Below are 227,709 nucleotides of genomic sequence, written 5' to 3'. Positions count from 1 at the left end.
CTTCAGAAAAATGCGACAGATTCCCATCTGCCAGATTGGTATTTCTTTATGAACTGTGACCCAAAACCATTGCTCCCACCATCACTATAATTCCACCCACAGGAATTATCCTAAAGGCCTGACAAAGCCCTGTAAATTAAAGTTCTGAATGTCAAAACGAGGAGATGGGAGACCTCGCCAAAAACAAGTATTTGTTCAGACTTCCCTAGACAGAAGTCAGTTATGCTATGGAAATTCCAGTTTAATCTGTGAAGAGATTTGAGAGTAACTGAGACCACTTAAATGGACTATACACATGAGATTTATTTTTATACACAGCATGCTTGGCTCCAAGCCGACGCATCATCCCCTCCAGATGCTGGGGCCTGTCTTTAGGGGATCTGGACCGCCCGACTCTTCCAGCCGCACTGCCGCCGCCTCCGCGCCGCCCGCCTCCCGGGACGACTGGGCCACGCCGGCGCTTCCAGGGGGCGTCCCGGTCCGCTGCTGCCCGCGGGGCTCTGGGAGCGCGGGCTGGGGAGCAGGAGCCCCGCAGGGGACCCCGGCGTCCGGGCGGTGGAACGCGCGCCCCGCAGCGGCCCCGAGGGGCGGGCGCCGAGCCGGCCGGCGAGGCCGGGCCGGGGGCGCACGGCCCCCCAGGAGTGCGGGCTTCCCCCACCCCCGGCGGCGACCCCACCTCCCGCCCCCGTGGCGTGCGCGCGTGTGTCCGTCTGTCTGTCTTCTCGACGTCAGTGGGAATTTCCAGCCAGGAAGTGAGAGAGTGAGCGAGAGAGAAAGAGAGAGAAGTGCACCAGCGAGCCGGGGCAGGAAGAGGAGGTTTCGCCACCGGAGCGGCCCGGCGACGCGCTGACAGCTTCCCCTGCCCTTCACGTCCGTCGGGCCTCTCGCCGCCGTCGCCGCCCTCGGCCTGCGCCCCGCCGCCGGCCCGCTCCGAGAGCCCAGCGCAGCCCAGGCCAGAGCCGCCGCGGCCGGGAAGGCGGCGCCGCCGCGGCCCCGCAACCGCGCGCCCGGCGTTCCCTCCGCCCGCGCTGCGGACATGGCGCGGCGCTGACTGGCCCGGGGAGACCGCGCGCCCGCCCGCCCGGACCCGACCCGACCCGACCCGGCCCGCCCCGCCCCGCCCCGCCCCGCCGCGCACCCGCACCCGGACCCGCTCCGGCTCCGGCCGGCCGCCGCCTCTTCGTTCCCCGGCCCCCAGGCCCGCGCCGCCCCGGAGGGAGCCGCAAGCGCAGGGAGGCCGAGCGCGGACGCGCCAGCAGGGTAAGCCAGACTCGGGCGAGTGGGGCCGCGCCGGCGACTTGCGGCTCGACTCCCGCCGCCCACCGCCCCGCACCCCTCCGGCCCCGCTCGGACTTCCCCATTCCTGCGCTAAGCGCTCGGCTAGACCGTAGGAGGAGGTTGACAGCAGTGGAGAGGCACATGGGATCGGCGAGAGGGGGGAAAGGCACATCCGGACTCGGCACGGGCCGGAGGGCCGCGGCTGCCCGGGCCGTCCTTTCTCCTCCGTCCCTCCGCCGGGCGGGAACGGGAAGCGGAGGGGAACTCGGGCAAACTTTTCTGACATCCCCCCATCCCTGCTGGGGGTGGCTTGAGGGTTGAGGTGCTCTTGGGCGCGGAGGAGAGAGGGGAAGGTGGTTGGTGCAGTGCCGAACCAGATTTCACCTAAGGGCGTTCCATGAAATGAAAGCAGAAGTGCATGTCAGTCCTCTTGGCTGGGAAAGCCCTCCCCAGCTCCCCCAGACTGAAGCTTTATTCCTTGTCACGTACTTCCAGAAGAAGCCCCCAGTTCACATACACACACTCACCGGGAAATGATACATTCACCTACCGTAGGACCTGTACCTTCGTTTTTAAAAACATGACGAGGGCCTGGTACTAATCCTACAGGGCCTGGCATTTGAGAACGAAATTTCCCACTTAGAACACTTTTTTAGACACTCTATGTGAAACACTTGAACAACGGCACCATGTGTTGTGCATGACCTCTAGAACAGAAATAATGGTACAGACAAAAACCTATCATAACATTTTAAAGGAACACATTTTAAGAATATCTTGAGTTTCCGTATAGATTTTTGATAAAGTAGTCAAAACACCGTCTTTTCCTTCTTCAGAACTTGTTAGTAGATGTGCTGTTCTGAGCATAGAGATGACTGCGGTAGAAAGTGTATCTGGGAATGCAGAGTACTTTAACCAATAGAGTAAATGTTCAGATTATGCTCTTCCAATCTGTGGATTGAATAGGAATCACATGAGCAGAAATGGTGTATAAGAATCAATGGCCACACAAAAATCTCTCATTTATTTACCTTAGTGGGTTAGGAAGCTTGCAGGAAGATTGGTTGGTGGGTTGATTGATTTTGATGATCAAGATTTCAGACTTTCATGGGCTTCATTAAGTAGGGTTTTCCAGCATTGCAGCTAACTAAAGAACTATATTTAACTTAAAGATTTTATTAAAAAGCCCATAATCTGAGAAAATGACTAGGGTATTATTAAAATATTTAGTAGCCCTGTCAGAAATGTTCTACAACCTGGTGATCTTTGGTAAACGTTAAAGCTTGGGATCTAAATGTTGAGTGCGTATTTTTCTAGCAAAATACCTCAATCGAATATTCCTGAGTAGTTTAAATTGCATTTGTGTTTGCTAACTGTGAAAGGGAATCCGATTAAAATAAAGCCTTTAGCTGAAGTATGTTGTTTTCCTGATTTTAATATTGTGCTTTCTAGAGATGAATCCCTTTACTATTTGATGCACTAAAGAAATTATGTAAATAACTTAAAGCAAAATATTTTTTGAGCTTATGAACTTGAGAAGCCAGGGAATAAAGAGATTTGTTTCCTATAGCATTTTACATTTATGATGTAATTAAATTGCTGAGGTAAGAAGAACATTTATGATAAATGGGAACATGAAATCTCCTGAAATTATTCATCTGTGTTGGTATACCTGCAACTTCTCAAAGCCCCCTGGAGCTTGTTTAGATAAAATGTCTTCCTGGGCCACAGCCTACTGGACAAATATGAACACAAAGAAAGACTCATTATGTGTAGATTTAATGCTGGCACTGAAATACTGCTTGCTGTGAATAGAAAACCACGTCTAACCTTGTTTGAAAGACTTTTAAAGAAAATACTGTAATCCAATTAGGGACTGGTGGTGATTTAAAAATCTATTATCTTTGTTTTGAACTTTCAGTTTTATCTTATGTTCTGCAATTGGCATTCACATGGGCTGAACAAACGCCCCTGTTTTTCAAAGCCCGTTAGTAAATACTGGAGTATACATACAAAAATAGTTGTTCCCCTTTGTAAGCACTCCTTTGATCTTTGCACTTCCTTCTTATTTCTGCCTCTTAAACAAGATCATTTGTAATGACTGGGTTGCACTTGGTGAAAGCTCAATTCGTCTGAAATGGGCAGCATTTCAGATTTAGAGAACACAGTCCTCATATTTCTCTTGCCATGTTTCTTGGAACAAATTGACGCTAGTCGAGAAACTAAGTTTACACAAGTTGTTTTTACTACTGCTTTTAGACTTCCAGATAATTGATGAAGTCAGTTGCTACCCAGACTTCCAGGGATTGCTCATTGTGGTAGATGGAAGGTCTCAGTAAGGAATTGGCAGCTACAGGAATCTTGAATTATCATTCAATCAGCAAGCCCTTAGTTTTACCTAATTTATGAGAGGTATTCCCCTGTTCAGAAGAGGTGAAAGTTCTGGCTTCTGGGGGAAGTGGTTACTTCATAACCTTCAATCAGTTTGAACTTGGGAGAAGTAAGAACAGTAGTTGGTATTTTAAAACAATAAATTTTAAAAATGGTATCTAAGTTTTTGTGTAGATTTTTGATCAGTTAGTCAAAATACCTTTATCTTCTTCAGAACTTAGTAGTAGAAGTTCTGAACGCAGTCTGAGAGGACTGTGGTAGGAAGTATATCTGGGAATGCAGAGTAGTTTTAACCGACAGAGTATAAATATTCAGATTATGTTCTTATACAGATTGACAGGAATCACATTAGCAGGAGCAAATGTTTAAGAATCAGTGGCTATGCAAAATTTCTCACTGATTTGCCTCACTTTTAGTAGGAAGGTTGTTTTGTTTGACTGATTGGTTTTCTGTTTATAAAATAAATCATATAAGGTTCTGGGAATTAATTCTCATTTGCCCTCTTGTATCTCCCATAAGTGCTGAATTCCCCTGCCGTGTTCTTAGAGGTGAGCAGGTAAATCATCAGAAGCATACATACCCCTCTGAGTTGACCCTGTCACTGTTGAGGAGACCTTAAGTGTTTTAAAGATAGAGGCATTCATTCATTCATCTTCAGAGAGGAAAGCTGAGACTTGGAACATAGTTTAACAAGTCATTTTGGCTCCTTGACTGTGTTTTGTTTTGTTTTAATGAAAAAAATAAAAAGATTAATATTTGAAGCCAGGTAATTTGGTAGAGTTAATCATTAGGGTAATATTACTAAGACACTTGTCTTTGTAATATTTCATTAATTAGTATCCAGTGCCTCACTGTTAGATGAAAAATATCATTTTTTTTTTCACGATGGTGAAATTGCTTCATACCTTTGGTCTCTCGTTTTAGAGAGGGTTCCTGAGTGCAGATTAACATGCTCTCATGTTTTCAGGTGAGGTTGGTAGTCCTACCCTTGAGTATCAGCTAGTAGTTTAGAAAATAAGTTGTGACATAGCATCTTGTTGCTTCACTACAAGTTTAAACCTTAACAGTTCTACACAAAAGTGATGTAAGATGTGATTTGTTAAGGAGTATAGACTCTTCAGAAGTATAGATTGTGGATGAAAATACTTTGTTAGATTTAGTGTTAATCATAATAAGATACCATTGTACTTAGAATTTTTATCATTGTATTTTGTTTTTAAAAGATCAATTATCATTCTCTATATTTTTTACAGTAACTAATAGATTTAATTATCAGTAGTGCACATCTCAGCTGCTTTAATTTGTTGCTGGTTTTTGGAATTAGAATAATGGAATGAATGCTTTAATTCCTCATTACAAATTGGCTTATTACTTTTCACTTACTTTTCACTATTAGGCCAAAAATCTTATAACCAGCTTTTATTCTGACCCATACTTGCAACAGATATTAATACATTTAATCTATAGACTCTATTTCTTTAAACTGTGAAAAAAAATCTGACTGAGGGAACTTTAAAGAAGAATGTAGAGATTCTATATGGCTTTTTCTTTAAAAAGAAGAGGAAAGTAACTATCTGAGGGAATTGAAATCCCATAGTTCTAGCTAAAAAGAAATCATATCTAATCTGTCTCTAATCTATACTGACAAAGAAATATCTGATGCTTAATTCTGTGCTTGTTGCTACATAGTGAGTAATCGATAACTATTTGTTGAATGAAGAAATCCCATAAGTTTTGCTTCATTTGTTTAAAAAAGGGCAGTCATTTTCTGCAAGGAACAAAAATTACACTGTTTTACCTTGCCTTCTGGGAAGAAAAATCCAAAAGCTAATTCTTGCTTCCTAGATATCATATTCTTATCTAAAGAGCATTTGAAATTTATTAGAACAAGTAATTTATTAAAAAGTACCCTGTGCCTTCCAAAAGGGAAGCATTTCATTCTGAAAGAGTTTATGAACTAGAAAAAAAAATAGCTTTTAGTTTGAAAGTTTTAGAGGCACTTATCAAGCAAGTTAATAAAGTAATTAAAATGATAAAAGGTGCTTATACAAGTAAAAAAAAATGTAACTTTGCAGCTATGCTAGAATTTTTCTGAGCTCCATTGAAAGTGTAATTTCAGTACTAGCATCTTCAAAAAAAGAAACAATGCTACAAGCGCTACTTTGTAATCCAAAGATTGCTCAAGCCTATCTAAATTAATCAGTCAGAAAGTAAAATATGTTATGACATCCAGAATTAAATACTTAACGACCTATAAAAATTTGTGGGGGCTGGGGGCATTATAGCTGGAAAACCTCAGGATCAAGCACACAGCCCACAAGGATTACTGTTCTTTCATATTTTAATGACTTTGCAACAATATAAAACTTGGAGCCTCATCATGGGAGTATTTTGTTGATTATTTCTTATTTGTAGCATTTTCAGAAAATTGTCCTTGAAACTCCAAATCTAACCATTTATTCTCCGTGGGCATAATTTATTAAATGAAATATACCGTCAGAACTGTAAAAGGACACAGTGCCAAACATTCCCAGTCCTGGTGTCATGCCCTCAGGGAGAGTCAGAACCATTTTATTGAAAATCCCTAACTTCTGTCCACTGATTTGCTGTCCGCTTGATTCTGACCCTGACCTCTCTTCAAATCATTTCATGAACATACATTCAAGTTTTAAAAATTAATTTTAAAACTTGTTTACAAATACATCTATGTATAATCATTTTTGTTGTTGCCAACAAACTGAAGAAACTAAATGTTTACTTGTATAACAAGGGCATTGTAAAGCTGTCATTGTTGAAAAGTACCCTGAAATACTTGTTAGTTAAAATAATAAAATAATCCAAGTACTCTGTAGCTTCCCTGTGAGAAGACTAGCAGAAAGCGATAAATTTTGCTATGTTCCATTATATAATCAGCTCAATCTACAGCTTCTTGGCATAAACAAAAACACAAAGCCATAATGTTGTCTTAACCTTCACCATACCAGTCAAAAAATGTGTAGACAGTTCAAACATTTCATACTGGAAGATGAAGTTTTGGATTTTTCTTAGATTTAAGCCTTTTGATATATAAGATTCACATTAGCATTTGTATGTGACATTTTCTTTTTTTGCTAACTTGAACTAAGAAAATACAAAGCTTACGTAAAGTTAAGTACAATTCATAGAAGGAGTTTAATTAACATTAAAAAATTGGATTGCTATAATTTTGTTAGTCAAAATAGCAGTTATATTTCAAAATTATTTATTATTTTTTATTATTCATTTTTTAATTTGTCATGTGGTTTACTAAACATATCATACTATATCTCAGTATCAAGGCATACATATCCCTCATTTTTATCTCCAGAAGTCAATTCTAACATATCAGTCATGAAAGAAAAAAAATTAAAAGTGATGGCAGATTCCCTAATCAGCCTACCTAATCATTGATTCTTTGTACAAGCCTGCAGTTCGTTTAAACCGTGAAAATAAATTGCTCGTCTTAGGAAATATGCCTTCCAAGATAAGGATTTTAGGAATGAGGAGAATGACTATTTTTTATTATTTTAATGTGAATCCCTCACTCATGTTTTATTGATATTTGAAGTACTTCTTTGACTACCAGTTCTTAATTTAGGTATTGGTTTATTTACCAGGATTGAACCATTTATCAGTGTTTGATCATCAAGACTTGATTTATAAAGAGTGTCTTTTTCTTTTAAATGGGGGTTAGGTGTGGTGGTGAGGTCAAAGGAAAAGAATCCCTTATAGTGTGCAGCGTCTAGTATAATGCTGTCAATATAACGCAAACACCTTTATGACTTATAAAGTTGAAATAAAGACAGTGTGGAAAAATGGAAGGAGTGCTGTTCATACAGAGGAAATTTAAAGTAGAAAGGAAGAAACATGAACGTAAAAAATAAAAGTTAAATTTAATGTCAAAAAAAAAGTGATCAAATGAAGGATAATGAAAGCATAGACAAAGGTTTGAGGGTGAGAGTCCTCTATAAAATTAGATTCTGGACTTTATCATTGACTTAAATGTGAAAAAGAAAAATAATCTAGAAAGTGAATCTGAATTCCAGAGAAAAGGCTAAAATCTATATATCATGGATGAGAAGGGGAGGGTCGTAATGAACAGAGTGACAGAGAGATTGCCCTTGAATAGAACTTTTTTATAGACATTTCACTGTGGCTTATCCTACCTACTTTTTTGATTAATTGAAAACAATGGTGATTTCCCACACATTCTGAAGTCAGTTGTGTTGTTAAGCAGACCTCATTACGTGAGGGAAGTTAACATCAGAAGCATGGTGTCTGACAATAGTTAGATGCGCTTCCTTGCTTTCATGCTATATCATAGTGTTCATCTGATACACTGTCTTTATGATTTCTCTGTGTGTTTACACAGTTTCCCATTTGAGATATCTAACTGAACTTAACAAGCACACCTTGGAACATTTTAATATTTCCTAACTATTTTAAAACATTGCTTTATCAGTCATTTACCTTGAAGTTCTTTTTTATGACGGGCAGGGAAAGTATCCTTTTTCTCTTAGAAAGTCTACCATAATAGCTAAGTAGGAATTAGTCCAAGTTGTTTAGAGAGGTAGTTCAATCTTGTGTTGAAGTAGATGGTTGATTTAGGGGGCAATTGTGCTATAATATGCATTTATTTATTTATTTTAATGGGGGTACTGAGGATTGAACCCAGGACCTCATACATGCTAGGCATGCACTCTACCATTGAGCTATACCCTCCCCCCATACTTACTAAATATGTGTTGAGTTGAAGGAGTCTAGTCATTCAAGGTAAGCCATAGAAAACAATAATTTATTGCTGAGGCACTTAATTATTGTGACATAGATGTCACCATCAGTATTATAATCATCATTCCCAGCCACCAAATTGCTACTCCTAGCATATTAGGGAATACAGTTTTTAGCCCACCATGGTCCATTCAGTAGGTTTCTTATGCCAGAAATCTAGGAATCCATTCTTCACACTTACTTACCTATCTCCTCCAGTCTGTCACCAAGTTCTGTCAGTTCATCCATCCCTTCCTCATTGAATTTCTAGCTTTCATTTTTGTATTGTCTCCTGATGTGTTCTCTCTTGCTTCTATTCCATCCTTTATTCCAGCATAAAAGCCAGCTTTCCAAAGTGCAAGTCTGATCATGTCACAGTCATTGTATTTCTGAAACGAACCTCCATTGTCTTGATAAACTGCTTCCTGCACACTTCACCACATACCCTTGCTCCTCACCCACCCGCTATGTCTCAAGTCATCCATATCAATTTTCAGTTCCTTATCTGCCGTGTTTTCTCACTTTGAATACCTCTGCATATGCACCCCCTGTGTGAGGAGTGCCCTTTCCTTCCCAGCCATGGTGCTAACTACTCAACCTTCAGGCGTGGCTTAGGCATCACCATCTCTCTATCCCTTCTCCGTTTGTTCTCCGCGACTTCCCCATAAGGAGTTGTGTGTTCCCAGTCCATATGCTCTTAACTTCTTACGCTTTCTAGACAGGAAATATCTTGAGTGCAGGGATTTTATCTTAGGTTTTATCTGCCCAGCACCCAGTAAGTTTGCTGTATGAACAAGTAAATAACTAGACAAAATATTGGTGGACAGTGCTATTGATTAAGCTGTGTGACTCTGGGCAAATTAATTAATTTCTCTGGGTCTCATTTTCTCTCTTTAAAAAAATGAGCAGGGTAGACTAAATGAGCATCTGCCTCTAAAATTGTTTCTTTGATATAATAGTATTATTTGGGTGATTTCAGATTTTCTTGCTATATCGAGGGAGTTCAACATAAGGAAAATGCATGTGAGAAGGTACAAAGACAGTTCTTGATTATCAACATGACAATATGAGGAAGTGTACATTTTGGGATTATGAGTTATTTATGGTCCCAGTCTAGCTTCTTTCTGACATGTAGGGGTTTCTGGAGTTGTATCTTTTCATTATTAATTATTCTCTACTATGAACCCATGTTCATATTTCTCCAAGGAAAGTGAAGGCAAACTTGACACAGTAATTGAATATAAAATTCAGTATTTTGATTCTAAATTGTTTCGAGGTCTCACTAATTCTAACTATCTTTGGAAGAAGATAGGAAAGTGGCAGTGGTGTGAGCTGAATCCTCATCAGTTATAGCAAGAACACAGTGTCTAAAATTGACCAGTTTAGAAAAAAGATATAAATGTAGTATTTAGAGATACAAAAAGAACCCCTAGGAAAACCAAAAAGAGAAAGCTAAGAGCGTTAAGTCAATCACTCTGAAAAGCAGGATTGGAGTTGGGAGATGGGATAAGCGAACCTTTGCTTTTTATATAAACTCTTCCACCTTTGCATAGTAGAATTTCTTTTTTAACCATTTATTCATTTGAATATATGTTGAGTCCTTCCTGTGTGCCAGGTTCCAAGCACTGGGAATATAATGCTAAACAAGACAGAAATTCATAATTTCATGGAGCTTATTAGATCATGAAATGGTTTTGGTTTAAATTTTTTTCTTTTTACGTTAGGCTTTTTAGAATCGAAGAATCACATAACTATAAAAATGCACAAATCGTTAAGAATGAAGCATTAATGAATTATCTCAGAGTGAACACACGTAACCTGGGTAATGTTCTGGAAATAGAACAGTGCCAGCACACCAAAAGCCCCATTTCTGCCCCTTCTTAGTCAGGGTTCCTACCCTTCACTCTCATTTAAAAGGTTTCGCTAATGACCTTTGGATTACATATATGTTGATTCCGTGACTCATATTCATCTACGTTACAAGCAAAGTTGACCAAATGAATTTAGTATGCCAAGATGCTTCACATAAGTAAGAACTCTCCTATGGTTAAAAGCCTTAAGGGTAGTTCATTTCAGAGTTTCCTCACTGAACAAAATGGAACTAAAAATACAAAACAAATCACATTTTCCCATTAATTTGTCATTTATGAGCTTGAGTAAATTGTTTGTTTGTTGGCCAAGCAGTCGAGATCACTGACAGACAGACATGGGTGAAAGAAGTATTCTCATCAGACCTTATCAGACATACAGGGGAGGGTAGTTCACCTCTTTCTTCCTGCTCACTTTAGACGTTGATATCTGCATATGCAGAAAGACTTATCTACATGAATGGTCAGTGTGGAAAGCCCTTCATATCCAGATTCAAGAACTGAAAGGTCCCTTCCATAAGGCCTGGTTTTGAGGCTTGCAAATCATTATTTGTGTATGTGTGTAATTGGAAGGTGGTTGTAGTTATGTCTTCCAGGAAACCATTTTCCCCTTCCAGGCCAATTGTCACCCAGTCCATAGTCCACGGTATCCATAGAACCCAGTATTGCTGGTTCACATGATGATTTTTTTTTCCTCTCTTAAAACATAAAGGCTATATGTTTGTTGATATTGGAGAATTAATAAAAAATGAAAATCCAAACTAAAGTCATCATATTCAGATTTAAGAGGATGTGATCAGTTTCTCTATATTTGATCAAAAGAATATTAATCTCTAATTCAGAATCCATGAAGTCTACTTCCTCCTCAGCCTGAAAATACAAATATTCCAAAATGATGCTCAAGATAAAGGCCAGACATGAAATTAACATTTGGTCATACTCTATTTTTTTTATTCAAGACTTAATTTTTTTAGAGCCAAGTTCACAGCAAAATTGAGGGAAAGTGTAGATTTCCCATATACTCCCTGTCCTCACACATGCATAACCTCCCCCATTATCAATGTTCCCCCACCACAGTGATACGTTTGTTGCAACTGATGAACCAAGTTGTGCATTTGGTGGGTCTGGGCAAATGTATAATTATGTCTGTCTATCATTATGATACCATACAACAGTATTTTTCACTCTCCTAAAAAGCCCCTTTGCCTGTTTATACATCCTCCCTCACCATCACGCTCTATTTTTAGAGAGGAAGAAATCTGTAGAATTAAAAATGTAGAAGCAAAAGTTTCAGAACGAAGTCCAGTAAGTCCTGATGCCACCTGAATGAAAGACCTCAAACTCTGAGTAGATGTATTGAATTGGTTTTTATGTGACAATGGAAGGAAGTCGTATCCCATGAGTGACCTCAGTTATAACATGGATGATCTTAGCTAACTTACTGTAATTTAAAGAACTTCCCTAGCTATACAAAATTATATTCACCAGATTTTATCTTACTGTATCTAGTGTTAACAAAAAGAAATGTTTCTTGGAATGGCCATTTAATATACATGACACTTGTTTATAATATGATTAGAAAATGTCCAAAACATCCTTCTGATGTTAAAAATTTCAGTCACCTATGATTAAGAAAACACCATAGGCAAAGATTTGTTTCTTATAGAAAGCATTGGAATGCATTCCAATCACTTGTCTAAGAAAATCCTTGTCCCCCATGGTTACAGTGGACAAGATACAGCAAGAATTTAGATGCTTCTTTCATGTGCGGGAATGAGGTTATATTTACTTTTTTTTTTTTTTTATTCTAAGAGGCACACTCCTCCCCTTAACATCTTGGCTTAATTATATAAATTTGAGGATTTTCTAGGTATCTCTCTGTTCTTGGTTTTTAATTTAATTTCATTGTGTTTAGATAACATATCTGTATGATTTCAGTGCTTTGAAGTTTTTATTTTGAGATAATTATAGATTCTCAGAAAATTGCAAAGATAATACAGAGAGGTCCCATGTAGCCTTTACCCAGTTTCCTCTAGTTGTTACATCTTACATAATTGTAGTACAGTATCAAAACTGGGAAACTGACATTGGTAACGATCAGTGTATATAGTACTATGCCATTTTATCACTTGTGTAGATTCCTGTCAGTGCTTTGATTTTTGAGACTTGTTTTATGGTCCAGCGTATAATCTGTCTTGGTGAATGTTCCTTGCGCACTTGAAAAGGATGTAGATTCTGCAGTCATTGGTGAAGTATTCTATATATGCACTTAGGTTAATTTGGTTGCTGGTATTGTTCCTAAACTTTCTATATGTTTACTGATGTTCTTTTGATTTGCTTTTATCAACTACTGCAAGAAGAGGGTTAAAAATCTTAACTGTTAATTGTGGATATTTCTGTTTCTTCCTCTAGTTTGCCACTTTTTGCTTCATGTATTTTGAAGCTCTGCTAATATGTATGTATACTTTGCAATCATTGTTTCTCCATGATGGTATGACCTTTTATTCTTACAAAATAATTCCTCTTAGTCTCTGGTAATATTTCTTCTTTTAAAGTCTACTATATCTGATGTTTTAACGTAGCCTTTTTAAACTTTTTTTTTAGGGAAGGGTTAGGTTGGTTGGTTGGTTTGTTTTAATGGAAGTCCTGGGGATAGAACCCAGGACCTTGTGCATGCTTCCACTGAACTATACCCTCCACCTAGCCTTTTTTAATATTAATTGTTTCTGTGGTATAACTAGTATAACTTTCCCTTCTTGTACTTTTAAACTGAGTCTGTAATATTAAAGTGTAATTCTTACAAAAACCATATCCTTGGGTCTTGCTTTTTTGCCCAGTCTCACCATCTCTACTTTTTTATAGGTGAGTTTAGGCTGTTACATTTAATGTAATTGTTGATTTGGTTGGATTTAAGCCCATCATCTTGGTAGTTGTTATCTGTTTGTGTCATCTTTTCTATTTTCATTTTTTTCCTTTCCTACCATCTTTTGAATAAATCAAGTTTACTTTTTAAATTACATTTTATCTCCTTCACTGGCTATTTTTTAAAGTGGTTGCTTTAGGGATTACAATATGCATAATTGAGTCTACCATGAATTAAGGCTACAATGTGTCATGTGTAATGTACGAACGTGACAGTGGTTTACTTCCATTCTCTGTGCTGTTACTGTTATACGGCTTACTGCTGCATAGGTTACAAACCCCAAAATGTATTGTGATGTTTCTTTTGAACAGCAAACAAGAAAAGTCTTATCCATACACATGTATTCATCATTTTGGTGTTTTTCATTCTTTCATGTAGGTCCAAAGTTTCTATCTGGTACCATTTCCTTTGGGCATGAAGAACTTTTTTAACATATCTTTTAGCAAGCTTGCTAATAACAGATTCTCTCAGCTTTTGTTTATTTGAAAAATGTCAGTTTCATCTTTATTTTTAAAGGATATTTTTGCTGAATATAGAATTGTTCACTAATTCCTTTTTTTTTTTCTTTCAGCCCTTTCATCATTGTTTTTGATGAGAAGTCAGCCATCATACTTACTGTTGTTCGCCCTTGTCCCTGGATGCTTTTACGATTTTTTTCCTTTAGCATCAGTTTTTAAAAGTTTGGCTCTAATATGACCACCTGTGGTTTTATTTGCCTTTATCCAACATGGGGAATCTTTGAGATTCTTGGATCATAGGTTGATTTTTTTTTTTTTAAATCAAGTTTGGAAAATTCTCCACCATTATGTCTTCAAATATTTTTTATTTTTTCTCTCTCTTTCTAGGACTCTAAATTACACGTCAGACCACTTGCTGTTGTCCCATAAGTCACTGAAGGTGTTTTCATTTCTTCCTGCCTTTCTTCCCCCTGCTTCACTTTGAATAGTTTTTATTGCCCATTGTTCAAGTTTATGGATCCTTTCTTCTACATTGTTCAATATGCTGATAAGTCTACCTAGTAAAATTTCATTTTAGTCCAGAATTTTCCTTTTTTTTTCTTTTTTAGTAGTGTTCATTTCTCTGCTGAGATTTCCTATTTGTTATCTATTACGCCCATATTTTCCTTTACATTCTTCGACAATTGCTGTTGTCAGTTTTAAAGGCATTGGCTGCTAGTTTTACCATTTGTATCATTTTTTCCTTCTGAGTCATATTTCCCTACTACTTTGCATGTTTTGTCACTTGTTGTTGTTGTTGTTGTTATACATTGTGGGTACCACATGGCAGAGTATGGGTGTTTGTCTTCCTTTAAAAACTCTGGAGTTTTGTTGTAACAGTCGATTTACTCATGGATCACCTGGTTTTATTCAGATGAGTTTAGAGTAGCCCTTAACCCTAGGGTATGTCCCTTACTCCCATTGCGTGGTCTTAATGGGAGCACAACTGAATGTTCAGATTGTTAAGTGTTGTCTCTTCACCCTAGATGGTTGGAACTTCAGTGTCTCTCAGAAGTTCCAGGAACTTCTGGAATCTCAAATCAGCATTTGGATCCCAGCAGTCATTCTCTTTGTCCTGTACTAGCACAGCTGAGTATTTAGCCAATGCCTAGAAGTGACCCCTGTGCAGATTTATGAGCCTCTTTTCCATGTATGTCCTGCCTTTCTGATACGCTCCCCAGTGAGATTGCTGCTTTCTTTTTGGGCTTTACTCCCTTGTGTCACAGTTTGGAGTATGCCCTCAGTCAGAAAGCGAACTTGGAACACGCCTCAAGTGTTTCCGTTCTCTTACGGTGTACAGCCTTACTCTGTCTCTTGTCCAGTGTCTTAAATAATTGCTTCAAGTATTTTGTATAGTTTTACATTTGGGTATGGCAAGGGAGCACGTTTAGTAATTGTTACTCTATCATGACTGAAACCAAAAGTCCACATTTTGGCAAATCTGGAATTGCAATGTTTCTTACCATTAATGCGTTATTAATTTTTAAAAAGTGCTTATTTACTAACTTGGCAATATAAAGAAGTAGACCTCTCATATCTACTTTTTAGGCATCTATATCCACTTTAAAAGCTGGTAAATATATGAAGTTAAATTACGGTGGAACAGTATGTTGTCAAGTATAAAATCATCAGTACACAGAAGTGTTATAGCCGTTGTTTGGATTACAGAGCTGTGGGTTACAGGGGAAATAACAGGATTTCTTGGTAGAGATTGGATTTGAGCAGAGGCTTGAGGACTTGGTAATATTTAAGTACAAGATGGAAATGAGCACAGCATTTTTGAATGATCAGTATGCCTAGAGAAGAAGGTTTTGGTTAGGTGTAGTATTAAGATACAATCAAAAGCCCTCAACCACTCAGCATACTATATTATAAGCCTCACCTATTAAACATGAGCACCTATTCAGGTGAGGCTTATAATATAACATGCTAAGTAGTTAAGAGCTTTTGACTTTTGTAAGTAATAAGACAATAATGTGAAAGATGCTTAAGGAAGAAGAAATACTACAGTAAGGGAGAGCAGTATGGAGGCTATTGTCGGTCCAAAGGGGAGGCAGTGAAGGTTTAACTGGGGTGTAACAGCGAAAGGAAAGTGGAAAGGAGGAGCAGATACAAGAAATAATACAGAGAAAAATCAGCAGAAATTGGTTATCGACTGGATCTGTGTGAGATGAGCAGAGGAAAAAGGAGAAAAAGGTGACTGAATTTTTGACCCTGAGTACATGAGAGTGATATATTGGCAGAAACTGGAAAGTCAGGAATGGGGCCCATGGCTGCAGGAATGATGAACTTGGTTTTAGATATTAGAGCCAAAAGGATTAAACACATTACTTACCTGTTGCATAATGGTATCACTGCTTAAAGCTAGCGGCAGTTTATTAATACTGACATTCTGAAGGTTTTAACAGTACTAATTTTATTTCTGTTTGTACCACAGTGGTTTTGCCCAGCATGCTTGTTTTCTTTTGTTCAGCTGGAAACTGAATAGGCCAATAAAGTAAAAATGAGTACACAGGCTGATCTGAATAGGACCCTAACAAAGAAAGTGTAATTACTGAATTACCAAGGTGTCTAACCCACGGCCCACACACCCTCCATTCCCCGTGACACATATGTGGCATTGCTTTTGCCTGTCTTCCTGATTACTAAACTGTTACATCAGTCAGCTTTTGCTACATAAAAAAATCACCACGCAGCTAATTAAAATGCAAACATTGATTATTTCTCCCAATTTGGTAGGCTGTTGAGGCCACCTGGGCTGGCTCTGAGGCTCTCTGAAGTCTCTGCACTCAGCTGGTGCTGTTTGGTCCAGGGGACCCTCAGCTGCGATTTCCCCTCTGTGCTCCACCTGGCCTCTCATCCCCTGGGAGCTAGCCCGGGCTTGTTCACATGGCACCTGTGTTCCAAGAGAGCCGAACGGTCGTTGCAAGGCCTCTTGAAGTCTGCATATAAAACTCACACTCTGTGGGTCAGAGTAAGTTACAGGCCTGTGAAGAGTCAAGGGATGGAGAAACAGGGTTTTCCTTCTGTCAGGTGGAGTTGCAAAGCATTTTTGGCCATAACTTTCAGTCTGCCGCAGCTGTTGGCTTTGTGAGTACAGGTGCTGCACCACTCTTGTGTTCTTTGATGTCTTTGGGAATTGACGCATAGTAGGCCTAAATATTTTTTCAATGAATGACTAGATTAATGAAGGGAGGAAAGCACTCAAGGAACGTTTCAATAAACCTTAATTTTGAATATATGCTATGTACTTCTATCATACCGTTAGTGAGTATGGTGTTTTCTATGGGCATGTTTCAGAGAGGATCTCTTTATTCTCCTTCTATCCTATGAACCTGATCAAAGGAAGCATTTAAAACAAAGCAAAACAAAAAGCAGCTACCGCTTGCATTAATACTGTTTGTTATTTTTTACCTTCACTTTGGATTGTCTCAGGAAGAACTCAGTTAAGTTTTGTGTATTGTCACAGTCCTATTCCGCTTTTCAGGCTGTGTTGTGGGTAGACTACCTCCAACCTGGACATTCAGGAGACCTGGAGCAAAGATGCTGTATGAAAATAAATAAAGCTGTGCGCCCAGGAGGACAATCACTTCTCATCTTAGACATGTGATTGAATGATTAGCCAGCATCACTCTGTCAACCTGAATGAATGGCTTCCTCTGTCTAACCTCAGTGCTCTCATCTGGGACAGTATTTCTCGGGGTCATTGAGAAAGTAATTGAAGTATGTGAAGAACTCGCTCTAATTCCTAACTCATGGGAGGTGGTCAGTGAAGTTTAGCTCCTTGTACATGTGAGCCAATGCACTGTCAGGACGTCGTGGTGCACATCTGGGTTTCTCGTCCTTGGCACTGCTGACATTTGGGTTCAGATATTTCTCTAATGTGAGGGGCTGTCCTTGCATTATAGGATGTTTAACAACATCTCTAACCTTTACACACTAGATGCCAGTAGGACCACCAGCCAGTTGTGACAGATAAAAATATCTCCAGACATTGCCAAATGTCTCTGGAGGCAAAATGCATTTTATTCAGCAGTGGTAATGGTAGGGAGGAAGTTGTGGCAGTGTACCCATAAGTGTGGGATGGGAAAGAAAGAAAAATACTTGATTCTTCTCAGAATGCCTAGAACTTTGACTGCCTGTTAGTCCCATAATTTATTATAAACATATTGTTTACTGTGCTAGCTAATGAAAGGGCTAGCATTTGCTATGTATCACTAACTGTGCAAGTAAGTTTTGCGTGCAGTAACAGCTGAATGTTGTATTAGATTGACATTCCCTTGTGAACAGCTCTAAGCACAATGTATTTGTACTTACTAGGTAGCTGTTCTACATGTTAGTTTGTCACATTGCACCCAAATCAAACAATAGGGAGGTTAAAATGGATGGAGGACTGGGAAAACATTGAAAATGAGTTTATACAAATCTAAATATGGTAGGACACATAAATTTGTTCTTTTTTAAAAACTTTTAAAAAAATCAACTATTCTGAGAAAAGTAACTAAACTCACCATTAGCTTTTCTTTCATCATCACTAAGTCAATATATCATCAGAAAAATGTAAGTAAACAGCCCCTTCAAAGTCAAGTTTTTTCTATTTAATTATGAAGAGGATTCCAGTAGTGCTTAGAAATTGTTGATTCATTCATGCTTCATGTTTTATTCACTATATATCATTAATTATTAAAGATGTCAGAGTTAAACTTTAAATTCAGGGCAGGGTTTGATTTTTCTCTTTTTTCTATGAAAAAATATATATTTCCAATTACTAGTTAGAATATGAAAACATAGACATTTATAACTTAGGGAGTAAAAATCTCCATGTTGCTATATGTGGATCTGAATTATTGTTTTTTACAGTTTTACAACAAAACTGTATGAAAGTAGCATAAACAATCTCCTGTCAAAGGACATTTAGATTGTTCCCAGTTTTTTGCTGCAGTGAATATCCTTGTACTTATTTTTTTTTGCACACTTTCTCATATAATTCTTTATATTGATTCCTTGAAAGTGGAATTGCAGAGTCAAAAGACATTCTTATTTGAATGTTTCACGTTATATGTAATACACATTTACATCTACCTTATAGCACGTTTCCTCCAAAAATTCCTCTATGGAAGGAGACTCCAGCATATTCTTTCTCTCTATTAATTTATTATCCAACAGAGAAAGAAATGGTGGTAAGTTCCTCTTTCTCTTGTGATTTCATCCAAGATGAGGTATTAAAATTACATCCAAGTGATGTCTGTTGTGGCTGAAAATAAACTTGAAAATGAAAACACTTTGTTTCTCTGATTCCCAGCTGCATCCTATGGATGGCACCTAAAATTCTGTTTTTCAAACTGCATGCTATGACCCATTAGTAGGTCATGAAATCATTTTAATGGGTTTGAAAAGTTATTTTTTAACAAAATCTAATAGCATATATTTTCTTACAGTGGGGTCAAGATGCGTGAATATATCTGGTCCTAGAAAATTTTCCCCGTTACAAGGAGGGGATTGCCACCAACTCCAACCTCAGTGGTCCAACCTGGTGGCTTGGCCTTGCAGCCTTCACTAAGAACTCTCTGTGCTAGCCTTTGACGTCAGCGGTGGAATTGTCACAGATGTGCGGAAAATAATCCATTAGGTATTTCATGTAGAACTCATCAAATTATTCAGAACTCAGCCGGTTATACTATGTGTCTCATGTGAAAAAATACAGATGGTTCACTGAGGGAGATGTTTTATTTATTGCTAGCTAGCTACACTACTTCCCTTTCCATGGTGTGAAATTTTTTCTGAAAGCCTCACTGTTAGGGGAGAGAGATGCAGAGCTTAGGCCCATCTTCTTACTGGTCAACCCAGTATCTTCCTTTTCTGTTTCAAGATCCTTCCTCAAAAGCACGGCACTGTGTGCAAAAGGAAAGTGAAGGGAAGGCCTGGGGGAGCAGGGGGGCAGTAGGGGCTTTCCCTGGTCTTTCTTAATCCTTCAGTTCCAAGGGCTTAGTTGGTATTTCAAAATCTTGACATCAAACCTGCTCGTACAATTAATGCAAATATTACTCAGTGATTCATCCTTTCCAAATAATTCTTGGTTTCATTTGACATTTTATTTTTAAATTATGAATTAACATTGGCATCACTCTCGGCTTACTGTTACTTCAGCTCTTCACACTGAACTGTCTTGCAAAGGCTGTACGAATTCAGATTTTAACAATCACCTCGTATCTCTTGGGCTGTCATTCGGCTTTTAAAACTATGATCTTTTGGCACACATCTGTCCATAAATCATAGGGAAGATGTCGGAGGGAGGATAGTGTTTAATGAGGCATTCTGTCCAGTGCCTGCAACTTAGAGCTCTTCATTAAGATTTTCACTACGGAGTGATCATGGTGATAACCATGCATCAGTTCTAATAAAGTAGATTTAGTTGAGTTTTTAAAGTTAGAGCCAGGGCCACTTTATATTAAATTCATACATTCAAAGGTCAGAAAACCATCCACAGGTTTTACATATATATGCCTGTGCGTATGTATGTGTATATGTGTGTGTGTGTGTGTGTGTATGTATGTATGTATATAAAATCCGTGTAAAAGGTGCTGAATGGGTTCTGTCAATTTTTTGAGATTGTGGCCTAAGTCTCACCTCCACTTTTGAAGGCTGTGGACTAAGATTGAGAGGATTTGGGTGATCACCCTGCATTAATGGAAAGGCCTCAAGGCAAAAAATGAAAAAGTCATAATATTTTTCTTTGGGGCTCCTGTGGTATTCTAAGATTAAGAATTTTTCACATGGAGTGTTGTGGCTGGTATTAGCACTGCATTTCAGTGTGACACTATCTACTAGTATTCTTCATATAACTGAAATTATTTAATATGGATATATACTTAAGTCCATATAAAATCCAAGTTTACAGAAAGAGTTACGATGTAGGTGACTTGTTCTTTGAATAAGCATTTATCAGCTAACTAACATTCTGAACTCAACAAAATTCTATTCCTTTTAAAGCTCCATCCAGTCAAAATCTCTCACTTTGCAGATGAGGAAACAGAAGCCACAGCGAGTTAGTCGTAAATCCAAAGGCGGAACTCTTGAATTTCGAATGACTTGATTTTTCTTCACTGTATCAGGCCAATATTCCTTTTTTTTTTAACTGTTTGTCTTAATTCATTACAGCTGTTTGTAAGTCTTCCCTTAGTAGCTTCTTATTTTAGACAAATATTTTCTTGCGAATCTGCAGGGAGTTCTTGTTCACGTAAGACTCAGCGCTGCCCTTTCCCCTTTTGTTGAAGTTGGGCTCTGCATCCCACTAGGAACCCTCATGGTCCTTTCTCACCCACACCAGTCACAGGGGGCTCTAGCAGGAGAGGCTTTCATTGGAAATCAAAATCCTCTTTGGAGAATTTTACTCTTTTTGGAGTGTTAAGTGATGTGTCCATTAGAGTGAGGGCTAAATTGTTCTAGCAAAGAGACCCAGCAATACACTGAAGTTGCTTTCTTTCTCACATGCCATGTAAAGCAAGTGACATCAATGTTAGCTGCCATTCATCATCCAGTAGGTGGCAGAAGCCAGGTAGGTCTTCTCCATGTCTAGGTTTCATACAGCGGGAAAGAGAAGAAGCAGAAACATGGAGGAAGCATGCCAAGGACCTTATCCCAGACCCGAAAGTGGTGCACAGTAGTTCTGACATCCCACTGGCAAGCATTTCATCAAATGGCCATCCCTCACACCATGGAAGTGTGGGATATAGTCCAGCTGAGCCGTCATGTTTCCAGCTATAGTGCTATTACTGTGGAACAGGAGATAAGAGATTTTGGTGGACAGCAACATTCTCAGCCCCAGTCCCTTTATAGACTTTAAGAGAAAAAGAAAAAAGAAAGAAAGAAAACTTGGCCTCAGGAATTAATATTTGCTCTCAGCCTTGTTTTTTTATCTTCTAATTTTTCAGGCAACACATCCAAAATTTGATCAAAGTAAACTTAACTAAAATTAACCTATACATATAAAGATTTCTTAAAGTAGGGGTAAATCCAAAATCGTTTGTGATTTTAGGTACTGTTTTTATCTGGCCATGTGGTTCTTCACTTTTCTCAGGGCCTCTGGATAACAGAAGCTTGCTAGGACCTGTGATGTATTAGTACCTGGCTGAGGTCGGGTGAATCTGAGACTGTAGCTTTGATAATAAGGGCCTTTATTTTTGTGTCTTCTGAGTGCATGTTTCAAATGACAGTGTTTCTGTACCCACTCTGACAATGGTAGGAACTAGCCTGCTGCAGCAGAATGGTCTAGAGGATGGAGCATGAGAGCCGTCCTCCCCTTGTGCTAGGCAAAGCACTGACCAGGCCCTCTGACAGCAGAATGACCCCCTCTGAGCTTCCAGCTCAAAAGTGGGGAGACAGCTCTTGGACCATCACAGAATTCAGGAAGGGTTGGAAAATAATGCCCACAAGGAGCTAAGCTAAATGAATCATTGAAGTCTAGATGGTGACATAAAGAAATCACCTCTAAGAATCAAATATGCATGCTTTTTATACAGAGGATGAAGGCTAGTTGTACCAAACTCCAGGACACTGTTGGGAGATTGACGTAAGGGTTTTGGGTTATACGTGAGTGGTAATTCCTTGATTATGCAATCTTTCTGCTGTTAGATTCAGATTCCAAAGAGGAACTGTACCAAATCCTCCTCGTAAGGTCTTTTAAAAAGGGTTCAGTTTGGTCTTACTGGAATAACACAGTTTACCCCTGCATGGTGGGACTTTCAAGGTTCACTTCAGAGTTACAGTTTGGTTTTGTGTTCTTTTGCTGTACAGCTCCAGGATGGCGGAAGATGACCCGTATTTGGGAGGGCATGAACAAGTAAGTATTATAATCTCACTGATACTTTTTTGTAAATGTATTCATGTTTTATAATATACAGAGGGAACAACAGTAACCATCAGGAAAACTCTAAAGTTAGTAAAATTTTCTCTTAAATTGTTTTTCGTATCCCCACGTGTAAGGTCAGAGGGGACATGCCATGTAAAGCAAGTAGCTTGTACCTGCTATCACATACATTGTTGCATAAAAATTATGTATGCTACAGGTCAAGTGACAATGACTGTATTAGTGTCCAAGGGCTGCTGTGACAAATTACCGCAAACTAGGTGGCTTAAAACAACGGAGATGTGTTCTTTCTGAGTTCTGGAGGCTAGAAGTCCAAAATCAGGATGATGGCAGGGTGGGTTACCTCTGGAAGTTCTGAAGGAGAATCTCTTCTGTGCCTCTTCCCTAGCTTCTGGTGGTTACTGCCAGCCCTTGGTGTTTCTTGACTTGTTGCTACATCATGCTGGCACAGTGGCCACCTTCCCTGTGTCTCCTTTGTGTCTCTGTATCCACATCTCCCTCTTCTCTCGCATAAAGGTACCAGCTATTGGATGCAGGGCCCACTCTTCATTATGACCTCATCTTAACTTGATTACATCTGCAGAGACCCTATTTCTAAGTAAAGTCACATTCACAGGTATTAGGGATCAGGACTTGAATATACCATTTTTAGGGGGAACATGAAGTATTTACTTAAAACTCATCTAGTGAGGAGCCAGGTTTGTATAGTAAAAAGGACTTAGAATTCAAATATCCTTATGTAAGTGCTGGCTGTTCTTAAAACCTGAGGAATCACTTAGCCCCCCAGATCCTCACTTTTCCATTTGTGAAATAGAAATGCTAGTGCCACACCCACAGGGGTGTTGAAAAGATTTAATGGTCAACGACTGTGTTTTGGGAGAATAAAAGGGTTCAGTATAATTGTATGAGCAGTTATGAAGTGATAACCAGTGTCCTTGTTTTCTTTTTCTCCTAACTTTTTACTTTAAATGATTTCAAGCCTATAGAAATGTTGAAAGTCCAACAGATCTTTATTGGTTTAAATATATGGAGGAGAGGAGCAGGAGGAGAGGGGGAAAAGGTGAGGGGGAGAGAGATTTATATATATTTATATATATAAAAGATTTATATAAATATACATATGTACATGTATAAATTGAACCATTTGAAAGCAATTTTCAGATTCTAAGGTAATTACAATGGCAATATTAAATATCAAGAAGTATTTAAAATACTGAGATTTATTCATTCATCAGCTATTTATTGAGGCATTACTATGTACCAGAACATTGGCTAAGGAGGGGTACAAAAATGAGTGGCACATAGACCCTAATCTCAGGAAGCTGCTATTCGGAGGGACAAAGACATAAAACAGTTTCCATACGCTGATACATGCTGCAGTAGGAGTCTGCACAGAATGGGACAGAAACGTTGAGAGGAATCACCCCATGCCGCCTGGGATAAAGAGCTGGGTTATGGAGTACTTTCCAAAGAAGGTCTATATAAGCTGAAATTTAGAAGATACAGTTTGCTAGGCTAGACGAGGAAAGGGAACACTTTGTCTTCCTGGGCACCCTGGTCCAAGGCACCCTGGTCCAAGGTTTGTAATCATTTCACACTTAAACTTTAACAGCAACACCTAAAAAATGGATTTTCCAAGTTTATACATGTAAAGAATCAGTCAGAAAACCAGAGGTGAAATACTTTTTAAGGGATCTAGTATTGCTTCTTTAAATAAAATCGACTTTATATAGCATTCATTACCCTTGATAACGTTCTGATTGATTCAGAAAGAATGAGTATGCATTGCTTTTCACATTAAGATGTTCCTTTTGAATTTTAGTGTACAAATGGTGAAATAGGATAAATCTGGGAACATTTTCTTTGATTACAGCATTAAAGACATTTAGCTACTCACATTATCAAAAACCTGTGTTTTACCTTTCACTTTTAATGTACTATCTCTAACAATTAAAGGCAAACTCTAACCAACATTACAGTTGGTCTGCTTGATTTTAAACCATGCTTTCCTGTCTGCACACAGGAAATTCTATCAGCAAGAGATGGTCCTTCATGCCACATAAGAGTAAAAGCTGCCAAAAACAGTCATTTCGAAAGTTTTTCTTATGTGGGCATTTTGTGATCATCAGCAGTGGGGGTAGGGTATGTTCTGATATTTCCATTTTTGAAGGGAAAGATCCTTGAAGGTGTTTTTTTTCCCTTATCTCAAATTAATGGCATGTATTTCCTGAAGTTTACGTGTCCTGAGTGAGAGTTCCTCAGTGTTTTAATGTATTCTGGAATTTGCCTTCCACCCCTGACCTGATGCACAGTACCAGCTGCGGCACACAGCACAGCTTCTCTCTTCTTGTCTGAAGGGGAGCGTGGGTCTCTCCTGAGATCAGAGCTTTTGCCCTGTATGTGCTCATTTTAGCTACCTGCAGGACCATAAGAAAGGTTTTTTTCTGCCAGGTCATCTTCTCTGCTCCGAGACTGGTGAATACTCTCTGTAAGGTGGGGCTATTTTTATAATAATGTTTTTTCATTCCTATATTTCCTTTTCAGCAAACAGTGAATAGCGTAGATGAAGTTTACTCTTAACCATTGAAGTGGAGAACATTTATTGTTCCTCAATTGAAAATTTGCATACCTCGCAACTGGATCTGAAGCATTCTTTATTTAAACACTGTGTTTCTTACTCTTGACTTAGCTAGACATACTAGATTCTTAGGTACCCAAGAACATCAATAATATACTAATAAAGAAAAGGAGTAAAATATTGGTTTGGTTTTTTTTTTTAATACCAGCTCCAGCACACTTACTAACTAGCACATTATAAAAAATGAAATATGTTTTGGTTTCTGTGCTGTCCGCAGACATTTCACAGATGAGGTTGTGAAAGAAATATCAATCTCAGAAATAATGAATTTTAAATCCTAAGTGAACAAAGTGGGAAGAAAACATTTGTCATGGGAAAAATAATTATTAGTAACTTACCTAGATAGGATATAATTCAATCCAAATATATTGCTTGCCCACTGTGTTAGTTTTCTGGTGTTACTATAACAAATTAGCACAAATTTAGTAGCTTGATAAAAAACACTGATTTATTCTCTTACAATCTGGAGGTCAGAAGTCAAAAATCAAGATGTCGGCAGAGCTGCATTTTGTCTGAAAGCTTTCTCTTCCTCTTTGAGCTTCTAGAGGCGCCTGCATTCCTTGGCTTGTGATCCTTTCATCACTCCAGCCTCTTGCTTCCATTGTCACATCTCCTACCATCCACTTTGACCTCCTGCATCCCTCTTATCAGGCCCAACTGGATAATTCAAGCTACTCCCCACCTCTGTATTCTTACCTTCATGACATTTGCAGAATCCATTCTGCTACATGAGATAGCATTCACAGGTTTTGGAGATTAGGATGTGGATGTCTTTGGGGGAGCCATTATTCAGCCTACCACACCCACTAAATTCCAGATTTCATTGTGTTAGGTAGATAAATGTGAAAAAAACAAGTGTGGGAGCTCAGTGCCCGATTACCTGCTCCTTGGAGTAAGTCGTATTTTCAGATTTTCTGTAAATTGTTCCAGGGCTGCTGTCTCCTTCTTTCAGGACTTAAGAGTTGAGTTGCTAGAGGAAGAGTTATTTAGTATCATAAAAGAAATATAGATTTCTAGGATTAGATTCTTACACTTATATTTCTAGAGAGTCCAAGCTTTAAATTACTCATTTAATGAAGATTGAAGTATCCACTCTGATAAACATACACTGGGCCCTGAAGATGCACCAGTAAGCAAGTTATACCAGGTCCTTAACTCTGTGGACTTTGTAGCTGGCTCATTCTTCTGGAATCCCTTTGTCACAAAAACATTGCCCAACCCCACGTAAAGTTCTGTACACATGAGAACTCAGCTAGATCTCATGAGCATGTTTTTAAAATCCTGTTGTGAAATATTTTCAGATTTTTGTTTTTGGCTTTAGTTTTTGTCCCTGTAATTTTTAGGTGTTTTCAGTTCAAAATTTTAATAGTGTTGGAAAAATAATGATTGAAATATTCAAATTTTCTTTTTTTATAGATGTTTCATTTGGATCCTATGAATCATACAATATTTAATCCAGAATTATTTCAACCAGAGATGCCACTGCCAACAGGTAAGAAAAGTCATCATTCCTGTTGCCCTCTCATTTTGCTTTTGCTTTTTTAAAATTCAGGATTTTCTGTAGACTCTTTTAGAAGGTCAGTGATGTACCTAGAAAGAAAATGGTGATTTATGTCTTAAAAACTAATCTTTCCGTATATTTTTTGGACTGTATTTGCACAAACATGTTTGGCCCTCGTTACCCATTGTATGACTGACAATTGTTGCTGATATCTGCTAGCACAGCTCAGAATTTCTTTACTCAGTATGAGATTTTTCCTTTTGCCCCATCTTGTTATCTCTGAGTCCCTCATAACTCCTGTTTTCTTTGTCCCAGGCTCACATGAGGCAGTCTCAACTCCTCAGATTTATTCCAGAAGCACTTACTTGAGTCCCTATTGTTTTCCAGCCAGTATACCAGGCACTGGGAACACAAAGTGTACAAAAATCACAAACGTCATCTCAGTAGAAAAGTCATCTTTTTAAGAAGCTTTTCACTTTACATTCTGACCAATTGGATAAAACTTACGATAATCATCCTTTCTGCTAACATGACTGTATTAATTATCCACATCTGCAAATTGTTTAATCTCATACAGATGATTAAAAAAATCAACTCACTTAGTCTCTGTTTTTATTCCTTGATTTGTATGTAAGCGTATAGTGATAGCTCTTTTTATGTTCTCCTCACATCACCAGGGGGACTTAACAGATGTTCAAAAGCTGTGTGAGTAAATCATGGAAGTTGTATGTAAAACAGAGTTTGGTAAGCACTGAAGTGGACGTCGGGTGTTCTGCACCTGCTTGTCTTACTTACCATGGACTTGCTTGTCTTCATGGGGATACTCTATCCAATTTGCATCATTCTCATTTAAAATTATTATTGTTACTCCAGTACTTAACTTTCCATTTTTTAGACCAGATGTTTTTCTGCATTTTTGTCTCTGTTCTTTCTAAAAGTTCATGAGAGGGGAAAAAATAAATCTGCTATACCTTCACCTTCACTAGCAGGAGTGTACTGCCGAGGCCTTTCTCTCCTTGCCCCACAAGACATTTTGCAGGCTGCTGTGTCTGAGCTCTCCTGCGTGCTGTCCAGCATAAGCTCTGGGTCAGCTTCCTGTGAACAAGCAGATGTCTTGGTAGCTTCATTGCTTCCTGTGACCTTCTTATTCTGGGGATCAGTGTTTTTCTTGGTATTAATGCTTTATTGAAAACATAAAAGAAAACATACATATTTCCATTTAATGCCTTGTGGATGCCTAACAGTATCTTAATACAAATGCTTTCTTAATCTTTTTTTTTTCATTGAGTTTGTGGAGCTAAAAATAAGATTATCAAAGAACCATCTGAGTAAGTATTCTGTAGTCAGAGCTTCATGTTGTAGGAATTATTTAGCCATGACATTAGAAAAATCTCTTATAATTATACCTCAAAATCATATTTTCCAGTTATTGCCTCATCATTTTGTCATGTATTTTCCCTCTGTATTGCAATGGCATAGTTCAGTTTTTATAATCTAAGATGTATGTATATATTCACATTTTAAAGGGATAGAGAGGTTATGTAAACCATTATCAACTTGTAATTTTCATGTGGACCATTTTATCTTCCATATTTCTTGAAATCTGAAACCATAGTAGTTCTGCTACTTGCTAGAAACTCTGTGAGATATGGTACAACCGTTAGGTGTATAACATTATGCTGTAATTTAAAATTCTCTACACAGTAGGATGTCAGTTCACGGTAGCGAAATGTGGCCAAAAGAAAATTGGCATTAAAACAAATACATGCATATCAAATCTAATTTTCTAGTTGATTTAACTTTTGAATGTGTTCCCTGAAAGAGAAAAATGGCCCCATTTCACTAATAAAATTCCCAAACCTTAACATTTCATATATTTAAAGGAGATTAAATCATACCCAAAATAAGCAAATTATATTACCTCCCTTAAATATTAACTCCATTTTTAGAAGAGTTATTAAGAAATAAGAGACTTGAAGTTTGATGTATATGTGCTCCAACTCTGCCATATTTTCCATGACATCCAAATGTTGCTTTCTTAGAGACCTCTTATTCATATGTTGGTTTAGCTTTCTAGAGGGAATGTTAATGAGTAGATTTGTTACGTTGTCATACAGACTGTTTAGCAGTGTGAAAATATTTCTCTTTCTAATCCGTTTTATCTCCTTATCACTAATTAAATTCTAGACATTTTTTGGAATTTTTTAGTTTTAGCAGTTTCTTTTCTAACAGTAGTTTAAAATATCCAGGGATTAATTTCATGTAGACAAGAGAAGATACTTTACCTAAATTATACTGCATTGTCCTGTCACTATCCTTTTTTCCTTTCTTATGTTACATTTCTCACCATATTCGCTCGTTTTTAAACTGACTTCCTTGTAAATTTCTTGAATAATAACAGGAAATGATTATACCTCTGTTTCCTACAGTTCTGTAGCCTCATCCTGATTCATCCTAATAGTAAAAAGATAAAAATAAATTCTCTCTTAAGTTATAGCTTATTTTTAATATCAACTTGAAGGTTTGGCTCTTCTTTGTAAATGTATTTATCTAAAACAATAGGTCTTGAACTTCTGGCCCAGAGACAGTGAAGATTGAAATGGACAGAAGCATTCTCCTAAAATGTTTTAAGCACTGAACATTTTAATTTACATTCAAACGAGTGAGAAACCCGATGAGCCTTTTAGGTATTGAACAGCTACTAGTTATTATACTGTTGACATAAAAACCAGCTGGGAAGCTTAGGGACTTTCTCATATTGAGCAAATTTGTATTTATACTGTCAGAGGTTCTGATTTTCCTTTGAATTTCCAAAGTCAGTTATAGTCAGGGTATGGATTAAGCTTCTAGTATACTTTGTTTTATAATAATTAATTGGTATGCACCTATCTAAATTATTTTCAGGATTTTATAAAATGCTTGTTTTAGAACAATTTATATGAAAGCACAGTATTCAAATATCATCAAACATCAAAAGCTATGGGTTAATGAGAAGAATCTACCATGTCTGATAGACCAAATTAAATTTGGGAGGGAGGAGGAACAAACTAGCCAGTTAGGGAATGAGGGCAGTACTTCTGGATTCAAGTAAAGGAAAGGAACTGAAAACTCAGGAGAGCCTGAGATCATGATCTGTGTTTCCGACAGGAAGGTGCTAGCTCAGGCTCTTATCACTTCACATTAAGCACATTCTTTCTGGAGAATGAAAGTCAGATTCTAATGACGTGAAGGCAAAAGAAAATTTCCTAGTGCCCCGGACATGGTTGCTGCTTTTAGTTGGTATTAGTGTCATTTTAAAAACACCTTGTTGTAGGGAGAGCATAGTTCAGTGGTTGAGTGCATGCTTAGCATGTACAAGGTCCAGGTTCAATCCCCAATACCTCCATTAAAAAAAAAAACCTAATTACCCCCCCCAAAAAAACCAAAAACAAAATAAATCAATTTTTAAAAAATAAAGCTTTGTTAGTAGACATGGCTGTGAAGGCTATTGATGTCTTAATTCTTGCTGGACATCATGCCTTTTGTTGGGTTGTGCAGTGTGCCATCACCAGTCAACAGACGTTTATATCGTGTGGTTCTCTAACGGTGTAAAACTGTTATTCAAATAAAGGTAAATTTAATATTAAAACAAAGAAGATATATCCTTTTGGAATTTCAGCTAAAACATTGATTTGAAGCCTCTATTTAAACACATAATTTCAATTTTATCATTTGCTTTATATTTTTTTTACCAAATTTGAGAAGCCTCACAGTTTCTTTTGGTTTCTGTTTGTTGTTTTGTTTTTAGCAGATGGCCCATACCTTCAAATATTAGAGCAACCTAAACAGGTAAGATTAAAGGGGTGGGACTTTCTCTTTATATATGGGATCCATAAGTCTAACATTAATATCTCGAGCACTGAGTAAAATATTAATGAATTTTATGAAGGAAGTACCTTATCTAGAAGATCAACAACCTGCCAAAGTATTTATCCACTTTACATTTCTCTTAGTCATTCTTCAGACTGTCCTGAGCCTCCTGTCATGCTTAGTTAATCATAGATCCTTCATATCCCACTGTCTCCACCAACTTTGCTTACCAGCCACTCCGAGGAGGGGCGTTATGCCCATTCATTTTCATCTATAAGGAAACACCTGTGCATGCAGCTCACATACACCGAGTTTCATCCACCAGCCGTGTCTGCGCACACACAGTGCTTCTTAGCCTTCTTCCCTCCTTGGGAGCTCCAGCCTTTTCTGTCTTTGGAACGTGTAGCCTAAGACACTAAAAGTGTCAGTGGGGTGTAGATAAAGTATTGGGATGGACAGTTGAGTCCTCTTCTCTCCAGGGTTAGTTTTATACTCAGCCTCTTTGGTGTCAGAAGAGGGGCATTTTATTTTGTCAGGCTCTTCCTCTTACTAGTAGATTCTGTAGAAGATACCTGGGAATTGAAGGGGCCTCCTCACCATGCCCCCTTGGGTAAATATTTATTGGAAATTGGATGGGACCAGTGCTATGAAAGAGGAGAGGAGAGAATCTTTAATATCTGCCTATAGGAGATTTCAGTCGTTAAGGGGTGGAAGTAATGGTGTAGTCCTCTGCAGAATGAGGACAAAGTCAGTAAACCTCTAAATGGATGTGCTTATTACCACATCTGTGTGAGACTGAGGATGTGTGTGCCTGCTCTCTTGCGGTTATATCACCCAGTACCTTTCCTAAATGTTTTCGGTAGCTCGGGTACGTAGAGTATAACACTTTTGCATTGTGTAACACTTAACAAATGCTGACTAGGTCAAGAATTTAAAGCATCTGTTGTGGGTTACTATAGTCATGGCAATATATATGTATTTGGATTTTGGTCATAATGTAAAGTATCTATCTTAACTGTGACCAGATAGACAGTCTTTATGCAGCTGAACTTAGATGAAAGTTCTTGGTGTGGGGACAGGAATGCCACATGACACTTCGGGTCGTTGCTCTATCGCTTGCAGGTGGCACATGCTGACTCCACAGGCTGCCGACATGACTTTCCTTTGTTTTACCTCTGCGTCCAATTCCACAGCAGTGACTTCTCACGGGCGGCCATCTATTCTCTCAAAGGCCCTGCCAATGGAAGTTTATCTCCTAACATTCTATGCAGTGGTCTGGCCTCCTGGGAAGTTTCCTATCTTGTAAGATCTGGGTAATCTGTGAAACTGAGAAATCAACTAAAATTTATTTGTCTGCATACTAAACAAAACATGTTTTTCAAATACCCATTTTTATAAGCCTAGCACTGCAATAAGACTTCTTAAGTGCAGTTTCTTATCATGGGTCCAGTAGTCATAAGGAAGAATTGACATTTATGATTTACTTGAAGGATGGGTCATGTTATATCCAAAATTCAAAATTCAATTCACTCCATGTGCATACATAAAAGCACATCTGAGTAAAACAATGTGTTTTCTTACCAAACTGATATTATTTTGATGTCTGACTCCAGTGAAAGTAAGAAGGTGGTATGTAAGTCAGACTTTCTGACCGGATGGATGTAGCCTTGCCTTTGAGGTTGATGACTCATTTTAAGCAAATGGAGTTACTGAGATGAATGGCTGTGGATTGGCAAACCTTTAATCTCAAATATTTAGAATCAGAAATGCATTGACTATGCATTTGAAGACATCCTATCTTCCTTAAAAAAAAAAGCAGTAATAAATTTCTGTCCTTAAGTTACAAATTCCTTTACATAGAAGTTTAGGTACTTACATCCAATCATGAATGTTATCTGTTGTTTTTCAGACTATAAGCAAGCTTTTGGGACATGTCCCTTTATTCATGCTCTATTTGACGCCACTCCTATTAAAATGTATAAGTATATGTGTAGTATGTATTTCTCCAACTGTCCTAAAGAAATTTTGTGATTAAAGATAGTGAATTACTTTATTAAGGTTTTAAAATAAAATCTAGAAAAATGTTCTTTTTTTCTTTCGGGTCTCTGCCGCAGTTTCCCCAGCTCTGACAGAGATGAGTCACAGCATAGACTCGTAACCTTCAGCGTGTCTAGTCCTGTTGCATATTAAGTGCCAATTACCTAATGCTGTTTAAAAACTGAAGTTGTATTTTAAATTGATTAGCAGTCAAGTAAATCTCTACCTTTATGGTTAGATTCTACAGGCTAACTGTTGCATATGCGGTTGCTTTTTCATACTTTTAGAAATTTCACTGAATTATTAAAAATAAGCCAACAACCTTTGCCTACAAAAGGTATAGGGCTGAATCTGTAACTTATTTTTTAGTTTAAATTTTGTGAGAAGCAGAAGAGAGGAGAATTGCCTCTAAATAACTCATTTTACCTCCCAGGTGTCTAGGTCTGGGACCTCCTGAGGAGCCAGAGGCAAGAGTTGTTTTCGGTTCCACTTTGATAATTGATCATACTCCCCAGACCCATGTGTGACTTGAGGCATTTCCCCTACTGGGGAATTTACTTCAGGCCTTACTCATCCCATGAAATATGCTTTAGACTGATCTTCTTTGGAAATCAGAAAATTCTCAGAGAATTTAGAAGCAATTCCAGATGCTTTCCAGAGATTTAGTTAGTTCAGGGCCCCTGGACCACTCAGCTTGCTTTTAAGACCCTGTGAGGCATAGTGAAATGCAGTGCAATCTAAAGAAGGCAGAAATTTTACATTGTTCCATGAGCTCAGAGCTGTCAAAACCTTTGTGTTTGCCGGGCTCTGTGCAGTGTGCACGGCAGAAAGCCCCCACCAGCAAGCAGTACGGGTGTGGCGCTTCTGGTGGCCTCGGGATCTAACGCTGTTTATGTGAAGTCAGCTCCGCAATAAAAATAAATGAAAAATGATGATGTTCTTTAAAATATATTAACATATTCTTTTCACTAAAAGGTGAATTTGAGAAAAAGGAAAACCATCCGATCAAGTGACCGTACAGTTATAAACTATTAACACTACCACCAATTGATGGAGTCTTTCAGGAAGAACATTGAAAGCTCCCTTAATATGATGATGGGATCCATTCTCTTAACTATTCTTGTTTTATTCCTTATATATAAATATGCACATTTATAATTGTTAGCTTTGTAAATTATAAGATGTCAGAAGTGGAATAGACTCTGAAGATGGTCTTGTCCAATCTTCTTATTTGTATAGGTTAAAAACCGTGGGACTTAGGTGTTTAATAGCTCACACGGTAAAGACTTCTAGTTAACTCTAAACTGATTTGCTACATCTGAAAACTCTTTGAGTTAATAATATTTAAAGGGACTCTGGTTTTGGATTCATTCAGGTCAGTGTGTATATCCAGCTTGAGTTTGACAATATTGATAATCTTAAAGCAAAAATTTTATCTTCTGAGCTGTTGAGAGGAGCTGACAGATGCGGGGTCTAGCATGGGGTGTAGTCTACAACACTGATGTGATATATTTAACAAAACATTTCTGTATTCTCTCCTGAACCAACTATAATCAGAGTAGATAAAGGGATTCCTTTAAGTAAGAGTCAAAGAAGCTTAACTTTGAGTCATATGGCCAATTTCAGAGCTTGGCAGCAATTTGAGACAAGGAAGCTCTGATACAGACAAGCTGTAGCATGTAGAGTCCAAGGCTTACAGCTCTGCAGCCGTTACTCTCCATCTAGCACAGCAGGAGAGGTTCCGCAGGGCTAGGGACCTAGCGTTTGAGCCACAGCCAAGTGCACAAACATCAGTTAACATCAATGTTCATAATAAGATGATGGGAAAAGTGGTTCTCATTTACAGTCCTCTTTCACAGTTTATGTTTCTCCTCTCTCCTCTGATATACACAGAAATTTAAAATTTGTGTATAATTTTGTCCTGGTAATGTGTAGTAAGTATTTCTGAAACTCGTTCGCTCTGTGTTCACCTTTGCAGAGAGGATTTCGTTTCCGTTATGTGTGCGAAGGCCCCTCCCACGGTGGACTCCCTGGTGCATCTAGTGAAAAGAACAAGAAGTCCTACCCTCAGGTCAAAGTAAGTTTGTGGTGTCTTTCTATGTGCGTTTTGGAAGATTTGATGTCCTAGGAGCAAAAGGAAGGAATGCTTCCCATGACTACAATTTGCCTCTGCTCCTATGTTCACATGATTATTATATTTTAATAGAAATGTGTCTCTTAGCAATAAAGTGGCAGATTTAAAAAAATCTGTAAATATTTCCATTTAGTAGAAATTATCTCAATATTAACTGACAGACTTTTCTTGTTTCTTGATTATCTGAAAGATGTATTTAATTGTATGCTTCCTAAAACTTTAATAAGTCTTTGAGAGAGTGCTTGATTTCAGCTCTTTGGAGAGCTAGTGAAAAACACTCAGACGACTGAGTGTATGGATTACATAGCATAGTACTTAAGATCATGAGTTCAGATCCAGCTCTGTTACAAGTTGTGTGCCTGTGAGTAGGTTATGCAGCGCTTCTAAACCTCAGTACCTGAATGTGCAAAATGCAGACTCGGTGACGGTCTGTACTTCATAGAGTCTCCCAGAGATTGAATGAGAAAATGTATACAGGGGTTCCACAGAGCGCCTGGGTGTACCATAGGGCTTCCACCGGAGCAACTGTGCGTCCACATATGGTGGGCCTGGGGATGCCCTCCTTCAGGACACGCTATGGTGTACTTGACCGAGCCTCGTCTACATCTTCAGGTTCTTTCTCTGTTTATTTAATCGAGAATATCTTTTTCTAAGGTAATTGGAGGTTTTTATTTTCATAATATGGTGTCATGTTTTATAGACTGGTAATAGTTTTACAGATAAGCCAGTCAATAATTACAGTTTCATCATTTATAAACATTTTCATTTGTTCCGTAATTCAAAGCTTTGGCAAAAGGTTTTCAACTCAGTTCCCACTAAGGTGTGTGTGTCTCTTAGGATATGACATTCTTTTGGCCTCAGTCTTTTTTTTCTTGGCAGGGTGAGGGAAGTTGGGCATGGTTTATTTTTTTTCTTTTTTTCTCTCTTTTTTTTAAATAAAGTTTTTAATTGAAGTATAGTTGATTTACAATGTGTTAGTTTCAGGTGTACAGTGATTCAGTTATATATCTTCTTTTTCATATTCTTTTCCATTATGTAAGTTTCTTATAGGCTATTGAATTTATTTCCCAGTGCTATATAGTAGGCTCTTGTTGTTTAAGGCCTCGGTCTTTTTGTTGATTTGCTGTGAATAGGTGAAGGGCAATGAGACAGACCCTCAGTAAAGTTGTGTTGTCGGGGAAATTTGCCTTTGATTTGCCAGCTTTGCATTTTGCTTCCCTTCTCTCCTCGTACCCCACTTCTAGGCCCAAGCTGTTCTAATTTCTCATCCTGTTTCAAAACAAACAAAAAAATCAAAGTACTGTGATTCCTTACCTCTTAGGTAATATTGTGTATAGTCTTACCAGCCTTTTTTGCATCGTAAGTCTCCTGTCGTAGCTGTCGTGTGGAATGGAAGATGTCTTTCCTATTCAAGGTGTTAGGCAGGGTATATATGATATTTTAGCCACAGTCTTATGGTCTCAAGTCCTTTAGAATCTGGATGAGGAAAGAGGGGCAATGATAAACAAGAGAATTAGCACTTACTAAAGATTTGCCAAGTGATCATCCTTTCTAACCCTCATAACAGCCCTGGAGGTAAAAAGTGTAATAATGCCTGTGAGAAAACTGAGGCTCTTAGAGGTTCTTCCTCATGGGACTGGTGGCTCGTTAACCAACAGCAGACTCCTGCTCATTGAACTCATATGGAACGTGTGCCCTCTGGGTGCTGGGGGCAGGGACCGAGGGGCCGGGACATGGGAGAACAATGGTGATAAAGATGCAGAAAATTATCACTCTGGAAAACAAGGGAGAGAGAGGGTCAAGGGCAAAGGGTACCAGGTATTAGGGAGTCAGATCCAGCGTCTATCTTTTTAGCACGTCTGTCTGTGTGTCCTGTATATCAATAGTGTATTTGTTTATATGTGTACTTGTGATAAGGATAATTGAAAGACACGTTATCAGTGTGGACACCAATTGTAATTAAATGAAGAGTTAACATTAAGAGAAAGAATGGGAGTCTTTTCTGGACTGTCTATACAAAAAGTATGCATTATGGTGTTTTCATGAACTGTTTATGTCTATGGCTCCAGTCTTTTGTGGCTAAGTAACAATTCTTGATACTAAAAAATACATGACATTAATGTTGTTGTAAATGTATTCCCTAAACAAAAACTTTATGTAACTATTTATGCTCAGCCTTCATACATCCTTCTCATGTAGTGTTTCTGCCTCACATTTCCAAAATAGTCTAGAAGTAAAACAATCTAATGGACATTAGATATTCTTGTCAAATCATGGTTTCCGTTTCAAGGAGTTTAATACTCAGTGGGAAGAATAGATATATATTCTATTAATAATAATAGAAGAAGGCAAAATATAAATGTGTAAGATTAGTCATTATTAAACTTGAGCTACAGCTTTATTGTTTCACCCAATTATTTTTTATTCACTAATTCAACATACATTTATTAAGCATTTAATCCAGTTGTAAGAAAACAAATAACAGTTTAGAGAGTCTATTACAAACTGTTATGGATCTCTTTGCCTGTCATCATTCACTGAGAGTTTAAATGACTCTGCTCTTTGTAATAGTTAAAGGAAGTAATTGTATTTATCTTAGAAGCTGTTAATCAGAAGGATGGGGAGGAGGGAAAGAAACAGTCATGAGATATTTTTTTCCAGAGCGCTTTCCCAGTATCACCTTTAATAGTCTTTTTTATGAAGGATAGCTGAGGGTGACCTTTCAGTTTGTGAAGGGAATTTAAATCCTTTTTGCCTGTAAAATTTAGGCGGAGGAAGGACTTACTCTCCGTGTGTATGTTTATCAAGAGGATCTTCACAATTGTGCTGTCTTCTGCACAGTTAGCTAAGCACGCGCTCCCCGTGAGGCTGGGAGAGAGGCAGTGGGACAGATGCAGCTGCATCAGGGTTTCTCAGACTCATCACTGCTGGTATTTTGGGCAAGAAAACTTTATGTTTTGGAGGGTTTTCCAGTTCATTGTAGGATATTCAGCAGCATTCCTGACTTCTACCCACTAGGTACCAATAGCTTCCCTACAGTTGTGACAACCAAAAAATGTGTCGAGATATTGCCAAATGCCCTGGGGGTAGGGGAACAAAATCACCCTGTTTTAGAACCGCTGATCTAGGTGCAGTGTGGAATCAACCTTTACCTTTCTCCTTTGCATACATTTCTACTATGTAAAACTGTAGTACATAGGTTATATAGACTTGTCTGAGTATATTATTTTGTAAACATATGTATTTTTCCTGATTATTAGATACTTATTTTCAAGATGATGAATGTCAAGATGTGGTGACTCTATAATTTCTTCTAGAATCTCTGAGTTAGCATCCCTGGATATTAAGGAGAAAGGTAGAAGGCAGAAGAAAGAAAACACCTATCCTAAACATTCAATATTCTATGATAACTGCATACCTAACAGTTAACATAGGAGTTCTGTTGGCTCTTCGCTGTAAACTGCTACAGAAGAGAAAGTGAAAGTGCGGGTGGATTCAGTCAAGGCTGTAAACCTCCAGAGCGGGTGTGAGCCACGGGAGCAGCTAAGGAATTTCCCTCCTCCTCCCTTCCAGTAGAGGGAGGTATAGTGGAGAGTGTCCCACACTCTCCCCAAATTCCATTTCCGCAGGAACGTCAGTGGGAGAGCATTTACATTTACTGGAAGGAAATGATATTTCTGAAATTTTACATACGCTACATACTTGCTAAAGTACATTGTTCAGGCTTAACAGTAAAATGTCGTGGGCTCTGCCTTTTCCTCACCTGCAGCCTCTTATTCTTTTCTCCTCCAGCCTCGCCCCCTCTTCCCATCATGCCTCTGTGAGGGCCCACCACGCCCTGAGAAGCTGGTGGTTTGTCGAGCACTCAGTCACCCACAGGCAGCAGCAAAGGGGCGGGGCTAACCCGAAAACTGCTGGGGCTGGCTGTGGTTTGGGGGCTACAGACCCTTAGCTGTGCTTTACAGAGCTTATAAACATTTAACCTGCCTGGATTTCTCTCTTGCTGATTGTCCACATATGATACAAATTAAATCATTTTAAAACCAACTCTAGGAGTCTACCCTGATCCTCCTTTTTCTACTGAATTTTTGTCCCATGCTTAAAACCCTATTTCCGATAAGCTGAGTATAGGCTAGGCTTAGACACACTCTTACCACGTGGAGATTATTTCTAGAATTAGGGCTACTGGACCATCTGGTGTTCTGCATGTTTCACGTCAGAGAATACCATTTAGCTTTCAAGAGTCTTGCTATGTAAGTCTTCACATTCTTTTTTAAAAAAACTGTTCTAATTATAAAATATTTAAAGCATACAGAACATTTAAAAATTGATGTAAAGGATACCACATACCACCACCTGATTTAATAGGTACAGTCTTCCCTCAGTGTCCTGGAGGATTGGTTCTAGGACCCTGCAAGATACCAAAATTCACAGATGCTCAGGTCCCTTGTAAAAAATGGGGCAGTATTTGCATATAACCTATGCACATTCTTCTGTATACTTTAGATCATCTCTAGATTACTTTTAATACCTAATGCATTGTAAATGCTATATAAATAGTTGACAGTGCACGGCAAAGTAAGTTTTACTTTTTGGAATTTTCTGGAATTAAAAAATATATATATTTTCCATCTACAGTTGGTTGAATCATGGATGCAGAACCCGAGGATACAGAGGGCTAACTGTATTACCATTTTATCATATTTGCTTCTGATCTCTTTCTAAAATAAAATGTAGTAACAACTAAAGCCCTGCCCATCTGTCACTTTTTCCTTCTTCTTCATGGTAAACCTTCGATTTCTGATATATTTGAATATTTTTACTATATAAGTATGCTTCCCTGAGTATTGGGATTTTCCTGGTTTCAACTTCAATTTTCTGTTATGCATGATGGCTTATTTTCAGGGCAATAAGAGTTAAAACTGGGCTCCACTGAAGATTAATGTTCACTTTGATTCTGTTGATTCCTCTTTATCATCTAGATAAAATGTATTCATTCACAATGTGGACTTTATCCTGATTCCTACAGCAAATAATAATATTTGGAGAAAAATGTAGGGAAAGGAAATACGCAGACTAACCCTGCATCTTGCCCTTTTTAAAGAAAAGCTGTCCTTTTGTCAAACATTTAATAATCCATTATACTGTCCTATAAAGCTTCGCTTTAAAGTTCCCTTAGTTCTCATTTCATCATGAAACTCCTAATGGGAGAGGCTGGCAGAAAAGCACAAGTACCTTCCTCGAGGCCAAGCCTGTCCCTGCCTGTTTTTGACTCAGCAAGGAGTGCCAGGGAAGGCTCACTTCCCTCTTTCCCGAAAGTTATTCATGAGATTTTTTTTTTAATTAATCAGACTACCTTCCTCTTCACAGAGGTGGAAAGGTGCCAAGAGGAACAGCCCCATGGGGCTTCAGAAACCCTCACTGATTCTCTTCCAGAGTGGCCAGAAAGCAGGCATCCTCAGCTCACGTGACATCCTCCAGCGTGCCCCCCCACCACCGCCAACCAGAAAGCTGTCCGTGACCTTGACTCTAAAATACGAATAGCTGACCAGTTGGTATTCTTATTTTCTCTTTAGTTATAAATATCAAATGCAATGGACCACAACTTGAAACACAGCTGATGTAAGTGTAACTATTTTTAATCAAATGTTTTCTGAAAGCTGGTTCTCACATATGTTTTCTTTCTTGAGTGTTTTATGTTGAACAGAGGCATGTGTTGAAATGTTTAGGTCAACAACAAATTTTGTTGTCCTCCCCACAATCATTGGTTTTTGGTTTTGTTTTTTTTCTCACGTCTCCACTCTCGGTGCCTCTCTCACTTAAAAATCCTAAATGTTAAGTTTCAGTCAAGGTCACATACAGCCTGGCTGATCTGCTGTGGCATTTAGGGATATCATATATCCTTGTGTAATCTCTCTTTCCTTTGTATAGACTTGTCTGGTTCAGAAGGTTTGCTATTTTAAAGATCTAGTTATAATGCTAATTTTGAATAGTTTAATCTGACTCAGTTACTAAAAACAACAGGGAAGAAGACCATCAATAATCAATTAGGCCTGTACCTAGAACCTACCTCATAGCATTTATTGAAGTTCCATCAGTACCCCTAAGCTGTTCTCTGTTTGCATGTGTTAACAAGGGGAAATAATCATATCCCCAAGGTCCAGAGTCCTGTGTGCTGTATACTGAAGAGAAGGGCTTTGTAACCTGGATTCCCTTTCACTTGCGTCAGAGCAATTTTGGACTTCTGAATTCACATGCCGAATTTTGTGTATATGTATACACATGTTTCTGGGGAGATAAGTATAACTTTTTATCAGATTTTCAAAAGGAAAGACTCAAACATGGTTACGAACCAGTGCTGCAGAGTATATGTCACTTTAGCTTTTTGACAGTGGCCAATTTAAAAAAAAAAACTGCTAACAAAAAGCAGCCAATTAAAAAAAAAGATATATGGAATGTCTTTAAATTTTTTCATATTTATTTTTGTACTTTTAATTTTATATTTACACTTTTGCATTTTTTATTGCTTTTTGGTGAGTTGAAATAATTAAAGTTGCTCAACACAGGGCCCAAGAAAGCCTCCCTTCACTTTGGGTATGGGGTGGGGAAGCGGGGAGACAGAATCACAGCCCGAAAAGGCAAGCAGTCTTCACTGCTTTTCCTCTCTTGCTCTTCCATAGAGGTGCTGATTAAGCATGAAGTTAACCATTAGTGGTTGAAGCCAAAAGAGAGAAAACAGTACATTTAACAAATACTCATTGAGCACTATGTGTCAGGTCCCCTCTAGGCAAGCAGACAAAACTACTTCCCATGTGTAACCGCAATCTAGACTTCTGGATAATTTTTCTTTCAGGTAGTTCATAAGTTTTTTATTTGGTACCTAGAACAAAATATTACCTTGTGAAACATTTTTTAGAACAGCCCTTTAAATTCACTGTACATATTCATAGTCTGCATTATGAACTGGAGAAAGCTACTCATTAGAGGAATTCTTCTGGGTCATAGCTGTGAAACTTAACCCTTAGAAATTATCAAGAGAACCATAGACTTACTGAATTTACAACTTATCTGAATTTCAGGCTTTGTTTTTGTCCATCCGAAGCTTGGTGACCTTCCCCTGTTGTCCATTCCCATTTTTCTCCTCTCTACTCTTCCTTAAATATGTGATTATTCCTGGGACCACTGTTCAATCTAAAGCAGATCTCTGGTGGCTTCTTCTAACCCCAGTGGTCTCAGTCTGAAGACTGTACAGCCTTTCCTCATTCCATCCAGGAATTTGGGTCTCATAAAGTCACACACTGGTAATTCTTCTTGATAAGGTAAAAATACATGGAAGTGCGACCGCCCCCAAGTGTGCAACACCTCCTCTATCACGGACAAGCTGCTTTTCAGCTTGTCAGCAGGTCTAGAGGTGAGGCTGTGAACTTCCCTGCAGTCTCAGTCTCCTCTCCCCACCCTCCAGGTGGATTCCAGATCAGAATCCTCCAGTCTCCAGTCACCTCTCTGAGGTTGCGTCGGGGCAGACTGGAAGGTGCTTGCAGATGTTCACAGACAGTGCCTCTCACCTTTAAGTCCTCATTCACCCAACAGAGCGGTTATAAGGATGGCTTGCTGTGCTTCCTTGCATCATCTCATTTGATCATCACAGCCCACTGAGAGAGGTTCCGTGATCCTTGCTGGACAGTCGAGGAACCAAAGGCCAGAGGCGTTAAGAAGCTTTCCCCTGGGTCTCAGTCTTCCAGGGGTGGAGCCCGAGATTCCAGTTCAGGAAGTTGGATCAGATTTTTAACCATCGTGGGCTACTATTAATTACTATGGTATTAAGGGTCTGTCTCTACTTGTGGAGGTCTTTAAATCTGTAGGTCTCGACTGTGAGTGTGCATCAGAATCACCCAAGAATATTTTAACTGCAGAGATGCCAGGGGCCCACTTTACACATGCTAAATCACAGTGGATCATTTAGCCGATCTGCGATTCTATGGTAATTTCTAAGGGTTGTGTTATATAACAGATGAATGAATAGATACATCATGGTGTAACCATAGCGTAAATATTATGCTACTGTTTTAAAAAATAATTATGAACACTGTACAACATAGGAAAGGCTTATGACCTCGTGTTAAGAAAAAAGCAGGATTCCAGATGTAAAACATAATCACTGAAGTGATTTAACTCGGTGAATGAGTTAAAATCAAGATTAGGGACCGTGGAAGAAAAAAATAACCAAATTTAAAAATAGATCTAAAGTAATTTCCTGGAATGTGGCAGAGAGAGACAGAAAACTTGAAAGAAGGGGTGAAATTCAGGTTGCAAGAAAGAGTAACAGGTGTGCAGTTGAAGTCCTGGAAGGCAGTACCGAAGCTGCAGAGCCCTGGTCCTGCACTTAGAAGTCCTCGTCTCGGGTGGGGTTCGGGTTCCTTGTGGACCACACTTTTAGGTGTTGAAGCACTGACTCAAGGCAGTTAGTTCAGGGCTGGGAATGATGCTGATTCCTCGTTTTGCCACTTACTGGCAGTGTTACTTAACTTGGCCCATCCTCAGTTTCTTCATCAGTAGGGTTGAGACAAATAATACTTGCTTCATAGGACATACGTTTAAATTGAGTTGTTCAGTGCATGGCACATGGTAAGCACTTAAAAATGGTAGTTACTTCTGTGTTTATATTCCAAAATACACCTGTTTGGGTACTGAGTGGCAGCTTTGCTGATTGGTTTATGGGATCATGGAGTCACACAAAAGCTTCATCAGCCTACTGATTTATTTTCGGCATAACTTCACTCGTTAGCGTTGCTTCCACTCTATTTACACCATGTCCTTCTTTCCATCTGGGGTTTTTAAGGTAGGAGATTGAAAACGGATGCTGCACCGAAAACTTACCTTTAGATGTATTGTAATATGTGATTTCTTGTGAAAATCTTACAGGTAGCAAGAGGCCAGAAAGGAATTTTTTAAATTTTTTTTAGGCTCCTTAACTGTGTTCTCTTAGGCATTATGCACATAATAATTTGCACAAGTATTGTAGTGGTTTCCTGGGGTCTGCCATAACAAATTACCACAAATTACTGGTTTAAAGCAACAGAAATTTATTCTTTCACAGTCCTGGAAGCTGGAAGTCCAAAATCAAGTAGTCAGCAGGGCCATGCTCCCTCTGAGGACTCTAGGGAAGAACCTTCCTTGCCTTTTTCTAGCTTTTGGTGGTTGCTGGCAGTCCTAGCCCTTCTTTAGCTTGTAGCTGTATCACTCCAGTTTCCGCCTCTGTCTTCCCATGACTGTCTTCCCTCTGTCTTTCTGTGTCTGAGTCTCCCTTTCTCTTATAAAGATACCAGTCATAGTGTTAAGGGCCCATCATAATCCAGACTGACCTCATCTTGAATTAATTACGTCTGCAAAGACCCTATTTCCAAATAAGGTCACATTCTGAGGTTCTAGGTAGACATGAATTTTGGGGGGTACAATATTCAAACCCATTACAAGTATATTATGGCATTAAGCTTATAAACCAGGTTCTGAAAGTATGGGTAATGGCCATTTTAGCCCCACAATGCAGTGGGAAAGACATTTACACGTATCCATGGTGCCCCTTATGTATCATTGTTATATATTTGGGGAGTAGTAGAAATCTTTCAAATTGGAGAAGTTTGCCAATATTTTGAGTAATTTACTTAATAAAGTAATTCCTGTGATATTTCTCCATTGAGTAGATAGTGGTGGGCTAGTGAATGTTTAACAACTGGCTGTCCAGGAAAAAAAGCAAACCAAAGTAAAACCCTGATTTGTAGTATTTTTCAATTTCCTTGATGTCCACCACAGTCAGTTTCAAGCTGTCAACATGAAGTCAGCTGGCTTGCAGAATTTCTGAAAATTTAACAATTAACCCTTGTGCATTGGTCAGGCCAACTCCAACATACCACTTCGAGGTTTCATAAACAAAACAGCTAGGAGATCACATCCTAGATACTAACCCAATGAGCAACAGTCAGATCAGGAGATGATAATAAACTGCTTCATGTAAGTTTCTTTATTCATGTGTTACATAATACCCAGGGACTTTGCAGGATCTGGGTAAACCCATTAAGTTGCTATAGTGGAGGCATCCGTCATATAGTAGTTAAATAGAGCTGTGGTTTATTTAGTGAGCGAAATACCATACTTGAAAGCCAAAGCTAGATTTTACTGGAGATTGTATGATGACAGATGGCGTGATCTTCAACAAGTCACATAATTTCTGCAGACTTTTTAAAGGTACTCAAATTTTAATAAGATCCTCTGTACACACATTTATTTGCTACTGAAAATTGAAATAGCACATCAAAAATTTTTATTACAATTCAAATTTTTGAAAACTAGAGAATTTAGTTAATATACGCTGCTGTAATAATACTCCGGCCAAACCACATAACGTTTTCTTTGCAGTCTTTCCACACGAGTTAGTTTGTTTCAAATTCTTAATACTGGGTTTCATCTTAGTGACTTTAGGCTTCTAAAATAGGCAATACTTGAGATCTGTTAGTGCTTCTTTGTGTTTTCCTCGTTTATAAGATGAAAATAAAAATACCTACTTTGCAAGAATAGTATTAGGATTAAGTGAAGTAATTGACATAAAAGCACCTAGCACAGTCCTTGACACATGTATAGCATTAAATGTTCATTCAGGACATGTTTATGTTTTTTAACAAAAAAGTGTCATGAAAAGATGCCTGTGATGTGACTGTTAGCTCCATGAGGACAGGGATTTTTTTTTTCTGTTGTATTTACTGCTGCATCTTCAGCACCTGGAGTAGTATATAATATATGATTGGTAGCCAGTAATTATTTTTATAATGAATGAATCGTCAACATGCAGGAGATGCTAGAATTATCTTCCCAAAACAAGGACTAGTACGATCATGATGCAGCTAAAGAAGAGACGGATAACATGATATTCTAATAATAATAATAGGTGGTTATTGGAAACAGAGTCTTCTACCAGACTCCCCTCCACCTGCTGCTCCATCTTGTTCTTCCTATCTCACCAGCCTTCTTTTCCTTTTCCTCCCTTACTCACCTGACTCGGAATCAAGTGATCCATGTCCTGGTCAACGAGTTGGGACACTGTGACTTAGACCTTAGGCATGTCAGCAAACTTCCAGGTTGAAATGGGCTTTTCCTGCCTCAGTTTCTCTACCCGCTGGAATCCTTCCATGGCCACTGGGGGAAAAAAACAGCTAAAACTGAGCAAAGAAAATGCAACAATTTGTTCTTAAAAACTGAAAAGTCCAAAAGAAGAGCCAGCTAGCTTCAAATTCCACTGGATTCAGAGCTGACACTCTATCATTTGGTTTCTCTCTGCCTATCGGCTCTGACCTGTGTAGTGCAGGCTCCCACCTTTGGCTCCAGCAGCAGCCTCAGGCTCACTCTGTTAGGGCACCACATCCTGCAGCAGAAAGCCTGTTTCCTTGGAAGCTGAACCAGGTTTAAAAGGGCCCAGATTGAAGGTTTCTAGGCCCTGATTGATCTGCAGTGTTTCATAGCCCATCCCTGGAGGTAACACGGGGACAGGGAACGTGGGACAAAGTGACTGTGTTAACAGCCATTCCTGTGCTGGATCTGGCAATGGGGCTAGCTACACCTTCAACATGTGGACCAAATGGGTATGGTGGATCCCCAAGCAAAAAAATATATGAGTACTGGTAAAATTCAAAGAGGGAACAAATATAACAAATACCAATTAACTTCTCCACCTATGAGCAAACCAAGACTTCAAAACCCCTTTCATTACTGAAATTGTGATCATGTGTACCCCCTCACTAGGGAATGTCTGGTCTTTGTGCCATTCCCATTGTTTTATTTTTCAAGTAAGAGCTGTTTTTTATTTATTTAAAAGTGTCATATGCGTTTAATAGAAATTCAAATAATATGAAGACATATATAGGGAAAAGTAAGTTTCCCTTCTGTCCAAGGTCCCTCTCCTCCCCAGAGAGAAGCACTGTTATGAATTTCTTGAATAGGCTTCCAAAAATATTCTATGCATATACAAGCCTATGTGTATATGTTTATGTGTGTAAACATGTGTGTTTATACATGCAAATACATAGAAAACAAACTATAAAGCACATTCATTTATACACACACACCTATTCTGTTAATCTATAACATACTCTGCCCCTTGCTTTTTTTACGTAACGGACATGGTAGGACATTCCTCAGCAGCTTTCAGATCTCTAGGGAAGTGACAGAGCAGAATGATTAGTAGCAGACTCCAGAGCACGCTGCCCTGCGTTCAAGTCCCACCCTGCCCCTTAGTGGTAGTTTAACCTTGGACAAGTTGGTTAACCTCTCTGTGTGTCTACAAAAGACACAGGGTTGTTGAGAAGATTAAAATGAGCTCATATATATATAAAGCAGGGCCCAACAGGTGGTAAGTGCTCTGTGAATAGCAGCTTTGGGTATCTCCTTTACTCTTTGTAAGGCATTCCATTGATCAAATGCAACTTCTCATTGCTGCTTTTGTACGTAAACCATCTTTTATAGCCTCTGAATCCACTTTCCTTTCATCTGTCAAAGACAAGCTCAAAACACCTACCCTGATAATCCTCCTTGATCCTGATTTCTCCCTCACACTGAAATCTTTATATTTTTTAAATGTATTTGTCATTAAGTTGCCTTTTAATAGCCATGAAGTTTATTTTTTCTGTAAATGTTCTTTCTGAATTGTGGGGAGGTTTTATCCTGAATTTATTTTTAGCTCTTTGGAATATCATCTCATCTCCTTGTTGTATAATTTATTTCCTACATAGTTTCCTGACGTATTTTTCTTTTTTATTTTTACTGACATATTTTTCAGCATAACAACTCCTTTTCGAAAGTCTGCACTGATGTGCCCTCATTTCTCTAACTGAGTTAGTTGACTTCTTACCGTACCTCCTTACCAGGCCCATGAAATCTTTGCATTATCTCTGTTACTGCTCCTCATACTGCTTCAGTTACTCGCTTATATGCCTGTCTCCCCATCCCTAGACTTTATTTCTTGAGGGAAAGCACCATCTCATATTCTTCATGATAGAGTCTTCTGCTGAGAGATGTACAACTATTTGCTGAATTAAGCTAAATTCTTTTTCATTCTTTGGGTGTTCAATTGTTGCTCACCAGTTAGAAACTTAACTAGAGAAAAAAATTAAATAGAAAGTTAACTTGTTTCGTTAAAGAGTGTTCAGTTAAAACTTGAGCAAGAGCAGTTTCTCTTTCTCCATTTCCTCCCTCTTATAGCTTTTCATAACACAGATGTGCTGATGATTCCAAATTCTTTTCTCTGGCCTAGACTTCTATTCTGGAATCCAGGCTCCAGGCTCAGCTGCTTGTTGACATCATTTGGATGTCTGGTAGACTTAATGTGTCCAAAACTGAATTCCGATTCTTCCCCACCAGCCTCCTCCTCAGAAAATGGCAGCTCCATCCTCCTGGTTGCTCAGGTCAGAAAATCCTGGAGTTACCCTCAGCTACTGTCTTCTTCTCACACCCCGCATCTAACCCATCGGGTAATCCTGTTGGCTGTACCTTCAAAACATATGCAAAATCTAATCACTTGTCACGATTTCCACTGCTGCCACACTGGTACAAGCCACCATCCTTAGCATCTTTTTCCAATGGTTTTAGTATCCATAAATGATTCTTTCCAGAGTCAATTATTATCAGTAATTGATGATTAATGAGTTGTGATTTTCGATTTCCATCACTCCTTTTATTTTTGTTAGTTGAAATTCTGTTTTAAAAAAGCACTTTCTCTTCACGTTCCTTTGAAACCTCTTTTTTTTTTAAGTGTCAGTATGTACTCATGGATTATTTTGTTTTTCAGTGTCTTATAAGCCATTCCTGTCATTATGTATTTTGATGTTTAAATTGTCTGGGCCAGTAGGAGTCTTTTGTGTTAGCTCCTGTGTCCTTTTGACATGTCCCCACCTAATTTTGAACACCTCCTTATATCTGAAATAATACGATACTCTAGGTTTACGCTGTACTTTCCCTGCCCCAGTCCTATAATCATCCATTTCTCCAAGAAGCCCTGGTTACTTTTATTGGAGAAATTTCTTCCAGTCTCTTTCATTAGACAGAGCTAGAAAACTGATTTAAAAAAACAAAAACAAAACCTTGAATTCATACTGATACCTTTAATTCCAGTCCAACATCACAGGCTTCTTCCATTCTTCCTCTATGCCATGTTTGTATTGCCTTTCTCCAACAGTGAGCACCCTAGTGGCCAACGGTGTTAGTATACTTAACTTATTTCGCTCAGTCCTTTGGAACGTATAGAACAGCTTCAGAATTGCTATGCCAATATCAATACTAGGTATGAACTTAGTAACTACAGTGAAAATTTCTTTGCAGTTCTTCTGACTTTCAAATATATTCAAGACAGGACATTCAGTCGGAGTAATGTGTTCAAAAGATTCTTGGAATAATTTTTTTTTCTTCTGTGTGGTTACAGTACTTTAGGACAGAGTTAGTCAAATTTTTTTGTTTGTTTGTATTCAGTTTCAGGGATTTCCCATCCTTACTGATTTAATTTTATTTTTTGAACATTGGTATTTATTAATCTCATGTTTTTTCATTTACATACAATTTAGACCCTTTAGAAGTCATTATAATGTTGAATTGTTTTATCACTTTTTAAAATACTAACAGGACACCAGAAATGAACACAGCATTGTAAACTGACTATACTTCAATTAAAAACACACAAATAAATAAATAAATTAAATAGTAACATAGACATAAAAGGGATCAGTCAGAGCCTTGATTAAATTGTGTTCTGGACTGTTAGTTCAGAAACCTGAATCCACATAAGCCGAGGTCTCCATATGCAGATTTCAGAGCCTTCTTGGCCTTCCTCCCCACCTCACGTGCAGTAGCACATGTTTATCCAGTGCATGCCACATGCAGGCACCATGCTGAGCTCTGTGGTCACACACATGAATGTGATCATCTCTGCCCTCTGGGTTACATGGAACAGCCAGGAAACAGCACATCCAGGATGATGATTGGGCTACTATCCAGGATTTGCTGGAGGAATGCCTCTTCAGGATGCTCTGCAGCGTGCGTGCGTGTGTGTGTAGGGCCAAGGGAAAATGCACCCTTACTTGAGATTACCTCCAGGCTGGATAGACCCCACCCCTCTACTTGTGACAGGATGCTCATGTCACTTGAAAAGTGGATTTCCAAACCAGAGACTGGAGAGCTGTGTATCCATCTCAGGCACCTTAGTAAGAAATATCACACCAAACATATTTCACTCTCTTCCTTGGCAGGGTTTCTAAGATGTTGAAACACTGAGATGTTGGAGCTCTCTGGTTTGGTACTTCAACAGTTAATAGTACTTTTTATGCTGGTGATGTCAACCTGGAGGGATATTTCCAGCCCCAGGGATCCTTCCGCAGCCACTTCAATATATTTTATTAGTGTCTTCAGTGGAGGCTTTATTAAATTTGCAGTGACATGAAGTGATAGATAACACATAATCTTAGTTCACATGAATTTTGAAAAGCTGGGGCAAAGGGCTAAATTCTTAAGCAATGATATTTTAAAAAGTTGAATGCATACAGAAAACAAATTACTACAACTGCAGGATGAGAGGGATATTCATGAAAAGAGATCAAGAAGTTTTAGGTAATAATGGACTCAACATGAGCCAGCAATGTGATGTGGCAGCCAGACAGGTAGTTCTCCACGAGGCTGCACTAACAGCAGTATAGCGTGCAAAACCAAGCAGTGGTCTCTCTCCCACTCAGGTTTGGAAGGCCACACCAGGATAACTGTGTACACTTCTGAGCACCATTTTTGTAGAGAAATGGAAACCAACTTGAGTGTGTTCCGAGCAGAATGATGGCAGAACTCAGACATTCCTCAAGGGGAAGTAGTCATTGAGCTTGGGAATATTTATAGCCTGGAGAATTTGGTTGTCTTCAAATATTTGGATGGCTGTCATGGGAAAGAAGGATGAGATGTGTCCTGTCCATCACAGGAGAAGGAAATAAAAAGCACTGAGTGGAGACCCCAGGAGAGAGGGGTTTCCGTCACGCAGAGTCAGGGCTGCCTGAGGGTGGAATGTATAGCCTCAGGAAGTTCCTTTCGTACTTTCCTTTCTGAAGAAGGAAACGGGGAGTTCATGGTCGCTGGACTAGTTCAAAAATACACTGGAAGACTACAGGGCAGGGAAGCAAACTTGTGTTAAGATCCCTTATGATCAGTAAATTTCATTTTTTTATGCCTTTAAAAAGATTTTTTACTTAATACGTTGTAAGTTCGTAATAAGGGAAAAAACCAAGATTTGGGTATAGAGAAGTTACAATTTCCTGGCAAATCCCCCAAATAACAGAAATTAATAGCTTGCAGAGCATCAAAGTGTACGATTTATTTCATTTACTTTTGTGTTTTAGTCTGTAGAAGCTGAACAATACACAGTTTTCATGTTGAAGGGGCTTTTGCGGGTTTAAAGTTCTACCATGTTTCCAAATTACTGGCTGATGTTATCCTAGAGCTTGTTAGAAATTTTAGTGTTTCTCCCTTCCTCCTTTTGCTTACATCATAGTATGTGGATGGTACAACATGTTGGTTAACCTCAGTCTGACACTTAGATCGTGTTTTCTCTTTTGCCCTATCAGTATCTGGAATGTAAATTAACCAATAAAGTGGCAACAAGAAATCAGACAAAGAAAATTTCCCATTTCTATTCACTTGTAATTCTCCTAATTTAGTAGGGGTTTTCCACAGGAAATCACAAAAGAATAGTTGAAATGCTTTATCTTATGTACTTTCCTCCCGAAGAAGGGAACAATTAATTGTCTTCTTCCCAAAGTGGTCCACATTCTTGTACAGGCAGCTGTATTTACTGTAGTACAAATTAAATTCTATGTTAAATGAATATCTCTGAGTACTTTCAGTCATTAAGAGCCATATTATTTAGTTACTTCTCTAACCAGTGGATTTCAGTGAAGGTAATAGAAGAGGTTTTCTAAGCAAGAAAAATATATCATGAGGATGATTGTATGCCTTTATACAGAAAGAAATCATTGACATTTAATCCCAAGTAAACTTGAATATTACAGAGTCATAAGATACTCTTAATTTTCTCAAATTAGGTTTGCATAAAAAAGTGTTGAGAGACCTTAAAACTATTTTAAAAGAATGTTAAAAACTTATATTAATAAATTTCTATTTTCAAAGAATAAATAAACCTGAAACCTAAAATTTTTATTTTGACATACGTCAGTCATACCTTATGTGACCTAATCCTTCTAGTTATTTTACGTAGTTTGTAAGAATTTAAAAAAACATTGTAGATTAGAATTTCTCATTCTGTCTTTGTTTTGCTTGTGTGTTTCTCCCCTACCCTCCTGCTTGTGTAACTGAAGTGTTCTTGACGTATCCCCAGAAAAGTGAGTTCTTTATTATTATCAGACTTAACCACCCAGGGCAGGGCCCTCCTTGGATTTACTGAAAATAAACACTTTGGTTACTCAATTTCAGTTTTAATGACAAAAGTTAAAATCTTTGCCTAACATAAAGGTTTTTCTTTGTCTCTAAATTTTGATTTTCCATGCTATCAGAGGCCCCATTGCAACAGGTAATTTGAGTGTTGATTGTATGTTTTCTCAGTTTGTAATTGTGTTAAATGTATTTTAAAATGTTCACAATTTTAAAATTGAGTTTCCCTGTTAGTTTCCTTCCAACTCAGAAATTCTGTGATTTAAAGATTTTTTTCAGTTTGAAAATGTGATCTTTGGGTGTAGTCCTGTGTTTTCCTATACATATATATAAAACTAGGAATCATAGAATTTTAGAGCTGGAAGATATATGAGATGTTCTCTAGTGACTCTACATAGGAAGAATTCGGAAGTCCAGAGAGGTTAGGGGACTAACATGAGATCATAGCAGTAGCTGGCTGCTAGACCTCTGGCCACTTACTGGAGCAGTAAAAATCAGCACTAAAAATTAACCCACATATTTTTGTCTGAAAATGTGTAGACTTCAGGAGAATATTCTTCTACAAATTTAAGCATCTTGAGGCATTTATATTAAGCACAATTTATGTAAATCCTTATAAACTGTGCTGTCATCCCCATTGTTTTCTCCAAGCCTGGAATCACACTTGTAAATAAGTCACAACTTGGGGTAGGTTAAAGTGTCTTGATTTCACACTCCTGGGATATTTTTCAGTGACTCAGAAGTGCAAACTGATGCTGCAGAGTTAGGCCTGTTTTCAGGTGGGAGGGCGTCCGCGTGTCCCTGGGATGCTGCTGGGGAAAGCCCTCCGCGCGCAGCTGCCCTGGCGGAGGCGGGCTGGGTGATGAAGCGAGATCAGCCGCCAGATTACACGGGGCCCGCGGCCGAGGCAGCGCTTCTCCGCCTCCTGGGCTCGCTTCTGTTTTACCTGGAACCAACCCCTGATGACTGTCTTCTGCCCACCCTGCCACTTTGGCCAAGCCCTAGCATCACTGGGAAATTGCATGGTCAGGGCCAAGTTCTCCCTGAGAACTAAGTTTATAAAAATTAAAGATGTTTTAGCGCCTTCACAGCCAATCTGTCTGTAAATGGTAGTTCTTTTTCTCCGTGGAAAAGCCTAAGGGAGTGCAAGTGCTTCAAAAAATAATCCTCTTAGAAATAAACACAGCGCCAGGGTTAGGAGCTCCTGAGTATGATGCAAGCCAAGGAGTTAGTAGGATTTTTCAAGTGAATTGGCTTCACGCTCTCACCTCTTGCTAGAACTTTCCAAAACCTTCTCAGAGTCGTCCCTCATAGCAATGGTAGAGAGATGAACCCTGTCCTGTGGCTGTAACCCCTCGGCAGACCTGACGGCGAGTGGCCTGGTGAGCCCTGCTGTCGGCGCCCTTTGTTGTACTGCCTGGGAGCTGCTGACCACTCGGCTGCTCCCTCTTTCCTCGGTGTAGCCTGGAGCCAGCGAGTTACTGAGCCGTTAGTTTGTTGAACAAACATTGATTAAATAGTACGGATTCTGGGGGCTGAGGAAATGGAAGAATTGGATAGTGCGCTGGTCCTCAAAGACCAGTCAGTTTAATAGGGGAACTATGATACGTCCTTAAATATCTGAAGTGTGATCGTGTTGTTTGTTTTATTCACTACCACAGAACCAGAACTGCAGCTGCCACATAGGAACTGCTGAATAAAGTAACATTATTTTTAAATGAAAGAGTGAATGATCTAATGGCCCTAAGGGAAAGATAAACTTAAAAGAGCCAGCAAGTTGGGGTGGTCAGAGAAGACTTCAAGGCAGAGGTGGCGTTTGGGGCCAAATCTTGAGCGAAGGGTAGAAATTGGCAGTGTAGGTCTAACTAGAAAAAATAGCACAAGCAGAAAAATCAGCAGCAAAGGCTCAAAATTAGAAATCTCTGAGGTTGAATGGAAATAGTGAATAATTCTGCTGGAATGAAGAGTACATGGAAGGGAAAGATGGGAATGAGACTAGAGGGGTGTGATAGGGCCAAATTGTACAAAGCTCAAGAATTTAGACCACATTTTGTAGAAAATGGGTAGATTATATAAATTTTAATGTAGGAATGATATGCTATATCAGCATGGTGCTTTAGGAATAGAAATCTGGTAGCAAGCTGCCTAGGGGCTGGGAAGGAAAAGCACAGGAACACAAGTTGGGAAAATTGCAGTGATTCGTTGTGAGTTAAACTCAAAATGTAGGCTGAGATAGATGCACAAGGGCAGTGAGAATAGAGGAAAGGGACACTGATTAAATGTAGATGACAACAGAGGAACCCAAGATGATGGGAGGATTTGGGTGCAGTTGCTTAGAAGGTGGTGGTTTCATTTAGTAGGAGGTGGAGCAGGTTTCAGGAGGAGGGCCATTTGTTCAGTCACGGGCAAATCGAGTTGTAAGTTGTGGACAGGAAGATGCGAAAGATAAGTACATGAAATTTAAATTGAGGAGTCATCTGCATGGAGCAGAAAATTAAATCCAGGAGACTCCATAAGAGTATCAGAGAGTGATTATGGTAAAGACTGGAAAAGGACCAAAGACTAATCTCTGGCACAGTGGTTAGTGGGTTTGGAAACATGGAGTCCATCATTATCTTTAAGAACTTTTTAATTTGGGGGACAGGGGAATTAGTTAATTTGCAGAGGGCTCCAGATTAAGTTGGAATTTCAGCATTAGTGATTAGAGCTTTTCTCGCATACTTGGTAAGGAAAAACAGAATGGCACTCAAGCAGGTGTAAGTACCTTTTAAGAACCTTTCTTGTCGAGTATGGAGGCCATCAAATGAAACGGTGGTTTTGTAGTCCCGTATTTCTTGGTGTGGTGCCTGTCCCATAGATTTCAATAAATGCTAACCTGAACAGTTGTCATCATCATTGTCAGGAAAGGAGTTTTTAGAATAAGAGAGAGGAGCGTGCATGTTTTGTGGACTGAGGGGAAGGGTTCTTCACAGAGGGAGGGAGGAGAGTAACTCGAGGAGGTCTGGAGTAAGTGTGGCACTAAAGGTGGAAACATAGTGGTTAGCCCTAGAAAAGGGAACAAGCCTGCATTTCTCTGAATTAGGAGAGGACATGTGAAGTAATAAGGACGTTTTGAGCCTGGGTGACAGTGAGGAGAAGGGAGGTTGCAGAGCCTGACACGCAATGGTTTCCACCTTCTCAAAAAATCAGAAGAAATCTCAGTGACAGCTATCTACTTAAGGTGTGAAGAAACAAAGCAGAATCACTGTCATTTATTCTGCACCTGCTATGAATCAAGAACTGTATTAGAGACTAAAAAATACCTCCTTTTCTCCTTGTGAAAATTCAGACATGATGTATCTGTATTCACATTTTACAGATGAGAAGACACGTCACAAAGGCTAAGTCACTTGCCCAAGATGGCCCCGCAGGTGGTGGGAGGAGACGAGCTTCAGAGCCAGGTCCATCTGACTCCAGGCCTGTGCTCTTTATTGAAAAGGAGCCCACTGGTTTGAGATCTTGGAGATGTAGCCCTGCACTGCATGTTGACAAGGTCCTGTGCAGTGGTTATTCTTGACAGTCACCAGACTGACATCAAAGAAGGGCCCTCTCATTTGAGGAGGACGTGACTGTGAAGTTGAGGTGAACCAGAAATGCGAATTCTGGGTCCCTGAGGGCGATAATAAGGCAAGGAATAGAGAAAATGTTGGAGTCAGGTGCTTAGGCTCTGCAGTACAGTGGGAGAATGCCTTACGGGCAGCAACAGTCAGTGTGGGAGGAGGGGAGTCCGAGGGGGTGTCTGGGACTTTAAGAGGAGCGCTGCTACCTTGGTTTTCCAAAGAAGATGATTTAAGAGCCACCTGCCCATCATGCTCCCACAGCTCCCCAAATTCCTGCCCCTCAGCAGTAAGATTCCTCTGACTATCCTGCAGGTCCAGAGCCCGCATCCAGACACCCTCCTTCTGTCAGCCTAGGCTAATGTTCTGCTCTGGTGTGAATAATCACATTCTAATTTAAATAGCTTGTTGAGAGGCTACACTTGGAACTAGCCTTTTTTTTTTTTTTGAAAAAGACAAAATAACAAAAGAAAGAATATAGTTTCCTAATTTCCACTCTCTACCTGACACAACTCTTTGTATCTTAATAAATCGTCTTCCAGAGATAACATTTTAATCATCTCATTTAATCATGCATTCACTGAAGAATAATCGAATGATCACAATGTACAAACATCACTGCAGGCACTGGGGACATAGTAGGGAAGAAATCATCGTCCCCACTGTTACAGAGCCTTTGTTCCAAAAGGAAAGAAAGGCAAAATCAAAGTAAGTAAGATATGTAGTCTACTAAGTGAAAGTTAACGTGGGGAGGAGAGTCGGAGGAAGGAGCAAGGAACGCAGGGGTCGGGGTGACCCATGAAGTCTCCCCTGACAGAACGGCATTTCTGCAACTCCTGAAGGAAAGTAAGAGAACATGCAGGCATCCAGGCAAAGAGTGTCCTAGGCAGAGACCCCAGCAGGTGCAGAAGCTCTCAGGTGGGAGCTGAGCTGGCACGGAGGCCCGCAAGTAGTGAAAAACAAGATCCAAGAGGAAGCAGGAGTCAGACCGCTCAGGGCCTGTGTGCTGTCATAGCGACTTTGGCTTTCAAGATGGAAAGCCATTAGCAGGTTCGGAGGGCTTTTTTTTTCTTTTTTCATTTCTTACTATGGAAAATGTAATCACATATACACAAAATACTACGATGAGTCCCCTTGACGACTCGTTCAGTTTCAACAGCTTCCACTTTTGGAGGACTTTGAGCAGAGGAGTGTCAAGGTTTGGCATGACCTGACTTGAACAGGATTCCCCAGGAGAACAGGCCATGGGGAAATGGGGCAAGCATAGAAACATAGGAGCAAAAACTTCAGAAATGAATCACAGTGGCTTGAAATAGGGAGTGGCAGTGGAGATGGTGAGAAGTGGTCAGTTTCAGGATAGCTTAAAGGTCCTACTAGATACTATCTATTTTATGGTTTGTTAAAAAAAAAAAAAAGAATTCGAGAAGGCACCTAGTACAAGCAAGGAGGGTGAGAGAGGTAGAAAAGGAATGGTATCACAGTACTATTTTAAATTTTATTTTCTTTTTAAGAATAAACTCAGATTCCAAAAAAAAAACTGGCTTATAAATTAACATTTGTAATACAATTCATCCGTAAGTTACAAACTGACTGCTCTTCCCATATTATTTTGTAACCATGGATAGTTGGGCCATGCAAAGGGTAAGAATTTATTCGTAATTTATTAATGAGATAATGACACCTATCGAGGTACAAGTCCCCAGTGATTTTTGAAGTTAGCAATAGTGTGTTACTTGACTTTCTGAAAGAAGTTTGATTTATAAGCTGCTATATTTGATGTAATGAAAGTGAAAATTCAAATAAAACAAACAAAAGAAACTATAGGTCAAAGAATGAGAGAAAAGGCAAACTTTCAAAGCACAGTTTTATGTAGACAGAGATGTTATTCCTCTTCTCTCCATGGTTGATGTAACCCTCTTTGCCCATTTTGTTGTGTTTCATGGCACAGTTTGCCCTTCTAATCCCAGGCTAACATCTGAGCCATATGTGCCCCTGGTCAAACAGGCAGGGTAATACACAAGGTGAAAGAATGTGAGTGAGTCAGCGCACATCCAGGAGCACCACTAGGAGAACTGCCGTGTCCTCAGCAGTGAGTGGGTCAGAGGATGCACCCGTGTCATCCCGTTTATGAGAACACCACATTTGCATTCAGAAGACTCTGGGTCTTGATCTTGGGTTATGTCACTTGTTAATCTGTCTGAACTTCCATGTTTTCTTATCTGCAAACTGGGGGTGATGGTGCTAAGTCTGTCCACTTCACAGGGTCATTGGGAATCCCAGAGAGGGAATAGGCCCTTTATAAATAAAAGAGAAGGAAAGAAACTGGGGTTTCCATGGTACCTGCCACGTCCCAGACACTATGTGGTTCTCACAACAGCCCTCTGAGGTCCTGTTACTGGCCCATTTTGTAGATGTGGAGCATGAGGCTCAAAGAGGTTATTTAACTTGTGTAAACCCACAGAGCTGAAAGAAGAAAGGGCTGGGATTTGATCTCAGATTGGATCAACTTGAAATCCCTGTGTTAAGGAGGAGGAACTGACTTACTAAGCATCTTCCTATTCTATGCCAGGAACTGTTAGACCTGGTTCTGAACTATCTTGTTTGATTAGGTAATTCTGTACTTCCTGGGTGCTCAACAAATAATGAAGAACAATAAAATCTGACTATTTTTCATCACAGAGAGGAAATGTATTATGAAAACAATTTCTTTTCTTTCCTCCTCCTGCTCTTCCTCCTCCTCTTCTCCTTCCCCCGCTTCTTCCTGTCCCTTTCCCTTGCCCTCCTCCTTTTTCTTCATTTTATAATATGACTTGCAACATAACCAAGAAGAATCAATGCATAGTTTAATACTATCTGCGGCATGGTTTTTTTTATGAAGACTCTCACAAGACGACAGATGTGCTTCTGCCACCTCAAAACTGTCTCTGAGACCTTCTTCCCACAACACACACCAATAAATCCAGACAGACAGATTATTCAGGAAGAACTGTCATGTACCAACACTGTGCTAGGGAAAGGAGAGGTTTCGGCAGACCCGACATATACAAAAGAAAAAGTGATTAAACCAGGTGGTAGCCAGTGTAAGAGATGTGAAATGGACTTTGGAGGTGGACAGACTGCAGGTTCCAAGAACTGCCCAGTCACTCCAATTACAGGAATGATGACAGTTTACTTCATCCTAATGTACCCCAGCTCCCTTGGCTGTGGAATGGGGTAGCACTACTGACTCCACAGGGCTGATGTGAAGATAGACTTGAGTTAACATGGTCCCTTCCCTTCCACAAAAGCAGAAAGTGAGAAAGTATAAATGGATGCATTCTGGGAATTTAACAAGCAAGAGAGGTTAAGACCACAACCCTTGCAATAGACTGCATATAATTTTCCTGCCCCATTCCTATCAGATTCCCTCCAAAAAAGACAGTAGTGGAGTTCTGTGGGCTGGAGTGGTGAGGAGAGTGGTGTGGAAGATTCAGATTTAGGTCATACCCTTGAAGAACGGGTGGTTCTAGATGGAGATGAGGAGGAAAGGATGCCCCCAGGTGGTAGGAACACCTGAAGGAAACCCTGAGAGGTGGTGACCAGTGTGGCTGAGGAGATACTGAGCAGGACTCCCACCGCAGAGCCTGGTACACGCTCTTCTCCCTGTCAGGAGTGCTCTTCCCAACCCCCACCTCCTACCCACCCCGTCCTGTGTTATATTCTTACTCTTCATAACTCCCTTATGTAGCTTTCTGTGACTTCCCCACCAGGTCAGATCCCTATTTTTATATGTCCTTTGTAAGTGCCTCATAGTTAGCATTGACGTTTATTGGTGAGACGTTTGGTTAGTATCAGTTCCACTCTTTAATTCCCATAAGAACAAGAGTTACGTCTGTTTCACACTCAGCTATGTATCCCTTCACTCCCTGATCTACTGAAGCGCCTGGAGCATAGAAGGTGCTTCGTAAATGCTCAGGGAATAAATGGATACATTGTGGTTACCAGTGAGGTAATAGCCTGGGTAGGAGAGAAGGTTTATATTTGCCATTGCTAATCCTTTTAGGTAGGTGCCAGGCACTTAACTTGAAAAACAGTCCTTAGAAACAATCCTTATGAAATTAAGTGTATTCTCACTTTCATTTTAAAGATGGAGAAACTGATTCCAGGCATGTTAACCATCTTTCCCTGCTGACCCAGCTAGTAAGTGACCAGAGAGGGATTTGAGCCCAGTAGCCTGACTTCAGAGCTCTTAGCTTTCACCACATTGCTCTGCTGCTTTAGCAGTAGGGGACAAAGTTAGATACACAATATACACAAAGTCAGGGTAGATTTCTGTTTGAAAATTGTGGATTTTTCCCTCCTTCTCTTCTTCAAGTATCACTATTATCGTCACTTCATGAGAAAAACTAAGCAGACAAGAACTACTTCATGTGTAATGTCTCACATTCATGTTGACTGTATATTCTGCCAAAGTGATTTGTCCAAATTAACTCAGCAAGTAAGCTGGATATGTCAAAGTCTGATTCTTAGAACATTCTAGACTACTTCTTGTAATCACCTTTAAGGAACCAGTATGTACTTTGCCAGAGCATGACAAAGTTGCTTTAAATAAAAGGAGGTGATTTGACTAAGTTTGGTATTATCTGGACCCTAGGTTTCTATTTCTTACTCGAAAAGCAGATCTAGCCTGTGGCCATCAGCAGGCATTGAGTCATAAAGCTCCCAGCTGAAAGGCTTGATTTCATCAAGGAAGCCAGGAAATCCTGAGCACTCCAGGAATGATAGCCATTACTATAACAACATAATTATTACCAAAAGATCAATAAAGACCGATAAAATATGACACTGTGGGAAAAAAAGGACTGACCCTAGGAATGAAAGTGGCCGGAATTGGTCATTTATTCCAGCCACCTGCCCTTAGACAGGATTTTTAAAATATCACCTCGGGACAGTTGTGATATTTAAAGATCTCTAGGTAAAGGAACACATTACAGTAATAAGAGAATAGTTAGCTCTTGTGTCCTGGGCAGTGGTCTAAAGACTTTTCACGCATTAAAGTGTTTAACGCTCACAACGAACCTGCAAGGTCCTATGATTATTCCCATTTTACAGATGAGGAGCTGAACACTGCCCCAGGTCGCAGAGCTAGTAAATAGTGGAACTGCCTTCAAAGCTGGCTAGTCTGCCCATCAAGTATACGCTCTTACAGTGTCCCTAGGTAGCTGATTGCTCAAGTTATCTCCTTGGCTCTAAGTGAAAGCTTAACTTGTTTTTACACCATTAGTGTTTATTAAAAGCCTGCTATGTTCAGAACTCCTTCTGGCAGATACACTTGCTTTCTATAAACTTAATTTTCAAGAGAACCACTCCACAAAGAAGTAAAAGGGAGGCTGGGTAAAGATAATCAGATTCTCCATAGAACAAATGAATTTCTGAGTCAGTTGCAAATAGCTGTTGGTCATTGTGCATTTTATGAAGTGTTCCCTCCCCTCAGGTAGAATTCCATTGTCTTCATTTGCTATATAACCTGAAAATAGTATTTTTTGTGCGTGTCCCCACACTTCAGTCGTCTTCTTTCAGTCAGTATCTTGGAAAGTCCGCAAAACCCAGGGGCCTCCCTGTCGTTGCCCTGTGGTCTGTGTAAAAACCAGATGATGCCATGCTGACTTGAATTCTTTCAAATGGATCAAACAGCACATTAGTCATTGGCAAATTTTTCAGGCCCTTTACCTCAGAGACTACCCAGTTCCTCATTCTTGCCGCCCTTCGATCATGAAGTAATAGCAAGAAAAAGATGTGAATACTTTTTGAGGACACCTCCCACCTCTTTTCTTCAGTCCCTGTGACTGATACCTTCATAGTGGTGACGTTAAAGGGTCCAGATATCAAAAGTGATTTGGCTTTGATCTCTGGGTTCCTTCTGGTGTCCTGGTTAAGTGGAGAGCCTATCTGACTTCACCCAAGTGAAGCATTTCGTCATGCCTTACACTGTTGCTTTCCTGTGCTCAGTGCACTTAAAAGTGAAATTACACGGTCTATTTCGTGCTCTTTCACTGTTCATTTGCTGCCAAAGAAGTCCCTGTGGAATATGTCATCATGACAAAGGCCGATTTCAGGTGTTGACACCTAGACACAGAACGGGCATCAGCAAGCCCGGGAGTATGTAGGGACAGCAGCCAACTTTGAAACAAACTGAGAACTTTTCATTCCCTGTCCTGCCCTGAAGGGCAAAGGCTTTCTGCCTGTTATAAAAAGGAAAGCACTAAATTCATAATGGGTTTTATGCCCAGAAAGCTTTTTTAAGTGCTTACCTGTTTAGGAAATCATTTATTTGTCCTTTGAGATGGTCAAAACCTAATTTAATCCTAAACATTCTTTGTGACAAACTTGCTCTGCAAGGACTAGGAGTCATTCCTGCAGGTGGCCCTGCTCCTTGTGAAGGGGTGTTAGAGGGCTGGGAAGCACACTTTTACAGCAGTTCTGAGACAAGGTTTAGGCAGAGAGGCCCTAAGACTTCCAGTGGAGCTACACTGTTGACAGGCGGAAAGCTGTCCTTTGCTCAAGGGGAAACTTCTCTTCCCCAGAACACTCTGGGAAATAATCCCAGCCCTGATCATCTTCTCCTCAGTTCTTGCAATGGGAGATTGAATTGGGAAGAAAATCTAAACTGAAGAAATCCTAATAAAACCATGCCTCAATGGATTCTAAATCCATTAGTTGATATTTATAGTAGAAGTAGTTTGGTTGGAAGGGATTCTGTCTGTTTCTAAGAAATTTTACTGGCAAGTATAGGTTCTTCCCTTAGTTTATATCAGAAAGACATCCGTCAAGGATCCATTGCTGCATAAGATTCCTATCTACTTTCTTTTTCTTCTGAGTTAAGGGCTGCTTGTGCAAATTAAAATATTTCTAATGATTATATAGTTGGGAGATCTTGGATTTAGGTCATGTGCTTCCTCAAAAAAGAGATAGTGTGAGCTAAGGAGACAGGGTGACCAGTTTGCCTCATGGTTAGCCCTGGAAGTCCAGGAAACCCCCTCAGTCCCAGGCAAACTAGGATGGCTGGTCACCCTGTGAGGAGATACAGTGTATTTCCAACCGTTTGGCTGAATTTATCCCAGGATTCTGACTTAGAAGACTCAGGAAGGTAAAAATAAGGTCTTTTCTGTTAGTATGATTTTAGTCTTGAGACTTTCTCAAGGAAGGAAGCTGTGGTCTGCTATAGGAGGCTGGAGGGCCAGCTAGAGGAGAAAGGGTGTCCAAGCTCTCTTTACTTAAAATGTCACTATCTCCATGCAGTTTCCTTTTTATTGCTGTTGTCATCATTTTAAAGGTATAGCAATATAAATAAAATATCAGTTACTTTAAGTGGAAAAACTTGATTTTATAAAAACAGGGGCTAAACGGTTGCCAGATCTAAGGACTTGCACTTAAGGAGTACATTTATTTGAACTGAAGGAATTTACAGTGACCTGAGCATGTAACTCAATTACCAGAGCTCGTAACAGAGAGGGCCACCAGTGGCTGAAGTCTCCTAACAGATCACTGCAGGCTGAGTCCGAGGGCTTGAGTGTCCAGGGCCAACCTTCCTTGCCAAGGCCCTGGGCAAGATGCTCTCTCCTGCCCATTCTCATGTCAGAGAATTAGGATGCCCTGTTGCTGCTCACCTCTTTCCTTCCCTTGATTTCCAACAATCAGTCAATCCCAGTTCCATTCTCACTGATCTTTCACCCAATTTTTATGACCAAAAATGCAGTCAGGGTGCAGATGAAAATGTGTCCTTGGTTAGGAGGAAGGGGATGCTTCATGGCTACAGGGCACCCTCCCAGATGTGCTCTTCCTTCCACCTTTAACAGTACATGCTGTATGTTAAATGGTCTGCTTCCTGGAGGATATCATTCACATCCAAAATAGCCACCATCAACGTTTTAGTTTATTTGCATCCCATCATTTGTTCATCATATATTTTTCAAAATAGAGCTGTGGTCTTACATGTACAGGTAGACCTAATTTTCTGTCATACTTTTTATAGTTACTGGCTTGTCTTAAGCATTTTTTCATGTTGCAATATAGTTAGATGTGCTAACTTTTGAAATGTGCTTCTTATGTAGATCTGCAACTATGTGGGACCTGCAAAGGTTATTGTTCAGTTGGTCACAAATGGAAAAAACATTCACCTGCATGCACACAGCCTGGTGGGAAAACACTGTGAGGATGGCATCTGCACTGTAACTGCTGGACCCAAGGACATGGTGGTCGGGTAAGTCAGGGTGTATGACATTGTGGGAGGAGCAGATAGAACATGGCACCCAGGGACTTTGACTGAACAGGTTCTTTTCCTTAGGATTCTTTTCTTTCCAAGGCCCTCACAGAGCCTCAGAAGGTGAAAATTTGAGCTCTCACTTGGATTCTGAGGAGTAAGGGTGCCCACCTATTTGGGTTTCGCTGATACAAAGTTTCCCGCTTTGTACCTGAGGTCCTGGCCTAATTATTTATAGCACTCTCTTTTACTCTCAAAAGTAGCCCAGTTTGGATGATAAAACATATGGTCACTTAACCTGTGAGGCGTTTGTGTCACTTTTAGCAACATTTTCCTTGTGGAAGTAAAGATAAGGACAAATTAGAAGAAAACTGTAACAGAAATCAAAACTTTATGGATGCTTTCATACTCTTTATGATTTCTTTAATGAACTGTTGACTCTGGATTTATAGTGTGTACTTTTGAGCATGAGATGGATAGATAAATATTGTTTCAGTTCTGTGCTACTTAGAAAGTGTACACAGAAATGATATGACCAATAGGGGTTAACATCCAAAATATATAAACAGCTGATATAACTCAACATCAAAAAAACAAACCAGCCCAATTGAAAAATGGTCAGAAAATCTGAATAGACATTTCTCCAGAGAGGACATGCAGAGAGCCAACAGGCACATGAAAAGACACTCAGCATCACTAATCATCAGGGATATGCAGATCAGGGAAATGAAAATCAAAACCACAATGAGATATCACCTAATACTGGTCAGAATAGCTATCATCAAAAAGAACGCAAATAACAAATGTTGGCAAGGATGTGGAGAAAATGGAACCTTTGTACACTGCTGGTGGGAATGTAAATTGGTGTAGCCACTGTGGAAAACAGTATGGAGGTTTCTCAAAAAACTAAAAGTATGACGCAGGAATTCCATTCGTGGGTATATATCTGAAAAAAATTTAAACACTAATTTAAAAAGATATGTGCACCCCAATGTTCATAGCAGCATATTTACAACAGCCAAGATATGGAAGCAACCTAAGTGTCCATAAAGAGCTGAATGGATAAAGAAGATGTGGTATAGAAATACAATGAAATACTACTTGGTCATAAAAAAGAATGAAAACTTACCATTTGCAGCAACATACATGGACCTGGAGGGTATTATGCTGAGTAAATTAAGTCAGAGAAAGACAAATACTATTTGATACCACTTTATATGTGGAATCTAAAAAATGAAGTGAACTAATGAATATAATAAAAAAGAAACAGACTCACAGATAGAACAAACTAGTGGTTTCCAGTGGAGAGAGAGAAGGGGGGAGGGGTAATTAAGGGGTAGGGGATTAAGAGGTACAAACTATTGTATATAAAATATATATATGTAAAATATATATATATAATATGTATATAAAAAAGGTACAAGGATATATTGTATAACACAGGGAATATAGCCAATATTTTATACCTATAAATGAAGCATAAACTTTAAAAATTGTGACTCACTATATTGTACACCTGTAACTTTTATATTATTGGACATCAACGATGCTTCAATAAAAAAAAAAAAAAGAAGCAAAGAAGGTGTGCACAGATGAGAAGCCAAGGATTGCAAATTTGTTTTGACATTCATTAGACTTGAAATGTAGATACAAAGTGACATACTTATTTACGGGTTGGTGAGACAGATAAAAACAAGCCATTTTTAATGAATGAAATATTATGGAAATAAAGTCAATCCAAAAGAAGTAAGAAGTTTTAATAAATCTTGTTTAATTTTCAAGAATATCTTACAGGGCTTAAATAGTTGATGATAAAATCCCAGTTAATCTGGACTGTTAACTCAAAAAGAAAGGAATTGTTTAAATCAACTATAATTAAGCTGATGGTAACATTTCAGGCTTTGAATCCCGATCAAGTTTCAAGGTGGTTGTTACCAGGGAGGTTGAGCTTTCATGTTCCTAGGTATTTCTTTGTTTGACTGTTAAAATTTTCAAGTGTGAAAAACCTAGAGAGAGAGCTTTCTTTTAAGTCACTAAAATCTGATTCTTTTGATGTCAAAAAAAAAAAAAGACTGTAGATTTGAGGAAGAAGCTTAAATTGATTTGAAAAATTCAACTGTGCTTTAAATGAACTTGTTTCAACATCCTCTGGAAAGACTGGCCTGTTTCCTGTTGTGTGTCACAGCTGGTTCATCTTCTGTTTTGGAATACTCTTGCAGTTCCTGACTGACCTATAAGAGCTTTGAAATGCGGGGTAATTGTAAGAGTTTCAGACTAATTGATCACTTAGTGTCTCTGCAGGCTTACTCCAGTAGGCTACTGTCAGTTTGAGGCGTGTATTCTCTTTAGTCCTGTTTAATCTGTGTGATCATCATATCCTTTAGAGGAAATTGTAGATGAAGTTCCCTACCAATCATATTTGTATTATAGAACTTCCAGTATGTTATCTATAATTTGGTGTTTCTGTGGTTTGCCTTCGTAGTTTTTGAGGATTTTAGAAGGAACTAATGGTTATTTAATTTGGGGCTTACAGCACAGGAGTAAATTTCCTGTCTCTAGGGAAACTGCGGAAATCCGTACTCTCTTATGGTGCTGGAGTGTGGGGTTCAGTCGTTGGAAGAACTCATTCGTTCAGCAAACAGTTTGAGCATCTAAACCCCTAAATGTCATCATCAAGATGTCTGGTTATAGCCCTGTGAGATTTTCTGACACTATGCAGTGTCACTAAGAAGTATAATCAAGAGGATGCCACTTCATCAGTTACAATAGACTCAGTGTCCACTCTTGTTCACAGTGTTCTGTGAAACATTAGTACTCCTTTTGTAATTTGATTTTTGACTGAGAAGCCATTGCCTACAGTATTCCCCAAGACATAGTATTTCCTTCGTGATTCATTTGTCTTTCTTTTTTTTCTTGTTGTTTGTTTCCAATGTCAGAACCTGTTGTATTTTAGTGGAAAGACAATCATGCTAGTAGTCTGGAAATCAGAATTCTATTTCCAATTCTGTCGCTCTCAACAGTAGGTCTAGGGGCAACTTGCTTGACTTCTTGGAGACTTTAATTTCTTCCCTTATAAAATACGAGTGTTTGGCTACAGAATCTATCTCCAGGCCCTTTACATTCAAAATTCTACACTGAACTAGCCAATATTATGAAGTAACATGAGCAGACTTGCAACGTGTGTGTTTACGATACATCATTTATTATTACTTAGTTCTAACTTGTAGGTAAGAATAGCACATAGAGAAATTTAGGAAGATAGCCAGGGTTATTCCTTAGACTTGTCAATACTAGAAATGGAACCAAGATAAGCTGTTTTCAATGACATAGTCAGGATAACAGGATAGATTCACAAGCAGGGCACCAATCCAACACATCAAAAACGGTATATGGAAAAACGATACTGAGAAGATAAATAATCCTTTAATTGTCAAAACCGAAAGAATTCTTTCCTTGGAGTGTTTCTCTTCACTTTTCTGTAAGCATGAGTTCTCAATAAAATTTAATTTCTATTTTCAAAGATACTTTGTTACCTATATTAAAATACCCATGTTTTAGGTAACTAAGTCATGATTGTAAATTTGATTGCTTTAATTTGGGGGACTTGGCCTTGTAATTTTTTTAGTTAGTTTTAATTTTGTCTTATTTCCTATTCACTTACTTAGCTTTTAGTGCCTATCCTCATAAAAATAATCTTAGTTTGGTGTTTTATTTTCTACCCTGAATATCAACAGTTTGTTTCCACAACATTTTAGTTCTCTGAAATTTGCGTTCAATGGAAACTATTACTTGACTTTGCTTTCAGCCACCTTCCTCACCAATAATCACCACACCCTCTGTTTGCTTCCTGGCAGCCCTGATTTAGAGAGATGTAAAGTCTTTCTTTTTTTTTTTTTCAACTAGTATTTCCAGCATATACCAATGGTAAACACTCGAAGTAGATACATAAATGCAAAAGAGAAACAAGGTTCTCCTCAATGAACTAATGCAGACCGCGTTAGACTGCTGTTTCCTTAGATCCAGAAACACTTGACAATTGGCAGTTTCATATGGTTCAGCCTTAATACACAGAAAAGGAGCTTTTTGGAGAAAATGGACAAAGTCTGGACTGAGACTGGAAGTCTCCCACTTCAAAACTAGGGTGTACTGTTTTGTAAGTCAGGGGCTGCTTTTAAATTTTGTGCCAGCTGTGAAGTCAGTGAGTCCAGAGAGGGAGAAAGGCCAGGTGGAGGCGCCCACTTGAGAATCCCAACCTAAGGGATTCACACCTAGCCAGAGGCAGCAGCAGTTCCCGGGTGATTATGATGATGTAAATATCTGGCCCAGATGTTCAAACCTGGCTGCTAATTAATGTCACCTTTGGTCACTTTGTAAAAATACTGATGCCAGGCCCTGCTTTCAGAGAGTCTCGTCTCACTGGCCTGACCTCATTGTGAAGAGCAATGGCTCACAAACTTTAGGGGCCATCAGAATCACCTGGAGGGTTTGTTAGAACATGGATGGTTGGGCCCCACCCTTAGAGTTTTTGATACAGTAGGTTCGGGATAAGGCCCAAGAATTTGCATGTTACTAAGTCCTCAGGTAGCACTGATGTCGCTGGTCTAGACAGTACACTTTGAAAACCACTGATGTCTAATAAGACTGGCATTTTGAATAAGAAACAGGACTGTAGTCCCAGGACCATTATTAGCTGTGATGGCCTTTGTAAAAAATATTTTTGTCTAGTTTATTGAAGCATAACTTAGACACTGTAACATTCACTCTTTAAAGTGTACAGTTTTATGAGTTTTGATTGATAAATACTCATATAATTGCCACAATCAAGGTATAGGCCAGTATCACCTGCAGAAAAATCCCTGTGTGACCCTTACCATCAGTTTCTCCCACTCTAGACCCTGGCGACCTCTGGTCTCTTTTCTGTCCCTATAGTTTTTGCCTTCTCCAGAATAACATACAAATGGAATCACACAAATATGTAGGCTTTTTGAGTCTGGCTTCTTTCACTGAGTATAATGCATTTCAGATTCCTCCAGGTTGTATGTACCAGCAGTGTATTCCTTTTAATTACTAAGTAGTATTGCATTGTGTTGATGTATCACAGTTTGTTTAGTCATCCACCTTTTTTTTTTTTTGGTTCTGTTATTGGGGTTGCTTTTTTTTTCCAACAGTTTTTTATTGAGTTATGGTCATTTTACAATGTTGTGTCAAATTCCAGTGTAGAGCACAATTTTTCAGTTATACATGAACATGCATATATTCATTGTCACAGTTTTTTTTCACTGTGAGCTAACACAAGATCTTGTATATATTTCCCTGTGCTATACAGTATAATCTTGTTTTATCTATTCTGCATATGCCTGTCAGTATCTACAAATTTTGAAATCCCAGTCTGTCCCTTCCCACCCCCCGCCCCCTTAGCAACCACAAGTTTGTATTCCATGTCTATGAGTCTGTTTCTGTTCTGTATTTATGTTCTTTTTTTTTTTTTTTTAGATCCCACATATGAGCAGTCTCATATGGTATTTTTCTTTCTCTTTCTGGCTTACTTCACTTAGAATGACATTCTCCAGGGACATCCATGTTGCTGCAAATCGTGTTATGTTGTCATTTTTATGGCTGAATAGTATTCTATTGTATAAATGTACCACAACTTCTTTATCCAGTCATCTGTTGGTGGACATTTAGGCTGTTTCCATGTCTTGGCTATTGTCATCCACCTTGAAGAACATTTGGTTTGTTGCCAGTTTTTGAGGACAAAGCCACTTTTTGTGTGAACACACTTTTTCATTTTTCTTGGCTTGGTAAATATTGAGGAGTGGAATTGTAGGGACATGTGATAAGAGTAGACTCATCTTGATAAGAATCTGCCAAATTGTTTTCCAAAGTGGCTGTACCATCATGTGTTAACATTTACGATCCTCAGTTTTTTTCTGTTTCATGTGCTAATAATAATAATGTCTGCTCTTGTTCTTCTTTTGCATTTATTATAGAAATTTTCAAACATATGCAAAAGTAGAAAGAATAGGGAAATGACCCCTCATTGAAACCATCACCCACCTTCAGCAATTAATTACTACGTGGCTAATTTAGATTTATATGTACCCCTACCTAGGTAACTTTCAGTTTTTGATTTCTGATTCAGTTCCATTGTGGTAAGATTTGATTCCTTTTAAATGTATTGAGACTAGTTTCATGGATAGAATACAGTCTGTCTTGGTGAATGTTTCTTGTGCACTTAAGAATGTTTAGCCTGATCAAGTTGAATGCATGCTCTATAAATGTTAATTGGGTTAAGTTGTTTGATGGTGGTGTTCAAGTCTTCTGTCTCCTTACTGATTTTCTCCCTACTTGTTCTATCAATTACTGAGAGAAAGGTATTGAAATCTCTGGCTGTATTTACAAATATATCTATTTCTCCTTCCAGTTCTATAAGATGTTGCTTCCTGTACTCTGAAGCTCTTTTATTAGATGGATAAACACTTAGGATTCTTAGGTCCTCTTAATGAATTGATCCCTTTTTCATTATGAAACTACTGTCTTTTATTCCTGATAATAGTCTTTGCTCTAAAATCTACCTTGACTGAAACTAATATAGCTACTTTAGCTTTCTTTTGAATCATGTTAGCTTGGGACATTTTTTCCATCCTCTTAGCTTTAATCTATTTGTGTCTTCATGTTCTAAGTAAATGTGCACTGCATATTGTTGGATCTTACTCTTTTATTCAACCTGATGCTCTGTCTTTTGAAGGGGTGTTTAGGTAACTTTTATTTAATGTGATTACTGATATGGCTGTGTTTAAATCTACCATCTTGCTGTTTGTTTTCTGTGGGTCACATCCTTTCTTTGTTCCCCTTTTCCTTTTTTTTTATGCCCTCTTCTAGATTAATTGGTTATTTGTTATTTCATTTATCTCCTTTTTGATTTTAATTCTGTATATTTTAGCAGTTGTTTAAGCTTTATGCTATACATCTTTGACTTACTGCAGTCTACCTTTAAGTAGCAATGTACCTCGTTATGTGTGTAACGCGTGAAGAGTGTACCTTCATTTCCCCTGTCTCCGCCTTTGTGCTGGTGTGTCATATATTTTACACCTGTGTATGTTATAAATCCCGCTGTGTATTGTTTTTTATTTTTTGCCTTAAATTGTCAATTATCTTTTTTTAATTTTTTATTTTTTATTGAGGTATAGTCAGTTTACAATGTTGTGTCAGTTTCTGGTGTATAGCGTAATTCTTCAGTCATACATGAATGTACATATATTCATCTTCTTATTCTTTTTCACCATGAGCTACTACAAGGTATTGACTGTATTTCCCTGTGCTGTACAGTATAAACTTGTTTATATTTCACACATAACCATTCAGTGCCTGCAAGTCTCAAACTCCCAGTTTATCCCTTCCCACTCCCCTTGTCAGTTATCTGTTAAACTTTTAAATCAGGAAAAAAGTACTTTAACTTACCCATGTATTTACTTCCTTTCACTTTCCTTGTCCTACTGGTATGTTGCTGATTCTTTCAGTTGTTGTGCATCTTAAAGTCTTTGTCTTTGCTTTTCTTACAGGTTGATAGGGTTTCCTTTTCTTTCCTGTCGCTATCTCCTGGCTTGCCTTTTTCCAGCAAGCAGTCTCCTGTCATTCTTAGCTTTATTCCTCTGTACACAGTATGTCAGGTTGGTTTTTTTTTTTTTTCAGCTTTTCAGATTTTCTCGTCATTGCTAGTTTTCAGCAATTTGCTTGTGATGAGCTGTAGTGTCATATTCTTCATGTTTCTTGTGCTTTGTGGTTCATGGAAATTTTTGGATATCTGGGTTTATAGTTTTTATTAAATTTTTAAACTTTTCAGCCATTGTTTTTTGAAATATTCTTTCTGTTGATTCCGGTTTCTTCTCTTCTTCTGGAACATCAGTCGCATGTGTATTTGGCCATGTGAAATTGTCTTTAATTTCATTAATGGCCTGGTCTTTAAAATTTTTTTCTCACCTTTTTCTGTTTCATTTCAGATAGTTCTATTACTGTGTCCTCAGGTTCACTCATCTTTTTGTCTGTAGTGTCTGACATGTTCTTAATGCCATCGAGTGTATTTTTCTTCTCAGATTTCATAGTTTTCACCTCTGCAGGTTTATTTGGGGTCTCTTTTATACCTTTCGTGCCTCTCCGTAAGCTGCTGATGCTTTCTGCCTTCCCGACCATGTGCAGTACATCTCTCATAGCTCTTCAGTGCACTTATCTGCAAACTCTGCCTTCTGTCTCCTTTCTGGATCTGTTTCTATTGAATGATTTTATCCTCATTATGAGTTGTATTTTCCAACTCTTTTGCATGCGTGATAATTTTCGATTGGATGGCAGACATTTTGAATTTTAGGTTGTTGTTCAATTTTTTTTTGTATACTTTTAAATATTTTTGAGCATTGGGATGAATTTAAATTAGGGGATAGTTTGATCCTTTCTAGACTTACTTTTAATCTTTTTTACGGAGACCAGTGCAGCCTTTTGTCTAGGGTTAACTTGGCACTATTACTAAGGCAATACTTTGCTGACTATTCACCTTAATGTTTCACGTATCACAAGATTTCTTGAACTGCTCTAGCCCTGTATGTGCGCCAGGACCTGTTTTGCCTGTGCTTCTGGTGGCTCTCTTCCAGCCTTGGGTCATTTCTTCACGCACTTGCTCTGACTGTCTCTCCGTATGTGGTTCTTTCCTCTCTGGTGCTCTGCCTGCGAGTTCTAGCTTTGTTGGCCTCCTGTGGCCCGTCAGCTCCGGGAGAGCAGCAGGCCTTGTTGGGGCTCCCCCTTTCAGTGCTGCAGCCTGGAAGCTGTCTCTGGATATTAAGGCAGCGTTATTGTAGGATTCACCTTGTTTCCCTTTTCTTAACATTCAGTATCCTATGTTGCCTATTGTCCAGTGTCTGAAAACTATTTTTTGTACGTTTTTTGCTGTTTAAAATAGAAGGTTCAGGCTGCATCATTACCTGGAGCAGAAGGCTGACTTCTGTGTTACTTCATTTATTACCAGAGTAAATCCATTATTCACATAACAAAAGATAAGGATGATGCCTTTTTCCAGGGATTAAATTAGATAATATACACGAAAAGCACTTCATAGATGGTAGAGTGCCAGGAGCTGCACACACGTCTACCCTTGCTGCTGCCTAGGAGACAGCCTCATTTCCAGCAGTTGTGGATGTTCTGTATAGGAGTAAGGCCTAAAAGGCAAAAAGATGGAAGCGTTGTTTGTGAAAATCTACCTGTGCCTCCATGCACACCTGTATGTCATGTTGCTTATTTTTCTGTGCTGGATTCATTCATGCATTCATTTATGCAGCAGATATTTCCTAGACACCCAGTTGTCAAGCTCTGTTCTAGACACTGGAGATCTCTGCCCTCAAGGAACTTACATTCTATTGGTGTGTACTTTCTGATCTGTGTGTCTTAGCTGTCCCACTCTTTTTCATCACTGTCTCTGCACACGTCTCATTCCATCTCTGATCCTCTATGTGAGTGCTCATCTCATTCCGCCTTCACCTCCTGTATTTTCTTTCCCTAGTTTATCTGGCCTTCCAATGTTATCTTATTCTTTATTTCATTCATCCAATTGTCATAATATTTTCTCTACTAATATTTTTTTTTCTTTCTGTGTAAAAGCCAGAGGAAAAGAACTGTCTTTACAAAGCTTACAAGGTTAAAAGATCTGTGCCTCCACTTACCTCTTTGAATTCCTCACTTACTGCTGACCCCTTATTCATCTCATTCCAGCCTTGTTGGCCTCCTTGCCATTGTTTTCTGGACACCAGGCATGGTCCTACCTCAGGGTCTTTACACTTGCTGTTCCTTCTGCTTCGAGTGTTGTTCTTCCATATATCATGTCTCACCCCTCACTTCCTTCAAGTCTTTGTTCAGTTGACACCTTTGCAAAAAGGCCCTTTCTGGCCTCGCCCTATTTTTAAGTTTCATGCCTTCTGCTGCTGCCTTGGCTGTTCCCATTCCTACTTTATTTTTCTTGTTAACATTTATTACCTTTTTAATTTTATTATAAAATTTACTTGTTTGTTTCCTCTCTGTTGTTGCATTAGCATATAAACTGTATGAAGGTAGGGATTCCTCTACTGTTGACAGAAGCACCAGGACACTGCCTGGTACTAAGGAGCAAAATAAGTATTTATTGAATGAATGAGTCTCCTGGGTAAAATCCTTTTTTGTTTGTTTGTTGTATTACATTTATTGAGTAAACTTCTTTGTTTCATTGTACTTTATTTTTAAAAAAATGAATGGCTGGAGCATTTTATATATTTTCTTAAAAATTCTTTAATTGCTTTAATTAGCATATTAACATATTTTATTCTATAGTTATGTAGCCTTCACAATGTAAAAGGTTCTTCATCCCTGATTAAAGGTATACCTCAAGACTGAGTACGTGTAGAGTTAGACATTCTAGTGGTAATAAATAATTATAACTTTATAGACAGCCCAGGAGAAGATGGATTCCAGATAGACTTTAAATCCCACCTGGAAACCCACTAATGAGCCAGAAGAAAAAAAAGTCTACCAACTATGGTATTTTTTGTATTCTTTTTAAAAAGTTAGTGTATCTGGACTTAAGAATTCTTTTTATACAACTCTCCTAGAAAATACTTTAAAATGAATCTAGGTAAACTTTCTTATTAAGTTATATGTACATATATAACCCTATCCCCTTAATCATAATTTGAAAGTCTAATAAGTTTTGAAAACCGAAAGATTTTTCTGTGTGTACCACACACTCATTTGGTGGCAAAACCCCACCTGACTTGATGTTCAGCTAGTTACAGTCTCCATCATTCCATTTAGTGAATCTCCTTTATATGCTTCATTGCAGAAATAGTAATGTGTTTGAATTTAGTGTGGGCCCCAGCGATTGGGGGCTTGTGCATTTTCTTTAAATCCACTTTGCTCAGGTGAAACCAGGTCTCCAGTCACTGCCTGACCTTTGGCTGTTTTTGTTGTTGCTGCTGTTACTGGTTTTTCTCCAGCTTTGCGAACCTGGGTATACTTCATGTGACAAAGAAAAAAGTATTTGAAACACTGGAAGCACGAATGATGGAGGCATGCATAAGGGGCTATAATCCCGGACTCTTGGTGCATCCTGATCTTGCCTATTTGCAAGCAGAAGGTGGAGGAGACCGGCAGCTCACAGGTGAGCGTCCCTCTCCCAGCCCCGCTCCCTGGAGAGCTCTGGCTCTCCCTTCTCATGTGTGGACTGTGTTCTCATCTGCAGGTTTCTCCTTCTCCCAGTCTGTACCCCAAGCCACTCCCACCCTTTCCCTGCCTGGAAACCACTGGTGGCATCCTTCTGTTTCTAGAATAAAATTGAGACACCTCCGTAGCCTAGTATACAAAGACCTCACAGCCTGGCCCCAGCCCCCTTTCCAGCTTTATCTCCATCCCACCTTGTACGCACCTCCCCCATCACTGCCCCTTGAACACTGATGCATATTTATACTTTGTATGTATCTTCTCCTACCTAAAACACCCCATGCTTCCTTTTTCAACCTTTCAAAACCAATTCAGAATTCAAGACCGAATTCAAAGAATACCTCCCCTGTTATACCTACCCCAGCTCACCCTATTGTAAGGAATTTTTCTTACTTTGAGCTCTTTAGGCACATTATAAGCTACCCTCTGTATCATAAAAAATGCTATGACTACATGTTTCCCTGTCTTATGTTTTTTCTTTCAACCCCAATCTTTGTCCCACCACACATGCCATTCCTGCCTTTATATGCTGTTCTTTAGTCTGGCCATCAGCTCATACTCAGGGGATCCAAAACCAACCATCATGTTTCCACTAAACATGGTCCATCCTCTGATAGTCATTCTCAGAACTTCACATCACCCTTGAGTCCTCCTTCCCACCCCTGCTACATCTCCATCGAGTTCGTGGCCCAGCTGTTCTGTGCTCTCTGGGGTTCCATTCCTCACTCCATTTTTCATTGCTCTGTCTTGTCCCTCCCCACTTCTAATCCAGTTTATGCCCGACAACCAGATGGACCTTACTAAAGTCTACATGTCACCTCTATCCAGTGTCTCCCCATTGCCCACAAAATCCAAATTCTGTACACTAGCGTTAGACCTCCCAAGAGCTGGCCCCAGTCTGCATTTCCAGCTCTGTTTCCCACTATGCCCCTTCTTGTCAACCTGAACTTCTCCATAGAAGCGCCGTGATTTCTCACCTCTTCTCCTTGGCACATTCTTTCTGTTCCTACTCGTCCCTCGCTCTGAGATGTCTTGATTCATTCTCTTCATAAGCTCAGGTTCTACCATCCCTTCAAGATTTAGAGCAGTGACTCTTCTGCTCCAGAGCCTCCGGATTCTCCCTTCCTTTGCAGTTTGGTATCACTTCAACTGTAGCTCTTGTATAGTATTTATTGCTTGAAGTTATCACCTCTTATAAGTTAAGTGTGATTATGTCCATCAGCATGAGAGCTCCATCAGGAGGGAAGGAGCCAAGTGCAGCTGAGTCATTCAGTTCCTTCAGAAGCACTTTTCAGGTACCTGCTGTGTGCCAGGTACCATGGTAGGCGCTGTGGGATGCTCACAGAGCCTGGGCCCAAAGAGCTTTTGAAATGCTGCCTTTCCCATTCCTCAGCACAACTGAGGCAGAATCAGCTTACTGCGTTGCATTCCGTCACATCCTGTGTGTTTTTACTCTTATCATAGGGAGGAAAGGGAGAGGTTGGGGAAGATGGGAAAGGAGAGAGGCAGTTTGACTCGTGGAGGGCAGTTTTGACTGTTATCCAGAGAAAATGCAGGCCTTCTTTTGATGCCGTTAATTTTAGATGACATAAATAGACAGCTCTTAAAATTTTATTTAGCAATATGAAGAATTTCAAAATAAAAAACGAGATTTTTGTTTTAAGCTGATGTTCTTTATTTGGGCTTTATAAAAGCATCCTATCTAAAATGTTCATGCTCTGCTCTTCCCCTGGGCACGAATACCCTGTGTTGTCTGATCCCAGATCGGGAAAAGGAGGTCATCCGCCAGGCAGCTCTTCAGCAGACCAAGGAGATGGACCTCAGCGTGGTGCGGCTCATGTTCACAGCTTTCCTTCCAGACAGCACCGGCAGCTTCACGAGGCGCCTGGAACCCGTGGTGTCGGACGCCATCTACGACAGCAGTGAGTCCCTTACTGAGGGAGGGCTGCTTGGTGTCTGTCCTGTGGGTGGAGAACAGACTTCCAGCCCCGCCCTGGCAGTTTCGGATTAGCTTCAATTCCTGGGGCAAGTAACTTGATCACCTGGAGCCTCATGTTTATCATCTATGAAATGAGAATACTGAAATTTGGCTTAAAAAGCTGATGTCAAGATTAAAGGTGAAATATTGTGAGGTGCTCGATAAATCTTCCTCAGATGTGCATTTTAGTCTTTTACATGCAATGCCAAATCTCTTATGATTTATGAACTCCTTGCCATGGGGATGTATTGTTGGTGCTCTTAGACGGAGAAAGTATCTGTTGTTTTCAACGGGGCTCTGAAGAGAAGTTAATAAAAGACAGCTCCTATTCTGAATCCATTTTCATTCTGGCATATTAAAGTTTTATCAAGATAGGAATTTCAAGTTAACTAAATAAGTAATATAGATATTTTGTGGCTTCAAAATTCTGTTTCAGTCTATAGTTTCTGGAGTTTTTAAAAAGAGTTTTACAGTGGTCTTCAGCATCTACTTTGCAAATTTCTTATTTGATATGCATGGGATTTATTAAACAGATATTTCCCAAAAGTATATAGGTTCTTTGAAAGGTTATAGAGTTTGGTGGAAGTAGAAAACTCCATTCCCCAACTACAATAACTAACTGATTTCTCTAATTTAAACAAGTTTGAAGGGAAGTGAAAGCATTATAAAATAATGTAGACTTGTACACCAAAGATCACCTTAAAATGCAGCTGTTGGAGGGAAGAAAAAAAAGGAAGCTTTATACTATTACACACAAAACTTTTGCCCCCTAACCACACAGAATTCTAATTTAGTTTCAGGAAAAGAAGTATAACATCTCCATTTTTCTTTTCTGTAGAATAAAAATTAATAAATAGTTTAAGAAAACTGTGCTCTTCCTAAATTTCTAGGACTCTTGTAAAATGGTGTTATCAGTATCATAGAAAGAAGTTTGGGATTAAAGTCTTGACCTAATTGAAATTCCACAATCTTTTAGCTCAGTCCTTCCTGAAACATCAGGAAAGCTCTTTCTCTTTCTCTGTTACTCTCTCTTACTGTGTTAGCAGGAGGAACAAGTACTGCTTCTTTGTGCCTCGTCTGTTTTGGTGACAGTGAATGAACTACACCCGCGACGTGCTCTGAGCGTTTCAGGAGGCATTTTTGTTTTATTCATGTCCTTGTTAAGGTGATAGGAGTGAAAGCATCTGTTTAAACTTTCTTTTGGTTAGGGTATGCTAACGCCAAGTTCCCTTATGAGAGAGGCATGTGAAGCCGAGGATAAGTCGTGGTGTTTGTTGTTTTTCTTCTTTGGACAGAAGCCCCCAACGCGTCCAACTTGAAAATAGTAAGAATGGACAGGACAGCTGGATGCGTAACTGGAGGGGAAGAGATTTATCTTCTCTGTGACAAGGTTCAGAAAGGTAAATATATGCTCTGATCTCAAGATGTGGGATATAATTCTAAGTGTTTTTTTGAGTCACTTTTTGGCAGTGGGCCCAGTAATATCCTTGTTCTGCCGTAAGACTCCTTTTAAAAATTTACACAGTTCATCTCTTACCAAATTGAAGTTGTCCATCTTGTTTTTTAATCCAAATAAATCATTTTAAAATTTTTAAAGGAAGTAAAGAAAAATAAGAAAATAGTGATCATTGTAACAATCAGTGATACTGCAGTGTTTTTGTACTTTACACTTTGGTATCTGAACTGAGTCAAACTAAATAAATGAGTAATAGTCTGTGCTTCTCACACACACACACAATAAATTCTTTACATAGGGCTGTGAGGTTTAAATCAGTTAACATATACATGTAAAATCACTTAGAACAGTGTCTGCTACATAGTAAACTTTATAGAAGTTAAATATTCCTATTTAAATCTTTATCAAGTTGACCCACCTTTTGGGATTCTGATATTCCTCACTGTCCTTCACGTTTCTCAGGAGTGAATTTGTTTAGAGATAGAGAAATGAGAAAGTGAAAGGATGATTAAGAGAAAACTCAGACTGAATAAGTAAATCTGGTATTTTGTCATTGTAAATGAAACGTGGGGCCCATTACTAGGGTAACTAATAAAAAATTTCACTAAAAATTTTAAGTAATTCAAAAGTCTGTTTTGTGTTAATTGTTTTCAAAAAAGTTTAAGTACATAGTAGGTAGAATCTTGAACCGGCTTTTTTTTCCATCACATTCATAAATGTTATTAGACTATATGAAATTACACACCTGAATGTGACTTTTGCAGATGACATCCAGATTCGATTTTATGAAGAGGAGGAAAATGGTGGAATCTGGGAAGGATTTGGAGATTTTTCCCCCACAGATGTTCATAGACAAGTAAGTGGATGATGGTGGTGATGAAGATGATGATGATTTTACATTTTCTGCAGTGTTGAAATTCAGTACTTACTTTCCATATATAAAAAAAGTATTTATTTAACTTTTATGAAAGAACACTGTGTCTTGCAGGTGTTCCAGAAAAGTTACCTACCGTAGAATTATGGGCAAGGCTCTGTTAGACTGTCAGCTTTGAGACCTTGGCAAGACATCTCATTTGGGTGTCCAGTCACCTAGCCACAGGGCAGTGGCCCCCAAGTCCTTTAGCAGAAATTTAAGTGTTTGTGTTGGTCTGTTCAGGCTTCCATAACAAAATACCATAGGCATGATGGATGAAACAAAATAAATTTGTTGCTCACCGTTTTGGAGACCAGAAGTCTCAGATCAAGGTCTGACAGGGTCGGTTCCTGGTGAGGGCTCTCTTCCTGGCTTGCAGACAGCCACCTTCTTGCTGTGTCCTCACATGGCAGAGAGAGAAAGGTCTCTGGTGTCTCTTCTTTTAAGAGGACTAATCCTATCCAGTCAGGGCTCTACCTTCGTGACCTCATTTAACCTTAATTATTTCCGTAAAAGCCCTATCTCCAAATACAGCGACACTAGGGGTTAGGGCTTCAGCACATGAGTTTGGGGGGAACACAGTTCATCCATAACAGTGCTCTAGCTGAGTAATTATGGGGAGACCTGTTAAAAGAGAATTCTAATGGAAAGTGTTGAAAGGAGGAGTCTTCTAGTTGAGACTAATGTCCTCATGATAAATCAAGATTTCCCCGTGATAGTTGAGTATATGACTAAGAGATGAAAATGCTGAATCCTCATCTTAATGATTACTCTGATTGAGGAGTACAGTTTTCACACACACACACACACACAAAACTGGAAACAATCCAAATGTCCATCAGTAAGTGGCTAGTTAAATAAATTATGGCATACTCATGTGATGGAATATTGTGCAGTTATTAACAAGAATGAGTACTCTATGGACTAATGAGTACTCTATGGACAAATCTCAAAGACACAACATGAAAATGTTTTAGAAGATAGATACAAAACAAAGTGTATATTAAAAAGATTCTATGCTCATGTTTATATATGCATAAACACTGGAAGAATGCAAAACAAATGAATAACTTCTCTGTTTATTTCTGGGGGCAGACACACAGTAGGAGGAACAGGAATGGCAAGGAGAATTTTCAGTGTGTGCCATTGTGTACCTTTTTATATATGCATATTTTATAAGGCTTTAATCCCTGTGAATATATTACCTAGTCAAAAAAAATCCAACTAAAAAATGTAAAGATGCCTAACTATTCTAGCACTAGCAGATCTGAATAAGGAGGCTGTCTCAGAGGTGTTAGAGAATGCCCTGTTTGCGCCTCGAGCCTTGGCCATCCTCGCATCACAGCGCACTGACCCTGTCATGATGTCTCCCTCACGATTTTGAGTTTACTCTCTTCATCAGCTGGCCTGCAGGCTGGTAGTAATATCACCTTCCTCATTTCTCTCTTTCCACGACTAGTGTTTCTGATGTTGCTGTAAATAATCTTGGCAGCTTTGAAGGCTGATTTGGAAGAGGAGGAGGTGTATGCAACGTATTTTATTTCTGTGATTATTTACAGCTGAAAGGCACCTGAAATTTTAGACAAGTGATCTAATGAAGATTCGCAGTCCATTGGCATAGTCTTATGTTTCAGTTTCACACTGGCAATTTAATAAAAATATATGGGTGTACAGTTCTGAGTTTGTAGCCTTCTCTAGGGTACTGTATTTTTTAGAACACTGTGTCTAAACGTTGGGCATAAGAAAGTGTTTAATGATGAGCATAGCTGGAACAGAAACGCAGTCCTCCTCCAACACTGGGATCTTTGTATCTTGCAGTTTGCCATCGTCTTCAAAACTCCAAAGTATAAAGATGTCAACATTACAAAACCAGCCTCCGTGTTCGTCCAACTTCGGAGGAAATCTGATTTGGAAACTAGCGAGCCAAAACCTTTTCTCTACTACCCTGAAATCAAAGGTAACTCGGTTGTTTAACTCTTGTGCTTGTTCCAATGAGAGGACAAGCTGATTAGAAAAGACCAGTAGTCACCTCCTTCCAGTGGCCCCCGAGTAACTGGCCCCTAGGTACATGGTACTTGCATTTAGAAAAGAAAGAAGTAATGCACTAATTGGGGGTCATGGAATGAAGTCCAGCCTTTTAAAGAACTGTTATTTTGACTGATTTTATATGAGACTTAGACATGTGGGAATTTGTCTTTGAACTTGAGAGTCTATCATTTACTGTGTAGCTTGGGGTTCGGGCAGTTGAGATGAGAAGATAAAGCTTGCTGTGTAGGAGAGTCAGCCCCTCGTCACCTGGCCTGAGGCAGCGGAACAGAGGACTCAGCCACCATGCAGTGCAGAGCTATAAAAATGATTAAGGAACCATTCTTTTCCTCACAAAATACACATGAGAAGGGGAGATAACAATCTCCTTAAATAGCTAAAATGTGAATTATGATTTTGATAAGTTCTCAAAGTGAAGCACCCACAAACACATAGGCGGATGCTGAGAAGAGAACCCTTGATTCTAAAGAAGCCACTGAGAAGAAGGCTTTGTCAGAGTCCTTAAAATTGGGAGTATATTTCAGTAATTGAGTGTGAAGCAGAGAAGGAAAGGGTTTCCTAGGCTCAGCAAACTTGAGGAGCTAAAACAGCTAATGTTTATTCAGAGAAAAGTGAACGCTATAAGCAGGGAGATGGAGTCCTACAGGCCAAGGCAGGTAAGGAAGGCCTGGGCCAGGCTCTGAGACGCTGCGATTGGCTCCTGAAGAATTTTGTATTGATTGCGGAAAGAGGGGATGAGCAGGCCAGTTTGGATTTGGAATGATGGCTCTGACTTCCTTACATGACACTGAGGAGACTATCCAGGCAGCAGTGACTGAGAAGAGTAAAGCAAGAATCCAGGTGAGAGTGGTGAGGTTAGGCGAGGTCTTCGCGCAGTGGAGGGAAAGCAGAAGGTGGAGTCGGAGGCAGTGCGGGGCTGCTGTCAGGAGGGTCCAGGTGCTGGTTGAGGTAGGACGTGGAGGAGGAGTCAGGAGTCAGAGATGGTTCTAGGAATCCCAGCCTGGGAAGGTTGTGATGTGGCTGAATTGAAGAATCAAGGGAGCAAAAGTAGATTTGTGTGGGCCAAGACGGAGTTCAGTTTAAAATACGTTGCATTTTAGCGTCCTGTGGCAGATTCCTAACAAGCTGTTCGAAAGGCAGGACTGGAACCGCAGAGAGGGCGGGTGGGAAACTCAGCATCGAGAGTCCTCTCAGACTGAGTGTAACGGGCCCCCAGAACGGCCAACTGTGCAAAGGTCCTTGTTAGCCTGGAGTCCACCGAGCCCTCAGGGGTCCATGGACAGAATCGTACTTCAAAATAATGAGGGTTTTTTGTAATCCTGTTTCGCATTTTACGTACTGAAAACTTTGGTTCTAAGACCAGATCCGTAGACTTCACCAGACTGCGAAGCAGGCCGTGGCACGAACAGACTAGAAGCCCCTGGATTAGAGGGAAGTGAGACTGGGGAGGGAGGTCAGTAGAGGGATGGTCACGGGGCACCGGTCCTGGCTGAGGCTGGAACCCACAAGGTGCCACAGCAGCGACCCGCGGCTGATCCTGTGATGACAACGCGTGGTGGGCCATCTTTGAAGAGGGCCTTCCTTTCCTAGAATTCGCGCTGTGGCAGGAGCGTTGAGAAGACGGTTCCGTGAGTTCTTGTTTCTTTTCTGAGCTGGTGACCTCTCTCCTGATGGGTCAGACTTATAGTGCGTCTCGTTACTGGTGGTTTGAAAACACTGTCAGCAGAAGAGCCTTTTTTTCTCTCCACGTGAAATTCAGTGTAAAATCCCAGTATAGAAACCTGAGAGACTCTGGTTAAAATGGAGGTGGAGAGCCCTGCCCACGCGGCTCCCCCAGAAGCTGCCTCACCTCTCTTCACTTCCCCTCCCAGGAACTGCCCGAGGTCTGCTGAGTGCCACCGTCTGCATAAAATTTGTACACCCTTCTTTAAAAGTAGACACAGGAGAGAAACATGGCAATTTGAGGGGTATGGAGGACTTTCTGAAGGAAAAAACAAATAGATTGCTTCTCCTAAACGATGTCTTCAAAATAATGTCAATTTTTCTAACACAGAGAATCATGTAAAAAACAAAAAGGAAACCCAGATTACCCACACATGTGTGAGCCTAGGAATAGTCAGAGCTGCGCTGAGTTTCTAGCTGCCTGTGTCCCTTCCCCACTGGTATCTGTGCAGCGGTGCGTTCAGACCGTCGCTTCCATCGCCACCCTCGTATAGTGGGAGCTGTCTGGTGCTGGGGTGAGAGAATGGGGTCTCCCGAAAGCTCAGAATCTCACCTTTATCCTTCACTTACCTGCCTGCCTGTCACTGACTGAAAGCTCCGTACAATACAAACAATATAAAAAGAACCACCTGGAAAAATAAGAGTTAGCAGTTGAGCTCCACAGAAAGAATGGTGAACGTGTATTGTGATTGAGTCTTTGTGAGATTACAGCTGTTTTATTGAAGGTAGCAAATTACCTTAGTCCACAAAACCTTCTGGATTATAAGATCCCAAGACGAAATAATCACATGGAGAAATAATCACACCAACCATGACTGGCCAGAAAAATAACAGGCCAGTTAAGTGTAAGTATGTGAAAATGAATCCAAACTGTACAACCCGGGGAACCACTGTGTGCACTTCTCAGAAGTCATTGAGTCCACCTTCCTCTGCCCCAGCCCCTACAGTCACTTCCTGTCTCATCGCCTAGCTTTATATTCTCCAGTTATTTTTTATCAATATGTAAAATTATCTTACCTATTACTTTGTCTCTTGTCTTCCCCCTACGTCCAGTAGAAGAATGTTCCTTAGGTCACACATTTGGTCTTCCATGTTTATTGCTACATCTAGAACAGTCGTTGTCACATAGTAGATGCTCGTTAAATATTAGAGAGCTGAGTTATTGATTGACCAACCAAGTTGCCATCCTCATCCAAAAGGCTAGTAACTTGTTGGGTGCCATCAAGTAGGACACTAAACAAAGAAATATCTCATACTCCTTTTTGTTGTACAGAATCATCCAGCCCTGAACTCTGCATCCTCTGTGGTCACTGACATTGTGTCTCATAAAAACTGCATGGACCCATGGTTGGGTCCCGGAGAGACAGTTAAAATCAACAAGAGAGGGGTGATTGGTGAGGGAAGAAGCTAGTTAAGGAACCGCTGTCACAAAGGCAAAGAAAGACCATAATGACTTCAGTCTGGAAAGACGGAGGTTAGGAAGACCTGGAACCACAATCTTTAAGTTGTGAAAGTTATGGTCAGGGTAAACGCAGGCATCCTTACTTGCAAACTAGAACCCAAAAAACAAGGGTTTTTTTTCCTTTTAAGGCACATGGACATCAAAAGGTGGTAGAGGCTAAAAGTTTTATTGACATTTGTGAACTAAGCTATTATCTTAAATCATGATTGTTAAAGGAAGCAAAGATATTTTCGAGTGTTTCCCAAAGAACGGTGACGTAATACCATGGGATGCCCGCTAGACTTTATGTCTGACCTTCCCTCAGCCCTGACCTCACACAGGCCCCTGATGCATCGTAGTTTATGCTTCCTCTTCTGTGAAAGGAGAGCTTGTAGTGAGTGGCTCTGAGGTCTCTTTTAGAACAGGCTGATGCTTGGTAGTGCCTCCCGTGGTCCACTGTCCAAGGCAGACCACAAGGATAAATGAACCCAGTGTGAAATTCTCCACATTCAAGTCGATATAAATTCAGGCTGCAGGTTCTTCTATGATAAAGCTTGTCATGTGGAATTTTCCGTATCAGTTTCTTGTCATCAAAATCTTAACGGCTGTAGGATAGTTAATGTTTTTTCAATTGACTCTTGAAAATTCCCATTTTTACGGTGAAATATAACCAGTGACTGTCCCCTGTTTTATAAGTCAAAAGGAGTGCATAGCAAATACCAAATGATCTCTTTGCTAGAAAGCATGTCAGTAGATAACACTTATTTCTGAAGGTGAGTATGTTGTCTGCTTTGCTCTTGTGTTTCATATTCTAATGAATCAATATTCCATGTGAGAGCAACGCTTATAGGATGAGTAATAATTATGACTAACAGTTCATTATAGTACCACTGGTGGAGAAACTTTATAAATCTGTCCCAAACCTTTGATAAGGAAATTGTTCAAGTTTTCCCCCTTTGAGATCACCCCTTTCCAGTGGAAGCCTCTTTTCTTCAAAGTTGACCCACGTTGGCTTTTTTCTTCCTAACAAGTCTGGACAGGATCCGTTTTTAAAAGATTATTTTTAAAGTTCACTTTGCTACCCTACTTTCCCCTGCTTCATCTTCCAGCTGCACTTAGATGATCATGAGATAATCAGTAAACAACAGCATTCTTTCTAGGCCTGAGCGGACTGAAACAACCGCAGAATTAGAAACGAGTGAAGATCTTTCTGAACGTAAACACTGACCAGAACTGACACAAAGAATCAGAATTAGGACAATTGTTTAGTACGGAGCTGCTGATTGGAAAAAAGAAAAACTGTATTGACTGTTTCATTTAATTTAAACAAAAGGTGAAAAACTTCCTTCACCCCTTCATTCAAAAGAGAGAAGGGAGAAAAAATATATATGGTGGGAAAAATCAGAGACGAGAAAGAAAGGGAAACAGAAAGAAGAAACAGAAATGCAGCAGGAGACCACAAAGGCACTGGCAGAACTCGGGGCTGGTGAGAAGTAAAAGAAAAACAGAGCAACCACATGAGGAATGAGGGGGAAAAGCCGAAGTAGCATCTAGACCTCACCACTCAGAAATCTCAGGGGGCATCACTGAATTTTAGTCCAGTAGTGCTTTCAGACTTTCAGCCTCACGTATCTCATGAGTCACCAATGGCTGTAGATCCCTCTTTTATTGTTTTATTTGGTGGTGGGGGGGGGGGGTCGGGAGATCCACTTGTTTTTATTATCGTGGTGACCACTAAGGAACACCTTATGTCTGCACTGTCTCTGCCTCTCACTTTGACTCTTTATTTCATCCTATGCACCAGTGACAGATGAATCTTCCGAAAATACCACCCTGCACACAGCATTCCCCAGTTCAAAAACGTTCAGTGGCTCTCCTGCCTGTAAATTAAATCCCTTAAGTTCATACTCCAGGTGCTCCATCAGGTGGTCCCAGTCAGCCTCATTTCTCAAGAACTCCTCATCCTGAACTTGCACTTGAGCTAAACTGATCCACTGCTGTTCTCATAAGCACATTCCTTCCTTGGTTACTTGCCCTCTACATCCCCTTCCCAGAACATCCTCCCTTTGCCCTCTCCTGAGATGAAGTTTTATTCTGGGAAGCCTTTCCTGAACTTCCCAGCCCACAAGCATTCCCTGGAAGTCCTTCCAGGAACTCCTGAAACCCTAGCTGGCACCATGGATTTAACCTATATAGCATCATAGTGCACTCTCTCTCTCTCCGAGGCTTTCCCCTACAGTCTCAAAATTATATTGGAAGGTTCTTGACCACAGAGACATTGCCATGCTTCTCTGTATCCTCAGCACTTCGCTTACTGTAGATGCATAGTAAATGTTCGCTGATTAGTAATAGTCGTTTTGTGTGACCGAGTGAAAATGCTCAGTGATATTCTTCCTATTCAGTGTCTTAGCATCTTCATCTTTGATGGGCAGCCTAGTCACTCAGGGAGTTGAAATGGTACAGGGGCCGTAAGAAGCTGTTGCAGAGAGATTTGGGTGTGTACGGTTCTGTGGTCGCCCTGAGGCTGGTTCTTGGTCTTCAGATCCATTGGAACAGATACAATGCTTCTTGAAATTTGGCATCTCTTCCTCCTTGGGTGCTTTCTATTTCCCTTTAAGATGTTTAAAAATACCAGCAGAATCAATATTCTCTCTGTGGGTAGTAGTGGAACTGAATCAATCTTTTCTCCTCTGGTTTCTCTTCCTTTAAACCCAGATAAAGAGGAAGTGCAGAGGAAACGGCAGAAGCTCATGCCCAATTTCTCGGACAGTTTCGGCGGCGGCAGTGGTGCTGGAGCTGGAGGCGGAGGCATGTTTGGCAGCGGCGGTGGAGGAGGGGGTGCTGGAAGTGCGGGCCCAGGTGCGAATCAAGTCTGTTCTTACTACAGCTTTTTCACATCTGTCAGGGTAGACGTTTCTTTTCCTAGATTTCTCTGTGAGTTGAGTGATTGTGACATTATTGAACATGATACATTAACTAGAATTTCCCGGCAAATATATGATTTTTCATAGAAATGCATGTTCATGTTATTATACATGGATAGATAATACCAAAAACTGTAAGAAGAAAAAAAAAGTTATCCAAAGCCAGTTATCCAAAGAATACTTCTGCTAACATTTTGGTATATTCCCCCTTCCCTGCCCTTTTATTTCTTTTTTTTTGGTACAGCTGTCTTGGTATTCCTTGGCAGCACTGAAAAGATTTCATATTATATTTACGCTATGTTGTAGAAAAGTTGAGAATACATAAAATACTGCCGTCAGAGGTTAACTGCTATTTTTTGTCTGTACATACATTATAATACAGATCCGTTTTCCCAAGCATAGCCATATCACTGTGCGTAGTATTTTAACCCGCGTACTGGTGCGCCCTGTGTATTATCATCACATCTTGATTGTGCAGAGAGTCACATAGGCTGCTTTTTCCTAACGGGTTAACATCACCAGTTCCCCATGGTAATATAAACTTTATACAAGCATCATTTTAATGACTCGTAATATTTCATTAGGTGAACAAACCATAGTATAACTTACTTGAATGTTGTCTCCTTTTTCTTATATAAAATGTTGTAGTAAACTCCCTTATCTGCATTGCCTTTCTTTTTTTACTAATTATTTTTGTAAATTAGATTCTCTGAAGTGAAACTACTGTGTCAGAGTATGGCAACTAATACCCACTTCTTCCCCAAAGAGTTTTACCAGGTTATGCTCCCACCAGAAGTGCATGAAAATGAACAGTGGGGGCGTGTTTATGTTGGGAAGTGAGTATGTATTTCTGTATTTTGTGCAGTTCAGTATTTCTCTCCAGAGGTTATTTTACTGTCATCCGTGTCAGCAAGTCTGAGTCTGGGTGGTGACCCCTCACCGTTAGCCGCTCCCCTCACATGGGAGCAGGAGACCTTCTCCAGCAGGAACTCCTCCACGCTGCCCCAAGCCTGGGCTCTGTCTGAGCTCTACCTTTTACCTCAATTTAAAAAAAGGGAAAAAAAAAAAAGGTTTTTTGGTAGTGGCTTTAAAATAGCTCCAAAACATGTTACTTATGATCATTTCAAAAGGAATTTTAAATTATTACCCGAGCCTAGTATGTAAACCTTACCAGAGTGGAATGCTGACCAACCCGTGAGCCCCAATAATGTGTCTTACAAACTCTCAACAGAAGCACCGTGTGGGGCACACCAGAGTGTGTGCTCACCTGAAGGAGGGACACCGAAAGGAGGTTTGCTGAGTCTTTAAAAAAAAAAACCCATTGTAAGGTTTCATTTACTGTATTTGCCATTGCAGGATATGGCTTCCCCCACTACGGATTTCCTACATACGGTGGAATTACCTTCCACCCTGGAACCACTAAATCTAATGCTGGGATGAAGCATGGTAAGTAACACTTTTTTTTTTTAGTACTGAGAAAGGAACAAAAAATTATTTTAAAATGAATTAAAACCAAAAAGTTTTTTTTAAATCATTACTTACCACATTACTTAAAACATTCTCTTGAAAAAAATTGGTGAATGCAAATAAATTAAGAAAACACTTCTTTTCCAAAAAATTATTATTTCCTTTGGAGAGTATAAATTCTATTCCTGATCCTATGTTTATGTTTATTTATTTATTTTGTAAGTGGCATGAACAGGGGAAAGAAAAGAACATTAAAAAGGGACATATAGCAACTTGACTGTTCAAACAAAATCACCGAACTTACCCATTCTCTTTCTCAAATACTACACTTCTGAAGACATTTGGAGTTATTTTATAGGGATGATCTTTTCTCATCAAATATATCCCCTAATTAGCAGTTGTCATATCATGTGTTCATAGTTCATATTACATGTTCAGTCTGGTGTTCACCCATTGCAGAAATGCTAAGGAAAGTCTTCTCCTGTGTTCAACACCTGTTTTATGCAGGGGCTTTTACATGTTTTAGCTGTCATGTTCAGGATTCCTCTCTAAGGAAAGTGTTAGTGTCTCCATTTTACAGACAGAGCACACCAAGGTTCAGAAATGATCGTGCACACACAGAGGTACCTCTGTTAGTGGCAGAACCAGGATTTGAGCCAAGTCTGCCCAGAAAGCCTCGGAGCTCTCACAGGGGCTGTCAGATAGCACAGTGGGGCCTGGAGGAGCACGAGCAGCAGCGGTGCACTGGACCGCCCTCTGCCGAAGACCGGGAATTGAGATCACAGCTGTACAGCTTACTTGAGCACTAGGGAAAAAGTAACTACTCTGCTTTCCAGGACTTTAAAAATTCTGTTTCCCTGCAATTCCCAGAAGAGCTTTTATTTCATTTTTCTCCTTTACAAATAAACAGAGTGAGATGTACATTTTTTAGAAATGTGAAAAAAAATGTTTTTAAGACTTTAAACTTCTTATCACAAGAAAAAAGAATTTGTAACTATGTATCCTGATGGATGTTAATGACAGACTTATTGTGGTGATCATGTTGTACTGTATACAAATACCGAGTCATATTGTACACCTGGAAGTAACACAATGTTCTATGTCAGTTATACCCCAATTAAAAAAAAAAAGCTTTTTGGAAATGGCTTTAAAATAGTTCCAAAACACGTTACTTACGACCATTGCAAAAGGAATTTTAAATTGCTGCTTTTCTTTACCCTTTGCAATAAACGTGCCTCCTACGTCTATATGACCTTCATGGAAACAGTGAATTATAGCTTAGTTCATAGATTTTACTGAGGAAAAAGCTGATTTTTTTGTTTTTATCTTAGGAACCATAGACACCCAATCTGAAAATGACCCTAAAGGGTGTGACAAGAGTGATGACAGAGAAGCTGTACGTCTCTCTGGGAAAGTAAGAGAAACCACAGAAGAAGATAAGGAGTCCTGCAGTGGGGACGAGGAGGCTGATCTGACGTGTGCGGTGGGGGTCAAGGAGGAGAATTACAGGTCCCCGGGTGAGTGAGCACACAGAGTACTGCCTTGGCCTGGTTGCTGAGGGGATGGGTTGGTGCTGGGTGGAGAACCTGTTTCCAGAAGAGAGGTTTATTGTCTGTTGATCTAAAGATGATAAATCAGTGTCTGGTTCAGTGTGCTTTTCAGTCCCGTATGCCTTTTGAAAAGCATGTGCCAGGTCATTTTGTTCACACTGGGATTTCCACTCTCCCAGTGTTATCTTTGAATACAAAGTACAGAAATTCACATGTGCTTCTCCAGTTACAATCATGCAGTGTTGGCGTATCATGAGAGAATCTCACTCCTTTCTACCACAGATAATAGCAGTTTTCGTAACGTCAGCAGTCTCCCACTCTAGGCTGTAGCTTGACCATCACACTGAAGTGGAACTTCACTTGAAAATCAGAACTTTTCCTTTTATCGTGATGCCTTCTTTGAAGAGTTAGGACTAGGAGGGACAGTGCACTTTTGTGTGTGTCTGGAACCAGTACCCATCAGAGTATGTATTGTGGTCTAGGTCACCCTAAATCGTGCTTGGAAGGCTTTTTTCTTAAAGGGAAAGATAGTAACTGTGTAGACTTGGGGGCCACATATAGTTTCTGTCACATGTTCTTTTTTTCTAACACCGCTTTAAAAATGTACAAACCGGGCTTAGCTAGGGGGCCGTATGGAAACAGGCCACGCGCCGGATTTGGCCTGTAAGCCACAACTTGCCTCCCACTGGCCTTCAGGAAGCAGACTTTACAAAAACACCAGTGGCTCGTGGAGAGTCTATCTGTGGCAGAGACTGTTTTTTTGACACTTTTTGTTGAACAAGAAAGTTGTTCAGGACTCCAGCAAAGGATTTTTTCACCAAGAGCTCGGTTATTTACAATTATGGCAACATCCAATTAACATTGTTTGCAGATTGATTGTTCCCCCTAAAATAAGACATTTCTGAATTTCTTTTCCCCAAACAAACTGTAGACAGGTTTTGAGATCAGCCTCTATATTTGTCGATGAGCCAGTGTCCAGTTGTGCTCTTTCTAGTGAAGCACGGAAAGGAGCATTTTCAACTAAAATGATACGCTTTAGGGTACCAGAACCCTGAGGCTAATGGCCTTGGCCTCAAGCATGCCATCCCTGCAGAGCAAGTAAGGAAACTCAGCTGTGACTGTGACCGTTGCCTTGCAGACAACCTCTTTCTAGAGAAGGCTATGCAGCTTGCCAAACAGCACGCCAATGCCCTTTTTGACTACGCAGTGACAGGAGACGTGAAGATGCTGCTGGCTGTCCAGCGCCATCTCACCGCCGTACAGGATGAGAATGGGGACAGGTGAGTTGGGACTTATGCAAACAAGCGTTTTCAAGTAGCAAAAGGCGAAAAGAATTAAATGCATGCTAGTTAGAGACAAGAAAACTTGATCAAAGTTATTGGGTCCTGCAACTGAAACACTCTCTCCAGGGAAATAATGTATCAGTAAGGTCGAGAGGCATGATTTGCTTCTGCTGTCCTGTGGCTCTCACCTACTGGGCTCTAAATAGCTGGGGTGCTCTTCTAAGAGTCCAGTGCTCTGGGCAGGAAAACGAAGATGTGTGTAGGGGATGGTACTTTTTAAAAGCCTTGCTTTGTTTGTTGGAATAAGATTTAGAAGGATATTTAATACACAAACATTTATTTATTGAGCTAATAATATTTGCTTTATTTATTGGAATCATACACCATTTGGCCTCGCCAAATCCCTAAAGCACTTGTTACCCCAACTGCATATTTGTAACGATAGCGTTCTCAAGAAGCAGCCCACAGACACAGCACAGCAACAGCAGCACAGTGGTGAGAGGCAGCCGTCACTCCTGCCCAGGTACCGACCCCTCCTCGGCTGGCCCTGTCAGCGGTCACCGGTCTGAGGCTGGGTCAGACGCCGGTGACTGCTCTAACCCACGCTGCGTGGGAGCCCGACGTTCCGAGCACCATGCTTCCCAGGCCTGCTGTGACTGAGCTTGCATCTGCAAAGCCACCTGGCTTCTTTCTAAAACAGTTCTCCTAGTCCTTTCATTGAGACTTCTGAAATGATCTCAAAGCCTATAAAAATAACGAGAGACAGCAGCCCTCCAATTCAAGTGCCTTATCTAAAAACCTTCCCAAGATAGTGTCAACAATGAGAAATCCTCCTCTGTGGAAGAGCTCCTGGGTGCCGGGTTTTAAACCTCAGTTTGAACACTGAACCAAACGCTTTAGGAAAGTGCCAGCCTCGGGGTTTCAAACAGAGACCTTTGTTCTCATTCCTTGCAGCGTAACCAAGGATGTGGTGTAACCACTGGCCTTGTTATACAGTATGAGAGGAACCGGCACAGCCTTCTTTGTGTAATGTCGTGAGCAGCAGAATGTTTTTACAGGGTTAAATAATCCAGTTAGCGTTCAATAGCACGTAACCACAAGAGAAAGCAGTTAGCCCAGGCAGCACAGTAGCATTTCAGGTGACATTTTTAGGGACCTGCTGAACTGGTGAGTCTAAGACAGACAAGTCACATGCACGTTAGAAAGGGACTGTTGGTGCTTGAAGGGCGGACTCTGGAAAGGGATACGGGAGCGGTGCATTGAGGGCAAGGTACAGACGTGTGTGAGGACCTGGTGTACATGGGAAGGCGGAGGTGGTGCCTTCCCTGCCCGAGCAGAAGATGAATCCTTACAGTCCCCTCCCAGGACCCCAGACGTACTCACGCAAGCAGGCGCACAGACCAAAGAAGGGGCCTCGTAAGACTGGAGACGAGGGATGGCTTTTGGCCCTCAGGGCTGAGTCCTCTTCTTTTCACTGAGCTTGTCCTATTCGGCTAATAGTCTGAATCCTGTGGCCATTAGTCATCACAGAAAATACAATGAAGAAAAAAATAATGAAAACTTCTGGTACTGGGGAAATTCCCATGAGGGTGTGAAAGCTTATGGGGGAGGGGGATGTACTTCTGCTATGAAATGCTGAGCTGCACATGGAAATTTTTAGGCAGTTTTTAGAGTACGACCTTTTTCTTGGTATATGTGCATCATGTCTGCATCAGACTTCAGAAGTCGTCTTCTAGTCCTACGTTTCAAAAGACAGCACTGGAACCCTGGAATCATTCATTTAAAAATATCTCTCAAAGAATGAAGTCACAGTTTGGCTTTCAGGCCCTCCTGTGCCAGTGTTAATCCCAAGTTACACGTACTTGCCGTGACTAAGACAGTGGCCTGAACAAAACGACATCTGATATGTCCAGAGGAAGCCCAGCCTGTGCCTCCAGGCCCATACGTACTGGCTCCATGTGATACTTTCGAGTGTGCTCTGCGTCGTAATCTGGCCGTACCTGGGAGGAGTCTCCCTCCCAGATGTTCGTCTAAAACTCCACGGAGCAGTGCACATGTACCCCTGAAGCAGGATGGCTTAAGGGATTAAGACGTGGCTTTGGAGCAAGACAGACCCGGGCTTAATATGAGGCCTGGACTGAGTTCTGTTTTACCTATAAGTCTCAGTTTCATCACCTGAAAAATGAAGATAATATTTCCTACCTCATAAGATCATTCTTAGGATAAATAAGATAATGTATATCCAGTGCTTAGTGTAGTTTGGTAAACAGAAGCTCTAGACAGATAGTAGCCACATTTATTGTTGTTGAGTCATTTCAAATTAATTTTAATAGCAAGTTTTTTTAAGAATTAAAAAAATTTGTTCCTAGGAGTGATGCTTGGCATCTGCCAGTATTTTCAGCCTCATTAGTGTAAGCCCTAGGGTTGTTCTTTCAGCCTTATTTTAGTGCCTAAACTATGTGCCAGGGCTAGAAGGCTGACCCAGTGAGAACCAGCGTCCAACAAGGTCCCGAGAGGGAGGAAGAGGCATAGGAAACTGCAGTTCTCGCTCCGCAGTAAACTTGAGGGGAGACAGCTGCTCTGCCTGGGAAGTTGAGAAAGTCTTCTCCAAGGATATAAGGTTTGGACTGGAATATGAAGGATGGAAGGGCATTGTCTAGGCAGAGAAGAGGAGCAAAACCATTCCAGGCAGAGGGAATAATTTAGGGGAGAAGTACAATCCCACTGTTCCTTCAGAAGTTTGTGTCAAGAGTCTTCTCCCCATAGTTAAGAGCTTGACTCCATTCTCCCCTCTTGGGACCTAGGAAGATCTTAAAAAGCCACCATACTGTATTTTGGAGAAGGTGGCAGGGCCAGGTGAGGTAACTGCATGTTTCTGAACAGATCCTAATTCAGGCATTTTATATACCTCATCTGTGTGTCAGGGAAAGTCAGGGAAAAGTTAGAGGAGAAAATGCCCGGAAACCAAAGCACAAAGGCAGAGCTGGGATTTGAACTTAGGTCTCTCTGCCTTGAAGCCCAGGTTCCTTTACACCTCAAAGGTTCCGACCTGAATGCCCCCCAGAGACCAGGCAGGCACTATAAATGGGTAGGCAGCAGAGCATCCCCACATCAGATTCAGGACATCTCATAGACAAAACACACCTGGAGGCCAGGGAAAACTAGGTACGAGTGCCAGACTCAGTCTGCAAGTCTCATCCTATCTTGGGAATCTTTTTCTTCCTTCCAGTAACACTTTAATTGATTATTGCCACCATATTTTCATTCCAGTGTCTTACACTTAGCAATCATCAACCTTCATGCTCAGCTTGTGAGAGATCTGCTAGAAGTCACATCTGGCTTGATTTCTGATGAGATAATCAACATGAGAAATGACCTCTATCAGGTAAGCAGAAATGTCAAGGGGACAACTGAAGAAAAATCCATAGTTTGTACATGCATGTGTGTGAGAGTGTGTATTAGTAGTAGCATATAATGTTAACAGTAGCAAAAATAAAACAAAATATCTTTGCAGGTAATATCCCAAAAGCCCATTATATAGGAATGTTTTTTTGTGAATTAGGATCCTTTGATCTGTGGGTGTAATAGCGATTGCCCCACAGTGAAATTCAGCATCCTGCTGCGGAAGGCAAACTTTAAACTTCAGAAATCTACCACAGCAGTCAGTCAGCCTAGAGTAAGTATGTCACATCTGTCAAGAAAAAATAAAATTGGAAAAAAAGTTAAGTATTAGAGGCCAGTAATTTACAAGAAGTTTGAAGTCTGCTGAGAGGTGTTGGCAGCATCTAGGTTAAATGCATATCAAATGAGGGTGCTAAAATCAGAATGCAGAAAGGTAAAAAGGTTGCTTGAGAAGGAAAAAGTGTCTTTCAGAAACAGAAAGCTCAAGATGAGGAAAACAGGCATCACCAAAGAGTTTTGCCCAGGTCAGGTTTACATAGAAATGAGGTTGACTCAAAGCTAATTGAGGAACTTCTATTACAGAGGTCCTCAGGTAATTGAGAGAGAGGTTAACTGGAGATTCAGTGAGGCTGCCTACTGGGCACATGCAGACTGCAGGTGGGGAGGGGAAATTAAAACTATTGGACAAAACCAAAGTCTGCATGCTGGGTGTCGGGAGCCCGCAGACCGGGGCCAGCCACTCACAGGGGGGCAGGAGGCAGGTAGGTTCCCCTGCTCCATCCTCCCTCCCCTGGGCACTTTCCCTTCCTACTGCCTTTCCTCAGCCCCATCAGTCTTCTGTAGCGTCTCCTGCCCTTGCCCCCTTCTCAGCTGCTTTCCTGTTTTCTCATTCCCTTCCCAAGACCCAAAGTGATTTCCCAGTCCTCCTGGTTCTCGATGGTATGCTTGGATGCCCAATTCAAGCATATCTCTTACTCTAAAAATATGGAAAACCATCATGTACGGTTATTTACACAGTAACTGTACCTGTTCCAGTTCTCAAATTTTAAATTAAGTGACGTGAATCATTTTTATTTCCTCAAAGCAAAAGTACCAAAATGTTTACGTTTACATGTAGCTACGTCTCAACAGATTTTTATCTGTGACAGGTGTTTTCCTGGTAAGGGAAAGCAGCGATTTCCCATGGGATGTTAGGCATGAGGCTTCATCTCTGGCTTGTCATGCTTAAGATCAAAGGAAAGATGAAGTCGGGGATTCTTCGCTGACTCATAAAATAACTAGGATGAGGTCTAATTTTAGATTTATATTTAAAGGATAGCTTCTTCAAATTTTCATACCATTTTGGGTGTTGCTGGTATTTGGAAAGTTGTTTGGCCCCTGAAGCTTGATTCTCTCAGGCTTCTGGACCGACTGTGCCTTTTCACTGTCACAAGTGTACAGATAAGATTAGAAATGGAACATCTTCCCTTCTCCATCCTCCTTCCGAAGACTGCTTACCTTCACTGCCTGTAGGTCAGATTCAAGGAATTGCTTGTTTTTCGGTTTATAAATAGGACCTGCGAAGCACACTGCACACCAGGGTCAGTAGTTGTGATTTATTATGTGCTAAACTCTGTGCTGTATCGTTCAGTTACATGTTTTGAGACTCTCCAGTGTGCTGGAGACAAAAACCTTTGACATCTCTGTGCCTTCTGATTTGGGGACTCTCAGGCAAATACAGCTGCATTTTCCTCACCTACCACTGTTCTCATTAACGGGCAAGGATCTGGATCTCCTGGTTTGCCTTCTCAGTCTCAAACACACACCCAATGGCAACTTTTATCTGAGAACTAGAAACCCACTAAGATTTTAAACTTTCATTTATATGTTGTTAAGGTTCTCTGTTAGCTATTCTTATGGGAAATTATACAGTTTTGGATTATTTGGCAATTGTCTTAAACAGTCTCCCAAAATACCTTTTACTAATCTTAGTACATTTCTGTGGCCATCTGTCATGATCAGATCTCTCTCCCCACCCACCTTCTAGAGAAAGACACACTCAAAATAATCCAAGTGCATAGAGTTAAGATTTTTCTGAAAATATTTCTGAACTCTATTCCCTTTAAACCCTATTCTCCTCCCCACCCACCTCCCGCAACATGAGCACTTCATTGTGTTTGACATCAATTGGTTTATTTGCGTATGTTCCTGTTAAACGTCAATGGGGTTTTGTGTATATAATTTTTTTCTTTTTAATTACTATAAATATATATTCCTGGTTTTTAGAATGGTACATATGGATAATACATTAGAGAATCAAGGTTACCCTCCCTGGAAGTATACAAGTTTCCCAGCTTTACTCCCCAGTATAATTATTACGTTTATAATAAATATTTTCCCAGGTATTGGCTACATAAATATGTATCCTTTAAATAAGACAGATGTTTTCATATATTCTCACACACAATGTACATTATACTCCTGCTCTGTATAAACCTTTTTCTTAAATGTTTAATTTAATTCTAGATTCATAGGTGGTTACCAAAAAATGTACCAGGAGGTCTGCATGTACCCTTCACCCAGTTTCCCCCAGTGGTAACATGTTGCATAACTATGGTCCAGTATCAAAACCAGGAAACTGACATTGATACAATCCACAGATCTTGAGAGGGGAGGGGTCGTCAGTTTTACGTGCACTCAGTTGTGTGTCTCTGTCTAGTTTTTCCTGTAAGTATTTTTAAAATGCATAAGTAGCTTTGTGCTACATGTCATTGTGTCTGCCTTTGCTGTTTGTGGGATTTATCCATGCACTTGTGTGTACAGCTAGTTCACTGTTTTACTCCTGAAGAGGATCCCATAGTGTACATCTTCCACTTTTTATGTACCTGTTCCCCAACAACAGACATTTAACCAGCGTCTTGCTTCCCAGCTCCACAGACAGAACTTCAGTGAAGAGTCTCACCCATGTGCCCTTGTGGATTTGTTCCACTCAGATATGTAGGCAGGAGTTGGGTTGCTGGGGCATTTGTATACTTGGCTCTGCAGAATGTCCGCATAAGTCAGCATGCCAAGAGGCACAGCATTAAAAGTTCCTGGATTCCTTGTGTAACTGAGTAAGATATAACCCTGAGGTTTAAGCTCTAGTCTGAAATAGCATAAAAAAAACCTACAGTGAGACCGGAAGGGAAAAAACTTTAAAAAAAAGAAAACTTTTTTACTCATGGTGAGATTTTGTATGATATGAAAGAAATTATATGAAAACTATAGACAGCTAATCTCTGGTATAATTTCAGATCTTTTTTCCAATCTTACTCTTTCTTTTTCCCATCTCCCCAAATAACATATCTGATTAATAAACATAGCATTTATTTACTTATTTTTTGAGAGGAAGGCACTTGGCTACAGTATCTAAAGTTCTAAGGACATGGTTCATTTCAAGCCAGGGTATAATTCTAAAGGATGAAAGAAATAAGGGCAAGAGTGGAAATTTGGTATTAAAAGAAACCAAAAAATCCTGTCTTGTTATATTGAATAACCATTGTAATGACACGTAGACGGCCCGAGCATCTTTCATCCTGTTCTCACATGCCGTTAGACTGATTTGTATAAAAATATATTGCTGTTCTCTGTCAACGACCTCAGTTCTTTGAAAGATACTTTCATGACTGTGTTTGTCTTACTCATTTTGAAAACACGCAGTTTTCAAAACATCTCATTTGCGTTTGCTGGAGCACTACTGCTTGGGCAGGGTAATCACATGGACTATTTACATACCTGTTAGGTGTCAGCAGCTAAGCGAGTTTGTCCGTCTGAGCCCTCTTTGTGAGCTGGTTCTCTTGTCCTGGTTACGACTTTGAGAATCCTTTCATAAAAGGGGAGTGGGAGGGTTCTCTTGATTGGTCTCGTGGAGTCGGTCCATGGAAACGGTATTTTTTAATTTAGCAGATTTCTTCCATGTCAGTGTAGACTGACAGCACCTTTGTTAATTGGTCTCTATTGGGTAGTTCATTGAAGCATCTTTAGTAAATTTGCTTTGTTAGCATATGGATTTATCAGCTGACGGTAGATTCCTACTAGAAATTCAAGAAAACTAAATTTACTATAATAGATGGGTTAACATATCAGCAGTTAGTGGGCTGTAGTGAGAAATAGGAAAGCTATTAAGAATTGTAAATATAAAAATGATCTTGATAATTGAATGACTGTTAGTCCAGTGTGTGTACTTCATTAGCATGTGCTATGGAACAGAGAGTAGTTCATTTGCAAAGGGAGAAGTTAATCTGGGACTGAGAAATGGCCCCTCAGTATGATTCTACCTATTGCAGTGACAGCTAATAAGCCGGTGTTTGTGTCTGTTGTGCTGCTGACCAGTGTCATCTCCTGCCCCTTCTTCACTCCCCAGACGCCCTTGCACTTGGCAGTGATCACCAAGCAGGAGGCTGTGGTGGAGGACTTGCTGAGGGCCGGGGCCGACCTGAGCCTTCTGGACCGCTTGGGTAACTCTGTTTTGCACCTAGCTGCCAAAGAAGGACACGATAAAATTCTCAGTATTTTACTCAAGCACAAAAAGGCAGCACTACTTATCGACCACCCCAACGGGGAAGGTAAGTGACAACCCCACGTCGTGGTAGAACCTCCTCTATCTGCTTTCTAAACAGTTAGTAGCTGTTTGCTAAATGTGTGTTATTTGATTTGCACCCCAAAGTGCCTTCCTTAATCATCTGGAATTCATCATCCCTTGTGGAGATCTCTGTTGCTTGCTGTAGCTAAGTCCTTTAAAGATGATTTGGAGTAGTTAGGAGGAGGAAAAAGCAGAGGCCTGAGCAGACACGGTCTTGACACATAGAAGGCATCGTTTATTCGGAGAATGTTGTTGCTCTCAGGGTCTCCTGAGAACGTAACAGGAGTGTGTGGGTTCGCACACACAACAGTTGACGTACAGTGCCCGTGAAGATGTCTGGAGTGGAGACTGTCAGCCGCAGACACATTGATCCCCCACAGCCTTCCTTCCCTGTGGTCCAGTTTTGTCATTTACTTTAGCTTCTTGGAGGGCCATCCTGGAGCAGCCTTCCTGCCCTGTGACCATCCTTGTGCTTGGGCCGCAGGTCTGAACGCCATTCACATAGCCATGATGAGCAACAGCTTGCCATGTCTGCTGCTGCTGCTGGCCGCCGGGGCGGACGTCAACGCCCAGGAGCGGAAGTCGGGGCGCACGGCGCTGCACCTGGCCGTGGAGCAGGACAACATCTCCTTGGCTGGCTGCCTGCTCCTGGAGGTGAGGGATGCACTTATGTGCCTTTGCATTAAATTCCAGAGGGCGAATTGGGAAAATCTTTTCAAAGAATGATGTCAGGAACAGCCTGTCTCCTGACTGACTGTGTCATATCTAAGCAAGGCTTCAGAGTGGCAGCTCAGGCTTTCCCCGCATCCCTTGCCCGGTATCTCTAGCTGACTTTCTTCAATGGCAGAGCCTGCCCAAAATAGCAACTGGGCTGGTAATATGACCCCATGCAGACGGGGGGAGGTGGGGACAAAAGGGTGAGAGCACCTGGGACTAACCCTTTTCTGTCTGGGCTGGATTTCAGGGTGATGCCCACGTAGACAGCACCACCTATGATGGAAGCACACCGCTGCACATAGCAGCCGGGAGAGGGTCCACCAGGCTGGCAGCTCTCCTCAAAGCAGCAGGTAAGGCACCCCGGTGGTCAGTGGTGGAAAATGTCATCCAGAATGCACACCCAGCCTCAGTAGAGCAGCCATGCCACCTTCTTTAAGTCACAGGCCTGCTGCGGAAAGGCACAGTAAATAAGAGCTCTCTGGCAAGTCACGTTTAATTGCCGTAAAGGCACTGTTTGGACTGATAATCCTGGGCTTTATGCTGACAGTCATGTTAGTTTTTACTCTCCAGTTCACCTGTTTGTTTTGGATTTGGGCTGACTCCCATGACAAAGAGATCTTCTTAATGTTAAATTTAACTCCTTGTAGAATTCAGAGCAGTATCAGCCTCAGATCACATCACAAGGCCTCAGAAGGAAAAGTTTATTGGTATAAGAAATAGTTTAAACTTCCTTTTGCAAGAAGTCTGAGAAACCAAAGTACTAGGGAAAAACAAATGGGCCGTGGGTTGAGTACTGTCATGTGCCAGACACTAAAAATTGCTAGCTCCCGTTGCACTGGGCACTTCACATGCACTGTCTCATTTGATCTTACTTAATCCACAGTAACCCTTTGAGACAAGTCCCATTTTTATTCCCATTTTATAGCAAGGAAACAGACTAGAGAGACCTTTGCATCTTAGTCCCAGGGCTCCAGTAAGGGGCAGAGCTGTGAATCATACCGTGTCAGCCTGAACTTCCAGACTTTTCTCTCTGTTGTGTTTCTCTCCCCTGCTTGGCTCAAGGATTTGCAAGTATTCCAATGCAATCCTCTAGTCCTGTGAAGTATAGGAAAATTAATCCTGCTCATCCTTGAATCTCTACTGCCTTGTATATTTAAAACCTCAAACACTGTTTAATGAAATTGATATCTCAAGGCTACCTTGGCATATCTGATTGACTTTAGAGGTTCTTAAAATTTTCTTAGAAAATAAATGCTTCACAGATTCAAGAAAGTAGAGCAGATTAAATACCTTTTTAAACAGTTCAGAAAAATATAAGAACCTTTTCTTTGGTGGGACCACATTTTTCTGACAAGTAAATCATATGCCAAATAAGCAGCAGGCGTTTCTTTTCTCCTTTGTCAAGTTGAACGTTCTTGTGAACAAGAGACAGTGATTGCAGTGTGTATGAACAGTTTCGGGAGTCACTGGTTATAATTAAGGAATACCTTCAGACAAGAAGCTGTCACCCTTTCAGAAACGCTTTCTAATTCTCAGTGTCCCGTGGAAGGAAATAGCACGTAGCAGTTTCTCCAGTATATAAAAGAGGAAGCTCAGAAGGAAAACCTAGTCCCGAGCTCGGAAGGTCACTTAAGGAACGGTTCAACTCCTCTATCTTTGGTCCTGCAAATTGTTCATCTTAGTTTCTGCAGTTTCCATGGTCAGGCGGTACTTACTGCCTCGTAGACCAGGCTTGGCCTAAAAGGATGGAGTAAGAAATGGCATGAAGACCCTCTCATCAGGCACTCCCTGTTACTGACAGTGGGACAAGTCAGACATTCTCCGAGCCAGATTAAAATAATTTGGTTCTTCCTAAAGGGAGGATGTGCTAAACTTCCTGCTGTCCATTAGGCAGCAAGCTAAACATTCTCTCGTGAACAGTCTCCAAGCCTTTGAGAAGTAACTCTAGCTCTAGTCTTTGACTTACTTGCTGCTGGCTAAGGCACAGACTATATTTTCCAAGATCAGCCCTAACTTTATCAGTAACCATGCTTCCTAGCAGAAGGGTTGTTTGGTGTTTTACGTTTGAGGGTCAGTGCTGTACCCAGACATGAAACACAACAGGTTGGCACTAGAAAGCAAATGGCTTTGCTCTTTTGAGCAAGCAGGAGAAGGGGCTGAGAAGCATGCAGTGCTGGGCATAAAGCTGAACTTTTAGGACCTTAATTCTGAGGGTGCACCCTAGGTCCTGCAGACCTCTGTCATTAGCTCTCAGATTAAAGATGCGTCATTCAGATGAAAACTATCCTGGAGAGTTCAATGTGAGAGTCAGCGTATTCCAAGTCTTGTTTTTGAAAGTGTCCTTGGCTATATGGGGTATCATCAGTTACCTTACAGTCAAAATAAATTAGAATTTAAAAGCAGGTTTCTAAATATTTCAGTAGAAATAAATAAGCTTGTTTTATATATTTGTAGAATCTGACCCCTGCAGGCAGTTGGAAGTTGACAAGATGTGGGTTTACCTAATGGTGTGTAACTTGACTCGGCAGGAGCAGATCCCCTGGTGGAGAACTTTGAGCCTCTGTATGACCTGGATGACTCTTGGGATGAGGACGGAGAGGATGAAGGAGTCGTGCCTGGAACCACACCTCTAGACATGGCTACCAGCTGGCAGGTGAGCCTGGCTCTGGTCTGTCTGCCAGCTGCTCCTGAGGTGGCTCAAGGTCCAGGGGTGTAAGAGCAGGTGGTCTTCTTCTAAGAAAGTCTGCTTGTCAGGAGCCGTATTTATCTTGAAAAGCCTATCCATGAAAGATCTAGGTCAACAGGGTTCTGAGTGTAAAAGTGTCTGCCTAATCAGATCAGAGTTCAGTAGTGAGAGAGGGTTAGAAACACTAAATTCACGTTACGTGCTATCCATGCCCACCTCACAGCAGAATCATCCCCCTCTCGGTTTCTGATGCTAGGATACATGTTATGGTTTGCTTGAACTTTGAAGTGATTTCTGAACATAAAAAGAAACGGGGATTCTTCAACAGAGTAAACAGACTTAAAGCTTCCTCAGCAGCCCACCGACCTGAGAGCTGAAGGTGGAAGCAGTCATTTGGGCTTTAGGGCCCAGGGGGAGGAGCCGGGCAGCACACACATCTCCAGCCCAGCAAAATGGACTTCCTCAGGGGCAGGCGCCGCTCCCCGTCCAAAAGCTGCTCGTTCGCCTCCCCGCGGGACGTGTGGGTTGGGCTGAGTGACCCTGGCCGAGAGACCACACAGTTCTGTCTTTACATTGAGCGCCTGGTTTTCCCAGAAGCCTCACCACAGAACACAGAAAGATAACCCACTTCAGTGACCCCGTGTCGTCCTCACCCGGGTTAGCCGGCAGCGAAGTGACTGCAGAGAACAGAGAGGCCTCCGTAGCGATGACATTTTTTTCCTTTCAACCTAATACTTCTCTGGCCTCTCAGTGAAATGTAGGTGGTGCCAGAAGGCTAACACCAAGCCTGTGAGCACGTGTACACCTCGGTGTGAGCGAGTTTATAAACCCACTCTCAGGAGCCTTTTACTGGGGCGGAGGGGCTGCGGGGCACACAGCCCCACAGCTCTGCCGAGCTCAGCCCTCGCCCTCGCCCTCGCTCGCAGGGGAACGTCACTTACCATCGACTCTGCCCGACACGGGGCTGATGGGTGGCCTGGCTGCCTCTGGCCCTCAAGAAGGGCCGTGGCCCTGGCTGGCTGCGAGGTCCGTTGGGTCGTCCTGCCTGCCTCAGACAGCTCATGGCGCAGCCTCCCGGCCCCGGACCACCCCCCCCCCGGGGCACGCGTGCTCCCAGGCGGCGGTACTGACTCCGCCCGCTCCGTTCTGGGGTCGTTAGCCCCTGAGGAGGACGTGCTGAGTTCTTCATTACAAAGAAGCAGATTTCCCTCATGGTCCCTTTAATGTACATTTCCCCACGTTTCTCTTCAACAGGTATTCGACATATTAAATGGGAAACCCTATGAGTCAGAGTTTACATCTGATGACTTACTGGCACAAGGTGAGTTGGGAGAACCCTGTTCTCTGAACCCGTGTCATCCCACCTCGTCATTTAAAGGGCATGAGGGTGAACCGGCATTATCCAGGGTGTTCTGTAAAAGGCCCAGGGGCTGCTTTCAGAATCGGGAGGCCCTGGAGGTGCGCCACGGAGAAGGCCCCAGTCCTCATCCGTGACAGTGTGGGCTGCTGTTACTCACCTGGGCTCCTGCCGGCTTTTCACGTGAAGGCGCTTGACTGCTTCCACAGGGTGGGAGGGGGAGCAGTCCCTCCAGAGTGTCTCTGGTCAGTTAGGACAGTCGTGTTTCTTCTTCATTTCCTTCAGGAGACATGAAACAGCTGACTGAGGATGTCAAGTTGAAGCTCTACAAGTTGCTAGAAATTCCTGATCCAGACAAAAACTGGGCTACTCTGGCACAGAAGCTAGGTCTGGGGATACTAAATAATGCCTTTCGGCTGAGTCCTACTCCTTCCAAAACCCTTATGGACAACTACGAGGTAACCTGTCACCTTACATCACTGGCTGTGTTTATCCAACTTTGCTCTGTTAACATCACTGGCCCGGGCATAATCCCCTTCCATCTCCCTTAATTCTAAGAATATCAGCCATTACCCATGTCCTGGGAGGGTGACCCAATGCCCAGAGGAAACCCACCTTCCTAAGAAGGCTGTTTTCAGACACTCTGAGATATTCCCTGTTTTCAGATACCTTGAGATTTCCTGCAGAAATGCCACTTAGAGGGTCAGGATGGTTGCAGAACTTCGATCTCCCTAAACAAAGATGACAGTCTGTCCTCAGCATTCATGCCTTCCTCTCCCCGAGACATGCCTTGGTCATGTGTCAGGACGTGGGACCAGTTGGCTATGAGACTCCTAGCAGAGCCACTACCTGGTGATACTTTAATTTCTAAAATGAAAAGGTAGAAAAACAAGGTGAAATTACTTTCTTTGGAAATTTCATTAGCTCGTTTCTTACTGAGGTTTAGAGCATCAGCTTAAACAGGACACGGCCTGAACCTCACTCTAGGTGGGGTTGCGCTGGCTCAGCGCTTTCTCTTTCTCTCTCGGTGTGCTTACTATGAACTGCTTCTCTGTGATTTCCTGAGTGGTCTTTGAGCTGAAGCAGGAAACCTGATTCCAGGGCCCGTGGCCGTCCCCGCGGGGGAGACGGGAGGGGCGCGGGGTCGTGCTCACAGCCTCCCGGGCTGTCCTGGCCCAGGTTTGAGCACCAGGACATACTCTTTCTTCGCTGCTTTCTCGCAGGTCTCTGGGGGGACAGTAAGAGAGCTGGTGGAGGCCCTGAGACAGATGGGCTACACGGAAGCGATTGAAGTGATCCAGGCGGCCTTCTGCACCTCGGGGACTGCAGCCCCTGGCCCGGTGAAGACCGCCCCCCAGGCCCCCTCGCTGCCCTTCTCGCCTATCTCCACAAGGCAAATAGGTAAAGACAAAAAGACACCTTCCTGCTCCCCCAGGCTGGGGCCTCCAGTCCCCGGGGCGGGTGGTGTGGCCCCTTCACCTTTCTCTCCTGACCATGCTGTCTGCTGTGTCCGTCAGGTCCCGGGTTCCACCATCTTCCCCTCCCGACACGACCATTCAGGTGAGGGCTGTTCCCAGGAACAGTCACGGTGACACACAAGTTACTTAAGTTCACAAGAAATACTAAAAACATGATGTGGGTGGTGAAGGTAGAATTATTTCTCTCATTTCTTAAATTTACAAAGAGAGAGATGTTTATAGAACAAAGACTGGCGCCCCAGACTGTGGACTGCTGCTGTGATGTTTCCCACCACGCCCACCCCCCACCCATGTTCATAACGCTGACCTGTCATCCCACCTGAAACACGTAACAGAATGAACTCTCAACACGGTAATCCTTTACGTCCCTTTAAATGTATTCTCAACTCTCTAAGCAACCATCTCGGGCTTTCTCTTTCTGAACTGCCAGCACCCCTTCCCTCTCCTTACTCACCCAGTGTCCTGGCCTCAGTCCACTGGGGACATAGGAACATGTAGCATCCTCTTATCTCGTGCCATCAGAGCACCACCCACCTACGCCTGTGCCCAGCTCACCGACCTGCCACCTGGGCCCTGTGGATTCAGGGTCTGAGCCGCAAAGGCAGGGCACCCTCTCACCCGTCCAGCCCTCTCCTCTAATTCTTGTTTCTCTCTCTCGTGCATTAGCTGTTTCTCCCTCCCGACTGGATCCCCTTACAAGCAGGCTGTCATTTCCTCATCTTTTCAAAATAAAGCAAACACATAGGAAAAAGGTATTTCCTTGACCTCACACATCTTTTAGCTACAGCCCAGTCTCTCTGTTCTTCTCCATGGCCAGGCTTCCCAGGAGACTTCTGTAGAGTGATTTCCAGCACTTCGCTCCTCTCCTCATCCCCTGCAGTCGGGCTCCATCCCCTCCACAGCACCAGGGCCCTTTTCCTTGCAATGACCAGCATCTGCTCCCATCTGGTCCCCATCCTTCTTGTCTTCTCAGACACTCCCAGCACGTTTCACAGGCAGCCACTCCCTCCTGCTTCAGACGTCCCCTCTTGGCTTTTCCACAGCACACTCCTCTCACTGCCGCCTCCACACTCACCTTTTACGGACGCAGCCTCCAGGGCCCTGTCCTGGGCCCTCCTTGCCTGTCCTTACCTACTCAGGACACTTGATACCCCTCACCCAGACTCGGCGCTGGCCACGCCAGCCTAAAGCACTGCCGCCCTCCAGGAGGTTAGGCCTGCCTGTGAACACGTGCTGGTCCCGAGCATCGCGCATCCAGCCCGCCCAGAAGGCTTCCTCCTCTCCCGACCACCATCCTTGTCCAGCCACCCTTCTTTCTTGCCTCAATTCCCGCAGCAGCTCCCAATCCATCACCCTGTTTCTGTCCACCCATCTTCAGTCCATTCTCTACACAAGTTAGTGTGATTCTTTTCAAAAATGGTGTCACACCTGTTATATACCCTCCAGTTCATTCGTCCATTCAGCAGATCTCTACTGAGCGCATCCTGCAGGCCCAGCACTGTTTTGAGGCAGTGAGGTGGGCGGTGAGCGACCAGCACAGCGGCCCATCCTTCCCCTTTCACACATCGCGTTCATTCGCCGGCCCCGCAGCTCCCCCACCCACCCCCGCTCACTCATCCGATCCAGGCTCAGGGCCTGTGGCCCTTTCTCCTCCCCTTCCCTGCGAAGAGCCTTACCTGGCTGGCTTCTTCCTGCCACGCAGGTTCAGCACCAGTGTCGCCTCTGGTGGGCCTTCCTAGCGGGTAGGGTAGGTGTTGTACACACTTGAGAAAGGGTTAGTATTTCCACCAGTAAAGCCACCCACATCTCCCATCTCGACCTGATGCCCCTTCCACAGAAACAGGTAAATACTTGTATTTTAAGAAGCACAAAGCCCTTGACTTGTAGTTATTTTTAAAATACCTCACAGTTCCTAGCCCATAACAGAAACCCAGTAAAGACTGGTTGGTCAGTCAGTCTTAATATTTTAAGATTAGAATTCAGTATACAGGAAGATAACATTTGATTTGTGTATGTTAGACTTCTGTTTCCTTGGACACTCTGTCCCTGTAGGAGATAATTCATGCTGTTCCGATTCCTAAAGACACTTTTCAACTAGAAGAATTTGACCTAATTGTCCAGTATAGACTCACTGTCATCAAAATTATTTTTTCACTCCCAAAATGTTTTTGAGGCAGTGTATAGTTTAATAAGCCTATGAGGCCCAGAAGGAGATCTCATTTTTAGTTCCTACTTCTGTCACCAGTTTGTTTTGCCTATGTTCAGCAATTTCCCCAGCTATAAGATAGGTAATAAAGTGGGTGGAAAAATACATCTAATTTCTAAGAAAAAAAGGTACACTTTGAGTCAAGAGAATTCAGAAAGGATTCTGATAAACACGAGGCTAGATTTCAAGAAAGAGGTGAAAACACTTGGCTGATTTTGCTGTTTTCACACATTTTACATTACTCGGTGTTTTCTGCCTGCATCCCACCGCGAACACCAGAGACAAGCCGGGCGGCGTAGGTGGGGTGTGGTTGCTGGCGGAGGCTAATCGGCAGAAGTGGCCGCGAGCCCTCCGGATGCACACGCTGAGCCCAGCGGGGACGGCGGGGCACAGGGGCCGAGGGCGGCCTGGTTCCCAGCGCGCCCCTCACTGAGTCCATGCTTTCTCCCCCCAGACGAGCTCCGGGACGACAGCATCTGTGACAGCGGCGTGGAGACGTCCTTCCGCAAACTCAGCTTTACCGAGTCTCTGACCAGCGGCAGCTCATTGCTGACTCTTAACAAGATGCCCCACGATTACGGGCAGGAAGGACCGATAGAAGGCAAAATTTAGCCTGCTGGCAGTTTCCAACATCGTGTAAACCAAAGCTCTGAAATTCCACCGCACTGTCTGTGTGAGAAGGAAGGTTAAGTGCATCCCAAGGTGCTCAGAGGAACGCCGGCCTGCCTGGATTGTTCGGGATGTAATTCAGGGCCTTTACACGTGGCTTTCTTTCTGAGTTCCTAATGAGTTTTACTTCAGTTGACTTACAGATGGCATGTCCAGTCACAGCCCTCGGCTGGGCTGGCGACCCGGGGGGGCTGAAGTGGTTTGCTGTGCTTTACCAGCTGCTTTCTGTTGTCATTGCTGCTGTCCCTCTGCTGCTTTCCCACTGTCATTAAAAGCTGCCGCAGTCCTCTCCCCACCTGGTGGTCTCTCTCGCCATCCACATCACAGCTGTGCATTCAAAATTAAAGATTACTGGGCTTTTCCTAACGAGATTATCTGATCTGAGAAAATATGTACATGTCAATATTTAAACATGGTTACAATCAGTGCTGAAAGTGGTATTCTCCCCTTTCTCTGCATTTTGCTATTGTAAATATGTTTTTTAGATCAAATACTTTAAAGGAAAAAAATGTTGAATTTATAAATGCTATTTTTTATTTTACTTTTATAATAAAAGGAAAAGCAAACTGATGACCTCATCTTGTTTGATCTCTACAGATACTTTTCTAAGGACTGTTCCTTGTAGTCATGGGATCCTTCCACAGCCTGGTTATCACATGCACAGTTCTCTCTAGAATCCATTGTTTGATCCAGAAAGGAGCCAAAACAAATTATCAGAAGAGAAGCGCTGTAACCTGAGATGAAAGCTTTGGGTTTGTCACATCCTTGCTAGGCTCATTTCATTTAGGCTGCATCACCCCGCCTTCCTGCATCTCACGCAAAACTGTTCCTCTTCAACCCTCAGTGTGTTCTCTGCCTCTGGGACTCAGTATTGAAACTGCGGCCTACCAGGGGTCTTCAGCAAGAAGCTCTAGCACAAAGCTTTACTGGACCACTCTTCAGTCAAAAGACTGAAAATAAGGGAGAGGAGAAATGAAAGGGTTTAAGCGAGGTGCTGTGATGAACACTGTGATATGCTTCCAAGAGCCTTCTTCAACAACGGGCTTGTCAGCCCAGCTGCTGGGGCCACACTAAACCAGGCCTTCGTCGTCATTTCAACAATCTTCACCAGGCGTAGATCCCATCTCAAGAAACCACTTTCTTGGCTCATCCGTAGACAGTAACTCCTCATCTGTTTAAGGTTCATCATGAGATCGCAGGAGTTCAGTCACACCTTCAGGCTCCACTTCTAATTCCAGTCCTCTTGCATCTGCATCTCCTTCCTCCACTGAAATCTTGACTCCCTCAAAGTCTTCCACAAGCGCTGTAATCAACTTCTTCCAAACTCCTGTGAACGTTGATATTTTGACCTCATGAATCATGAATGTTCTTAACAGCATCTAGAATGGTGAATCCTTTCCAAAAGATTTTCAATTGACTTTGCCCAGATTCATCAGAGGAATCACTATCAATGGCAGCCATAGCCTTATGAAATGTGTTTCTTAAATAATAAGACTTGAAATTCAAAATTACACCTCAATCCCTGGCTGCAGAATGGACGTTGTGTTAGCATGAAAATGAAAACATGAAACAACACTTACCTTGTTGCATATCTCCATCAGAGCTCTTGGGTGACCAGGCACATTGTCAACGAGCACATTTTGAAATCTTTCTTCCTGAGAAGTTGGTCTTAACAGTGGGCTTAAAATAGTCAACAAACCATGTTGTAAACAAATGTGCTGTCATCCAGGCTTTGTTGTTCCATTGATAGAGCACAGGCAGATTAGCTTTAGCATCATTCTCGAGGGCCCTAGGGTTTTCAGAATAGGAAATGAGAATCGGCTTCAACTTAAACGTACCCGCTGCCCTAGCCCCTAACAAGAGAGGCAGGCTGTCCTTTGAAGCTTTGAAGCCAGGCATTGCCTTCTCTCTAACTATGAAAGTCCTAGATGACGTCTTCCAATGGAAGGTTGTTTCATCTACATGGAAAATCTGCTGTTCAGTGTAGCCACCTTCATTAATGCTCTTAGCTAGATCTCTGAATGGATAACTTGCCGCAGTTTCCACATCAGCACTTGCTGTTTCACCTTGAACTGTGATGGTACGGAGATGCCTTCTTTCCTCCAACGTCATGAATCAACCCCTGCTGGTTTCAGACTTGTTGTCTACAGCTTCTTCACCTCTCTCAGTCTTTACAGAACTGAAGAGTTAGGGCCTTGCTCTGGAACAGGCTTTAGCTTAAGGGATGTTGTGGCTGGCTTGATCTTCTATCCAGACCACTACAACTTTCTCCACATCAGCAGTAAGGCTCGTTTGCTTTCTTATCGTGTGTGTTCACTGGAGTAGCACTTTTCATTTCCTTCAGAAACTTTTCCTTTGCCTTCACAACGCGGCTAACTGGTGCAAGAGGCCTTGCTTTCAGCCTGTCTTGGCTTTCAACATGCCTTCCTAAGCTCAATCATTTCTAGCTTTCCATTTAAAGTGAGAGATGTGCAACTTCTCCTTTCACTTGAACACTTCGAGGCCACTGGAGGGTTATTAATTGGCCTGATTTCAAAATTGTTGGGTCTCAGGGAATAGGGAGGACTGAGGAGAGGGAGCGAGACAGGGAACGGCCATTCAATGGAGCAGCCAGAACACACGCACCATTTTTCAATTAAGTTCACCATCTTGTCTGGGCATGGCTTGTGACACCCCAAAACATTTACAGCAGTACCATCAAAAATTACTGATCACGGGTCACCATAAGGGATAGAATAATAATGATAATGAAAAAGTTCAGAATATTACGAGAATTACCAAAATGTGATGCAGAGACAGGAAGTGAGCAAATGCTGGTGGAAAAATGGTGCCAGTAGACTTGCTCCATGCAGGGGTTGCCACAAACCTTCAATCTGTAAAAAATGCAGTATCTGCAAAGCACAACAAAGAAAAGCGCAATAAAATGTGGTATGTGTGTATTCCAGTTTTTGAAAGTTGTATTTTTAAAGTGAAAAAAAAAATAGCTCTGCATCCCCTTAATTCTCCAACAGCAGGCCATACCTCCACTCCTCCACTCCTCCACCAGCTCCTCTCTGCGGCAAAGGGTTATTTTCCAGGCAGCCACAAGGTCCCCCGCCTTACAGAGTCATGCCGACATTCCTCCTCCTGCAGGGAGGGACCTACATCCCTTCCCTGTACATCAAGGCGGGCCCGTGACAAGGGTGCAAGTGATGGTAAGTGACTTGCAAGGTTAAGTAAGAAAATGCAATACAAATTCTGCCCAGTCCCCCGGGTCAGGTCTCTCCCAGTTACCATGCTTTGAGGGAGCCAAGTGGCCATGTGGAGAAGCCACACGAGGCCATGTCAGGTGTTTGACCAACAGCCTTCACTGAGGTCCCAGCCAATGCTGGCATCAACCGGGCAGCAGCCGGCAGACGTGTGAGTGAGCGAAGCCTTGAGAGCATGCCAGCCAGTCACACTTGAGTAGCCTTCAAGCTCCTGAGCTGATGCTGCCCGAGGGGAGACCCTGGTCTGCTGAGCCCTGCCCAAATGGCAGGCTCATGAGTAAATTAAACAATGGCTGATGTTTTAAGCCGCAGGTGTAGGGTGGTTTGTAGCCATCCCCAGGTCTCTAGCCCGACAATTCCCACACTAGAAAGGTCACTTTGAAGAGAAGCTGACTCCAACAGAAACAAGGAAGCAGTTCACACCCAGACCAAAAATAACACTCCCCTTCTTCAATAAGAAGCCCTATTTCTATTCTGTTCCAGAAACTTCCTCTTTCTCCTCCCAGGTCGCAGTGCTGGCCTGACCCTCTGCGTGGTGCTTGGACGAAAAGACTACCAAGGCAGGCTGTGCCTCCGAGGGAGGAGTGTCTTTCATTCTGCACCAGCCGATGGGGATAAATGCCAGAAGGCATGCGGGAGACAGGTGGACAGCTACAATGGGCCCGAAATAAACCTTCCCAGAAAGCCTGTCTCTCATCAGGAAGCCGTTTATAAATAGCGTCCTCAGAACCTTAGTTAACTTTCGAACTTTCTATGCTCTGCAAGCACAACGGGGTCTTTCCCAGGATCAGCAGTCTTCCCTTTCTGGCCGCAGGAAGCCCTGCTGCTGCTCACCTGCCCGCCCGCGTCCCCTGCCATGGTCGGACATGGTGTGGACAGTCCCAGTCGCCGTGAGCCAAGGAGGGCAGTCCCACAAACCAGGCCTTCTGCATCTTAGTGGGAAAAGAGGGGAAGGGGCCAGGCGGCTTTGAGCATTTGTTACATGCCAGCCCCTTTGCTGTAATGGATGCTGGTGATACTCTTCAAGTCAGCCCTAGGGGGTACGTATTTAACCCCAATTTTACAATGAGGAAACAGATAATCTGCATATTAACCAACTTACCACAGATTCAAATCCAGATGTATCTGATTCCACGGGTTATTCTTTAACCAGGTCTGAAACCCTCCGAAGTCCTATATTTAAAAGAGAAAGAAAAACATCCATATGCACCTGTACAAAGATGGCAGTCATGATGTACCCTAGGCAAAATGCAAAGTGAACCCCAAGTATCACCAAAAAGCTTTGTTGCTTAAATGTTAATGTGACTTGGCTTTCCCCCCAGTAACAGGCCAAGATGCTTACATATGAATTATTCATGGACCAGAGGCTCAGGTTACATCTTTTCTCCTCCTTATTTTGTTTTTCGGGGGATTTTCTTTGCGTTGTCCTTCCCCGGGTAATGGACTTAGGGAGGCACAGGAGTCAAGAGAAGATGAAACTACAATTCTTTTATTTTCTTAAGGATCGCATAACTCAGACTAAGACGAGATCTTAAAGATCACCTATGTAAATCATCCCCGTAGGCTTCTCTTTTTAAGCAGCCATGTTGTGAAAGCATCTCCTCCCTGTTTCCTCACTGTGGCTGCTGCTTCGTTTAAACACCAACACAGATTCCCGTCCGGCGGTTTCCTAGGATCATCACTTGGCTTTGGGGTTGGGGGAGATGCTGAGAAGGGGCCTGAAATTAAATGGATGGAATTCTCCATTATCATGGATCCCACCGTGTCTACAATAGCCTGCTTTCATCACCCGGGACAAGTGACTAGGTCCACAAACTGCTCACGCTCCTCGGGATGAGCAGGAGGAAGGGGCTGAGACAGCATCTTCTCACTTCCAGCAGCAAGCGTCCATGTTGATCTCTCTTTTCAAAATGAGTATGTCACTGAGATATCACAACCACCCCCCAGGAACGGAGACGTGTATTCAGCCACAATTTCTTGAGCATTTGCCAAATGCCAGGCACTACAATGAGTGGTCATCACTCATCGTACCATATTACTTGTTCAAAACCTCTGTGAAGTAAGGACTTTGGTGCTATTTTACAGATGAGGAAACCAAGGCACACATAAAGCATTTAACTACAGGATCTCCTGACTCCAGTAATGTGTTTTAATAAAGCACACTTGCAGCCAGGGGACGGGGGTGAGTAAGGTGTCTCTCTCCCAGTTAGTCATGAAGGGATCCAGGCTCACAGTGACTCTTCCTCCAACCCTTGGCTCCCAAGGTCTTGCTGGGGGTGATGGTCCCAGTCAGCTGGAAGGGACAGCACAGAGGAGTACGCGGGGCCATTCAGAATGGGTCCCTTCCTCCCTCACATTGCACTGGAGAAAAACTTTAGTCCCACAGCCACATTAAGAGCAGGAAGACCATGTGGGTGATCTATTTTTGTTTGCAATATTAGGAGGGGGGTTGCTTTGGGTGAATATTTGAAGAACAGTTCCCAGTCTCTGGCACAAATCAAAATTCCTTACCTAAGGGATGGAGGCTGAACCAGAAGTTCCTTGTAGTTCCAACTTGTGTGCAAACATTCATTCACTCTGAAAGTCACCTGCAATGGTAAATAGCCATCACCAAAGTCAAAATCATGTCCCAGGATTAAGAAGGGAAAATACACTGTAAGAATGAAGTCACGGGTTCTCCTAAGGAACTCCTCAGAGATGACCAAGGGTATTAGATCAGGTCGGATGGGGGAGAGGTACCGCACCAAGGCCTCGTTGCCTTTGCTCTGACTCAGGACCACCACCCTTACCCACCCCCGGCTCTCCAGCCTCCATAGTCTGTAGTCCCTTAAACATGAGACCTTGAGTACATTGATGCTAAGGTTGAGGGTTTTCAAGGGGCCATGGCCCTTGGGATCCCATGTGAAGGAAAGGGACAAGCAAGTTCATCCTTCTTGTGATCTACAGAGAACCAGCAGGACCCTGATTCTCATTTTTCAGATGAACGGGAAAGGGGCAGAAATTCATCCTTGGGGAAATACTATTCTCTCCTGGCCGGAAGAATACCAGATGAAACAGAATTCTAGCAATTCCTTCTCCCAGGCTTTCTCCTTAGGACCCCGGGAAGCAGAGGTGCTACTGAAAATGATGAGATGACACTTCGCATACGATGGTGTCAGATCAGGGAGGGTTACGAGTTGATGCTGGATACTAGACAGCCACGTTGCTAGATCCATTCTATGGCTAGAAGAGAGATTTTTTTTTCTTCTCATTTCAAAACTGTCTTACCGTATGATCCAGCAATTCTACTCCTGGGCATATATCTGGAGGGAACTCAAATTAGAAAAGATAGATGTACAATAGCCAAGACATGGAAACAACCTAAATGTCCATTGACAGATGACTGGATAAAGAAGTTGTGGCATATTTACACAATAGAATATTACTCGGCCATAAAAAAGAATAAAATAATGCAATTTGCAGCAACATGGATGGATCTGGAGGTCATTATTCTAAGTGAAGTAAGTCAGAAAGACAAATCCATATGATATTTATATGTGGAATCTAGAAAAGAAAAAAAAACCAAAGACACTAATGAATCTACCCACAAAAGAGACAGACAGACATAGTAAGCAAACTTACAGTTACTGGGGAAAAGAGGGTAGGAAGGGATAAATTGGAAGTTTGCGATGTGAAAATACTAACTACTATATACAAAATAGATTAAAAAAATTTCTGTATAGCACAGGAAACTATATTCAGTATCTTATAGTAACCTATAATGAAAATATGAAAACAAATATATGCATATATATGACTGAAACATTATGCTGTATACCAGAAACTGACACATTGTACTTGACTATACTTCAATTCATTAATTAAAATAAATTTTTTGAAAACTATTTTGCAATTTCCCTTCCCTTTCCTAAGGCAAGAATTTACAACTTAAGATTTTTTTGCTTCAAAAATTTAAATGAGAAACTTCATGCCATGAACTTTTTCCTTTGGCAGGACACCTGTTTGTCACTTTGTTCAAATGAAAATGTTCGCTTTTGCTTTTGAAATAAATTTCCTTTGGTAATTTTGAAAAAAAAAAACCTGAAAAAACCAAAACCAAAACTTTTAAACATGAATGCTGTTATTTACGAAAGATTTTCAAATATTTATTCTCATAACAATCTAAGAAGTAAAAAGCGTGAGGGCAGTTAATTCCTGCCATTTTCCACAGAAAGACAAAGACGCTGATGTGCCCAGGGTCCTCAGTCTAGCGTAAAGAGTGAGGGCTGGACTTGGCCTTCAATGCTCACACTGTGCTCCTTGGTCTCAGTCTGTGGCCAATCACAGAGCAAACGGCTGCTCTGAGAGGGAAGGTGGCAGAGACGCCCAGGAGAGGGGGGGATGAAGCTGCCCGCACACAGGCACTGACGGCTGGCAAAGTAGCGGGAAACCGGCGTCCCATCAACAAAGGACTCGACAGCGTCAGTGTATGTGGCCCTCGCATAAGCCCTTGCAGATGGACCCTACAGGGGCCACAAGAGTCCTGCTGGGTTTCTCTCTCTCCCCATCCTCCTTCGTCTTCACTCCTCTGCTTTGGTGTTGGGGCCCTTAGAAGTTTCTCAACACCCTGCCTGGTTCTGCCTGTTTCCTTTTGCCCCTTCCCTTCCACCAACAATTCAATCCAGGGCCTCCAAAATGCTGCCCGAGGGGCACCGTGTCGATGTGGGATCCTGCCTCATAGCTGAAGCACAGCCTGGCCCAGAGAGGCTACAGGACCAGCAGTCATATCCCCATGAAGACCGACCACAGGCAGGCAGGTCCTGCCACCGGAGCAGCGCTGCCTAAGACAAACATTCCCATCTCCTTCCTAAGCGCCACCCCCTGCACCTCGCCCATCCCTGCCTGGGACCGCAGGCCCGGGGCGACCACCTCCCCTACAGATGGGGACATACAAGCTCAGGAAGAATCTATACACTCACAGACGACTGAGCAGGTCAGCCTGACGCCAAAGCAGTCCTCATTTGTCTTCTCCTTCCCAGATCAAAACTGGGAAGGTCAAAGCCACCATTTGGCCCCGAATGCCTTCCTACCTCGCCAAAAGCACATCTTGAATGACGAGCAACATATGCACACAGCGTATGCACCAGGGACCATTTCAGTTCCGAAAAGGCAAAGGAACTCTAGGTTTAAAGCCCCAGGAAAGAATGTGTGGGCAGCGAATCACCCACACACCCACACGGCCACCCCCTTAGACAGAAGGGGGCCATGCTGGACCAGGGAAGACCCTCCTCATTTCCTGTGCAGAACCGCAAGGTCATTCCTCTCAAGTCATGCCATAACTCACGGTTTCAGTCCTTTCCTTACTGCTCTCTGCTATGGTACCTTTTAAGAGCTCATTGAATTCCTGCCCCATCCATCAGCTATCCTGGAGGCTTTGTGCCAAGTGTTCATGGATTCATAGCAATTCAGTTAAGATTAAAAATCATTCAGATGCCACCTTTTTACCAAAATCGCAAAGATGAAGAGAAATGAAATAAACCCACAAGGCAGAGAGCAGAAAGGTTTACTCTGCAGGTCTGACCCTCGTGATCAGGCTCTCGGTGCCCTGCCTCTGAGCCCTGGAGCCCAAGGAGAAATCAGAGCTTAAACAAAGCTGCTCCCATCCTTCTTCCCTCCCTCCCGTTCTCCCTCTTTCTCCTTCCCTACCCTCCTCCTTTCTCCCTCTATCCCTGTGTTCCTTCTTTCTTCTCTCCCCACCCCCACCTCTCTCTTTCAAGAAAGACCCAGCATTCCAGGGCACTGGCATCCGGTCCTCTGAGGCCTCGAGGGGTTGGGGGTGGACGCCCCACAAGCTCTTCCCTCCCCGCCTTGCTCTGGAGAAGCCTCCGGGAAACGGGTGTCCTGGCCCAGGGCGGCCCCTCCAGCCGCCACCAGCCTCATTTCCTGTGCACAAGAGGCCTCTGCTGGAAGGAGCAGAACTCTGCACAGTCACCCAGCAGCTGGCCTGCCTCCTGCTACTCAACTTTTTGGCGTCAGTAAAATTGGACAGTGGCTTACCAAAATAAAAAAGGAAATTTAGAAATTTTCTCGGCTTACTGCCCGAATGTTTCTCCTCCAACGCAGGTCACAGGAACCTGATGACTATTTTCCCTTAGTAGAGAAGACTTCAATTGTTCCTTTTCTTTCGACAAGGAAAATGTAAGACCCCCAGGCCTGATCACTCACTCCAGCCAGAGCCATAGCCAACTGCGACCCTTGAGGAATAATAGTCGTAAGCCAGCATTTACGACTTCTCTACCCATCCTAGGCATCGTGTATATATTCTATTTTATTTAATCCTCGCAACTCTATGAGGTAGTGATTACTATCAACCTTGTCTTAAAAATAAGGAAACTGAGGCTCACAAGTTAGGTGACTGGCCCAGGTTCAGTACGTGTTTGAGCCAAACTTGCATATCAGAGGGTCAGTATGAGAGTCCGAGCCCACACGGCCCCGCCCAAGGCTGGGCTATGTCTCATCTCCAAGCCCACGCCCCTCTCCACTGGAAAGCCTTTGATTAAACAACCAGAACTCCTGACTCTGGATTAAACAAACAGAAGCTGTCTTTTTTCCTTAATATCAATTCCAAGATGACCAGAGATAGACAGATCTAAATTTGCCATGGAATCTTGCCTTTTTAAAAAGTTAGTAATCCCTCTTTTTAAAACACCATTTGGGCCAGCAAAATCATCTGCTTGTGTATGACGTGAACCACACTTTCTACAATTGTACCTTCAGGATGACCAGGCAGGGTGAGGAGCGTATGGCTCTGAGAAGGAGGCAAGGTCCTCCCCTCTCCCCTTCCAGGTGCCACTGCTGGCCCCTCACTCACACGGGCTCCCCTGGATGATGCTGCTTCCAACCATCACCCAATGCCCGAGCAGGTGCCAGTTCTGCCCACCTCCCTAGGCTTTCTTTGATGACTTAACACAGAGGCAATGACAGTTATAATAACTAACATTTGTTGAATAGTTGTTGTGTGCTATCAGTATCTGCACACCATCTCATGTAGTCCTCACCACGAACCTGTGAGGTAAGATTATTATTACCGCCATGTGTACAGACAGATTTAGTAACTAAGATGTAGTTTTGTTTTGTTTTGTTTTTTATAATAACAGAGTTAGAGGATTACAGGGTTAGTCCAGCAGTTCAACATCTCTGACATCCTCCCTGTGTCAATGTTTCCTCAAGGTCATAGGAAGGCTGCAGCAGCTCCAAGTATCTCCTCACACAACAGCTTCTCACTTCAGCCAACAGCAGACGGCTCCTCCTCAGATCTCTTTCTTATCAAGGAAAAAAACCTCCCCCTCTACAACCCCACATTAAGTAACACCTTATGTTTCATTTGCGAGAATTGGGTCACATGCCTAACCCTAGACCAATCACCGGCAAAGGAGAATAGGATTAGTGTAACCAGTTATGATTCAGTCCCTGGGGCTGGATGCCTAGCCACCTCAACTGCAGATAAGAGGAGAAACAGCTGTAGGATGGCCTGCCAATCATGCCTGCTCCAACCACTGGGCCTCCGAGGATCCAGGAAATTTTACAAAAGCCATAATGAGTAACAATAACAGAATAAGAACAAGAGGTTTGTTCCCACACACATTATGAAACAGGAAAGAGTACTAGTTCTCAACCAGAAACTTCCAGGATCCTGATATCCCACTTCCAGGTTTCTAAGCTACTTTAGTGTTGTCTGTCATCCTTTGTACTCACTCACTGCTTATACACTGCGTGCTGTGGCACAAGCTGGTGCTCAAAAAATCCGTGCAAAAGCTGAGACCTGACCTAAAGAGTTCAGCTCCGTCATCGTTGCAAACTCTTTTTTGCGTGGCAGGATCAGTAACCCACGTCTACATAAAAAAATAAAGAGAAAGACAGTTATAAAACATGACACAGTGATGTGAGGCCCTTACTTCTGCAAAGCCCACTAGTTATTCAGCCGCTATTCAAGGGCTCGAAGATGTCATGCAGGTAGCACCCCTCAGCTTTTGGTCACAAGTTCAGAGCCCAGCCTCGCTGCCCAGCTGGTCTTGTGCTTTTCCTTCCTTATGTCTTAATTACAGTGACAGTCTTATGACTCCTTTCTTAAGTGTAGTTTTTTCTTTTATTATAAACTTACAAAAAACTTTTCCTGAAGTGTTCAACAAGATGGCCGTATCTAACGTTACTCCCACTACCACTGTCACATTCATTAAAGGACTTGTCACTGAAATGGACTCATCTGTCTACTTGCATATTGTCTGCTTCCCTTACAGTGAACAGTCCACGACAGCAGAGACTTGTCTGCCTTTTTCACTGCAACATCCCCAGAGACAAGGCCAGTGCCTGCTCAGTGCTCCTTACTAAACGCCCAGTAAATGAATGAGTACGTTCTTAAACAGTCTTTAGAGTCAGAATATAAATATGTCTCAAGACACTGGTTTGTTCTGTGACTTTGAGAGTTTGTACAACATCACCCTGCTTTACACTCTCCAGTGAGTCAGCCGGAAAACAGGACCTCTTCCCTTCACTTGGAAACACTACTAAATGCCTTTTCTCCGTCACCCTTCTAATTTTATGCACTCATTGATAAGACTGCATTCACAGGTAGAACCTGGGAATATTTTGAGATGCTTTGAATTTCCCAAACAATGCCTCCTTGTTTCTCTCCCTGAATCTTACCACACTGAACTGAATCCGATAGCAGCTTCAAATCTGAGACCCAGAGGCAGCCCCAGAGGATAGCCTTCTGTCTCGGGTCTGAGTCACCTGAGGAATGCTTGGGCAACATCTCTGATTTCCCCTGCGCTGCAGCTCACACTCATTCCAAAAGAAAACAAAATCATCCTATTTCCCAAAGTCAAGTAAGAGGAAAAAGACAAAGAGTTACAGGGAATGTGATTAAGAAAATTATCATATTTATTGTTCTCTTCATTCTTAAATGGGAAGATGCAATCCTGGGAACTGAACGCTTATCTCACTCTCTGGAATGTGCTTTGCAACCACACAGCAGAAGGAAGTGATCCTGGTCTTTCCATTCTCTCTATTAATGTCTGCATAACTACCACCAGGAAAGCCTTCTCAGAAACCCAAAGCCAAGAGTAAGTACATGAGACTCCATGCCAGCAAATGCAGCAAAACAAACCTACTAAAATGGTGGAAATGCCTAACCTCAGGGCCACGCGCGAACTGTGCAAGGAAGTTTTGCATGTTACTATTCTCTTACAGAAACAATGTGTCTACAGCACATTTCTCTCCTTTTATAAAGAGCTGTCAGCATATATTTATATCCATTCATTAATTTATTCTTCGTTTACAAATTCATTTATTTCCAATACCTCTTCCCCCCACTTTAAAAAAAATTTAAGACATTTGGGATTTCCAGTCAAGACGGCAGAATAGTAGGACCATGAGCTCACCTCCTCTCACAATTACAACAAAACCACAATTGACTGCTGAACAACCATCGAAAAAAGAGACTGGAACCTAGATAAAAGATCTTTTTCAACTGGAAACATAAAGAGGGAACCACAGTGGACAGTAGGAGGGGCGTCCTCACCATATGATTGGGCCCCATTACCCCTTAGGTGGGCAACCCACGAACTGGAGAATAATCAACTTGCAGAGGCCCTTCTACAGGAGTGAGAGACATTACAAAAAAAAATACACATATACATACACACACACACATATATCTATATTACAGGCCAATATCTTCGATGAATATAGACATAAAAATCCTCAAAATATTTGCAAATCGATTTCAACAGTACATAAAGAGGATCATACACTACAATCAAGTTGGATTCATTTCAGGGTCCCAAATACAGTTCAGCACACACAAATCAATGTGATATACCACATCAACAAAAGAAAAAAAACACACGGTCATGGCAGTAGACACAGAAAAAGCATTTGATAAAATTCAACATCCATTCATGATAAAAGCTTTCAATAGAGCGGGTACACAGGGAACATGCCTCAGCGTAATGAAAGCCGCCTATGACAAGCCCACAGCCAGCACAGCACGCGACACTGTGACGCTGAAAGCCCCCCTGCTGAGCCTGAAAACAAGGTAGGGGCGCCCGCTCTCAGCGCTGCTGTTCAGCACAGCATCCAGCACAGCATCGGGTGGCCCAGCCCGCAGCACGCAGGCAAGGAGACAAAAGGCTGAGGGTAGGGGATTGTATACGTGTGGGCGGGGAGGGCAATGTGCACACTCTATTTTCTGCTCAATTCTGTTGTGAACCTGAAACTGCTCTCAAAGAATAAAGTCTATTCAAAAAAAAAAAAAAAAAGCAAGCAAGCTTCATGGGAGAAAAAAAAAACGTATCCAAGTTGGAAGGGAAGAGGTAAAACTGTCATTATTTGCAGATGACATGATACACTATATAGAGCACCCTAAAGTCTCCACACAAAAACCATTAGAACTAGTAAGTGAACTCAGCAAGGTAGCAGCACACAAGATTAATATACTGAAATCTGTTGCATTTCTTTACACTAAAAATGAAATATCAGAAAGAGAAGTAATATTTTAAAAAAACCTAGGAATAAATTTAATCAAGGAGGGGAAAGACCTATACACTGAAAACTATAAAACATTGATAAAGGAAATTAAAGGTGACTCAAAGAAATGAAAATATATCCCTATGCTCTTGGATTAGAAGAGTCAATATTGTTAAAATGGCCATACTACCCAAAGCAATCTACAAACCTAATGCAACCCCTATCAAGACACACATGATACTTTTCCCCAGAACTAGAATAATCCTAAAATTTATATGAAACCACAAAAGGCCCAGAATTGCCAAAGCAGTCCTGAGGAAAAAGAACAAAGCTAGAGGCATAACCCACTCCCTGCTCCACTCCAGACTTCCGACAACACTACAGAGCTACAGTAATTAAAACAGTGTGGTATTGGCACAAAAAAAGACATATGGACCAATGGAACAGAATAGAGAGCCCAGAAATAAACCCACAGACTTATGGCCAATTAATCTTTGACAAAGGAGGCAAGAATAGACAACGGAGAAAAGACAGTCTCTTCAGGAAGTGCTGTTGGGAAAACTGGACAGGTGCATGTCAATCAGTGAATTTAGAACACTCCTTCACTCCATACACAAAAATAAACTCAAAATGCCTAAAGACTTAAACATAAGACAAGACACTCTGAACCTCCTAGAAGAAAACACAGGCAAAACATTTTCTGACATAAATTTTAGCAACGTTCTCCTAGGGCTGTCTACCCAGGTGATAGAAATAAAAGCAAAAATAAACAAATGGGACCTAATTAAACTTATGATAACTTAGGGAATTATATTCAATATCTTATAACAACCTATAATGGAAAATAATCTGAAACATATATAATTGAATCACCTTGCAGTACACCTGAGACTAACACAATTTTGTATTAACTACATTTCAATTTAAAAGAAAAAAGACATTTCCCTTTATTTGCTTCATTTTCACTCGTTTCATGATTTTGTGATGATTGTGATGCTAGAAAGGTACAATCACTATTTACTTAGCATTTATTTTGTTCAACTTTTTTTTTTGAATATTTACAACTACCTTTGGAGGTTAGACATTACTTTTCTCATTTGTAAAATGGAGATAGTAAAGTCCAAATGATCATGGGGTTGCCCAAGGTCACACAGCCAATTAACCTCAGAACTTGGATTTCGATTCACGTCAGTGTGGCAGGAAGCCCGCCCTCTCCTGGACGAGAGGGTCACACCCCAGCATGTGGCTCCATCTACAGAGCCTTCACTAAGTGCCAGCACTGGGCCCAGCCCTCTAGCCAAATTTTTTTTTATTATTCAAAACACACTGACAAGGTGAGTGTAATTATTCCCATTTTACCACAAGGGAACTGAACATACCAGTATCTTGATTTAGTTTACAGAGCTAGGAAGCGCAGAGTTGCAATGTAAATTTTCGCCATCAACTTCAAAGCCCACCGCACAGGGCACCTGGCCTAGAAAATATTCTAGTTAATGGAGAGGAGAGTCCTCCCTGCCCCCCAGCAACAGTGCGACAGTAATATTTTCAACAGTGACAAAAAAGTGATATATTTGTCAAGTTAAGAATCTTGTAAGTTACATCCCTAAGTCCCAGTCCTTCATAAGCTTGTAGAACACATAAAACGAGGGAACTCTTAGATACTGAAAGAAAGGCCTGCATTGTCTGCTTTTCTTTTTAGTCTCTGAACCATAGCAAAAAGTTTCTCAGTTTTAAAATGAAAACTATTATCTAATTAGTCTTGACTCTAAGCCAAACTCTCATTACCAGTCCCTTCCATAACTAGTTACCTAATTCTTCTTTGAGGAAAACCCCTCAACTATTCCAGTCTAGATTCTTCAAACTCTTAGTTTATCAAGTAGACTAATAACGTAACTAGAGCTAAATGGAAATAAATGCCCAACACGGTACTGGGTACTGAGTACTGATGGAATGAGGAAATAAGCCACAGACGAAACATCAAGTTGTTCATGCAATTTATATAATTTTAAAATTTTTATATAATTTCAAACTTACAGAAAATTTGCAAAAGCGGTACAAGAAAAATTCCTACATACCTGTACCCAAATTGGCTACTTATTAACATTTTGCCCCCTTTTATCATCAATGTAATTTTATAAATATGATGGTGTATAGTAAAATGATTTAATAGCAACTATAATCTATCAATATTTTTTAAATCTATCAAAATTTTCAAACTCAAGCTAAAGGGAACACCACTTTGCTACAAGTCCAAACCTAACTGCAGTCTTGAACTGCAAAGCTCACTGGATTCAACCAGATCTGAAGCCCATACATAATTATGGGTGATAATCTATGTCAGGACACCCAAAAGTTTCCCAGGTGACCACAGTGACATCGATTTCAGCATGAACTTAATTTTCAAATGAGAATCACTCTAATGGTCTTTGAAAAAGGTTGTTATTGTTAAAACAATAACAGCATTTTACTTTTTAAAACTCACAAATGAAAAAGATTCCTAACCAAAAAGTAACTGAATGGCAATAATTAACCCCCCCTTTCCAGCAACAATCAATATAGCTACCACCCAGAAATCTCTTTCTGTTGTGACATTTGAACTTCCATTTCCTTTGGAAATAACAACAAAGCAGTTTCTTTTTGATTATTTGGTATTTCTCAAAGCTAACTACAAGACCCTACAAGACCTCACAACCCTCCACGTTTGATGCCACAGATATTGCAATGGTCATGTACCTGTGATTTCCCTTGAAGGACTGAGTGTGTATAGGACCTCCTCTTGGGGGTAGGAGAGGCTGTGGAGTTATAACTGGTTCATGTGGTGCAAAAACTGTCAGGGGAAGGGCTAAAACCACAGCGCTGGTGCAGACTGGCCCACACCTAGGCACAACCTTGTGGGAGGACATCACTCGAGTACGCAGCCTTCCCTGGGAGAAGGCACTGTAACAAATCTTCCCTGAGTGTCTCGTCAGACGGCTGGTAGCAGGCGGACACGTTTCCTGGCTTCTTCAACCTGATTCTGCTTGCCTTCAGCTCCCGAAAACACAACCTGGATTCCCTCAGTAAATATCGGTGAGCGAAGTCACATGAAAAGATCGCTCCAGTTCACTCTTGCTGGTGGGTTCCCAAGGGTAAAATAATACTGTCCGTGTCTTCTCGGTCAGGAGGAAACCATTGTCACTGAATCTCCCCGCGATGCTCCCTACATCCAACCACACAAAGGGAGCAACTGCCGAGGTTGCCAGATCAAAAACAAAGGTGTCCCTTCGCTGAGAGATGACGGCCTGAAAGAAAAAGATAGGTGAAGTGGAGGAGGGCAGAGCTCCCAGTGCTACATACAGCCCCAAGCAGAGCAGCCATGTGGCCAGACCAGGAATGCACCTCCTACAGCTCTGGTTCTGCAACGGCTGGTCACATATCCCACGCACCGGGTCAGATACTGAAAAAAAATATGTGGACACTGATTGAAAATTGTGGAAAATTACCAAACTGTAATCTCAAAGCAAGGGTGGAAATATGCAGTCCCCAATTATTAAGGAGAATATTTCACAAGAAGCTCCAAGCTCGGTATCTTTTACAGTTTTGTATCTTTTCCTCAGGGTCTCATCAAGAGGGGCCCATTTTTGCCCGAGGGCCGGGCGGTTAAAGTGACTTTCTCAGGATATGTCTGGAGCAGGTTGCAGAGCGCAGCCACAGAGTGCACGCACCTTCTGGTCTTCTGAGGAGACCCCGTAATCCCCACAGCAGGCGGCCAGGCACCTACAAAAGCCCTACCGCTAGAGCTTAGTCTCTTGCTGCATAATCGTAATCGGCAAAGTCACAGTATTAGCGCTTTTAACATGTGTGAATCCCACACGCTATCAGCCAAGGAGAGTGCAGTTAAAGTCTTGTCATCAGCAGACAGCACTGGCCAAGAGTGAGGCAGAGCCGTACCCTAGAGGGTGGGGGTTTGGGAGCCTTTCTCACTGTGAGAACACAGCTGAGTGGGGCCTGGTATTAAAGTGGGTGCATTTGTGGGAGAGGTGTAGCTCAGTGGTAGAGCACATGCTTAGCACTCACGAGGTACTGGGTTCAATCCCCAGCACCTCCATTTAAAAAAAAAAAATCTGTGCATCTGTCACGAAACATGACTCTTCAACAGGCATACATGCCATAGTTTTGACATTGTAGGTTATATGTGACAAAGAATTTCCAAGGGCAATTGTTACTATATACAGCTTAGCCTTACACATCATGCAGGGTTCAGAGTTATGAATAAAACCTACTTTGATAGAAGCAGGAAAAATGTGATCAAGGGTCAGAGATGCAGGCTTGAAGCTGGATGTCAAATTCCCAAATCATGCCAGCCACCTAATCCGATGAAGCCCCTTCACAGCTGCAGGCACACAGCCATCCACCAAGGCTGCCGGGGCCTCGGCTACTCTGTCCCAAGGCCAGGGCCACAAGGGTCACTGGCTCACTCTTGTGCTGCCTTCTTCTGATTGGAAATCTCATCTCTGCGTATCTGACTGCAGAGCCCAGAGCTCAAGCTTGCACCCTAGTTTCAAGGGAGACAGGGAAAAACAAGTTCCCAGCACCCCCCGGGAATACCACCTCCGAGCTTCGCCCATGTTAAGCCTGCGATGATGTTAACCATCAAAGCCTCCTTAAAATCCAGATGAGGTAGGACAAACGAAGAAGTCCTACTCCTCTCCCACCCTCCGCTGTCTCAGGTAAGGGAGGCCTAGATAAAGAAAGAAAAAGATTTCAAAGTCCTAAGTCTACAGTCTAGATGGTTCTGTGCTCTTTCCAGGATAGAAGCTATGTAAATGTACATGCAATTTCCTTCATAACTGCTCTACATCAGTTGTTACGGGTAAGTTAGATTTCGTTACGTGAATATTTTCATTGTTAACTGGGAAGGAAGATACGATTTCAATTCAAGGGCTAAGTTTTTATGGGATTATTTCTAAAGCAAATGTAAAAAAAAATCCTCTCACTTAAGTCTTTTCAATGAAGTCAAAGTCTAAAACAAACTTAAAATTCATTAAAAATAGAGAATGAAATTTTCTAGAAAAATATTTTCAGTCACTACGTGGCGGAGGGGAGGGAAGGAAAAGTTTCCAGTCAACTAGACAGACGCCAAATTCTCCGCCTGCACTGTTTTTGTAGCAGCATCCTATCCTGATCATCCCATTTTTTTCTTGGCAATGATAGAGATGTGGTGACTAAGCAACTGAGAAGCAATAAATCAAAGAGCAGCGTGAAAATTTTTTAAATTAATAGACTCTTAAAAAGCAAAATTAAGAGTTTCTACTGGGCTCCAATGCTTCCTGGCTACGGACTTTGAACACTTTACTCAGCCCCTCCAAACAAGTTTGCTGACTCGTCAACACAGATGGTAACACCTTAGGGTTGATGCAGGACAGAGCCTGGAACCCCGCGGAGGAACCATCAGTGGTGATGACCCTGGCCGCCTCTCCCTGCACTGCACCAGCCTGACTAGGGAGGGGTGACGGGACAGCAGCACGGGCAGGAACCTTGAACTCGGACAAATGCTGAACTAGCAATAAAAATCACTTGGTCTTTGTTTCCAGTGGAAAGGGGCCAATCTTCCCCAGGTCAACTCAGTATCAAGGGGAAATTCTGCAAAAAGCAGGATGCAGCGTGCTTGCCCCAGAAGTAGGACAGCCCCACAAGGCCACGGTGAGCCCAGACCACCGGTGCTTACAGTGATGTGTGCCTTTTGGAGCCCCTCGGCCTCCTTCAGTGAGGACAGGAAGTGATGGTTGGTTGGGCTCAAGGGTTTGCTGCCAGTTGACAGGTAAAAGGAAACCACGCAGCTTCGCCTTGTACAACTACATCTTCTCAGCATCTCAGGCACTGGCTCCTTATAGATGAGAGCAGACCCCCCTGCTTTCACCACAAAACCCTTAGTGGCCTCAGAGCACACGGGCTCCAGAGAACTCCACGTGTGGACCCTCACCTGGGGAGAAACAAGACAGAACAAAACCAAACACCTTTTCTTAAGAGAATAAAAGCAGTAATAACAGATGAAAATCAGGATCGCAGAACTGGTTAAGAGACTGAAACTTGGCTTTAACCTCAGCCCCACCAAGTACTAGTCGTGTAACTAAGCAAGTTAACTCGACTTCTCTAAGTCTTCATTCTTCATGTGTAAAATTAGGAAAATAACTGCACTAACTTCACACGCTGTTGTCAGAATTAAGTAAAATAATCTATGGAAGGCACAGGACCTGGTGCATTGTAACGAATCCATAACCTTTAGCTAGTCTCAGTGTCCTCCGAACTGCAGCCACCCAAGCCTTCTTTGAGTTTCTATCCTTTTATCCTCTTTTTAAAACATTGTTTTAAATACAAGTTCATTTTTTCACCTATACATTCTGAATAATTTTACTGATTTCCACTTTAAACTACTGTTTTAAATGACTCTTTACAAAGCTTAGGCTATTTCCAGCTTCTCCTGATTATAAATAGCCTTAGATTTAAATGGCATTTTGCAGTTTATAATTCACATTCATCTAATTATTTTATTCACTATTCATAGAAATCCTTTCAGAAAGACTGATATCATTTTTATAGATGAGGAAACTGAACCAAGACATTAAAGTCATAGAATAAACTGCAGAATTTTGCTCTGAATATAGGTTTTCCGATGCCAAGAACAGCCCATTTTCCGCTATAGGCACTAGAAACATTGATACAAATTCATTTCTCTTTTCTTGTTTCCAAAACAAAAACAAAAACAAACCAAATAACTAAAGGAATCTCAAATTCTCCCTCATTCATAGGGAGAAAATAATCCAGGCAACTTACAGTGAGTGTCACGTTACAGTCTGAGTGAAGGTCTGACACACCGTAGATGAAAAACACATCATTATTCTCAAAACCCACCGGCAACAGTGGAGCGAAGAAATGCTGAGCAAAGTAATGAAGCATTTTCCACTTTCCTCCGTATTCTAGGAAGAGGTTAGGAGATGGGCGGTCAGGCAGGCAGAGTCACCGTCCACATGGGCCAGCTGTGTGACTTGTCATAATTCTGGGCACCGAGCACAGGAGGGACAGCCCACAGCGGAGGGAACCCATGTTCGCGAGGAGCATTTTGGACATTACCTCATGTCAGCCTCAATTTGGGGGAGGCGGGCAGGAACGTCTCACTTTTCAAATGAGGAAATGGAGGCTCACGCAGTTAAGTGAAATGCCACAGGCAGTATTTTGAGCCCAGACCTGACTCCTAGCTAGCACCTTCTCACATGCAATTCAGCTTCTGGGGGCCCAATGCACCCATGTTCCTTTTTCCTTTTTGCTAGAAGGAAATCAGCATTATGGGCAGCGAACATCTGTTACAAATATCCACTTATAACAGTTACTCAGGGAAATTATTATTATAGAGCCCGGCCAAGTTGGTGGAGTAGGAAGACCCTGAGCTCACCTCCTCTCATGAGCACACCAAAATTACAACTATTTGCAGAGCAACTGTTTATGAGAAAGACCAACATCTAGCAGAAAAGATCTTTTGCAACTAAAGATATAAAGAAGGAGCCATAACAAGATGAGAGGAGAGGCAGAGTCACGTGTAGTCAGTCAAGACCCATATCCCTGGTGGTGACCCATGAATGGGAGAATAGCTAGAACTGCAGAGGTACAAGGAGCGAGGGGTCTGATCCCCATCCTGGACTCCTCATTCCAGGGGTCCTGCACTGAGATGATGAGCCCCCAGAATGTCTGACTTTGAAGGCCTGCAGGGCTTACTTTCTGGAGTCCTAGAGGGCTGGGGGAAATAAATTCCACTCCTAAAGGGCACAAAATCTCACACACTTGGGGACCCAGGGCAGAAGCAGTAATTTGAAGGAGCCTGGGTCAGACTGACCTGCTGATCTTGGAAAGCCTCCCAAAGAGGGAGGAAGCAACTGGAGATCACCCTGGGGATATAGACAGTGGCAATGCTGGAATGCTCCCTCTAGCTAATTAACACCAGGACCCCACCCCACCCACCAGCCTGTCCACACCAGTAGTGGGACACTCAGGCCAAGAAACTAGCTGGACAGCGACAAAGCCCCAACTACCAGAAACAGACTGCCTTAAGACCGCCTGAGCCCAAGGCACCTCAGGACACAGCCCTGTCCACCAAAGGGCCCAGGGCCTGGCGCCACACAACAGTGCATAAGCACTAGCCCAGGATCCCCTGGGCACCAGCCACCCACCAACGGGCAGACACCAGCCCCAGGATCACTGCAACCCTGCGCCTGCCTTGTCAGGACACAGCCAGAACACCAGCAGACTGGCACCAGCCCCGGGACCCTTCAGGCCCCAGCCCCACCCACCAGCAGACCAACACCAGCTCCAAGAAACCTTGAATGTCTCAGCCAGCTGCCCTGGGATTAAGCCCCACTCACCAAAGAGGCAGTACCAGGTTTAGGATACCCCCAGATCCTGCAGCCAGGCAGCCAGCCATGTCAGGAACTGGCCCTACCCATTAGCAGGCCAGTATTAGATCCAGGAACCCCAGTCCTGCAACCACCCACCCTAGAACCGAGCTCTGCTCACCAGTGAGCCAGCAGTAGCCCTGGGACCCCCAGGGTTCTGAAACCAGCAGCCTCATGACCCAGCCCCATCAATCAGTGGCCAGTAGGCCACCTACAGGCAGAGCCCAGCAACCAACTGGCTGAGTGCCAGCCATGCCTACCAGACCACTGATGGTAGCCAGCCCACCACACAGAAGGACCTATGCAGCCCACATCAGGGCACACCCCTAGAGCATACAGCTCTGGTGACCAGAGGGGAGTGTGCTGCTGAGATGCATAGAACATCTTCTAAAAGGGGCACTTCTCCAAGGTCAGGAAATATAACCAACCTACCAGATACATAGAAATAAAAAGAGCAAGTTAGGCAAAATGAGGCAACAGAGGGTATGTTCCAAACAAAGGAAGGAGATAAAGCCTCAGAAGAGCTAAGTGAAGTGGAGATAGGCCATCTACCCAAGAAAGAGTTCAAGGTAATGATCATAAAGATGATCAAAGAACTCAGGAGAAAGAATGGATGACTACAGTGAGAAGTTTAACAAAGAGAAGATATAAAGAAGAACTAAACAGATGGAACGTACAACTGAAGTGAAAAATACACTAGAAGAAATCAACCGTAGATTAAATGATAAAGAAATGGATCAGGGAGATGGATGAAAAAGGAATGAAAAGAAAACAGGACAGTTTAAGAGACCTCTAGGACAACAAGTGTACTAGCATTTGCATTAGAGGGGTCCCAGGAGAAGAAAGAGAAAAAGGCAGGGAACATATCTGAAGACACAATAGCTGAAAACGTCCCTAACCTGGGAAAGGAAACAACCAGGTCCTAGAACACAGACAGTTCCAAACACAGATCAAGCCAAAGAGGTCCTCACCAAGATACACTGTAATTAAAATGGCAAAAATTGAAAAGAATATTAAAAGGTAAGGGAAAAGCAACACATGATAAGGGCACTCCATAAGGCCATCAGCTGACTTTTCAGCAGCTCTGCAGGCCAGATGGGAGTGACGTGGTAAATTTAAAGTGATGAAAGGGAAAAACCTGTAAACAAAAATACTCTACTTAGCATGCCTTTCATTGAGATTTGATGGAGAGTTTAAAAGTTTTACAGACAAAGCCTAAAAGAATTGGGCACCACCAAACCAGCTTTACAAGAAATGGTAAAGAGACTTCTCTAAGTGAAAAAGAAAAGGCTACAAATAGAAACATGAAAATTATGAAAGGAAAAAGCTCTTTGGTACAGGCAAACACAAAGTAATAACAACCATGTACAAAGCCAGTAGGAAAGTTAAAAAATAAAAGTAGTAAAGTCATCTATATCCACAACAATTAGTTAAGGGATATACAAAAAGGTATAAAATATGGTAACAAAAACAGTAATCATGGTGAGAGTGGGAGAGTAAAAATGCAGGGTTGTTAAAATCCACTTGAAATTAAGAGATCAGCAACTTAATCGTGTATTATGTTATATTATATAGATTGCTATATATAAATTTCATGGTAACCACAAAGCAAAAATCTACAATAGATAAATACCAAATAAAGGGAAAGGAATCCAAACACTAAAAATAGTCATCAAATCAAAACGGAAGAGAACAAAAGACAGGAACAAAGAGAGCTACAAAAACAAACCCCTCGCCAAATTAACAAATTGGAAGTACATATCTATCAATAATTACTTTAAAAGTAAATGGACTAAATGTTCCAATCAAAAGATACAGAGTGGCTGAATGGATACAAAAACAAGATCCATATATATGCCATCTATAAGAGACTTCAGATCTACAGACACACACAGACTACAAAGTGAGGAGATGAAAAAAGGTATTCCACACAAATGGAAGTCAAAAAAAGCCAGGGAAGTAATATTTATGTCAGGCAAAATAGACTTTAAAAAAACCTGTTACAAGAGACAAAGAAGGACATTATATAACAAGAAATCAATCCAAGAATATATAACAAATGTAAACAGCTATGCACCCAGCATAGGAGTATTATTACATACATAAAGCGAGTATCAACAGACATAAAGGGAGAAATTGACAATAACACAGTAAGAGTAGGGACTTTAACATCTCACTTACATCAATGGACAGATTATTGAGACAGAAAATCAATAAGGAAACATCAGCTTTAAATAACACATTAGACCAAATGGACTTAACATATATACAGAACATTCCATCCCAAAGCAGCATAATACATTCTTTTCAAGCATAAATGGAACATTCTCTAGTAGTAGTTTGGTGCAGCCACTATGGAAAACAGGATGGAGGTTCCTCAAAAAACTAAAAATAGAACTACCATATGATCCAGCAATCCCACTCCTGGCTACACATCCAAAGAAAATGAAAACACTAATTTGGAAAGACACATAAACTCCAATGTTCTTAGAAGCATTATTTACAACAGCCAAGCTATAGAAGCAACCTAAGTGTCCATCAACCCATGAACGGATAAAGAAGATGTGGTATATATACATGATGGAATATTACTCAGCCATAAAAAAGAATGAAATAATGCCATTTGCAACAACATGGATGGAGCTGGGGGGTATTATGTTTAGTGAAATAAGTCAGACAGAAAGATAAATACTGTATGTTATCGCTTGTATGTGTAGTTGGAAAAATAAATGAGTGAATAGAACAGAAAGACTCACAGATATAGAGAACTAGCGGTTACTAGTGGGGGCGGGGCAAGATAGGGATAAAAGACTAAGAGGTACAAATGACTATGCATAAAATAAGCTACAAGGATATATTGTACAGCACAGGGGATATAGCCAATATTTTATAACTTTCAATGGAGTATAGTCTATAAAAAATTTGAATTACTATATTGTACACCAGAAGCTAAGTATAAACCAACTATACAATAAAAAAGAGATAAATTAAATTTTTTCAAAACACAGCTAGTTAGAACTCAAAGTCCCCTTTTCCCATAGGCACAAAATCCTCTGAGCCAGAACAAAACTACCACTATCACAACATGGCTGGCAAGTTCAGTCTGGAGAGCATCCAAACCCAAGACAGTTAATGACAGGTCCTCAAACAGAGCTGGAAGCTGTCGAGGACCTATAGAATCCTGCCGCCTGTCGGCATGTCTAGTATGCGAGATGCACAAACTAAAAAATATTTCAACATGCCTCTATTTCAGAAACAGATCCTTCTCCATAAAACAGTGCACCGCCAAACAACTTGAGAGGGAGGGGGAGAGAGAGGATAGGGGAAGTGCTTTCAGCCTTCACCAGCGCAAGCTGTTAAGATTGAGGAACATGGTTTTGAGGTTCAGCTAGGACTAATTTCTTTAGGTTTTGCAAAATTTCAACTCTCTAGTACTTCAGTTCAATTCCAACTCTTAGTATTTCCCCTTAAAAGTAACAATGGTGGGGGAAGGGAGGAGAGGCCTTTCCAATTAGATCTATGAAAAGAATGAGAACTTATATTTGCAAAGTTTTCTCATAAATGGAAGATGGCTCAGACCTGAGGTAATTTACACACTCTCCAGTGTGACATCCATCACAAGGGAAAGGCTTCAGCAATCAAGGCCACAAACAGAAGACACTCAGGAGAACAATAATCGAAGCAAAATGTCTCAGTGATACACACCCTAGTTACTAATCAGTGACAAAGTCTGGATGCCAACAAAATAGTCTGCAGAACCATGAAAATACTACATGATTTCTGGCTTTGCCATTAGCTCTGTATCCGTTCAAGTTTATAAGCCAAGCAAAACGCCCAGGTAGATTTTCAAGATACAACTATAAATGAGACAGATTTTTTAAAAAGAAATAAGAATCTGTAGATTCCAGGCAGCTACTGATCCCTTTCAAGTGTCACCATTTGATAAGAGGTGACACACCTCCTCTCCACCTGCACACACTACAAGCCAATTAGGCAGAATTAAACAGAGGCTCTGAGGCTCCCGAGAGCAGGAGCAAATATAACACAACTTGTCACAGCTTTTCCCTGGCACTTGTTTTTCTAACAGGTCCAGGAGAGGGTGACCCTCTCCATGAACACATTCTTCTGCTAGAGTTTAGGAAACAGACACATTCTTGCTCTGCCCTCATACTCTGCTACCCTTTCTGAAGAACACAGATTGGGTCATTTAAGGCAACAGTTACAAATGTTGGGCTCTCCTGTTTCTTGAACCAAAGGCAGTTTCAGAAGTCCACAACCTCATCCACAGACAGAAAGCCGGCTCAGACTCTTAGTGTCTCTGAACATCTCCTTGTCCAGCTTAAGCGTCCCAGAAAGGCCACTGCCCCACAGTTCACCCCCGATTCTCATTCAATACCCTTTCATCTGGTTGGCGCCGATAAAGAGTTTGATCAGGCAAACCTGATCAAGACTAGAGTTCCCTGCAGGAGGTGATCAGCCCTAATGAAAGCATGAGGGCAACGAGCCCCGTGGCTCTGCATTCAGCTTGTTTAACAGCCTCTCTCAGCAAAACGGCCTTGCCTCATTTTTGACCCAAAACTTTGGTTCATATTATGAACTGAACTTGGCTTCAAATCACCCATAGTGATGGCCAACGATTCATTACTCCTCCTTAATTTTTCAAATAGATGGAATAATTCAAACTACAGGTACCATGCCAGTCACCCTACCTGTTGCTCATTGAATGGGTTCAACTGATAACCCTTCCTGCTTGGATTTCTGTCTCTACTCCCTTTCCCCACAAGAGATAAAAAGGGCAAAATAAAAGTGACCTTATCGACTTGAAGGGGAGTCAGCAAAGGGACATTTTTAACACTTAGCTGGACCCACCTTTCACTTGGTTGAATTCTCCTAAACAGAAAAAGGGGTGCTGGGGGAGAAGGGTATAGCTCAGTGGTGGAGTGCATGCCTTGCATGCATGAGGTCTGGGGTTCAATCCCCCATACCTCCATTTAAAATATAAATACACCTAATTACCTCCCACCACTAAAGAGGTACTTATGTAAATGCTCCTTTTGCCCTGGAAAGTCCTCTTCAAAATTCTAAGGAACAGTTAGTAGATACAGGGCTGAGATCTTCGTGCATGAAACTTTCCCTGCATTCGCTTGCTTTTGTAACTGCACAGCACAGAACTCGTGAGGTTCCTAGAAAAAGCGAAGGTGGCTGGGGTAGCGGCAGGTCCTAGCCAGAGAGCCTCCTCTCCCCGGAGCTCTGCTTGGGTTGATCCGACCCCTCCAGCTCTGTGCTCTCTCAGTGCCCCTCCCCACAGGTACTGCCTTCTCTCACCCACACAAGAATGCTGAAACACTTACCTAGAGAAGACCAGGAAGGAGCCTGCCAGATGTCATTCAACTGCCAATAAAGGGCCCCCATGGTGTGCCCTTCTCCATCCACTATCTCGCTGCGACTGCGCCGGTAGAGTTCAGTTTCTGTTTTGACACACTGGGCCTGCATCACCTGATTCAAGGGAGACATCAGAACACAGGTGTTTTTGTTTGAGGTGAGGCTGTTTATATCTGAGAAAAATACAGGCTTGAGGGATTTTTTTTAATCAAATTGAATAAATAAGGGAATTTAATTAGTAGCATGCATACCATTATTATACTAGATCTGAAACTAACCCCTGAGCATGAGAAAGTGTTTGTAACAGCTGGGCTTGGGGGAGGCTTGGTGTCTCGTTTATTCTAACAATGGGTAATCACAGAAATAGGATGGAGTAAAAGGTTCTTTGATGGCGTAGGCAATGACTGAAAACAAAGACTGATTGCAGAACAAAAGCTATATGTACTCAAACACTTAGTCCTTGGCAGTGATGGGTTTGACTACTGTGTTCACAGATGTTAAGGAAATGTTTTATTAGAAAAAAATCTATAGGAAAAGAACATCATGACTCTGATATTGTCAAATCCCTAACCCCTTTTCCCTAGTCAAGCAATTGTTTTTATATCATGACTTATGATAGCATGACTTTTGATAATGTAACATTTCTTATGAATGCAATTCCTTCCTTATAGCAGGACAGATGGTAAATTGCAGCAGAGAGACAAGTAAATTTAGTTCTTGTTTCAGAGGCACAAAAGAACTTCATGCAGGACCCTTAATTACTGTCATCATCACTGAAAAATCAGCCTCCTTTATTGCTGCTGCTACTGACACTGTGGGCATCGCATGCTCTCAGCTCGGAGCTGTAGTTAGAAGAGGCTCACAAATAAGGGGTCATTGGGCTCATCAGGAGAGATCACCAAAAAGAACCTGGAGAGGTGATCCCAGCTGTAAGGAATCCCCAGTCAGAAAAAAAAATAGGCTTAGAGTAGGGCCTGGATTTTCACAAAGGAGGAAAAAGAAGTCTGCGGACGTGGCCACAGAGACTAAGCCCAGGTGCTTTCCTGTAAAGCTAGAAAATCCCCAATGAAGGCAGAACCTTTAGACAGAGAAGGGCTGGCTACTGAGCAAATCACAGATGAAGTCACGGCTTACATGAGGCAGAGCTGTAAAGCCCTGGAAGGGTCAGGCAAGAAGAAATCACAACCATTCCATAAATACTAAGTGCCCACATGTGTGTTGCATGATTGTAATGGTTGAGCCCCACTCCCAGCAAAAAAAAAAAAAAAAGACAGCCCACCCTCGTGGAGCTTACTGGCTTGTGTAGAAGACAGGCCTTAATCAAAGAATCATCACACAAATATATGTAAATTTTAAACAGTGAAAACTGCTAAGAAGGAGAGGTGCTCAAGGTTAGGAGCTGGATAGCACGGGAAATGGGCTTAGCTGAGGGGTGAGGAATGGCCGCAAAGTAGAGGATAGAGAAAAAGAGAGGGCAGAACCTTGCAGCCAGAGAGGATGGAGTGTGGTGAGAGCAGGGCGCACAGCGGAGAACTGAAAGAAGGCCAACGGGGCTTGAGCTCAGAAACGCAGCAGCAAAGGAAGCAAGGCTGGTGGGAAGCAGGGGCCGACCTGGGAAGGTTTGGGATGCAGCCTAAAGGCAACTGGAAGTCACGGAGAGCTTTTCAGCGAAAGGCAGAAGTGGCCAGATTTGCATTTCCAACAGGCGACTCTGACCACGAAAAGGAGTCAGGGGCTAGAGTGGATTTACGAAGGCCACTTAGAAAGCTCTTACCATCTTCCAACAAATAGACGACGCCAGCTGTGAGCAGGTAAAGAAATGCCTTTCTCTTTCAGACACCAGACCACTGGGACCATAGCGGTGATGATAGGCAAAAAACACTCGAAAGACAGTCACAGAGCAGCCAGGGCACCAACCCGAAACGACCACAGGACACTATCTGAATATATTAGTCTAACAAACACTGAGTCAGAGGGAATAACATAGAAAAATAGGCCTAAAAACTATGATCTACGACAGTCAAGTTAGTCTGCGACTATGAGATGGGCTGGGACCTGGGACCCTTTACCAGAGTCCCTGTACCTAGACAAACATCTCCTTGAGCAACAGAATACAAAGAAATTACAAGAGACTGAAAATAACTGCACTCTAGCACAGTTGGGGCAATTACGAACAAAGATACAAAAAGGCTACAAACCAACAGCCGTGTCTGAGGTGCCAGCAGCACAAGCAGGGCACTGCACGTCACCCCTGCACACAGCACCACCACCTAAGTTGTACCTCCTGCCCGACTCACTGACCCGCCCCCACCCTCGCCCCATTTAAGGAAGCACCTGGCCCCACCCCCTCGGGGAGTGAGCAAAGGCACCCGTTTCTTGTTTTCACTCCCTCAGCTGCAGCACTAGTCCCAGTAAAGCCTTGCCTGAATTTCTCCTCTGGCTTCTTATCAATTTCTATCGATTAAAGAATCCAAGGACCCGGGTCAGTAACAATTAGACCCAGGATTTCTAACCACTTTCCTTATAAACATACCAGTCTTGTCTGAACTAAACTAAACAAGAAAGAGATTTATCTACTTCTAGGCCTGGGCAGCTAGGCACAGAGAAATCAAGCCCCTTGACGAAGCGTTCACGTGTTTGCTGAGTTTACTGCACCAAATCAGTGCTGCAGAGCAGCTTTTGGAAAGTTCAGGGAAAACGAAGCAGCCAAGTGAAATCTCAGCGGAAACAGATCTGAAGGCAGCACCGATTATCAATCCATGCCCACCAGAGATTGCACCTCACATCAGCATGAAACCTTTCTGTTTCTTTTAAGAATCTGATAACACCTGAACTTATTTAAATCACCTGAGCTTCCAAACAATGCTCCCACCAACAGAGCTAAAACTGACCTGTGGGCACAAAATCAAGCCAGCCCCAGTCCCCGCGCCTGCAGCACGCCCCCAAGGCACTGAACGACAAGAAGTCTCTGTTCTCAGGCTGAGACTCTTGAAAAATCAGCCATGGCCTTATGGACTGTGTGTGAAGGGATCTCAAAGGAAAAGATGGGGAAGCCCTCATCGCACCAACGAGGAACAACATGGGGAGAGGCATTCTGGTCACCAGACATTCCAGAAGCTGCTGGCCCAGCCCTCACAGGCCAAGCAATGCTCACTGAACGGCAAACACCATGGACACTCCACTGTGGGTGCTGACCCACAGTTCTGGAACTCCCAGGACCCGCAGTAGCTCCGAGTCTGGGCCACTCCTGATACACCAAAGAAGCCAAAGAACCTGCAGCATTCTGCTGTGGGACTCGGTTCAGCGTGGACTCGGGAGGGGAACTGAGGGAGGGACATCACTCAGGACATTTGGGCCTCGAATCACTTTCCTTGGACTCAGATTTATAAAATAGGGTGAATAGGAGAAAAGTAAAAAACAGAATTTTGAGGTGAGAAACAAAGTATCAGTGTCTACCCGAGGAGGAAATTAAGTCATCTCTTTCAGGCAACAATGAAAGCGTCCAGGGCAAAGCCATACCTACTGAACCAGTCATACTCGTGCCGACTGGGTCTTATCCAAAGGACGACTAGGTGTTTTACAGACTGCCTTGGTAGAGGTGGCCTGTGTTTTCTTCACGGTGAATTTAAGTGTCTTTTCAGAGGAAAAACATCTGATGAGCAGCAGACTATTTACAATGCTCCAAATTCTTTCCAATTCTTTATGTTAACATATATTGTAACTCACAGAGATTTTTTTAATTTTTTGTTATTGAATTGCAGTTGACTTACAATGTTGTATTAGGTTCAAGTGTGCAGTAAAGTGATTCAGTTATACATATATAAATATATTCTTTTTCAGATTCCTTTCTATTTTAAATTATGACAAAGTATTGAATATAGTTCCCTGTGCTATACAGTAGGTCCTTGTTGATTCTCTATTTCATATATAGTAGTGTGTATATGTTAATCCCAAACTCCTAAGTTATCCCCAACTCCTTTCCACTTTGGTACCCACAGTTTGTTTTCTCTGTCTGTGAGTCTATTTCTGGTTTGTAAATAAATCCATTTGTATCTTTTTTTTAGATTTCACATATAAGTGATATCATATGATGTTTGTCTTTGTCTGACTTAACTTCACTTAATATGATAATCTCTAGGTCCATCCATATTGCTGCAAATGGCATTATTTCATTTTTATGGCTGAGTAATATTCCATCATATGTATACACCACATTTTCCTTATCCATTTATCTGTTGATGGACATTTAGGTTGTTTCTGTGTCTTGGCTATTGTAAATAGTGCTCCTGTGAACATTGGGGAGCATGTATGTTTTCAAATTAGAGTTTTCATCTTTTCTGGGTATATGCCCAGGAGTAGGATTGCTGGATTATATGTAACTCTATTTTAGTTTTTTAAGGAACCTCCGTACTGTTCTCCATAGTGGCTGCACCAATTTACATTCCTACCAACAGTGTAGGAGGGTTCCCTTTTCTCACACCCTCTCCAGCTTTCATTACTTGTAGATTTTTTAATGATGGCCATTCTGACTGGTGTGAGGTGATACCTCATTGTAGTTTTGATTTGCCTTTCTCTAATAATTAGCAATATTTAGCATCCTTTCATGGGCCTGGTGGCCATCTGGATGTCTTATTTGGAGAAATGTCTGTTTAGGTCTTCTGCCCATTTTTTGATTGATTTGCTTGGTTTTTTTGAGATTAAGCTGTATGAGCTGTTTGTATATTTTGGAAATTAATCCCTTGTCAGTAACATCATTTGCAAATATTTTCTCCCATTCTGGAGGTTGTCTTTTTGTTTTATTTGTGGTTTCCTTTGCTGTGCAGAAGCTTTTATGTTTATTCAGGTCTTATTTACTTATTTTTGCTTTCGTCTCCATAACTCTAGAAGACAGGTCAAAAAATATATATGGCTGTGGTTTATGTCAAAGAGTGTTCTGCCTATGTTTTCCTCTAGGAATTTTAGAGTATCCAGTCTTACCCTTAGGTCTTTAATCCATTTTGAATTTATTTTTATATAAGTCATATAAAGTTATAATTTTGTATTCTGTGCTCACTTAATTTTCACATATGTACATTTCCATGCAACGTGCCTGCATTTTCTATGTATGTTTTTAATGGCTATATAGTTATGTCATTGGTCGATTAATTATTCTCCAATAATTATGAGGTTTTTGAATGATCTCCAGTTTTTTCTTTAAATACAAGAGCTAAGAACATTTTATATTCAAATTAATTTCTTCGCTTCTTGTGTTGTCTCTTTTGGTAATAACATACAACACATTTCAAAGTCCTTGTTGCATATTGCTTTATTATGTCCCAGTCAAGAGGCTGACATAAACTGGTGGCGTCCCGGCTGCACTCAGCCCCACTCAGGGTTTAACTGGCTCACAGAGAGGGTGTTTTTTGTTTCTTATTGTTGATGGTGTTGTTCAATGTCTTAAGTCAGAGACTGCATTCTCTTTTCTGCCACAATCCCCAACATTCAAACTCTTATCCATTTAAATTATCTACCTGGCCCATAAAAACATTCGAGTTTTCAGTCCCTAAATGATTCCGATTCTCAGAACTACCTGCAAAATTTATCTATTTCTGTATATCTATTCTAAAATTTCCTTGCTGTAATTTACCTTTTCTGGTTTAACAGTTAAACATTAGTAATCCTGCAGAATTTTTAAACTTAAAAAAAATTTTTTAAATGCAAGCAGGACCCCTAACCCTGGCTAGAAATGAAAGGAAAGGAGCAGTAGGCGAGCTCTAACTAGTAGCCTACCACCCCTGAACTCAGTGTGAAAGTCATAACCGGGGCTCTTCAGGGCTCCAGGCTCTGCCCTCCCAGATGGATGGTGCCGTGTCTATTATGTGGATCTGGGATACCCAAACCAGTGGGTGCCAGTCAGGGCTAATGAATGACACTTTTGTCCATAAAAATGCAGAAGCCCACTGCCCGCTCTCCAACTTAAAGGGAAAATGTATAATCCTACTTCCCTGGAGAAAAATCTCTGGCACTGCCTCTTTTCCCGTTAAAAACTGTACCTATTTTATATACTCATGCATCCTTTCCTAAAGAGGGCAATCTCTACATTCAAGAAGAATAAATGCTTAGTCATTTTCTAGGTTACTCAATCCTGCTGTTAGCAGACAAATCTTATTTTAGTTTCAAAAATATGCCTATTTTCAGCAGCTTGCTTGATTATACTTAGGAAATCAGTCTCCTTAGAGAAATAGATGGTATGGGAAAAAGAAATTGGACCAGGACACCAAGACCTAGGTTCCAATTCCAGCTCTGCCACTGTGATGAAGGTTGCTGGCTGTCTACAGAAGCCCCTCATCCACTTCTGCCAGAGCGACAGAGCTGTAGCTCAGCTACACGCTCAGAATCACACCCTCTACCCTTGGATCCAGGGGAGCCATGTGACAAGTTCTCCTGCTACAATGGTATTTATATACTTTATTTACTTAAAATTATCCTGACAATAAGAATCAGAAGAATGAGTGAATCAATTTTCAAAATAATTTTTTTTTAAATTTCATAAAATATTATGCAGCCATTAAAAGGGATGAATTATAGCAAAACAGGTTGACTTGGTTTGGATTTCTATGAAGTAATATTCAGTGAAAAATCTAGCTGCAGAGATGTATAGTACTGTATTTCTGTAAATAGTACTAATAAACAATGACTAAAATTTTTAAAAAGAATCATCCAATAAAGCCATTTTTTTAATTGGATATAATTCATACCACACAACTCACCCTTTTACAGTTTACAACTCATTGGTTTTTAGTATAGACACAGATTGTGCATCTCCCTCCACTACTTAATTCCAGAATGTTTTCATCATCCCCCCAAAAAATCAGTGAACAGTGCCTCCTCACTCTCCCCTCTCCTCTGCTTCTGGAAACCACTCAATTACTTTCTGTCTCTATGGATTTGCCTCCTCTGGACATTTCATGTAAGTGGAATTATACAATATGTGGCCTTTTGTGACTGACTTCCTTCAGTTAGCCTCAAGTTTTCAAGGTTCATCCAGGTTGTAGTGTGCACCAGTATTTTGAACCTTTTTATTGCTGATAATATTTCCTTGTATGGATACGCCACATTTTGTTCATCCACTCATTGGCTGATAAACATTTGGATTAACTCTTTGGCTATTATGCACATTTGTGCACAAGTTTTTGTTTGAACATGTTTTCAATTTTCAATTTCCTATATACCTAAAAGTAGAATTTGTGTGTCCTCCAGTAACTCCATCTAACTTTTTGAGAAAACCACAAACTTTTCCACAGCAGCTGTACCATTTGACATTCCCACCAGCAGCATATGAGGGTTCCAATTTCTCCACATCCTTACTGTGATGGTTAACTTTATATATGAACTTGACTGGACTAAGGGATGCCTAAACAGCTGGTAAACACTACTCTGGATGTGTCTGTCAGGATGCTTTTAATGATTCAATAGACTGAATAAAGACGGTCCGTCCTCACTAATGACAGTGGGCAGCATCCAATCGGCTGATGGCCTGAATAGAACAAAACGGCAGAGAAAGGGCAAGTTCTCTCTTCTCTAGAGCTGGGACACATCTTCTCCTGCCCTTGGACACTGGAGCTCCTGGTTCTTGGGCTTTGGAACTCCGGGACTTACACCAATGACGTCTCAATTTTCAGGCCTCCAGACTCAAACTGAATTACACCACCGGCTTTCCTGTTTTCCTTCCTCTAGATAGCAGACTGTAAGACATCTCGGCCTCTATAATCATATGAGCTAATTCCTATAATAAATCTCTTTTATATGTCTGTATATATCATATTGGTTCTGTTTCTCTGGAGGATGCTGACCAATACACTTAACAAAACTTGTTATTTTCTTTTTTCTTTAATTCTAGACATACCGGTGGATATGAGTGGTATGTCATATGGTTTTGATTTGCATTTTCCTAGTGACTAATGATGTGCATCTTTTCATGTACTTATTTGTCATTTTCTTCGGAGAAATGTCTATTCAAATCTTTTACCTATCTTTAAATAGGGTTGCCTTTTTCATTACTGAGTTGTAAGAGTTTTTGATGTATTCTGGACATTAGATCCCTATTAAATAGGGATTACAAATTTTTCTCCCATTCTATAGATTATCCTTTTGCTTTTGTGATAATGTCCTTTGACACACAAATGTTTTTAATTTTGATAAATTTCATTTTTTTTCTTTGGTTGCTTATGCTTTGGTGTTATATCAAAGAAAATGTTACCTAATCAAAGTTCACAAAAATTTACACCTATGTTTTCTTCTAAGAGTTCTATACTTTTAGCTTTTACATTTTAGGTTAATTTTTGTATATGGTGTGAGGTAGAGGTCCAAATTCATCCTTTGACATGTGGATATCCAGTTGTTCTAGCACCATTTGTTCAAAACACTATTCTTTGTCCATTTCATTGTCTTAGCACCCCTGTAGAAAGTCAGTTAACCATAGATGTATGTGTTTATTTCTGGACTTTCAATTCTATTCAATTAATCCATATGTTTGTCCTTATGTCAGTACCACTCTGCCCTGATCACTATAACTTTGTCATAAGTTTTAAAAGAGTAATTGTGAGTCTTCCTAATTTGTTCTTCTTTTTCAAGATTGTTTTGACTATTCTGGCTGCCTTGCATTTCCATATAAATTTCAGGATCACTTTTTCCATTTCTCCAAAAATGGTAGTAGGAATTTTTTACTGAAGTACAGTCATAGTGTGTCGATTTCTGGTGCATAGCATAATGTTTCAGTCATATATATACAGTAGTAGGAATTTTGATAGAAATTGTGTTGAATCTGTAGCTAATTTGGGGAGTTCTGCTAGCTTAACAATAGTAAGTCTTACAATCCATGAACACAGAATGTCTTTCCATTACTTTAACTTCCTTCAACAATGTTTTATAGCTTTCAGCGTGCAAGTCTTAAATCTCTCTGGTTAAATATATTCCAAAGTATTTTATTCTTTTTGACACTACTATAAATAGGATTGTTTACTTAATTTCATTTTCAAATTGTTTATTGCTTAAAATACAACTGATATTTGTATATTAATCTTATATCCTGCAAAGGTGCTGAATTAATTCATTAGTCCTAATAGGTTTTTAGGTGTTTTTTTTGTGTGTGTGGTTTTCTATATATAAGATCGTCTCATCTGCAGATACAGTTTTTCTTCTTCCTTTCCAATTTGGATGCCTTTTATTTCATTTTCTTGCCTAATTATGTTGGCTAAAATCTCCAGTACAATGTTGAATAGAAGTGGCATCTATTGAGATGATCGTGTGGTTATTTTTCCTTTATTCTGTTAATATGGTACCTTACATTGATTGACTTTCATATGTTGAATCTTGCTGGTCTTGCAATCCTGGGATAAATCCCGATTTGTTATTGTGTAAAACCCTTTTTCTATGCTGCTGGATTTGGATTGCTAGTATTTTGTTGAAGACAAGGGATACTGGTCTATAGTTTGCTATTTTTAAATTGTAGTTATCTTTTCTTGGTATGTCTTTGTCCAGTTTCAGTATCAAGATAAAAATGTCTTCACAGAATGAATTAGGACGTGTTTTCTCCTCTTGTATTTTCTGGAAGCATTTGTGAAGGATTCTGTTAATTCTTCCTTAAATGTCATTTTAGAATTCACTAGAGAAGCATTTTTGTAGAGGGAAGTTTTTTGATTACTAACTCAGTCTCTTTATTTGTTATAAGCCTACAGTTTTCTATTTCTTCTTGAGTCAGTTTTCATAGTTTGCATCTTTCTAGGAATTTGTCCATTTCATCCAGTTTATATGACTTGTTGTCATACAACTGCTTATACTATTCCCTTATTTCCCTTTTTATTTCCATAAGGTCAATAATAATCTTCCCTCTTTCATTCCTGATTTAGTAATTTGAGTCTTCTCTTTTTTCTTCTTGGCCAGTCTAGCTAAAGGTTTTTCAATTTTGTTGATCTTTTCAAAGAACACACTTTTAGTCTTGTTCATTTTCTCTACTATTCCAACAAGGCCTTTTTTCATGTGCAAAATTTCTGAAGTCTACTTTACTTAACTGCTGAAAATTGATGTTATAATGCAACCAAACACCTCAACAGTTGTATAATTTCCCTTATCTCAGTTGTGAAGGGATATAATATTATAGTTTAAAAAGCAGAAATCTGCTCCATTCATTGCCCTGAGAACTTGGGAAAAATACTTAACCTTTCTCAGTCTCTGCTTCCTCTTGTCTAAATGGAAATTAATTAGAGACGCCTGGAGATGTTGTTAGACTTGCATGAGAAGGTATACAAAACCACCTCAGGCCCAGGACCAGGTGTTCAGTAGACAGGCAAACAATGCTGACTGCCTGACTATTAAAGTACATGATGCATATAAATATGACATACTAGTGTATAATATACTATGCTAGTAATCTCACCTTCATTCCCCTCCTTTACCCACCCTACCCCCATCCTAAAAGCTCAGCATAGCCTGGATCTCCATCATGTCTCAGTGCTGCTTACCAAACAAGAAACTGTCCCAGGCTAGCAGGTAGCATCAACACCTGACTCTCCAGCACATCTTGCTTTTTTCGCTTCATTCTTGTAATCAAGTTACTTGCACATGGGGAGTTACAATGGACCCCTAAAGAATCTGAGTCTCTCAAGGACATCCCCAAGCTTCCAGCCCTTATTAATGCTCATTAAATATGTGAAGAAGAAATGAAAGCACTAGAGGGGGCTATAAGCTAAGGGATTAGTAAAGACTGCCCAGAGCCCTGCCTCCTTCGAGGTTCCAGCAAGAGGTCACACTGGCAAAGTCAGTCACCTAACAGGTAGTTTAGATTTGTTCATGCAGATAGTCAGTCCTCAACCTAAGCAGCAAGGTCTGTGTGACACAGCTTAAAAGGGCGGGCCTAGGAATATAGGTTATTTAGAATATAATGTAACAGAATAAAGTAGGAGAATGAAAGGTGAGGCAAGATTATTTTGGAATATTAGAAGAATTAAAAAGGTAAGAGAAAAAGAAGAGAGGAAAGGATCTAAATCCAAAAAGAACTTACTGCGCAGATTTCTCAGTCAATATTTTTCTGCAAGTTGCACCAAAAGACTGCTTAACAGAGTATTTTAAAAAGTGGCACTCAGACAAGTACCCTGTTCTTCAGAACAGTATGACAGACTATGAGGAAAAGGACTGGGAGTGGGGGTGGGAACAGAGAAAATGGAACAGATATGTTACTTCTCATACACAGATTAAAGATGATTGTTCTAAAATCAAAGAAGCAAGAGGGAAAACTTGTTAGCCTAATGCTTCCTGTCTGTACTCAGTCAAGAAAGTCCAACACTGAAAACAAACAAGCAAAAATCAACCATAATTATGATTTCTTTCATCTCAGATCCCATCTAGTATATCAGAAAGTCCCAGGGAAGAATTAAGAAGGACAAGTCCAACTCCGGGCCAATGCCTGAGAGGACACTCATGCTAAAGCAGCAGATAAAAGCCATCACCAACAAAAACCATCAACAGATAATCTACTTGTACACCAGCTCCCAACCAGGTACCGCTGATGCTCATGAGTTCAGAAAGAATAATTATTCCTGTTAGTTCTTTGAAGGTGGTTTGAGGGAATAGATTAAGCAAGAGTATTAGAACGAACAGCTGGGAGGAGGAAAGCCACCATGGAGAACAACAGCTGAAAAGTTTCACACAATCACAAACGAGGACCATTCCATCTCAGACATTAAAACTGAGACACTTGTATAGAAAACTGGCTATGAAAAGCTAATTAGCATGAACTGCAACACTTTAAAAGGGACAGATATCAATATAATCCTTAAACTTCTGTTCTATGAGGTAAGTTTATAAATGGTATATCACACTGGCACAATCTCCCTAACTGATAAGATTACCATTGAAACATTAAAATTCTCTTCATGAGTTACCACCTCGCAAAAAAAGAGTATTCTTTTGGCTTACGGTTTTCTGCTTCAACTTGCATCCAGGGTTTTGTGTTTTCATACAGGAGAAAACTGCTGAGAGCGAGCATGAGTTTGGATAAAAATTGGTACATACTTAGATGCGAAGATGCAAAAATTAAAATGTGGTCATGTTTAACAAAAACGTCTGACCTCCTTCAGATCAACTCATATGACTGGGATTAGACTCTTCTCTCCCAGAATTTGAAACAAGTATAGTAAAAACATCATATAAATAAGTAGCTGCTTTCCTATAGTCTTAAGTGTGTGTATTCATAGGTCCATGAAACAAAATAGGCAAATGAAAAATGTAAACGTTAAGGTGAAAATATTATCCAAAATTTAGGTCAATTATTTTCTTTGCAAGTTAAACACAAATTTGCCACATAATTCAGCAACTTCATTTACATATTTCTAACCATGAGAAATGAAATTATAGGTACAAAGATTTATATGCAAATATCCATAGCAGAAGAGTCAAAATGTGGAAATAATCCAAATGTCCATCAACTGATGGAGAGATAAGTAAAACATGATACATGCATACAAAAGAATACTATTTAGCAAGAAAGAGGAGTGAAGTGCAGATATATGTTGTAACACGGAAGAACTTGGTGAAAGGAGCCACATACCAAAGATCACATATCGTATGATTCCAGTCACATGAAATGTTGAGAGAACTAAAATCTACAGAAACGGAAAGCAAGTTAATGTTTACCTGGGGTTGAAAGAGAGAAAGAAGAGTGATTGCAATTGGGCAAGAGGGATCTCTTTGTAGTATCAGAATGTTCTAAAATTGGATTATGGCAATGGTCACGTGACTCAATAAGTACACTAAAAATCACTTAACTGTATACTTAAAATGAGTGACTTTTATGGTATGTCAATTATATCTCAATAGAGCTGTTTAAAAATAATCCAGTAAGCTGCATAATGTAACATGAGCAGATTTTAAATGTACAACTCAGTGAATTTTAACATACATATACACCCATGTAACCAGTACTCAGATCAAGATACAAAACTTTTTTAGCACTCCAGCAAGTTTCCTCATAGCCTTTCCTAATTATAATCCACCATCTTCTTCTGCAAGGGTGTTTACCACTAATTTTCTCTAAACCATCTTGATTCATTTTGTCTATAGTGAAACTTCAATATTTCTTTTGCTCAACATGTCTTTGAGATTCACCCAAACAGCTGATATCAGTAGTTCATTTCTTTTTATTGCTGTGGAGTATTCCACTGTATAAATATTCCACAATTTGTTTATAAATTCTCCTGTTAAAGAACATTTAGGTTGTTTCCAGTATGGAGCTATTATGAATAAAGCTGCAATGAACATTATTTTAGATGTCTGTTGGCAGATGTATGCACTCATTTTTCTTGGGTACATAGCTAGGAGTAGAAATGCTGATTCAAAGAAGAATCAAATGTTTAGCTTGGATAGAAACTGTCATAAAATTTTCCAGTGTTTAAACAAATTTCCACTCCTACTAACAATGTCTAAAAGTTCCAGCTGTCCCACCTCCTCACCAACAATTGGTATTGTCAATCTTTCTAATTTTAGCCATTGTGCTAAAATTACATTGTGTACATAGGGTGTAGGAGCATCCTGGCATGGCTCTAATTTGTATTTCTTTGATTAAGAATGAAATTAAGCATATTTTCATATACTTCCTGACCATCTGGTTAGCTTCTCTGAGGAAGTGCCTGTTCAGGGTTCTTGTCCATTTTTTAATAGGTTAGCTGTCTTTTTCTTACGGCTTTACAGAAGTTCTTTATTTTAAATACAAATCTTTTTATCAGATGTACATATTACAAACATTGTACCCCAATCTGTGGCTTGCATTTTCTCTCTCTTAATGTTGCCTTTGATATGCAAAAGTCCATAATTTTAATGAAGTCCAATTTATTATTTTTTTTCATAGTCAGTGTTTTTTATGTCTTGTTTAAGAAATCATTTTCCTGAACCAAGGTCATGAAGATATTCTCCTACGTTTTCTCCTAGAAGCTTTATTGTATTACATTTCACAGTTGAGTGTTTGATCAGTGATCAAATTAATTTTTGTATATGGAGTCACAGTTTATTTATTTCCCAGAAAGATACCCCCTTGATACAGTGCTGTTTGCTGATAAGACTATCTTTTCCCACAGGATTGCAGTGGCATTGTGACCGTAAATCAGGTGACCATACTATACATGAGTCTGTTTCTAGATTCCTATTGTGTTCCGTTGTCCCAGTTGATCCTTGGTAAACGCTACAGACTTAATTACACAACCCTGATAGTAATTTTGAGCCAGGGGACATTTTAACACACAATTTGTTGTAGAACTTTGTAAGCTGTTCTTGTAAGAGAGACGAATGCCAAAAATTAACTATGTCAAGTCTTACATGTCATCATGTATCTATTTTGAAGATCATTTTTTTAAATCAGCAAAATGAAAACCTGAATATTTTTTCACCACGCAAGGTTTACAGAATCTACGAGATCTCTTTATGTTAACGGCAGCTACCTGTTGCACCCCAGAGTGAAAATGGCTTACCTGAGTAAGATAAATAGTGTCTCTGAACATGCGTAATCGATCTGCACTTTGGGGGAGTTTGAAGTGAAGTCTCGCCTGGTGGAGCATTTCAGAGTTACCATTTGCATGATGTTGTCGATGAAGTGAAAAATTGCTTTTGTAAAACCAATCCTCTTCAGACGAAACCTTTCAAGTAAAGAGTAAGTGGTTTAAATTGGGAAGTCAGGAATGAAACTGCTCTCCTTCACATCCCTGACAAACTTGAAAAGTACTACACAGTGCGAAAGATCTCAGGGTTTGTTCTGTGACTCTGATTTCATACGTATTTTTGTCATCATACTTGTTATTGGTCAAAGATCAGCCTTATTCAAACCTAGAAAGTTACAATTTGATATTTCTACCAAAAAGTCTTATCAAAACATTCTTGTTTTTTTAAACACTCATGTGCATTTTAAATGTCATTTTATCTAAGTAAATAAACTGTCAAAACTGAATAATGAACTGAAATCAAAATTCTTTTTAAACCATCAATTCTTTGCAATAATACAATATCCAATTAAGATGGTAAATGCTTTAGTACTTGCTCATTTGCTTCTCAATGATTACTAAATAAACTTGACATATATATACATACATGTTTAATTTTGACATAGTTGAAGATACAAACCAAACAATGATACTTCTTTCCCCTAGTAATAATTTTTTTTAACTTACAGAATCTTTCTTTTCCTTTGAGAAGCTATCATCAGGTCAAAGTAAAAAATGAAAACAAATATCACACACATTAGTAGTGTACATATTACAGGAAAAAAAAGCAATAACTCTGTCTTCTAGACCTATGATTTAATGCAATGTTAGAATCTGACAAATTATATCTGAAAAGATCAGAGGTTTAATCCAAGTTACACAAAGACTTTGGAAAAACATATTCCACCCCACCGTCAAAAAACCCTTGAAAATTACCTCCCTTCCAAAATGAAAAATACCTTGAAAATTAGAAAGCTTAATCTGTGTTCACAGAATATGACTTATAATTCCCAGTGACCATGCAATGCACAGACCAATCACCATAAAAGTTATTCTTTAGGAATTTATTTATACCAAAATAGAAGCAATGTACAGTAGCCATAATTAATGTGGGAATTTTCCCAGATTGTATCTGTTTTTTGAAACTATAACCACCAGACAATTTAGAGAACACTAATTACTCCTATTATATATTTGAAGCAGAAGTATTAGTATTTAGTCATCTTGTTACACATTTGAGATACACATACATTTACTAATAGTCTTCCCTTCTTTCTACGTGTCTTCCTTTCCAAGTCTGAAACACATCTGTGGACCTCTCAGCCCTCTGACCAGTAATTATTTGAATATCCCATAATCTTAAACTTGATCTGTTATGTGGAAAGCTTTCTATCTTCTGATAGCTATGGTTTGGGATTCTTGTGAATTTCAGCTGTAACAATGTTACCAGAAAGAATTAGAAAATGTCAAGTAAGGTTCTAATTGCTTTAAGAGTATTAACTCATTTAATTCTCCTAACAACCCTATGAGGAGATACCATTATCACCCTATGTTACAGATAAGAAAACCAGGCATGGAAAGGCTAAGTAATTTGCCCAAGATCCAAGCTAGTGAGTGCAGTCTAGATCCAACTTTCAAATAAACCATGTGGCTAGAATGAACTATATATAGTAATAATAGCTTACATTTTATGGGCTTATCACTATGTGTCAAGAACTATACCAAGTGTTTCAATGTATTAATAAACTTAATCTTTACACAGATCACACACACACATGCATACCTGCATGTGCACACACACACATGCATATCTGCATGTGCACACACGCGCACACACACACACACACACAACCTCCTTGAATTTACAGGTGAAGACACTGAAATTCAACACAGAAGTAAACTTTTGGGATTTTAGTTTAGGCAATGGTTTCTCAGATACAACATCAAAGCACAAGAGACAAAAGAGAAGATTGATAAGTAGAGCTTCAAAATTTAAAAATGTTGTCCAGTCCATTGAATAACACCATCAAGTAAGTAAAAAAAGAAAACCCACAATTTGGGGGAAATGTTTGCAAATCATATATTATATAGGTGGTATTTTTTTATAAATATATTATGGTATTTTTATAAACTCTTACAATAAACTCTCATAATTCAATAATAAAAAGACAAAGAACCAAATTAAAATATGGGCAAAGGATCTGAATACACATTTCTCCAAAGAAGATATACAGAGAGCCAATAAGCACATAAAAAGATGTTCAACATGATTAGCCATCAAAGAAATGCAAACTTCCCGTAAATGTAAATTTCCAGGGAAATGGGGGAAAAAAGGAGATAACAAGTGTTGGCAAGGATGTGGAGAAATTGTAACTCCTATATGTTGCTAGTGGGAATATAAATGGTACAGCCACTATGGAAGAGTTTGGCAGTTCCTTGGAATATTAAACATAGAGTTACCATATAACCCAGCAATTCTACTCCCAGGTATATACTTAATAGAACTGAAAATGTGTATTCACACAAAAATATGTACATAGCAGAATTATTCATAATAGCCAAAAGGAGGGAATAACACAAATGTATATCAACTGATGACTGGATAAACAAAATGTGGTATATCCATAAATGGAATATTATTCAGCAATAAAAAAGACAGACTAATACATGATACAACATGGATGAACTCAAAAACTATGCTGAGTGAAAGAAGCCAGTCTCAAAAGATCACATATGGCAACATGGAGGGACCTAGAGATTATCATATTAAGTGAAGTAAGTCAGAAAGAGAAAGACAAATATCACATGATCTTGCTTATATGTGGAATCTAAAGAAAAAAAAAGAAAGATACAAATTTTATTTACAAACCAGAAATAGACTCATGGGTGGACGTAGGAAACAAACTGTGGTTACCAGGGAAGAAAGAATGGGGGAGGGACAGATTAGGAGTTTAGGATTAACAGATACACATTACTATATATAAAACAGATAAACAACAAGAACCTACTGTATAGCACAGGGAAATACATTCAATTTCTTGTAACAAGCCATAATGGAAATAAAACTTAAAATATATATATGTATGCATGAATATGCATAACTGAACTGCTTTGCTGTATACCTGAAACTAACACTGTAAATAAACTACACTTCAATAAAAACTAAGAATTTTTTTAAATCACATATGATATGATTCCAATTATATGAAATGTAAGAATAGACAAATATATAGACAAATAAAGCAGATGAGTAGTGCCTGGAGCTGGGGTGGGACAGATGGAGTGAGGAGTGACTGCTAATACAGAGAGCACAGAGGTAATTAAAATGTTCTAAAATTAGATCATGGTGATGGCTGCACAACTGTGAAAACCATTAAACTGTACACATTAAATGGGTATGTTGTATGGTCACTGAATTACGTCTCAATAAAGCTGTTTAAAACAAAGAACACAGGTCTGAAACAGAATCCATCTATGAAACTGACTCTTCGGGAATAGAGAAAGTGGAATGCTATCCTGAAAATCAAATACACCAACATGACAAAAAAAAAAAAAAAAGGAAGAGGAGGAGGAGGAAGAGGAGAGAAAATAAAAGGAATGATACGATAACATCAGATAAAGGTTTATTTATCACATCTATTTCTCTTTCTGTAGCAAACTATCCAGCTCTAAATGTCTGTAAATGATAAAACAGAAAACAATTGTAGGGTATATAGAAAGTAGCAAGTGAAAGTAATTTTCATGTGTGATAAGTCAGGCTTAAGCAACCACTGACTCCCATTTAATTTTTAAATGCCCTTGAAGAACATAATTAAAAGCAATATAGAAAGTGATAATCCCCCAAAAGATGACCACAAGGGTTTAGCACCCCAAAGGTTAAAGAAACAAGTTCTTTCCTATTATCTCCTTCATTAACTTTCATTTAAATAGGAAGTAGATTTCATTTGACTTTCTGAACCACAGTGAGGAGGCGGCATGCCTACCCCTCTGAATCCCGGGAAAATCAAGGTTGGCTTACCTTTTCTAATGTGCTGAAGGAGGGCCAGGACTGATATCCATACTCAGATGCAAATCGAGGTTTGGGGAAAATTGTCCAGTCCCAGCAATCTCCAGTATAGTCATAAAAGTGTACATCACCAAAATGCGTGTCATATGGGTTTTTAGCGACCCAGCCTTCTGCAACGGATTGGGCCCCATTCGTAGGACTGGATGTGATAAAAGGACGGGTCTGATCTCCCTGAGTTCAGAAATAAAATTAAAACATAAAGGTAATATTTTCACCCAGTGAAGTACAGATCACTGACTTCTTTAAAAATACTATCAAGTCCCAAATGCCGAGTAGCTGATAGAAAAATAATAAAGCCACTTACCTTCTGCATTTGACAACCACCAGCACCTTTCTGCTCTTCACCAATCCTTTCATCCTTTCATAATGAACTTTAGCTTAGTCCTTAAAGCAGCTATTCCTCATCTTTTTCAATCGTGTCTTGCCTATATCTGACCTTCCGCCATCATGGATAGGATACAGTCCAGTGCAGAATTTCTCAGCCTTGGCACTAGTGACATTTGGGGCCTGATACTTTTTTGTTTTGTGTGTGTATGGCTGGGGGTGGGGGGAGGTCCTTCGCATTCTAAGCTGTTCAGCAGCATCCCTGGTCTCTACCCACCAGGCACCAGTAATACCTTTCCTGCCCCCTCAAAAATATGTCTGCAGACACTGCCAAATGCCCCCTCGTACCTCGGGAATAAAATCACTCCTACTTGAGAAACAAAGGTCTAATGATTAAGAATAGAGGCTATTGAGGCAGATAGATGTAAGTTTAAATCCCAAATTAGAACCCTATTGTTTGGAGACAGGTCTAAGCTTCAGTCGTCTTGTCTATAAGATGGAGATAATAGTGCCTCCTCCTTGCGCTATTTCAAATGGTAAAAAAGAAAAAAAATGTGTGGAAGAGATGGGTAAGTGTCCACCAAAATTCATGTTCTCGGTTCTGTAAGGGAGAGCTTTTCCTAGGAAGTGGCTCCCTAACCTATTTGCATGTCTGTGGGGCCACATTCTCAATTTCTTCCCCAGTTTATAGGCAAAGGAGTAGGAGACGATGGGGCTGGAAGATGGAAGGAGCCTGGATCCCTAAAAGGAGCAGCAGCCTGCCCATCAGGGACAGCCATTTTGTAGCATTTGTGAGTAAGAAAGAGACTGTTACCATGTAACCCCCGAAAGTCTATGCTTTCTCTACTACAGCAGCCACCATAACATAGGAAGAACTCAAAATGTTTTCATTATTATCATCTCAATAAATGAATTCACTTTCTATTTCTGTGAGAAGCATTCCTTTAGCAAGCATTTGTCAAGTGTTTGTAGTGTGTCGGGCACTTTTCAGCACCACTGAGAGATAGAGAGAGAAAATCTATGGCATCTTTGAGTATTAACACACCAAATCTGTTTAGAAAATTTACTATGTGCCAGGCACGCAGTTTTTTCTATATACTGGAGGCTCAGCAGGGAACAAGACAGACACCCTGGCTGACCTCTTAAAAGAGTGGACTGAAATCCAGCGGTGAAATCGGATGCTGAACAAGTAATTGTAAGTGTGATGAATGTTTTAAAGGAAAAGAACAGGCACTTTGGAAATATAAAAACATCTCGTAGAAAGACACTAAGGCTCACTGAGATACAGATTTTCAGAAAATAATTTTCCCAACTTTTCTCCATTAGGCCAGACTTCTTCACCCATTTTTTTTTTTCTTTTCTTTTCTTGTTTCTCTTCTGTTAAGGGTGGGGAGGCGGGGCGAGGAGGGGAGCCTTGTCTTTTCCTTTGCCAGCTTCTGTGTCTGTCCTCTGGTCATCTTTTTATTTCACTTTGAAACTAAAGCCAATAAATTATCCTTCACTCTTTCAAAAACACTGCCCTTTTCCCTCAGTTTAAGGACTGTCTGCATCTCAATAATAAAAAATAAAAAGTCCCTTGAGGTCTATCAGATTTCTTTACCATCCACTCACTCCTCACCCCTGACCCTCAGCTCCCGATCATTCCACTCCACTGAAATTGTCTTGTTTTTGTTTTTCATAAACTACCCATGGACTTCTACTTACCAAATAAAGCCAGAATCCCCATGCCATCCCCTCTCTGGTGGACAACAAATGACCTACTTACCACCCAGTATCTCTGAGGTTCTCCCCACCCCTGGTGGCTTGTTTACTACTCTTTCACGTTCTGGTTTCTCCCCAGCTTTCCGACTCTTCCTTCTCCAGCTCCCCTCTCCATTCTTAAGGTGGACGGTGCTCTCTTCAGCCTCTCCTGCTCTCTCCCTTCTCCCAAGGCTGCCCCGCTCGCTGATGTTGATTACTCCCCGACTACTTCACCCTCACATTTCTATTTCCAATAACCAGCTCCACATTTCCACCTGGCTTGTCTTGCCAACATCTCAATCTAAAGTTTCAAAACAGAATTCCTTATTTATCTATCCCAAACCCTTGTGATCACGTTTCCTATATTCATTAAAGGTCCCCCAGCAGGAATCATCTTCAGTTTCTCACTCACCCTCTTTCTCTCACATCCCACACTCAGTTGCTCTAAATCAAATTTTTCTTCCATCACTTCATTTCCAGCCCCACTACCTATGACCTATGTGACCTTGAGCAATTAATCCTTCTAACCCTCCAATGTCTTCATCTCTAAAATAAAGATATTACTTACATTCCAGGGTCCTTGTAAAAATTAAGTAAATAAATTCTACAAAGCACCTATAAATCACTAATATGTTAATGTATTATAATAATCATACTACTTAATATAATCATTGTAATTAATCTATCAATGCCTGGCATATAATATTTACAATAACTTGGAATTTTCAGTTATTATACCTGGTTTCCTGGCCTAAACTCTCACACCTCCTTAATTCTTTGCTAGTAAAAGTACCACCCAGAACATGGGTCAGATTAAGTTCCTCCAAAATGTCCACTAGCTTCCCACTGTCTACTAAAATGAAGCCTAACTCCATAACATGATTCAAAGTCCTTTTAAGACTGATTTCCAAACTGCTGCTTCTATTTTGACTCTCCACACTAAGCCAGGAGCCCTTTGCTTCAGGCACTGGGCACTGCTTGCTGCTTCCTACACACACACACATGCTTTCACACCTTCTCACCTTTACTAACGTTGTTTTCATGGCCTAAAATATCTACAGATCAATCCTTTGCCTCAAATTCTACTCCACCTTTGAGGCTTGGTTTGAATGTCACCTTTTAATTGAAAGCCTTCCAGATCCTTTCAGTTAAAACTAATGGTTCTTCCACACAGTTGCCAACATGTTGGAACCACACTTTCCATCGCACTTCTTTCACTCTGCCCTGATAGCGGGGATTTCTTTCCACGTTCCCCCTGAGAGCAGACTATAAGCTCCATGAGGGTAACAGCTTCCCCTTAGCATCGGGAATGAGGCTTTGCTCCTGGTAATGGACACGCAGCAAGTTTTGGCTGAATTTTAAAATATTAAAAAGCATGGTAAGAGTAGGGGTAATTTTAAGTTTTAAACAAAATTCTGTTATAAAGGCTTTGAAGTGAAGTTGGAAAATGTTGATCAATTGGCCTTAATCAGTCAAGCTTGACTGATTTCCCTCTATTCTTCCAGATTCTTGATTAACTTGGTAAGTTGAGCCAGTCAGTAAAATTTACAAATGAGTCTCTGCCTTAAAATACCCACCTATGATGAAGCACTATCATTTCTTCCCATTTTTCTATCATTTCCTCTTGAGGCTTGATTTCAGTCTCATATCTGACAGATAACTTCTTTCTAGATCATGGCCTCAAATGCTTATTTGGATCAAGAAATACCATAAGATAAACCAAGAAAATGACTATTTTTAAAAAGCATGAAGTGCAACAGAAAACTAATCATTTCAATTAGTGTCTGGATGGATCAATTTATGGTCCTTTTCCTTAAATGCCTTATGCTTTGATATAAATAGCAACAGTAATGATTATATAGCACCTAATCCTGTCCATCTGGAAAGAAATTGGCAAACATCAATTACTGCTCACAAAGTCATTTTTAAAGATATAGATCCCTTGTGAGAAAGGCATCATATTTTCATTTCAAAGATGGATAAGCAGTGGTACACAGAAACTAATTTTTTTAAGTTCAAAAATGTCATGTTAAAATTAGAGATTAAAGTTTGAAAGTATCTGAAGACCTATTTCTTCAGTGAAACCCACAGGTATGATAATGATGATTACCATTAATTAGTAGAAGTCTACTGTGTGCCAGAGTCTGTGTAATGCACCTCCCACCCATTATCTCACTTAATACACATAAAAACTCTTAAGAATTGTTAACCCAATTTTATACATGGGAAAATGGAGATTAAGTAATTTGCCCGAGACTACAAAGACAGTAAGTGGCCCAGCCAGAATTTGAAGTCATGAGCTCTTAACCACTAAGCTATGAAATGAAAATCCTGATATTAAAATCCATTTCCTAAACCCATCAAATATGAAAAACACAACATCAATACTGTGAGTATAAATATTAATTAAAGCTTATACCATCACTTTCTGTGAACAGAAAAAATTCTTCATGACACATGACTGAGCATAACAGATAAGCAAAAAATTTAAACCTATGTTTTTCATAGATTCTTAGAATAGGAAAGTGCATATTGATAAATGCCTATGTCAAGAAACAAACAAAAAATCTCAAGTAAATAAATTTAAAACCTTAACTTTACACCTCAAGGAACTAGAAAAAGAAGTACAAATGAGGCCCAAATTTAGCAGAAAGAAAGAAATAACAAAGATCTGAGTAGAAATAAATGAAATAGATACTAAAAAGACAATAGAAAAGGTCAATGAAATTAAGAGGTGGTTCTTTGAAAAGATAAATAAAATTGATAAACTTTTACCTAGACTCACCATGAAAAAGAGAGAGGACTCAAATAACTCAAATCAGAAATGAAAGAGATGTTACAACTGATACCAAAGAAATACAAGGGTCATAAGAGACTACTATGAACAACCATATACCAACAAATTGGAGAAGTCTGAAGAAATATTAGCAAACCAAATTCAACAATACAATTAAAAAAAAATCATCCACCATGAACAAGTGAGTTTTATTCCAGGGATGCAAGGATGGTTCAAGGAAATTGCAGAAGAAAAGGCTGAAGCTAGTAGAGGTTGCTGCATGAGATTTAAGGAAAGAAACCATCTGCACAACATAAAAGTACAAGGTGAAGCAGCAATTGCTGATGTAGAAACTGCAGCAAAGTTATCTAGAAGATCTGACTAACATAATTAATGAAGGTGACTACACTAACCAACAGACTTTCGGTGTAGACGAAACAGCCTTCTATCGGAAGAAGACGCCATCTGGGACTTCCACAGCTAGAGAGGAGAAGTCAATGTCTGGCTTCAAAGCTTCAAAGGACAGGATGACTCTCTTGTTAGGGGCTAATACAACTGGTGACTTTAAGTTGAAGCCAATGCTCATTTGCCATCCTGAAAATCCTAGGACCCTCAAAAATGGTGCTCAATTTACTCTGCCTATGTTTCATGAATGGAACAACAAAGCCTGGATGACAGAAAATTATTTGCAACATGGTTTGCTGAATATTTTAAACCCACTGTTGAGACCTACTGCTCAGGAAAAAAAGTTACTTTCTGAGTATAAGTGCTCCTTGATGATGCACCTAGTCACCCAAGAGCTCCGATGAAGATGTACAATGAGATGCATGCTGTTTTCATGCTGCTGACACAGCATTCATTCTGCAGCCAGGGATCAAGGAGTAATTTCAACTTTCAAATCTTATTATTCAAGAAATACATGTTGTAAGGCCATATATAGCTACCATAGATAGCAATTCCTCTGATGGATGTGGGTAAAGTCAACTGAAAACCTCCCAGAAAGGATTCACTGTTCTAGATGCCATTAAGAATATTCATGATTAATGGGGAAAGGTCAAAATATTAATATTCACAGAAGTTTGAAAGAAGTTGATTCCAGCCTTTGTGGATGACTTTGAGGGGTTCAAGACTTTAGTGGAGGAAGAAACTGCAGATGTGGTGGAAACAGCAAGAAAACTATAAGTGGAGCCTGAAGATGTAACTGAATTGCTTCCATCTCATGATAAAACTTGAGCAGATAAGGAATTGCTTCTTACGGGTGAGCAAAGAAAGTGGTTTCTTGAGATGAAATCTACTCCTATTGAAGATGCTTTGAAGACTGTTGAAATGACAACAAAGTATTTAGAACATTACAAACTTGGTTGATAAAGTAGTGGATTGACCCCAATTTTGAAAGAAGTTCTACCGTAGATAAAATATTATCCAAAAGCATTGCATGCTACAGAGAAATGGTTCCTGAAAGGAAGAGTCAATCGATGCAGCAAACTTCATTGTTGTCTCATGTTAAGAAATTACCACAGTCACCTCAACCTTTAGCAACCACCACCCTGATCAGTCAGCAGATATCAACACTGAGGCAAGACCCTCTACTAGCAAAGAAATTATGACTCACTGGACCTCATATGATGGTTATTATTCTTTAGCAATAAAGCATTTTTTAAATTAAGGTATGTACATTGTTTTTAAGACATAATGCTATTGCACATTTAACAGACTACAGCAGAGTATAAACATAACTTTTATATGCACTGGGAAGACAAAAAATTCATGTGACTCACTTTATTGCAATATTCACTTTATTGTGGTATCTGAGACTGAACCCGCAGTATCTCCAAGTTATGCCTGTACTTACTTTCAAGACGACCTTTCGGATGTTTTTCACATACAGTGTCACATAATCATTGATGTAGGTAGGCATGTCGCTGGGCTGTATAGCATACCAGTTCATCATCAGCGCTGCTTCATTTTCATTATTTCCACTCCATATGATGATGGAGGGATGGGATTTCAGTCTCATGATCTAAAATTTAAGACAAAAAATAATTTTCAAATGCCCAACATAACAAAAAAACTCAGAGCTGTAATTATGCATAAAATTACACCAATTGCATTTCTGTACACAAATTTTTATGTGCCAGAAAATTCATTAGAAAATGGGTAGTCATGTTACACATGGGAACATGTTTTAAGAAACCTATGAGATTTTTTACATTTCAATTTTATAAACACTGATAAAATAGGGTTCTTCTTTGTGGCATAAAAACTTGAGAAAATATAATCTCTTGTACTAAAAGAGCAAAATAAATCAACCTCATCATTATCTGACTCACCACAAAAAGGTTCCAAGCAATACAAAATGCAGGTGACTTCACATTACAGAGGTAAGTTTCTCAAGAGCAAGGCAGAATTCTTTGTGAAGACACAAATGAGGCAGAAAAAACACAACTGCTGAAAGAGGGATTGAGGTTTCCACACAGTCTCCACCAAGATCAGAAAATCATCAGGACAGTTAGAGAGGGTTTTACGAAGCAAGAAAAATACATGAAATATTCTAAAGAAAGAAAAGATTAGGGCATCAAGAGGCTGTCCCCTGAAATAACTATTAATGTCATGTCTTAAAAAATCAACTATGGTTAAGTCAATCACAGAATATATCTAAGTACAGAAGGAGAAATCAGGGAATCTGAAAAATCCTGCTGGCTCAAGAGTTAATGTCTGTGTGAACTGGGCTCACTGCCGGCCAGCCCCACAAAAAGTTGAAAGGACCTAGGTCTTCTGACACACAGGAAGATGTATTCCAGCAGAAAGGGCAATCAAAGCCCTTTGAGAACACCAGAGTGAGTCAATGGTCAAGAGAAATTCTTTTGGAACATGTTTCAGCATTATAACCTCATTGGTATATATAGCTTCTCTTGCTCATATTGTAATAATTAGATGATTACACTGATGGATCTAGCTGACATTCTCACGGTGGTCTCCATTCAAGATGTTACATCGCTCATACATGAAATAGAATGCATTAAGGATATATCGAAGAGCTGTATCTCATCAAAAAAATAAAGTGGTGTGTTTTTCTAAACCAGCCTTAGGAACAATATAAAGAACAGTATATTTCCTTACTGGCCTCTGTATATGCCCAGGTAAGTGAGAGGCATGTTTATGGTACTGATAAAAAACACAAATACAAATACTGAAGAGACAAAAAGCCTCAGTGACTCAGTGCTACCCACACCCTTCAAATTGACCTAGAATTTTATGGTAAGCTTTGCTTTAAAGTTTTAACAAACTCTGCATTAAAAAGTTCTCCTCTTTAATAATACATAAAAGAATTGAAGGCACCTAGATATCCTATTTTAATTATTTGTGTGAAAGAAAATTAAAAATAAAACTGAAATGTTTGCAACCTACATAACTATAATTAATATTTTATAAGTTATTCATTCATCCATCCACCCATACTTCTGGTGAATAATACAGCCAGGCCATCGGGATATAGCGTGGAACCTGCCCGAAGCCTCAGGGAGATTACTATCTTGCTGGAATGACAAAACATTGAACAAGTAATTCCAAATGTGATGTGTGTCGCAAAGGGAAGATGCCCTAATCTAGACTTGCAGACATAGAAAGATTTTTCCCAGAGAGTCATGCTCAAGGTAAGAGGGACCAGAAAAAAATGGGTGAGGTGGTCCACAGGGGCAGGTGATGGGTAAAGCGGTCCAGGACAGAGAGAGTACAGGGGAGGTGGTGTTTGGTGAGGATGGAGAGGCAGGCAGAGACAGGATCGTGCACAGGGAAGATCTTTCACTTTACCTGGAGGGCTTTAAGCTAGGGATGATTCAACATTCACTTTTTAAATTAAAAAAAAAACACAGATACAGAAAATAAATTGTGACATAGTGAATTATTATAAGGCAATCACACTTGTTAACATCCTGACCAAGAAAGAGAACTTTCCCAATCACCCCAGGAGCCCTCACGTGCCCTTTCCTAATCGTTGTCCCTCCTTCCTTCCAAGAGCAATCACAATCTAGAGCGTTATAGTAATTACTTTTTAAAATTTCTTTTGACATTCTAATTATGAACTCATGGATTTACTAGAAGGACTGCAATCCACTGATATTCTTATCCTTACTGAATCTCAAATTGTCCCACTTCTGGTTGGTCAGAATTTCATCAAAGTTCTTTTAACATATCTTTGACAGCTGCTTTGTTACTCATGCACAAAATATTCCAGGGTCATCTAGTATATTTCCTGTCCCAGACCTGGAATCAGCCATTTCTCTAAGAAGTTCTTCTCTTAAAAAAAAAAAAAGTTTCGGGGGGGAAGAGGGTAATTAGGTGTTTGTTTGTTTGAATAGAAGTACTGGGGATTGAACCCAGGACCTCATGCGTGCTAAACACACACTCTACCACTGAGCTATACCCTCCCCTCTGAGAAGCCCTTCTCTTAATGGAAAAGATTATTTCAGTATGAGGATGCTCAGTATTACTAGGTTGTTCACTGCCTCTGGGCCTCTTCAGTGGACAGAGCTAGAATATAATCACTTCCTTGCATTGACAGATCTACAAATATAAAACTGTGCATATGTAGAATGCAAAAGAAATCAAGGAGTCAAGAATCACTTAAAATTTTTGACCTGAGAAATTCAGACACTGGTATTGTGATGTACTGAGGTGGGGAAAACCGCAAGAAAAGCACATTTTGGGGAGGTAATAGAAGTTTGCTTTGGACATGTTACATCTGAGATGCCTACTAACCCTCCAAGTGGAGCACCAAGTGCGCAGCTGGATAGGAAGAACCAGAAGTTCAGCAGAGAAGTCTGGGCCAGGAATAAATCTGAGAGGCGCCAGCCAATAGGTAACGTCATGAGACTGGGTGGAATCCCCTAGGGAGTCAGTTACCTGACTGGTTTTTTCATGGGATTTAGTAAAAAGAGCAACAACAACAACAAAGAAAAAAAAATGAAAAGAAAAAAAAAAAAACAAGGAGAGGTTTAACAAAAGGCAAAACTAAAACATGAGCCTTTCCTTCTTGGAGTGATTATAACGTACCTGGTAAGCAACTTCTGCTCTCACTGAATCCACGAAGCCCCGATCAGTTGGATAAAGGGCACAGGCAAACATAAAATCCTGCCAGATCTATCAAATCAAACAAAAGGCAATCAAGCACCGTCACAGATTTTACCGCACAGAAAGAAATTCTTCATTCTGAAGATGTGATATATATATACAATGGAATACTTCTTTATCCATTCATCTGTTGATGGACATTTAGGTTGCTTCCATGTCTTGACAATTTAAATAATGATGCTATGAGCACTGGGGTGCATGCATCTTTTCAATTAGAGTTTTTGTCTTTTCCAAATACATGCCCAGGGATGGAACTGCGAGATCACAGGGTAACTCTATTTTTAGTTTTTAAAGGAACATCCATACTGTTCTCCATAGTGGCTGCATCAATTTACATTCCCACCAACAGTGTAGAAGGGTTCCTTTTTCTCCACACCCTCTCCAGCATTTCTTATCTGTAGACTTTTTAATAATGGCCATTCTGACTGGTCTGAGGTGATACCTCCTCAATTTGCATTTCCCTAATAATTAGTAATGCTGAGCATCTTTCCATGTGCTTGTTGGCCATCTGTGTGTCTTCTTTGGAGAGGTGTCTATTTAGGTCTTCTGCCCATTTTTTGATCAGGTTGTTTTCTTGATTTTAAACTGTATGAGCTGTTTGCATATTTTGGAAATTAAACTCTTATCAGTCACATTGGTTGCAGTTTTTTCCGGTTCTGGAGGTTCTTTTCATTTTGTTTATGGTTTCCTTTGCTGTGCAAAAGCTTTTAAGTTTAATTAGGTCCCATTTGTTTAGTGTTGCTTTTATTTTCATTACTGTAAGAGCTGGTTCAAAATATTGCTGTAATTTATGTCAAAGAGTGTCCTGCCTATGTTTTCCTCTTAGAGTATCCTCTTTCCTTTTAGAGTATCCAGTCTTACTTTAGGACTTTTATTCATTTTGAGTTTATTTTTGTATATGCTGTTAGAGAATGTTTTAATTTCATTCTTTTACATATCCCAGGATCACTTATTGAAGAGACTGTCTTTTCTCCATTGTATATTCTTGCCTCTTTTATTATAGATTAATTTACCATAAGTTTGTGGGTTTATTTCTGGGCTTTCTATCTTGTTCCACTCACCCATGTGTCTGTTTTGTGCCAGTTTGGTGATTGTAGCTTTGCAGTATAGTCTGAAGTCAGGGAGCCTGATTCCTCCAGCTCCATCCTTCTTTCTCAAGCTTGTTTTGGCTATTTGAGGCCTTTCCTGTCTCCACACAAATTTTAAAAATTTTTTGTTCTAGTTCTGTGAAAAATGTCATTGGTGATTTGTAGGGACTGCACTGAATCTGTATATTGCCTTGGGTAGTATGGTCATTTTAACAATATTGATTCTTCCAATCCAAGAATACAGTATATCTTCCCATCTGTTTGTGTCATCTTCAATTTCTTTCCATCTATATGTATATATACATATTGCTTTCCTGTAAAGCTTTTAATTTCTCTATCAAACCTGAACTAGACCCTTGATTGGTAGAGTATTCTTGGTTGTAGGTTTTTCTGTTTCATCACTTTAAATATATTGTGCTACTCCCTTCTGGCCTGCAGAGTTTCTACTGAAAAATCAGCTAATAGTCTCATGGGAGTTCCCTTGTATGTTATTTGTCGCTTTCCCTTTGTTCCTTTGTTGCTTTTAGTATCCTCTCTTTAATTTTTGCCATTTTAATTACAACAATGTATTCCTCTTAGAGTTAATCTTATACAGGACTCTGTGCTTCCTGGACTTGGATGACTGTTTCCTTTCCTTAACCTGGGAAAGGAACCAGTCATCTCTTTCAGCTATTGTCTCTTCAGATATTTTCTCAGGCACCTTCTTCCTCTCTTCTCCTTCTGGGACCCCTATAATGCCAATGTTAGTGCACTTGATGTTGTCCCAGAGGTCTCTTAGACTGTCCTCTTTTCATTCTTTTTTCTTTTTTCTATTCTGCAGTAGTGATTCCTACTACTCTGTCTTCCAGCTCACTGATCCATTCTTCTGCATCATTTAGTCTACTATGGATTCCTTCTGGTGTATTTTTCATTTCAGTCATTGTATTCTTCTGCTTGGTTGTTTTTTATATTTTCTAACCCTGTCGAAAACGTCTAACTTCTCTCTCTGGGCATCCGTTCTCCTCCTGAGTTCTTTAATCTTTTTAATTTAATTTTTATCATTTTCTTCTCTCTAGGTTAGATCTCTTAAGCTTAAAATTTTTTAATATTTTATTTTCTTTTTAATGCATACCCTCCTATCACAAAGAGGATGACAAAGAATATGTAGATAGATATATACTTAAACACAACTAATATGGAGAATGTCTATCATTTTGAAATAATTAAATAATTATGATATTTGGTATCAACTATGGTTCTGGGTTTTCAAGATGCCATTTATTCCTCTGCAAAAAAAAAAAAAAAGGACCACCATTCCTGGCTCTGAGAAAGGAATGAATGGGCAATATCACCCACTCAGAACACAGGAGGTCAAACTGAGGACACAGTAACCTATCAATAAATAAAATGGTGAGCTGTCAACTACTCACCATTATTCCTAGTTCATCACAGAGTTCATAGAATTCATCCTGTTCATAAATTCCTCCTCCCCAAACCCGGAGAGTATTCATGTTAGCATCCACGGCAGACTTCAATAGGCGCCGTAACCTACAGAAGAAAAAAATTTTTAGATGCTAATTTGAAACTTTAGAGATGTTTAAAAAAGGATTTTTAAAAGCACATTGTGGTTGATAAACACAATTCAAATCTCTGTTAGAAGAACTTATTTTAAATGTATGATAGTTCGGATGTAATGCTAAGTGAAGAAAGTAAGACAAAATTATATACAAATTAACTATAATAACATAAAATAAGACTAGAAAAATTATGGATGATATCTTTTCTTTGCCTTCCAAATTTTCAGTAACATTATTATACTATTTTTGAAAGTAAATTTTTGTCTTAAATTTATCCCTGTAGAAAAAAAATATAAACCTTGGAACGTATGCATTTATTTTACATAATCATTTCAAACTGTAAGACAGAAATCAAAGTTTGAATATTAGTACCTAGCTTACTCTTATCTCTTTTTTTACAACACCTCCAGTCCAGTACTCCTGTATCTAGCAAATTTCCTTTCTGCTTTTTCCAATTCCTATCCACCTTACCTTCAGGTAAATCGAAATTTATAGACACTTGAAGAGCATGTACCTTCCATCTCTAGGACAGCGCCCAGAAAAGAAGGGAAAAGCCCAGTAACAGAACAGCCAGGACCCAGAGCACTGTGCTCCCAGCAAAGGCACGCTGGGCAGGTTTACTAACTGGCCCAGCTGTGCTGTACAGCTGCCACCGAAACCAGCCAGCAGAGGAAAGGAGCATTTGAAAAGGCAAAGAGACAACTGATTATCTGTGCTGTGATTGGAGAATAATTTCATTTTCATATGGAATTCAGAACATTACACACATTTTGAAATAAAAGGATATTACTACAACTTTTGGCAAAATTAGAGTTTCGTTACCAACCACATCTACATTCCAAATATAATATATGACAATGCATATTTACACATTTAAATAAGTTAAGTATGTTTATTTTCACTTCACAAAGTTTATTTTCACTATCACAAAGATAGCAGTTTATAAACCCAATCAGGAAATTTATTTTTGTAACGTTCTGTTCTCAAAGCTTCAGAAAAACACTGAAGTTTAAAATTTCTTTAATTCTTTTTATCAAGGTAAAAGTAGGAGAATGTGCAAATATCTTAGTATGACAAGGTAAATATGGGTTCCCATTAAAAAAAAAAAAAAACCTTCAGGTATTCTTCAAAAAAAATTAAGTAAAAAAAAAAAAAAGCCCAAACTTAATCGTCATTTTTTTGGGGGGTGGGAGGGTAGCTAACCATCCAAAATGTACATTAGTCATTATTTTGTTCCTCTATAGGAAATAAATAATAGTTTTGTAAAAACTGGATGGTTTCAGCAGCCCCAAATAGTTTAGCTGTAAGATTACTAACAGCTCATGAGAATGAAATGAGTGATTTTTAAATCCTTTCCATTACAAAGTTTCCATTATCCTAGAATTATATATTACCTCTTCGTTCCTTCCACTGGAAAGAAAGTAAAAATGAGTAACTCTTAAGCTCTGTGCAAGAAAAAAAAAAAGATAACTTACATGGCAGAGGTTACTCGATCCTGGAATGAATCTGCAGGGATCCAATTTGAGCCTTTCAGAAATATGGGAAATCCATTAATTTTGAAATAGAAACTCAGACCAGGAGACTCTTCTATGGGCTCTTCTATAAGTTCCACTGTCCTAAAGTAAACCTGTTATTAACAGAATGAAATACTGCATATCAAATTTAAAGCATAAGCATCTGCCAAAACCAAACTGTACCGTTCACTAGAGCTTTAAAAAAATTTGTCTTAAAAAACAAGAGATTTTTTAAAGCAAATTTTGAGCAATTTACATGAACACAATTCAGTGTTAATTTCCTATCTGCTATGAAGCACTTAATGTGAAAGTGCACATTTTGGGGAAATAAGTATATATAAATTATTGCCAGATCATTATTTCTCTTTGAAATGAAAAATAAAGAAGCTATTAAAGAGTGAAATATATTGCAGTCTTTCCCATGAGGTAGGCACTTGCAGTTAGTCAAAAGAAATATATTTGAGATAACATTTCAAAATTAATACAAAAACTGATATCATTTCACAGAAGTGGGGGGAAAAAAGCACCAGTTAAACTGATGCATCTTTGATTGAAAAACACATTCTTACTTCAGTGTCGTTAAAATGTGCCAAAATGCACATCCTAGAATCAAAGAACTACAGCACAAGGTATCTCATAATTTAATAACTTTCCAATCTTAATAGCACATTACTTATGTTTAATGGGCAGTTTAATCCTAACCAATTATCACATTAAACTCAATGTCTCAGAGAGCACTGGTGGGGAGACTGGAGATGTAAGTGGTGTTCCAACTGGAAGAAGGGATAGGAGCACACACTCCAGTGTGACCATTGCTATGTGAGATGAGGCTAAGACCCTTGTCCCCATGACAGTCTAGCCAGGTTTTCCCAAAACTGAGCAAGAGCAGCAAGACCCTAGACAGAAAGATTGACATTCTTATCCAAATCTTCATTCTTTTCAGCCATACACTGGGTCAAGGAATGAGGGCCCTAGTTCTACACCAATAAAGCCTCATCTTGAAACCAAGATTATGCATTTCTTCTCTAATTAAAAATAATTAATTATTTCGTCAACTTATTTCACATAATAAAGTGCCCACCATTCTTCCACTTTCTTATCCTTGGCCTAATTAATATGACATGACAAAAGATAACAGAGTTAACTTTATGAGAAGACACAGAACAAGGCCTGGACGAGGAGGATCTTGACACGGGACTACCACACCTGCTTTACAGTGCAAAAATGTAAAAAACAAAAAACAAAAAACAAAAAAACTGTATGGTCATTTTCAGAGGTAACTTATAAAACACCTTGATGGTGGAGTCAAATGTCTAGAATAGCAGTTCTTTAAGTGTGGCCAGGGGACCACAGAGGATCCAAAGGGAACATTTCAAAGGGTCCCTGAGTTCAAAGCTGTTTTTACTGTAAAGCTAAACCATTATTACCTTTTCCAGTCTCACTCTCTTTTGAGTGTACAGTGGAATTTTCCAGATGCTACATAATGTGTGATAACATTCCAGTGGAGTGTGTGCTTGTGTATTCTGGGGTGTCCTACCTCTACAGTAGAAGTTTAGTGTGTGAAGAGGTGTGTTTTCAGAGATTAACTCAATTTGATCTCAGTACTACTGTGTTCTGACTGGCTTGCCTCTGGTTATTCCTGCTCTAATCTCTGTAACCTCATTACTGTTCAATAAATTCTTATTTTGAATCCCCAAATTTTTCTTCTAACCTACACAGAAATACAAAAGAACTAGGTACCTTTTGTTCATTTGTTTCATGTAATATTTTTACATTTTCAAACAAGAACAAATTTTAATTTTGAGACTCATTTTAGAGTTTAACAATATTTTATCTCATTCTAAAAGAAAATTTATTTATACTTTTTCCTAATTTTCGTCTTAAAATAGGATTAGAAGACTAATATCCTCAACCTACAACCACACTGTCTACATCTAAAAATGTTTTTTAAAAAAAGAAATTGACATATCAGAGAGTCTTCTGACTCACAGAAGGGAAGAATCTACTCCAAAGAAACTGGGTGAAATTATAAATAAGAAACGAGATTATGATGAAAGCCATTTTCCCCTCAAATTTATAGATGTTAATAATTTCTCTTATTGTGTCTTATGCAATGGAACATTTTAAAAGTAACACTCATGGTGCCAGTAAAGTTGTTGTGTCATTTTGAGACCAATCATTCTAAGTATAAAGAAAAAGGAATTGAATATTTTAATTTAGACGCGATAAGCTCTTTAAAAGGCCAACACTGTGTATTATGTTGTAATATATTTGTATTGTATTATAATATTTTTCAAGCTAGAAATGAAAAAAACCACTGGAGCATCTTACATGGTTGATTATCACTCTGCATTGGCTGGAGAAGCACAGATATTAGCTGGGAGAGTTTTACAGCTGACATTGCTGAATGCCTACTGGATAAAAAGTCAGACAAAGAAATTACAGCACTGTCACTCTGCAATAACACAGTAATTTATCCAATTAAAGATTTAGATGCAACTAAATCAATGAGACTGAGTTGACGTCTCGTTCTAAGAATCATACTTCTGCCTTACAAATGGATGGGTCTCCAGCATGACGGGGTTGCTGTTCTGCTTGTATTTGTCTGTTAATTAGCACAGCGAATCATCAAAGAAGATCACTTTTATGTGAATCTCTGGCAACAAAGTACAAGGGATGCTGAAGTATTCAAACTATTGAATAACTTTTTTGAATCTCAAGGTTCTCCTGCAACAACTGTGTTAACATTTGCCCTGTTGTCACAAAAGCAGTGGTGGGTAACACTGCTGGTGTCTTAGCAGAAATCAAGGCAGTGGCTCCAAACTGTGCTAGAAGCCACTGTACCCTTCACCTTCATGCATTAGTGAGGGGGAAGAAAAGCCACTTTCACTGAAGGATATTCTTGATAAAGCAGTAACAATTATTAATTCTATTCAATTCTCAACCTTGTGTACACTTCATTGTAATCGTCTGTGTGATGAAATGATGAAATGGGAACTATGAATAAAGCACCACGCACCACGGATGTCTGGAGGAAAAGCATCCGGCCAGTTTGAGTTGTAAGCTGAGTTAGCCGTCTGGTTCACGAAACTTCATTTTGACTAGAAAGAACTGCCAGACAAACTGTGGTTATTCAGACTTGGTGACTTGGAAGGCATTTTTTTTTTTTTGAAAATGACTAAAGTGAGCCTTGTCACTTTAAGGACAATAAGTAACAGCACTGTGGCCAATGATAAAACTCAAGCTTACAGGTAAAAATTAGGATTGGGGAAAACTTGTACCCACTACCATGAGTTTGTGAGTTTCCCAATACTTGTTTGTTTGTTTGTTTGGGGGGGGAATTAGGTTTATTTATTTTTAATAGAGGTACTGGGAATTGAACCCAGAATGTTGTGCATGCTAAGCATGCACTCTGACAATGAACTATACCTTCTCCCCAAATACTTGACTTTTCAGAATTTATCAGTGGTGGTATTAACAAATGTGAATATGATTTTATATAAGGAAATGGTTTAACACTTGGAAGCATTTAAAAATCTCCAGACACCAACCTTTTTCAAATAACCAATACATTATATTATGATGTCATACATGGATAAAAGATCCATTAAGAGTGCAAGATATACCAATAGATTTTAGTGTAACAGAGTATAAACAGTTCATTAAGATGGTTTCAGATTCCACATTGCAACTAACTTTTAAGAAACTACCACTCATTAAGTTCTAGAGCAGTACCAAAAAAAAGTCCACAATCATCTGAAAAGGCTATTACAGTACTCCTCTATTTTCCAACTACATATCTGTGTGAGGTCAGAATTTCTACATATATTTCAATAAAAACAACATATTGCAAACTGATTGAATGCACAAGCAAAGGAGAAGCCAACTGTCTACTAATTAAGCAAGACATTAGAGATTTGCAAACATGTAAAACAATGTCATTATTCTCACTAAATTTATCTTGTAAATATATTTACTTGTCATAAAATAACTCATATATTAACAGGTTCATTATTGTGATTTTAAATGAATAAATATTTAATCTTCAGTTTTAATATTTACCGACAAACAAAAGTGCCTTGGGGTCCTCAACCATTTTAACAAATGTGAAACAACTGAGTCCAAAAATTTCTTGAGAATCACTAATCTAGAAAATAGAACTCACTTATTTCTTTATATCTGTTAATGCTACAATAGTATTAATGATAAAACACATCTTCTAACATGCCTTTTCTTTTCAGTGCAAATTTTCTTATGAAAAAACAGCTACCCCTGTCTCCCAAATCCTGCAGTAACATTTTATGGCCCCGTCAAAATAAACCCTAAACCACCTGACAGTTTCTCAGAGGTCAAACAGTAATTACCAGGCACTTTTCCTTGTGCACATTCTTTGACAGGTTAAAGGCTGGTCAGCCTATGATTAGTGTCAATAAAACCGTGCCGTCTGGCAATCGTGACAGGTAACACAAAAGCCTTCTTCTACAGCAGGCATTTCACCTCACAGAAAAGAATCGGCTCTGAGAAAGGCTACCTGCAAAGAGTCCTGAGTAACATTTATTTACATCCAGAGTGAATATGTTGTCTCCTTGCAAGATCAAACATATTTTAAATGGTCCAACAGAGTAAATTACTGTCTAAAAGTAGAGAAAGTGTAAATACCTAAGAACCTAAGAAAGCAGTTGGAATTTAAAAACTTTTAATTTCCAAACTTTTCTATCTAATGTTGAAGGTTCTATCAGCAGCTCACGTAAATAAGTTTTTTAATTAGCTTCATGATTTCATCTTTAAAAGAGAAGGATTAAAGTACAGGAGAGCTGAATGCATTTTTTTAGACAAGAGTTAGAAATATCTTAACTAAAAGGCTTAAGAGGTTTGTGACTGATAAGTAAATACCATAGTTCTCAAATTTCTTTCTCTGGCTGACCAAACAGATGATGGTGCAATGAATCACTGGTTCATGAACTGAGTATTACGTCTCCACTGTCTGTAATCAAATACTTAAAAAGCCATTCAAGTATCACTAGATTTACAAAAGAAGAATTTTCTTCTTTCGAAAAAAAAACAAAAACTTACTTCTACACGCTGACAAATGTTACCTGAAGTAGTTTTCAAATAAGTTTCATGCATTTCCAAAATACACCTTCTAAAATCATTTCACATCTACTGTCATGCATTTGTAGAGACAAGCAAACCCCACATTTCTGTCTGCTCTCAAAGTGCTCGAACGTGCAGAAATACTGAGAAAACAGTGTTGGACCTCCGCAAAGGGCTCTCCTCAAACAGACCTGCGCACGAAGATACGGACAGGCTCTCCCTGGTGTGGCCTGGCAGTCTGCAGACAGCGGCACAACCGGAGGCTAGCAGGTGAAAGTTTACATCAGCACCGTTACCTGATGTCTTGGTAGCCAGATGTGTATTTCGTGTGTCTGACATAGATGGGATCACTTTTTAACATAGCCCTCTTCTAAAAGATAAAATTATTTTCAGTAATAAAAATGAAATAAACTGAACAATAATAATGGCCAGAAAAAGAAAATGCAGGCACTGAAAGTTCTCTTTTGTTTAACTCTATATGAAGAATCATGCCATTTTTAAGTAAAATAAATATTAGAGTATAAAAAGAAAAAGTAATGAATTCATGTATTTGATTATATTAGTTTTTTTAAAAAGAATTAACATATCTACATATTGGCTTGTTATAGTAATGAATAATAATATTTGCTATTCTGAGCCTTCTAAAACATGTCAAGAACTTTGTCAAAATTGACCTTCTTCACATGGATATATTCTATAAAGAAAATAGCCAGGTTTGTCAATGTATCCATGCAGAGTTGATGCAAAAACACCTTTTATTAATTTTAATTTAGAAACTTCCTTTCAAATGAAGCCAAAAATGTACAAATATCTTGGGAAAGTATTAGACGTAAAGATAAGTTTGGGAGAGATTCATAAAAATCCCACTTCACATTAAATTCCAAGAAATGCAGTGGTATCCATGTGTTTGTTTCCTTGAGATCCATTCAAACTGCTTACAAATGCCCCTGAGTTCAAAAAATTTCCCCTTCTGAAGTTTTCTTCTGCAAAATCAGAGAAAATGGCTTAATGACAGTGAACACGGATGTTATCTGAACCATTGCTTTAGAACAGGCGTGCAGTTCTTGGTGAGAGTGACTGGGTTTTCCACATTGCTATTTTGATTTCTTCAAGACCACAGAAGACCAGCATCTTCTGTTGTTTCTCCTGGCACTCTTCTTCAAATTTTTATTCTTTTATTTTTCTCTATGTCACTGTCCATTTCACTACATTTTGTTTTTGCAAAATAAATAGCCTTTACCAAAACTTCTGTGCACTTATCTTCAAAGAAAAGTTTTAAAGCTTGGCATTTCATGGTACATTGTTCAAAGCATATATATTTGTATCTGATTAACCTCATCTAAAATTCCACACCAGAAAAAAAAAAATTCAGAAGAGAAAAGCTGAACTAGCAGAGGACAAAATCTGAGCTGATTCACATATGTTCACATTTTCTTTGGCTCACACAGGACTTCAAAGTTGAGATCAACTTTTCAGAAATGCAACTTTACTGGTCCCTGCCTTCGTAATGAGTATCCCTTCTTGTCTAGGAAAGACTTTCTGCAGCTTTTTCCAGTGATGAGGCGAGATTAAAAAGAATGAATAAAGTTTTTCCGAATTTCCAGAAAACATCATACGTGAAGAAATGTTTTCCAGAACAGCAAACTCTGCAAAGTCCAAAGAATGGTTTCCAGGAGGGCAGAAAAAAACTGGGGATTAATCTCTTTGATTTTTGTACGAGTTCCACGAGCGCTCCTCCATGCAGGCCACAGCGGAGGCTTATGAAACAATGACCTGGTGATTTCAAGACATCTTCTGTGTGTGCAGCAGTCTTTCCAGAAACATAAGAATGACTTCTTTACTTCACCTCTACCACCCTCTCTATGGACATATCTGATTAACTCACACATTCGATCTCTGTATTAAAGAATGTGGAATGCCATCAAAAAGAATTCCAGGCTACTTTGGGATTTTTGTAGTAACTGCCACTACCAGAGCACATCACTGATGTCATGTTTTACTTTGATTCTTCCTTTAGTTTTAGAACAATTCTCAAGTAAAAAAATAAATTTCAATTCTAAAGCTATTAAAATTAGTAAAATGTCATACATGAACTCAAATACACACTTCCCAACCAAAATATTACATAATACACATCACAGTTCACACTATTCTGTTTAGTTTTTTTTAATAAAGATTTGATTTTTTTTACAAAATCAAAAATAAACAAATGGGACCTAATGAAACTTACAAGCTTTTGCAAAGCAAAGGAAACCATAAATAAAACAAAAAGACGACCTATGGAATGGGAGAAAATATTTGCAAATGATGCAACTGACAAGGGCTTAATTTCCAGGATATACAAACAGTTCATACAACTTGATAACAACAACAACCACTACCAAACAAAAAAACCCAACCCAATCCAAAAATGTGCAGAAGACCTAGACAAGCACGTTAGCTAAGTAAAGATGAGGTCATACTGGATTAGGGTGGGCCCTCATCCAACGGCTGGTGTCCTTATAAGAAAAGCAGGAGGCCATGTGAAGACAGAGGCAGAGGGGAAAAATGCCGAGGACTAGCAGCAACCACCAGAAACTGGAGGAGGCAAGGAAGAATCCTTCCCTGAAGACTTCAGGAGGAACACGGCCCTGCTAAAAGCTTGATTTGGGACTTCCAGCCTTCAGAACTGTCAGAAAAGAAATTTTTGTTTTAAGCTACTCAATGTGTTATGGCTGCCCTAAGAAACCTAGGAAATACAGAAGAAGACACTGTTCACAATCTCTGTGAACCCTAAGTAGTGATCAAAAGGGCAGAGGTGGTCAGAAATACACCTGGATTATCCTGAATTCTTTATTTTTTGGCTATGTGCTTTAAAGTTCTTTAGAGAGCCAAGAGTAGCACTTAGAGAAAGAAAAAAAAAATCCCACTGGCATTGTGACCTCTTTCTGCCCTGTGGATATTGCAAAGATGAAACTGGGAACTCAAGAAACAAAGAACAGAGGGGAAAGGGGTGGGAAGGGATAAACTGGGAGTTTGAGATTTGCAGATACTGACTACTATTCACAAAATAGATGAACAAGTTTATACTGTATAGCAATATCTTGTGGTAATCTATAAAGAAAAAGAATATGAAAATAAATAAATGTATGTCTATGTATGACTGAAGTATTATGCTGTACAGCAGAAATTGACACAACATTGTAAACTGACTGTACGTCAATAAAAAAAATGAAAGAACAAAGTGAAATTCAAGAAAAAAAATCTCCATTATTTTTCTAATTGTAACAGCTACGGGCAATCTTTCACCTCCTCTGGCTTCGGAACTGTGCAACACAATTTCTAATTGTGGAATACATTTCGTTACATTTTCTCTTTCCCTACAATAATTTAATCGGAGAATCTAGATGCCAGGTCAAATATAGACAGAAACGACCTTCTGTTGTTTTTAACAAAAAGATTTACCTTATATAGGGAACACTTGGGAGAGTCTTACAAAATAAATTATGCTAAAGAGAAATATCAACTAAGTGATTTCCTATTTTTCCAGAAGGGAAAACCATAATTATCATTCCAAAATATTTATTATGCCTTTAACACACATTACCTCGACAATTCAATACCATCAATTCGTGGGATAAAAATATTCCATTAAACTGGGCAGAAAAGGGCAAAAACAGTCACTGGGAAGATTTTCTTTCCATTTACCTATAGCAGTTTCTCTCACACCATTTATACACAGAACTTCCTTTTTTGTTAAAAAATCAAGTTGGGTTTTCTAAACTGATAAAGCTTACTCTCCCAGACGTACATTCTAAGGTCCTTCTTGAAATAACTTGCTTGACAGACTATATAATACCCCAACACGTATCTTTATTTTTAAATTTATTTTTAAAGTACATGTTAATTTTGCCTCATATTACCTCCCTTCACACTTAAACTCTTACTACAAAGTTACTCCTTTCAACAACAATTTTTTAAAAATTCCGTCAGGATATTCTTCCCTGTTCAAAAGAAATGTAGTCTGCACTTTCCCTTCCCTACAGCACTTGAATTTTTTTTATGACCCGGTACATCTCTGCTGCATGGGCTGCAACCAAAATTTGTAACTTCCTCAAGGCCTTCCGTCTGAGTCAACTCTGCTGCTGTCTTGTGACATATCCAGTAAACAAAAACTTAAAATGCAAATGTCCAATGTCAGTGGAAGAGAGGCAAGAAAGCTATAAAACCTAGCAATATGCATTTCAATGAGACATTTTACAAATAGGAATAGTTTTGCATGAAGCGAGCCCAGGATAACAATGAAACCATCAGGGTACATGCACAATAAAGATGAGATAAGGAGGGGCAGGTAATGAGGGAATAAAGTCCCCTCTGACACAATACTGAGTGTTAGCAAGCATGTGAACACGTGGAGTAAAGGTGAAACACAAACACTTCGGAAAACAGCGTAGCATTCTCTACAAAGGCTGAACCCGTGCATAGCCTAGGACCCGGCAATTCCACTTCCAGCAGGAATGCTGTTGGGGGCATATGCACCCTGAGGGTCATACGCTAATGTTCACAGCAGTATTACCCAGAAGAGCCCAAACCGGAAATGACCCAAATTTCAACAGCGGAATGTCTAATACAATGAAATATTACCCAGCAGTGTAAGTAAACAAACTACAGCTACACACTACATATCTAAATGTCACAAATATAATATTGAATCCAATTAGCCAGACACAAGAGAATACAAACTATGTGGTTCCATGTATATAAAGTTTAAAAACAGGCAAAAACAAACTTTTGTGTTAGAAGTCAAGGTAACAGATTTGGGAAAGGACAGAGAGGTAGTGACTGGGGAGGCTCACAAAGAGTGGGGAACTTCTGAGGTGCTAGCGATGCTCTTGTTTCTTGATTGGGATGACAGTTACACAAGTGTTCATTTTCTGATCATTCATTAAGCGTTTCACTTACATTCTTTTTTTCTCTTGTGTGTTATACTCCACAATAAGTATAAAACAAAAAGAAATCCCAGTTTGACACATTTCCACCAAATAAGGGCTAAAAAGGCATCAGACTAAGAGACTCCTGCCAGGAAACAAATAATGATGGAAAGTAGCAGTCAGATTTCTTGCTTGCTGAAACACTGACAAGTCTGAAAACATTACGAAACTCAGGACTGGAAAGAAACTGAATTCTCTGGAAGAACCACCCTGGATGGAAACAAAGGTGAATTAGGTGTCATCTGTCTTACCAAATTTGGCAAGAATCTATACTTTTAAATCTACATTTCAAAAGCTTGCAAAAGCTTTCCTGAAACTTGCAAAAGAGCTCAAATTTTTACATCATTCTGGTTTCCTCTTCAGCGCAATCATGAAATTATAGGGAGGCACAAGAGATCATTCGATCCAGCCTCTACCATCGGAGTCAAATGAACAAATGGACATAAACACTGAAGTTCCCACTGCATGGGAATTCTGAGTTGTTCCTCAGTTATCCACTGTTCCACAACCTTGACTATCACACAGCCTCTCCCATGAGTAAGCTCACTCTCACGTGCTCCACTTTAAGCTCAAGTCCTCCTGCATCTACCTTACTACACCTGAACGAAAAGAATACCATAAATAACAAATTAAAGGATCGGCTCTCCTTGGAGGTAAATTATCTTATTCCTTTATCCTTTCTTCCTTTAATCACCTTCACAGCTCTCTTCTGAACCTTCTAATGAGCAAAACACAGAACTGATCAAAATGTTATAGTAAGGTTTTGAGATGCAAAATAAAGTAGTACCTTAAGACTCCTATATGATATAGAATTCTTGTCCCCATAACATTTTAGAAATAAGAAGGTCATTTCAAAAACCACAGCAGAGAAAGACAACCTAGTTTCGGACCCAAGATTCACCTCAGACTTTAAAGTATTGCTCATATATGAGGGATTTATTTAGCATGTGTACAAGCAGGGTAGGCAGAAGGCTCAGAAAACAATGTCAAACCTACCACACACCTGTAACAGCTTGCAAAACACCGCTAAACCAGCCCAAAGTGTCACAATTAGAAATTAACAGTTCCTTCAAAGTGAGGGTATTCGGACTCTCAGATAAAGAGGTTCACAGTATTAACCTCCACTGGTCCCTCAGTGCTGCCCCACAATCCTGTCACGTCATCTTAGCCCCTCCAGCCCCTTCTCTGCCGTGGCTATCTTATCACAAGTCCTCACTTTCCTCCAACTCCTGACTTGTCCCCCATTATCCTCATGACAACATTACATCCTAGCTCTCAGGAGAGAAAAGAGTTGTCTGACCAGAATTCCCTAACCTTTCTTTCTCAGGTTCATTTTTCCTCTTGAAATTGCACAGAAAGAGAGTTCACAGTTCCCACCGAAAGAAAAAAGACCTTAGGTGGTCCCAGAAATCTTCAAAAGAACCTCCATCCTCAAACTCCTTATTTTCCTCTATATATGTTATTTTATTTTTCATCCCTATGACAACAAAAACAGAGCCGTCACCCCTGGTGAAGCTGCCCACTAGTGTGGCGACAGCATCCTCCCGGACCTTATCAGACACATCGCCCTCTCAACTATCTCTACTTTGGAACTCTTTTTCAGTCTTTCCCTGCCTAAGGTCCCTTCCAACAGGATTTTGTTGCCTTTCATTCTCTTAATGGTGTTCTTTTTTATGCTAAACAATTTCAAAATTACAGAAAAGTTGCACTCATCGTACCAAGAATTCCTTAATACCCTTCACCCAGAGACCCCATTCAAGTTGTGTCAGTTGCCTCAATGACATTGTTTATAGCAAAAAAAATCAGGCACTGCACCCAGCTGTTACATCTCTCTGGTCTCTCTCACTGTGGAAGAGGTTCTCAGTCTTTCCTTGACATTGCTAAAGATTACAGTAGATTGAAGCAGATGTGAAGATCTGCACTAACAGAGCTCAACTTGGGATCGCCTGATGCTTTATCATGATTGGATCCTGGTTATCTGCTTCGACAGGATTATCAAGGAAGTGATGCGATATTCTTCTTGTAGCTTGTCGGGTGCGCACCATCACTTAATCACAATGGCGTCTGCTAAGTTTCTCCACTATATTTTTCTCCATTACAATTTGTAAGTATTTTGCTGAGAGCTGCTTTGAGGCTGTGTAAAGATCCCGTGTTTCATGCCACATTGACCCTCTGGTTTAGCACTCATTCCTATTTCTTGCCTGAATTATTTATAACTGTGTTAGTTATCAAGTGATTATTATTCTGGTTCAGTTATTGCTTCTAAGCTACTAACTAGTTGGCCTTCAAGGGATAACTTTCCTTTCTCTCATTTACTGAATAATATTCAATAATACTTATTCACGTATGTATTTGTATCAGTGTGCACTCAAAGGTTTTTATTATGTTCAGTGGATTATAATCTATTACTACCACTCTTTATTTTAATGCTCAAATTTGGTCAGACTTAGCCAGTGGGAGCATGTTAAACTGGCTCCTGCGTCCTTTCAACCTGTCCCATCATTCCTGAGTAACTTCTAACTTCCCAGTGCAGTAAGATAGTCTAGGCTCCAGCCCTCAAATCAGCCATTTCTCCAAAGAGCCCTGATTCTTTTTAGTAGAGCAGTATTCAAAAACCAGGATCTGGATACTAGCTCTGTTCATTGCTAATAAGTGCCACCATTCTAGGACCTCTGAGAAGGCCTGGAGAGAGCTAGGAAGAGAGTGTGAATGTGAGAGAGAGAGAGTGTGTGTGTGTGTGGGGGGGGTGTGTTTACACTTGCATTCACACCCATAATTACTTTTATGTCTATCTGCATTTACTGAAAGTCATTGAGTCTGCACTGTCAGTTCCAGTTCCAATCCATTCTTGCTTCTCTTTCTATACGTATACTACCTTTCTCCATCTGTGAAAAACCTGGCCCTCCAAAATATATTTACTTATTTGCACAGTGTGCAGTCAATCTTCTGACCCCAGCCAGCCATCACCACCACCTGGCTCAACTGTGGCTCCCATCAAACATTTTTAAAGAGCTGCCAAGCTCATCGTCTCTACTTCCCCACCTTCAGTCACTCCTTGACCACGACGCTCTGATTTCCATTCTGGTAGGAGTCACCAGTCATCTCCTTATTGCCAAATCTGAAGGATCTTTCTCACTCCTTTTCTAACTTGAGCTCCGTACAGCAATAAAATAACATGCAAAGTCTGATCCATTAAAAAATATAAGTACACACATACACGGAAGCTTCTGAGAGCATGTATCTGTTACTAGTAATTATCTCTGAGTGGTGGGGGTTACAGGAGTTTTGTTGGTTTCTTCTTTTCCTGAAAAGATCTGTACTGCTATTGTAACAAGAAATGTACTTTTTTCACAAAATATTTTAAAGCATTGCTTACCTTAGCTGATTTTTCAAAACTTAGGCCTCCATCCAGCTTAAAAAGAATTGTCATGTTGTACCCAGTCTGGTTTCCATGTCCATGAGGCCACCAAGGCTCTATAATAATATTCTTTTAAGAAATAAAATATGTCATTCTAAGTAACCTGTGGCATATTTTTCAACAAAATAATATAGAAATTCAGAACATCACATCAATTTCTCATAGTCAAGCACAGAAATTGTAGGTTCTAAAGCAATACAAATCTCCCTCCCTGTATTATGTCAAATTATAGCACTCCCTAGATAATATTTAAAAATCAATACCAAAAGGGAAGAGAAAGAGCAGAATAACAAGGGTGTTCAGGAAAACAACCCCTCCCATTTCCAATAATCAAGCTGACATTTATTCTACATTCTTAATATTTAGAATTGGAATTTCAAGTCAACTTTTCTTTCAACCCCAGAACTAGAAAGTATTCTGAGATCTTACTTTATCTGAACAGTTACTGCATGTTGATTTGCTCCATTCTTTCCAGCTCACAACTGTCAATTAGAGGAACGAAAAAAGGAAAAAGAAAAGGGAAAACCCAGTCCACTTCTACTCATGAAAGATCATAAGTTTAGAATTAGAATTCTGCATGGAGAGTAAGCACCCATATTCAAAATAATTCACCAATACCAAAGACAATCACAGTATTTAAATATAATGGTTAGGATGTATTTTGGATTGAGGATAGTGTGAGGACTGCAGAAAAATTAAAATATAACACACTTGACCTCTTGAGAGGAAAAAATGCCAAATTAATTATAGAACCCCCATTTTCTTACTGTTAAAGTTTGGGAAAATCATTCCTTAGCTTGCACACCCACAATATGTATGACAGGTTAAAAGTAAAGGAGAGAATAGAAGTACATTTTTCTTTCATACTCAGTCCCTTCCATTTCTTTTGAACACTACTGTTTTTCATTTTAGTACTGCTCTGGAAGTACCACCATTCACCTTGTTAATTTTCACAAAGAGCTTAACAATCCTTTCCCCATGTTGAAGTTTAATGCCGTGCGTCTGCCGTGTTTGCAGTTTAGGGATGGCTACAATCACTTGGCCCGAAACTGGCTTTGAACTGACAACATCAAAAGAAGACTCTATTTCAAGATTCCACTCCTGGGTACGGTCATCTAAAGCATAAAGATAAAAAGGGAAAAAATACATACATATATTATGCAGGATTCATTGAGAAAAAGACCAAAGCAGCTTCTAAACGACTAAGAGCTTCACAAACGCTATCATGATCAGAAGTTCAGTGAAAACTGTCTTTTAATGTTCAGTCCTTCATCCTGAAGAATAACTAAAATTAAGTAGTTTATATATATATCTACTCTAAAAATGTCACAATCGTAAGTCACAAAAACTTTATAAATAGGGCACAAGTAGAAAATTACCAATGAAAAGATAACATAAGGTGGATACACACTTGCTCCTTTTGATAAAGAAAAATATTGAGGTTTTAATACTAAGGGATAAACTTAGATATATCAGAATTAATCAAATTGTGAAAAAAATACACCTTTTAAATGTAGATTATTTATCCAAGAAATATTTACTGAGAACCATCTTCGTGCCATGTAGTTTGCTAAGTGATGGGGCTTAAACAGTGACCAGGATAAATAAACAAGGCCCCTGCCCTCAGGGGCTAAGAGCCTAATGGGATATGGACAAGCACAAAAGTGTGATAATACTAGGATGGGAGAACTAAACAGTAATTAAATAAATAATCAAAGGAGGGAAGTACACCGAACTTACAGAGGGTGAGGGAAAGGCCTTTACGAAAAAGCCACATCTAGCTGAGCCCAGAAGGATGCTTTAGCTAAGTTCAGAGGAAGACAAGCATTCCAGGCACAGCAAAAGGCACGTGTGAAGAGCCATGAGAAAGAGCAATGCCGTAACAGGGACTTGAGGAATGATGAAACTGATGAGAGAGGTCAGCATGACAGTGGAGTCACGTGAGGAGTTTAGTGACTTCACCCTTGATTAATGGGGAGCCACTGAAGATTTTTCATCAGAAAGAATAACATGATCAGATTTGCATTTAAAATGTCACTAGAGGCCCCAGCCCAGTGATATACCAGGTTGCAAATGGAAGGAGCAAAGGAGCAGAGAGGCATGACTCTTCTATCTGTGCAGAAAAGGATGGAAAGGACTACTTGGAAAATCCAGGGATGGAGAGGGGGGCGAGAAAAAGAAGAGGGAGCAAGGCCGAAGAGGAAGGTAATGGGAGAAAAGAAAGATGAGACTGCTGCCTAAGGAAGAGGGCCGACTGTCCCAGGAAGGCTTTGAACTGGAGTTTTATGTTACGTGCCATATAACCCCTTCCTCCACCACCCATGGTTTGTCTAATGTCTCCCAGACTGGGCTGGTGTTTTGGCTGTGTTTTTAAATAAGACAATATGCCGAAGCAGGCTTTGGGCAGGAGCAGAAAAACAGAGCCTTATTTTTTAGGTTCCACAGGAGAGACGAGAGATGACACACCCCAAAAGGCTAGCCGGGAGGTGTCAGAGGCACCAGCGGAAGGTCTCACTCTTTACTGCCACGGAAGGGAGAAGAGCCGTGACCGGCACAGGTGCACTTAAGCCTGTATGATTCACGGCAAGAAGCTGAGCGAATTCTTGTTTAGTGGTTTGTTTTTCTCTCTGTAGAAGTGACAGGAGAAGGCTACCGGCTCAGGAATAGCTTCTCCTACCAATAAGGAGGGGATTGATAACTGTGGCTTTACTGCAAAAGAAAGAAGAGGTAAGTCTGTGTGCTGATCGATGACCAAAGACTTCATAGCTGGCATTCCTTACAAATGTGGAACCACACCAGACTTGTTCTAATGATGATCACATCACGTCTCATCACCTACATCTCACACCAGCCAAATGTGTAGATGGATTTGATGCACACTGGAGTAAAACTAATCCCAGACTTAAGAACTATTTTTATTTATTGAATAATTTATCCTTCGGAATACTGGTCACTGAGCCTGAAGTAGGTTTATTCCAGTTCAGCCAATTTTACAGTTTATTCACCCAGAGCCTCCCAGTTTTTCTGAGATGCAGTAAAATATATCAAGACGACCATTTTTTTTAATTAAAGACACTTTTCTCCTATTAAGTATATATTACGTCTCTCAGTTTTCTCTTTACCACATTTTTACTGTTTTTAAACGGAAGTACATACTCCAATCTGATCCAAAGCTGTTTACTCCCTAAAATATCACTAAATCTTTGACAGCTACATGAACTTTAGCTCCCAATCGTAGTCCCTCTGGCTTCCCTTACTATCTTTTATCTCAAGAAATAAAAATAGATAACATTTACCAACAATTGACTATGAGCTAGGCATTGTCTTACGATCTCAACATGTATTAAGTTATTTAAACATCACACCATTACTATAAGGTAAACTCTATTATTGTAATCATTTTATAAAAGAGAAAACAGAGAAGTTAAGTAACTTACCCAAGTTCACACAGCTAGTAAGTGGCAGAGCTTGGATATAAACCAAGACAGTCTGAAACCAGAGACTGTACACTTAACATCTAAGTTATGCCAGCCTCGTCCAAATAATTTCCCCAAAACTATGTCTTACTGGTGCTCAACTATTACAGTGGGTTGGGGGGTGGGGGGTCTTATTATATAGAAGAACATTTGCTTTAATGATGTCAAGCTATGACAGACATCAAATATGTCTTTTGGATGAGTCTTTACCCACAACAGCACAGATTCCCAAAACTTCTGAACTAGAAGTATGCTGATTGATCACCTAGCCTACTTTCTGATGAGTGTTTAATCTCCTCTAGACCACATGCTGGCAAACCTCTGGTCCCTGGGTCAAACCTGGACCTCTTTCTGTTTTTATAAATAAAATTTTATTGGAACACAGCTGCGATGGGCTGAATTGTAACATCCCCACCCCTCAAATTCATATACTGAAGCCCTAGCCCCCAGTGTGACTATACAGAGATAGGGTCTTTGGGGAGGTAATTAGGTTAAGTGAGCTCACAAGGGTGGGGTCCTATTCTGATCGGATGGTAGCCTTATAAGAAGAAGAAGAGATCAATTTCCCCCTCTCTTTCTGTCTCAGTCTCCCTCCCTCCTGCCACCAGGTGAGAACACAACTGGAAAGGTGGCCATCTACAAGCCAGGAAGCAGGCCCTCACCACAAACCCATTCAGCCAGCACCTTGATCTTGGACTTCCCAACTTCCAGATCTGTGAGGAGTCCACTTCTGTGGTTGAAGCCACCCCGTCCTCAGTATGCTGTCCTGACAGCCGGGCAGGCCAGACAGCAGCCATGCTCACTGTTATACAGTCTTTGGTTACCCTCGGGCTACAAAGGCAGAGCTGAGTAACTGCAACAAAGGCCATATGGCCCAAAAAGCTAAAAAAATATTTACTTCATGACCCTTTACAGGAAAAGTTTGCTGATGCCTAACTTAGAATATTCCCCCAAAAGGCCATCCTAATCTGTTTCTAATATCTGTAATGACAAAAGCCTCTGCCTTCCTTTTTGCTACGCTTGACTACTGGAAAGTCATTCTCTGCACTGACTGGAAATCCACTTTTCTTTCATTTCCACCTAAAGGTCTTATCTCCTACCAACCAATAACCACCAAGTTTGAGCAGGCTCCTCTGCTGTTCCTTTTCACTTCCTCTGCAGTAGAATCGCAAGGGCCTCCAGCAGGAGGACAAATGGTGAAATTCCCAAAGGGTACTGGCAAAATTCCCGCTTCTATTGCTTCTCACGTGGAAGGTTCTACAGTAAACTGGCACTCCTCTGGAGTTCATCCTGTTAACTGTCTGGGGTGCCACTAGATGAAAAAATGAAGGTTATGGAATTAAAAATCCAATATGGGGGGAGAGGGTATAGCTCAGGGTAGACTGCATGCTTAGCATGCACAAGGTCCTGGATTCAATCCCCAGTACCTCCACTGAAAAATAGATAGATAAATAAATAAACAAACCTAATTACTTCCCTCCCACAAACAAACAAACAAAAACCCAGTATAAAGATTTACAAGTCTATTGTGTCATTACCAGATACACTACACTAACATCTTTTGTCTTCTTTTCTTCTTCCAAATGGACGGTAATGCTTCTTCTCAGAAGCCACGGAGATTTTAAATAGTTTAGGTTCACAAAGCACATTTAGAGTCTTAAATAATAATTTTCCTGGTCACTTCTTTTCACTTGCTAATCTTAAAATATAGAATCCTATTTCTAGTTAAGGAGAGCTCCCTCCAAAAAATTAACACCCATTTCTAGAACACAGCTTCCTAGCATAAGTCTTCTAGCACTAACAAGTTACCCTTTCCCAAAGAACACCTATCACCCCAGCTCTCCTGAGGTGGAATGCAAGATCATTTCAAAAATGGACAAAGTACTGGAGATGGGACAGGAAAGAAGAAAGGTTACTTAAAAAAAAATTACTAAATGACTCAAACTCCCCTCCCAGATCTCCCTCCCAATTACACCAAGTTTTTTTTTTGCATCCTTTCTCACCCTGACTGATCAACTCTGGGCCCAAACAGGACAGGAACTCATCCCAACCAAGTGGACAGGCAGGCTGACCTGCTCTCTCTACAAGTTGAGGCCTTCCCTGGCCTGGAGGCTCAACGATGTCCTGCTCCCTGCAGAAGACACTACAGATTCACAGACCCTCGACCAGACAGGCAACCCAGGGGACGGCAGAGAATGTGGTTCTGGCTACTGATCCATTTTCAGATTCTTCCAAAGCTGATTAAGTGGGGTTTCTTTAAAAACAAACGAACAAGTCACCGTGAGCCTGACTTGGATGGGAATCTGCAGAAAGGCAACCAGCTCTGCAGCCCAGGTTGATGTGTGGCTCCTGCTTCACGCAGTCTTTCAAGAAAACTCCAATTTGTGTAGATGTGGCCAATACGCTAAACTGTAAAATCCTCCAAACGTGCCAACAACTTTTATATTCCTATATAATCCACTTCTTTGTCAAGATGTGGTCAGGAAATAAGAATTCAGTTGTCTAAGAAGGGGAGGGAAAGTGTAAGAAGACATGGAAGTAAAAAAACAGGAAGATGGCTGAGTTACATTCATCAAAGTGTGTCATAACTACCAGAAAGACTTACCATCAAACTACACCTTAAGCCTTGCTTTAACTGATGGTCACTAAGCCTCAAGTATCAGTGTCTACATTCAGTCATATACCTAGCTTCAAGAAGAGCGGGGTTCCTCCACACTTACACCTTCACTAGGTTGTAATGACTGCTGTAATTTACAAACACAGGGAAGGAACTGTGGGATGCAGGAGGCAGAAGGAACCAGGCGAGCTAGTCACTTTGTAGACGAGGCTTCTGAGGTCCTGGCTGCAGAACCCACCTCAAAACCTCCGGAGCAGGTGGACAAGACAAGGGCCCAGGTTTCCTGACGCCAGTGCCCTGCACCTTCCATGCATCTCTCACAGATGTGCAGATCAAAAAGGAAGACACTAGCAGGCACACACTGATTGAAATTTGGATATGAACAATAAGGAAGACCAAAAGCAAAGATGCTTTTTGCCCTTCTGGGTCCCAAGTCCAAATGGCAAATACGGGTAATGTGAAACAAAGCTTCAAGGGACTGTAACAATGTTAGCCTCTTAACATGAGAGTCTTTGTAAAAAAGAAAGAACACTGAAATCTACAAACATAAAGAATGTGTCTGACCCTCCACTAAATGCATAATTACATGGGGCCACAGTTCCTCCTTTTGTCAAAATACCATTGCTGTAACCTGAACTACCTCATAAGGGCATCACAACAGTTATGTGAGCATTTCTGTCAAACAACGGAAATCTATTTCTTGAATCTTTACTGTCTGTGAACCTTGACAGGCCCTATAAATTATACCCCAGTCCCAGAGATGCTGAATCTACATAAAGAAGCAAAATACACCCAAAGGTCACAGTTAAGAATACAGGATGGCATTTAGGAGGATTAAGAACCAGCAGGGACATGGAAGAACATTCAGGTCAGCATGGGATGGATCTATTGCTTATGTAAGATGAAAAGGATGCTTCATCTCGCTGGGGGGGGGGGCTATTCAAGGACAGCTGCCTCAATGAGCTTCGCTCTGCTGAGCTCCTCCCAGCTCCTTTTACCCTCTCTTCTTGCATCTTTCACAGGTGATGCAAAGCTGCAGTGAAACGGTAGTCGTGTGCATTTGAAGGAACAGCAACGACAAGCAGCTGAAATGACCAGGCCCCAGAATGTTTAAGCTCAAATGCAGGATATTATCCGGTGCTCCTGCAGAAGTGGAGGACAGACTTTAGTAGCTGCTTTTCAAAGAGCTAACAGCTTGCATAAGCCAGTAAAGCAGGCTCACGGTTAGTTACAACAGCTGTTTTCCCCTTCTTTATCAAGCAGCAAGTTCTCCTTGCCTACTCAGCAGGACAAAAATCCTCAAAGATAAAATCAAGGCAAACAGATACAAAGCAAAATCCACCCCCCCACACCAAAACAAGGATACATTTGTAAACTCCAGAGAAAAAAAATCAACCGTACAACAATCTCCTAATCAGATGAGATTATTCAAGCAACCTACCTACCTCAAAATACATTTCCAAGGGTGAAGACTATCATTTTATGGGTAATGTAATTCAAAGATGAATGAAAAAGTGATTCAGAATGAATGCAAGAAAAAAAATGCATCAAACAATGCACTAAACAAGACTGACAAATCTTTTGCAAAATTGTAACACTGTATTCTCTGTATTAAGCCGTAAACAAAGGGCTGCAATGACCTTCAACACAGGCCTCTCTGTTGGGCAGGTCAGGGTCATGCTGAAAGCTTGACCCACTCCTCCAGCTCAAAGGCTAGTTCTTCGAGAATGAAGGAAGGGGTGCTTTAGGCTAAGGGCAGCAAGTAAATTTAGGTCACAGAAGGCAGCATCTCTGAGGAATGGAAGTGCCCAAGTCCAAGTCCAAGATCCACAGCTCACCTTAGCTGAAGAGGAGGAGTCATATGTTGAAAAATGCTATTTTTTTCTATGCTATTTTTTTCTATGATAGAAGATTAAACAATGTAGTGTTTCATCAGAATGTACTTACTACATACTTGGACTTAATGTTTATGTAACCTTAAGAAAAGCTCATAAACTAGACAGTCATCCCCTACCCCTAACAAATTTTAGGGCCTAATGTAAACAATTCACATCAAGTTACAACATGAAAGACCTAGCATGGAGATGGTCAGTAAATGAATACATGTCTCTCTGTCTCTCTGTTTCTGCTTCTGTCTCTCTTAAACACACACATACACACATTCAAATAAGTATTTTCTAAGGAGGTTTTAAAGAAGGTCACACCAATGAATTGCTATCTCTTAAAACCCAGAAAAATGACAAGAGCCTAAGAGGTAACGGGAATAATTCTTGTTTTCCTTTGACCTCAGTATTTTTTTCAAATATAAATTTGTTTTTATTGCTTTAAACATTAAGAATATGTGAAGTCACTTAGGAAACTGAAGTTAGGGCAAAATCAAACAAATGACCACAGGATATTGAAAAGTGCAAAAGTTAGAAACCATTATGCTAAGAACTAAGAATGCAGAAAAACACATGTATAAAGAAAACTAATTCACAAAAATTTCAAGTTAATTTTTAAAAGTCTAAAAGCCTTTTTTCTGTCATACTGTGTACAATTAAATAGGAGAACTATGGTTTGATCTTTAGGGGTAAAGTCACTAATTTTAAATTAAGAAATAAACTGAATATTTGGAAAAGCAAAATGGTTATTTTCTTCTAGCCTCAATAGGCAGAAAGTGCCACAAAGTTAAATTAGTTCAGCCTTTCATAATGATTTGGCTGAAATTACTAGATAGATTAGTTTATCTACTTTCTTCCCTTACTGTGGAAACAATACAGGCTCAGTACAGAAATGTAGAAGAATGAAATATAAACTATCTGTGGTACTGTTACACAGAGATTAGCCACTGCTTGCATGAGTTTTTTTTTCTGTTTTGTTTTTTTTTATTTCATGCAGTCCTTTCTTTTAAAGGTTTTGTGGGGGGGGGTGTAATAAGTTTATTTATTTTTTTAGTGGAGGCACTGGGGATTGAACCCGGGACCTCATGCATGCTAAGCATGCGCTCTACCACTTGAGCTATACCCTCCCCCTGCATTAGTTTTGACTAACCTCATATCACACTTAACTTTTTTAAAAATTAATTCAGTATTTGATTTTAGATAAAAATTTTATTATGTTTTTGATTATGAATTAATCCTTTTTTAAAATGTTTCATAACTCTCAAAATGCCTGCCTCATAGCATGTACCAAATAAATGCAAAAAGTATCCCGAATATACTAGTTTATTCTCCATTATTCTTCAACTTTTAAATTTCTGTTGATTTCAGTGATGATTACTCTCTTCCAAATACAAACTGAAAAAAAAAAAAATCCAAAAAAAAACTCCTAAAGGAAGTTCCTCTCCTAATGCTTTTCTAATTTTATGCTGCAATTTTTTTATTACATCAAGTAACCAAACTGAAATCTATAAAATTAATCAGAAATAAAAGAATTACTGTTTAATATGCATAGAACACATCTTCTGAACAGGAAACATTTTTCTCTCTGTTAAGTACAAAATATATCATAGTCATAAAACATCAAAAATATAATTGATGTGGGTAATTGATTACAACGAATCTAAATTAAATCTTAAGCATCACTTAAATTTATTTAATTCAAATAAAATTCACCCAGTCACTAATGGCTAATAAACCAAGCCTTAATGATTAAAGGAGAAATGTTTAGCTCCATATTCAAAATTTTAAATTAAACTACAGCAGTGTTATTTAACTTTTTTCAGATATCAGGATACCTGGAACTCATAGCATTTTTGGCAAACCACCTAAAACACTGATTAAACTTCAAAACTATTAAAAAAGTAACTTTTGGCAAAATCAGACCCCTCTTACAACAGATTTTATTATGTATACCTGAGAAAAATTATCGGTGGAGATGAAGGTAAATGAACCATTATTTGATTTTAGCAGCAAAGCTCGGTTCAGGTTGAGCCTCTGAAGAACAGTTTGAGAAGCACTAAACTAGAAAGCTCTAAACTGCCACATTTGTATGTGCAATTTACACTAGAACTTCTAATGCCTTCTTAACATTTAAAAATGCCAGCAGCACCTGATAGCCTCCTCAATTATCAAACATCTCTGATTTGCTTTTGTCTTCTGCCTTTAGAAAACACAGATCTGGTTCCACTGAAGCACAATCCACAGTCACCAGGGCCCAAAAGACAAAAGAACTCTGGCAGGGACACACCACGTACTTGTTTACAGATTTCATCTAGTTAGGCCTGCACGTAATTAGACTGAGCATCGTGACCTGGCACCTAAAATCCCGCTTGCCTCCACCGTTACCCTGATTTCCCACACTTCTCAAATCCTTTGAGCTTTGATTTTCTGAACTACTGGGGTTCCCATCCCAAAGACTATGACACAATCTAGTTTGGTTTGGTAATTGTTCTGTCTCCCTTCCCCACCCCAACCGATGTGCAGGGATGAGTAAACACATCGTATTTCTTTTCTACACCAAAAACACACAGTGCTGGGCAAAGAACTCAACAAATATTTGACCAGCTTTTAACCAGTTCACCGACATCGGTGAAGTTTCTGAGTTTTTCTTCAGTGCTCCCTTCAAGTGAAAAAAGTTATTTTCTTTAGCTGATGAGATGCCTTGTTTGCCTTTCAGTTTACTTTCACCTCTTAACAAGGCTGGTGTGTCATGGCCTTCACAGCAGAGGATGTGCAGGGCTAGGAAGTCAGCCCACTGATTTGTGCAAACCAAGAACTCAGCACCAAGGAGTTCGGAAAGTGACTACAGAGGCAGCAAAAAGGAGTAACAGCCAGGAGCCCCAGTTCTTTTAAGAAAGAATATTTAGCTCAGACAACTCAGAGCTGCCTGCTTGCTTGCTTGCTTTCTCTCATTTTTTATGTTGCAGAATACTTTAAAAGGCATCCACCTACCTACCTGCTTTATATAGTAAATTTTCATGACGAATCAGTTTGTATATATTTTTCACTTTTATGAACTTAATGTGCCATAAATTTTGAAAATAAGTTTCTGAAAACTACAGTCATCCCTCAGTATCCACAGGGGATTCGTTCCAGGACCCACTGGTGGTACCAAAATCCACTGATGCTCAAAGTCAGCCCTCCAGATCCGCAGTTCCAAATCCGTGGATGCAACAGACCTCAGGTCTAATAGGGTAGTATTTCTTGAAAAAATTCTGCATATAAGTAAACCTGCACAGTTCAAACCATGCTGCTCAAGGGCCAACTGTATATCTCTATGTTCAAATTATAAACCCAATTTTATAACACAGAAAAGGCTCAAAAAAGAAAAACAAGAAATCACATCTCGAAGCTTACCATATATGGGGGAAAATGTGAAGGATTCCAAATGACAAATATTATAGGCTTCAATTCTAACATCTTTCCAGATGCCCTGGGTAGGAAAGGAAGGCCCCCAGTCCCAACTGAAGGAACACTGCTCCTGCAATTTCAAGGGGAAAAAAGAAGAGAGATTCTGATTACCATGAAATTTAAACATTATGAAAAACCTTTTCTTTTAAAATTTTATGCATGTGTATATTAGTGCCACAACAAAATACCACACACTGGGTGGCTTAAACAATAGAAATTACTTTTCTCACAGTTCTGGAGGCTGGGAAGCCCCAGATCAAGGTGTTGGCAGGTTTGGCTTCCGCGTTCTCACGGTGCCCTCACAGAGCCTTTTCTGAGCACACGTATCCCTAGTGTCTCCCTCTGTTGTCCGAATTTCCTCCTCTTGTAAGGACAGCAATCATACTGGATTAGGACCAATCTGAATGGTCTCATTTAACTTAATCACCTCATTAAAGACCTCATCTCTAAAGAGGGTGATATTTTGACCTAGTAAGGGTTAAGACTTAAATATACGTATCAGGGTGGGACAAGTAAGTCCGTAATAGTGTGTGTGTGTCTCATATACAGCATCTAAAATGACCTACAATGACCCTTTCCTGGTGTTCATGCCCTTGTGTAACCCCCTCCCCTTGAGTATGGATTAGTCCTAGGGAACCACTTCTAACCAACAGAACACCGCAGGGGTGATGGCCCTTCCAAAATTAGGTAATAAAAGAGACTGCACCTTCTGTCTTGGGTGCTCTCTCTCAACTCTCTATTGGCCAAGGGGGAAGCCAGCTGCCAGGCTGTGAGGCAGCTCCGTAGAAAGGCCCACGTGAGTGAGCCTGGAGGCCCATCAGAGGCCTGCCCATAACCACATGGGTGAGCTTAGGCAGGCCTGGTCCGGACTTAAGATGACTGAAGCCCTGGTCCACAGCTTGACTGTAATCTCCTGAGTGACCTTGAGTCAGAAGTTTCCAGCTAAGCCACACTTACATTCCTGACTGACAGAAACGTGATAATAAATGTTATTTTAAACTGGTACGTTTTGATATAAGTGTTACACAGCAATAGATAATACAGCAACTAATCTGTCAACCTGGGCATAGTTAAACTTGGCAGAAATGTTCTAAGACCACAAAGCCTAATTATGTTCCTTTACTCTTTAAAAGCATATTGCACTGAAGCAACACAAAAGTTACTCTTGAAGCTTCTCCAAAATATCTCTGAACCTACCACTGTATTTAAATGTAATAACTATAAAGAATGAGGAAATATATTGAAAGATAAATATATTTTTCTATCCTCCCCCTGATAAAGATATTTATAAATAGGTTTAAGAAATTCCAGCTAGACTTGCCAACCCCTATTTCTGCCAGTAAGAATTCAGAAGTCCTGGTTTCTGAACTTACAACCTAAAGGTAATCAGTTCAGAATTTAGACAGTGACACAGGTGGCCAGAGCAGAATTCTTCTGATTTCTCCTTCTTTAAAGAAAAAAAAAAGGTATTTGCAAAATATAGTCAATTACAATGTGTGAGGCTATGAAAGCTTTTAAAAAAGAACAAGAACTAGAGGAAGCACTTGATCTTCTGAGGGGAGCACTTGTAGAACAGAGCCTGAGCACTTGGCCACACTGTCCTCATTTAAGGATGCAATTTAGGAAGTCCTAAGCTCTGTATTTATCTAAAACAGAGATAATTTAGTTTCCATTACAGAAAAAGATAAAGAATTAAAATCACAGCATCCACATCTGTATAAATTCACTTAAGTATCATGTTCACCACTTAAGATTCTCATGCTCAAAATGAAAACCACCTTGGAGATATTGACTCAAGAGTCTGTGACTTCAGTTATGTAATCTTTTACTAGGGACAAGGAGAAGGAGGAGGGCAAAAATATTCAACATCATATAGGCAGACCATTCTCCCCAGCAAGGGCTACAAATCAGCCTTCTGCATACAACCTCTCCAAATAAAAGGGCTTTCTATGTTTCAGGCTGGAAGCATATCAATCGGAGGTTGACCTGGATAAAGAGACTCGGAAGGAATGTCCGCAGATGCAGGTGGAAACAGGGCAGGTGGTGTAGAATACTGCTAAGAGGGTAGCCGAGGTGAAGGGTCCACCCATCCAAGCCTGACACAGACGGAAGCAGACACAAGAGGGGATTTGTGTTAAAATGGAAACAGCGAGGGAGGGGTCAAAGAACAGACAGAGAGTAGCATTTCCTCTTTACACCCCACTCTCCACCTCTACCCATTAACTTCATATAAATTATGCCGAGGTGTTTAGTGAGTTACATACTTAGAAGTTCTTATTACAGAAGTAAGTCTCCAAAATATGTAATATCCTTTCCCTCCACTGTGAAAAGCTGCAGAGCACTTTACAGTATGCAAATATGTTATTACTTCACTGTATCCTCATATCAACACAATTAAGAAGGAGGAGAAAAGATCTGCTCCACATACGAATGATGGACTTGACTACAATCACTCTTATTTTGTAAAGCCAGAATTCATAGCCAAGATCCCTGGCTTGGTCTCCAGTTCAGGTCTCTTCCCACTGGATCTTGTAACTAACCAGAAACATGAAGAGGCAAATCATTGTTCTGGCAAGTTTGCCCCACGGTTACTGTCCCACAGACTGCAAGGGCGGAAACCTGGGTCTGATTTCTGATTTCAGTAACAAAAGATTTTGTCCTACCCAGATAACCTGAAAGAGTGTTGTAAACGCCACAGCTGAATAGGGGACAGAGGGAAAATACCACATGGGCATATGAATAACATGTGTATTTATATATACTATACAATTTTATTAATGACCTGAAAAGCAAGCTTTTCACATTCGGATCCAGGAAGTCCTTGTTTTGATAGAAAGTTAAACACAGAAGAAGAGAGGGAAAAATTGCAACCTCTAGTATTCAAACCACTATGCCATTTGAAGCCAAAGGAAAAACACAAAAGACGAATTTTACATAGAAGTGTAAGTACCCAAGTGTTCCCTGGGACACCTGACTGTTCAGTTACAGCAGTATGAACAGATACTGCCTAAGACACTGACAGAAGTTTGGGGAGGTCAAACCAAACAGGAGGAGGCACAGTTTTGACCTTAATACTTACATTAAGGAAACATAACTTAATGGTAAATCCTTCTAGTCCAAAGAAAGCCATTTAATAATCAGAACTAATCAACTGAGGTTTTAGCTAATGAGAGCTGGAAAAATACTCTTAGTATCTTCACAATGAAATCAATGATTACATTTGTTGTTAAAACCAGTTCCTAAAAAAATTAAAAATATTATTATCATATAATCCAGTAATCCCACATCTGGGTATAGAATCCAAAAGAACTGAAAGCAGGGTCTCAAAGAGATATTTGTACATCCATATACAAGCAAAATTATTCACAATAGCCAAAAGGTGGAAGCAACCCAATGTTCACTGACATTGAATGAATAAACAAAATGTGGCATGTGCATACAATGAAATATTATTCAGCCTTAAAAAGGAAGGAAATTCTGGCACATGCTACATCATGGATAAACCTTGAGAACATTATACTGAGAGACCTAAGCCAGTCATGAAAAGACAGACACTATGATTTTACTTTATGAGGTAACTGGAGGAGTCAAGTTCACAGAAGCAGAAAGGACAGTGGTTGCCAGGGCCTGAGAGTAGGGGAAAATGGGGAGTTATTTTTTTAATGGGTATAGAGTTTTAGTTTTGCAAGATAAAAAAGTTCTGGAGATTGCTTTCACAACAGTGTGAATATATTTAAGACTACTGAACTGTACACTTAAAACAATTAACATGGTAAATTTTGTGTTACATTTTACAATTGAAATTTTCCAATAAAAATTAAATCTAAAACAAAACGTCACGTAGAATACTAATTCAATGAGTCCAGTCATCTAGCCTGAGATCAGACTCAAAGAAAAATAATCACCTGTGAGTTTTGTTATCTTAGATTTTATAAGAACCTAGCAAAAAATATCGAGTATGTCAACAAATATTCTAATAGTTGTAGGAGGCTTCTTAGTAACAAGGATCACTCAAAAATATGAACCCTTCAAAAAGATAAACAGATAGATAAATAGACAGACAGATAGGTAAGAACCCTTCAGTCTGGTGAAAAGTTTGATAAACCTGAGTGTTTTTTTTTTTAAAGTAAAGGTGCGTTGTCAGTCACCTATTTTTCTTCTTTCTCCAACATTGCCTAAGTTCTGAAGCATGCCTCAAGAAGGAAACCTAGAAAGACAGATTCTCCACAAAATTCACATAACTTTTGGTTCTTATTTCCAATTTTTAATTCCCACTAAGGGGGCAGGAAAGAGATGCCCAACTTCTAAAATACAACTGGAGTCTTCAAGCAAGCATCTCATATGCTGGAATGTCATACTCAAGGCTAAAGCCCCCCACTGTGGGACCATTACCTTCCGAATAAAGTTGACATGGCACTCGCCCTCCTGCTCACTTGGAGGGCAGCTGGGGGGCACCTCGTAGCTTGTGTGAGCTTTGCTCCTCTGGTCCGCATATAACACTGGTGACTGGAAATACAGCTCGATGAAGTTCACTGCTTTGACCACGTGTGTAATATCAAACCTCTGAATTATAAAGAAAGAACAGATGTGGAAGATTTTACATGTGTAAAATTTTAGCTATAGGCAGAATGTATGAAACATGCATTAAAAAGAATGAAATATTTAGGTTTAAACTTTTTGCAGGAGAAAGCACTTCTCCAAAATAGTATGACTTAGTTGCTGGCTTTTAGTTACAACTGAGCACGTTCTCCTACCCAAACGTAGATTTCTAGGTTTTCTCCTGCTATTTTTACTGATGATGATGGTCCTAGGCAAACAGAGCAAGCAGAGACTATCTTTAGCCCTGGAATGTCTGCTCTGGCTATTTACACATGGCTCTGAATTGCCAAGGATTTCCTAGACACTTCGTGATAACCTGACTCTCTGGTATGCATAGCATGCATTTCTAAGTCATAAGTTAGTTTTATTTTGAAAAGTCTACCCCTGAAAGGGAAGGGAGCTCAGGAATACAAGCTTTTAAGGTAACTGTTCTAGTAAGGAAGGAACGTTTTCTTTTAAAATGGCTTGTCAATTGCCATTTCCCATGAAACTCTCGATTACCAATTAGTAAGGGAAGGGAATGGGATTTGTCAAACATTTCCTATGTGCCCAAAACTGTGCCGATCATTTTATATAATTAGCTCCTTAAATCCTCACAATAACTCCATCCGGCTGGAGTGTCTTCATCATTCCACAAATGTGGCAACTGAGAAATAAAGTAACTTACTTACCCAGTGCATCAAAGGGCTCGTGCCTCCCTGCGTGGGCAATCATGCACTTACCTTCCCCCCTCAGACAACAATGAATACAAACACACACAAGTGGTCCTTTTTAACCTGATGTCATTAGGTACTTACGTATCTTCTGAACATGTTGTCTGTTTCCCCAACAGGAACGCCATTGAGCAGAACTTTTGTAACTGTGTCGACACCCTCAAGAATCAAATTTACTTTCTGCCATTCGCTAAAAAAAGATTTTTAAAACAAGATGTATGAAACATTAACTTAGGTAACTCTTTTTTTTATTAGTTAAGAATGAAAGGAGTAAATGTTTCACAAAAATATATATATATTCTTAAAAGGCATTTTCCAATGAAATTTTCAAAAGTATTGGTTTAATACATTTTTACGTTGAGTGATCCAGTTTATCTTTCTTCATAAAATTTCAATCACCATAAAATCATGAGCACAACTTCTAATTTCTAAATGCTTTGACTTTTTTTCTAGAACTTCACAAAGTTCTTATAAGAACGAAGTTAGGTAATAGACACAAAACGTTTTCACAGACTATTACATGTACCAACACTAAGAGAATGCATTAACCAACTAACAAGTATCTATGAGTAAATATGTGCCCAGCACTCTGCTAAGTCTTATAGGAAACTAAAACAATCTTTGAATTTAAGGAATCTGCAGTCAGGTTAGTACTCAAGCCTAAAACACAGGAAACACAGACAAAGCTTTCAACCTCTTCTAGTTTGTAGTGCAGTCTTGTTGGATGCAAGTGCTATCAGAGCCTGCCATAAGGAAAGACTTCAAGAAGAAAACAAGAGTTTAAAGAAGAGTAAATAAAGTGTGGTATATCTATACAATAAAATAGCATTTGGCAATAAAAACAAATGAAGTACTGGTGAATATGACAACATGGATGAACTTCAAAACATTATGCTAAATGAAAGAAGCCAGCCACAAAGGACTACATATTGTATAATTCCATTTATTTGAGATTTCCAGAAGAAACAAATTCAGAAATAAATAAATCAGTGGTTGCCTAGAGCTGGGGAGGGATGGAGGGGACAAAGATGCAGGAGGTGGTACAGGATTGGCAAGTAAGCAGTACTTTCACAGATAAGCAGAGAAGATCACACTTGATCTGCCAATCAAAAGGAAGAATCAATGGTAAAAATCAGCATTCTGATGGATCAAGATAAATCACATATTTCTTCCACATACAAAAGGAAAATAAAAAGACAAAGCAAGAAATCTAGTTAGGCAGCTTTGGTCTCATTCCAGGTACTCACTAATAAAAGTCTAGGCAAAGGTGGAAATGAGGAGGAAGAGGCTGAATCAAGAAAAATGGTAGGCAAAAATGAATAGTTCTCAGAAACAGACCAAATACAGGGAGATGAAGGAAAGATATGATGAGCCAAAAGCCCCTTGGGCATGGAAGATTGGAAAGATGCTGTTACATCAAGAGAAATAATAAGGCTGCTAGAATATAAAGTAAGCTTTAAGTGGGAAAGTCAACTGGTTAAGTTTTGGATTTGCTGAGTTGAAGGTGAAGCAGGACACCCTATTGGAGATATTTTAAGTACTATCTGGAAATAAGAGCCCAGAACACAGTAATTCCGTGATATTGAGCACTACATTTTGGTTTTATTTCTCTTTTAAGAAGCTAGTAAACAATTACCAACAAAAAGTAATATTAAAGGAACAGAAGGGTTTTTTTTATTTAACAATAATGGTGGTAGATATAATTGGGTTATATTCTGATACTTAGAACATCACTGAAGACCGTATCATGCTTTTCCTTATGGCCTCATGATGTAATATAAGGCCAATGCCATCGTTTCAATGACTGGTTAACACCACACCAAACAAAAGGTGTCTCTCGGATCCTACTTGACAAAATTATAAATATATACACTCTACGGATTCATAGGAGGGCAAGGGAAGGAAATGATGGTAAAAGAACTGACTAGGTCTAGGTGACATTATTATAATGACTGGAAAAATGAATGCAACATAATTTTGTGACTAGTGATCAGTGGCACCATCCTCATACACAAATCAAAATATAAATCATATATTCACTTTTACAGGCTTTAGTCTGAGAACACTCCGATATGCAACCTAAGCAAACAAAAAATTATTGCAGATAGAAAAAGAAGAAAAGTTCAAATAATAATAATAATAAATGGATAGATATTGATATAAACAGAGATATACACACATACATACGCAATGTCAAAGGGGATCACAAAGTTCTTGCTGTAGGTCCAGTTATCCAAGGCGATCCACCTGTAGTTACGGTCATTAAATCTGTAGTAAGGATCCTGTTGAAAAAATGATGGTAGATGATTAAATATGCAAAAATAAATGAATTAAACAAACATGAAATAAATAATTAATGATAGTTATTTATTACCTAAAAACTAATGAACTCTTGGCTTAGAAGGGCATACATTTTATTTATCAGCACATCCCAACCACAAGGCTAATGCTCCATTCATTTATGAGACCATTACCTTTCAAACAAAGTTGACATGGCATTTGCATACTAGAAATACAAAGAATATTTTAAAATGTAGAAAAAAAAAGTCCAACAAAATACCTGAAATGAGTAAGCTCTGAGAAATAAATATTACATAGTTTCATAATCAACAAACATGTGTGGAGATGAAGACTGGCTTCCTTTGTTAAAACCAAACACAATAAAGATGTGTGTCTATATACAATGGAACATTACTCAGCCATAAAAAAGAATGAAATAATGCCATGTGCAGCTACATGAATGGACCCAGGAATTATCATACTAAGTGAAGTAAGCCAGACAGAGAAAGATAAATATAATATGATGGCACTTATATATGGAATCTAAAAAAGATGATACAAATATTGTTTACAAACCAAAAACAGACTCATAGACATAGAAAACAAACTATGGTTACCAAAGGGGAAAAGATGGGAGAGGGATAAATTAGGAATTTGGGATTAGCAGATACACACAAATATATATAAAAATAAAGAACAAGGACCTACTGTACACCATAGAGAACTATATTCTATTACTTGTAATAACATATAATGGAAAAGAAGCTGAAAAAAATATATGTATATATGTATGTGTATGTATAACTGAGTCGCTTTACTATATACCTGAAACTAACATTGTAAATCAATTACACCTTTAAAAAAAACCACAGAGCCTGCAAGGTATCAGCAGAGAATGAAGGACAGAACTTCTGATGGTGTGGAGCCATCAGCCTCTCATGCCCTGTGGTTCTCACCTTGTGTTTTGCTGCCACTATCCCAGCTGACCTCCAGGGGGAATGTTTCTCTTCCACTGCCCAAAGGTCAGCAAAACTCCCACTCCTTGGATTTACTTAGCATTAACAAAGTTATTTTTCACTCAGCTTTACTAAGTGAGCACAAAAAGGATCTCCTACAGAGAATACACAGGCAGCACAAATACTGCCAAATTTACAAACTTCCCTGCTGACGAGAAGAAATATTTTGATAAGCGTCAGGGGAAGGAGTGGTTGATGAGAGTTAATAACAACCAGTAATCATTAAGCTGACTTTTAGGGTCTGGTTAACGGTGAGCTTTTGTTCTGCTAAATGGGGTGTGCCAGGCCGAGCCCACTCACTCCCTTCTCTTCTCTTCCTCACACAGGGGACTCAGCCTCCCCAATGAATTAAGGAGTAAATGTTTAAGGATGCAGGTTTGAATAGGCACATAATTATTAGCTTCCCATGTGTCTCACCCAGCCCAATTGATAACTCTACACTGTGGACTTCATCCAATATAGTTAAAAACATCCTGAGAAGGAAGGTGGGGAGGCTAACGCAGCTGCAGCATGGCAACCTGCTGAGCCTTGGGACTGGCTGATGGTCTCCTTCCTGTCTCCCGGCTCCTTGAAGGAATCTGCATGTTGAGCTCCAGAGGGCTATCTTCTCGGATACATTTTTTTCTAGACAAACAGAATTTAGAGGGTTAAATTTTTTTTCTTCCTTGAAAGAAACCAATCTGAAAAGGCTATATACTGTATGATTCCAACTACATGATATTCTGGAAAAAGCAAAACTCTGGAGACAGTAAAAGGATCAGTGGTTGCCAGGGATTAAGGGGGAGAGAAGGATGAACAGGGTGAAAACAGAGCGTTTTCAGGGCAGTGAATCTATTCCAAGTGATACTGTAGCAGTGGATACGTATCATTATACACTTGTCAAAATCCATAGAATGTACACCACCAAGAGTGAACCACAACATAAACTATGGACTTTGGGTGATAATGATGGGTCAGTGTTATAAGGTTCATTGATGGTAACAAATGTACCACTCTGGTGTGGAGTGTTGACAGTGGGGTAGCTGTACATGTGTGGGGATATCTGGGAACTGTCTGTATTTTCCATTCAAGTTTTCAGTGAACCTGAAAATGGTTCCCCCAAAAAACCAAAGTCTATTAAAAAAAATTGCTCTAAGGGAAAATATCTTACCCTCCCTAAAATAAAAGTTGCAGAGACTCAGGTGATATTTATAATAACTATTGCAAGTGCTAAGTAACCAACTTAATTTGGTTCCAAAGTGGTCTGATTCCCTTTGCTCATATTAAAATTCTGAGTCCTATTGAAAGCAAACAGCAGCTCAGCATTATGTCTGATGACGAAGGGACCCATGTAAGTGGCTGAGTTGTGAAAGCAAACCCAGGAACCCTAAAGACAGTAACTTGTATCACGTGTTGACCATTTACTTTCTATCGGCCTCCAAGATAGACATTCACACACACTCTTCTCTTCGTAACAAACATGTGTAGTAAATACCATTCTATAGTGGAAGAAACTAAAGCTCCAAAAGGTGAAGTGACTCTCCTGAGGTCCCACAACTAAGCAGAACAAAATGAATTCAGTCTGACACCAAGGTCAGCATTTTTTCAACTGTGCTGTGTGCCTCACTCCACGTTTACCTATGCTTTTATACCAGATGATCTCTGCAACAATAATAAGATAGGGTGCTGCCTGTGACCCTGCGGAGTCAGCAGCATCATCACCCCCATTTTCTAACAAGAGCCCAAGTCGCAAAGTCAGATGGCTATGAAGTGGTGGAGCGCTGATTCAGACCCAGGGAATCCGGCTCCTGAGTCCACGTGCTTACTCATCACCTCACACAGCCATCAATGTCACCAGTGCCATCCATCGTTAACAGTGTCAGTGCTACCTACCAAGGGCAGGCTGGGAGAGAAACACGCTCCATGGGGCCTGAACCAGCTGTTTATAACTGACACTTACCATACCTGCCGCACATCGACAAGCCCTGTGTCATCAGACCATGCAAATCACACGCCCGTCTCCTCCCTCTGTAAGCTTCTCAACTTCATGTATTATTTTTACTTACAGATTGAAGGACTCAACCAGCGGTAGCTTTCCCACTCCCCCCTCTGCTTTAGTCCAATGGCTGATTCTCTGGCAGACAGAATTACTTCACATGGAGTGACATGGAGAAAAGGAATTTTTTGTTTCATTTACAGATATTGTTTCTTGGACACTTAGGCAAAAATAGTTTAAGAAAACATTTATCTGAAAACAAGCAAAACTAAACAATATATTAAGATACACAGATATCTGGTAAAACCTTAACTTGTAAAAAGCAACAGAATGATCATTCAGGATACGTTTCCTTTAGGGGGAGGCCAGTGAAGGGCCAGGTGGGGAGTGGGGTAGGTGCCAGGTACCTCCAGTGGTACCAAGAACACAGGCCATACATACACTGGAGAGCAGGTGCATGGGTATTCATGTAATTATCAGACTTTTTTTGACTATTACAAAGGTTTTTTTTTTTACTATTACAAAAGGTTTTTTTTTACTATTACAAAATGTTTTTATTTATTAGACTTTCAAAATCAGAAATGCACATGTGTATATAACTTTCCGAGTATCGAGTATTACATAATAAGAAGGAAAAAAAGTCCAAGGAGGCTAAGCTACTCTAAAGTACCTAAGGGTATTTGTGTGTTCCATCCTGAAGAAGCCGTTATCTCCAGAACCCCCATCTCTCCATCGTCAGATGTGTCTGATCCTTCCTTCAGAGGGCGCACGGCTACAGCCGAGCCCACGCTCATGAGTCAGTCAAAGCACTGCGGTTGGCCTTAACAATCATTTTTCTCCTACAATCCTCAAACTAATAATCCTGCTTTCCCATCTAACACAGCTCTAGGTGAAAAGGGGTTGCAACTGAAGTAAACTCCTTTTCTGTCCAAAGTGCAAGAGTTAAAGGGGGTATATATATTACAAGGGGAAACAAGACAATTTCTTAGCCTGCTCCTGAGCGCAGGCTAGAACTCACGGAGATTGAGGGAAATGCCTGGAGAGAGATTCTTGACTGATACAAAGGGTCGTAGGAGGAGCTCACACCTGTTCCGGGAGCTAGGCTGGGCAGCTGAACAGAACCACATGTGTAGCTGCTGCCCCTGAGAAGGGGCCGGGAGGAGGCGTTGAGCTGACAGGTAAAAGCAGCGGAGGGGAGCAATCTTTTTGGCATGGGTTCAAGTCCAAGCCCAGCCCCGTGAAACTCGTACAACACCGCTATACTTCTGTTTTCTCAGTTCTAGAATGTGGATAATAAAAGCACCTCCCAGGATCAGTATTTGCAAGAGGTGATGGATGGAAACTACTTAGACCCAGTCATGGCACACAGTGAGCATTCAATAAATGGTATTTAGCAGCACTATTACGTGTACTGACCCGAAATGATGCCTAATATACATTAAGTTAAAGGAAAAAGTCAGTATACAATATACATAGAATGCTATCATTGGTAGGGAGAAATACATATAAATCTATATATATATGTGTCTCTGTATGTTTATAGATGTATATCACAAGATATATGAATACTGCCTACATAAGAAACTGGTTAACAGTGGTTGTTTCTGTGTATCTGTGTTTTTTGTTTGTTTTCTTTGTTTGTTTTTGTTGTTGTTGTTGTTGTTGACTTTTTTTAATGTTTTGTTCAGAATTTGTACATTCAAGTTGCACTTGTTATACCTGACATGAATGAAATAAAAATCTTAATTACAGATACTTTTTTTTTACGTATGTATGATTTTTGAGAAAGTTTGTCAAACAGGAGGGGCAAATGAGAACAGCAGCAATATCAAACATGTGGGCATTAGAGAGCTGTGGGGATGCATCTGTAGGATTCACAGTTGTTTGTCAAACTATGTCCCAGATGATGTGAAGAGCATCAAAAAACTAGGAATCAGGGATAGAAGAGACTGGTTTTTCTTTATATATCCTACCCTTCCAATTTTCTATCGATTACATCCGTTACCTATTTCTAAAAGTCATTAAAATTAACTGACCTCTTTTTAAAAAAGAAAACAATAAGCCGGGTGGACAGCAGTATAAATGAGTAGGAGGGAATGGTGATAAGATGCCGTGTGCTGGACCTATAAGGTCCAGCAACTAACAGTGTATGTGAGAAGGAAAAAAAAAGAAAATAGGCATCAAATTCTGGGCCTTGTTCACTGAGAAAGTACAGGTGCTCTTGTTAGAAATGGGTGAAATACAAGAAACCAAGGATTGGGAGGATTGAGAAGAGACATCTGGATACACTGAGTTTCAATACGCCATGAACACATTCAGGTAGAAAAGTGAAGCAACACTTTTGGCTGCAAATCAGGAGAAGTGGTAATTCGAGATGAAGGCATTTGAGCAATTCTGACACAGAGGTGATGGCTGAAACAAAGAGACTTTTCAAGAGACAGAGAAGAGAGAAGAAGTGATGTATGGAATGACCCTCAGAAAATCTTTCATTTATCAAGAAATTTACCAAATGGGATGTCTAGGGTGGTGTATTTTGAACGAAAGGATGTTGTGCTCTTGTCCCTGTTTTCACTGGACATCTTTAAATTAAAACAATAGTTGTTCCCTTTGCTTACTATGTATTCATCCTGCCAACAGGCAGTGTGGGACATGAAAAGAAGATCTGGGTTGAATCCTTGCCCCACCATTTACTAGGTGCACGATCTTAGGCCATAACTTCTCTGAGCCTCAGCTGTTGTGGGAATTATAGGAACAAGTGCAACCTAAGAGGCCCAAGGAGTGCGTTGTACATGGAAGGCATCAAGTAAATAGCATATGAAGATGAATTTCATAGGCGAGGGTGACTATGCGTACTTCCATGTGACACGCACCAGCCGGCACTCACCTAAAGATCCAACCCTTGGATGATCCTTTGATTCCCTGTATGCGGCCCTGAGAAGCAAACCCTCCCTGCCCTAACCACACCCCATGTGGCATCAAATGAAGAAGCACGTGTGCAGGTTTAAGAATTAGGGTTTTATAAATCACAGAGAAAAAAATGTGACAATGAGTGTGTATATGTCCTTGAATGACTGAAAAATTGTGCTGAACACTGGAATTTGACACAACACTGTAAAATGATTATGAATCAATAAAAAATGTAAAAAAAAAAAAGAATTAGGGTTTTTTTTTTAAGATATCTTTTTTTAAAAGGAGGGCTGAAAAATCTCATGGTTCTCAACTCCTAAAAGCTGAGTGATATTATTAATTGATGACTATTCCAGTTCAAATTGAAATTTCAAATACAGAGTCCTTGGTTAACTTCTCTCTCTCATGTCACACACAGTTTCAGCAGTCAAACTTTTAGAAGAAGACAATCAGACCTTTAAATGGTTCCTTTTCTAGAGGCTTTTGAGATCATTTCACATCATAAAATGATCAAATAAAGTCAGACATTCTATTTGTAAATCCTCTGCGGAAGGTGAGTGTAGCAACCAGAAAAAATACCTTCTATTTTAAGAATTTACGGTTAGTCATTTTGGACCATAATCATGGGACTTCCTTCTCTGAAACACATCAAAAATATTCATATGAGTGATAATGGTATTGTTGTTAGAAAGCCACACTGAAATGTTTGAGGATGAAATGATGTGATGTCTAGGACTGCTTCAAAATAAGGGGTGGCACAGTTGAAGAGAAAAAAACAAAATTAGCCATGAACTGCTGAAGCTGGATGATGGAGAAATGGAAGTTCATTTTGCTACTCTATTTTCAAATTTGTTTGAAATTCACCAAAATAAAAAGTTTTTTAAAAGTATATTCACATGATAATTTCCTCTTGGCTACTTAAAGTGTACAAAAGTATACATTTATCTAGACTCACAGACATAGAAAACAAACCTATGGTTATCAAAGAGGAAAGGGGGAGGGAAGGATAAATCAGGAATTTGGGATTAATAGATACACACTACTATATACAAAATAGGTAAGCAACAAGGTCCTACTGTATAACACAGGGAGCAATGTTCAATACCTTGTAATAACCTATAATGAAAAAGAATCTCAAAAAGAATATATATATATAAAAAAAAACTGAATCACTTTGCTGTACACCTGAAACATAAATCAACTATACTTCAATAAAAATATATACACACATTTATCCACATTGATGTATATATTTTATTAGAATGTACTTAATGAATGTTAACCGGTATATTAGAGCCTTCGTCAACAGACTCATGGCTCCTTGGACAGAATGGCAGCTCATTGGACAGAATAATTAAGACTAATTTGTTGGGGGGAGGGTATAGCTCAAGTGGTAAAGCGCATGCTTAGCATGCCTGATGTACTGGGTTCAATCCCCAGCACCTCCTCCAAAGATAAATACATAAATAAACCTAATTACCTCCCCCTCAAAAAAACAGAGGAAAAAAGAAAAAGACTAACTTGTTAATCACATGGATAGCTACTATGATACAATCTTGTATTTTATAAATTTACACATCTAAAAAATATCCTTCTTGGACCATTTGTCCCAATTACACGTGAAGAATATAAAGTAACAATAAAATTTAGAGAGAAAGTGCTAAGCATCTGGTACCTACCATTTTTATTAATGTATGTATATATTTATAATATATTTTCTTCTGTTTTTAAGTGTAGATTATGAGTAAGAACATATTTATAATGGAGTCTATGCAGTTATTAAAATTATTCTAGATCTATATTTATAGACTTTTATAGCTTTAGAGAGATGTTCACTATATATTTTAAGTGAAGAAGTAGCTTACAAACCATCCCAGGGATTGACTTCATTCTTACGTTATTATATTTGCTTGTATACACTTAGAAAAATCTGGAAAGATACACATGAAAAGTTTCACACTGATTATTTCTGCTGTATAGTATGCTTTTTATTGGCTTTTTCCTGCTTCTTTATATTTTATATTTCTCTGCATCAATTTTTTTGGACAATAAGCATTAAACATTTATTACTCTTTTTAAAAGAATTTTAAAAGAAGGAATAAGAAAATTATACCAGTACATGAGAATTTCATATATGATAAAAGTAATGTTTTATATCAGTTGACAAAAGGGAAATTGTTCAAATCATGGGATATAAAAAACTGTTTAACCATTTGGAAAAACTCAAGTAGATCAAAATTTTAAATACAAAAGAGAAATTACAAAAATACTAAAAGGAGAAAATACATGAAAATATTTAATTGGGAGACAGGGAATTACTTCCAAAGCATGATACCAAACACAGAAACAATCATAAAAGAAATAAAATCTTGTAAGATTGTAACATATAAAACTTTAAAACATCTATAGGATCAAATACATCATTAACAAATGGGAAGTTTTTTTAAATACATAACAAGTAAAGAGGTCTAACAAATCTATATTTAAAGGGGTCAGCAGAAAAATAGATTAAAAACATGAATAAGTAACCCCAAATCACCAATAAACATGAAATAAACATAAAAGGTGTTTAACCTCACAGAATGCAAATTGTTTCTATTTTTGTTTTTTAAGATAATATCTAAATCTAGCACATAAAATAAGCACTCTGATAAAATGATGATGGAAATGTAATACTGGTACAATTTTTATGAAGAACAACTTAGAAATACACATGAAAAGACTAAATAAAATGCATACACTTTTGGATCAGTAATTCCACTTCTAAACTTTAGTCTAAAAAAGTAAGGATGCACACTAACTAAAATTAAGCTAACAAGATCTTCACTGAAGAACAGAAAAAATGGAATCAGATACTATTCAAAAATAAGTGATAGATTATAAACGCTGGCAAATGTACACAATGAAATTTAAAAAGAGCCATTGAACATGGTCTGCAGAAATATGTTTACTGCATACGAAACTGTCACAAAATACTTAATATAAAAAAGTTGTTAAACCGTATATTTAAATACTTATAAATGTGTACCTAGAAAAATTCTGAATGGAAATAGTGTACTTTTAAATTTTAAAGGTAGTTATCTCTGGAAGTCAAGTTTCCAAGTTTTCTTCTTACTTACCTGTATTTTCTAATTCGGGCACACTGAGAATACCTCTTTTTAACAAAACCTTTTCAAACTTACACCACTAAGGAATTGCACAGGGAAGATGAGAACATTCCTAGTAAGTGTCCCCTTGTCTAAGCACTTTCATGTCATATGCTTATTAATTAGGTTTGCAGCCTTACTAGAATGTGACCTCCCACAAAACAAGAACTGAGTCTTGCTCGTTTCTTTTTTTACTTGTAATGCCTATGTTAGTATGTGGTATTACAGTAGGCTGAATGAATACATGAACCTTCAGCAGGGAGCCCAAAAGGCTCTCCAGGCACCTAAGGTTTAGATTCTGTATAGGAACTACAGTCACATATGAAACACTCAAGGCTGGCAACAGAGCCTCTCAGTAAATACAAATTCTAGTTAACCAACTGCTCAAACCGAACAATCCTGAAGTTTTCCTTGAATCCTCTTTCTCTCACACCTCACATTCAATCCATCAACAAATTCAACTGAACAAATCTTGTTGTTTCTACCTTTAAAATGTGTTTTCCCATCACCACTCTCACCATCTCACTGCCATCACCCCCATCCAAGCCAGAAAATCACCTCCTTCTCATACACCTGCAATCAACCCCTACCCGGTCTTGATGCTTCCACTCTGATGCACTGTAGTCTTCACAACAGCCAGAATGACCCTTTAAAGGCACATATAATCATGCAACTCCAAGCTCAAAACCCCCGATATTTTCCCATCATTGTTAGAATAAAATTCAAAGTGTTTCCCAGTGGCCTACAAGCCCTGCATGATCTGCCCTAGATGCCTAGTTTGAAATCATCCACCTGCCCCCTGACTCACAGGGCGACGGCCACACTGGCCTGCTTACTATTTCTGGACCTGTCAAACCTCCTCCCCACTGCCATCTTCTCTTCTTTTTTGCTGCGAATATGCTTCTCCTTAAAACCAAACTCATCAAAAGATCTTTATCAAAATGGCTATCTTTAACCACCTTTTTTTAAAAAGCAATCTTTCCCAACAGCCCTTCACTCTCTCTTCCTTTAATCTGTTTTATTTTTCTTCAGTGCACCACCTGTCACTACATTATCTATTAATTTGTTTATTGTCTTGTCTCCTCCACTATCTATTGAGACAGACTTCGATTTCTTCACCACTTGATTCCAAGCACCTAGAATAATGCCTGCCACATTGGAGGTACTGAGTAAATATTTATGAGATAATTAGGTGAATGAATAATTAATTGAAAGACTTCAGCAGGATATGTTTCAAGTTCTCCTGTAAACACAGTATTTGGGCCAGTGTCTGCTCTAAACTATAGAATACTTCCTGAGGTCAGCACCAAAAGGGGATGTTATAATAAAGCAGATAGAATGAAAACATCACACTACTTAGTAACGACACCGATGCTGATGAGTACTGTCAACAGACCTGGAGTTCCCCAACCCTCAAAAGCCTTCACATCGATCATCCCACCACCATTTAAGACCTACATCTACCTTCCTGAAACTTAAAGTTTTCTTAAGAACTTATTAACAGATTTAACAGACATTGTAAATTATTCCTGTGAGGAAAAGTCAGTCATTTCATACTATGAGCACTTCATTCACATTAACTTGTAACCAAACATTGTTTCTTGGTATGTAGCCCTGTAACATGGAACAATAATCTGATTTGCTATAACCACTGATGATTTCCCGTTGCCGTAGTTCTATCAGGAAGATGATGCAAGGAGAGACCCAGCAAATTGAACACAGGCATTCTCAGGGCACATGCAAGTGACGCTTCAGGGTACCAAGGTCAGCTGTGGTCCCTGTTATAAGTAGTTTATTAACTAAAAATAGTTTGAGTACTTGAGTTGGAGAAGTATCTACTTTAGAAATAAACCCAACCATGGTCACTGTAATTTACATTTGCTTCCTTTCTGATATATATTCTCGAAAAGAAGCTGATGGTACCAGATCAGGAATTCTGATAGTACCAAATCAGAAATTTGGCATAACCCCATTGACTGTCCTGTCACTTAAGTAAATTTTGAATTAAATTCCTGACAGTCAACTTCACTGCTTCAAAAACAAGATTTTTCATACCACCAGGATAAGTGCTGTACAGTACATAAGGCTATGGAGTCAGGCCAGGCTGGGTTAGAATTCCATTTCTGCCACTTAGTTGCTGGGTGATCTTGGGTAAATCCTCTGCCTTCTCTGGGCTCCATAACTCCATATCACCCATACAGTGCAGATAAAAGGACCTACTCTACAGTGTTATTATGAGGATTGGGGCAATGCATGCAAACCATTATCAAGTACCCCCTGTCCCAGGCAAAGCCACTGACAATGCGCAGCAGATGGAAACCAAGTGGGAGGCGGCAGTCTGTTTGCAAACTTCTGCCCACAGGCAGCCAAACAGGAAAGCGTCCTCCACAAGAAGTCTATGAACTGAAGCATCTGTTGGGACACACATACACATCATAGCACAAACCCCGAGAGGAAACTGCATCTTTCTTCCTATCCCAATCAGCCTTAAAAATGGCTTAGCCTTTACACTAACACTGGGAATCCTAACGTTACCCTTGCTGGTCTCGTTCTCCTCAGGCTATGTGCTGCTGCATCAATTCCAGATCTGCCTCCCTGACGCTTGAAAGTGAAAATGAAAAACTGAGACATTACTGAAGACAGTTAACATTTACTTAGCAAAGACTATCGTCCCCTGCAGTGTTCAGGTAGTCGAAACAATAATCCTCAGCCTTAGGCTTTGTCGGTGACAGTATGATCTTTCTACCCACGCTTCAGCGGAAAACTGTGGCAAAAAGACCGCCAGTAAAACTGTTTACCGTGTCGAAACCTCTGCTTTCCTGAGTTACTGCTGTCCGGGGGTGGGTGGGTCAGTCTCCACCTAGCCCACCCCCAGCCATGCTCTTCACCAACAGTAATTACACTGCCTCGGCGTTTCCCCCCACAGACCACAAGAGGCAAAAGGGAAGTTCATGCCAAATCGAGGGGAACAGCCCCGGGCTCGGGGGCGGGCAGGCCGTTCCTGGGCCCCTCTCTCCACGAGGGAGGACCCAGGCCCAGGCTCGCGATGGGGCGGCCGCATACAGTACCTGGATGAGCCTCTGCTGGAACAAGGCGCTGTGCACGCAACCCGGGACCTCTCCGGGCAGCTCCAGCGACCTGTTCTGGCTGCGGACCCTCCAGCTTCCCCGCAAGCTGACACTGAACGCCGCGGCAGCGGGGCCCGCACCGCACAGCGCGAGCAGCAGAAGCAGACGGAGGCGCATGCCGCTGGCCGACGCCGCACACGCCCACAGGGCAAGAACCCCTGCGCTGCCGGGGACCCCGGAAGCCACCGTCGGCTCGGAAGGAGCCCAAACTCTAGCTCTCCCCGCCCAGGGGCCCGTCCCCGGCCCCCGGCGCCCCGCCTCGGTGCCCTGGGCCTCCGGCCCCGCCCCCGGCTCCAGGCCCCGCCCCCGGCTCCGGGCCCCGAGCCCAGGTCAGCTGAGCGGCGGGGATCCGCGGCAGGTCCCCGCGCGCGGCAGGCTGGCGACGAGCGCCGAGGTCGCGCAGGCTGGAAGAAGCCGGGCCGCGGGTGCCGGAGCCGCCGCCTGGTGCACGGCTCCGGGCTCGGACCGCTGCGGTCTGCGTGCTCCTCCGTAGTGTCTGAACAGGAGGCGAGAGCCCTGCTGGGTAGTTGGGATACACAGACCTCTGGGCGCAAAGTGGCGCAAAGCTCGGGCACAGATGGTAGTGTGAGGAGAGTACAGCTGGAGAGGCTCCTCACTGTTTCAGAGAACCGAAAACCAAGGCCCCTCACGCTTTAGTCCCCCCAAACTTCACCAGCCCCTCATCCACGCTGCAATGGTCTGCCCAGCGAAGGTAACGCCCACCTCCTGCAGCTCCACAGGTGGATCTCAAAGCATAATCGGCCCTTCAAAGAGTAAACAGTTACTAAAAGCACCTAATCAGTCGGGTGGTTGTGAGGGCTGAGAAAATGCGTGCACAGCGTGCAGCGTTGGGCCCGGCCCAGAGAAAGCACAACCCATTGTCCTGATGTTAGTGGACTACAACATTTACCTCCATTTTGTAAAGCCCCACCGAGGAGGTTCCTGAGGTCCCTGAAATCTTCACTAAAAGCACAGGCAAATTCAGGTTGTTTTCAGCATAAAATGCGTTAACATGTACGGTTGTCCCTAACAATGCCAAGGTACCCAAGAAATACCAATTTATTTCAAGGCTGGTAGTCACACAGCCTACCTGAATCCCAGTTTTGCAACAGCATGTGACTGTGATCTAGGAAGTGAAGAGGGTATTTCACATTGCATAAAATAGACTGAAGTTTTTCTGTGTGGATGTTATCTGCCTTATTTCTGCATTTAAGGACTTTTTGAAGAGAAGTTCTCCCTTCATAAAATCCAAGCTTTGTATTGCTATAAAATGGCCCTGGAATTGCCTGAATCTGTAGACACAGCACAATATTTTACTTTTTCAGAGTCAGCATTTTTCACAAGCCTGGCATCTTGGCTTTAGGGACATTTGGATTATCCAGCCCAAGTCCCTAAAACTAAGGGAACAGGATCCAAAGAGGTCAGGTGACCTGCCTGTCATAGGGTGTGGGACAGGACCCAAACTCCTTTCCTGGCTCTTGGTCTCCTTACGGTAGAGCGCATTGATATTAAGGGGGAGAGGCTCTGGCTGGTTCAAAGCCTCCCTCACTCCAGAAGTATTTTTACTTTTGATAGGAACAGAGCTCTCAGTTTAAATAATGTTCCCTAACTCGTGGCATTAAATGCCCAGCTCTGGTCTGTTCAAAACTGATAACAAGATTTATGGGAGTAAGAGTGGCAAAGGATTTTTTTTTCACAAATCCTAGAAATTCCATTAAGCCAAGTCAAAGGAAAATTCATCCCTGCAAATATGTTTAGATATACTGTGTTGTTCTATTAAGAAATATTTTAGGGAATCTATTAAAACATAAACAACCAAGAACAGAGACTTATCATTCCTCCATTCATTCCAGGACACAAGCATGACTTCATTTGGATCACTTCACTTTGAAAACATACATTTGTCCAAACTCAGAATGTACAACACCATGAGTAAACTGCAATGTAAACTATAGACTTTGAGTGATCATGATGTGTCAAGGTAGGTTCATTGATGGTAACAAATGTACCTCCCTGGTGGGGGATGTTGATAGTGGAGGAGGCTGTGCGTGTTTAGGGGCAGGGGGTGTATGGGACTTCTGTATTTTCTGTTCAGTTTTCCTTTTAATCTAAAATTGCTCTGAAAAATAAGATAGATATAGCTATATATACAGATATATACATATATATAGGTATATATATATATATATATACACCCATGGATCAAAGAAATAAAAGACTTCCTGTTACTGTTTTGTTATGTCAGGACCTTGGAAGTCATCACCCCATCCTAAAAACAAGTAAAAAGCTGGCAAACTGAAAATCAACAGTTTTTCTTAGATCTGTCAAAGAACTGAGGTGAAAGGGCAAGCTGCTGTCCCCAAAATTAGAGAAATAAACAGGTGGATACAAAGAATCACGACTGATAAAGCAGAAACCCAGGAGCAGAAAGCTCTGCGGAAACCAGTACTAAGAAAGGAAAACCTAAAGTCTAATTAATTAGTCGCTGGAGGCTCAGTGTGGACAAATCTGACAGTTAGAAACTTGGTGGGAACTCAGTCTTAGGGGTCATCCAGCTTTGTGAGTTTTGTTTCCAGATCTACCAGTTCTCACGTTTAAGGTTAGAGAACAACCCCTCATACTTCCAGTAGGGGGCGGGAACCATTTTGAAACATGCTCAAGGACTACCCTCAAGAGAAACTGTTTTATCAGAGCCTTACCTCCTGGAGTTTTATCTGAGCCTCAAATAGGAGAAGGGAAATATCCTCTACCCTTCCTGCCCTACCTAAGCGGGTGAATGAGAGAGCACTTATGATATTCACAGCCCAGGGACAAGCTCACTAAAAGACTAAGGCCTAATCATAGAACTATAGAAAGCTTCCCCTCTCCCCACATCCTCCCACTACATCACTAAAAGCCTGTTTGCCACTGTTTCTTTCACCCCATACATAACGTACGGCTTTCAACAAAAAATTACAAGGCAAAAAGAGAGAGAGCAAGCACTAGAACCAGACTCAGATGTGGCTGGGATGTCGGATTATCAGGCCAGGAATCTAAAACACTAGGCCAGCATCGCCCTAATACCAACACCAGACAAAGGCATGACAGTCAAAGAGAACTATAGACCAATGTCTCTCATGACATAGATGAAAAAAAATCCCCAACAAAACATTAGCAAATTAAATCTAACAATACATAAAAAGAATTATACAACATGACCAAGTGTGATTTATTCTGGGTATGTAAGGCTGGTTCAGCATTCAAAAATCAATTAATGTAATCCATCACAACAATGGGTTAAAAAACAAAATCACATTAGCATGTCAGTAGATACAGAAAAAGTGTTTGACAAAAGCCAACATGCATTCATGATAAAAACTCTCCACAAACTAAGAATAAAGGGGAACTTCCTCAACTTGATAAAGAACATCTCCAAAAACTAAGCCTAATATTACACTTAATGATGAGAAACAAGTAGTTTTTCTGCTAAGACCAAGAATAAAGCAGGGATGTCTCCCCGTAACACTCATTTTCAACAACATACTGGAAATCCTAACTAATGCAATGAGAAAAGAAAATAATACACAGTTTGGGAAGAAAGATATAAAACTATCTTTGTTCACAGATGACATGATTGTCTATGTAGAAAATCTGAAAGAATCAACAACAACAAAAAAACGAATTAGCAGCTTACAGCAGGTTACAGGATACAAGGTTAGTATAGAGAAGTCTGTCATTTTCCTATACATCAGCAACGGCTGGCTGTTTTATGGGCCCTGGGGTTGCGGGGAGAAAGAGGAGGAAGGGCTAGGAGTAGAAATTACTGGGTACTGAGTTTGAGTAGGAATAAATGTATTCAAGTTTTCCCACTTCTCCTCCCCAATAAGGAGATCTCAGCAGAGTCGCCTGAAGATCTCTGCCCAAGGCCTCAGATAAAGAGACCTAGGAGTAAAGGCACTGAAGCTAGGGCTGTGAATATGTGAAGCACATGCACAGTCAGAGAGGCAACAGTAGGTCCTTCACTGCCACCCCCTTTAGAGATTTGGCTACATCCCAAGTCTGGTTGGGGAGGACAGCTTTCCCGCATGAAATCTGTCAGGTAAAGCCTTTGTAATTGCCTGTGGTCAGGCCTGAAAAATCAAGCTTATATCATGTGATCCAACAGATCTGATAGTTCTGGAGATACCCTTGGGGGTATATGGCGTTTATGGAAGAGCCACAGTGTAGACCCTCATATTCTGGAGCAAGGCTATGCATTTCACCACAGAGAGCTACGCTGTGTGAAGAACATGCCCCAGTGTACTGCTGGGTCTGGTGGGGACCAAACATCTGACCGGTGTACAAGAAGTGACTGTGCAGCCTGAACTGAGGACTTTCACGTCAACCAAGCCGTCAAGTTGGGCAGGGGCAGCTGTTCCAGGGGCAGCTTTGTATCAGAAGTGTTACATTCAGACTCAAGCAGAAGTTCAAGAAAATTATACGAATTGGTTGTCTAGCCCTCCATGTAATTTATCTCTTGCTGCACTGGTGACAATACTGATGACCTCATGGGGAATTCCTTATGACAGAGGCCTGATTCACACGTGAGCTGATGCAATATGTACTAGAACTGGCCATAAAAAACTGTTGCCACATTACAGCCCCACTTAGGACTGGGCCTGAATGACATGGGTGAAGGGGAATCTTCCCAGCGCACAGACTTACGAGACATACGTTTGACTTCTAACTTCAAGTGAAAGAAGAGGTGGCCCAACGTACAGTTAAATATTGAATCAGGGCAGAGCCAAAAGTCTTGTTTGGTTGATCAGGGTCATAAAAGAAATAAAACTGGAAGACGGGTCTGGGTAGATAATATGCGGATGGACACTGTAGGAGTGGGCCCAACAGATGCTGTTTCTTTGTATCTCACATTAATGCTCAGAACAGAACATGTGCAGCCAAGACTCTTGACAATGAAGAACACAGAAAGACGGTCCTGTGAATTTTAGCCAGCCTCTCTATGCACCACTCCAGTATTTGACACTAGGCACGGGAAGAGAGTGGCCATGGTAGCAGGGATGAAGGTTATGCATAGACCCATAATCCTTGGGGCTTTCTCTCACCAAGGATGATCTCACTGCCTCTGCTGATTGCCCAACTACCCAGCAGTAGAGTCTAATGCTGAGCCCTAGATAAAGGTACCATTCCTTAGGAGGACCAGTCAGCCACCTTTTGGCACATTGTTTACATTGGACCCCCTTACTCCTTGGCTGGGGCATCAAATTGATTTACTGGAATCAATACAGATTCTGAATATGTTCTGCATTCCCTGACTGCAGCGTCTCCACTAGCACATCTGAGAGTTTACAGAATTCTTTACCTCTTAAAATGGTAACCCTATCACATTGCCTTAGAAAACAGACCCACCTGATGTAAAAGGAGATGTGAAGATAGGCTCATAACTTTGAGAATCACTTATTTTACTAAGTTCCCTATCACAGGAGCAGCCAACCTGCTTTCCAAAACAAAACGAAACAGTGGAATGGCTGTGGACAGCTCAGCTTAAGGACAGCACCTTGTGGGGATCGAGCACTTTCTTTAAGGATGTGCGGTATATGCACTGAACTATGGTCAGTGTATAGTGCTGTCTCTCTCGAAACTAGAGTACACAGGTATAAAAACCAGGGTATAGAAGTAGGAGTAGCCTTTCTCATCATTACTCTCAGTGACTCACTAATGGAATTTATGTTTCCGGTTCCAGGGTTGGGGAACGTTCCACCCATTTGGAAGTTATGACTAATGCTTTCGAGTCACTTTGGGTTTTATATTCTAGTGGACAAGCAAGTAAAGATTTAATGTACTGACTAAGGTAGTGAACTCTGATGACCAGGTGAAGCTAGAGTTGCTCTGATTCAATGAAAGCAGGGAGGATTGTGTTTGGAACCTACAGGGGTCAGTAAAATACCTCTTAACTACTTCCATGCTCAGTGTTAACTCTCAGTGGGGAAATTACAGTAGCCATAATCCAAGAGACAAGACAACTCACCATGGCCAGATCCTCAGCACCTCAGCACCCAGGCTTAAGCCAATCAGTCCCATGGTGATTCTGGCTTCTAGCATCACTTCTCATCTCAGATGAAACACTATGCCACAGAACATGGGATCAGGTTCCCCAGCAACTGCCCAAAGGTCTTCTGTCTCACTCCCTCTTTCCTACATTCTTACCATTCTGGGATTGTACCTCAATGAAAAAAAAAATTAGCCATTAAGCTTTCTCTCAGTCACTGTTTGCTAGGCGACTCATGTGTATACATTAGGCTAGTCAATTATTCTAGGGCTGTCCAATAAAAATTAGACATCCAGAGCAATTCAGTAGAAATATAATGTAAGACTCATAAGTAATTTTAAAATATCTAGTAGTCACATTTTAGAAAGTAAAAAGAAACAGGTGGAATTGATTTAATAATACATTTTATTGAGATCAACATTTTCAAACTATTATCATTTTAAATGTTTTCACTATAATTATTGAGATATTTTATATCCTTTTTTCATACTAAGACTTGAAAATCTATCATAAATTTTATATAACAGCACATCTCAATTTGCATGCTAACTTTTAACCTGTATTCAATTTCATAAATTTTGCCCTTAAAAAATTTCACATACCCAATTTGTCCCAAAATATTGGGAGATAATTCTCTGATACTTTCAAGCATCTTGTGAGCAGAGACATTGGATTATTTCGTTCCAGACTATCTTTTAAAGGATGTTGGTACACCAAATAGCTTTGGAAAAACACCTATCTTCTAACTCGTGTAGTTAGAGAGAAAATTATTTTTTCCTCCACCTTTTTGTTCTATTCAGGCCCTCAGTGGATTAGATGATGCAGATTCATATCAGAGGGACAATCTGATTTACTTAGTCTACAGATTCAAATGCTGATCCCTTTTGAAAAGACCCTCACCAGCACACCCAGAATTAATGTTTATTAATAATGTTAATAATGTTATCTAGGCATCCTGTGGCCCAGTCAAGTTGACACAGAAAATTAATCATCACAGTGCACAGTTCAGTGACTTTGGCAAACATATATTCTTGTGCAATCACACCCAAGTTAATACACAGAACATTTCATCCTAAAAATTTCCCTTGTGCTTCTCTCCAATCAAACTCCTCCCCTTCTAGGTAACCACTGTTCTGACTTCCAGCATTATAGTTTTAATTTTGTCTCTTCTTGGATGCTGTGCAAATAGAATCACACACGATAGTCTTTTTATTTCTTTTGCTCAACACAATGGTTTTCAAATTTACCCATGTCATTCATCCTTATTCTTAAAAGATATTTTCCTTAGCATAGAATTCTAGGGTGATAGCGATTTTTTCTCAGTATATTGAAGTTAATATTCCACTGTCTTCTGTTTCCCTTTCGTTGTTGAGAAATGTTTCATTTTTGCTCTTCAGACCATCTGCCTATTATTTTTGTGCAGGTAATCTACTTTATTTTCAGGAGAAATGGCAGCTCTGTGTGGATCCCTAGATTATAGGTGGGCTGCACACAGGCTCTTCAGGGGTGTAGCCCTCTAGACCACAAGAAGCTGTGTGCAAACCATGTAGAACTTTATGCTAGTACCATACTGTTTTTGTTTGTTTTTATTTTTTAATTGAGGTATAGTTGATTTATAATATTGTGTTAGTTTCCGGTATACAGCATAGTGATTCAGTTACACACACACACACACACACACACATATATATATATATATATATTCCTTTTCATATTCTTTTTCATTATAGGTTATTGCAAGATATTGAATATAGTTCCCTGTCCTATACAGTATGACCTTGTTGTTTATCGATTTTATATATCGTAGTATCTGCAAAACCCAAACTCCCAATTTATCCCTCCTCACCCCCCTTCCCTCATGGTAACCATAAGTTTGTTTTTCTATATCTGTGAGTCTATTTCTGGTTTGAAGATAAGTTCATTTGTGTCACTTTTTTAGATTCCACATATAAGCTATAGCATGATATTTATCTTTCTCTGTCTGACTTCACTTAATATGATTATCTCTAGATCCATCCATGTTGCTGCAAATGGCATTATTTCATTCTTTTCTATGGCTGAGTAGTATTCCATTATATATATACAGGATAAAGAAGTGTGGTATATATATATATATATACCACACTTCTTTATCCTGTCATCTGTTGATGGGCATTTAGTTTGCTTCCATGTCTTGACAATTAAAATAATGATGCTATGATCATTGGGCTGCATGTATCTTTTTGAGTTAGTTTCCTCTGGGTATATGTCCAGGAGTGGGAGTAGGGGATCATAGGGTAAGTCTATTTTTAGTATTTTAAGGAATCTCCATACTGTTTTCCATAGTGGCTGCACCAAACTACATTCCCATCAACAGTGTAGGAGAGTTTTCTTTTCTCTACATCCTCTCTAGCACTTATTATTTGTGGACTTTTTAATGATGGCCATTCTGAATGGCATGAGGTGATACCTCACTGTAGTTTTGATTTGCATTTCTCTGATAATTAGTATTATTGAGCATTTTTCATATGCCTATTGGCCATTTGTATGTCTTCATTGGGGAAACTTTTTTTAGGTCTTCCACACATTTTTTTTTTTGATTGGGTTTTTTTTTGTTATTGAGTTATATAAACTGTTTGTATATTCTGGAAATTAATCCCTTGTCATTTTCATTGTTTGCATATATTTTCTCCCATTCTGTAGCTTGTCTCTTTTTTCCCCGAGTTTCCTTTGCTGTGCAAAAGTTTGTAAATTAAATTAGGTTCCATTTGTTAATTTTTTCTTTTGCTTCTATTGCCTTAGTAGACTGACATAAGAGAACGTTGCTACAATTTATATCAGAGAATGTTTTTGCCTATGTTCGCTTCTAGGAGGTATACGGTGTATTGTGTTATGTTTTAAGTCTTCAAGACGTTTTGAGTTTATTTTTGTGTCTGGTATGAGAGAGTGGTTTAACTTCATTGATTTATATGCAGCTGTCCAGCTTTCCTAATACCATTTGCTGAAGAGGCTGCCTTTTCTCCACTGTACATCCTTGCCTCCTTTGTCGAAGATTAATTGACTGTAGGTGAGTACCATACTGTTTTGATTACTGTAGCTTTGTAGTAAATTTGGAAATCAGGAAGTATGAGTCCTCTTTGTTCTTTTTCAAGATTGTTTGGCTGTTCATGCTCCTTTGCAATTCCATATGAATTTTTAAATCTTCCATTTCTGTAAAAACAATCATTGGGATTTTGATAGGGATTGCCTTGAATCTGTAGATTGCTTTGGGGATCATTGCCATCTTAACAATAATAAATCTACACCATGAACACAGGATGTCTTTGCATTTACTTATGACTTCTTTCTTTCAGAAATATTTTGTAGTTTTTAATATACAAGTTTTGCCATCTCCTCAGTTAAATTTATTTGTAAGTATTTCATTCTTTTTGATACTTTTATAAATGAAATTTTCTTAATTTCATTTTAGAATTAATTGCTACTTATAGCAAAACAACTGATTTTTTGTGATTTTTGTGTCCTGCAACTTTGCTGAATTATCTTTAATAATTTATATTATTCTTCTTTAAGATTTTCTATATCATGTCATCTGCAAATATAGTTTTACTTCTTCCTTTCCAATTTGGATGACCTGATGTTTTTAATATCTGAAATTTTTGTAAATCAATTCCTATTCATGGTACTATGTTCCTTTGTACTTCTTTCTTTATGATTTTTAACTGTGAGCTATTATTCAGTTCCTGCAGAGTATTTGTTTGTTTCCACCAGCAACAGTTTACTCTGATTTGGAACAACTTTAAAAATTAAATCTTCTGCTTGGGTTTTCTCAGAGATGTAAGATTTAGGGCTGCAAATCCTCAAAAAGGCCAAACTATTATTACATATTCTGAGAGACTATTCTCCTGCCACAGAGCATCAAGATTCAAGATATGCAAACTCTTCATTCTGTGTATTAGGGATGGGTTTATCCTATTTGACACCACTCTTTGGATACATTCTGGACTTTGCCAGTGAAAATGAAAGTATGTTTCATTTGGTTCTTCAAGTGCTTCAAGATGAAAGCCGGTTTCTGGTTATAGCCTCCTTTCTTTTTAGGTTTATGGTTTCAATTTGGTTCTGGCTTGAGACTACTGTTTTCTTTCTTGATAGATAAATAACAGATTTTTTAAAAAGTGTTTTTTCCCCCTAGCATGTTTAGTTGCTTTTTCCCAGGAATTGGACAGTGGCATCACCTACATTTGATAGAAACTGAAATGTCCGACCACTCAGAGGTGGTAATTTACTTACAGTAGTCAGAATCACGAAGGCTCCATTAATTATTTTTCTATTGTATATTGAAATTTTCGGTTTTTGTACTTTTGTAGTTAAAGTAAGGAATGCTTTTGACAAAGCCTACCTACCATTCAGCTCATAGTCATCTATTAAATATCAGATCACCTGACAATGTGCCAGGTGGTCGGTCATCTAGTCATTAAGGAATGTAGAACAAAACAGACAAAAATCCTTGTTCATATAGAGCTTACATTCTGGGGTGAGGTTGCAGAGGTAATAAATATTACAGTATTACTGAATATGCCATTGTATACTTTATGGTGGCAGCACTGCGTCGATATTTTATATAGAATAGTTGAGAAAAACCTCAGAGACCTAACAATTAGGGGAGGAGCCGTATTGTATCTGGAATAAGCTAATTCTAGGTAAAGGGAAGAGCAAGGGTAAACATCTGAAGGTAAGAAAAAGCCCAATTGTGTTCGTCTCAGCAGAGGCCTGTGTGAGCTGAGGAAGTTGGTGGGGGCAGACAAGAGTGATTATGAAGTACAGGTGGTGGGAAGTCATTCCAGCCTAAAACTTCTTTTAGAATTTTGGCTTTTGCTCTGAATAAGAGGAGAACCCTTAGGCTTGGAGCAAAGTGAATTCCTGTTTAATTTGGAAGTGGGGTGTGAGAAATCAAGATTGATGCCTAGGTTTTGGGCCAGTGCAACTGAAAGAATGTTTACATTTACTGAGGCCAAGATGAGGTAGGGGTATGTGTGCCTGTGTGTACAAATCAAGGCAGTCATCCTTTAAGTAGCCAGGTGGATAACAGGAAGCTACACAAGAGTTCAGAAGAGATGGCTGGTAGTTCAGCATATGACAATTAACTGTTCCCAAGCAGCTAGAGCATCAAAGTACTCCATTGTTTGGTCTTACTTGATAATATCCAAATTTGATATGGTAAACAAGGAATCAGTTACAAAGGCTCAGAAAATAGTATGTGTGAGAAGTAGTTATTTCATACAATCAGAAAATGATACAATACAGAAAAAAAAAAAGGCGGCTCTTAAAGTTTTTTAAAATACATTTCATCCAGAAAGTATACAACTTGGGAAGATAAATGACAGCAGTTTGTTAATTAAAACACATTCCACATAAAAAAGCAACTATCAGGAACACTGTGTACCAGAGTTAACCATTAAAAAAAAAAATCCTTCAAAATGAGGCAAAGAAAGGAACTAGTAGTTAACAGGGTAGCAGGAAAGAATGCAAAATAGTGGTTGTTAAGGACCTGAAGAAAACAAAACATCCAGTTGATTTCAGACTTCCTAGCTTTCCCTAGCATTTTTTAACCTTTTAATATAGTTCCTCCATAGCACTTTTTTTGGGGGGGTTGTTTAAATCCTGATCCAAATACCTTTGTCACTTTCCCATTATACCGCGAGAGTAGATGGTTTTAATAGCTACCTTAGGGTATACTTAGTATCTGTTAAATTCAGTGGAGACCACAAACGCCCTGAACATCTTACCTTTTCAACACTGTCCCCCCAAAAAGTTGCTTTGGCCACTGAATGAGACCAGGGCTCAGATCCTTGTTCAGCTATGTAGCCAACATTTAGTAGTAAACTCTTGTACCTGGTTACTTTTTAACTACTACTCAGCTATTGGTTGAATTACATACACTCAAAAATTTTTATATTAATTATAAATTTCAATGTTCCTGGGTTAGATTGTTACTCAAATTAGTACACTGTAGGAAAGTTAATGTACCTTATGTAAACATGTAAATCAACCTACAGTATAATTCAAAGTACTATGAATTTGTCAGATGTTACAAAACATGTGTATACAATGTAACAAGTTCTCAGTTATGAAACATCAAGATAATCATAGGGTCAAAAGATTACTGCTTAAGTCTGTTACAAGGGAGAGCTAGGAAATTTGGAATCACCTGGGTGGCTTTCTGAACAGGCCACGGGGTGTCATCCCATAGTTTCTCAATCAGTAGGCCTAGAGTAGGGTCTGATGATACTCATTTTTAAGAACTTCCCAAATGATGATATTGCTGGTCTTGGGGCTGGGGGTGGGGCGGGGTGGTGTCACATTTTGAGAATCACCGTCCTAAATTCTTTATAGACCATAGCTTTTGTTATCACTGCTATTTTATTAAGTTCAAAATAGAACTCACACATGGCATTAGGTTAAAGTGTGGCTTTCATGTCAGCTGGAATTACTGAGTAAGACCAGAGTGTCTTTAAACACAGACTTTAATGGTAACAATTAAGCTCAATTAACCTTAGCTATTACAAGTGTTATGCAGATGTCACTATTAGACAATATTTAGTGACTTGCACTGGGTTCCTCATAAAATAGACATTCACTTAAGTGTATTCAACAGTCATTTAACAGTTTTGTTATGCCAACATAAAACATGGCTAATCTGAGTCACTTTCAAAATCACTAACACAACATGATCAGCATCTGAAGCATGTCACGCCATTAAAAAAAAAAAAAAGTGAGTGTTTCACTACCCCTGAGACCACTAGTTAACTGTGGTTCATACTTTAAAAATATTGTGAGTACACCCACACAACAAAGCAAATTAGTTGTTTTTACTTTTAAATCTGATTATCACATTGCAAACCTGCCCAGAAAAAAAAAGGAGTCGCTTTAAATATAATCTACCATTAACTGGTCAACTGGACTATTATTCTTATAGTTGAAGAGCAACTTAAGTACTCAAGATCTGAGTAATGCATTGAAAGATAAAGGGAACAAGAGAAGCCAAAATCAATTTTTACCTTGTGAATATTCACTTCAGTCCTATATATGGCACTAGTAATATAAGTGTGAGGGGGACAAATTCTTGGATTCTTTTGAAAGTTTCAATTGGAGATAATCTCAAGTCCAGTGTCTATACATTCAAAAATGTTGGTTTTCCAGGTACTTTACCGTTCTCTTAAACCTGGAGAAGCCTTTATGGCTTATTCCCTTAGAAGTGACATAAGAAACGTAGAAAGCATCAAGTTGAAGATACAGAGAACTGGACACATCTACTAATCATATAATAGTTTTAAGAAGTAATCTCTATAAACACTTATGTGTTGTCTATGGCTAAAAAGATCAATTTGAAAGCCAATCAAAAATCCAGCAGCTCTGACAAGTGTTTTATACTCATGGCTGGCTTTCAAGAAATGATGTCTACTAAAGCTGTTATTTTGAGAGAATACAGGAGTCTCAAGAATTATTCTAAAAATAGTCACAACAGTTTCTTACCTTGCGGAGTATGTTACTAATTTCTCATTTGTAGTCTGAATCCAACAGTTTTAGCAGTATGAC

The 227,709-nt window shown here is 40.1% G+C and overlaps 2 protein-coding genes, 2 long non-coding RNA genes and 1 other non-coding gene across 7 annotated transcripts; 2 read left to right on the top strand and 3 right to left on the bottom strand.

The window, feature by feature from the left end:
- The first annotated feature begins 1,127 nt into the window (after window positions 1-1,127).
- On the top strand, window positions 1,128-109,552 carry NFKB1 (nuclear factor kappa B subunit 1). Of its 3 annotated transcripts, none has more exons than XM_072939758.1 (24): window positions 1,128-1,260; window positions 22,539-22,584; window positions 26,666-26,741; window positions 30,541-30,578; window positions 34,615-34,713; window positions 63,914-64,062; window positions 75,069-75,232; window positions 77,055-77,213; window positions 78,565-78,669; window positions 79,490-79,581; window positions 81,457-81,595; window positions 87,563-87,706; window positions 89,128-89,217; window positions 90,570-90,755; window positions 91,927-92,068; window positions 95,342-95,456; window positions 99,855-100,056; window positions 100,558-100,727; window positions 101,038-101,140; window positions 103,319-103,443; window positions 104,731-104,797; window positions 105,119-105,291; window positions 106,057-106,234; window positions 108,972-109,552. In XM_072939758.1, the coding sequence occupies exons 2-24, from the start codon at window positions 22,546-22,548 to the stop codon at window positions 109,127-109,129; spliced, it is 2,913 nt and encodes a 970-aa protein (XP_072795859.1). In that variant the 5' UTR covers window positions 1,128-1,260; window positions 22,539-22,545; the 3' UTR covers window positions 109,130-109,552. The 3 variants fall into 3 exon arrangements, with proteins under 3 accessions (XP_072795859.1, XP_072795846.1, XP_072795856.1); XM_072939745.1 differs by having other exon boundaries at window positions 30,538-30,578; XM_072939755.1 differs by lacking the exons at window positions 1,128-1,260; window positions 22,539-22,584 and adding an exon at window positions 23,258-23,309 and having other exon boundaries at window positions 30,538-30,578.
- On the bottom strand, window positions 19,816-23,104 carry LOC140686224 (uncharacterized). The gene is made up of 2 exons (XR_012059893.1): window positions 22,955-23,104; window positions 19,816-21,582 (listed from the first exon to the last, which is right to left on the bottom strand). It is a non-coding gene; the product is annotated as an uncharacterized lncRNA (long non-coding RNA).
- LOC140700123 (uncharacterized) lies at window positions 45,152-47,978 on the bottom strand. The gene is made up of 3 exons (XR_012078350.1): window positions 47,671-47,978; window positions 45,815-45,957; window positions 45,152-45,250 (listed from the first exon to the last, which is right to left on the bottom strand). It is a non-coding gene; the product is annotated as an uncharacterized lncRNA (long non-coding RNA).
- A 15,365-nt stretch (window positions 109,553-124,917) lies between the features above and the next one.
- Window positions 124,918-214,353, bottom strand: MANBA (mannosidase beta). Its single transcript, XM_006217896.4, has 17 exons — window positions 214,053-214,353; window positions 201,848-201,942; window positions 199,745-199,850; window positions 198,741-198,911; window positions 194,295-194,418; window positions 183,862-184,037; window positions 182,881-182,991; window positions 169,402-169,553; window positions 167,780-167,897; window positions 165,205-165,291; window positions 162,005-162,172; window positions 155,265-155,483; window positions 151,241-151,405; window positions 136,715-136,859; window positions 129,754-129,896; window positions 128,648-128,902; window positions 124,918-126,221 (listed from the first exon to the last, which is right to left on the bottom strand). The coding sequence occupies exons 1-17, from the start codon at window positions 214,227-214,229 to the stop codon at window positions 125,997-125,999; spliced, it is 2,637 nt and encodes an 878-aa protein (XP_006217958.2). The 5' UTR covers window positions 214,230-214,353; the 3' UTR covers window positions 124,918-125,996.
- TRNAA-UGC (transfer RNA alanine (anticodon UGC)) lies at window positions 136,278-136,353 on the top strand. Its single transcript has one exon. It is a non-coding gene; the product is annotated as a tRNA-Ala (tRNA).
- Window positions 214,354-227,709: the final 13,356 nt, after the last annotated feature.

Source organism: Vicugna pacos, chromosome 2 (genome assembly GCF_048564905.1).
Source record: "Vicugna pacos chromosome 2, VicPac4, whole genome shotgun sequence".
NCBI lineage: Eukaryota > Metazoa > Chordata > Mammalia > Artiodactyla > Camelidae > Vicugna > Vicugna pacos.
The sequence above is the reverse complement of the archived record's forward strand: the minus strand, read 5'-3'. Positions and strand labels throughout refer to the sequence as shown.

Coding starts and splice junctions, on each gene's coding strand:
- NFKB1 (XM_072939745.1), top strand. CDS start 22,546: ATGGCGGAAGATGACCCGTATTTGGGAGGGCATGAACAA. Junction 77,214..78,564: donor GGACGCCATCTACGACAGCA/GTGAGTCCCTTA, acceptor TTCTTTGGACAG/AAGCCCCCAACGCGTCCAAC. Junction 105,292..106,056: donor CCCTTATGGACAACTACGAG/GTAACCTGTCAC, acceptor GCTTTCTCGCAG/GTCTCTGGGGGGACAGTAAG.
- MANBA (XM_006217896.4), bottom strand. CDS start 214,229: ATGCGCCTCCGTCTGCTTCTGCTGCTCGCGCTGTGCGGTGCGGGCCCC. Junction 182,992..183,861: donor TCTTTGTGAAAATTAACAAG/GTGAATGGTGGT, acceptor ATTTCTTAAAAG/AATATTATTATAGAGCCTTG. Junction 129,897..136,714: donor TCCTTCCTGGTCTTCTCTAG/GTAAGTGTTTCA, acceptor ACCTCTTCCTAG/AATACGGAGGAAAGTGGAAA.